Genomic DNA, 250,826 nt, shown 5'->3' on the forward strand with positions numbered 1-250,826 from the left:
ATGTTTTGAGGTGATCTATCCATATGTCAAATAGTATGAGACTACCTCATGAGACAAAAAAGTTACAGACCGGACAAAACAATACCATGTAAAAATCAATAATTTAACTTCAAGGTCAAATTTCAAGGTCGAACGGCATCATCAATGGTGCACGACACTTTGTCTTAAAGTGATCTATTAACATAAAAAAATATCAAAATCCTATCTCATAAGACAAAACAGTTGCAGCCCGGAACAGAAATTAGCATGTAAAATTTAAAAAAATTAAACCTCAAGGTCAAAGGTCATCATCAATGGTACGCGACACTTCATCTAAGATAATCTACCCACATGCAAATATCAAAAGTCTGTCTTATAGGACAAAAAAGTACAGGCCGGATCAGAAATTACCATTTAAAATCAGTAATTCAACCTCCAGGTCGACGGTCATCATTGATGGTACGCGATATTTCGTATTGAGGTGATCTAGCCACATGCCAAATATCAAAAGCATATCTCAAAAGACAAAAGAGCTACAGTCGGGACAAGATTTTGTAATGGACGGACGGACAGAGCAATTACTATAGGGCGACGTCCACTTTTTGTGGCGGCGCCTATATAATTCTGTAAAATAATTGGTTGCTGCTTTCATCTTATTTTGAGAGGAAATATTCAAAGAAAGGTTGATGTCGTAGTTTATTACTTCTCCATGTAAACAATTTGCCTAGTCCTAAGCTTGACTATCTGAATGACGTGTTATTTGTAGGCCATTTGACATATTTTAGGTATTGGGATAGCATTCCTAATATCTGAGAAACCGGGTAGGATATAAAAAGTGACCTAATATCGATATGATTGCAAACATCATCAGTCAATCGAGTATAAAAAATTATATATGATCCAATTTTTTCAGTATAACAGTACATGCATATGTGTATATGGATATTTAAAATATTGTAGAATGTTTTGTTCGTAAGAACAGATATACTTAATACCATAATGAATAAAAGTTTGTTTTTGAAATGCAAACTAGAATGCAAAGTGATGACAATAACTGCGATGAACATTTTGTATATGTCCACTATGTGTAAAATAAGTATATTCAGGTGGCATTTAACCAGTGAAGTGGGTGCGGGAATTATAAACTATATGAAACCAAGGCCACAAAAGTACATTGGATACCTTGACCATACCTTGCTGTATATTTCCTCTAAAACCTCGCATTTTACCTATTCTTTCTACATCAATTTATGTATATTGATGCAAACAATCTTGAAGCCGATTGAACCGGGCTGGCCCGTTGGAATCGAATTATTTGACAGACAAGAGTGAAATGGTTTTTGCTTGTTAGCCGGTAATGTCGATTCACCCTTAGCCCGGTCATATGATCGGGTGATACAAAAAGAGTTCACCTACGTATAACTCTGTGATTCTGTGAACTTTGAAGTAGTTTTCCATACTTTTATGAGATCAGTAGCAAATTGATTACTTTTTACAAATTCTTATACGTCCCTTGTTTTAAATTATGTTTTGCTAGGGAACAGATCAAATCCGGAAGTCGTGTTAATAATACCGTCAATTTCAACAACACAGTAATGCATTTTGGAAAATATCGGCCATTTGCACTGATATCACAAAAGACTCATATTTTCTTGACTTGTTTATTAATGAATCAAGTAATTTGCAGAAATTTATATAAGTATCAGTTAACTTCTTTTTGGTTAAATTTGGACAATTTGCAAAGCAAGGATGTTAACCTCAAACTAAAATGTCAAGGTAGTAAAGGCAATGCTTAGATAATTGGTGGTTTTCTGCGGGTTATATTTAAGACAGTTAATAACACACTGAACGTAATTAATTTTGCATTGAAACCAAAGGAATTTAACTTAATATTTATGTTTTGTCTACGAGGATACAATGCATCACTGGCCTCATGGTTTTTGGCGTTTAAAAAAAAATCAGATACTCGTAACTGTATCATAAATAAAATGTTATCCTACCATCATTGTCGCCATACACAAAAACAAACTTGGTGTCAAATAAAGATATGCTGAATTGTATTTATATGAATAATCTGCCTATTTTATTTAAGGCACGCTAATAATTATCTGAGAGTACTATTCATACGAAAATTGTTCTATCATTCGGTCGAATACGAAACTTGATCAATAAAAGTACCGTGTGCTCTAGAGAACTGTTTTAACTGTTCAATTCATGTAATTGGATTGGTTTATAGAAATTACTAACATTTATTTCGACTGTCAAATCGTATTGAAATTGGGTTAAACTTGTTACAAAGTACTATATGTATAAATAGTAGTTTTATTTCGCGATGCAATATCCTGATGTCTGATATTTGTAAGCCAATACGTATTAATAGAGATAACTAATATTTAGAGAAATCTACTTGTATCTAACACGCCTTTATTCAAAGACATAATTAGCAAAGTCAATAGCTGTGATGTGTATTTTATTCAAACTTTTTGGATAAACATATAAATTTCCCTTCGGCAACTTCGGTAGTTATATCGTGACACATTAAAGTGTAAGTATTGATAAGAATTAGGCAAAATCGTGAAAAATCAGAAACATGCATTCAAAACCCTACTGATCTGACAATATACTTAGTAATTCTTTCTCTACTTGAAAAGTCCATTTTGTTATCTTTGCATTACTGTATTTTCTCTGAATTTTTTCAATAGAATGTTAGAACAATCATGTTCTTCTCGTGGATTGTTCATTTTCAGTGCATTTCAGTGAAATTATAACTCAGTTTAACAAAATGATATTGAAAATCTTGTCTGTTTTTCTTGATACTAAATGGTACTTATAGTAAAATTAAAATTCCAAAACAGTGTTTTTTTTGCCATAAAATTTTTCACGCACTGCCCTTTGCTTACACCTACTGATACTTCAAAAGCAACAAAAGGAAAGCCATTCCTGACCAAACTTTCTGAGTTAAAATTTGTATTTGTCATAAACGACTTCCAATTATTGATAAATGATGACGATTTATTACAAACTCATTTTCTCAAAATGTCATCCCAATTCACACACTGTACCAGTCGACAAACAATTGAGGCGCCTCAGGAAATAAGATGTAAAAGGCACAAATTGAAATCTTTCGGAAATCAATCCTTGATCATATACCAACTAAAGGTAAACAAATTATCAAATGAATATTTAATTTCTCAATAAAAAATAAACGAATAAAAGTAAAATGCTATAATTTATGCAGCAGACCACAGTAACAAATTTAAATATCCTATTAAAAAACAAATTAACAATTCTGCGTTCTACAAAATCAATCAATCAATCAACATATTTTGAATTACTTTTTACACAGAGGAAAGATATTTCAGCAAATGACCTCATTTAACATTTTGAGCCATTTGAGCTTCTTCTACAATTCTTTCAAAATTTTTCTCTTCTGATACTGCTGGACCAAATAGAACCAAATTTAGCATAAGTGTTCCGCCAGGTATTCTTCCTAGAACTTTTGTACGGATTTTTTTTCTTCGTCGAAAAATATGCGTTGTTATAAAAAAAGAACATCTGGGTCAGACATTAGTTTTTCGGATACATCTCTAAAACGGTAAGGCGTAGCAACATTCTGACATGTGGTGAAAGTATACAACGTGATCAAATTTATTTTTGGTCATAAATTTTGTGTAAAGCAATTGAGCATGTTGGAATTACTACCCTTTTTAGAACATAGGGGTCAGACAGTTCTTTACAAAATATATTTTTTGCTATGTTGTATTAAAGGCCTTTTCTTCTTCTTCTTCTTCTTCTTCTTCTTCTTCTTCTTCTTCTTATTATTATTATTATTATTATTATTATTTTTGCTTTTCATGATGTTATAACTATAAAGTTTAGGGAAAGTTAAAAACAAAACATGTTACCGTATAGATCACATATTGACGACAAAAGACGGGTTAGAATCTGTTACATTACTCCATCTTGTTTTACCGTTGACAGCAGGGTATTTATACGAGACCTTATTGAAATCCAAAGAGATAAACTGTTTATCCCGCAGTTGGTGCCATGCATGTACACAATTAAATAATTATTTTCTGTTTTTCATTTTTGGTATAACAGAAATGGACAGAACGATTCAAGTGTGTAAGCTCAGATTGTTTTAATTCAAATTCTGCGGCGGTTATATGAGTAAAAGCACATTATGAAATGTTTTTGTATTTTGTATAGAAAGCAACATGATTGTGAAGCACAAAAAAACCTTAAACTAAAGCACAGACCAAAAAAACGAAGAAAAATAAGTAAATAAATAATAGCATTTTCAAATTACTTTATGTATTCGTATTTATCTAAATAAACAATCATTCAATCTACCAACCAATTCAGTCTGTCGAATGCTGCCGAAGAACATTTTCGCACATATCTGCCTAATTTCAGCAGTTTAACACTTTATTATTTGTGCAAAATGTTTTTTATGAAATCGCGTAAAAAAAGTAAAAAAAAACATTTTTCGAGTACAGTAACTTTCAACATAAAGCAAACTGAAATACTCATGAAAACGTATGGAAAATCATATTATAATTAATGTATCAGCTGGAATTTAAGCGACAGTGTGTGAACTCGCAAATGATATGAGCTTTCCTGTCTTTATGTGTACGTTATCTGTATTTTAATATTTTTGTTGTTCAATCAATACCTTTTAAATAGGGCTACTGTTAATATATCTATATGCACAATAAAATAAGCACCTTCTCAACTTATATTATTTTTTTTTCAATATGCGTTACAATTTATAAAAAAAATCTCTCTGCATGCATGATTGTGCCTAAAAAATAGCGGATCTGAAAGGTAATTCTCAACTATTTTAAAAAAAAAAGTGTAGCTGTTGTTATATTTTTTTGCATCGGGTACTTTCTGAAAAGTAGCCTTTTTTAAATGTTTACCTTATGTGGAAAGAAAATAGCGATGAAGTACATCATAATTAAAATAAAGAACATGGCGAATCTAGTTAAAAAATGCATTTACATACCGATAGATCCCTCCTATATCGTTTTCCTTCAGTCGAATAGACGAATGCTAAAACGCACAAAACAGAACATACAAACTTCATTTTTCTCGATGATATGAATGCGGCTGGGACTGGCAGCCGTCATTTATATCATACGAATGACCAAGGACGACCCAATTTGTCGCTACGACTGTACCATTTCAAACGAAACTTTAATGCAAGTTGAAAGAAGGTTTATCATAACTTCATCTAAATTTGGTTATTAAATAAAGACTACAAAGTGTATCGATCAATTTCGGTAATGTATAGAGCTGAGAGGTACAGGTGAGGTAATATAATTGACTATATATTCTTTTTTCGTGTTATGTAAGTAAGCTTTACGTGTATTTCTATGTTGTTACATGCCAAGAACTACCCTATTGAACAACGTTCCATTTCGAACAATTGCCATAATGCAAAGTTCATCTATATGATACCTCAATATAGACTTTGAACTTTACTATTAATTGAAAAGTTCATACTAAGTATTTAATCATCATTGTAATCCCCTATACTGTTACTGAACCTTCTTTGAATTGTTTTATCAGTGTCCAAAGGTTTTCTGGTTTGATAATGTGGGGCATTTTCTTCCAAAATGTTAAGTAGTTAAGATTTTTCGCCTCACATATCACTACATCTCGAACCTCTTACTTTCTCTTACTTCTCATGTACCCAATCACCGTTTTCTCTTATGTCCGAACTTGTCGACCTGACAAGTCCACTGAATCCGTTTTTGTTGCTTTTTTGCATCGAAGTAATCTCTTTTTATTGTCCAAATCCATCTGTCCCACTCTTACATCAAACTTCTTTCTCCTTTCCATAAGTGCATGATAACTATTATTTACTTTAGCACTAACCAATTCTTTCCCCTCATTTTCTTCTAATTCAAAACCTCTCTTATTACATCAATATACATTTATTAATATTAATTCGTCGATCACAAAATTAAAAAAAAATGTTTACAATAGCAAAAAATAATGGAAAAATCCATATGATAAATTGAATGATCGATTGATTATCGAGGAAAAAAAACAAATATAATCACAGGTGCCAAGAACACATGAATATTAACTCGTGGTGATACTTTTGTTATTCTTTCTTTCCATTTACTTTTTTTTCAACCAGTAATTAATCAGGTTTTTTTTATTTTTTTTTAATCCACCTCACCCAGCAGTTCCCCTGTAAAAGTACAACTCGTCAACATATTAACAGTGTACTAGTACTTAAAGTTTCTTTTTATTTAAAAATGCTGTCTGTGCAAAAATAATCCAATCTTTCCGTTTTATTTAACTTGATTTAACTCTTGATGAACTATTTTCATACATTTAAACCAATGACAATTCGGAACATTGTATTTGGCATAGAATCCTGAAATTCTTATTCATTTATAACAATGGTCAAGAAACTATAAAAGTCGACGTACATATCATGTACATTTATCAAAAAAAAAAATAATAATAAAAATAAAACACTCGTTGCTTTATTTATTGATAATAATTTAATTCTATACGATAGATGATATTTCATACATTTATGGCAATGAAAGTTTGACCTATCGAACAGACACTGCTTTTGTCTTAGATTGACACATGCAAGCTAAGACGGATTTCTATTGTGGGGGGATAAATCACCTGAATCAAGATGGAGAAAGAAGTTATCATTACTTCATGTAAGTGATTTGACAAATGAATTTAAAAAAGTTATCCACCACTTAGAGAAATGGAAATGTAAGGATTTGTTGAGAAGTAGGACAAACAATATCATGTTTGTAAATGTCTTTGCCTCTTTTGTCCTCCAAAATTCCCGCGGAATCAATGCTTTTGAAGTTGTCGTGTTTTATTGTATCATTGAAATGTAATAACAACCCAAAATTTGATTTTTTTTACCTTTTTGTATCAATATTTAACCTTTTAAAGTTTATATCATATTTTGAGGTAGTAAAAATAATTTTGGCGAAAGAACCAGAAACATTTCTTGCAAGTCCAATTATTCGGTATTTACTTTTACCAGATAAACCAGTATTTTATTTTATTTTTTATTTTCCTCTTGAACGATAAAATAAAACTGATCAAACATTTTTTTCAGGCAAAGAGTATGTTTAATGCTGAATCCAAGTAATGTATTTCACAAAATTAAGTCGATAAATGCAGTTCCAAGTTAGGGTATAGGACAATGGAGAATAGGAAATTGTGGATTTGGGTATGGGTTATAGGGTTATAGGGAATGAAGAATTGGGTTAGGGGCAGTTTAGTGGTGGGGAATCAGTATTTATAGGTACACATTGGTGAAAATCAAATATTTAATACTTTTTTGGTGAAAGAAAAATGAGATATTAACTATGCAACCATTTCGTACGGGAGATAGGCAAAAAGCCAAAAGAAAATGCGAAGAGTTAGAAATTTACTACAGTAGATATAACTAGATAATTTTAGTTAGATACTAATGATTTTAATTTGAAAGCAGCTAACGTGAGCAGAAAGCGCACTTCAGTTATTCAAATTTAATCTCTATTGCAAGATTTGTTATGCAACTCCAATTTTTCAGTTAGTCATGCAACGTAGAACTCAAGCAATAAGCAAATAATATTAATATCATCTCAGTGTTTGTCTTTTGTTTTTATTTTTTTAATTTTTGATTTCGGTTTAGTTTTGTTTGTTTATATTTTTTTTTTCAACAGATTGGACACTCCATTTTCGGTAGCTATCTCTTTGTTTTACATGTACGAAAAGCGTCCCCGTTGATATATAATTCCCGCTCGTTAATCTGGTCGCTTGCCTTTCAATATGATAATAGATCATAAAATTGGGAAGCGTGTTTTGGTCAGGAGAAGATATAGGAATGAGTAACCAAGGGAACCAAGGTTATAGCGGTAATCAAAAGAATGTAATCCAGGGACAAAGACCAGACATGGAAAACAGACATACACAACAAAGAACATAAAGTAAATAAAATCATACATACAAAGTAACAAAAGTAAACGAGCAACTCGGACTCCACTAAAAACTGGGAGCATGGACCAGGTGCCCCGGTAAGGTAAGGTCCTCTGCTTTTCTAGAAACACCCGCCGAGTTGCTCATAAAAAGTCAAGTCCGGGGTAGACAAACGAGGAAAGGAAAACTATGACCCGTTGAATAATGTTATTATTTTCGAGGGAGAAATAAAGGCTTTATACATATAGTCCATTATTTCTTTTCGATAAACTATCATTGATATTTTCCAAAAATGCGATTTGTAGTTCATAAAATTCCTGAAGATATGTTTAGTATACTTCCTATGACTGAATAATTTTCAATCAATATTAATACTTTCTTGCAATAATTTCTCTGTAACAAGAGTGTTTACACTGTATTCTCACAAGGAATGTCACTTCCTCGGGAAAATATCGTCATACTATTTTCAAAATAATAAAAAAAAATAACTCCGTTAGATCTCAAATAGAAGTGCAGTCAATAAAGTTTTCTATGTGTACTTTTAAATCTAATATGCTGTGTTGCTCAACCTACCAATTATATATGTCACAAAAACAAGTCGACAAAAATTACCTTGACACATTTGAAACACGATCTGTGTGGTATTTCTGTACATGTTGAGTGGAAGTATTTGTTATCATCAGGTAAAATTGAAAAAACATGTCAAAAACCGATCTGACAATACAATTTTACTCAAGGATGCTTTCTCGATTTGAAAATACCTTATTTGATCACTGCATAAGCTCGCACGGAAAATTTTACTTCTGATCGAGGGACGGTGTTATTTTCTTGTTACATTGGCATCAATTTATTTCAATGGCTAGCTATAGCGTAATGCTGCAAGAAAATGTTTGCAAAAAAAAAAAAAAAGAAAGGGCAATTCAGAGATATCAGAATTCAAAGACAAAAGTAAAATCTCGACAACAGCAAACAAGCGATTCACATACTCAATGTAGACAACATACATATCAAAACTGCAAATGAAAAATCAAGACAGCACATGTAAAAAAAATAAGCCACTGTCAATGGAAAAAACACACATACATACACATAAGCAGTTCAAGCTTGTTCGTCGGACAATCACATATATATATATATATATATATAAAACAAAACAAATATTTGAAACAGAAACAAAAACAAAAAACGATTGCAACGACGAGAAAGATTTTATATTCTTTCTTTGTTTGTTTTGTTTTGTTTTTGTTTTTTTTTGGTTTTGTTTTTTTGTTTTTTTGTTTTTTTTTGTTGTTTTTAGTTTTTTTGTTTTTAGTTGTCATATGTTGTCCTATCTTATTTTCAAGATGCTGGACAAGTGTAGATATTATCTTAAGTTTTAAACAAATTATAACAGCGACACATTATGCCTTATAGTCAAGTAAAATTACGAAAGATTGATTGATTGATATAATATTCAGTTCCTAAACAAAAATGCAATATCGAAGTTTTCTGAAATATCACGTGACAATATAATTTGACATAGCTGACTTCCTTTAAATTATTCACCTTTCTGTTTTATGTATGTTATTTTTCGAGTGATCTACTGTTCAATGACTGAAATTACCATAATGCATTAAAATTCAGCCTTTAGGGTGCAATAATATAAACAGGTCTGATACAATTCCTCAGTTAATTTCTAACCTGTCAATATTATATACGACATGAAACTTTATTAAATGATGAGACCCAGGTGTGAAATGTTACGATGTTCTTGGTGTGACGCAATGCGTTAGATAAACACATAAAGACAACAGTGCGTTTTGATTTGGCGTACAAATTGAAAATTGAACTTAAAAATGGGGCAAAGTACCAAACTTCGCAAGAAAATGCAAGACTGAGAAATCTGGAACATCTTAGCTTAACATTTAAATGTTTTTCTGCATCTTTATAAAAGTTGATATATCACCCCTTGGTGTCTTAAATTGCTCTGTCTTGTACATTCAGCCATCTTAGTTTCTTAATGGTATCATAAACATCTGCACATTAAATGTTTATTAAATTAAATTGAATTAAATCATCTTCATTTCAATAAAATATAATTAAAATTTGATTCATTGTATAATTCTATATATTAACTGTATATCAAATGTATTTTCATTTGAGTGGTTGACCTGGCCACCAACAGTTGAAATCGGTTAACTAAGAAATAATTCCAGAGGGTACTCATTTATGCAACTCAGGGAATTGACATCCGTTTTTATGAATTATATAATTATATTTGTAAATTTTGCCAGATCATTTCTATAGAAATTAAATGTGCTATATTTTACGATATTTTACTACGTTTTTTCGCTTCTTTCTGGGGAAAATACAGATACGTTCTGAATGTCGATTGTTTAATTGCACACTTGTATAGTACAAAAACATAAATGGCAAAACAGAACACCACCCACAGGGGAGAACTCGTCGAATCAGCGAAAATGTAAGCAACCATAAACTGTACATGGGGACTTAAATAAAAGGTACACGTGACTGGTATTGAACTTCATTGAACTTCCAACGACTTATTTTGGCAAGGATCCATATTGAATTATTGTACGTTCAACTTAAATTTCAATATTTTGTCAAATGTCCAAACCATTTATCAATTTTAACCGACGGCAAAAGTATGGGATCATTTTGTCTATCGACTTATGTGATAGTTTACAGGACTGGGTGAAAGTCATAGTTTGTTGAACATGTTTCAATTAAAAGAACAAAATGAAATGATTCAACAATTTTTATACAAATTTATTGAAGATAAACACTGTCAAAGGAAGATTACAGTCATATGCATTAACGTAATATCGCTATATTGGAATAAGTACAATTTTATACCAATTTGTAAAAATTATTCCTCAGCTTGATGTAATACTACCACAACACTTAAAAAATAGTTTATTATACAATAAAAAGACGCTTGCAATATGATATCTGATAGAACTAATAAGCATGCAATGACCCTACAATAACAGACCGAAAGTGTACCTGGTCCATGCTTCCAGTTTTTAGTGGAGTCCGAGTTGTTCATTAGCTTTTGTTTATGTGTATGTATTATTTTAGTTACTCTATATTCTTTGTGGTGTAAGTCTGTTTTCCATGTATGGTCTTTGTCCCTGGATTACATTCTTTTGATTACTGGTAGAACCTTGGTTCTCTTGATTATTCTTCAGGTTGCAGTAAAAAAAAAAACCTCAGGAAAAATATTCCTTCAACAAATAGGGTAAGCATAGAAAACCACAAAATATCTTATTTTCTTATTTCATGCCCTGAACTTGTCAAAACTTCTTCCCTAGAAAATCATTTCTTCATATGAGCATTACCGATTAGATATTTAGTTATTTCACTTCATAATCCACTTGTCAAATTTAGTAAAAAAATGACTTACTTTCAGTTTCACAATGAAGTCAAATTGCCATTGAAAAAAGTGTATTCAACTTTGAAAATATATGAAACATTGTTTAATACTTTTAATTTTTTTTTTTTCAGGAATTGTTTTATCTTCAATAGAATGTTCATTTTTAATCCCTATAGCAACAACCAGTTTTCATTTATGTCATTTTTCAACCCTAACCAAAAGTGCGAAACTAAACTAAACTTTTAAATGCTGGCTTTAATAGAGTCCGGGGTTCTCATTTACATTTTTGTTTTTTGTACGTGTTATATTTGTTGTGTGAGTGTGTGTGTTTTATTCTTTTGATTTTATCTAGAAACTTGGTTCCTTTGATTTCTTTTTCTTTGTTATCTAAAAATTAAAAAGAGAAGAAGAAGAAGTAAAATATTTGAGTTATTCATTATATTTACTTTAGTTCTGCTTGATCATAAAATATACGTAACAAGTCGGTAGATCCTGTACATGATCTTGAACAATGATGTTTTCATCTGGTTGAATTTGTTTGTCAGGACACAAATGGTAAAAAAGACATAAATGATTAGATAAAATTCAATCGGGCGTCTGAAAAATAAATGCAAAACATCATATAGAAAAAAAAGTTTTGCCTACGTGAGAAAAATATATTAGATTACAAGATGTCTCCACTCGAGATTCTCCTATGAACTCTGTAGAAAACTCAGAAATGTAAAACAGCGGGAAAACTCTCGCAGAAATTTAATTACCGCCAGTCATGTGCATTTTGAACGCTTTTGAAGTGCTCCGCGGGGACTGAGTGCTTTTTCGCACATTATTTCCCTGGCCTGAATTATTTTCGACATGTGCTCAAACAACAAATAAACGTAATGATTGACTGTTATTTTCTCGGTCAATGTAGCAGCTATAAAAGTGACCTTTTGTTTGGATAGTCCCTGATGTTTATTCTTTCAATATCCATGCTTGAATTTAGAAGTCATGCTGAGATTATTGTATTATTTATATATACAGAAAACATTGCCGACTTTTTTGTCGACTACCATTTTGTTGACACTGGAAACGAGTTTTTAATGAAAGAAAGACAGCTCAATCCTTTCATTCTTGTCTTCAGTGGAAATATTGACGTTCTTTAAATAATTTCTTACAATTTTGTTAAATCGGGGAGGGGGGCGTATAAGGGTATATATTTTTGGTGTTTGTTGTTTTGTTTTGTTTCTTTTTTGGTAGACATTATATTTTTGAGATTTTAATACGTTTTTGTGTACTTCTTCACACCGTTTTGTCTGTTTTTATCTGCATTATTTGTGAACAAATGGCATTATTGCATGATATTTTATTTTTTAGACTATTAAAAATATTTCTAAGTGCAACGCTTTAAAACTCCTGTGGTTTCGATCAAATACACCTTGATAAGCAAATACATATGGGATGAATTACTTGTGGTACTTGACTAAGTTGCTAATTGTCTTTGAAATCATCCATGCCATTGAGATTGCCACTGCATGTCTGATGTTGTATTTTCCATTAATGAAAATAAATTAAAATAACGCTTTCAAAATTCAATAACTATCAACTGCAACAATAATGAATAGAAATCAAAATTTCAGTCTAATTGCAAATAAAGGTCAGAAAGAATAGTTCTTCATGAAGTGGTATACTGGGAAACAGTTTGGAAGGCACAGGTGTTTACTACACTGAATGCAACCATATTTTGTTTGACTCCCCTTTCCTTGTGTATCACTAGCAACCTTAGCTCAGCATACACGACACCATGTTTTGTTTCCAAAGTCTGCTGGCAAATGTCAGTGAGTTAGATGGATTTCTACAGGCAGGTTTTATGGTCTCTCTCTAGATCTGTCTCTTGTTGTTTATCCTTAAATTAGTCTGATAGCGACTGTTTAAATCATTGGAGGAAGGTCATTGCTTTTAGTGATGATTTATTGAAAGATGAAACAGACGGAAACAGTTAAATTTGATGATTTTTTAAGAAAACCCTTTTTGGCCATTTCCATGTTTGTGTCCAAAGAAGTAGTATTTGATGTTCTGGTAATATTTATCAATACCAACCATGCGGGCAGTGGAAGTTGCTGTATTTTCACTCTCCATTTTGGATAAGTTGACTGACTTCTGTCACTGCATTGTCATGTATGGTTGAGATAACCAATACATTCTTCTTGTCCTTCCATACTGTTGCAGCAATGGCCTCCTTTTGTCTGAACTGGCTGTCTCCTCTCTGTGTTATACCTACAGGGTTCTCTGCCATAATGTCATGTGACAAACTTCCTCTGTTTTGCCGTAAAGGTCCAAAGCAGCAGTATCATAATTGTGAAACAAAGTGGTAAACAGCTAGAACTAGAAAATAAGTTGTACATGTAAACATGGTATCTTTGTCTAGACATCTTAGCTCCCTGCAGACATTCTACTACAAATGTGAGGGCTAATTTTTGTTGTATGCGGTCCGACTTGCCCTGACAAATCTCACAGTATTACCTATATTCGATGTCAGGTTCTGCAAGTGCCAGTTACTTCGATGCCCAATTTGGCATACACTATTAAAATAAGACCTTTGTATAGTACCATGCATTCATCAATCGAGACTCGACGTTGAGGAATATATTGGTCTCTCATTTGTAAGTTAGTTGAAAGCATCCATGGTACATCTTACTTTATACACTGGTTCATAATTGTCTTCCCCTCTCTAAGGTACACGTTAATGTGGGTCAACGAAGAGGAGATATCTCATGAGCTGCATAAATCTGTCCCTTTATATAACAGATGAAAAATATGGGGTTTCTAGACAATTTTTAGACCAGTTAAGTTGAGACCTAAAAAAACTTTTATTTCAGCTAACGAGGGACAAGACCAGGTTAATTGTTTTGATCCGGATGGAAATCAATTTGTATTTTGGCGTAACTGTCAATTTTCTTTATTATAAACTGCAATAGGTTGTGCGACATCAACAATTGAACAGGCCCTAATATGTGTTTGGACCAGTGTAAGCTGTGGTTTAGTACATATAGGAAAGACCTCTTTCATGTTTACTTGGAACTATTATAACTCAAAAACGTTCAGAAATATCTCAAATCTGAACGAACAACACAAGCAGGAATTTTTATAAGAAAACCAATAAAGAAAGTTTCGAAATCAGACCAAAAATAAAAAAAGTCGATTTTTTTAGGGTGAGCCCATTATACCCTTTATGACTTGCAATTGATAACGGTAAGAGATATCTCATATCTGATTGATAACGGTAAGAGATATCTCATATCTGATTGAAAACGGTAAGAGATATCTCATATCTGATTGAAAAACACAGGCAGGGAATAACATGAGAAATCTAATTAAAAAATTCGAAATCAGACCCAAAATCAAAAGGCCATTTTTTTTTTTGGTACTGCCCACTTTTGTACCCCTTTTAATGCCGAAACAGTTAAAGATGTATTTGCCTTTTAAAAGATTACTAAACAATCAAACAATCAAAAGAAACAGATTGACACCTAAATCATACAAAATAATATTTTCCTGTTTTTAGCCTCTTGTTTACAAAAGAGTTGAAACAAAAACCTAAAAACTAAAGAGTTCTCCAATGAGTGGCACATCATTCTTTCTCAATTTTGTCTATTTTAGTTTTTTCTCAATTATATTCAAACATCTAGAAACAACTGAAAAGGTTTTAAATTTATGCTGAAGCATTGGTGACGTAGATATTTTTGACTGCTTATATAAGCAAAAAGTTTTCCATAGTGCATTTCAACTAAATTTGAAATATCAATATTTTAAAAAGGCAAACTTTACAAACACATTGATAGTAGTTTCTTGAAGTAATGAGGTGTAAACACTTGGATAATGCAATAAAATCTCAGTATATTTTTACTGCATGTGCCACATCTTATACTCATTTTGCCTGATTCGTCGACGAAAAAATACTTTAAATCTTCCAGAAGCCTCATCAAGATTTTAAGCGTTTAATCATTTTAACAGATAATGGTTATTAGTTTGGATTAGGTGTTCCATTCTTCATAACAGTACTGTACAGATAACGAAGAGGGGAAGCATGGTCTTGTGGAGGAGATATGCTAAAAGCTATATGGTATAATGATAAATGGCCGATTTGTTAATGATGAATTTAATTGAAAATATCTATTGAACCTTCTTGTACACACTAGACAAAAGTTTATGTTTAGTTTAGTTTAGTTTAGTTTTCTCACTTTTCTCCACTTATTACAAACTTAGAAAGCCTCTTCCTTTTTTTCTGTGAAGATAACAATTAGTGACTTGTTTCCTTGTGAGATAGACGTAGGTTACTGTAATCTGATTTTCTATAAAAAAGAAATTGCAAAAGTAAGACATGACTTTTATAGCTAAATTTCAGTCGAGTAATTGTAAGTAGATATTTGTAAGATTTTCCAGGAAAAGAACTAAATAAATTATAAAATCGAATATGATACATTTCATAATGTACATTCTTATATAAATTCTGTATTTGTAAAAGATGCAGTCGTACATGTAACAGTTTTTTTGTCAGAATTTGTGCGGAGATTTTCGAAAAGCGGTTTTAAAATCCAAAATTGTTTATATTCAAAGCAATCATAATTAGTAAAAGTCGTGATATTCCTATTATTGCACCTTTTTAAATTTGACCATTCCAGTGTAGATATTTTCTGATGGCATGAATAAATGAATAATAGAATTACTTTTCACCAGATAAAACAAATAAAGTAATGATGAACAAGGACACAAGACACGCGTCGATAAAACTATATCAGCATTTATGCCATGTATTTGGATCAGAAAACGTCGTAAAAACTCGACGTTACATATATTTAACAGTTGAGAAACTATCAGATGCTGACTTTATACAAACGATTGCAAGTGGCAGTAGAGCAGAAGGATTAGAGTTAAATGGAAGTGATTTTGATATCATGAAATTATTAAAAAAACTTCCATGTTTATGAAACGTTGTCTGATATTAACACTTCAGAAGATTCTATCACACTGATTATGGATTACAATGAAACTAAATTAGGATTCACAAGACTGCAGCTGTTAAATAAGGTTTATTGCAACAAAATATACTTGAATAAGGAATACTATGATATGGATAGAACTATCGACTACCGCTATGAAGGAATCAAATACATGTCTAGCTCAGGTGTCAGGGAAACTTTGGCTGTGAGAGGTTCAACTCCCCATGGACCGTGCCAGATTTTGAAATCAAGAACACCTTATGAAAGAGAAATTCTTATCTGTTTCAGATGTAAAGACTTGATTTCTTTAGTAACACCATGGACTACTAGGAAAAGAAGTTTGTGGCCAAATGCTGAACTTATCAATGAAATAACTCGATACGGTGTATTATTTGTTCCAGTAGGATGTAAAACATCTAAACACGAGAACATCGAATGGAGAATATCCTTCTCTATTGCAGAAAAGGAGCTAATCCATTCCTTCACTCACTTCCAGTTTTTATGCTATGCAATGATGAAAACGATTTTATCGGACATAATAAAGAAACGACATGATGAACTACTTTGTTCATATTTTGTCAAGACCATCATATTTTGGTTGTGTGAAGAGTATAGTCCCTCATATTGGACAGAAACAAATCTTATAAATTGCTGTGAGAATTGCTTAAATCGGTTAACATATTGTGTACAATATCAAATATGCCAACATTACTTCATTCCAGAAGTCAACTTCTTTGAGGGAAGATTCAATGAAATCGAACACAAGGAGCTGATGTCTTCCTTATGCGAAGTAAAACATAGTGGCTGGAAAGTTTTGCTACATACAAACACATTTCAAAACTTCGAAACATTCTGTAGACTCATCAAAGCACTTAATCATAACGACACTGTAGTGTCATCTGCTGTGTCCCCTATCGCTTGGATAAGTGGTTTGCTATCGAGTGCAACATGTTGAAGTCTTTTATTCCGAGCACTGAAATGTGTCGCACGATGAACAACTTTGTCGGCAAAGCGGATAACTTTGTATATAATGGCAGCAGAAAGTTACCACAAAGTTTCGAATGATGAAATATTTCGCGCGTTTATCGGTCCAAATGGTAACAAATACATCTACAGTCAGTACAAAACAATTTTTCCAGATATAATGATAAGTACAAGGGGTGATTGTGTCAGTGGATGGTGTATGCTGGCTTCTCTTTTTTACAAACTGAAAAACTACAATAAGTGCATTTGTATTGTACGGGAAACTCTCGGTAAATGCACACCGGACAAGTTAGGTGTTAGTTTAAAGGCTCATACCAGTATTCCGAAATACATGCAGTATTTTCTATCAAACAGTCGTCATATAACTAATATCTTACAACATTACATTTTAATGAATTTGATATTTTATTCGCCTAGCCTACTTCCAGATGAAATGACAAGACGTTATGTAAAAAATAAACCTGGAGGCATCGTCATACCACCTTATATCTACTTATGCTTCCTAGATTTTCTATGCTCACATCATATGAAACGAAACAAAGTAAAGAAAAAGGCATTCGGCCATCTTGAATTGACTGCACGTGATTACGATGATTGTGCGGTTACAAGGAATATTTTAGAAGTGACTCGCAGCATGTTACGTACAACTTGATTTATATCTTACAGTCAGAATATACCGTAAACGTTTCAATTCTCGTGTTGCAGATTCTGTCAAATGAATGTGTACACTGGTACCAATTGTCGCTGTTGTACAAAATAAATATCGTTTTCAAGCACAAAGAAAATATGCTTGCGACTGTCATCACGAAATAGCGAAAATAATCGAACAACTATAATTAACATAAAAAAAAAAATAGTTTATTTTTAAAAAGATTGTTACTTATTTTTGTTTAAAAGACTTGACTTTAATGATTTGTTTATGTCATATCAAAATGTTATTTCGACCAAGATTATTTTCAGAAAAAAGCATTGTCACAACCTCTGAAATTCCGCCTCAAATATTGGCCTTTTTGTTTTCTCATTGTATGTACGTTGCAACTGTATTTGTGTTTGCTATGTATTAAAAGTTACAGTCTGTTTATTGACGACCTGTGAAGAAATCTACCACACCAACATTTCTGCTTAACACTCTGCTCAATAGAAATGGCGACGAAAATTGTATTACAACTTAAGAACAAAAGCATTGGTACAATACGTCGTATCGCAAATCTGAATGCCATAAGTATGGTATCTTTATCTTTCAACAAATGAAATCCGCAGATGACTTTAATGTTGACTGTTCTTTATTTCAGAGTACATACTTTATTACTCAGAGTTTTTACTTCTGACAGTAAGGTTCATGTTAATATGTTTACAATTCAGACTTGTCAGTTGACCGTGCTAATATTTCTGATATTTTATTTCATCATACTTGCATAGACTCGATTTTATTGCCTTTGTAAATCGGATTTGAAAAAAAAAGAATAGAGATAGATTGTAAACTGCGAGCAAAGCTCACTGTTTGATACCCCAACCATTATCCCTCGTTGTCATTCAAGAAAACGATCGACAAATACAAAAGTCATCATTTAAAAAGTTTTTACATGTATAATTAAAATAAAATTATCAACTGATATGGTGTTTCTATGTTTCCAGTGAGTACACAGCTTTGTATTGGTTTATTGCTCGTTTGTTCGTCTCTTTCTCGACAGCTCAACCTTTGGAAGTCCCAAAAAGCAAAAGGAGGTTAATATTCGAGTATTGGATATGGTTAATTCAATTTAATTTCATATACATTTCTGTTGAGACATGTTTCGATTTATCCGCCCTTCATAGTGGAGTTTGTGTGATTGGTGCCTCAGTGGCTTCGCCAATCACAGATCAAAATATTTTCATTTACCTGCCTACATACAAATAAAATGAATCTGACAATATTTATATATTATGTGTGCTATAATTCTATGTTGAATGACGGAAGATAAAATTTGCCAATCTGAGATCAAAATTAAGCAGAAATCATGTTGAACTATATTTTTTTCAAAAGCCAAGGATCATTTATAAACATATACAAATGTAGGTTTTAGTACCTCTCTGATTTATATTGTACATTATCTTTAAGATATAAAAAATCCGCCACTCTCGGATATGTGTTTTCCTTGAATCCAGTGTTTCAAGTAAATACTTCTATGATATAGGTACGTTTATCAAATAATTTACAGTGTGAAATAGGAACTATAGATCTGTATTTTGATTTCTGAATACTCTTAAAATAGCATGAAATATGTTTTCCGTGTTTTCAAACTCTACCCTTTATATATACAATCAAACATATCCTTCAATTTTCATTTAAAGACAAACACTACATTTGTTCATGTTAATAGTGAAAATGAAGGTTTTATTGTTCATATTATTGCAGAATTTTACCTTAAAAAAACCAGAAAAATAAAAGGACATTAATTTCAGCTTTTCATACCATTTTAGCTGTTTGCTCCAATATAAAAATGTTATTTTAATAACTCATAACTCTGGGGAGCTTAAAGCCGAGAATTCATAGGTGAAAAGCTGCAAAAATATGGTCTTTTTTTAAATCATACACCATTTATTTCTGATTTTTCATTTTAAAAAATTCCTTTTTTGTAATTACCAAATGCGTACTTTATATTTCCTCATTTATATTTTTTCGTGGTATTTTCTACTTTTCCTGATTTACAAGTATAGAAACCTTGTGAAACGGGGAAGGATTTTACATTGATTTATGTAAATCAAACAGATGATAAAAATCAATAGAAAAACAATGCTGAATGTGGACATTTTGTCTCGTGAAAGGATTACTGCAAACATAACTCTATTCAAAATTATGAAGTATTGAGTCAATCAAGACCATCGAGCATTTCTTTTAAAATTTAAAAAAGAAACATAAAAGACAAATCCTAACCTCTGAAATTTGTTTAAAGTAAGTCTTATCATGAAATGATAGTGGGAAATACGTTTATCTCATTGAATACCAAATAATAATAATAATAATTATAATAATAAACATTAAAGTACACACAGATCATTTGTTTGAAATAGGACAAACCATCGGTTAAAAACTGACAATTTAGTTACAACCATGCAATGTCATCAAAATTCTTAAAAATCTTGCATCCACACTTATTGCACTTCTAGGAATCACTTGAAAGATAACTTCCAATTCTATATATACTGCAAGAATTGTTTGTTCAAAGGAATCGTGTTTTGTCCTATAAGATACATTGTATAAAGTCTAAAAATGAATTAAACCGTTTTAGCAAACATTATTTTATAACTTGTATAAATACGGCTTGTAGTTAGTTCTAAAGTTAGTACTAAAGAAATATCTTTTTCCCTTGAGTATGTGCATTTTCCTCTCTGAAAATAACCCTTAAGAGAGTATTCTATGTAAAGAGCTAACACAAAGAGTAATCAAGGGAACCAAGATTCGAGCGGCAGTTAAATGAAAATATTCCAAAGATAAACTAAGACTAGACAGGAAAGTAGTCACACACAACAAAGAACATGAATCCACAAAAATAACACGTACAAAAAGAAGTAATGAACAACCCGGACTCCAATAATAACTGCAAAAAATGGACTATGTAAGCGTCCTTTACTTTTTCAAGAAACCACAAACCGCAATCCCCAATAACATGTCAAGTCCATGGAAGACGGAAGAGGAAATGAAAACTATTACTCGGTGAAGAAATTGGTTCTCATACTGCATATGGATGCACCATAACGATCCAAAAATTCATTATGATGGCATAAAACTTCTCCCTTGAGTATGTGCATTTTCCTCTCTGAAAATAACCCTTAAGAGAGTATTCTATGTAAAGAGCTAACACAAAGAGTAATCAAGGGAACCAAGATTTGAGCGGCAGTTAAATGAAAATATTCCAAAGATAAACTAAGACTAGACAGGAAAGTAGTCACACACAACAAAGAACATGAATCCACAAAAATAACACGTACAAAAAGAAGTAATGAACAACCCGGACTCCAATAATAACTGCAAAAAATGGACTATGTAAGCGTCCTTTACTTTTTCAAGAAACCACAAACCGCAATCCCCAATAACATGTCAAGTCCATGGAAGACGGAAGAGGAAATGAAAAATATTACTCGGTGAAGAAATTGGTTCTCATACTGCATATGGATGCACCATAACGATCCAAAAATTCATTATGATGGCATAAAACTTCTGAAGTGATGACCTTATTCTTTTAGTAACATAAACATATTCCAGAAGCCTAATTGGAAGAAGTCAAGCACTGTTCCAAATGTCTGCGTAGTTTGGCAAGCTCTGGCATAACGTAATAAGAAATCTTTCTATGGATTTTCAGTCTTCGCGTATACATATATTCTCATTGTAATAAGAAACATGGTAATACAAATCACGACCCATTTGAAAAAACTCACGAAATCAAAACTACAATAAACGCTATTCTTTGCTATTTTAAAGCAAACCGAGTGATCTCCATTAAGAGAGATAGTTGATGTCAACATAATATAAGTTTCCAAAACTATTGCATTTTTGTTTTAGGTGAAAATAAAATGTTGGCCAGCATAGGTTTATGATTGATATCTTGCTTAATCAAACGGAATATGGAAATAGTGAGATGATATTGTTTTGTCAGTCAATTTTACGCTCACATGTGATAACATACTTTTATGTTATATGTATTTGTATTTCTCTGCTTAAACATTGTTACAGAAAAATAAACCTGACAAGCCTTTCGAAGAACGTCGTACTGTTCATATACTGATGTCACCGTTTCAGTCAAAACTTTACTCGGCCTAATCAACCTTTCAAACGTGTGGAATTACCTTTTTGATACCTTTACTATTTGTACATGCCCGTTTGTTGACGGATCATAATGATATACACATGTGTGTCTGTTCATCCGCCTGTCGTCACTACATACAATAATACAGTAGCTCTAAAACGGGGGTTTCAATATTTATTGTAACAATGTGTATCTTGCTAACTCCTTTTTGGTTTGTTTCTTTTTTTTCTTAAATAAACATTGGATATACAAGCAATTATTTACTAATGTTATGGAAATGTATATCCTCAAATAAAACAGACAGTTGTGTTTTGCAGGAAGAAGAAAAACACTCTCTTTATTTGTTTGATAAACTTATATGTCCGAAAGAGTAATCAAAAGAACCAAGATTCTAGCGGAAATCAAAAGAATGTAATCTAGAGACAAAGACCAGACATGGAAAACAGACATTCACAACAAAGAGCATAAAATAACCAAAATAATACATACAAAGTAACAAAAGCAAATGAGCAACTCGGACTCCACTAAAAACTGGGAGCATGGACCAGGTACATCGGTAGAGTAAGCGTCCTCTTCTCTTCTTTTCTAGAAACACCCGTCGAGTTGCTCATAAAAAGTCCAGAACATGTAGGAACACGGTGACGATGAGTGTTAGATATGAGGATGTTAATCTACCAGAAGTGTTTTTATGTTATTTCCTGGCTTCGCTTTAATAACTTTATAAACTCATAATAGCTCTTTTGTTGGGTTTTGTATTCATTCGCTTCATTATATTTATGTTATCGTTTTTTGCATTTATTTTTTTTTAATTTTAGTCTATAAACGTTTGGATAACATTCAAAAAAGAGCGGCGACATGACCTATTTATAAATTTGGGAAAAAATAAGGAAAACATTTCATGGAAATGGGAAGAATGATGTACGGATAAATGCTGAATTGAATACTATAAAATTTTAAAACCTCAGAATATTGGACTTCCCGGCAATTGTTGATCATTTATTATAATTTAAATACACTCCACGTTTCCCCTCTACCATAATGGAAATGATGAATGATTCATAAATTCATAGTTTAGGTAGATAAGGAGCATAATAATGGATAACGATTCAAAATACAAATCGATTAAACTGTATAATTCTCTATGTCAAGTGTTTGGATCTAAAAACGTCGTAAAAAGTCGACATTACATGTATTTCGCTGTCGAGAAATTAACAAATTCAGGCTACCAGCAAACCATACCAAGTGGCAGTAGAGCAGAAGGATTAGAGTTAAACGGAAGTGATTTTGATATCATGAAGTTATTTAAAAACTTTCATGTTTATGAAAAGTTGTCTGATACCAACATTTCAGAAGATTCTATCAAATTATTGATGGAATACGATGAAACTAAATTAGGATATACAAGACTCCGATTGTTGAATAAGGTTTATAACAACAAAATATACTGGAATAAGAAATACTATGATATGGGAAGAACTACTATCGATTACTGGTATGAAGGGATTAAGTACTTGTCTAGCTCAGGTGTCAGGGAAACTTTGGCTGCAAGAGGTTCGACTCCCCATGGACCATGTCAGATTCTGAAATCAAAAACATCTTTTGAAAGAGAAATTCTACTTGGTTTCAGATGTAAGGACTGGATTTCCTTAGCAAATTCATGGACTTCTAGGAAAAGAAGTGTGTGGCCAAGTTCAGAACTTATCAATGAAATAAAACAATACGGTGTATTATTTGTTCCTGTAGGCTGCAAAACATCTAAACACGAAGACATTGAATGGAGAATATCATTTGCTGTTGCGGAGAAACATTTGATCCATTCCTTCACGCACACACAGTTTTTATGCTATGCAATGATAAAGACAATTTTATCGGATATAATTAAGAAACGACATGCTGACATACTTTGTTCGTATTTTGTTAAGAATATAATGTTATGGTTGTCTGAAGAGTACGATCCCTCCTACTGGGTAGAAACAAATCTTACACAGTGTATCCAGACCTGTTTGAACCGATTATCATATTGTGTACAGTACCAAATATGCCAGCATTACTTCATCCCTGAAATCAACTTCTTTGAAGGAAGATTCAGTGGAAAAGAACACGCAACACTGCTCCTTTCCTTATACGAAATTAAATTTAGTGGTTTGAATGCTTTGTTACATACAAAAACGTTTCAGAATTTCAGAACATTATATAGACCTATCACACAACTCAAAGATAACGAAACTGTGATGTCATCTGCTGTATCACCTATCGCCTGGATAAGTGGTTTGATATCGAGAGCAGCATGTCGAAGTCTTTTCTCAAGGGCACTGAAATGTGTCGCGCGATGTACAACTTTATCGGCAAAGCGAATAATCGTGTATATAATGGCAGCAGAAAGTTATCACAGAGTTTCGACTAATGAAATATTTCGCGTATTTATCGGTCCAAATTGTAACAAATACATCTATAAGCAGTACAAATCAATTTTTCCAGACATAATGATAAGTACAAGAGGTGATTGTGTCAGTGGATGGTGTATGCTGGCTTCTTTGTTCTACAAACTAAAAAACTACAACACGTGCATGTTCATTATAAGGGAAACTCTCGGTAAATGTACACCGAACAAACTAAAAGTATCTTTTCAGACTCAAATTAGACTTCCTAAACACCTTCAGAATATTTTATCAAAATGCCGTAGCGTATGTAATGTCATAATGCATTACTTTTTAATGAATTTAATATTTTATTCGCCGACCCTACTTCCAACTGAAATGCCAAGATCTGTAAACAATAAACCAACCGGAGGCATCGTTATATCACCAGATGTCTACTTATACTTCCTAGATTTCCTCTGTGCCCACCATATGAAAAAAAAACAGAGCAAAGAAACATGCTTTTGGAAATCTTGAATGGACAGCACGTGGACACACTGGTTGCCTGGCTACAAGGCAAATATTAGAAGTTGCCAACAGAATGTTACATTTACCTTAAACGCTTAAAAGTAAATGGTGGTAAATTTGGGCGATTTTTTTTTTCAAATGATCGTAAATGCTGGTTATTATTTACGTGGGTTTAAAAATCATTTAGCGTATAATTTTGCAAGTGAAATGACATAAAAAGCAAATATTAGCGAACTCCGGAAATTAAATAGTAGTATATCTATTATCATCAAATGTTAATCGTATGGAATATTAAAATGTAACTTTATAGATCACGGTTTTATGTATTATGTAGAAACCTGATATATTCAACAAATGCAAGAACGTCTGTACAAGATCTGTGGTGGAATTACAAACAAACTCCACCTTTACAGTTTTACACTGATATTTTCATTCATAAACAAACTTTCCTTTCAGACTTTTTTCCTTTGACTACTGCCCTAATTTTATCAGTTCGATAATTTTGTTACATGCCAAAAAACGTTACAATATTGATATGAATTCGACAATCTCATGGTTTAAATATTCATCTTAAAAAATATCGATAAATTATGTAGAAAATATATCTAATGAATAGGAGACTCAATTCGTTATCGTGAATAAACTTAATGCATTTGTATGATTATTCATGTCAAGAACGCTTGATGATTTAACTCGTGCGCAGAATAGATTCCGAAACACTCGTTAAATCTAGGCGTTCTTCGGCATTCGTGATGTTATTTTGGTAATTCACTATCATATTATTATTATTTGAAATTTTTACTTCTGACATCTGGTTCTATATGTTTTCAATCAAATACGTTTAAATATCAGTTTTCTTCCTTCGTATGATACATCAAAACTAAATTGTATGAACATAAGGGATTCGCCAAATAAAAGCACTATAACTCTTAAATTTAAAAGTCATTACTTAAATGTTTTTTTTTTTCATTACAATAAAATTCTCAACTCATATGTTATATCCATCTTTACACAAAAAAATGTGTAATTAAGGGAACCAAGATTTAGAAAGCAATCCAGGCATATAGACTGGACAGGGAAACCAGACAAAAACAACAAAGAACATGAAATAACCAAAATAATACGTACAAAGAAACAAAACTTAATGAGCAAATCTAACTCCGCCAAAAAATGGGAGCATGGACCAGGTGGACCTTTAAGGTGAGCATCAATCTGATTGAAATAAGCTGTACACTCCCTCGTAAAGTAGTGCAGTGTATCATACAATGTAACAATTGTCTAGTGATTTAAAAAAAACTGGGAGAAAGGACCAGTTGCACCGGTAGGGTAAGCGTCCTCTGTATTTCTGGAAACACCCGCCGAGTTGCCCATAACAAGTACGTACACATTCTTATCGGTTTATTTTCTCAAGCTCTGTTTGCTGATACCTTCGACTACTCAATTGATCAGTCTCTCTAAGAATCAGTCAGTGAGAGATATGGTATGAATAAAAAAACAACATTTTGAAAGTTTAATTTGACCATCAGAATCAAGGGAAATTGACAAGATTTTCCATATCATTTTGGTAAATTTAGTTATAATATAAATTGGAGTGCACTGAAAATTAACATTTCAAGGGCGGATAATTCTGTCAAAAACTTCAATTTTCTTACATCCTATCGAAAAATTCTCAACAAATCCGGTGATGTAGAGATCAAATAATGGTCTTTTCATATAGAAAAAGCATCCTTGAGTGAAATGATATTGTCAGATCAGTGGGGTTTTGACATGCATATTTCTGATTTTTTACATTTTGCCTTATTCTTACAAAACCTTGCAATTAAGACAGTCCAAGAAAAGAGAAAAAAAAATTACACCATTTGTTCAATATTTCGAAATTTAAGTATGCATTGTGAACATGTTCATTTAATCTTCTTGTGGTTTTGATATAATGGTTGTTGTTTTGGGGTTTGTCTACTTTTAGATCTCCAGCCCTTTTCACAAAAAAAAAAATCGTAAGAGTAAAATAAGTCGTAAGTTGTGACGTCACAATACTTAACTCTATCATGACATCATAACTTACGACTACTTTTACACTTACGATTTTTTTGTGAAAAGGACCGCTGCGGCCTTATTTCAAAATGTACGGACATGCAATCTGCTAATTCTCTCTACAAACGATTATCGATGGTCAATGGTTATGAACAGAAGAAAAGGAAAAATTAAGATATATCTTTTACAGTAGTTTTTTATGTATATCAAGAACACTGCGCACACGAATATGTCTGAATGTAAATGTGATGTTAGAATAACAGCGGAAAACAAAACCATGAAGATATCAAACCAAACGCCTTTTTCTTTAGGTTAAACTAACCTATACTTGCCTTTTCTCATTTCCAGATCAATCCTAGTATGTAAAACCTCCGAGACATGATCCATCTAACCTAGATTGCATTTCATCTTCGATTGATCTACACATGGGTGTAAAATACGAAAATACCAATCATTTAAATATATAAACGCCCTGCTTTTTTATAAAAAAAAAAGTGCCAAAATCGAAAACTTAAAGAAAACGAATGAGAGCCTATGCGAATGGTTACAAAGAATAGCATGAAGTTTCTGACATTTGCTGAAAGCATTTATCAGTTAGAGTGCAAAAACAGAAATCCCCCTTTTTTAAACGCAAAAAGTCCTATTACTAAAAACCTACATATAGGGGCAAGTCTTTCGCAGTACCTATTTTATAATGATAATTTGGGGTCAGCTGCAGCCTGCCCTGTGGTGTGAGGATTTCCTAGTCGTTCATTGAAGACCAATGGGTGGCTTTGGGCTGACATTTTCATCTCGGTAGGGTTGTTGTCCCTTTGACATATTCACCATACCTATTCTTGTTATAAATGTTCAAAATTGAAGGGAGCTTTCTTCTATCAATATAATCAATAAACCAAAGTTTTATCTAAATGGCTTAAAGCGTTTGGAAGTTATTGTACCAAGTGGTATATCATTATACGTCCCGTCAAAAGTGATGGGCTAAAGTTAAAAAAAAACGAAAAAGCAAGCCAAAACAGCCGAAACGTACAAACGTGTATTGCAAGGAACAAAACATCTGTGTTGTCTAAAACAAAAGTACATTATCAAATGACAATAAGATAAAAAGACCGTTCCCAATTTCCATATAGGAAGATAAGGAGCTTCCATCAAACAAAGTTAATGTATTATCTGCCGGTATAAGCTTACGGATAGACAGGATGGGACAAATGTCATTGAACAAAACGTGACACAAAGACATGTTTGCACTTTTATTTTTTTACATCTTTTGAAAATATAACTTTTTATGATAAAATTTGGACGGGAAGATTATCACACATAGTTCAACAATAACTTATAACACATATTAAAACACAGGTATTCAGAACTGTTTTATAACATGACAGTTTTTAAAAAAAAAGAAGTAAAGGTTTAATGACTAATAAAATGGAAAAAAAAAACATTAAAATATAGACAAAACAAACTACCATCTTCTTCAATAAATCCACGTCTAGTGATATGAAAAAACTTCGTAGTCAGATTTAAAACTTGATAAATTAAAATATTGTTTCCCCTTTCTCTAAAATAAAGCGTCCTAACTATAATGTTTCATTTCCGTTTCAATAATAAAAAAGTAAATAATGTTTCCCCTATATAAGCATCATATATAAATGTGTTTCTTCTTGAAGTAAAATTGTAACTTGGTTAAAACATATTTTCCCCAACCTTGTCTACCACTACCATTATAGTAGAGTCAGTAAACAGTAACAAATTAAGTAAAATTATGTGTAAGAATCAGGCAATGGGTGGCACATCATATTTCTAAATTTACACTTTTTTGCCTCAAATATATTAAAAAAAATCTAGAAAACAACCGAAACGCTATTCATATTTATCCTGGAGCATCTATGACTTAGATGAATTTTTATTGTTTATAAAGAGGAAATGTGCTGGAAAATTTTCCGGCCATTTTTTCATAGTGCATTTCAACTAAATTTGACCTATCAATATCTTAAAAAGGCAAACATAACAAACTCTTTGATGATTGTTTCTGGAGGTCATGATGAATTAATACTTGGATAATGCCATAATATTTTTGCGCTTTTTTCTTCGTGTGTCACATCGTATACACAATTTTGCCTGATTCTTAGATGGGGAAGTACTTAACTAAGTTTTGCTTACTGTGAGTTTGAGTTTCTACATTCAGAAAAATAATAAAAAATATGATTTTATTGTTTGGGTGTTTAGGAATATTTAAGTGGAATTTAATACTACCTTACCAAGAAGATAAAAAATATAAAAAAAAACATTGTATAATATGACATCAACCTTTTATGGTATACAACATGATTTTGAACCAAATAATATCAACCCCAAAAATCATATTGGCTTCAGTGCAAAAACGGACGTTATTGCACTGACACTACGGATTACTAGTATTTCTAATTTTAAAAAGTATTTTGCTGTACAATGAGAATTAATACTGTACACTTACTACAAAGTTTAGACAACATATCTGAACGTTTCATTGTTCTAATAATAAAATTAAATTCAATAAGTTTGTAAAATTCTACTATGTAATACTAAATGCCTATACTATTATGTTGAGCCCTTTATTGCACTTTTGGTGATAGTTAATAGCTAAAGGTTATCACTATATGACCTATTTTTCTACAATTAAATTATGCAATCAAAATGTATACCTCAGTTTAAATTTAGCAAGATGTCGATAAGTAATTGTAGATTTTTCTTAAGCAAGTCCGCTTTATCTTTCTCCTCTAATATTTGTGTAAGTATCACAATTAAATTACTGGGGACAAACTTGGATTCACTGGACGAATACATCAACAGAATAAAAGTCTACTAGCACTAAAACAACTAATAAATGCAAAATAAATTAAGCAACATGTTTATATATACATTGAATACTGTTTGAGGTAAAATCTGACATCAATTTTTGTTAAGATGTGCTGAAACCCACACGGTGTACAGTTAAACAAAAACATCGATCTAATTTACATATACAAATTTTAGTCTAATTTGAACAAAAACCATATGAGATAAGATGTTGATTTTTCTATGAAATATTGAGATGAGAGATTTAAGTTGGGATCCTATTCACATGGAAACTCAATTTTAACATTAATTAGCTTTAATTTAAACCTAAGAGAGGAATAAAATAATGTTTGATTTCTTTCAATATTCATTTTTTAAGAGGGTGTTCATGCAAAAACGAGACAGTGGGAGGCACATGACAAATTTTGTTTTCAAAAATTGTTCACACATTTCATATCACAAATGTATACTTTCTTAAAGTTGAATGAATGTTTTTGATTGACTTCAATAATTAAAAAGAAATAAATTACATAGAAAGCATTGATATTCTTTTAAGAAAAGGAGAAAACTCTTTTATTTGAGAAAAATTTGGTTGCTTTCTCAGAGAAATTCAAAAACATGTTCAGAGTCATCCATGGTTGATTTAAATTTTTTTTGCGCTATTGGACATACATATGATATAAACATTATATTGACACAACTATTTCCTTGAAGAAAAAAAATACCATATCTTAGGAACTTCCTGGTTTCTAAATAGACAGTCTTTAAAAATATAACAAATGGCACTGAAGTCTACTTTAGATAAATTGAATGGCTGGTCTAAAAGATTTTGAGCAACTTGACTTCTAACAGAAACTGATTGTCAGTGGGTTTAATGTGAAAGCACTGTAATTAGTGGATACCAATTTTCGTGGATTAGGGAAGAAACACCAGTTCGTGGATTCTAGAATTCGTGATTTGGAGGTTTTCAGTATTTCAGTGTACACATCATTGGACATCTTCTTTTCGTTGGGAACCAAAATTCGTGGTTTGGCCTAGCCACGAAATCCACGAAAATTGGTACCCCACGAATAATAAAACTTAAACAGTAATAGGGGTATGACTAGTTTAGGACCAAAATTATAATGCAGTAAATATACAAACGTATGTGACAGACATTTATAATGCCTTAATATTTCCTAGTATGTTTCACAACTTAAACAGTCGTCTGAGTGGATGACCATTTGAATCTAAAAGTGCCAAAGGGATTTTGGAAATAAATATTCTGACCTACACTTCTTAGATATTAATTTTCTGACCCAAGTAGGGATACCTCATACAGTGAAATGGAAATAAGTTCTTGACCTGATGTGGTTGAAAATACTTTTTTCTAATCTTCAAAATTACAAAAATAAATATTCCAATCCCCCAAAAAATTGCCATCCCCCTCTTCAGTATCAAATGTTCCATCCCCTTGCATTCATAATTCCAGAATTTCATGATAGACACAATCAATACATAAAAATTTTTATTTTCAGGATAAAATAAATTTTCTTTCTGAGCTTTGTTGATCATCATTCAACTACTGTTTGAATATTTTCAATTAAAATGATTTAATAATGTAGCAGCCTTTTACATGTTTTAGAGAGAAAGTTAGCATCTAGCTGTTAAGCTTCGTAAGTTTGAATGAAATGAAAAATGTACAAATACAAAGTATCAATCGTTCATGGTCAGTAGAACTGTACTAAATTATGCAATACATGGAGGAAGTTCAATCCAAACTCCAGGGGCTCTTAAACAGAGCAATTTATAATTTACTCTTAACTTTTATTTACAATTATTTCAGTATCAAATTCAGAATATCAGTTCACATGAAATTTAAAATTTTCACTTATGTTTGGTCCAATGAAATTTCTTTACTGGAATACATAATGTTTTACTAGCAATTACTTTATTGAAGTACTATTAAAACTGACAGAAATTCCAAATATCTTGACCAAAAGTTCTACATTTTACCAAGAGTTGAAAGAGTTTTACATAGACTAGAAGTGTAGGATACTGTTTCCGTTACCGATCATTGAACAGTGGATGAGTTTGGTCTTCCTATTTATCAGACACAAAATCGAAATCACTTCCCAAGATTGTATAAGCAGCAAAGATCAAAAATTAAAAACAATATTTCAGAAACAAAAATAGCAAAATAAAATTTATAAACTTAAGGAGGTAGACCTAAGGTAAGGGACACAACTCTTAAAAATCATTGGAACGTTTGTATGCAGCATTTTACATCAATCTTATGTAAGCATCTAAGCCAGCACTCCACAGTTTAGTTTAGTTTCCCACTTTTGGCTAGGATGAAAAATGACATAAATGGAAACCGGTGGTTGCTATAGTGATTAAAAATGAAGAATTTATTGTTGATAAAACATTTTCTGAAAAAAGGGGACTTTTAAAAGTATTTTGCAATGTTTTATATATTTTCAATGTTGAAGGGGCTTTTTTTCAATGACAATTTGACTTCATTGTGAAAGTGAAAGTAAGTCAATTTTTCACCATGCTAAATTTAATAAGTGGATTACAAAGTGAAATAGCTCAAAATCTAACCGGCGATGCCCATTTGAGGAAGGGGTTTTCGAAGGAAAAAGTTTGAACAGTTTCAGGGGATGAAATAAAAATTGCAGATATTTTGCGGGAAATTTGATATTTTTAAACCTGATTTTATGAACTTTTTTGCAAATTTTCGCATATTTTTGCATGGTTTCTATGGTAACCCTATATGCTGTGGGTAATTTTTTACCAGAAAATTTTACTGCATCCTGAAGGCCTTGGCTAGAGCTATTTCTAAATATATAGATTTACAGATGCTTGACATTTTTTTAAAGTGATAAATGTTACAAAGCATCAGATTACAAGACCAAAATTAGGCAGTTCTACAATACTGTGGAGTGCTGGCTAATTATCTTGGATTCATTTTATTCTGCTTCATACGAATGCTTCAGAGCCTTTGGTGAAATTGAATATAATACAAACATAACACTGATTCCATAATATGTCCCTTACCCTAGGTCTACCTCCTTAAAGTACTTGCTAATTTAGGTCAAGAAAAAAAGAGGAAACATGCAGATTAAAAAAAAAAATAGTAATTAACGATTTAAAACAAATGGGATTAAAGAGACTTTTTGGTGAATTTTGACTGATGTTTAGATGGAATACACTATGTTGTTACTACTTCTCTGCTCGTTTGTTTGTTACCTATGTATTGCTGAAGAAAAAAACAAAGCAAGTATATTCTGCAAATATGAAAAATTAACTTGCCTGGAGTTTATTCTTTCATTTCTTTAATAGTTAACCAAACCTTAAGGTTTGAAAGAATTGAATTCTCACTGAAATTGCTGTACATATCTCACATATCGAAAAGTCCTTCAAAAATATATAGGTTAATAGCATTTCAGTAGAAAACGTGGCAGAGTAGAACCCAATGGCCACAATCAATTATGTTAAATATGAATGATATACTTCATATTCAATTATATCCTGATGATAATTATGACTTTTTTTAGCAATATATGTACAATGTATTCCCTGCTTGTAATTACAATCTTAGGTTATACGAAAACATCTGACATAAAGCACCAAACCCATCCAGGCATCAATATTACTTATAATATTTGCTCAGAAAAACAGACTGAAAACTGAAACAAAATCTTAAAACTTAACTTTTCTTATTTTTGAAAATAAATAAAAAATCAATAGAAATGATCAGTGGATGGAAAAAGTATACACACAAAACATGATTTTGATTATGAAAATTTACATAATGGTCAAGTAATGTTGTAAAATATGGATAGTATGTTATTACTGGATGGGAATACTGATCATGTTGATGGGTATAAAAAGATGCATTACAAGGAAAATAAAAAAAAACACAAAAAAAAAACATTATCAAATTAAACAATGGCCCACATTATAATGCCAAAATAATTATTATAAAACAGAAGAGATTAACCTCAGGCATAATAGTCACATTTAAAAATAAACCAAATCTTTAACAAACTTATAAAAAAGTATATCCTTAAAAATTAGTGAATTCTTCATGCCTCTGATTTTAAACAAATATTCTACTGTGAGTTTTAAGATCATTAGTTTTGAAGTTTTAGAGAAGAATGGACAGTTAGTAAGTAGAACTATGGCCAATAATATCCCAGTGGCCTGAAAATCACTAACAACTAAATATTCATAATCTGATTCAACATAGAAATTATTCTATAAAATACCCAAGGTAAATACTGTATTTTAATTAACACCACTGAACAAGCACCTGCCATACCATATAGACATATCATTTCAAACCAATCATAAATTTTAAAACACAACAATCATAAACCATACTTATTATAACAATCATAAATCATACTTATCATAACAATCATTAATCATCCTAATCATAACAATCATTAATCAAACCTGTTGTAACAATCACATACAAACCATTAACAAATTAACAACTCGTATAGAAATGTGTGGTATTACTTCATTTGCTTAGTGTCATTATCTTGAATCAACAAAACTGGCACTATGTAATATTCCTGTTTAAATTTGAAAAGTAAGTGTAAGAGAAAACTTCAGAAAAAAAAACAGTATATGAAGCAGTAATGTCACTGTTCCCATATTATTTCAGGCAAAAAAATATATATACCGGTATAAACAAACAGACAGACCGCATCTATGCAACACCTAATATTCCCATTTCATGGCAGGGGACAAACAAACATATCACAGATATCATGTTTACATTTAATCACATAAATCAACTATTTGTTTCCTATTGGTGGCAAGAATGTTCCATCCTCTATCACAGTATCTTGTTTTTGTAGTTTTTCCTCAGTCAAATTGCTTTCCTCTTTCCGGGCACTTTTTACTGTGGAAGCCTTTGCACTAGGTGCTGTAAAATAATGAGGGCCTACAAAATTAATTATGTTAACACTCTGTTCAATATCATTTCAAAATACAGCAAGAAAGTAACTGAATGGTTTACCTACTAATGATTCTCACACCATGAACACCAACTGGTACCAAAATGCTTCATTTCAAATGAGGTACCAGACAGTAAGGAAGTAGAATTAGTAGATATTGGTGTGTAGCTGATAATGAAAAGGGTCCTTAATATACACATACAAACATGAATGGGCAAAAATTAAAATACAATTACAAGGACTTTGAAACATGATTTTCAACTTTCTTGTTTTTCTTTTGATAAATGCGTTATAAAATTCACAACATAAAATCTGCATAGCCAAAATGATTAATCAAATTGCTGAACAATTTTGCTCAGAAAGGAAAATTCATGCTGGCATAAACTGACTACTACAACAATACGAGATTATACCACTCTAATATCAACAAAAAATACAAAAATTGTAACTGGGACAGTTGCAAAACAGAATTTCTTTAAAGAAAGTCCAGGAAATTTTATTTGTACACAAAATAGTATGAACATGATTAACAACCCCCTTCAATTTAAAAGTTTTGATCTGAAAACAATTTATTGGTTTACTGTAAACATAAACACACAGGTTTCATTTTCATATTTTTTAGTAAGATTTAGATATGAAGATGAAAATAATCTTACATAAGTATATTTGTCAATGCATCCAAATATGACATGACCAACTTCGTGAATTTTATACAGGTCAAAATTTTGTAATTCCACCACTAAAAAAAATTGATGACACCAAAACATTCTGATTAATAATTTATACTGTATTTATAAATGTTACCAATATCTAAGGTAAATCTTATGATGAACCTCAATTTTTCACTGTAAGAAATAACAAAATCATGGTGCACCACAAATTAGCACAAGAAAAAATAATCTCCTGAAAATGTTTTTTTTTTTAAATTATTTTTTTAAGTTCTTATGTATCAGGTAAAAAGATGTTGCTACCTTACATGGCAACTGATGGATGATGCCAGACTTTAAGAGAGCTGATGAGGAAAAAGAGGAATCATTCAAAAACATTTTGCTTAAACATACTGTATCTTAAAATAACATGGTTCTTCTCTATAATTTGATATTGAAAAAAGAAAAAAAAACAGCACAAACCAGGAAAAAAATGGAACAGAAAATATCATGTATATTAATCACCCACTCTGGAAATTAGTAGTTCAAACCAAATTAAAATACACACAGACAGACAGACATCAGTAGTGCAGCACAAATTGGCCCAGCACTAAGCTTTTTGGAAAAAAAATCACATTCTAACTGTAAAAAATAATCTGTCTTTAATTATAATGCATTAAAATGATTAATATGTCTTCTTTACAAGAGCCATGCATGTTTCATTTAACAGTTCTACAAAGAAATATGTCCATTCAAATCAATTGTCAGTAGTCATGTGACCTTTCTCTGTAAATGGATTGGTTGATCCTATTAACATTCTGGTCTACAAAGAAATATGTCCATTGAAATCAATTGTCAGTAGTCATGTGACCTTTCTCTGTAAATGGATTGGTTGATCCTATTAACATTCTGGTCAATAAGATAGTGAAGGGTTGATCATTACTCATAGCAGGAAAAAGTCAATATAAACTTCAAAAGTATTTCTGTCCAAAAGGTAGAGTAAATGATCTGGTATTACAAATTCTAAATGGTAGTAGACATAGTTCCAGGAAGATGGAGATATAGAAAGAAGAAAATTAGAGTATGAAAAAAGTGGTGGATGGGGAATCAACAGTATGTTTACATGAATCTCACTCAAACATTATTTCAGACAGACATAGACAATGACAGAGATTCTTTATGTCATATTCAGCACTTTCTGACTTTTAATAGAAAAAGGAGAACAGAATATGCAGGAGGAAAAGAGAAATATACCATATGTTTCCAAGTTCTGGGTGGACAAACAAAAGTGGACAACATGCCCTACAAGAAATAAATGTACTTTAGAAATTCTCACTAAGGCTCTGTCAAATCTTTGAACATTTTAACTGACCAATAAAACCCTTCCGTTTATTTTTGCCATTGAAAATATTAAACATTATGAGCAATGTGAATAACACAAAGCACTATACAGTGATCTGTAAAATAAGTGACTTTAGCCCCAAACCACACCAAAATACCACAGCCAAAGTACCTTCATTATATCTGGCTGAAAAACTTGAATCACTTTGCTGAAATTTTATCCAAATAACAATTTTAGCTTACTACTGGAACATACAGTATTAATGGAAACTATATATGTTATTTTTAGAAACTCCAGAACTATTCCGGTTATCTATTTTTAAAGCTTGAAGACTAAGCATAAAAAAAATACAAATTTACTTTTACCCCAAACCCTCCTCCAAAAACGAAAAAAAAATAAATAAGAACCAATATAGCAAATATTAGTTTTTAAAAAATCTGTCCAAATAAATAGCTTTAAACAGTTTTTAGATAAAATTCCTTCATAAAAGTACAAAATTATTTCACCTTATTCAAAATTTTCAAAACAAAGTTCTGTCATTTCTAAACAAAGGTTTCACTAAATTAACAGGACTAGTGCTATATCACTAAACAAACTAACAAATGTCTAGTGTTAACACTAATTGTTAATGCATTAACTAACGTACACTAGTCTAGTCACTAGTGCTACACAAAAAGTTCACCAACCTTCATGTTTTGTGATGAAAATACAACCCAAGGGATATGGGCACTTTATGCTTGTGGTCATGAACTACATCAATTAAAGAAAATACATCTCATTCAATACTGTTTTATTAAATGAAGGCAACAAAATTATTGAACAAATAATCATAAATTGGGAAGAGAGATATTAAATAGTACATGCACTGGCAAGGATAAATGGGAAAATGAAATTAACCACTATTTTCCTGGCTTTGTACAAACATTTCAAAGTGTAATGGTGGGCCAAACCAGGTTTTAGTGGCTAGCCAAACCTCCCATGTTCATACTAAAACATCATAGACTTTTGAGCTACCACTTCATGCCCTTTCCAACCAATGATGTTCCCCTAGTCCTGACTTTTATCATGATATTGAAGGGCATCCATACAATTTAAGGAACTAAGTAAAGCAAATATTTCAAGAAACTGAAAATATCCACAAATTTAACCCAACTTGTTCCCTCCTTGTAGAGTTATCTCCCATTTGCAAGAGTTATCTTTCTTCAGTAAAATTAATAGAAGCATATATATTTCCTGAAGCACAAAGGATGATACCTCTGTTCTCCCTATATTTAGTGCTTTAAATCTAGGAACCAAAAAGTTAAATATAAAGTAAAAATGAATAAGAAAAAAGGAGAGATTTCCTATAAAATTCCTTCAGTATTTTAAAGTTATTTTATCATTTTGGAATGAATTGACACACAGAAGTATGTATGGCTTCAAATGATATGTCCATCAAATCAATACTAGGACTATTTGATGAATAAAATAAATATATAAAAAAAAAAATAATTTCTATAAAAGGCTTAATTTCTGTCAGAAAGAGGAGATAACTTCACAAAGGGAGATAAATCCTACAGACCACCAGTAGGAAATCAATTTAAGAAGGAATATTTGCATAATTTGGTCACAAAATGCTGAATGCTGAACCAGATTAGTAAATAAAACTGTGTGAACTCAGCACAAACATGAAAAAAATCAATTAAAACCAATTTTAAAACAAAGACCATGCTTTTAATACTGTTATCATCAACTCATGTTTTTTCTAATCTCGCTTTTTTTTGTTATTTCCTCAGTTGTATTACTTACAATACTCTGTATACAATTTTTTCCAATAGATCCAATTTATTGGTGCAGGATAAAATTGGCAAAATACTTTTCCGACACCTTTACTTATTTATAGAAGCAAGAATAAGAATGTTAAGAAAGTCACCACTGTATCAAGAATGAATTGTTTTCATTAAGCAGTTGCATAACTGAAGCACAAAAATTTCCAACTTTTTTCTTATAAGCAAAATACAATAGTTCAAAATTTAACACAAACAGCTGACAGTACATAAGTAGCAGTCTTTTTAAGAGTCATGCAAATTCTGTAAAATGTGATACACCTCAAAAAGGCTACATATTTTAATTTTTGTTATTAAGTTGCTTTATAGATCTATATGATGTAATGTATAATTATTCATTCCAATCTGCCTGCTCTTAGGAGATAATTCATATTGAAAATCAAACAGTTTCCATTGTATTTTGAATTCTGCAGTGCATTCTATACATTTTTTTTTCTCTTTTTAACAAGGGTATGAAAAGCTACATGTTATTTTATGTTTACTTGAGAATTTTAAAACAAAATATCAAAAATAAAAATATGTAGGCTTTTAAACCATGTAACACATTTTGCATGATTCTTAGCTACATGAAAACGAATAAACCATTCCCAACTTGAAATGGAACAACCAAAATGACTCAAACATAAACTTTCTCCATGCTTTTTGTTCCAGTACTTGTTGTACATACCTCATCAGAAGTATTCAAATAAATATATCAAAATAAAAGGCTGCCAAACAAAAACTTATACAGATATTTCCTTAGCTCACCCTTATAGCATCAAGATTGCAAAAATGCATACGCCCTTTAAATATTTTGAAAATAAATTTTTGCTTTAATACGAACACCTCTGTAAAAAGAAAAAAAAGTTTTGAACTCTCTTTTTTTCACCTAAGTATTATTGCAAATTCAAAGATACATTTGAATTTTAATTACATTTAAAATGTATAGCTTCCAAACTGTTTTTAATCTTGGGTCTGGAACAAAAAGTATTGAAATAAACAAAATAATTCAAAGGAATTAAACACCAGCGGAACTCACTTTTTACATATTAACTATGGAAATATTTTTCAACCCTACAAATGTACATGTATAATTCATGTAAAATTTTTCAACCCTACAAATGTGCATGTATAATTCATGTAATCTTTTTCAACCCTACAAATGTACATGTAAAATTCATGTAATATTTTTCAACCCTACAAATGTACATGTACAATTCATATACTATTTTTCAACCCTACAAATGTACATGTATAATTCATGTAATATTTCATCACTGATGACAAAACATTTTTTGTATATTGCCAGTAATGTAGTGTTGATAAAAAAAAGTACATGAAGAACAGTCTCACTGCAATTTATGGTTCAGTATACTACTAACGGTCTTGTAAAGTTCAGATTAAATATTTTGCCAGACTGACTGAAAATGAATTAAAAAAAAAATGAAAAAAATAAAAAAATAACGAAAAACAATAACAAAAAAACATGTACATGTACTAATATCTTGTTCTTGTAAAAAGATTTTTACACAATAAATATCATCCCCATGGCTGTTGAATGACAATTAAAGTCCTTTTCTCAAGCAATTTTGAGATTGTCTCACCATATATATCTATTTTTATTTCCATATCAACAGAATAAAAACAAAATAAAAGCACCTCCATTTATAGGCAATGGGCAATAATACTGCACTTTGATCAACTTTTGAGGGCAAAATAAAAAAGGAAAAAGAAATGCATCCTTTTCTCCTTTGATTTTCATGGAAATGGCCACTAGAGGAATTAAAATTAACCTTGAATTGCTTAAAATAGTCAAGATACAAATTAAAATTTGGTTTCAACATAATCTTGTATCTTGTTTAACATTATTTTGTACTTGAGCTCAGCTTACCTCTAGCACTTAACTCCTCGTGTTTTTGAGTATCAGCTGATGCACCAATCGGAGGAACTCGTTTGGCACTCTTTCTATCTTTTAGAGTCACTCGCCATTCTTCTGACTTAGAAGTATCTGAAAGAGCAAAGGGCACTTTAATAATCCTCTAATAATTGTGAAAAAAGCTCACATAGTGATACCCCTTGCTCTCCTTCCAAGATATCATACAGAAAACCCAAATCATTATAAAATATGATGTGCAAAAATACATCATGCAATAAACAACCTGTGAAAGTTTCATCAGATTCCATTCAGCAGTTTAAGAGGAGTGGCAGACTAAAGCTGGGATGGACATAGAGGTAGATGGAGAATGAAAATATAGCATGATCACTAAATACCTCTAACTTTGCAGGGTAATAAAAAGGGATCACAGGTACTGAAATCTATATAACCATACTTTGTATTGAAGAAAAATATAAGCTTTAACTATTGTCTCTTCCAAGTATTACACGTAACAAGGATAGAATAAAATGGATGGGGACCATATACCTTGGATTTCAGGCCAAGCTGCAGCCTTCTAAGGATACATAGGACCACAATGTGCTAAGTGAGATGGTGGGTAACCTTTTACTGGCAGCTGGGGTGAGACTTTATAAACATATGGAGGGCATTATATATTTTGATCAAGCTGGTGGTGAGACTGTGGTTAAGGACCATACCTTTAACTGGAGGCTGAGCTGGGACTTTATATGGATCTGGAGGGCCAGATTGTTCAGATTGAGCAGGTGAAGGTCGATGACTAGGTTTAGGTTTCTCCTTGGATTCTCTAGGACGTCTATGTACGAGTCCTTCTTTAATCCATTCATGTTGTAAGGCCTCCTCTGGTGTCATTCTAATACTGGGGTCCCATCTGTAATATAATCAAATGTGTAAGAATAAATTAGTTCCACATTATATACTGTGAAAGTACTATTGTTTGTGGGGTACCAATTTTCGTGGTTTTTGTGGTTAGGCCAAACCTCAAAATTTGGTGTACCAAAGAAAAGGAGAATCCCATTGATGTGTTTACTGAAACCCAAGAAAACCACAAAAATAAAAAATCCACGAAGTTGTTGTTCTTCCCTAATGCACGAAAATTGGTATCCACGAATGAAAGTACTTCCACAGTCCTCAATGCCTATCCTTCTTCGCTTTAAACACTGTTCTTTAGAGATGGATAAGCATTTTATACCCCTTTCACCTTTTTTCTGTAATTTAAGTGTCATAACTCAAAATAGAAGTAAAATTCAAAGCAATTAAGAAGTGAAAGGGCACTTAAATCCAACACAATAGGGTTCTATTAAATATAAAAAAATCAAGCTGATTAAGAGTGATTTACATGTACTTGAAATTGTGACTGCAATGTACCCGTAAAAGATAGAGTATTGGACACAAGAGGGTCCTGGGTTGGAACTTGGTTTTAAAAACTGTGTTTATTTTAAGCAAAAAATGGGCAAAAATGAACAAATTATATCTTGACATCCTCCTATCATAGGTTTCTGGATTAGAACTCCGCACCATCTCTGTTCTTATTTAAAATAAATTTCTGGATCTGTCCCTATATGGTCTAATTCCTAGGTTAAAAACTCACTCAAGACATCTTCGTATAAAATCTAGAAAGTTAGCATCACTGGTTTTAACTGCCTGTTGAAGATCTTTAGATCCTACTCTTCTCTTCTTTCCTTTACTGTTAGTAATACTTCTGGGATTACCCTTGGAGTCTGTAATTACAATAATTTCCATGAAAACAAAAATGAATATTGCCATTAAATGATTAATTTTTGCTATTTTTCCATGATAAAAAAATCTAGAAAATTAATTCTCGAGGCATTGATTCTTTTACACTGTGAAACTTTAATTAGTTTCAAAACCTCAAGAAATTCATGCCCTGCAATACATTCACTTGAAAGATGTCTTGAAAATGAACTGGAAAAATTTAATATGTTTACAACAAATTCATGATTCTAAACACTGCAGTCACACAAAATAAATAAATAACATTAATAAATAAAAAAAAAAAAAATAAAGTTTACTCCACGACTCAGCAAATAAAGCATATGTCACATTCTAACTTGCTCTTTTTCTCTTGTTCAGGTCGCACTAACCACTTCTGGGCCAAATGGCCATACCCTATGTAGTACTAAAAACACACTGAACCTAGATTTATGCATTGTAAATGTATTATTTGTGTGTATTCTGATCAAAAATAGTCAAAATAAAGCTGAGAATACGTACTTTAAAATCATATTTATAATTTACTACAAAAGTGTATGAATATTGTGTACATGTGTGAGTAATTTGCCACCATGCTGTCAGTTAGCAGAAAAGGTAAAAATATGGATTTTCAGTATTATTTATTCAAGTAAATTTTGTGAAAAACAGTAAAAAATGAATCGTAACGGTAAAATCCGGATTTGAAATAGCGGAATTCCGCTAAAAAGCGGAAACAAATCATCCATGTACAATAATATGATTATATATCCTATAACAGATACTTCATGCATGTCAGGATGAGAACATTTTTAAAATTAATCTAACTGACCCTGCAATTGACTTCTAGCCAGTATAGACAGTTAAGTTTTTTATTCTTTCAATCTGATATCATTTGCCCCTGAAAAAGGCTGACACACAAGAAATTGGATTTTCCAATTCTTTATAATCATGTTTTATCTGTATTTTATTTGATTTTAAATTTTGTTTACCATTTAAAACAGGGCTACTTCTTATTATTTCATTATTCGTAAAATTGTATTCAAAATGATTGCATGTCATTGTTTGAAGACTTTTCTCATACTTACCAAAAAATAATCTTCTCCTAGTGGCCTGATCGAGAACATTATTTGGAGGTAAACCCATCACCTCCATAATACAGGCTAGCTGTTCCACCTCATTTTCCCCGGGGAACAGTGGGTAACCCGTGTACAGTTCCGCAAGTATACATCCAAAACTCCACATATCTATTGGCATGGAGTAAGGCAGACCAAGAATAACTTCAGGTGATCGGTAGAATCGACTCTGTATGTAGGTATATACTGGAAATGAAAGTCAGTACATTGTAAAAATTGTACATAAAAAAATAGTTGTATTAATGTTGATAATTTATCATTATGGCTTATTATTTTAAATCAAAACAAAACAAAAAAAAGATTAAGGTTCTTATAAGGCCAAATTAAAAATATTCCTTGATTTTCAGGCCATTTCCAAAGAAAACAAGTAATGAATGGTAGCATTTGTTTTACCTCCTTATTGCCAATAAAGGAGATGAGAGTGCTTTTTGATATTTTTTCAAAGCCACAAAAACATGATAGGGGAGGCACTAAGTATCTGTTTTATGTTGTTTTTATTGTAATAAGGCATCCTAAAAAATAACAGCCTTTCACCATATGAGTGTCTTTTTCTAACCTAGGGACTGAAATTACTTTACTTTGCCTAATTTAAACTTTGTTCCAATCTTTTCAATCATTAACTAATAGCCTGCATGTTCGTAATTTTGTTTCCATCCTGGTGATCAAAAGATAAGCCATATACCAACCTCTCTGATGCTCATAGCAGCTAGAGCCAAAATCTATCACTTTTATTGAACTTTGACCTCTTTGTCGTAACAATATATTTTCCTGGAAAAAAAGAAAGATAATATAACTTCAGGACAACTGATTAAAAGAAACAGTAAAAGCAAGCGAAAATAAATAAAGGGTTGTCAATTATAAACAAATTTGAAGTCGATTTAGACTGCTAACTTTTCAGAATCACATGATATCAATACTGCCAAAATAAATACATCCCTCATTTTATCTTCAAGAAAAGGCATTAAAAGAAAATTTCCTGACAACAAAACATTACACAAAATAATTCATTTATACTTCCAAAATCACTCTTGGAATATTTTACAAAATTAACCACCTAGTACTCACTGGTTTTAAATCACAGTGGATTATTTTATCTCTCTGTAACAGTTTGAGACACTGTAAGAGAGAGAAGGCGAACCGCCGAATCAATGCAATACTAAATCCTTGGAAGTTATTCTTCTTTATCAACTCATACAGGTTCATCCTGAAAACAAAGTAGAAATACAATTATTCTTAAAACTGTGAAAGTACTTTAATTTGTGGATACAAATTTTCCTGGATTAGGGAAAAAACACAAATTCATGGATTTTTGAATTTGTGCTTTTGAGGTTTTCAAAATACACATCAATGAAAATCTCCTTTTCATTGGGAACTAAATTTCATGGTATGGCCTACCCATGAAATCTATGAAAACTTGTACCCCACAAACAATAGTACTCTCACAGTGAACTATTACAGTCTTCAAAATTGGGACCAGCCCACCAGCAAATCATGGTAAAAAAAGAGGTGGGCTTGCAGAAATTTTGCTTCCAAGCCAATGTATCCTACGTAAAATTCTTTTCAGATTAAGGGTAGGGGCTTGTTGTCTGAAATTAAGACATCAAAGACTGCTATTGGCAACTAAATTGTTCATAATTTTTTGGTTTATAGGTAAGTGTAAATCTACAGAATTCATGTATTTGTAACCACAACTATAATAATCCATTCTGTATTAGAATAGTAATGATAATCATATGTTGCTTGAATCACATGATTATATACACATACCTGTTAACCCTTGGAGCAGTCCATGGGGGAGATTCTCCTTCACTGACACTGTCTGGTGTGGGAGATTTTTACTTAATTGCAATTTTTTATGTAAAAGTTGAATTATTTAGTTCTTCTTTTCAATGAAAATATTGTAATTTTAGCAAAAAACCTCACACAAAACTTACATTAGTGTGTGGTAAACTCTAAATTTTCCATTGATTTTGTGGGAGTTCCCCCATAATGCATGAGGGTTGACAGGTATATACATGTAATAATTTACACATGATAGTCATTTTATAATTTTAAACATTGGCTTACAAACGTCTGAAGATCTTATGTTAGTGAAAAACAAAAAAAACCAAAAAAGTAAATGATGACTATATGTAAATCATATGTTGGTCCACATACGTTTCTCATTGTTGACACTTTAAGATGTGTAAACCAAACACTACACAAGAGCCACAAAACTTGAAAAATTACTTAAGGAGTTGGCCTAGGGTAAGGGACATATCTGTTGAAATTAGTGATATGCTGGTATCATAGTAAATATCACCAAAGCCTATCAAGCTTTCATTTGAAAAAGAATGAAATCAGTCCAAGTTACTTTGATGCTTACATGAGATTGATGTAAAATGCTGAATACAAATGTTCCAATGATTTGTAAGAGTTGTGTTCCTTATATTTTATCTACCTCCTTAAATCTCAGAGAATTCTTCACTGCTTGTGACATCATTAATTCTAAGAATTTGATTGTAGTGACCATTGAAGTTAAGAATATGCTCAGACTATTTTTTTAAATTTATGACTCTGAGGCCAGGTCCAAAAAGGTGTATTTAGGGCTATTCCATTAAAAGATATTAAGCACTTTTTCACTAGCAGAGCCTGTAACCCATAATTACTAAGTTCTATTAAACTTTATATTTTGTCAAAACACCTGAAGACCCACCCCTATACAAAAAATAAATGCATCCCCCTGTCCCCCATATGTTTTACAGGAATAGTCCTTAAACAGGTTTTAATATACTGACCCCATTAACTCAAACGTAATACAGAGATGGTTCCTGAAGTAGAAGTATTCCCCCATGTGAATAATGTTGTATTGAGAGTCTTTATCTTTTCTTCTCAGAGCATCTAATATCTTCACTTCCACTAATGCCTGATGGTGGAATCTGCAAATGACAACAAATATAATTAGAGTCCTAAATACAGTATAAAATATCTCAATGGTTATATCCAGAAAACTATACATTCACATGTCCTAACACAATAATTTTCAATGTATTTCAGACCTGCCTGTGTATAAAAAAATACCTGCATTTGCAGGAGAAGTTGTGACAAATGACTGTCATATGTTTTTTTATATGTTTAGGATCACGATAAAACAGCTAACAAATTAATTAATGAAAAAACAAGTAAATAAAAGTCATATGGTAATTATATCTATTTTTATGTAGGATTTCATGTATGGAAAGAATATGGTTTTTAGGTGATTCCAAAAACGTGACTTTATGTATTATTATATGCATAAAAACCACATATTTATAATACTAGTCCTATACATATCTGAACAAATGTTTAGATTTCTTGTCACTATCATTGACCAAAATATATTTGAAATAATTAAGATAATTTTCAAGCTTTATTAACACTATAGACGAAATATTCCTTACAAGCTGCTCATATTTGTTTTTTAAATAGTATGCCTCCGTTCATACCCTAAAAGCAGTTGTATAAACTTATGTACACTCTAAACTTGATTCAATTTAAGGAGGTAGACCTAGGGTAAGGGACATTACTCTTGAAATCAGTGATATGTTTGTATCATATGACATATTCAATTTCAATAAAGCCTTTCAAGCTTTCCTTTGAATCAGCATGAAATCAGTCAATGTTACTTTGACGCTTACATAAGATTGATGCAAAAAGGTGAATACAAACGTTCCAATGATTTGTAAGAGTTGTGTCCCTTACGCCAGTTCTACCTCCTCAAACACATAATTTAATACATTAAATCAGTACGTAAATTTCGATACAACACAAATAAGGAAAAAAAATCTGATTTGTAGAAATAGTTTCAGTTTCTATTTCCAGTTTCGTAACAAATAAATACACAAACACTTAAGGATAAAATCTTTCACAGGAAGCTGAATAAAAACAACGTCCTTCAAATTCAATATCTTGGTTCTCAGGCTATCTTTTATCAAAATCAATAGAGAGATAAATCTCTTTTACCTTTTTCATTAGTCCAAAACACAGTGATGAGGATATTTCTGATGTGATATGTTGCTTCTTATATCAATAAATAGGATTCCAAAGCAAGTGAAAAAGTTAAATAACCGGGTTTGAAATTAGCAGGGCCCATTTACCAATGGCACCTAAAATTTTGTGTAGTTACTTATTTTCAACTGTGATTGAAAAAACTATACTATACAATCAAAATTCAAGCTGTGGGCTACCAAGATATAATTGTACGTTAAAAACCCTGGTTAATCATGGCTTCAAATTCTTTTCACTTATTAATTACTGCGAAAGTACTTTAATTTGTGGATACCAATTTTCGTGGATAAGGAAAGAAACACAAGTTCATGGATTCTTGAATTTGTGGGTTTGCGGTTTTCACTTTACACAGCATATTGAATCTCATTATCGGGAACCAAATTTTGAGATATGGCCTACCTAAGAAAACCTTGAAAATTGGTATCCCACAAACAATAGTATTTTCACTGTATTCTTAAATACAATACCTGTTGACATCACATATCACTGAATCCTACCTCTTTTTGTTCCTGATTAATTTGACCGCCACCATCTGATCCGTTTTGTGGTCATAACATTTGACAACTTGACCGAATGACCCTTTGCCAAGCACTTCTAAGATCTCGTACCTGTACACCAGGTGATCATGCATGACCTAAATGTGCAATGAAGCATATAAATTGTGCTTGCCTAGCAACAAACTGGCATTATATATTAATATATCTAGGTGCATTTTAATATCACCATGGCAATTTCTGGTTAAGTTTGCATAGAAGCACAAATATTATAAAAAGTAAGAAAAGGTAGAGAAGTGGGAGTTAATCATACATTACTTATAGAAAAACTCAAACCCTTTTTTTTTTTAGTTTAAAATCAAATTTCTCAAAAATTATAAATCTTAAAAAAAATATTGAAAAAAACGAAAGGAGTTTTTTTTTTTCCATAAAAACAATGTATCAACAACTTATCTTGACCTCTTAAAAAACATTTTTTGAATAATCTTACTAAAAGTGGATTTCCAATGGACAGGAGACAGATGAACTGCAGTAAGCCATAGCGGCGTTCATCAAAAGATGAGTATAGGAAGATACAGTTGTTGCCATGGTGATTTGTGACCTATCTTGACACACTGCACACACGGTGAAATACAACTAGCAATAGTTCATTAGCAGACCTATATGTACTGCTACCTTAATTAACACTATCCAGTACATCTTATTTATAATATTATGTACTTTCACATATCTTTGAAGAACTGAACATGTAACTTTCAACATACCAATAATTAAAAAAATTACTCAATTATCTGAAAAATCGAGAAACTTTGTCAAAATAATGTGAGAAACAATTTATTCCACAGTTGTATAAGAAAAAAAACAAAAAAAAACTCCAGACATCATTTCTTAAATATTTTTTGTAAGATAAGTCCTTGGCATTCAAAAGTCCCAGAGAATTTCCTAATGGTAACCTTATCCTTTTCAATCTATTTATTTTCAAAATTTGTCCACTTAAATTATGAGATGGTAAAAAAGGAAACCAAAAAAAAAAAAAAAAAAAAAATTCTATCTATATAAACTAATACAAACATACTCCTTAGTTGTTCTATCAAGATCTAATACATATACTTCACAAAAATATACAAAACTATAAAGATGCAAAATCTACGATACTCATATTACTAAAGTATTTACAATAAATAGAAAGTTCTTAATGTGCACACATAACAAAAATTGTCTAAGCTAAATGCCTTTAGCACACACATGCTTAGCATAATGAAAAACTAAACAATGACAAATTCCAACCAAACTGTCCATCATAGGTTTTCTACTGTAAAAAAATCAGTTTTTTTTTTCAGACTAAATTGAAAAAATAAAAAGTTCTCAAGGCTTTAATGTATATATCAGATGTGCCTATTTTTCTAAAGATTTTATTCAACTTACTGTCGTCACCAATTTTATTCAAGTGCCAGTCCCAGTAAGAATCAGGCAGAAGGTGAAACATGGTATGAAAAAATCCACCATTTTGAAAGTTTAGTTTGATTATTTGCACCATCAGAATCAAGGAAAAAAGACACAATTTTCCATATTATTTTGGAAAATTGAGTTATAATTTCATTAAAATGCACTGAAAATGAACATTACAAGGGCAGATAACTCTGTCAAAAACCTCATTTTTTTAATTTTCTATTAAACAATTTCTGAGCTAATCAATTGATGCAGAGATCAAATAGGGGTCTTTTTAACAAAGAGAAATTATCCTTGAGTGATATTATATCATCAGATCGGTGGGTTTTTGACATGAATGTTTCTGATTTTTCCATAATTCTTACAAAAACTTAACACTTAAATCCATTCTAAATGAAAATTGATATAACATATGCAATGTTGAGTAAACTGTTAGTTTGCCCTTTCAAAAATATGTAAAGTCTTTAGTCCTGATTCCTCTGTGTGAACGTTCTTCAAGAAGCATTTGGTCCAATGTCACCAATGAAGTCTGATTTGAATCAGACAAAACAATTATACCAGGAAGAGACAAACCTTTATCTGATACTCAGATGTAGTATAGGAATATCAAAGCCATTGATAACTCTGAGTGAGTTGTAACTGAGACCTTAAGGAGGTAGACCTAGGGTTAGGGACATAACATAACTCTTGAAAATAAAGGTTAGGGAAATAATTCTAGAAATCTAAGGTAAGGGACATAACTCTTGAAATCAGTGATGCTTGTATCAAATTCAATTTCACCAAAGCCTATCAAGCTTTTATTTAAAACAGAATGTAATCAGTCCAAGTAACTTTGATGCTTACATGAGATTGATGTAAAATGGTGAATACAAAAGTTCCAATGACTTATACGAGTTGTGTCCCTTACCTTAGGTCTACCTCCTTAACAAGGGCTGACCTTAATTTTTTGAAAGCCTTGTCATATTGGGTAGGTTGAAGAAAAATGAACTTGCCCAATGTAAAAGTTAGGTTGTCCTCTACTTATTATCCATGTTGAAAATTCAGAGAAATTTAGTTGTCCTTCGGCCAGGTATCATTGAATTGTTTTATAGTTAACCAATTGCCAGTTTCCGGGTTTTGAGAGGTCTCTAATATTCAGATAAAAGATATGGCCTGAGCTAAAACCAAAACTTTCTTTCATAAAATGTATATAAACAGATTCAGACATAAAAGCCTACCTTCATGCATTCATGCACTTAGGGCAAACTAACAATTTGTCAAATCTGAACAAATTAACATAAATAAAGACCCAAACAAAGATTTGAATTTTGTCATTGAAGAATTTCTAACATTGTCTACCTATATAGCCAAGCATTTTACTCCAACAAAAAAGTACCTTTTTTTATTACGAATGATTTTTATTGCAATGTCCATGGACCTCTTGTGGTCATGTGCCCTAATCACTTGACCAAATGACCCTTTACCTATGACCTCTATAAGTTCATAGCGATAACCTATATGGTCTCCAAGAATCTGTTGGTAATAAAGATTAATTAAATCTGAGATCATGGTTTTTATGACTATGCTAATAAAAATCATATCTTCAAATAGATACTGGAAATTATTTTCGAAAATATTTATTATGAGTTTAAGTACTTTATAATACACCACTCAGAATCAACAAAATTGCTTGTTAGCACCATATTTTATATCCCCACCTCAGAAACAAACCATACAGTACAAATGTATACCGAAAACCTCAAACTTAAAAATATGGCATGTATATGATCTCCCACCAGATGTAAATTTATACCCAGTTTCACAATTCTTTAATATTCTAAGAAAGACAACTCCAATTCAACCAAACAAATTTTGGAGGTGAAAACAACAAAAAAACGACCCTAACTTTTGTGTAAATATTCTGATCAAACTTTAATTTCAACTTGACCTGTATTTTATAAAACTCAAAAGCTATACAAAATTTGAAAAAAGATCCTTCAATATCTTCTGAAGATATCATCAGAAATCTGCAAGGGGAGACAGATGGACAGACATGCAACTTTTCAGTGGGTATCATGTAATGCCTTGGCACTTCATGTGACAGGGAAAAATAACAACTGGTGTTCTCAATAGTTTTTTTTCTTTTCCTCCAGTTCCAAGTATAAAAATTCTGGCAAAAGCTAAACTTCGTTTAAACTAAAGTTTTCCTCAGACAGGAGAGCAATTGAACCTTAGACCTGGGCAAGATTTATAAACAAAAAATCAGTATTTCTTCAAATTCTTCCTCAACTAAAAATTCAACCTATCACATTCCAATTAAAAATTTCAAAAATAATAAAGAAAATCTCAATTCAATACTTTTTATGAAACTGCCATAAACCATATAATTGATCATAGCTACATTAAAATGTACCTTTATATAAGATCCACTTTCATCATCATATCCATTATTTTGTGCCCCGCCAGGTACCCCTTCTATTTTCTTTGCCTCTAATCCCAGAAACCATATCTCGGGATAGTCTAAAATCTCTGTTTGTTCAAATGCTGTTAATTTTCCCCTGTATAATTTAAGGGCCTCTGAAACAATACAAAAGACACTTATAAAAAAGATTAATTTAGAAGATCAAGACAGAAATTGCAGTATTTCTAAAACATACAGGGATGCAGTATTAGCTACATTCATTGAATGTAGATACTCTTAAACATGAATGGTTCAAAATCATTCAGTCAGAAGTGACATAATGTGGAAATGACATATACATACAGTAAGGAAGCAATTGTTCTAACTTTCAATCAAATTTTTAAATATGCAATTTAAAAAATAAATTCAACCTTGAGGGTTCATCGGTAGCTTATTGCCATACTGGTCCCGCTTAGCTCTATCAGGAGTACCAGTTGTTGAAAATGAGTTCTGCCGAGTGAGGTTTGAGTCAGCCTGTTTCCCGAGTTGAGGTAGTGAGTTGTCTTCATGATGGTGGCGGTGATGTGAATGTTTATGATCGTTTGATTGGCTAAGGTGAGGTAAGGTAGTTGTTGGCGCAACTGTTGCTACAAGCTTTCCACTCTGAAATAGAAATCATTAATGTAAATACATGAGTATAAGAAGCACCTTGTAGCAATATGTCCCCTGCTGCCACAGAAAAAAAAAATAAAGTGCCAATGTCCCATATCCCCTGTAAAATTTGTCTAATCAGAATAGTAACATATGATCAACTGAAAATGGTGAAATCCTACACAATATAAACAAAATCTGTCAAGCAGTTTTTGGGGAGTTGGGTCCACAAGTGTGACCGGTTGGATGGACAGACACCGGCATTGCCCCCTTCTGCCTTAAACAGCAGTGGATAACTAAATACAAAAAGTACTCATTTCATGATGATGAACTTAATACAAGAATAAAATATATTGGTTCAATCAAAATCTATTAAAGTTAATCCAGAAATTTAAGTAAAATTCAGTGGCTAGGAGATTTAAGTTCATGATTCGCATATCCTCTTTTTTGTTTGAAATGAAAAATTAAAAAAATAAAAAAAAAACATGAAAAAAAAAGCTTCCTCCTATGAATAGGAAAATATTTTTTTTGTAAATATATAAAATTCTCAAGGCATTCCTGACATGTTATACTTAAGTTTATTTACGATAACATGGATAATGTTCCTATGTTAGTGCCTCTGGGACCCTGACACCTATAGATCAAACCTTGGTAGTATGGACTGTGTTAGTACCCCAGGGACCCTGACACCTATAGATCAAACCTCGGTAGTATAAACTGTGTTCTTGTGTTAGTACCCCAGGGACCCTGAGGCCCATAGAACATACCTCAGTAGTATGGACTGTGTTCCTGTGTTAGTACCCCAGGGACCCTGACACCTATAGATCAAACCTCGGTAGTATGAACCGTGTTCTTTTGTTAGTACCCCAGGGACCCTGAGGCCCATAGAACATACCTCAGTAGTACGGACTGTGTTCCTGTGTTAGTACCCCAGGGACCCTGACACCTATAGATCAAACCTTGGTAGTATGGACTGTGTTTCTGTGTTAGTACCCCAGGGACCCTGAGGCCCATAGTACATATTCCCTCAGCAGAGCATACTGCAGTTTTATGAATAGTGTTCTTGTGATAATATTCTGGGGACCCTGACACCAATAGAACATACCTCAGTTAGATGGACTGTGTTCTTGTGTTTGTACCGCAAGAGACCCTGATGCTCATAGAGCATACCACAGTTCTATGGATTGTGTTCTTGTGTTACTACACCAGGGACCCTGACACCAATAGAACTTACCTCAGTAGTATGGACTGTGTTGCTGTGTTAGTACCCCAAGGACCCTGAGGTCCAAATTAGAACATAAAACCTCAGTAGTATGAACTGTGTTCTTGTGTTTATGTACCTCTGGGACCCTGAGGCCCATAGAACAAACCTCAGTAGTATGGACTGTGTTCTTTTATTATTACCCCTGGGACTCTGAGGCCCACAGAACATACCTCAGTAGTACTGACTGTATATTGTGTTAATAGCCCTGGGACCCTGAGACCCATAGACCATTCCTCAGTGGCATGAACCTTGTTTTTGTGTAAGTACCCAAGGAACCTTGATGTCCATAGAACATATCTCAGTAGTATGAACTGCATACCTGTGTTAGTACCAAAGGGACCAAGTATATTCCTCAATGGCATAGGCTGTGTTTTTTTGTTAGAACCCCAGGGGCCCTGACACCCATAGAACATATCTCTGTAGTATGGACTGTGTTAGTACCCCAGGGAAGCCCAGTGAGGCCCATAGAACATAACTCTGTAGTATGGACTGTGTTCTTGTGTTTGTTCCTCTGGGACCCCGACACCCATAGAACATAACTCTGTAGTATGGACTGTGTTCTTGTGTTTGTTCCCCTGGAACCCTGACACCCATATAACATACCTCTGTAGTATGGACTGTGTTAGTACCCCAGGGAAGCCCAGTGAGGCCCTTAGAACATACCTCAGTAGTATGGACTGTGTTCTTATGTTTGTTCCCTTGGGACCCCGATTGTTTGTTGATGGTAATCTGTGACTGGTATTTTCCCTCTCCAAGTGATCGGTGTGATTTCTGATGACCTTGGCTAGGGCTCTGAAATAAATAAGAAACAGGAGTTTAACCAACAGCATAATTAGTTTAAACACATGAAGTCCCATATGTTGTGTTAGAAATAGTCTGTCCTATTATATGTTAATATCTGACATTATTCCATATAATAGAAGAATAAACAATTCTTACTAGTTAAAAAATGGTCATGTGGTATTCATTAATGTGCCTAAAATGTCAGGAGAGCATTATACCATGTGATAATGCCCAGGTTATTACTACACAATAATGCCCTCTTTAGAGTCTTCAATGAAATAAACACAATAGCTGCTTATGTAGAGGGCATTATGAATAAACTGACTGCCCTTGGGAAGTGATAATGCCTGCGACTCAGGGAATAAATCGATGTTTCAGGCAATATCAATGTCCTGCAGGTGGTCAATTTTTCATGATAAACCCCAATATACATAAGTAAATATTTTCAAGTAGCAAAATTACTTACAATTTGTGCACTATCTATATAAAAGCCACATGCCAAATTTGAAAAACATCCACCAACTCAGGGCTGGGAGCCAGGATCATTGTGATGCAATTCAAAATGACAGATGAACAGATAGAATGAGCGACTGTGAAGGTAATCCAACTATACCATTTTGAGTGGATGTATATAGCAATTAAGAAATATAAATATGTAGTGCATAGTCTTAACGGTGATAATTTTTAACCCAAACAGAAAGTCAAAGTAAATCACACCAACAAAAACTTTCAAAATGTGGATTAACAGAAAAAAAAAAACTATTTTTCACGGAGTATCCATATTGATTTGCACAGTTATTATGGACCATACACAAATCGTAATACCCAATGAAACATAAAGTATCCTAATGACTTCCACAAATACAAAATTTAACAAATTCACACAAAACTATGAATGTGACTGTGTTTTAATTCAACAGGAATACAATATGTTCTCATGCAAGTGGCTCTCCCCCCTTTTTTTGGTGATATTCTTACCGTGGTCATTGTCAACAAGTATTTAAACTTCTAGCATCTTTCAGCAATTTACATCCCTTCTTAATATCACAGTTAAGAAAATGTTTGAACTTTAATTCCAAATTAACACAATTAAATGCACATGAAACACATGAAAAAGCAATGGAATTAGAAACCCAATATTTTTTTAAGCTTTATTTCCACTTGTTTCTACATTGTGAATCCAGATGATATATAAAACCAGTATTTATTTCCACACAAATAAACAATTTAAGTGAGGGTAAGAATTTCCTTATTTCCACAGAACATCTATATTATGTTTGAATTCTTCAGTTATTACTTTTAAAATATTCTTATGATGAAGTCAACATCAATTTATTCACTTTCCATCAGCTATACAATCCTTTCTCATTTATATTTGATATTTTAATATAAAATTTCTGTTTCCAAATAACTATCAAAAATAGTCAACTAATTAGATCCATCCAAATACCACAAAATGAAATATTCTTATACAATATGTCATAACAATATCACTCCGTATTTAACAAGTTTTCTGTAGCATAACTGCATTCAAAATAATAGATCATAATAACACATAATTTCATATAACTAAATTATGATTTTAATGGCCGATATATCGTAGTTAATCTGATTGTTATAAAACTTTTTAACATAACAACAAAACATTACTATTATAAAGAATGATTTAGATTAATAAGGTGAAATTAGCAACGATTACTAAATTGAGACTATTTGGATTAAGTTTTAAATAAGTAAGACAAAAGAACATTGGAAGTTTTTCTACCTACATATATATGTGCATTAAATACAGAAATCTTGGGTGCACCTAAAGACCTAGAAATTATAATGCATTATAGTTAATGAACCTAGAGTAAAGGTTCTAATATAATCTCTGGTGCAGAGGGTATGTTCGCTATTTTAAAGCTTTTACACCTGTGTCACACTCAGTGCTAAACCCTATCCCTTCACATGCAAATTAGTATAGAAGATCAGAACTAGCTTTATAATGAATAGTGCTCATGTCCTGCGAATTTGTTTTTACATTTCTCTACAATTAAGGTCCTATAAGACAGCAGACTGATGCATTGTAATTCAGAAAGCGGCTACAGGTCTGTGGAGGAGATAATTGGTACTAGTCATGCTTCTGAATATAAATAAACTTAAAGGCAGAAAATGAAAAAAAAAAGGTAAAACAACAAGAAACTCCTAGCCATACGTCCCCTGCTAGCACCACAAAAAATGTTGAAGTGCAATAGACAGCATGGCGGTTAGAGACAAAAATCACTCTGAAAAATCTTGAATTTTGTACCTTTTATTAGCTGTCCTTCAAACCTATTTCTGTGGCTCTCAAACAAAAATACCTATAAGTTCTCTTGTACACTAGCTGACTAAAACAAATATTAGAAAACAATAATGAGAACTCTACAATCAACATAATACATTCAATACCCTCTTCAGTCATGTGACCTTACTACAGGGTGATCAGTATTATTTAACTGTAGTTCCCTATTTGATTAGTTTTCGTTGCTTTAACAAAAAAATGTTTATAACTTTCAAAATCTAACAATTCAAACATTGACATGTCCACACTTAGGAGACTCTTCAATTTAACTCAAACAATAGCCTCTTGATCTATGTGACATTATACAGCAGTACCATATAATTATAAAAACTGTTTCGTCATACATACCAAAATATTTCAATATAGAACCTTCCCTAAATATACAGTCATGAAATTGATACGGATCTGAAATGTATAATTTCACTGACATGCACTGTTATTATTTAAATATAAGATATTCTAAAATTAATATATACATGACATATGTATTGTAGAGATAGTGTCAAGTGGTTCAACCAATTTTCAATGCACTTATTGGGTATAAAAAATTAAAATAAAACTAGGGTAACTCAATGACAAGTATGTATGTGCATTGTACCAGGTTGATCAATGACTGTACCTGACCAAAGGCAAACACATGAAAAAAAATAGGGCATCTAAATGATACCACCAATTCACTTGACAAAAAAACTGGGGGTGGGGGGTTAAAACAACTTAAAATGGTTCTAACTTTTCTGTAAATAATCTGACCAAACTTAACTTCAAATTGAATCTGTATTTTATGAAACACAATAACTACATTAAAAAGATCCTTAAATATCTTCTAAAATTATCATCTGGAAAAAGTCGGGGTACCAACTTTTCTGAGGCTATCAGAATTTGAATTAATTGATGAACAAACAGACCAACTGTCATATTAATAAAGGGAAGGATGGATGAACAGTGGACAGACAGCATAATCACTTTATACCTCCCTATTGGCAAAGCCAATACTGAAGGGGTATAATGTTGTCACTTGGGTGTGGAGTACTTTAACTTGATCAAATCCAATAATTAATGTCATACATCTACTGGTATGTATATACATTCAGTTGTCCTCAGAAAAATATGAGAGAAATTACTGTTGTAACAAGACTATTTTCTGACATGGTTAAAGCTCAAAACACACCCTTTTTTTACAAGTGATGGAATATACAATATACAAATGACAAATAATCCACCATAAAACAAATATAGTCATACTATTCAGTATAAGACTTCTATAATTAAATAAAAAAAACCAGAAAAATCTCTGGTTTTGAATAATGATATACAAATGCATGTACTACATTTATATACCTTTTGTTGAACACAATAAAAAAAGTCAGTATTTTAATGTCACAGTATGACAATACCAAACAATAATTAGCAGACATTTAAATGATTACCATCAACGATTACGACACTGTTATTCAAAGCCACCGATCGCAAAAAAATAATTTGACAAAAAAAATTGCACTTTAAAACCTAAACAATCATTTCTGACCAACTTTTTCCCCCGTTCAATATTCGTTGTAATAGGAGAACTAGCAAATATCCATGACTAAAATCTGGTCTACTTCTTTTATGTCCCTTTATTTTCAATAAATGACTGTTCTATAATGAATGAGGATTGTTTACTGTAATTTGTATGGCATGTACCATTTAAAATGCCACGAAAAATCATCTACAAATGTCTGACTGATGCTAGTTCTATGAGGGTTATAATAGCAGACAGAATTAGAAATTCAGAAAACTGAAAAATTTGCATTGAATGACTATGTGTGGTCTCAAAATAAGTTTTCCAATTTCAAGAAACAGTATACACTTTTGGCCACTATATAAAAGTAAACTTATGCCTCATTTAATTACAAATTTATTTGGGACAGGGGACATTAAATTGCAAAATTAAAATTTGTTTACTTACGAAAAAAAATTTTGAAATTCATGATTGTAATAGAAAAATTGTGTTTGGTACAATGTACACACTGCAGTAACAAAATAATTTGAATTATTGTCGCTTCTTTTTTTTCCATAATGCTGACAAAACTATATAATAATTCTATAAAAGCGTGCACCATACATTTCATTTTATAGAAATCAACAAACAGTAAATTTAATTGTCAAGATTTTTAGCACAATTAAAAGAGAGCAATTAAGATTATAAAAAAAACATTCAAAGAGTAATCAAAGGAATCAAGGTTATAGTGGTAATCAAGGGAACCAAGTTTATAGTGGTAATCAAAGAGTAATCAAGGGAACCAAGGTTATAGCGGTAATCAAAGAAATTAAGGTTATAGTGGTAATCAAAGAGTATTCAAGGGAATCAAAGTTATAGCGGTAATCAACGAGTAATCAAGGGAACCAAGGTTATAGCAGTAATCAGAGTAATCAAGGGAACCAAGGTTACAGCAGTAATCAAAGAGTAATCAAGGGAACCAAGGTCATAGCGGTAATCAAAAGAATGTAATAGAGGGAAAAAGACCCGACATGGAAAACAGACATACACAACAAAGAACATAAAGTAACTAAAATCATACATACAAAGTAACAAAAGCAAATGAGCAACTCAGACTCCACTAAAAACTGGGAGCATGGACCAGTTGCACCGGTAGGATAAGCGTCCTCTGCTTTTCTAAAAACACCCGCGGACTTGCTCATAATAAGTCAAGTCTAGGGTAGACAAACGAGGAAAGGAAAACTATGACCCATTGAATAAATAAATTTCATTTCAGTATTCCTGCATAATGGCTGCATTACTTATTAACTTGATTTAAGAAGACAAAGCACCCCCTCCCCCCTTTTTGTACTTACCCAAAACACATATTTTTCTTAATCCAAGACATAATTACCTTGGCCTTTTTATAGTAGTATCCACCTTTGTGCCTTTTAAGTGCTGAATGAAGATCTCTCAGTTCTAAAATAGTTGTTGCTAACTCCATGTTTCAAAAATGAACAGCACTACATCATAGCTACTTATAAGGAAACAAATCTCCTATCTCTCTAATGAGATACTAAATAATTGTCGACTCACTGTTGAAAGAATGTTTCAAATATTGACCAATGCTACTATATAGTTAGTTGTCCACATTGGTTACCATCAATCATTGTAAACTCTCAATAGCTGGTCCAACACTGGTATATATTATTAAAATTATAAGTACCATTAAAATTTAAATAAACAATGGCAGAGTATCAATCCTGTATAGAATCCCAAATGACAGAAATAGTGAGCAGAAACTCCTTGAACAATATGCGTATAAATAATACATTGAGATGAGGTTAATTATCTACATCCTCCAATCTGCTACAACTTTTAATTCTCAATAGAAGCATTGTGGAAATTATACAACTCTCTTTGACAATTATGATTGCCGTTTTTGATGTGTTTAACAATTATCTCCAGAAATTTAATGTTTTATCATTATTATACACAGCATAGTAAAGTTCCAGTTGGTACACATTACAATTAGTGAACTCAAGATTACAACAGTCAACTTCAATCAAATTTTCTTATTTACGATCACTTTGAATTTTGAAAATTGGAATATCTCAGTAAAAATAGTAAAAATGGGAGTAAAAACAAATATAGGTCCTACCAAAGATGGAACATCTCTGTCAACAAATCTACTGACGTGATCTTTATCACACATCCATCTCAAGGAACATTATCTCATATTTTCCCACGAACCCGAAAACAAATCTTTAAATCAGCAAAAGATAGCCGCAATATTAATTATATACATTAATTAACATTGTCAATTTTAAATCCTTCCAAATATAACACAGAAACAAAAGAACAATTATCCATCTGACCAAGTTTTATTTGAATCTACCATTGATACCAAAGTCCTTCCTGTCAAACTTTTATGACTTTTAAGTATTTTGGGTATTTTTCTAAAGATTTAATATAAACGAGGTCCATTCAAGGGGATTTCAAAACAAAACAAATAACACCAAGTCCAACTTGTAAATGAACAAAAAAATATTTTTATTAATGATTATCATCATCATTGTAATGAGAGAAAAAAACCTCTGTAATAATTATGAAACAAAAACAATTTACAATTATCTCCCTTTTATTTACAGTGTCCCCCATGACAGTTTTTTTCTGTCCATTAAATGACTGTTTTCATTTCTGATTATGAAATAGATTTAAAATAGAAATTAAACACACAAACCTCTACTTTAGTGTTATATTGACTCATTAAAAACTATTCAAAGTGGACACTCCATTCTTTTTCTTATCAAATCATTATTTCAAAACATTTAGTGGTCTCTCCAGAATGGTAGCATATGTACATTATAAACCTATAAAGAGACTGTCCATGTAAAAATCAGGCAGATCATATGATATAAATGACACTGGATAAGTTTTATCCCACTGAATTTTTTGTTCCAATGTAATGTACATACCATATGTATGTCAAAAGTATAAAGTGTTTTTGAATCGACAATGGATGGCTCAAAGAATGATTTTAAAGTTCCCTAATAAAGCAACCAAATTTTGTTCAAATCAAAAAGTTATCTCCCATTTTTTGATGAATTTCAATGCTTTCTATGCAATTTATTACTCTATTATCATTGCAGTTAATCCAAAACCAACATTCAGCTTTTAGAAAGGATGCAGTTGTGATATGAAATTTAAATAAAAGAACAAAATTAGTCATGTGCCATCCACTGCCTGGTTTTTATCTGGACACACCCTTATTTGCTTTTGTTACTTTGTATGTATGATTTTAGTTACTGCATGTTCTTTGTTGTGTTTGTCTGTTTTCCATGTCTGGTCTTTGCCCCTGGATTACATTCTTTTGATTACCGTTATAACCTTGGTTCCCTTGATTACTCTTTGATAACCTTGGTTCCCTTGATTACTCTTTGATGACCGCTATAACCTTGGTTCCCTTGATTACTCTTAACAACCATTTAGACTTGACATTATTTCTACTTCTTTGTAAAGTGAGAAAACAATTATATAACAACCTATCCATAGTCAATTTTATATGTTCAATAAAATGAAAAAATCTTTAAATTGTTGGCCATCAAAATTATACTTGGGATTGGTCAGTTATTTGTTCATTCAAACATAATAGTTGCTGGCATAGCAGGACATGCTTACCATTCTGGAGCACCTGATGTCTGAACCCCCCCCACCCCCCAATGTACAGATCTGTATGCCTCATCTATGTAAAGCAACAAATAAAATTTAAAACTCAATCCAACCATTATGAGTCAAGACAACTGTGGCCAAGGATAAAGCAGGGTACAGCCCAAATTTGACCCCCTTCAGAACTGGAAATTAGAAATTTGATATGAAAAAACTTTTTTTTTCTGTTATTTAATAGAATATTACATGCATGGAAAGCATATTCAACCACTTTATTAAGAATATTATATTTCATTGATTGAAAATATGACATCCAATTTAGAAATTTTCCCCCAATTTGTTCCTTTTGGTAGATTTTAGACTTCCATATAACTGACAATTGTGAAAATAAAAAAAAAACATTTGAAGGATGTATACCTAGGGTAAGGGACATATATCTTGCAAATCATTGGAGCATTTATATTCAACATTTTACATAAATCTCATGTAAGCATCAAAGTAACTTGGACTGATTTCATCCAGTTTCGAATGAAAGCTTGAGATGCTTTGGTAAAATTGAATATGATACAAACATTTCACTGATTTTAAGAGTTATTTCCCTTACCCTAGGTCTACCTCCTTAAAACATCCAATTAACAGTAAATATCACATTTTTGTCTTTTACTTCTTAAAATAGGGAGCAAAATATGACCTTTAGGCCTTATCATAGCTTATCCTTTGGCCAGACAGATGAATGTGATTTCAGAATACCACAAAATCAAAGATTTAGGGTATGTCATAAGCAAGGACCACAACTGATGTTCAATATATATCTGACAAACACTTCAAGCCTAAAAGATCATCCAGTACTTTTGTTTATGATAAACAGCTACCACACTTAGCACCTGATATTGTAAACAGCATAGATTTATTAATTACAATTGGTTCAATCAAAGATATATAAAAATTTTATCAAGACATAAAAATCATACAAATTGTCACGTCTTAAAATATTCAATTTTTAATACAACAAAGACGAATGATTTAAACTCCTTTAACAGGTATTATAAAAACAAGTGATTTTTATAAATCAAAGCCCCAGTAACTCTGACTATAGCTTACAATTAGATACTGTTAAATGAGCCATGGATTTTGAACAATGCAGGTCTATGTATAATTGAAATTTAACCATCCAGGTCTGAATGAGTCTAAAGCTATTAGTTAATTAAATATTGGCCTAGAGGTCTTTTGGTGGATAGAAGAAACTTAACCTGAAAGATTAAGCTATAGTTTGGGTGGTACACATGTTATCAATATCTTAATATAAATGCAAGTTAGTAGTATCAATTAGGTATAAAATTTCACAACAAAGAGCTGAAGTTTTATTACCAAAAAACATCACGCTTTCAATTCTTAGGATCATTGAAAGAATTATTTACCAATTTATCAAAACACTTTCAAATTACTGCTTTGGGGTCTAACATAAGATTTCAGTATATTTTTATACAGAAAAATCTACTACATTGTACATTATCATGGTTGGAAAGGATGATCTAAAATGGGGCTGCTTGCAGGATTTTTCAAAGATATGTTAAGACTTTGTTAAGAAACCATATAGTTTTCTTTAAGACGAAGGGACCATTCCCAGCCAGGAAAGGCAAATACAGCTCTTGTATGGCATAAGCTTCCCATTTATACCATATACCATCTCCCCATTCCCCATTACCTACTGTCGCCATCCACATTCCCCATAGAAAAATCCCCATCCCCCATACAATCCCCATTGTGTATTTCTTATTACATTTACATTATCAAATTAAGTTTACATTCTTCAACTTTTTAGCTGTTCTTTTTAATTAAACTTAATATACTTCTTCAGTTCAATAAATATATATTGAATCTAATTTCCCCATTCTCCCCTTTCAAAATCCCCATCCCCCATACACCAAGGCAATCTCCCATCCTCATTCCGCATCCCCCATATCCCATAGAATGGGAAGCTTCCCCTATACAAATACTGTAGCCCACAGCACTTGCCTTCCCAACCCCTGCTACATGTACTGTACAAGTGCATGTATTAATTTTTTTTCTTAATATAGTAACAACTGCATTTGATTTATAATCTCCCATATAAGCAGTATGAAAAGTAGCTCCAATGAAAAAAATTCCCCAAACTATTAAACAGATTGCCTCATGCATTACTGCAAAATGCTTGTCTACTTGATAGCTGCGAAACGTAGCTCTAACTATTTTTTTGTATTTTTTTTATTTTTTTAACATTAGATCGCAAATTCAAAAAAAAAAAAAAAAAGATCAAGAGCTACGATTTCCCAGCTAGTCTACTTGACAGAAACTTTAAGGAATAAGAACAACCACAATACAGAAAATAGTACAATATATAATATATCTTACTGATTTTGTATATTTTTAGATTGAAAAAAATCCTTAAAGAATATGTTCTAAGGAGATGCCAAATTCCACCATCTTTACCATCAATAAAATTTAGCTTGTCTTCCTGATGATCAACCTTAAGTTAATGAAAAACAACACAAAATTAAAAAGAAAGGAATACAAAACAACATTACAAAACTCAACAGAATACTGATGAATGATACCCATATTATCTTATATGATTTTCAGATTTTTATAAGAAAATACTATTCTGATTTTGTTATGAAAAAAAAAGCACTTTCTTTTTTTTGGTGTTCCTGAGGCAGATATCAAATTATTTTTTTTGTTATTTATTGGAAAGTAGTAGATATTCAAATGCAAATTGGTAGAAAAACTGTCCAACATTGGTGGTTTAAAGCAAAGAATTTGACATTACTATCACATTGAACATTTTATTGCCAAGAAAAATAATGCTTTGCATAACTTTGAGAGGATATGGGCATGAGAGTGTGAGATTGAGAGTGAATAAGCATGATAAGTGCAGTCTTTTATATTAATATAATATAGTGAGGATTATATACATGTTTACAAAACCCCATTACACTCTAGTCAGGTAGTGATGTAGGGAGATGTTACAAAACCCTGACTATATTCAAAAAGAAATAAAAAATAACAATAAAAAAAATATTCACCCATATAGAGAAAACAGCATAATTCTGATAATGGCACCTTATATTAAGGCAGGGACAACAAATTTTTGTGAAATTAGTGCCTGAGGTTTATGAGGGTATGTATACCCATGATGCCTCACTCTTAGAAAGGTAAATTAATAGAATTCATAACGTCTAAATGATTTGAATCATAACAAAATCAAACAACGCCAATCAATATTTTGCAATATTCAAATTCCACCAGATAAAAACCTTTTTCTCTATGAATCATTTTGAATAATTCGCCACTTGACATACGGCATCAGCCATGGTGGAACTGTTACCAATCCTCTGTCTATGATGTCAACAGTTGAGAATAACATAAGAAACATCAAAATGTCCCTCTCGACTAATCAGATTTAATTGACAGTGCATCACAATTACACAACAACCAATCTTATTGGCAAATTTTTCATATCACTAGATCAGATCACATCTTCCATGATGTGATATAGCAAAATATCAAGCTGTCCAAAACGTAGATAAAACAACCTAATCATAGCGAAAACAAAATACATATTACCACCTATATACCTGAGATTTTGCTGTTTTAAAAATAACTTGGTGGCATAAACAGTAAAATCTTGTATTGTATCCCATCAGACTGAAAATGTTTTCTACTTATGCATATACCAGTATAGCCCTCAGACCGGGACTTTTTTCAATTAATAACCTGCTAACCCTGCACATTCTGTAAAACATTATCAGTCAACTAAATAACTTACACCAGGGGAAGGAATAGCCATCTTCTCTGCAGGAATGACTTTTTCCATCGTCATTTTGTCACCTGACACAATTTTTTCAATAGTTATTTTTTCCTTGGGATGAGCAGTTGTAATTTTGTCCTTCCCAGTATAGTCAGAAGAAACATTGATTTTGTCTTTAATTATCTTGTCCTTCTGTGGTGCAGCTATAATTTTATCTTTATTCACTGCCTCAGAAGAAGTTGCCACTTTCTTCCGATTCTTGTTAACAAGTGGCAACCTCATGAGAGGTGAGTCAAACGGAACAGAAAAACCTGGCCCAGCCATTTTTATTTATCTTTTTTTATAAAATCACTTTAAAATTATGGCGAATCAATAATTACATCCAAACATAATGTATTCATACAGTAATTCCATAATTCTACTTGATGGATGTTTTAATGACCATAATCACTTCAAGTTTAGTCTAAGCTCATCATTAAATGAATAACAATCCATTAGCTAAATACAAAGTCCCAATTAAAATTTAAACAAATTTTAAGTGACTTGAATTTTAGTGTTGAATATACAATATCCCACTGTTCTCCTATTCATGAGGGTCGGAAAATCCGTACAACACATTAAACAAATCACTTGGTAAAAAATAAAACGATCAAGTTGCTAAACCGACGGTGATAATCTGGTATCAATTAGATGCATCAAATATTGGACGGATTTGTTAACTCAGCTAGTAAAACATTTATGATTAACTGGGAAGAATTTGTATGGCAATCTTTCATATAATTGGTCCTTTACAATAGGTCCTTATAATGACCTATTCAAAAACTATTTTTTGGGCATTGTACGATACAATACATTCATGGTATTTATTGAAAACATCATAGTAATGTTTTTATGACAATCCTATTAATCTGGGGTAATTGATTAACAGATATGGGGTAATTTAAAATATTGTGTGTCATAAGGGCTGATGTCAGGTTGATCATGTGTAGAACAGGGTATATTGTTTGTGGTAGCAACATCAACAGCATTATAAATAAATGACAGTGGAACCTGTCAAAACCAACTTCTGAATAAACTGAAAACCTGTTTAAACCAGACACCGTTTAAAGTCTCATTGTGACATTCCAAATGTACTGTGTATTTGGATGAACTGAACATCTGGCTAAACCAGACACTTTTTAGAGTGTACTGTGAACATGGTTGAACCAAAAACCTGTCTAAACCAGACATTTTTTGGAGTGTACTGTGAACATGGTTGAACAGAAAACCTGTCTAAACCACAAACTTTTTTGAAGTCTCATTGTGTCAGTCCAAATGTACTGTGTATTTGGATGAACTGAACATCTGGCTAAACCAGACACTTTTTGAAGTGTACTGTGAACATGGTTGAACCAAAAACCTGTCTAAACCAGACACTTTTTGAAGTTTTATTGTGTAGGTCCAAATGTATTTTAAACTTAGATGAACTGAACACCTAAACCAACCAAATTCTACGGACAGAAAGGGATTCAGTTTAGATAGGTTTGACTGTATCATACTTATTAAAGCGCACAAAACACCTCACCAATCCCCCTTTTTTGTGTTAAGTCTCAGAAGTCAAAAAATGGAAATCAACAAAAAATGAAAGAGTTGAACTTTCTTTCATTGAGACAAAAATTTTACTAGACTAAAAATGCTGTCAGTAATTAGCTCACTAAAGTACCGGTATACCACCCTCCCTGTTTCCATTCCAGTCACTAAATGGTCAAAATATAAAAATAGTTACCAAATGGGAAGTTGATGTTATAACAGTGTGAAATCAAACCCATAATATTGCACACCTTAAGCAAGCTTCCATCAAAATATTAAGTGTAAGTGTTTATAAAAATCATGCAAATTGGGAAAATTCAGAAACATGCATGTCAAAACTCAACCGATCTGACAATGTAATACCACTCATGGATGCTTTCTATATTTGAAAAGGCCATTATTTAATCTCTGCATCACTGGCTTAATTCAAAATTTTTTTCAATAGAATCTTAGAAAATGAGGTTTTTGACGGAGTTATCTGCCCTTGGAATGTTTATTTTCAATGCATTTCAATGAAATTGTAACTCAATGGTGCAGCATATGTAAAATCTTGTCTTTTTTCCTAGGGCACGATGGTGCAAATAGTCGAATTACACGATCAAAATGATGGGTTTTTTCATACCATGTTTTACCTACTGCATGATTCTTACAGGAACTAACACTTAAATGGTATGTGCTAAATAGCTGTACAGAAAAATGAAAAAGATGTGTATGGGCAAAGGGACAGACTGATGGACAATTTGACACGATGATCATTATGTACACATGGCAATTAAAGATTATCAAATATACTGAGTTATCATAAGAGGTATGGACAGATGAATTGGATGGACAGTGGTAATACTGTAGAAGTATTAATTTTCGTGGTGTACTAATTTTCACAGTGGCCAAAAAAGCACAAAAAATAGTACCAGCAAAATTGAATTTTAACACTATAGAACACTTAATTATCATTTTTTGAAATCGTGAAAATTGATACCCACAAATATGTTCAAGTGACTAAATCCGCCAAAAATTAGCAACCACGAAAATTAATACTTTTACAGTATATTGTAATTTGCCTTTTAAAAGATGGTCCTTTAAAAACTCAGAGCTATAACTTAATTAGTTCCTTCTAATACCATGTATAGTACTTAAATAAGAATCTATATATGACAAGATGGTATCAAGTTAGATTTAGATCAACTTGTTATTGTATTATACAGATTAACATTTGAACCACAACCAAAAATAACTGACATTCCCATGAAATTCAGCCAAATTCTGATGTAAACTATTTTAACTTGTTGGTTGAAATACAATTATGATTCTGAATTCTTCCTTGTGTAGTGCCATCTGGTGGAGCAATCTCCTGCACTGAGGTATATAACGAAGCTATAGCCCTTTTGTCTTAACAGCTGGGTAATCCAAGAGCATGCATGAGATATACTTAGTGGAATTTGGGGTCAAAAAGTTTTCATTGTAAATTATATATTGGGCATGCACAAAGAGTTATACAGCTGGTAAATAATCAGAGCTTCCTGTGAAAGCTTACTCAAATTGAGGCCAACAAGGGAAAGATCTTAAAACACAATAATACAATAAAACCATCTGGTCAAGGGTTACAGATACTGTAATGGGGCAGGACTGTAAAACCCCTCGATGATAAGCAATGACTGCTGATGATATCAAATACATGTAAGTAAATCTGAGTTGGACATACAGACAAAATATTCCCAGTGCAAAAGAGAAACCCTGAATATCATAAAGTGACAATAACAGTACAGTAAACTGAGAATTTGATAGCTTTTGTTTTGTATTTGGCTTTTTTCAGATGTTAAAGACGTGTACCATGAATTAAAAACTGAAAGTAATATTTCGATAAAAGAGAATTATTTTATGGTATGATGAACAATTGTAAAAAAAAAAAAAAAAAAGATAGCAAAGGCAGAATGATAGGAATAGTGTTAAAAAAAAAAGACTATAGGAACATTTCATGGTTTATAGTATATATCAAATATCAAAGCTGAGTCAACAGATCTCTTGTTTTCTACAATGATGTAGTCTCTGACTGAGCGTGAATATAATTAAAAAAATATCATTGGTTAAAAAAGCGATAAGCAGTCCATTTCACAAGAAGGTGTAATCATGTTAAATTTGTTAAATAGTCCTTTTTTTTCCTAGTAAAGATAACACATCCCATCCCCTTGTTCATTTTAGTCAAGTGATTGATTTCTTGTGAAGGTATTAGTGGAGAATTTATGTTTTTGTATAAATTTATAATGTACCCCTTTTTTCTCTTTCAGTCAAATTGACCTCTAATGCCAAAAAATAAATGCCATATAAATCTAACACAATGGAAATAAGAAGGATTTTAATCCCCTGACAACATGAAAGAATTTACAAAATTAAACACAAACTGTCTTTTTTTCTGACAAAGCTATAACTTCAGACATGAGAGCGAAGATGTTGATTGGTCTTACCTTCCGTCGATAGATATTATCGTGCATCTTCATAATTAAGCCATTGTCAGAGTGTTTTTCACAAATATTTCAACTGTTTGACAAAACCATACAATTAATCTATATTGAATTTCTCTAAATCTCATGGATTAAGAGATTAGGATTAATAGAGTAATGTACGATATGGCCTCCTGGGGTAACTTTTTTTTAATATAGTAAAGCACTGTAATTTTTTCTTTAAAAAAAACCAAATTTTCACTTTGAAAATTAACAGTTATTGAAAAGATGTCTAAAATTTTGTTATGATTATGAATCAGAGCAAATTTACTGAAGAACTAATTAAGAATCAAGATTTATATATTTCCTTCTGTACCCCTTTTGCAATACCCTACTTCAAAGCAAGTGAAAAGTTAGATAACTAAGTACAAAATAGGATTAATTAAGATATGAATTCTTCACTTTTTAATCACTTTGTAGTTACAACAATCAAGAGAAATAAGTCTATTTATAGCAGTTATGATCCTCTAAAGGGCAAGGTCAATGGAGTCGATATATTAGATAAGCATGCAAGGTTAAAAATAAATTCCTGAAAACAACCCTGTTTCAAAACAATAAGTAGAATAAAAAAAAAAACAATAATTCAATAGTTGAAAAAAACTATTGAAGATATTATACAGTAAAATGTTAAATGCCCTAGTTTATGTATAAAGTTCTTTCCCTGCTATTACATTTTAAGGTTGTTCGCTGTTCATTTGCAGTATTTTTTGTCAATTTTTCAGACTCCTCTGGTTTTATCTATTTCATAGCAACAAAGATTGTGTATGTCCTGTGATTGACCCCCACTTTTCTTTCCATAATTTCAATGAACACACCCTAAAATATTATTTGAGATTTTTTAATAAAATCCTCGCTATTTCTTCAAGTCTTTTATAGATAAAACCTTCAAAGACGATACCTTGAAACAAAATCCAGAGAAATCCTTTTTCTTCCAAAGTTTTAAATGATTACATCTCCAAAACTAGCACACTTATTTCTTATATTGCTCTTATAAAGATGTCATAACCATTTGAAATCCTTTTTATTTTTAAGCAGCTGTCTTTGTAAGAATCATGCAAAATTTGAAAAATGTGATACACCCCCAAAAAGGCTACATATTTTTATTTTTGAAATTAAGTTGTTTTATGGGTTTATATTATGAAATGTGTAATTATTCATTCACATCTGCCTGCTCTTAGGAGATAATCAACATTGAAATCCAATAGATTCTATTATATTTGAGTGTCATTTACAGAGTAATCTCCCTTAATTTTGAAATCTACAGTGCATTCTTTATAATTTTTATCTCTTAAGAACATGGGATCTATGAAAAACCGAATGTTAATTTTTGTTTACTATGGCAATTCAAACAAAATATCAAAAATAAAAATATGTAGGCTTTTCATCCATGAATCACATTTTGCATGATTCTTAGATGGAGTGTTAATAATTAGTCCTCAATCTTGAAAAATGGCGAAGTGGGACAAATACCATTATGATTATATAACCTTAGTGGTGGTCTAAGGTGTGAAGACCCAAAATTTCCGACCTTTGACATTTCATTAAACTAGGTCCTATAGACCCTATTGCTAGACACTTTATCTGCAAGGACTTCTGAATTTCATCAAGTTCAAGGTCATTGGATTTCAAGCCTAGAAAAGTCCAGGACCTCCTACTATAAGATGTTTGTTGGGGTTTAACGTCCGAGCAGCAATATTTCAGCTATATTCAGACGATGAATATGAAATGGATGATAAAATGAACATGAAATGAAAAAAAAAAGGATGGGTCATAAGGATAATAGGGTCGACAAATTTTGATTGCCACTGGAAAAAGGGGGGGGGGGTGGGGTGGGGGTGGGTAAGGTTGGGCAATTTAGCCTCCTGTGGCGGAGCGCAAAGGTTCCTACTCCTATGGAATACCACAGCAGGGTTCTTTAACGTGCGAAGAACGTGGCATCTCTCCCAACACGGTGCACCACTATGGTTTGTGGTCAGGTTTTCCGTATTATAGCCTGACAACCCCAGCATGTAACACGCCAGGGGTACCCCATTCCACTACCTGGGGCACACATCCCAGTTGCTCTGTGGGCAGAGCGCCTAGCCCCTGGCTAGGTTTCTGAGCACTATTTAGTCGCCTTATACGACAAGCTTAGCGCTGCTGCAGGCCTATTCTTTTAACACCCGGACCTGCATGGGGCCCTACTATAAGAAGTAATTTGAATGCTTACCAATTGAGGTATATATACTCATGTGCACTTTGCAAAAAAAAAGTATAAAAAACATGATTTCTTATTTAATTTTTTTAGTTTATACAAATGCATTTTGGTGGCAGCCTGTGGCAAGTATAATGTACATTTAAATTAATATAAAATCTCTTCTTGAGATTAAAAAATATACATTTCCCTAAAAACTGAATTGAAAGAAAATTTGTGTCATGCAAGGTATATACCCCCACTGAAATAGTTGGATTTTTATAGAAATTTGGACTTGCCTCTTTGAAACATTCCTTGTTTCTACAAAAAATTCAGGAGTAAAGGTTGTTTTCACTTTATTTGTTTTAAAGTAGCACTCCAGCTAACAATCGTGCAAAATGTGATTCATGGGTAAATTTTTGATATTTTGTTTGAATTCCCATAGTAAACAGACACTAACATTCAGTTTTTCATATAACCCATGTTCTTAGGAGATAAAATTATATAGAATACACTGTAAATTTGAATATTAAGGGAGATAACTCTATAAATGACGCTCAAATACAATAGAATCTATTGGATTTTCAATGTTGATTATCTTCTAAGAGCAGGCAAATTTAAATGAATAATTACACATTTCATAGTATAGACCCATAAAACAACTTAATTACAAAAATAAAAATATGTAGCCTTTTTTGGGGTATATCACATTTTTCAGATTTTGCATGATTTTTACAAAGACAGCTACTTAATTACAGTCTTCAAGACATACCTTAAAGGAGAGTTTGAAATGTTTATACCAGAAGATCCTATTGTACATAAGAGACACCATAAATTTAATTCAGAAAAAATAATTTACTTACCTCACAGGAAAGTCTGAACTGAAAATTTAACTCAGGCAAATTTGTTTTCACCATTCTTTCAAAGAAATTTTCCAAGTGAACTAAACTAACTTGTTTTTACACATAACAGGATATGTGTTCGTCAGGCTAAACATCAATATCTATAATTGTTCTGTCTTCTTAATATCTCAAATTATTGTCAATTGAGTTTTTCATATGATGCTACAAAATGGTTACACCCAAATCACAGTTGATTCGACTTTAATTTATCAACACATCCTGTGGATATCATACATAAAAGTTAATCCACTAAAATGAAGAGGCCAACATGTAATAATAATCCAGTGATAGAAATACAAAACTGTGACTGCCTAAATACAATCTGACAGGGTTAAAAAAACCTACATTGGGCAATTGCTAGAGTTTCACAGTTGAAATTTCAAATATTCATAAAGGTCATAAAATTCCATGGTTCAACTTTTGCAGAAAGCTGGCACAGTCTGAAAGAAAAAAGAGGTCCTTTTATTTTTTGGAAGATTTTGCCTGTCTATGTCAGACACTCCACCAGCTAAGGCCAAATCAATAACTTTTCACAAATTTAAGTAGTCCACAGGTTCAGTTTTCATAAGATCCATCAACACAGGCAAGTTTCTAAACTGATCATTGAATCCTGTACTGTGACTAAAAACTAGAAGAAAGATTACTTTTCCTGTTCTTGTACCATTTTTCTGGTGAAATATATCAATAAAACCGGAGAAAATCGCTACAGTTTAGAACACCAAAACACAAATCTACTCTTATTTCCATAAATGCCAGAGATAAATTAGTTATTTTTCACAGCTTATTGATTCTAATCTCTCCAATTGAAATCATTAAAATATGAAAAATTATAATAAATTTCTCTTTTAATCCGACAGATTAGATTTTGTTAATTATCTCCACACAGTGGTCCCATTGTTGAAAACTATAAGTGATTAATTTTTTTTTCCTATCAAATCTACAAATTCATTCCTCATTATCATTCATAAGCTGATTGAAATTGCTCTGATTTCACAAGTGGTATTTAAATCTCTTTCATTTGAAAATTGAAATTTTAAGGATTGTAGACTACGGTTTTATCTAATCTATGTTTTCTTTGATTTTTCCATTTCATGGGGTAAAAAATGTTACACAGTATCCAACTGCTCATCTTAAGCCATAAACACACCCAGCTTATAGGCAAACTAAACAAAATTTCCTGGTTCTCAGGCCCTCAAAATTCTCTTGTTAGGGCCTCATGATGATTGCCCATTTACAATCACACTTGTTCCCAGGCCCTCAAAATTCTCTTGTTAGGGCCTCATGATGATTGCCCATTTACAATCAAACTTGTTCCCAGGCCCTCAAAATTCTCTTGTTAGGGCCTCATGATGATTGCCCATTTACAATCACACTTGTTCCCAGGCCCTCAAAATTCTCTTGTTAGGGCCTCATGATGATTGCCCATTTACAATCAAACTTAAAAAAAGCAAAAATAAAATCACCTTCCTCATCATATTTGTTTTTTTTTTTTTTTTTGGGGGGGGTGCTAAGGAAAAAAGTATAATAATATATTTTTAGGCTGAGAATTGTTCCATCCTTGGTTTGGTTTCACTTAGGGCCAAAGAACCACAAAATTAACATGGAATGTCCTGGGAAAATTTTGCTGAATAGAGTTGAAAGTTTAGGGATAGTGAAAGGCATGAATTAAAAATGGTCCAAATTAATACTTTAATGATGAAAATATGAGCTGTTCCTACCTGTTTACCTTTGCAGCAGTTTGTGTGGGGGGTTCTCCCCAATTGACACTGTCTAAATAGGGAATTTTTTACTTGAAATATCAACAGAACATAAAGAAACAGACTACAGGGCAGAAATCAAGCTACATGGTATAACAGATGTCACAGATTTTAAGGACAAATTGGGGCTCTGAAACTGGCCTGTAAAAGGAGTCCAAAGTGATGCCAAAAATCAGTAAAATATTTAGAAAATGTGACTGGAAGCCTGCACTGAGATGTTAATGTTGTTGTATGAAGTCTGTAAAGACATGTGTTGATATTTCACTGGACTCATATTATTGTCAATTATAATCCACTTCAGCAGATTTACATTTTACAACAAGCACTTTATCTAATCCTTAATTGATAGTGCACCAGCCCCCTTTAATTGATAAGTACTTTTCACAAAAAAAAATGAACTTAATGGTATCCATGCATTGAAATATAAAAAATTAATTAAGAAATGTAATTGCCCATCAGAAAAGACTGTCTACTACTAAAGGCTGTTAAATGACACAATTATATCTAATAATAAAAAGTAATATCCAGGAATTTTTTGACAGATTTATTAATAATGAACTAAAAGCAAATGCATTTTTGCATTCAGTAACAATATGCAATATCATTTCTGTAAATACTTAAATTTCAATTTTACGGTATTTTTATGACACCTACTACTTGTAACAAAAGGTGTGCAAATCAAATGTTAATTATATAACCAGGTGCATTAATTGTATCCATTTACCTGAATAAATACACCAGATTTCAAAATTCTCTTTAGCAATGTTTATAAAGGTTTAGACATATATTGATGTAGGTCTATAGACAATATTCTAAACTGGGAAGTCAAGAAATGTTCCCGAATCATACAGTCCTACTGAACAGAAACTGGTACCAAAATAAGCATATTTGTATAGCAAAACTTTTGTCTGAAATGTTGGCCTTCCAAAAAAGATTTTAATCGATGCAAATTTTCCTTTTGTCGATAGTATCAGTTAAGAATCTAATTTTTATTTTAAATCTACAAAAACGATTTCCCAGATGAAAATCTCCCTTGCTCTTCACAGTGTGACCTGCCATTTTACACCAAATATTCTTTACAGGAAATGGGGAAATGTCTAAACTAATGAGTTTTTCCAAATTTGGAATATTGTCTATCCATAGATCTCCTGCAACTTGAACAATGTTTTTCTTTCCTAATATCCTTAGTCTCAAGCTGCCATCTTTAAAATATAAATGAATCAGGCCAAAACTAACATTAAGTTTGTTCCCCCTACCCTACCTGCCCACAGAAATTTGCCCTATCCAAGTAATTTGATTGCCCTTCTTTGACAATATATTTTCCTTAATTTTCAGAGCAACATTTTTCACTTTTTTGATAATAAATATATATACCTAAACCCAGGAGGTAGGGTCAGGTGAGAGAAAACAAACAGTATTCTAATAGTGGCCTCACCTCTTTAAAACATTCTGATAAGAAAGTTGCATATCCCTTAATTGTTTAAGGTTATTTTAAATATTTTAAAATCGCTTCGACACATTATATGGTCATTTAATATCAGCCTTCTTAATGTTTAAAAAAAAATGATACATTAAACTTCATAGTATTTTAACATGATCTCAGCATCAACAACACAAACCATTTAATCTGCAATGAAGCAAGAAGTACCCTAAAAGCTTATCACCCCAATTCTTCATAATTTTAATAACACATCAATAGTCATTAACAATTAATATAAATATAAAATTAGCTGATTTTACCATAACGACCCATTAGGTTCAAACAAAAACATTCAATTATTAATTAAGAATCAATGTTCAGTGACTTATGACACACAATAACTTTTTGTTCTGATTTATGATGAGGTGTGAAAACCAATGTATTGGAAATTAGATTAGGGTCACTTAGGGTCCACAAGTACAACTCCAACTAAAGACCAGGCTGTTGGGAAATGAAAGTCAGCAAGCTAACAATTAAATAAATATTAAAGTTAACTGTTTTTTTTTATTCTTAATACAAAAAGAAGTCCTCATAATACTTTCACCATATGAATGGTGATTTTACAGAATCATACAATAAAATCTATATTTAGTATATATCATTGTAATTTACATATAATGGTAAATATTCTGAGAATAGGTGATCCAATTCATTGCACTTCATGATACAACAGACCCTTTGCTTTGTACAATTTCAAAGAAGCAACAGCCTGAAAGTATCCATGTCACCACTTCAAACCAACCAGTGGTCACTCTATCTCCTAAATGAAATGCTGAGTGCTTGGCAAAGAAGTATTATATACAAACTTTGTAACATCTTTTTGGATTTCACCCATAACATTCCACATTCAAAGTAAGCATGCTATCAAAAGACCACTGAAGAGTTTATGTAAATATGTGCTTTATCTTTATTAGTCTTTTTTTGATCAATAATTCAGAATACTTATTTTCACCCAATATTCAATGTAGTTTGATAAACTATTTGAACAGGAAAATCAGAAATGGTCTGATGCAACAATATTTCCAATACAAATTTTCTCGGGCATCTTTTTTTTTTTGTTTTATTCTTATGTGCTTTTCTTTATTTTTTGGTTATCCAATCCTGTACCATTCCTGTCACTTTACTGACACAATAGCAAAATATTTTCTCATTTTACACTGTACATATGGTCCAGGTTTTGCTCAATTTGCTCAATTGCCTGTAACAAATTCATTGGGCAAGTATAATAGGCCTATTGGTTGGCAAAGAAAGATGGGCAGTAACTATAATTTTGAAAATTAAAGACATCTAATTTATCACTATTATAATTTCAGAAAAAAGAAGAGTGTAAACTGATATTGTATTCAACAAATAGATCATGATGCTGAGGGTCATCATGGCAATATATAGACAGGTTGGTTACCTCAAATAGATATATGGACTATAGTGTAGCTGAGGTCCATTGAATTGAATTTTTTGGGGTTCCATATTATTACAATTTGACCCCATGCAGCATGAACTATTTGTTGTACTATACTTCTATGTATAGTTTACTCTGGAATAAATTATAACCCTCTTCATACATCGTTATACGGACCTGCAGTTACATCTAAGAAAGTAAACAAGAACAAATTTTAAAAGTATCATAATTTAAAGGTAGCAACTGTATCCCACAGGCATTAAAGATAAATCAATCATTTAGTCCTAATTATAAAACACAAAAGTGGATTTGATGGCTATCACATATATTGTACTAAACTGAGTGATTGTCAAAGTAATGTATGTTGGTTTTAGTGCTTGCCTTTAGCTCCTAGAACGAAGCCCGAGGCTAGTAAAAATTGATTTGGGCTAGTGAACTGAAAGGTACTTTTCTTGCTTTGAGCTAGTAGAACCCTAAAATGTCTTCAATTAATTGGCCTAGTTGTTTAGAATTTTGAAGGAAAGGACTGAGTTTTGAACAATTTTATTATTTCTATAAAAAATTGATTGATTGCATTTTTGTGTCCAATTGCAGATTCTTATGCAATTCAGAATGAGAAGCAGCATCCAAAGCTAGGTATGTAACCCCACAAAAAAATTAACCAAGTAGCCAACCAGCTGTCTACCTCTCTCTTAAGTATGTTTGTAGAAGAGTAGTAGTTCACTACCAGATTTAATGTCTTTGATACTTGTTGACAAATCCACCCCCCCCCTTAAATCAAGACAAGCAGACTACCAAAACCAAAAACAAAACTAAACAAAACACCAAATCTTTTTATTTACTTGTATAGGATGGTATCATTGGATGTACTTTTAGATCATTTTTGCCTTACACCTTAACTTTATTATTCTGATCTTATTCCCAAAGGTATGAACAGTACTGGTAATTAACACGAAAATGACTTATCACCATTAATTAATCACCTAGCTTCACAAACAATCAATGCCATGTTAATCTGATTAGAGCTGTATGTCAGCTAGACTTTACATTCATGAACTCAAGAGTTTTATAGAAAGTGAAACAACTAGAAAAAATGTGAGCAAACCTCACTAAAGCCACCCCCCCTCACTAAGCTCCCTACTCCAGTAACCATATAAACATTGTCACCAAACAGGACAGTGATATCACTTCAGTCTGAAATTGAATCCCTTGAAATGGCACACCTACATGTATATATTTAGTCTTGTAGTTTCAGAGAAAACTATCATGAAAGTTGTAGAAGAACAAATGAAAGAATGGACACCATGATACACGTATCGGTATATTCCTCCTGCTGAGTGGGAAGGGGCGGAAAGGGGGGTGCAGGGCACTTATAGTTAATTAATTAAGTAATTTTTTGTGTGCAGTTGGGCATTTTATTAAAAACCTGCAGTCCTTTTCACAAAAAGTTATGTGGAAAATTAGGTTATGACGTCATAGAAGATCAAGGTGTTATGATGTCATAGTAGATCAAGGTGTTATGACGTCATAGAAGATCAAGGTGTTATGACATTGTAACTTACAACCAATTTTACACTTACATCTATTTGTGAAAAGGACTGCAGTCATACATATGTTATCAACCTAAAGTACTTTCTTTCTTTGTAAATCAACTTAAGTGGTTTGTTGAAAAATGTTTGTTTAGATTTTTTTTTAAATTAAATGTTTACTGGACCATGAAAAATCATGTTAATTCACTACAAAAAGCAATTCTTTCACAATTACCCTGCATTGTCTACTCAACTGTTTTTTTGTTTTTGTTTTTGTTTTTTTTTTTTCACTGTTTGTCCAATTAAGACAGACTAAATGTGAAAAACAACACGAAACTGCAAACATTAATTGAAATTAGCAAATGTTAAATTAAGGAATGGACCCCTTCTGAGATTGATATGCAAATTTACTTCATATCTATATTTATCATTACATGAATAATGCATGAATTATTGATGTTCCATTAATTCAAAATGAGAAAAAAAAAGTAAAGCTGATTTTTAACTTAATACAAATATTGCCATACCTTGATATTTTGAAGTCAAATGTATCATATGTCATTGCATACACCATTATATTTAATCAAGAAATCAGGCCACCTAATTAGCTTGCAATATACTACCATATTGCATAGCATGGTGCAAGTATAGCATCGAAGTCAAGATGTCAAATTGCTGGCATTTTAACCAAACTTGAAGTTGCACATGTTGTAGTTCTAGTGGCATACCTCAACTTATACATGAAATGAATATCAAAGGGCATCCTAAATATTGTGCAACATATACCCTATCTATATAACACTATGCACGAAATTTGAAATTACTCCATATATTGGGAGCTGAAATTTTCTGTTTCATTCCATATAATGAGAAACGGCAAAGTCCTACGAAACAGGAAGTTGATTTTCAACAGCACACATAGTCGCTAGCAACATATGATCTATCTATATAGTCACAATAAATTTGAAATATATTCATCCATTGGTAGTAAAGATACTTGTGATAAAATTGGGACGGACAGACGATATAAGGAACAGACAAGGTGATTCCAATATCCAACCCACTCGTTGGAAGGGGGTATAATTATAAATTAAATTGTACAAGCTTACTCTTTGAACTATATTTCAAAATATTCATGTTATATTCCTATACATGTTTACATTTCTGAAGCATATAATATACACAGTTCTGATCAGTGCTTAAGTACCAGTCCAAATAAAATTCAGACACTGCCTATGATAAGGTGATTCATGGTGTAGGAAAACCCACAGAACAGACATTGCTTTTTTGGTCTACATATGCTATATTTTTAAGTGACAATAGTCCTTTCTGTATTTAGATCTGTACTTTTGAGAAAACTACACTTTAACTTCCCGCTAAAATCAACCAAATCAAACCAAATCAAGAACCATAACTCTTGCAAAGTGCTAAATTTATGTACAATCTATATAAATTTTATCTCAAAAGCGCAACCCCCAAATGAAAAACTAAGACTGGTTATGTGATCTATAACAATGTCAGAACAAGAAATAAAGCTGAATTTGGTGGGTTTTTGACATGCATGAATTACCTCCTGTCTGATTTTTATAAAGACTGCTACTTAATTCACATCTTATGCAACAGTTTAATATCATAACATAGTTTGCTGTCACTTTGTCAGTCTGTCTGTCCACCAAGAGCCAAACTTTGCTTTAGAGAGTTAAAATAGTTCAATAGTTTGTTGCAAGGCTTAGTGAAAAACATCCACACAACTAAAATCTAGGCTCTATCATGTAATGTGGAAAACCCATAACAAAGGACGGCTCTACAATCTTTAGACATTATACAACTTGAATGCACTTCATCAAATTAAAATTTCTTTTCATTTATAATGTATTTCTCAATGTACTTGGAGTTCATGATTAAATCAAAATCATTCTCATTTTCAAAATGGATATTGTTGTAAACTTTCTTTTTTAGATTCAAAATAACTCACAAATTATGTCAATGTAAAATCGATAGTTTGTATTGCATATAATAAACTATTGATATTTAAGACCTCATTGTTAGACACTTTTGACATTGTATAAATTAAATATGCATTACATGTGATGTGAAGATCTTAACTTTGAATGGGACCCACACTAAGATAGACTTCTACCATACCAAGGTGATACAGTATTAATGAAAAGAAATATAGTATGTTGAGCATGGTGATTTAGAAGGTGTTGGTAGCTCAGTCAAACAATACCTATTACTATCAACTTCAATGTAAGGCAGGTGTATTCAGTAAGAGGATGAAGTCAGAAGCCAGAGAAGCTATACTAAAATTAAGATATGGCACTGGTGGAATAAAATTAAGAAATAAATCAAGAAAAATCAATTTTATCCTTGTTTCACCAGCGCCTTTGATGTTGCATTGTTTTATCCAAAGTGATAGGAAAGGGTTAAATAACAGAGTGATAGGAAAGGGATAAATAACAGAGTGATAGGAAAGGATTAAATAACAGCGATAGGAAAGGGAAAAATAACAGAGTGATAGGAAAGGGATAAATGACAGAGTGATAGGGAAGGGTTAAATAACAGAGTGATAGGAAAGGGATACATAACAGAGTGATAGGAAAGGGTTAAATAACAGAGTGATAGGATAGGGATAAATAACAGAGTGATAGGAAAGGTTAAGTAACAGAGTGATAGGAAATGGTTAAATAACGGAGTGATAGGAAAGGGAAAAATAATGGTGTGATAGGAAAGGGTTAGATAACAGAGTGATAGGAATATGATAAATAACAGAGTGATAGAAAAGGGTTAGATAACAGAGTGATAGGAAAGGGATAAATAACAGAGTGATAGGAAAGGGATAAATAATGACATTAATAACAAGCCTGTGGTAAAACAATGTTAAAATGGAGTTTCTTTGATTTATATTTATTCTAATAGAACTTGTTTCTTAGTATTGTTGAATAGACAAAGTCTATGATGTTGGTCATGTTTTTTTTTCACTTTTTTAACTCGGCTGTAGTCTAAAGAGCTATGAAACACATCATATTATGATATGTAGTTGAATATTTCTAATGTCAAGAATGGTTTTGGTTCTGTGGACTTTCTAAGTTTTCATAATGGACTGGAGATTAAGCATGACCTGGATACAGTGATGTTTTCTATGTATGAAAAAGAGCCAAAATAAGGTTGTCTCCCAATGCCAAAGGCATGATTATGTTTACAAAATTTCAAGAAATTTCCCAAATCCTGCTATTAATTTTTTTCAATAAGGCATGTCAAGTCAATGCTCACCAAATAAAGTGGAAAAGTTTCTATTCTAACTCCAATTTTAAATTGTTCAACACTTCTCATCTCTTGTTAAGACAGCTGTTAAGTACCAGTCCACATAAAAATTAGACACTACCAATGGTAAAGTGATTCATGGTGAAGTAAAACCTACCAAACAAACGATGCTTTTTCAGTCTACACATGCTAAACTTTCACATAACAACAACCTTTTCTGTATTCAGATTTGCAATTTTGAGAAAATCATACATTTATCTCCCACTAAAAGCAACCAAATGCAGCCAAATCAAGAACGATAACTCTTGGAAAGTGCAAATTTCATGTACAATCTATATAATTTTTATCTCAAAAGTGCAACAACCAAGTGAAAATTTAAGACTGGTTACATGATCAGTTACTGTTTATGAAAAAGAAATAAAACTGAATTTGGTGGGTTTTTGACATGCATGAATCACCTTCTGTTGGATTTTTAGGAAGAGTGCAACTTAATTGTAAAGACTCACGTAACCAGCTGTATGATGAAATATAATGGACTTACCAAATCCCCAGTTCTGTTATGTTCTCATTTTTTTCCCAAATTGAAAGGCACATGCACTTTTAAAACAATTGAAAAATTACTGTGATATCCCAACTTTTAGATGACCTCATAATGATACATGTAATTCTATTAATACAATAATTAATGTTTAATTGAAGTAGAAGTAAAGTAACAGGTTCATAAAAAAATTAAACTTGGGACATAACATGTATTATCTCCCCTTGCAACTACAGCTTCACCTATTATTCAGGTCACTATGTCCAATGTGTAAAAATTAGGAAATACAAGCTGGTAACCCAGACCACAATTTTGTTTCATATTTTCTATATGTTCAACTAAATTTTCACCAAAAGTGCTAATAAAACATACTTTAAAAAGAACTTGATATCATTGAGACTGAATCGATCTCTGTAGGCCCTGTTGTGGTAAAAACACTGTATATCAGCCATGCATGACACCCTTAAGTTGACCTTAAGGTCAAAGTTCAAGGTCAAAAGTCACAATACATCAATACATCTAACTATGGTATGCAACATATCACCTAGGGCTGATATGCCCTCATGCCCACTAATCAAAAGTATATACCTTACAACCAAACATTTCAGCCTGGACAAGAATCTAGCTGTCATGTAAAATCATTAATTTGTTCTGGAGGTCAAAGTTCATATTCAAGAGTCACCAACCAAGGTGCAATATAACACACCATCTTACTTGATCAAACCTCATGCCAGATATTAAAATTCTACACCAAAGGCGAAAAAAAAAGAGACCCCTCACTTTCATATATTTACATTTGATGTGTGCAGTTAACACGCAATATTTGTTAAAACAATAATGAAATAAACCCATGTTCTATAATGACCAGACTTTGCACTATATATATCAAGGAACTACTTACTTTAGGTTCCTGCTGATAGTAAACCAGTTGTGACTGGTTTCCAGCTGCATTTCCCATTTCATAACAAGATTCTAATTAGACTGGTCCTTTCTTTGAGCTTCATACCTGACATCAGGAGTTTTTACCCAAATAACAGTGCAGCAGAATTAATAACTCTCCAATAATGCAAATTGTATTCAAGTAGGTAAAATAGTTACTAAAGGTAAATCCATTGCAGATCCACTAGAACCGCAAGGTATAAATTGATCAATTAAACATCTAGGTCATCAAGTGAGGTTCCTTTGTAAATTTCAAGTGCCTCTAATTCAAAAATAAATATCACTTTTCAAATATAGAGTTCCTCACTATAAATCAATCTGAAGTGATATCATCCTTTTCATACCCGTGCCAAGGGTATTTGTCTGTCAAACACTCATATTTGATCCGTAATTTGTCTGTGGAGATATTTATACTGAATTATATGTTGAACTATATTGTCCCAATCTGTCCTGATGGTAATATGCCCTAAAGCAAGTGGACTCACTATAAATATTTAACAATGCAAGATTGAGTCCAATACCATATATATCACTGGGGTATATAAATAGTCCAATATTCAATACGAATTATAATAATTAAAAAAACTATGTGCTTTCAGTACACAAATTATCGCAAAACTCTAATTTTCATCAAAATCTTCACTCAGCCAATCAGCTATAAAAATTCCATCAAACTTCAATAGAAATGAAGTATCCGTAGACCAAAGGCAGAGATCCATCATAATATCCTTCTTTAATGGAGAAGAAGTTTAATTAACAATGACATCAAACTAAAGTTCAGTTACCTTCTGTTTTCTCAATATACAACCTTTGTTTGTAATCTTAGATGTACTGTCAAGATACCACCAAAAGAGCATTGATTTCTTCTGGATTATGGAAACCACATAACTCCTAATATATTATATGGTGATATATCATATATTTTTTTTTAAGTTGTAGATCATGATGCACTTCTCAAATTCTAATATTTCTTTGATCATAAAATAATCTTTGACCTTTGCCTGCCATATACTACAGTATCTGTAAAAATTTCCTGCAAATCTAATGGTATATACAGTTCATCCACAGAATAGAGCTGAGATTCACTGAAAGGTGTTGACTTTAGGAAGACAGCAGCAAGAATCAGCCATCAAGGTTAAAGCTAAAAAATCTCTCAGAATAGCTTTACACTTTATCTTACTATTTTTTTTTTCTAAAAGTTCCAATGCTTAATTATAATTCAAGAATCTGACCTGCATACTCCTTTAAAAGTCATCTGAACTTTTCATTGAAATAAGTCTTTTTCAGGAGACTTCAACAATTCAAAATGTATTTTAATACTTTTTTTTCTAAAAATTCCAATGGTTACCTATAATTAAAAAATCTGACCTGTAAACTCCTTTTAAAGTCATCAGAACTTTTCAATGAAATAACCTGTTTTTTATTTTTTTAATCTTAAAAAACTTCAGCAATTCAAACAGTATTTTGTAAAAAAAAACAAAAAAACAAAGAATATGAATCATTTACATACGAGTAATATTTCCCAATAATATTTTCCCTTAAAGATTTATTAATTTATTAGCCATAATAAACCATAGAAGAAAAAAACAATCATCAACAGTTGTTATATAAGAACAAAGGTATGACTGATAACCACATACATGTGTAACTATCAATAAATCAATAAATCTATAACACTTACACTGGGAAGTACCAGAAATCAAGATGGAGTAAGAATGTGATGTAGTTTCACTTCCTTCCATTTCAAAACTGATTTTAATTGATACTGAGCACTATCAGTAGTTTATCATCTTAAAAACGTTAATTGAATTGAAATACAAAGAGCAAGGTAGTCCTATTTTTTTTTTTTTTTCGTTTTTTTTCTTTTAATTATAAACGCTTAGCAGTATTCAAGCCATAAAATATATTCCCATTTCTGACCCCTAAACTGCATGAGTAGAAGCCATGTTCAAGTTGAATCACTTAACGCAGTATCGTAGTATTTGCTATCTCTGGGGAACCAAAGTGGTCCAAAGTTATCAGTGCAGTTTTTAGCAACTTTTCAAACAATATACCAAAGCAGCAAAACTGATTTGGAAGATAAGTCAGTAATGTTTGTAAAACTTCCACACATTAAAGATATTTGTCTATTAATATTAATTCTTCAGGTTCTTCCACTGCGGGGAAAAGCTGCTAATAAAAATCCTCTCTATCCAAACAAAATATGTATTCCTTCATTTCAATAAAACTCTTCAATGAAAAATCTGAAATTTGCAAACTGTAATAACTATTTAAAACTTCCAAACTATAAAAACTAGTACAATAAGTATGTCAAAGAACTGCAAAATGCAAGTACTCAATATACAAAGTACTGTCCAGCTTCTATGTAAGTAGGTAATCAACTTCCTGTTTTGTTATCTTCCAAAAAACTTTTTCTGTGTACAGTTCCACGGTATTTATTCCACAGAATATAAACAAAGCTACAGACCCCACTTTGAAATACCAATACAGTTTAACCTTTAACCTTTGGGGAATTCAATAGGAAATATTGACACATTCAAAGCTTATTCTACTATGTATAAAATTAGAATTAATAAGCAACAAGAACCTGAAACCATTCTGTTCCATGTGTCAAATTGCATTGTTTAATGGTATTGATCCAAACAAAACATTAATATACTATTACATAGATAAAGTTACATTGAAAATTTAATTAAGAAAGTAGAAAATGGTACAAGGTCTAGACCTGCCATTAAAAGAAAATATTCCACATGCAGTCTAGAACAGCCCTTAAAAGGAAACGGTCCACATGCAGTCTAGAACAGCCATTAAAAGGAAGTAGTCCACATGCAGTCTAGAACAGCCCTTAAAAGGAAACGGTCCACATGCAGTCTAGAACAGCCATTAAAAGGAAACGGTCCACATGCAGTCTAGAACAGCCATTAAAAGGAAGTAGTCCACATGCAGTCTAGAACAGCCCTTAAAAGGAAGTAGTCCACATGCAGTCTAGAACAGCCCTTAAAAGGAAACGGTCCACATGCAGTCTAGAAATGCCATTTAGAAGAAATGATCTACATGGAGTCTAGACTATACACTTAGAGCAAATGGTCCACAACCAGTCTAGACAAATTGTTAAGGTATATATTCTGATGAGTTTTGCATTTTGGAATTTTTTCTTTACCATCAGGCTGATTATTTTTCAATTCAATTATTTGTGTTGAATGCAATATACCTGCGCCAATGTTAATCAAATAATCCTAGCAATATATTTCTTATAACATATTCATTTTTTCTTGAGGTGTCTCATCCTTTTATTACTCACCTTTAGAACATGTAGGGCAATATGTTTTTACATTGGTTTTTTGTCTGATGTCTGTAATTCAGGAATTATTTTGACCTTTCTATGATTGTGAAAATGTGATGGACTTTAAATCAAAAATATTTCAATTTTGCATTACTGAAAATATTTTACACAACTGATAAAAGATTTGCTGTTTAAATTTCTACAAAATAAAAACACATTTTCAACTTAAATAAAATTTAAAATTAACATCATAAATATGAAAAGCCTTTCCATTTGTATGATTTCTTCATTAATGACTGCATTAGTTGACCTTACTCTCAGGTAATCAATTATTTGTGAGGTCTATAGGAAGTTCAGATCACTTTAAACTATTAAATCTGTACTTAAAGATTATCTCTAAGCGCCACTCAAAATCATTGCAGATTGTACAAAATTTAAGTGTTGTTAATATGATAAAATAAACAAGAAGGACCAAGCCTTTGTGTTCATAAAAAAAATCTCATGGTCTAGATGTTAACTAAAATGAAAAAATAAAAAAATTTTAAAAAATTTTTAAAAATTAAAAAAAAAATAAATAAAAGCAATGTTTGATTAGTTAGTTGTCCTCTTTTTGGGTCGGTTTAAAGCCCAAAGAAAGAAACTTCCATGCATACGAAAACAAAATCATTAAAATTCATCAAAGTTTTTTTTTAACTGTCCTGGTGATGTAAAGGTGCGTCATTGAAAATTCTGCTACAGTCAATGCTTTTACACGCAGTTGAAACATTAAAAATGAATTATATTCAATTCTTTATTAATATGGAATGCATAACATAATAGCAGGCATGTTTTGTTTTACATTTGAGAGGGTACAGCATATTCTTTACCATAATATTACAGCTTTTGTGGTTGACCAATGACATTTACCCTGCATCTTCAATCTGTGTGAATATGTTACTGCAACGACCTAATTAAGATCTCACTTACCACTTCTTCAGTTTACATTACTTTACATGTTATAAAGTAGTTTTCAAAGTATCACAAGTTTTTCACTAAATTTACTTGGACAAATAATGCTGAAAATCCATTTTTTTTCTAACTGACAACATGGAGGCAATAAATTACTCACACAAATAAACAATTTTCATACCCTTTGTAGTAAATTACAAGTATGATTCTAAATTAAAGTACACATCCTAAGCTTTATTTCAACATACACACAGATTATACACTTACAAATCTAGGTTCAGTGTGTTTTTGATACTACATCATAAATCAATGTGGCCATTTGACCCAGAAGTGGTAAGTGAGACCTAAACTACATCTTACATGAGTTATTGCCCTTGAAGGTTACATGTTCAATTAATTAAAACAATAGCTTACATGATTCCAAAGGAATTGAACCTTAATCACAGGTTACAATTTGAACAACATGACATGATGGTTGTTCGGAGAATTAGCAGACATTTTTTCATCATTTTTTCAAGACACAAATTTGACTCCATTGTACTATAAGGTTGATCAGTTTAATTTGACCATTTATTTTCCATTATTCACGTCAAGAAAGAGGTTGATGTATTGATTTCAGTTCATACAAGAACTAATAGAATTGGAAATTGCAGGAAAAGAAAAATTAACCAAGTTTTCTCAACAAAATTAACCGTTTTTTTTTCTGTGATAGTTGTACAGTAATTATATATTGATTGGAAGAACGAGAAATTTTTTAAAATATCACAGTCAGCTTTAAAGACTAAGTGTCAAGTTAAAGTCTGCTTTCACAACAATATGTCTGGCCAAGTCTGCATTTTAGACAAAGAATCAGGTCAAATTAGTCTTCTCTAGGGAAAAAAGTGATTGACCCATTCCATAATACAGTCTGTATGAAGGGCCAAGTGAATGGCTCAATTTTCTCCATGCCATGAAGAAAAAATGCCAATGTATTAAAGTATGCATCAGCTTTTAGGATTCAAAATCTTGTCCAGCCTGTTTTATAGGGACAAACTTTGGCTAACATTTACTTATAGAACAAATAGATTGGTGGACAGACAGACAGACATAACACTTATAAACCTGATAAACTTTGCATAGGCAGATATATTATTAAAGATAACATTACAGGATTCAACACTTAGAGTGGTCCAGTAGTCCTGTGCCTATATGTACCTAATTTGAGCGAGGACTACCTTGAAATTCCAATAGCCCTTCGGGCTTACCAAAGTAAATTCTTAAAATTTATTAGACCTAAGGACAGGACCATAGAATAATTTCAAGGACCACCTTATTTATTTGTCAAATAGTCCTGTGGGGTATATAGCTAAAAAGGTAAGGGCAAAACCCTGCTTTACTCTACGTCAAGGCATTTACTTCCAATAATATATGAATATATATTTACATATATAGTCATCAAACAAAAACTAAGAGAGCTCAAACATTTATAAAAAAAATAAATGGAAATTGATATCTCAAAGAGACAGTAAGTGAGAGAGTGCACTTGTAAAAAAAATGAACTGGATAGAGTCAATTACCTACTATACTGTGAGAAGTAATTTTCAATTAACTAACCTAAAGAACACAATATTGATCATGTTGCCGAAAAATAACTTCGTAATAGCTTTGATAAAGTAAACAGAGACAATCTTAAGGATTGCTCAAACTTGAGTAATGTGAGTAATAGCAACTCTTAAGTACCATTAAAGAAAACTGAGTAGGGTAAAATTCACCCCACTCAATTAAAACATTGTCTCTTTAAACTGGATTGTTTAGGAACCAGAACGCACGAAGAAGTAACCAGTGACAAACTGGATTGTTAGGAACCAGAACATGTGATGAAGAGGTTGATAGTGACAAACTGGATTGTTAGGAACCAGTGAATAACATAAATCATGTTACAGACATCTAAGGACAATATCATTGAATTTCTGTAGAGTATAAAATTCTATAATCTGTAGCTTTTATCAAATCTTGGTTACAATCCACTACTGTAAATGCCTACTTTTTTATGAAATCGCCTACAAAAACTTCTCTCCCCCAAAGTTCAAAAAGGAATAACTCCTACAAAATTCAAAGGATTTATAAATTCCTGGTAATATGCACATATATATATATCATGTTCTAACTATCTACAAAGTTTCATGAAATGCAGTGCAGTTGGCTAAGTTTTGAAGGAGTTGCACTTACAAAAGTGTGACACACAGGACAGACAGACAGGACAAAAAACCAAAAAATAAAAAGTCACCAAAGTTGATGTTGCTTCAGTCAGAAATGAACTTCTACAGTATGACATACCATAAATAGCTTCTGACTAGATATCAAGTGGCTTAATAAGAAGTCAAATTTGCGGAGAAAATTGCAATAAATTATGCTGTGGATGGATTCACAGACATACCAAGATTACCAAATACCTCAAGCAAAGTGGAGAATATTATCATAAAAATCTCAATTCTTTCTGTCAGCACAATTCTGATGAAAAATGCCTTACACTTTATTCTTAATCATACATGAAAACACATTTTTCATTTTTGAATGGTAGTAACAAAAAAAAAAGACAGAACTAATGTAGTGTTACAAAAAATAAAACACAGCTTATGTGTGAAATCAGTTTCATGTTTCAACAACACCTTATTATTGTTTATATTAATAGTAAAGTGTAAGTATTTCTAAGAATCAGGCAAAATGAGAAAAATCAGAAATATGCTTGTCAAAACCCCACCTACAGTATATCTTATATTATAATTTCACTCAAGGATGCTTTCTCCTTTTGAATAGAACATTATTTGATCTCTGCATCACTGGATTTGCTCAGAAATTTGTCAATAAAATAGGATTTTGACAGATGCCCTTGAAAAATGGAATTATAGCTCAATTTACCAAATTGATATGGAAAATCTTGTATTTTTTCCTTGATTCTGATGATGCAAGTAGTCAACTTTCAAAATGGTAGTTTTTCTCATACCATGTTTCACCCACTTCCTGATTTTAACGAAGACTGACACTTAAGAACCAAATTACCATACAATTTACAAATACTTATTATGACAAATTCTTTTGTCATAGATCAATCTGTGTTTTTATTTTGGTTGCACAACAATGATCAGAAATCTTAAGTACCATGGAACACATAGTTTCCTGCACTTTTAGCATGATGACCTACTGGAAGTCCTGAACTAACTTAGTATCATGTGGTACTCTGTACTTCTTAAATAAAGTAAAGATTAACTTTAAGGAGGTAGACCTAGAGTAAGGGACATAACTCATGAAATCAGTGATATGTTTGCATCATACTCAATTTCACCAAAGCATCTCAAGCTTTCATTTGAAGCAGAATAAAATGAATCCAAGTTAATTACATGCTTACATTAGATTGATGTAAAATGCTAAATACAAACGTTCCAACAATTTTTAATAGTTGTGTCCCTAACCCTAGGTCTACCTTCTTAAATACAGTCAAACTCTGACATTCTTTCATCAAAATATCAATTAAAGTTTAATGACTCTGTCTACATCGAGAAATCATTAGGTAATTAAGCCAAAGAACATTGATTTTATCTAAAAAAAAAAGTTCTTATATATCTTGATCAATACACTGACATGCAATGTCTGCATATAAAAACAAAAATGAAAATTAGGTCATTCTATAAAGATATGAACAAATATTATTTTAAATTCAAATAGGCTGCTGAAATTTTTATAAACCAATTTATTTACACAATGTTTTATGTTGCATGTTTAAACATTTAAGGATCATGCATAGACAATTTTTGTGACTTAAAATGTCTCAAACATATATTAAATAATAAAGAGAATAATTTGTGACATTTTATTTATTTTTTCATTGCTCTGGAAATGCTAATAAATAGTTGTGCAAATGCACATGGTTTTGGCACACCCACCAAACCACTCCCCCTCTTTTAGGCGTTTAGAGCCTCATAATGTTAAAAATTTGGTAATGAAATTCAAATAGGAAGTTCCTTCCATGATTACTACATACATTATACATGTTCAAAATACCTCAAATTATCTGAGAAGGTTCAACAAAATCACAGCAACATTTGTAGGTTAATTCTCTGTTTTTTGGGTTTTTTTTCATTTGGAATGGAAAACCCAGAACCACATAAATGAAAATCAGTATTCTTCTTGCAGTGAACATTTGCATGCTGCACCAAATAATCTGTAAAGCTCAATAATACACATAGTACAGACCTACAGACTGATATACGGACGAAGTGGACAGAGAATAACAACCTAGTCTTGATTCAAATCATTTTTTCACTCTCTATGGTAAAATTAAGATTTTAACAAGCTCCGTATAGCTTGCAAGTGAATAAATTAAAAACTTGTACAGACGGACAGACAGAATGACACATAGACAGACAGGGAAATTCAAATATACCCCCCAAACTTTGTTTGTGGAGGATATAACTTGAAATTTGTACAAATATGACTTGTTCTAAAGTTCCTTCTGGTCATTTTGAACATATTGAAACTATAATATTGATGTCTACACTGAATAAAACAATCAGTCTAAATGAGGCTGGGTATAGACATGTATCACTTTATTCAAACATCAATAATGCAAAATTAAATGCTAATAAATACAAATAAGACTTTCCAGAAATGTTTAATTAATTACATAAACGCCAATGTGAAATGCAAAAGAATTAAAAAAAATTCACACAAAAATATAAATGAAACCACAATAATCAAATTAATAGCCAGAGACATGAAGTATTAATTTAGGCATACCTGTTGACTGTCGTTAGACATCACAACTTGGAATCCCATAATGCATTACACACATCAGAAAATTTCCTTACTTTTGAAGTTTTTTTGTCAAATTCCTTATCTTTCTCCGCCTCTCTTAGACGACTCTGTGCTATAATACATAACTCCTTCAGATCATTGTTCAGTCAATGTCCACCCACAGTCTTCAGAATGTCCTTCTTTTTTGACTAGAGTTATAGCAAGTAATATAATTCACTTCAGGGAATAGAGTTAAGTCTTCAGATGGTTGAATGGCAATCATCTGATGAATTAACTGGACAAATGACAAACAGATTTAAACTTTCTATCAGACTTCTTCAACTATTCAGGTAACCACCTGAGGCAATGATTATTCAATCAAGGGAAAACTAACTCTGTTCCTTGATGTTAACTATATCATTGGCTGTAAACTAAAGAATACGAATGTCAGCTAATTCTGTACACTATACAGCATGTACCTGATACTTCCGCAACTTATTTTATTTGCACAATGCAAGTACATGGATAACACTGATTTATAAATCAATTCAAAGTGAAATGGACCCATGCAGAAAATCAAAACGTCACAAAACAATTAAACAAACACAAAAGGAAAAAAAAACCTGAATGCATTACAAAACAAATACCAATCAGGGAAATTAATATTTAATAACTTTTTACATGTTAAAATGGCAAGCAAGACAATGTTTTAATTCTGCATGTTAACTGATGTAGCAGCCACCTTCTTGACTGACATAAATGTTTTAGAGACAGATGGCCATGTTTACTGATAACTGGATAAGCTAAGTGATGATTGGTGATTATTAATAATTAAGTATTTGTTCTGTGTTCACTTTTTTATTAAAAGAAGCATGAACTAATTGGTTAATGAACTGAAAAGGTTTAAAACAGTTGATGGATTTTATACCAACCGATATTTTAATGCATTGCCAGGAAAAAGAAGAATTCTCATACATGAATTCACACAAGTTTGTCAATTTGCTGCTGAATTACCCAGTAACTGTCTCCAATTGACCATTTGACATCAGAGAAATAATGGCATCACATTGTGATGTCATTAATCTTTCAGTTGAAGGAGAGTTCAGTATGAAAATAGTAGGAATGTATATAGTTTTCCTCAATGACATTTACACTGTTTCTTTGCTTTCATGGTATTTAAAAAAATATGTCACCTCCATCTTCACAATGGAGAAAACTGAGAAAAAGCATCATCACTGTCACAGCAGCTTACCCCCCCCCCCCAATTTCTTTAACCTCATGATTGTATACCTTAATACTGACACTGAGCAAAGAAGTCATCACCAGTTCAGGCACATGCAATTGTAATCTTTAAACCAAAGCCCTTCCTCGTTTTCTTTGGATATGATCAGCCCTCCCCTATTTTCTACACCAGATCTACCATAAATTACAGACTAAAAAGGGATAAGCAATCACCAGTACAGGTCTCACTAACCACTTCTAACATTTCCATTACTTTACATGTTAAAAAAGTAATTTTCAAAGTTTTACTGTGAATTCCCTGGACAAATGGCATCTTAAAGAGTAATCAAGGGAACCAAGGTTATAGCAGTAATTAAAAGAATGCAATCAAGGGACAAAGACCAGACATGGGAAACAGACATACACAACAAAGAACATAAAATACAGTACATGAACCGATCCGTGCAACAAAAATTGCAATCGGTCATCGATCACCGATCAGTTTCCAGTCAGTCATCAATCCGTCAAACTGATCCATTAAACTGGTGATCGCATCACGTGACAACAGAGCGGTCAATGTATTTTACGGTTTTTGTTGTTTTCTTTGTCAATTTTACACATATTTACATAATGTAATAGATTTAAACATCAATTTATACTTTTATTTTACATTTCTTTTATTTTAAACAGATCTTACTCAATTTTTCATAACAAAACTGCAACCAGATCGTTCACTGGTCATCGGTCATCGATCCATCAGCGATCAATCAGTCAACGGTCATTGATCTGTCAAATCGTTGCATGGATTGGTTCAACGACTGTAACTAAAATCATACACGCAAAGCAATAAAAGCAAATGAGCAACTCAGACTCCACTAAAAACTGGAAGCATGGACAAGGTGCACAGGTAGGGCAAGCATAAAGTTGCATACCATTGTGAAGCTTGGAAAATAAGGCTTTCAAAATCGTTATGCTAATGGTACAATGATTGTAGAAATTCTTCACAAAATTTACTTGAATAAATAATACTAAAAATCCACAACTTTACCTTTTCTGCTAACTGACAGCATGGAGGCAAATTACTCACACATGTAAACAATATTCATAAACTTTTGTAGTTAATTACATATATGATTTTAAAGTATACATTTTCAGCTTTATTTTGACTACTTTTAATCAGAATACACATGAATAATGCACTTACAATGCATAGGTCTAGGTTCAGTGTGTTTTCAGTACTACATAGACGGGTGGCAATCTGACCCGGAAGTGGTTTGTGAGACCAAAGGTTCATGGAGCTTAAACTTCTACCACAGTAATCCCCCTTTTTTTCTACACAGGATCTACTGTAAGTTAAAGAGACTGAAAAAGGGAGCAATCACCTGTTCAGGAACAAACATTGACATTGGCATTGTAAAAATTCTACATAACAACAACCAAAACAGTTAATTTAATTGTCTAGAATTATAAATAATGAATAAGGTTTGCCTGACACACTGCCATTCTGTGTCCCAACACGATCAATGGTATACAGTTTATGGTCTATTAACACATTGCCAACCTTCAGGACATAAGTTCTTGTTAAGAGTTTAATGCGGGTGCAATCATGTATTTCATCAAGATAAGAGAAGATGCAGTATTTTTGGAATTAAAGGAATTAAGATCCTCCATGCACAACCCCAAATAATCTTACAATATGCAATGGTTTTATATATGATGATATGATTTAAAGCTTTGCCAAAGAGCCTGGGACATAAGTACCTGTGATCAAATTACAGCTGTGTTGATGCATGAAAGTAAAGTTTCTACCACAACAGTCCCTACTTTTTAAAAAAGGATCTGCCTTAGGCTACAGAGACTGAAAAAGAATACAAAATACCTGTCCAGGTATATACAATTGTTAACTAATTTACCAAAGCTGTCTCTCTTTTTACCTTGTCATGATCTATCCTTGGATACCGAAACTGAACCTGAAAGTAATCACCTGTTCAGGAACAAGCATAGGTGTTGGAATTGCAAAATTTCTACACACATAACATGAACAATAAGAACCACAAATGTATAAATTACTGTAATATTACAGTATATACTGAAACTGAACTATAATATGATTGTAGGCTTTGCCAAAAAGGGATATAGCTGTCAATACTCAAATTAAAAATTAGTTGCTGATGCACCATTATGATGGAATGCATGATTTCTTTAATAACAGGAATATGCAATACTTTCCACATTACATTTGCTCTGCACCTACTTTAAAAGCTGAAACAATCACTTCAGATGTGTGGGTATCTCTCAACTTTGTTTTATGGTAATATTCTACACAAATCATAGATTTTAAGCTCAATACTAACCCAATAAGTTAACAAAACACTTGAATAGGCTCATTTGTAAGGGATATAGTTACATGTAAGATAGTTAGAAATGGCCTGTAAGGGGTACAGATGCATGACGTCTTCAAATGCACTTAAAAATCATACCTTTAAAAAACAGTGTCATATGGTGTAAAAATTTAATTTTTCATATATAATTTTTCACACTTAATTTTTAACGACAAAAATAGCAAAATTTGTTACATTATGAGAATTATTACATTTACTGTAAACATCATCAAATGGATATAAAACTGGATATTATTTCGTACATTGGTACTTTCTATACCTCCATATCTGTATACAAAATTCTAGTCTACATTTTCAACTTGCTTTCCAATTATCTCAAATGGTTTAATGCTACCATAAACATATTTTTAATGTACATGTATATTGACACACCCATAAAGTTTTAGATGATAGCTGAAGTTAAAATTCAAAAAAAGAAAATTAAAAATACAATATTTTATGGAATATTACATGCATTTAATTACACTTGTGAAAAGCATTACTGCAATAAAGTGTATCTTATTACATGCTCAATTTTAGTCTGTAATTCTACTAAAAATTTTTCTGTATGAATTATTTTTGTCTTTTCCATTTTAAGCTCATAAAGAAAAGCAGGCCAAGACAACAAGGGTTTAGATATGCTGTTGATACTGAATATACTTTCCATGCTATTATGTACATGTACTTAATCACATAATTCTGTAAAATTGGGCAAAACTGAAAAATAACGAATCCTGCTGATCCTCCAAAAAAAAACACATTAATTTGACAAATTGACAAAAGTTTGAAATAGTTTTTGACCTATTAAAGAGGAATTCTTTTGCCTCAGAAGTGTCAGAGGATGTAGAACAGTTAGTACAAAGTAACAATAGAATGGTATAACTCTTGAAATGTTGCATACCATTGCAAGGCTTGAAAAAATTAGGTTTTCAAAATTATTACACTAATAGTATGATGATTGAAGAAGTCTTTTGCAAAATTTATTTGAATTATACTGAAAAATCCATATTTTTATTTCTTTCTCTTAATTGACAGCATGGAAGCAACTTAACTGACACATGTAAATAATATTCATACACTTTCATAGTAAATTACAAATACAGTTTTAAAATACATATTCTTAGCTTAATTCAGGCGCGGATCCAAGGACTGGCGTACTGGGCATCGGAAAAAAAAAGTCACCATAAGTTTCACCCTATTTTTTGCCTTGCTTTGCGCGGCATTTAATTCAATTTATGCCCCCCCCCCACCCCACCTCTAAACTCAAATTCTGGATTCGCCCCTGTAATTTGGACAACTTTTGATCAACATGCACACATATTATACACTTACAATGCATAGAACCAAGTTTATTGTGTTTTTAGTGATTTCATAATATGGCACTCCTGTATATAGTTTCTGTCAAAATATCAAGTCTGAGCTATAAGTAGTTACTTCAAAAATTGAAATGAAGAAGTCATGGACATATCAATGAAAGAATGATCAGACAGACATACACCATGATCAATATATATCTCCTGGGAGTTCCATTGTAGTTTAATTTTAATACATCATAAATTTTGTATATTTTAATGTTTATCCTTTGAATTTCTCATAAATTATTGAGGAAATTTTCCTATTATGGCTAATCTAATATGCAACTGCCTCTTAAAAATAATATAAAAATATTGTCATATTGAATGCAAGAATATCTGAAGAAATCTACCACAATTTTATAAATTAGAAAATAAATTTTAATGCATAAAGATATGATATGAAATGGATCAGCTAGGAGCCCAAAAATGTTGTGTGAAGAAAATGAACTTCAAAAGATTGTAATAAAAAGTATCCAGTATTAACATTTGTCTCTTGATTAAGTTACTCAGAGAAAAAAGTCCCTTAAGTTCATGGTAGGGCAATTTTAAATACAGCTATCACTGTTTAATTTGAAGTAATTTGTAATTTTCTGAGGCTAGGAACCCATCAAAACATCAGGTTGCCTAAAAACAGACAAGATGTATCACACTACATTGTGCTTAGAATACCCTGACTTAACCATTTCTGTCTAATTAAGACTAACAGTAAACAGTAAGTAGATAAGCCAGGACCCTGTGAAGAGGAGATATCGTAGGACTGATTGATTGATTGATTACTGGGGTTTAATGCCCAAGCAGCAATGTTTCAGCTATATTCAGACGATGAACATGAAATGGGATGATATAATTAACATGAAATGATGATGATGATGATGATGAAATGAAAAAAGGGATGGGACACAAGGATAATAGGGTTGACAAATTTTGATTGTCACAAGAAAAAGGGAGGGATGGGTAGGGTTGGGCAATTTAGCTTCCTGTGGTGGAGCACAAAGGTTCCTACTCCTATTAAATACCACAGCAGAGTTCTTTAACATGCGAGGAACGTGGCATCTTTCCCAATACGGTGCACCACTATGGTTTGCGGTCAGGTTTTATGTATTATAGCCTGACAACCCCAGCATGTAACACACCAAGGGTACCCTGTTAGACCACCTGGGGCACACAACCAAGTTGCTCTATGGACAGAGCGCCTAGCCCCTGGCTAGGTTCCTGAGCACTATTTAGTCGCCTTTTACGACAAGCTTAGTGCTGCTACAGGCCTACTCTTTTGACACCGGACCTGCACAGAGCGAGACATCGTAGAGGTTGTTACGCAAAAGCAACAGAACAAATATATAAGTATCCACTCAAAAAGAAACTGAGAAATTTGTTACAGAAAGGGTTACAGATAGAAGATTGATCGACAGACAAGGTGGGGGGGTATAAAATTGTCCCCAAAAGGAAAGTGTGATAAATATCAAATGATGAACTACATAAATGTCTGGATGGGCTTAAGGTTGCCGACAATCCTTTAAATATAAGATGCCAGTATTTCATGTCTGCGGCAGTCAATACTGAACTTCCTTTGAAATCACATGACACCTATGATACTTAACAATGGCCAAGTAACCAATGGAGCTTATAACCTGACATTTCATTGGACAATACTGATGGCAATTGTTTATTCAAGGCTTCATTAGGGATATTTTCAACCATCATATTAACTGAGTAACTGAAAACAGACAAGATAATCCTTGCATTAGAAATACAAGGCACAGCACAGTGATCACATATATCACAAAAAAGAACCATCTGTTATGGCTCATATTTTTGGCACATAGGGTGTAAAAAAGTGAGGAAATGTGACGGTCATCTTTTTAAGAGATACATGTGGTACTTGTTTTTGATATATCCCAATACAATGAGCAGAGCTAAAACCACCACAATGCTAGCATTTTACACTTTACACTAACATAATGTGTCAAAAACATTACAAAACAGCCAAATCTACTAATCTAAGGAAAATAAACTTACAAAATCTTTGTTTTAAACCTGCTACATACAGACAGACAGACAAAAGTCATTATTGTTATAATCAGGAAATTTGCAGTCGATCTGTTTGTTTTTCATTTAAAATTCAGCTTGAATTCTGATAAATGAAGATATCAGTTTTGAATCATCTAATGTAGATTTGTTTTTGATCATCTACATTATCAAGGCTTCAACATACTACCACAGTACTTCAATGGTCCTTGTTTTACATGAAATCAACACAAGATATTGAAACACGTGTGTACGATGGACATGATAAATGATGTACTGCCCCACTTATTTTCAAAACAAGGCAAAAGCAGATTTGATGCCACTATATGCTGTTTTCAGAAATGGTGGCGCCCTCTATGAGAAGCAAACAAAATATATTTTCTGACAGAATAAACAGGTACTTATACTCAATACAAATCAAAGTTCAGGTTATCTTTCACTCTTTATAGAAATGTTTGATCTTTTCAGTCATGCCACTATGCTTCACCCATAAAAAAGACCTGATTTCTCAAACTCGAGGAAGATAACCCAATCTTTAACCTTCACTCATGTAAAAACCTAATAGTGTTATCTACTGAGTTAAGTTCTCAACATATTTTGATTGATATGTAAAGATAGAAAGACAGACAGTTTATATTGTCCATTGTTTTGAGTTCAATACTTACAAATTCTATATGATATGTTGAAACTTATCTTTAGAATTCAGTACATATAAACTCTTTATTTTGTGTTAAAAATAAAGACAGACAGACAGACAGACATACAGACATACAGACATGACAGTCTTTTCTAATCTATAGAGTAAAATACATGTACTTACAAATTCTAAATTTTGAGTGACACCTAAAGGCACAATGAATGGTAGGTGTAAGGCTTTAGCTGGTTTGGTCTCTGGATCAGTTTTGGAACGCTCTTTCATTCTTCGTATTCTAAAGAAGAAAATCAAACATTGAGATTATTCTCTCTTTTTCAATTTTTGAAGTTAAAGGTCTATCTTATCAAATTCCTGAATAATTTACTAAAAAATAAATGAAACAAATAACGCTCTTCCCAAAATATGCACAAATTTTTGCAAGCCAAGGATCATAACAACAAACTCTGTAACTATGACCCAACATGTTACACTACCAATTTATGGCAAGTGCAGCTATGGTTTAGTGGACATGTGACTGGAAGCCGATATTTCAATATACAACAATTCAAATTATTATTATACAGATAGCAGTAATTCATCGAATGTTCCCAGTGTAAAAATGTTTCATAATTCACACTGTGAAATTCACTCTCACACACTCTCCCGCCAAAATGTCACAACATAAATATCCAACTGCATTAACAAAATTTAAAATTTATATTGAAAACAGCAACAAATAATGGAAGAAATGTATAAAATAAATGGGATACTCAATTGGTTATCATGAATAACCTAAATAGGACCACTCGTGCCAAGATTGCACTAAGATTTAACTCATGCGCGGAACAAGTTCCTCACACCCATTAAATATAGGCTTCTTTCTGCACTTGTGATCATATTTGGTTGTTCACTCTTTCCAATTAATTATCCTATTAACATCTTTATCAAATACCAGAAATAAATATTTTCTTTAGTCTTTTGTACAATAAACCATTTTCAAAAGAAGTTAAAAGTGATTTGTACACACCATTCAACAGATTCTATAATAACACTCAATGTTAAAAGTTAGCCATTTTCTGTTCAGTACACACAAAAAAAAATGTTAGTTTCAACCAGAGTTAAATCTAAAGGGAGAAATAAGTATAAACTTCTCCTTGTTTTGGCTAACTTCTCCCATTTTTATTTGACAGGGAAACATGTAATAGATAACATAAACAAGAATGTCAATATTGTTATTTTTCAAACCAATTTACCAGAACTTCTACTTGTCATCGATGTCTAGATTAGCCCCTTGCCCTTTAGTTCAATCATCTCCCTTATGTATTATCAGACAGTTATTATATTCTTCAATGCATATCTACATACACAATACTCTAACCTTTCTATAAAATTTCATCAATATCACTTGAGGGGTTTAATAGGAGTTGTGCTTATTAAGTTTTAACATTTAAAACCCCAAAGTTGGATAATCTCCCTTTGGAGTCTCCTGCCAGTAACTATATTCCTTCATGCATATCAACTTACAATGCCAACCTTCCTATAAAATTTGATCAAAATTCTTTAAGTGGTTTAGGAGGAGTTTTAGCATGTAAAACACTCTCGTGGAAGTATCTTCTTTGAGTGCTCCAACATTAACTAAAAGGTTACCACAAAATTTCATCAAAATCCCTTCAGCAGTTTAGGAATAGTTGTGCTTACAAGAAATGTGAACAGACAGATGGAGGGGGTGATTCCTAATACCCCCCCCCAAAAAAAAATAAAAAATAACTTAAATCTTATCAAAAATCATATTTTAGCTGGTCTTTTTGCCTAGGTATTGGGAATGTCACAAAAAAGTGCACTATACCGATCGGTAATAAAAAATTGACACAGGTATTTCCTTTTAAGGATGAAACAAATTCATTACAATAACGATGTATCATAATACTATGAATAAAACTTAAATAAAATAATTCATCATCTTTAAACCTGTTGAATATCTTTTTTTTCCCAAATTGAAGAAAATATATAGGAAAACAAGATGTTGTGTATCGTATCCTCACCCTTGTATCATTATACATATATTGTGAGGTAGGTGTATCATTACAGCCCTTTACTAGTATCCAAGTTAATTTTTTTATTTATTTGTGAAGTGTGAAAAATAGGTAGGACTGACTTAAAACTGTACAAAAAAATTCAATATTAACCAGTGTTTTCATTAGGAACAGGCTGGAAGCCAATTTGCATGCTTTAAGCACCTGTCTGGCTGGTTCAAGTGGAAAAAATTACATACCATTTAATTAAGAATTAACAAATTTGTCCTATCAAGTTTTTAATTGATGTTTTGGGAGAAAAAATAGTGAAAGATTTTTCTAACATTTGTAATAAGTAATGCACAAGCTTTTCTTTGGAGATTAGATACAGCAAACAATAACAAAATTAGAATTATTGCATTACATGTACATGCATAATGTTAAGCTGAAATCTCAACCTGAACATGTATGGTTAAACGTTGCCTTTCCAAAATGAATTTACAATGAAAAAATGGATAAATAAACCACCCAAACACGAACTGTACATGTATTATCAAGACAAATCCACTGCAAAAGTTAAACCATAAATACATGATTCCACAGTACTGAATATACCTAGTTTGTTCCCTGGCTATAGAAGCTCTGAGATAGTTTATTCCACCCTGAAGGATGAATCTATCCCTGCTGTACTGGCTGGCAGATAATAATTATTAATTATATAAAATTACATGTTCATAAACACACGGTATATATATATGCTTTCTTCACATATACACATGTTTACAGTGCACATCATATACTCATCTCAATGGATATAAGCTGCTGCTATACACGTGATGTTTCATGAATTGATGGAACACATTACTTCAAGCTTAAGCTATTTTCCATATAGGGGATAATTTTCACAGGGTGCTAATTATGGTGTTTATCTGTCTAAAAACACCAAAATATTAACTCTGAGCTTAGTTACTAAGCCAAAATTTGTATCGTCAAAATTTTCGGCATACTTTTTTCCTCAAAATTACCAAATTTTACACCCGCCAAAATAACCCGCTATCATACAGTAATATAGGCTACACCCATAAAGTAGACTACTTTTATTGATCACTGTGTGTCAAAATTACCAAATTTTACACCCGCCAAAATAACCCGCTATCATACAGTAATATAGGCTACACCCATAAAGTAGACTACTTTTATTGATCACTGTGTGTCAAAATTACCAAATTTTACACCCGCCAAAATAACCCACTATCATACAGTAATATAGGCTACACCCATAAAGTAGACTACTTTTATTGATCACTGTGTGTCAAAATTACCAAATTTTACACCCGCCAAAATAACCCGCTATCATACAGTAATATAGGCTACACCCATAAAGTAGACTAATTTTATTGATCACCGTGTGTCGCCTATTTACTATGTATATCTTAAACATTATAGAAATAAATTAGAAAAACATATAAAATGTATTAAAAGAATTGAATGTTTTAATTTTTCATGTTTTGCGTTGATTATAGTAGCACATTTTGACATGAAGCACACTTCATTGAAAATGTGCTATGATCAACTCTTTTACACACCAATCAAAAATCAAAAATGAAACATCCAATTCTTGAACAATATTCTTATATGCTTTAAAAAGGTTTTAAGACTACACAAGTGATGATAAATTAGCATAAAGGTAAGAGCATCATGTACAAGTGTGATCGTATAAGTCCAATATTTTCAAGGGTTCCAATTTACCTTTAAGAGTGCATTAATCTCCTGGACATTAAGCACTCTTAAGTCGTACATGCACAAAATCCTTAAGAAACTAATGGGACTTAATTATCTAAGCTTTGAGAAACGATGCCCTGGACTATTCCAGGTTTTGATTCAATGGTCCACTTGAAAAAATCAAAAGTCCACTTCAGATAAGTTAGTCAAAAGAGTTTGAAGGTCAGGGACACCTCAGGCTCTTATCTGAACCACTGAATTTGTGTATAGGGTGGCCATATACATGTACATCCTTATTTTACACTTTATTATAAATTAATATAGATGAATCATCCAATTTCTACATAAAAAGGTAAAAAACAAGTGAAAAACTACAGTTTCTATCATTTTTTGTTCTAATGCTTCAAAGGTCATTAGACCACAGCAATGGTAAAACAGTGATAAACATATGACAAATGTCATAGATGATGATATTGTTTTAAATGTCATTTATCAAATTGACCCAATTTACCTGATGTTTCCATAGAACTTTGCCCCAAAGTGGTTGTAATATTGTGCAACATATAGGTTATGTCTTTTCACAAACATGAAGAAACTTACTCCTATTAGAATCAAAATGATTCATGGAGATTCCATTCTCTCATTGTTTTACCGCTGGCTGGTCATTTATGTTATCATTTCACCATGCACTATCACTTGGAAGTAAAACAAGGTGGCATACACGGCCAGCCCATGGTAAAACAAAAATAAAATGAAGTCTCCATGAATTATTTCTTAATTTAAACATGCCATTGGAAACAATCATGGAATAATTTTAAATTATCTTAATTCTAAAGGTTATGGGACCATTAACATTACCAATGATGATATAAGATGAAAAGCAACCATGGTCAATGAAAATAGACCTAACTACACAAAATCTATATAGTTTTATTATTTTGGCTGTCATTTATTATAAACAGGCAAATATCCATTTAAAACATGACTCGTGTGAAATTTATGTGAACCAATAAACTTCATGTGAAATTCACAAGAACAAAATATGAAATTTATCAATTTCATACAATTTTCTCTTCATATGAGATATTTCTGTGAAATTCACAGGAAGGCGAGATAACATGAATTTCATATAAACTATATCATGAAATTTATTTGCCCATTTCAGGTGAAAGTCATATGAAAATAATATTAATATGAAATTCTTTTCCCTGTATATCTGTAGTTATTTTATATTCTCTCAATACTGAAGAGCTCATTTAGCAGAAAAATTAACCAATCAACAGGAACATCAAAACTATGCATAAACTTATGAACTGCAAACTTAACTCCATAAAATCTGACGAAATGGACCAAGTGCACTGGTTGGGTGAACTGATGTAAAAATGAATTTTATAAATACATGTATCAAGATTTTTATACAATCAACATTGTAATGTACCCTGTCAAGCTAAATTATAATAGAATATTATTCTATTAGAAACATTAATTAGAGAAACATGAAAAAAATATTAAAAAGATACAAAAAAAATATTTAACATCAGCATTATCAAAGTATCAAGTATCAATACAATCACCGGTATTTATTTTTATCCTCATCATTTAAATCTTCAAAATCTAACTTTTTATATTTATTTAATATTTTACATGCATAATTTGTAAATGAAATTCTATGTAAAAATGGAGTCAATCCCTGACATGCAACTTGTAAAGAGATCATACACTGTTGATTCATCAGGTGTGAGCCCTATAATACTGGTAAAGCTGTCCTTTTCTAACATATACACAACTATGTATGTTTTATTTTGTTTAAATAGACTAAGAATTCATCTCTTCAAAATTTTTAAATTTATACGTCTATTTTCAATAACCTCTGGAATGTACAAAACCATTTTGAAAATAAAAGTTATAATCACATACTGTAGTTGTGGTCCATTTCACCTCTTCAAAGAAAACATTTACCTGTTTACTTCTCAGTTTAATTACATACAAATTATTTATCCATTCAGCTGAAGAAAGTAAAGGTATTTATTGATAATGAACTCACTGTTACAGATCATTACCAAGATTAATGTCAGACCAGTCTAATGACCATAGCCTTAACTGTGGTCATCAGTCAGCTAGGTACAGGTCCAACTAAGAATAATGCAGAAGACTTTTTGTCAGCTTTCTTAATTGCATTAAGGCCATAAAACAATAATCTTCTTTCCTGTTACCAGCAAAAACTAGATATCATTGAGATGGGAGCCATCTCTGTGGGCCCCACTATCAATAACATATGGTAAATAAACCAAAGTTTTTGACATTGACCTTGGAAGTTGTACATGCATTATGACACACCCTCTGATGTTGGTTAATATACATGTCAAGTATACACTTTGAAATCATAACGGCTCTCAAGATATAGAGCGGACACAATCTTTACCACAGGACATGGGGTTGTCAACTGAAACCAAAGTTTTTGACCTTGATCTTTGACCTGGAAAGTTGTCCATATATTATGCACATCCTCTGGTGTTGGTTAATATATATGTTAAGTATAAAGTATGAAACCATAACGGTTCTCTAGATATAGAGCGGACACTAATTTGTTATGGACGGACGGATGGACGGACAGACTGATCAACATAGGGCGACCTGCCTAAGGCGGGGCCCTAAAATAGGGTAGATAGGTAGGGAAATCATTTTATTTTTCAAAAACATTTCTCATTGAGTGAATGGGGGAACAGTCTAGTCACTAGCAATGGTTGAGCCAAGATGGCCATAAAATGTTTAGAGTAGGCACCAAAAATAGGGAAGGTAGGGTAGCAGGAAACAGATATATTATTCTATTTGGAGGCATGGCCTTAGATGTATTTAGTACGTCCCATAGGCCAACTGGGTCCAGAAACACAAAAATTATGTAAATATATGCAAGTTAAATAGGACACTTAATATATTTTTAATTATTTAAAATTATTTTCCCAACATTAGTCCTTATTTACTTTTTTTTGCATGACTCTGAGGTGAACCTGTACTTGTTAAAATTTGACTGTTACAAGAACTTTGATCTTTATTAAGGTTACAGACCACCAATTCAACCAATGAGCATTTGGAACGTACGCAAAAATAGTCCTACGCAGAAATTACCCCTGTTCCTCATAGTGCTGTGAAAAAAGTTCTCATCTTATTTAAAAAATTTAAACAGTTCCTGAAAGGAAAAACATTTCTGTACATTTTATAGGTGCATTTTGCTTCTTGTGATGTGAAACCTAATCTCCATAATGGTTTCTAAATATACCCCTATCTTGTGAAAACACTGGGATTTCCCATGCTATTTATAGACCCTTCACTTCTGGTGACCAGTACTGCACTGCAAGTCTGCTAACCCCAAATGCCATTCTGAGGATTGTGAGCTGACATATGTAGAATCATGCTGATATATAGTCCTCTGCAGGTTAAACTTAAGGTAAAGTCCAGAGAAGCCATTGAATATTGTGAAATTAGCATAGAAGCCTATGGGAAGTGGAATTAGTGGTTTCTAGCCTTAAGCTGAAGCCATGGCAAAATGAAAAGTTTCTTGGAATAGCTTTAAACTACTTGAAGATCTTGTAAACTTTGCCATGAGAGGAATACACTACAAAAATCCTTCAAAATATGCATTTTTTTAAGTTATAGGTCCAAATTATGGAAAGTTGGTCTTTTTGGCTGATTTTTATGTCCTATCTTGTAAAAAGTGTAGAAAATTTAGTAAAAATATCAAATATTAAACTTTGAGGGCTACATTTACCCCAATATGGTGGTAATCAGCACTTGAAATCAAGTTTTGTGTAGATTTGAGCAACAATTTGGTTAGAAATGAGGAAAAACTCACTTTCATTACTGCAGTTAAGGATATATAAGCATTTCCTTATGGCAACATGGAAAATCCATTTTTGAGTACTTTTTTTGCTTTAGGTGCCCTTTACTGGTCATGTTTTATTGTGAAAACACTGTATTTACAAATTTAAAGTCAAATATATCACCTTTTGTGAAAATTTAAAGATTTAGGATTTTTGACATGTGATCAAGAAAAAGGGGGAGGAATGTCAGAAATAAATTTTCAAAAAAATAGACCAATTTTTCAGAAAATGATTACTTTTAAAGGCTATCTCTTTATTAATATTGTTAAAAAAAACAAGTCATGATTGATTTGTTTTATTTGAAAACTCAGAAAAAGTTCTTTGCAAATATTTAATGCATTTAAGTATGGTAGAATATTGTCACTTTTTTGCTTGCGCAACTTGGTTACCCTATATTTAAAAATCAAATATTTAAAAAAGTGCTTGTCACATTTCACTGAAACTTTGCAAATGCATTCAGTATGTGTATAGGAAAATACTTGAATAGTTATTTATTTTTTCTAAGACAGAAAGTGACTCTTTATTATTCATATTTAACGTAGAAAAAACCTGGTACTTTGAGTCAAAGACAATGCATCTACATTTTCATAATGTTGATCGATACTACATGTATTTCGATTCTATTATATTTTAGAACACTAGGGGGCGTCAAAAAGACACAAACGAACTTTCCTATCAAAAAAATCAAATTAACTTCTTCAATAGTAACTAAAGACTCCACATTCCATTATGAACATTTTTAACATATTTTAACTTATTGGCATACCATTTACACAGGATATGGGACACAAAATGTTGAACTTCATAATTTCATGGTAGGCAACAAAGCCTAAAACATATCTGCTGTATTGCACATGCCTTCCCCTCTAATTTCTGGTTTTCCAACTTTCTAATTTAGCCACACAACCATGCCTATCAGGCTAGTGAAAACTTACCTACAAATATATACTTATTAGGGAAAATTGCTGAAATTCATGACTCAACTAGTAACTGTAAAAAATCATTGAACAGATCTAGACTACAGCCCCCAATTCATCGGCTTTTGATTCAGCCATATTATTACCAAATAAAACCCTTATGAGAAAAATGAGGTTAAAGAAAAGTCCTGTTCACATTTAATAAAGTCTCAGTCAGTTTTAACATCAATCGAAATTCCAGTGCTGCCGTTTTATCACCCTGGTCCGTCATTTCAAAGCTAACAATAGTCAGACCTGATAAAAACTTATCAAAATAAAAGTAATCTGCTAAATCACTGATTATTGATATGCAAATACCTGGAGTGTCAAACAAGAGGAATCTTACTATATCGCAAAAGATAATTTTCTACCTGAGATCTGTCGTGAGACACGACTTTTGTAAAATCTCCCAGGAGAATCCTGTCTTGACACTTCTAACGTCTTTATTAAATTTTGAAATGATACATTTTTTTTCTCAAATTGACAATACAGTATGATGAATCATTACCACTCCAGAGTACAGGGTTCGGATAATCATATAAAAATTTTTGAGACCAAGTTATAGGCTATTAAAGTTTAAATTTTGAAATGTAAAAGTCTATTGGATCCATTGAGTTTATAGAGATAAAATAGACATGGTTCAATGCAGCTTTTTTTTAAAGTAGCTGTCTTTGTAAGAATCATGCAAAATCTGAAAAAAGGTGATACACCCTAAAAAAGACTACATATTTTTATTTTTGTAATTAAGTTGTTTTATGGGTCTATACTATGAAATGTGTAATTATTCATTCAAATCTGCCTGCTCTTAGAAGATAATCAACATTGAAAATCCAGTAGATTCTATTGTATTTGAGCGTCATTTACAGAGTTATCTCCCTTAATTTTGAAATCTACAGTGCTTTCTATAAAATTTTTATCTCCTAAGAGCACAGGTAATATGATAAACCACATGTTAATTTCTGTTTACTATGACATTTCAAACAAAATATCAAAAATTAAAACATGTAGGCTTTTTACCCATGAATCACATTTTGCATGATCCTTAGCTGGAGTGCTACTTAATTCAGCATTATTAACTCTAGCATTAAGGCAAAACTTAGTACATGTGTTTCCTATTATGCCTTTGAGAAAATAGGGTCAATAGGAAGGGAATTTTACTTTGTTTTTATTTGATTATTTTTTTACATTGAGTCTATAGGAGAAATGTTCTGACTTTAACAGCGTTTTTTTGAAAATTGACAACAACAAAAAAATTATGGTTCACTATTTTTAGCTGAAAAAAGGGTGGATAACCTGGTAGGGTATGCGGAAATACAGACTTTTTTTTAATTTGGCCTAATGAAATTTATTAATGTGTACATTAAAATGTGCCACGTTTCACATCCAATAAATATTTCCAGTTCTGATCTATGGTATAGCAGAATCAGAACAAGTGCATTGTATTTAGGTACATTTAAATAGTTACAGCCTATTGAATCATACTAAGACCTAAAGGACCTTTTTTCATTGTTCAAAGTCATGTCACTCAGAAAACAAGAACTTCCTCAAAAAGCTGGGATACTGCATCAATACTAACAAACTTTGTTGTGAGTCTGGAATTTTGTAAGCAGTTAATTTCTTTTCTGTACATGTACTGTAGAATCACACATGAAGGTGCAAACTATGTATACCCCTACTCATACAGCATGGGAACACCCCTACTCATACAGCATGGGAAAGCCAAACAAAAAAGGAATTAGATATATATACAATAACCAAAATCGCTAACATATACAATAATAGTAACTTTCTATTTTGATTCTTAGAATATCAGGTGGAATGTCTCGACGACCACATGAGGGCAAATTGAGGTGTTCCACATGCTATAGTCTGTATCAAAAAGGAAAGTAACTATAATTCTTTTTATTGGTAAACTAATAACTGTATTTTGATCATTTTAATGTACTTTTCATTAAAAAAATCCAGTAGTGTGACTACAGATAATTGGTGTGTTGCGTAATTTTCAATCAAAAAGAAGGTCTGTTGATATCGCAATCATTCCCAATGTTTTGACTGATATTTTCGAACTCTGGTCATGTAAGAGAGATACATGTAGAAGAATATCTATCAACAAGATCAAAGATAAAAAAGGACGATTTTTCAATAAAATCAATACCTATTCAAAGTTGATATTTTTATAAGAAATATTTCTTCTTTCATCCCATATAGTGAAAATGGCAATTTCCCACAAAACAGGAAGTTGACATCAGATGGACTTCAAAATCTGCCCAATCCATATATACATATCAAATTTGAAACCAATCCATCAATTGGGAGCCAATATACTGCAACAATTAAAATTCTGACAGACATCAAGTAATTCCAATATACATCTGGAATTCATAGAATCTAAATGATTATTGCAAAGTAATCATTAATACTCAAATTTGATTTTGATAATAGAAATTTATATTAACGTGATGGAAATATTAACATTTCTCAAACATGGTTTTTCCTTAATATAATGAGAATAAAAATACAATTTAAACATTCAATTCCAAAATGAAAAAAAAATTGCAATAATGAATACAAAAACAAAAAACAGTTTTATATGTGCAATAACTTGATTACTGTACAGCAAATCAGTAATTCTCTAAACAAATATGTCTACTTTAACAGACATCACACTGGGAAATTACATTTTCACTTATTTTTAGTGTCTTTCTTTGGGAATATCATGTTTTACAATACAAAAAAAATTATTATTGCATTAATATTTCAGTGTTCTAGGATTTTTCAAAAATTGAGGTTTCCTCGGGAAAAATCCATATAAAATCAACTTTCCCACAGTCAATGACTGCTTTCCTAACAAAACAAATCCTTACAGCATATGAAGTTTTCAACTTGCCATGGGAAAGTGTAACTAAGTACCTAACATTCCCTGACCCAAATTTCACTTGCCCCGCTTAACGGGAAATAGAAGTCCTAGAACACTGTATTTGTAAGGGAAGTATCTAATATTGCATGAGATTGCAGTAATTTGGGTTATACTAAGATATAATGAATAAATGGAGACTGAGAGCAAAATAACCCTTGTGATTAAATGTACAACATAGGTACACACCTCATAATGTGCATCAATTAACACACTATTCAATATGTCTCACAAAATACAAACGCCATGTGAATTCAAATTGAAATTCTGATGATACACAGAAACACATGGTACACTGTATACAATCCATTAAAAAATTATAAAATAAAGTTTAAAATTATCATTGCATTGAGGAGGTAGACCTAGGGTAAGGGACAAAACTCTTGAAATCAGTGATATGTTTGTATCATATTCAATTTCACCACAGCCTTTCAAGCTTTCCTTTAAAACAGAATGAAATCACTCCAAGTAACTTTGATGCTTACACAAGGTTGATGTAAAATGGTGAATACAAACGTTCCAATGATCTGTAGGAGTTGTGTCCCTAACCCAAGGTCTACCTTCTTAAACCCTCAAATGTGAAGATAATAAAAAGGTAAGATGATAATTTTATTTATGAACACCACAAATAGTTGTGTCCCTTACCCAAGGTCTACCTCCTTAAACCCTCAAATGTGAAGATAATAAAAAGGTAAGATGATAATTTTATTTATGAACACCACAAATTATCTAAAAATGTTCTGTAATATCAAAAAACAAGATGTCACAAAATGTGTGATACAGAATTTGCTTCATACACATGCTTACATGACTTGACGTGATAACTGCATATATAAATTGCACGACATATGCAGAAAAGGGAATTTTACACCTTTAAAGATGTGTAGTCCAAGGGTGTAGTAAATGAAGGTTTCCAGTTCTTGAAGAAAAATGGTCATACAAAAAAAAATTCATTATATGCATGTAAACTATTACAACAATGTACTTTTAGATCTAAAGGAACTGAGAAACACTCAGTGCTTTTAACTATTTATTTGATTAACCTTGCTAAATAATTGTTAAATTAGTACCTTACCATAAGCATAACAGGAGTCTTGAAGAATTTGTGATGCATCAAGCTTAAATTCAACTTAATCTTAAGTTGTGAAATAATGGACAACATTATTAGCGTAATAGTGTATTAGTATGTAACTTTTCTTCTGACCTATTTTTTTTTTTACAAACTTGCTAAAATTATCTATTGAGGAGAGAAATTTAAACTTTCCACCTATAAACAAGCTAATAACAAATCAATAGTATAGTTTTGAAAGTTATTTAAACATTTTTTCTTTACCTTTTGCGCCTTGGTTTTGTGGCCCGTGGATTCATTTTCCTCTCCTCTCCATTCCAATGCTACTCATTGATAAATATGTGATCTATTCCTCTAATACAATTCTCTGTCAAGAAAATACACAAAACATAAGTTACGCCTTAAAGATCATGTTCCATTAATTGCTCCCTCATTAATGCATTATTCCAACAATTTACAGGAGTAATTTAAAAACTGACATTGAGTGTCAGGTTTCCTAACTGAAGTGCTGTTAGTCGCAGGATGATAAAAACAGGTGGAAATCCATGTTAAGATTTTCTTATTGATTTCACGGACGTTTACCTTTTCCACTGCTCGCGTCAAAAGGATGATCATTATTTGTAAATATTGTTGAAGAAGTGATAACTAAAAATCAATGTTTAAAGTATAACTCCTTTAAGAAACTGGCAGAGATTCTCCAAGTCTGCCGGATCAAATACAACATGTTTGAAGACTTGAATGATAACTAAAAATCTATATTGGGTACATGTCTGTGTAAATATCTGGCAGGAAAGAATATATACCTTAAATATTTGCAATTCTTTTTACATCAAATGCTTAACACATCAAGAAACCATGCTTGGTACAAGTCAAAGAGCATAGATAGTATAATGAAGAAATTTGTTGTTGATTAATTATACAAAAATGTTCTACGTTTAGAAATGTTCTCCTCTACTTTAATAGGCAAGACTCACAAAAAATTACTGTTGCAGATGGTCTTTCTGATATTTCTTTATTTAGAATTTTTTTCTAAGTTGTAAATTACTGACCTCAAGAATTTCTGTCGTTTTTCACAAGTATTGTGCTGCTGAATGAGTACAAAGACAATGAATTTCTTAGTTGAGGAGAGCCAACAGAATTACCTAATCTATTTACAAAATAGTACTTGATGGACATGAAATACCTCTCAATAGTCAATCACTGTAATATATGATATAATTTAAATAAATTGTATATTTACAATGATAGAATTAAATCTACATTTTGTGTTGATTTAAGGGATTAAATTTCACATATTTACCAATGGCATTTAATCAACTTCATCGAATATTGAAGCAAATATTATCAAAGTAATCTCAATGCTGTAAATATATACATGTATTGACAAATGTCAGACAATGAATTTATGAATAAAATTGTTAAGCATTATAGCCCTGGAATAAAATCTTTATGTGCTTTTGGGAAATGCTTAAGTCATTAAAATGAACATAACAGAGAAAATCAACCATAGTACATGTACTGGGAATAAGCTAGAAATTGTCAGCTAAGGGGCCTAATTTTAAAAAAATATATATTTTTAGCGATACATGGCTACTTAACCTGTGTAAATAGCATAATAGATTCATCTGAAATTATTACTTTTTTTGGAGGCCTTGTTTAATTGCGCTTGGTCCTACATTGTATCCAAGCATAATAAAAATCTAATTAATTAAATGCCTCATTGAAGATCCAGTTGATTTTCTAGTCTATACAGTCCCAACTGTGAATCTTTTTTAACTTTTCAAACATGATTTGTATACTAAGCACATACTTAACACTATTGGTATTAGGATTTTTATTATGCCAATATGGCACCTTTTAAACAAAGAGAAGAGGGATAAGAATATGATTTGCCAAACTAAAGATCTACATTACCAAAAAGTAGCAGTTAAAAATAAATTCAAATCACATTAACTCTTGTAAGGTACATACATGTACATTTTATATTTACAAAAATGTACATGAAGTACACTAGCTACCACACTAAAAAAAAAGTACCATTAAAATCTTTTTAATATTTAGTGTTTTAATGAATGGTCTTTCAGACAAGATATTAATATTTTACATAACCATTAACCAGTTAAATGCCTTTGTCAATTTGATTGTAGTTTTTTACAATATTATTTGAAATTATTATGGCATTTCAAAAAGGGGTCACCATTCTCAAAATCCTGAACTAAAATTCAAATATACCGCCCCTTTCGGCTCTTCACTACTACAGACTTAGAGTCCTTATACTCTGCAAATTCCTTTCACTTTTGGTGTTGCTTGCCTTTGTACATAAGTGATAATTTTACATCTAAAGCTTTGGTGAGGTACATGTTCATGTTACATGTATGTTTTAACTTGAGTCTGAAAGCTAGATTATGCTCTAATAGTACTCTGAATGATTAAGTAGTCTTGAATTGGGAAGCTCATTTTTATTTTGCTTTGTCTCCTCCATTCGAGATTTTTCAAAAAACTCATGACTACCTGTACTGTTAGTGTTAATGATCATATAATTAACGTCTTATATATCAATCATAAATTATTTAATTAAAGTAGCACGTATTTTATAACTATTTAACCGTTGCATGCTTTAGTAATTTTTTACAAAATATCGGTTAAACAATTCAAATGTAATCATGGACTGCAAGGATGCTGAAAATACCGACAACTCAATCTAACAGGTCAATGTTTGAAACGACTGCTCTGGACGCCACAACGTTGCCATGTGAGTAAAGATGCTGGCTGATGCAGATGTTTAATGCAGCTAAGCGGTTTCGTACATTGTAAGTGACAAAATGACGTTAGGAACGCTTCGGAAATGTCGTCAATGAAAAAGGGGTCTAAAAAAATTGTTTTAATATCCGCACACTGTCAAGCAAGAGAAATGGTCGTGAACAGATGGTAATACATTTGCAGCTTGATCGTTAACCCAGGAAGTAAAGGCCAGATATTATTTTACTCAGAAATTTGTTTTGCCCTGCATTGAAAATGCAAATATGTGTACTACTAATATAGGATGAAAAGGAGTTAAATATAAAAAAAAAAATATGCTGTTAATTTTGCAATAATTTTACTAAAGCTGCAACTTGAACAATCATATCAAGGATGTCTGTTAAAATGAATACCACTTTCAAAGAAAGTGTTTAGTAATGCGGCTTGTATTTTATTTTTTATTTTTATATTTTTTGTGTATAGACGCATGACTTGTACGTTTACATGTACACATTTGTACGAGTTTCACTTTTGCTGAAATTAAAAAAAAGCAATTATTTATATTATTATAATGTCCATTATAAAGTTGCAATATTATCGTCTTGTTCACGATCATTCTCTCGCATGCCAGTGTGATGTGTGTGGTTGACTGTTAGTCGATGAGGGAGTTTAGTTGCGTATAAAATAACATTACACATATAACATTCATGAGAGAAACTCATCGTCTCTATCGTCAGTGCCCCACTCGTGTAAAAGACGGTATTTCTCAATACTGTTGTAAGAAATCGGAGGCGAGTGTCTCTTCAGGCTTATTATTTTTTTTTACCGAGAGGGGGTCCTGTCTCTGACCAATGAAAACAGAAAAAAATATGTATATACCCCCTCTAAATCTCAAGAAAAAAATATCCCTACTCTAAATGATAGCGCCCTATAGTTGTTGGAGATATTATTATCACGAAACATACTTTTCTTTTTAAGGACGTTCGCTGCAGTTTAAAGGTTGTAAAATATTTTAAGATTTTTCATGCTAGAACAAATTATTTTGAAAAAAAAAATAACACAAAGGAAGACTGGGGACCACACTGGGCAAAAAGTGGTAATGCTATGAAATGGATGAAACCAGACGGAAACATCTGACATAAATACAGTGATAGATCGAGAAGAGGAGTGCAGGGTTTGCCACATCCTTTTTATTAGAACATATTTTTCATTCGCATTTTTTAGAATTGACCCCCTTGTAATGAAGAACCCCGACTGGTATCCTCCTTTTCACAGTATCTGGTTGAACATGTGCAGCGAACATCCTTGAATATCATTTATATATAAACCGGTCTAGGTCATTGCTGTTTCCCCCCTTGAACGAGTTGTGACAAGTTTCTTCATCACTATCAAAGTTAAAGACTATGACACACTCCTACTCAATTCGTAACTTGATAATATCAATATGTTGGAAAATAAAGGCCAATCACTACCTTGTATGTCATAGTTAATAGAAAAAAAAGAGAAATACAAATTACATCGCTTAGGCAACAACCTTCACCTCTTTTTCTTTGCTTGCTTACGACACATATCCCATATAACATGGAGTGTAGCAAGTTTTTTTTCTCAAAATTTGAATGTAGCGAGATAGTACACAAAATGTAAGAAATGTATGTACTCTATGTACACATATGACATACAGTACATGCATTTCTCGGCGGTAATTACAGCAGACGTTGTGACAAATGTCTCCTTTTAAATTTTCACACAAAAAGTGATCCCCCCTTTTTTTAAATTTCTACATAAAAAAAATGACTCCCCTTATTAGCTAATTGAAAGAAAATGACCCCCTAAAAATGAGGACTCCCCTTCCCGGTAGAATGATTAGTCCATAAGCTTTCATCTTGAACACAGTCCATATGTGCGGTCGAATTTACAACCTACAAATGTATATGCAATCGTTGGGCCAATATTTAACTAAAGTCAAACAAGAGTTTTGCAACATCTGTCTTTCTTAATGTTTCTTCATATTGAAAAAAGTAGATATCTTAGTAGCTCACACAAAGAGTATTTGGATGGGGAAAACTAAAGGTGCTGAACGAAACACAGTTGGTCTTACGTTGGACCAACTTTTGATCTCACAAACTTGTTGCATATGCCTGGTACTTGCTTGTTTTACTTTCTGCTCGAAAATGACATACAGATTCTTGACAAGCAGAAAGAAATCTAGCTTCTAGTTCAATCTCAGGTACAGATAGCATATAAAGTAAGTATGAAATATCTGACTAGTCCGTTAAGATATAGTTGGACCAACCTTGGGTGAACATTGGGCCAACGTAGTACCTTTCTATAGAATTAACACATTCAAACGTTCAAAACGATCCATATATCATGCCTTACCCATTCACACAAAAACGGTATATAAGGAACATTAAACAAATTCTTTGCGAGAGCCTTGCACAACTTGTGATAAATCAAGGGAAATAACAAAATAACCGAACTGATAAAATCTAGGCAGTAGTCAAAAGGCATAGTCAAAAAGAAAAGTCCGTATAACAAATGACAATATCAATCCAAAACCCGGAAAGTTGGAAAGTAACCGCAATCGTCCAGTCTTGGTACAGGCATTTAAAAATAAAAGGTTGGTTAAACCAAGTTTTATAGCGCGCTAAACCTCCCATTTTCATCATAGTTCATTATTTCTGGTGCCCAATTAGAATGCCGATACTTTGTTAAAAATTCTCCCTCCAAAAGTGACATATATGTTGTCTAGGAGAACTCTAGCACACTGACCACATAATGCTCGATGTCGCAATTTTTGTCTTTTTGTTTTGTAGTAATAAAATATGTAGACTCGTAGAGCCTAAAAGAACAAATTTGAGAGAATAGCCATTCTTGCAGTTAATTCGAAGAATACCACCAATTTTAACATCTAACGTTGTACACCCTAAGCGTTCGGCCGGCTCATGTACGAGCTCGCAGCGTAGACTGTCCAATTAAGCAATGCCGGGTCAACTGCAACAAAGAGTACGTACCTTTAGACAGTCAAAAATAGTTCCGCCGCACGTTTTATGAATTTTGTTTTTGAATGAGAAATTTGGATGATATGAAAAGAACTATTTTTAATCTTGTACTATCACTTGAGGATACCGAACGGAGATCAAGTTGTCTCCATTTTCCCTTTTCCTTTTTCACATTCGGATACAAAATTGGAAATTACTATAGGGAACAATCTCAAAGATGTTTTTTCAAAATATTTTTCAGTTCTAATAAATGCTAAAGCAACTTTACAGAAAAGGTTGTTTGGGGAAGGGACCAAGGGCTCTTTTCAATGTTAGGGGGGACCAAGGGATCTTTTCAATGTTAGGGGGGAGGGACCAAGGGCTCATTTCAACATTTATATCCTTTTTCTACATTCATTTCCTTATTCGCCATTTGAGGTCGTACATAGTTGGGAATGGTCGCAATCGACTCGGGAGGGGTCACAGATCTCATTTCAACATTCACTTTATAAATCTTATATGTACACTGTATTCTCATTACATTTTTTAAAAAGTTTATCTAATTTTTCCTCTTAAAATAAACAAGAAGCTCCCAGGGGCTTGAATCGCTTACCTGGTTCAATGTTTGCCCATTAAGGGCAATAATTCAAACATAAGTATTATTTCATCAATTCATTTTTTTTAAATCTATCATAGATTTCTAGATATAGGCTAAAATTGTAAAAAAAAAAGTCAGTTTTCGTCTTCAAAGTGCAATAACTCTAGCAAGGTGTTGTCAGACAACTTCCACCAAAAAGTCTTTTGTAGCCCTTATCGTATAAATCATTTCGTCAATTGAAAGTTTTTTCTTTTCTATTTTAGTTTTCTATAATTAGGACTTAAAACGGAAAGAACGTCATTTTTCACCTTTAAATCACAATAAGAAAGAGTCATCGAACAACTTCAAACCATTGGAGACATTTGTAGGCCTTATCAGAAGGACCATCAATTGAAAGCTTTTCCCTATTTTTAACAATTTTCAAGATATTGGCTGAAAACCATAAAAAACTGTCATGTTTTACCTTTCAAGGGCAAAATCTCTTACAAGGAGTCACCCGATAACTTAAAACTTAATTTAAACATATTAAGGACTTATCATTAGGGAGATTTTATCAATTTAAAGTTTTTTCTTTCTATTACAGTTTTCAAAATAATGGCTGAAAACTGCAGAAGCTGTAATTATGGCCTTTCAAGGGCAATAACTCTAACAAGGAGTCGTCTGATAATTCTATCCCAACTAAAACTTTTGTAGGACTTGTCATAAGGATCATTTCATCAATTGAAAGTTTTTTTTTGTCTATTATAGTTTTCAAGATAATGGCTAAAAACTACAAAACTGTCATTTTTCACATTTCAAGGGTAATTACTCTAACGATTTGATTCAGGATTGGTCATTAGGGTCATTTCATCGATTTAAAATAAAAGATTTTTTCTTTCTATTATAGTTTTCAAGATAATGACTGAAAACTGCAAAACTGTCATTTTTTTCATTATAAGGGCAATTAAGGAAGATGTAGGGCTAATCAGACATCTTCAAACTAAATATGGACATATGTAGGCCTAATCATAAGGATCATTTCATCGATTGAATTTTTTTTCTTTCTATTACAGTTTTCAAGATAACGGTTGAAAACTGCAAAAACGGTCATTTTTTGTATTTTAAGGGCAATAACTGTAAAAAAGGGGTCGTCTGACAATTTTGACTCAACTATAACTTTTGTAGGACAGATGAGCTAGAAAGATATCTTAACAAATAGGTTACAAATGTGGTTAAAACTAAAATATCATATGTATTGCCCATGTTTGAAGGGAGGTAATTCAATTGATTTTAGTAAGCGCTACCTTTTACGGACGATACTGCATATTAAAATGAATTATTGCTTATACGTGTAATACCCCATAGTACTCTTCGACTGTTAATATGTTTCTTTAATAAGCATTTATACTGTGATAGGTGCAGTATTTTAAATATATGGAGACATTTGTGCGTCAATGCTTCGCAATGTATAAAATATAACTGTCCAATTAATATCGTATTCGTTTTAAATGTGCAATAACTAGTGAAATATAATGCTTTCAAATTTTTATGAAAAAGGCAGTCTCCGTCTATATCATGTATTTTTTTATATGTTTTGATTTAACCTCTGCCGCAATTAGTGTTAAACCCCACCCTGTATGCAAATTAGTACAGTACATCGGAAACAGCTTCATAGATTTGTAATGTGTAGTGCTCATGCCTTGTGATTTTTTTTTTGCATCTTGTACAATAGCATACCTTTAAGCTATCGGACTGATATATAGTAAATCAGAAAGGTTATAGGTCTGCGGAGGAGACTGGTTGTGACTTTGAAAATCAGCACATGGCATCAAACGGATGTCGGTAGTATATGACTGATAACTATTTTATCAACATTTTCAAAATTATTAAGTCTTCAACTGCATTTGTTTTCTGAAGTGCATTCAATACCTTACAAGTAGATCTCAACAGACATAGGAGAAACTCTAATCAGGTTTGAAAAATTTTTATTTTATAGTGCTAATTTAATTTTGTCTGTTTTTTTTTTTATGTATGAACAATTATTTGATGTAAATATAAAATCTATGAGGCCAAGTTACAAAACCAAACCACGTATATACGACTGCAAGTAATTCTAAAATACAGGAAAACATACAAGATCTGTGTTTCACTTGATTTCACATGCACTTGGTCACATAACTTAGTTACATTGTGTATGTGTCTTTTATCAGATTCATTTGTTTTAATTGTAATTGTAATTTGAATCTGTATGTATCTAGACATTTCAATACCTCAGCCAATATTTTCATTTGTACAAATTGTATAGGAATACACCAAATAAATATGACATTTAGTTGGAAAGGTCTGTCTTTGCTTTTAGATCATAGTTTAAAGAAAATAAATATGTATGCACTATAGGAAGACAGTATCTGCGGTTAAAAAGTAGAATTATTTTTTTCTCGGGGATTATCATTCCTCAAAAAGCTTTCTTATATAACAATAATTGTTGCTCAATCTTTGATCGATAATGTAATATCTGAAATAATGGAGAAAATATTGGGAAGACAATGACCTATTCATTTACATGAGACTCTTAAAGTGAAGAGGCTTATTTTTTTTATATTTCTTTACACTTTGAATACAATTTTGATCACATTGTTACTGTTACAGACAAATTCATTATTAAAACAGTTTTAACAGTTGTAACAAGAATCTTCTGAAATGCAATATATATTTTACATGAGATTAACGGAATTTTTTAATGAAAATAAAATGTTTGTTAGTTATAACTTATTTTATGTAGTTCTTGGTAGTTATTCCTCATACTTTGTAAGAAATAATTCCAAATCATCTTCCAAATATACAGAGGAAGATGTTTACAAAATGCTGGAATTTTTAATCGACGACATATTTGTCCAATGTGTTGCACGTGTTTTTCAACAAACGGTCAGCATTCCAATGGGAACAAATTGTGCTCCTTTACATGCCGACCTATTCCTTCACTCTTATGAGGCTGAATTTATGGCTGATTTGATCCGAAAGAAAGAATATCGTTTGACTAGATCCTTTAATCTCAGTTTCCGCTATATAGATGACGTATTATCTTTAAACAGTCCTACTTTCGGGGATTTGATACATCGCATCTACCCCAAAGAACGTGAGATAAGGGATACTACAGACACTGTAAGGTCAGACTCATATCTTGACTTACACTTAGAAATCGATGAAAAAGGAAAACTATTGATCAAACTACGACAAACGTGATGACTTTTCATTCAGAATTGTCAACTTTCCTTTCATCTGTGGCAACATCCCTTCAGCACCTGCATATGGAGTGTTCATATCACAACTCACACGTTATGCCAGAGATTGCCGAAACTACGCAGACTTTTTGTATCGCGCTAGAACCCTAACAAATAGGCTTCTGGAACAGGGTTATGTTGCTACAAGATTGAAGTCATCACTACAGAGGTTTTATGGTCGTCATCATGAACTCGTGGATCGTTATGATGTATCCATCTGAACCATGAAAACTGATTTATTCAACAGGTCATAGTTTTCTTTTCCTCGTTTGTCTACCCTGGACTTGACTTTTTATGAGCAACTCGGCTGGTGTTTCTAGAAATGCAGAGGTGCACCTGGTCCATGCTCCCAGTGTTTAGTAGAGTCCGAGTTGCTCATTTGCTTTTGTTACTTTGTATGTATGATTTTAGTTACTTTATGTTCTTTGTTGTGTATGTCTGTTTTCCACTTCTGTTTATTTCCTGGATTACATTCTTTTGATTACCGCTATAACCTTGGTTCCCTTGATTACTCTTTTAAATAGTCATAAAAGACTTGATTCACATCAGTTTGATTTGAAATTATGATCAATTTCCTTTTACCAAGGTCGGGTATAATCACGCGAAATTAATGTAAAACTCATTTTTAAAGCCTCCCCTTTATTGACAAATTTACTTTTAGTGCATAAATGGGCCAATATTAGCCTTGACCTCCTTTGATAACTTCCTGAATCGTACCCCCTATTTTTATACATTTCATGAAGCGCCCATGATATTTATTACAAAATCACACATCAAACATTGCTTGTTATGTAATTCTGGTCGTATAAACCTTCTGTACTACAGTTGAAATGTTCCAAGTTATCCGCAGTATCATATGTTGAATCGACAGCCCTGGTTGCATTTGAAAGTATGTTTCCGTCATATATAGTTTCCAGCTGCATTGCATTTGATTGTTGCATATTTGCCAATGTGTCATATTCACCCTCACCACACTTTCCCGCCATTCCATAGATATTTGGGGCGAGTTTATTTTTCCTGTTCATTACATTGTTAAGATGATCATAACTATTGTCAGCGGATATTGTGTAGATATCATCAGTCGCTGCGAGATGAGGTTTGTTTCTTACCACGTTGTATGCAGAGTTTATATTAGAGTCTTCTGATTTGTTTTGGTCATGGCGGTTGTTCTGATCCCCATTGTTTTTATCATTTTTTGACTTGCATGAAAGTGTCAGCTGACCCTTAGTTCTAGATTGCACTCGAATATTGGTTTTCCTGCAGTTCAAATAAGATATAGCTGTACAGTGGCGGATCCAGTGAGGAGTTTAGGGGATAGCCCCCTTTTTTATTAGAAAATTTTTAATGTGTAGCACTGACCCAAAAATGGCAAATAATGTCCTAGCCCCCCTTTTTTTATGAGGAAACTCGACTGGCACCCCTCCTTTTCAAGATGTCTGGATCCGCACCTGCTCTATTGACTTTCTGAACAGCATTAATCTGTGTTCAATGACCCTATGTGTAAGCAGAGCCAATTATTCTGTTGATTTGTTTAAGGAAGTATAGACCTAGAGTAAAGGGCACAAAGTGAAATTGAATATGTCACAAACATATCACTGATTTCAAGTGTTATATCCCTTACCCTAGGTGTACCTCCTTAGAACTATATTTGTTTATGTGGAAATATTGATAAAATATTCAAAAAGAAATACATTTAAATCAATAATCAACCAAAATTCGCTATCCAACTTTGCATTATAACTGCATGGGTATATCATGCTTGTATTTTAATTTTCTGTGTATATCTTAACGGAAAATTGTGACATATTGGTTAAGGATTCCTTTAGAAAATCACTAGATAAGCCAATGTATAAGTAATTAATTCATAAGCACCAGCCTACATAAAGTTCCGACGCTGTCATTCGTATAGGTGATTCATGGTGCAGAAAAAAATAATTTGCTATATTTTACGTAAGTACAGTTCTTTCTGTATACAGACCTGAATTATGTTTTTAGAAATTGAAACATTTATTTTCCACTTAAATCAACCAAATTATATTCGATGGCTCTCTGAAAGTGTCAATTTCATATAAAAATATGCATTATTTTTATTCTGCAACTAGGCGTTCTTATGTAAAAATAAAAGATTTTGAATAACGCAAAGCTTTATTCTGCCAGTGCATAATAACGTCTCCTGGTAACTTTTTAGTTGTGAGCAACGTCAAAAACAGTTAACAGGTACATTTAAAAAGTTTAAATGTACACGTGTCGACCGCTGCGCAAAAAAAAGATTACTGAAAAAATCAACTGTTTTGGGCAAATTTCGCATGTTTTATTTAACAAAAAGTGGTTGCAGGATAAAAATAAATACATGAACAATGCCGAAAATATAAATATATGTATTTGTACTCGCTCTGTAAAAAGTTAGTTTAGTTCGAGGAACCCTCACGACCTGACTGTTCCTAAAGCTCGTCGAATAAATTTGATATTTTGATCTATTTTATATTGAACACCCGAGTGACAAACTAAGACTGGTTAAGTGGTCTTTAACGGTTTCTGTATTTAAAATGAAAGTGTAATTCCGATGCCTTTAGACATAAATGAAATATCTCCTGCCTGATTTTTATAAAGCTACTTAATTACCTTGATAAGAAGATAATAACCAGAACGACCACAATTACAGTTATTGTACCACCTATAGATCCACCAATTATAATTCCTAAAGAAAACATTTCATATAACTTGTTAAAAGAGGATAGTCTTGTATTAATACATGTATGTGTTTTCTTATTATTAAAACAATTTGGTAAACTGAATCAAAGATAGGCTTTTTTTATTGTTGTCTTATAACGATTGGTAGAATATTTACTGCAACGTTTTTTGCTAAACAGTACTCCAGGTAAGGATCATGCAAAATATGATTCTTGGTTGGAAAACCTACATATATTTATTTTTGATGTTTGTTTAAAATTTTATACTGAACAGTAATTAACATGTGGCTTTTCATATAACTCTGTTTATAGATAATTCACAATTAAGGGAGATGACATTAAAATGCAATGGAAACTGTTGGATTTTCAATGTGAATTATTTCCTAAGAGCAGACAGCTTGGAATGAATAATTATATATTTCATCAATATTGGTACAAAATTTACAAACCATTATCTGAAGTGGCAGTAAAGTGCATGTTACGCTTTTTGAGATTCCGAATCCGGATGAAAAAAGAGACAAATTAAAAGAGGAGACATTTCACATTTAATAAAAGAAACGTATTTCAGTACCAATGTAAGACATTTACAATATATACTTCATATCTTCATTTAATTATTGTAACTGGTAAAATCAAATGTCAAATTATATCTTTACACAGCTGAACACTCGTTTTCGAATATTCTTTTTCTGCTTAATATTTAGTATCATATGTATCATAAAAGAATTATAGATACACGGTTCATTCTATTTCTGTTACTTTGGAAAAATATTAAGAAACATCAGTCTTTGTTTAACATACCAAGATTCGTTGAACCATCATCAATTTTATTATCGCTCTCGTTGTTTCCAAACCACACCACTTTTTTTGTTGTATCATCTGAAACATTACAGAGGATAACGGCAAGGAAGCTTGACATATTACAAATAATAGGATCAGGATCAAGATTAAAAGTATTTAATAGTATTTGAAGGTCACCCTATCTCTTTAGTCTTGGTTGGCATTTGGTATTTCTCCTTTCAGCTATTGCTATTTGCCTTTGACGAAGGCCATTTGGTGCAAAGCCGAACATTTGTGCCTCCATTTATATGTATCCTTACTCGCTTGCATTCAGTTCTTTTTAAACTTTCAACTGTGGCTATTTTTCACCTCTTTTTTATTTGTATCGTACACGATGGTTTTGTATTGTTTAATTCTGTAATATGTACTTTCAAAACAATGTGTGGCAAAACCGCAATCAATTGGGAAACGTTTCAAATAATTAATTAACATGTTACATGTAATTTGTAATAAATGATATCATTTGTACTTACTTTTCCTGCACACGAACCTCTTTAACTTCTTGCAACATTTTTTTTTCGTTACAGTTAAAGATGTATTAGAATCAGTTCTTTTTCCAACATGACAAAATTCAAATTGGCGGGAATAAGGTTTGGCTGAAATGTTAAATAATTCATGTTATTACTTGTTTATTCGTTTCTTTAACGCTGAGTCGCTGATTTACTTTGTTACTTGTATGTATTAATTTGGATTTTAATGCTCTATGTGTGTGTCTATTTTCCATGTCCGGTTTTTGTCCATGAATTACATTCATTTGATTTCCGCTAGAATCTTGGTTCGCTTGATTACTCATTCCTGTTATACTGAGCAGTCTTTCCTATCCCCTTATAAAATTATACTGACATATATATTTTCAAAGAACTAATAATGTAAAAATTATGTAAAACAGTTTGAATACATTTAAGATATAATTAGATTGTTTCATAAATTACAAACATTAATTGTTTAGACCCTCTTTGAAAGGGTGAAAATTGATGGAAAATGTTCAATGGAAATGTAATAGGAGTTTCAGTTTTTCAATATTACGAGAAAAAAATTCGGTGACCCTAAATTTTCTCTTTGAAATATGAATGAATGGCAGTAAACTGTTTATTATATAAATTTAGAATTAATTCTATGAACAAGTTAATTTGATAGTTTGCAAAAAAGTTAAATTCCCACAGAATCCATATAAAATGCAACTTTATTAAGACTCATTTTTCTCGAAATCAAGTTCGGTAAGCTCTGATTTTTACTTTAAAATTCTAAATTGTATTCATTCAAGTTCATCTTTCAGAATGTAAAAAGGAACTAGCAAAATATGGTCTTAACCTTTTAAGTTGTGCATTTTATTAAGTATTTTTCTACGTATGAATTCTTCAACAGAACCTCAATGAACGTAATCGTGTTGGGCTTGAAATCATTCACAAATATAGTACTGTCAGTGTAGATAATATCAACAGATATTTACAGCTAAATTTTAGCTGATCTCTACTATGAAACGGTATGGGAATATCCCAGACAAAAGTTATACACGGACACTCTAACAGGTTCAAAAATATTTCACACAACACAGCATTTATAGAGACACATCCACTGCTAGGGTATAATGAATATATCTAGGCTTCCTTAACGCTTATGTTCCAACCTGTTTTCAACAACAAAAATGTTTTTTTATCTTTTGCTTTTCTAAAGACAACATGTGTTTTGCAACCGGAAGAAGTGGTAAGTCAATATAGTCCTAATTTAGTAGGATATCCGCTGATCATTTCTGAATGTACTTTCTATTATTTTCAATTTCTTTTGTCATACATCTATATTTTCTATTTAATAAATTTTACTTTCATAAATTGACAATTCGTACTTTTCATTTACTTCCAGTCTGATATCCACAGAATTTAAAAAATGCAATAACCTCATTTAATGACAATTTATGTATTTTTATCATACCTATGCGATATTTTGCTGTTATGTCTTGTCGAAAAACATTTGTCCATGTCAGCTGATCAGTGGAACAGTCGATTTCTGTTGGCGATGCAAGTAACAAACCTTTTTCATAACACTTTTCGGTGGCTTTTCCTTTTTTTATGCCCCATGACTGGCCCTCAGGTATTTTACCATTTTCTGAGAAAAAATCAGTTGATGATACTTTATAAGCGATTAATCAAATCATTTTATAAAAGTCAATAATTCATTTGTATTTTTTGGAAATTGCCCGATTGTTACATGGCAATAAGCAAAATTGGCGTTAATGGAATGACAGCATGGTTCTTTGTGTGAACTTTCAGATGTAGTTCCAAATTTTGAGTTTTTACCTTTTAAATTTAAATGAACATTTGTTTCTCTCTTAAAGCTACATACTATGAAATTGATAAAAAAACTGAATTCAAAACAAAATTATAATTAAATTAAGATAAGGTTGATGCAGTTATTGAAATACTATGTACAAATTTTGAACCTTTAAGTCTTTATTTTGGTATTTTTCTCAACGATGTTCTCAATGTAATAATGAAAACTAAATGACATTCTACAAACTTACGACACATGGTTCGTATAGAACTATTTGTTTTTGTACAATCCTGTGGAAAAATCGAAATTTTCCCTGATTTACAATTCGATATCGAACATTTCATTTTTGTGTCGTCTGAAATTTTCATATCGTCGAACCCTAAAATTAAAAAGAACATTTTCTAAAATTAACGTTTCAAATAGATAAGGTGTATGATCAAATTTGTCTTCTTTGGCGACCCAAGATTTTTTGCATATTATTCTAAAAAAAGATTTTCAGGTAGCAGTCATTATATAAATCAAACAGGAGGTGATTAATGCATATCCAAAAACCCACCGATTTCACGTTTTTTGCTAAATTAAAAACACTTTTGATAATCAGGTTTAGTTTGTCATTTGGTTATTGCATGAAATAAGCACTTTGCAAGAAATTGTTCTTTATATGGTTTTACTTTGGTTAATTTTAATAGGAGATACTTGTAAATTTAAAAGATCTGCATGCAAAAATGATTATTATTATACGAAAGTACAGCATATGTATACTGAGAGAGCATCATTGTTTGGTGGGTTTTTCTTTACCATGAATCACCATTAGCAGTATCCGAATTTTATGTGGACTGGTACTTGGTCTTTACAATTTGAGATTCCTTATCTCAGGTGAATCTGTTATTGTCAAAGAAATGTCAAAGACGACATCTTATATATGGCATATATTCAGTGTTGCAGCATTCGAGCCTATTGTAATTTATGTTTGTACTAATTACTTCAAATCATTGGTCGGCGATCAGGATCGGAAAGCTGTATTAAAATCACCCAACAAAACGGCCATGCTTTGCTTCCTTGTCAAATGTCTAATTTTATTTGTTCAGCGCTTTATGATAAGACGACCACTTGTTAACAAGTTGAATCGGTACAAACACCAATTTTAATCGGAACCTAGTTAAATCATCTCTTGGTTACAGCGGCACCAAACCAAAGTTAACCGTACCCTAGTCAAATCGGCATCTTCATTATTTTTACCAAAAATATTTGTTTTGATTTACAAACATGTAATGCACTTTATATCCACTGAAATATTTATTGGGAATAAATCTGTATCAAATGTTAAAAGTGTATGCATGTAATTTTATTTCTTATCATTTTTTCATGTATGCAAGAGTAATCAAGGGAACTAAGATTCAAGTAGTAATCAAAATTGTATATTCCAATGACAATGGAGACCAGAAAGGGAAAACAGGCCTCACAACAAATAATATAAAATAAACATAATATCACATTCAAAGGCACAAAAGTAAATGAGCTACTCGGATTCTACTAAAAACCTGGGAGCATGGACCAGGTGTACCGGTAGGATTAACGCCCTATGTTTTCCAAGTAGCACACACTGAGTTCCTCATAAAAAAGTCCAGGCAGACGAAAGAGAAAGTGGGAACTATGACACGCTGAACGAATGCGATCTCGTAGTGCAGATGAATGCAACATAACGATCCGCGAGTTAATGATGACGACAATAAAATTATGTAGTGATGATCTTAATCTTGTAGCAACAGAACTTATTCCAGAAGCTTAGTTGTAAGAGGTCTAGCACGTTATAAAAGTTCACGTAGTTTCGGCAAGCTATGGCACATTGATGAGTTTTGGTATGAGTACTCCATCAGCAGGTGCTAAATGAATGTTTGTACAATGACAGAAAATTTAACAATACGGATCAAGAAATCTTCAAACTGTGGTAAAGAATCTTGATATCATTTGTTATGTGACTGTTTTTTTTTTTTTTTTTTTTCTTTTCTTTTTTGTTTTGTTTTGTTTTGTTTGTTTTTTTTTTTTTGTGTTCTTGTTTTTGTTTTGTATCGCATTTTTATTTTGTTTCTGCATTATTTTAAATAGATATTTTTAGCCATTCAATTTCCAAACATTTCAATCAATCGATTGGATTATATGTTTTATGTTTAGTTTATCAAATGAGGCTATACAGAGATGCTTACATGTACATACGTCATAAAATAACTATCGACAATCATAAGGTAGCACGACACTAGCTTAATAATATAAGCCAGGTCTATTGTTCAACAATGCTAACTGAGTTTCATGAACTTTCTTAAGTAGCACTTCGGGTAAAAATCATTCAAAATGTGATTCATAGTTTGAAAGCCTTAATATTTTTTTGTATTTTTTTATATTTACAATATTATAGTTAACATAAATTTACATGTGGCTTTTCATATAACCCGTGCTCTTCGGAGATAAAAAATATATATAGAACGTATTGTAGAATTCAAAAATCTGTAAATGACACCAAGATACAATATAAACTACTGGATTTTCGATGTGGGTTATATCCTACGAGCTGACAGATTGGAATGAATGATAATATATTTCATCATAGAGTCACATAAAACAACTTTAATTCAAAAATAAAAATGTGTAGCATATTTTAGGGGTAACACAAATTACAGAATTTGCATGATTCTTACAGATTGTTGCTTAAGTTGTCAGTATCATCAAATACCCCAAAAGTTAAATAAATCATTTGGTAACCTACAACACAATGTTTCAGTCAGACTGACAAAGAAATGCTGCACTATAAAACATAAATGATAACGGTAAGCAAGATTTTTTCTGAAAGCCAGACCGTTTATTTGCTAATATTATAATACAAATGTTTGTAAATGATTGTTAAACTTACGCCTGTAAATCATTGTATATTTCGTGCAGTTTTCTTTGCAATTCTTTACACTAACATTTCCGGCAGGTTGTATGTCCTCTGTTAGAAAACATCGACACTCTTTATTTTCCTTAAATAAAACTGGCATTTGATATGTAATTCATGATATATAGTAGAAAACGGTAAAATTTTAAGTATACACGGTTAAGTTCTATATTTTACAACTTTTCCATCTTTTTTACCATTTTATAAACAATTTGTAATTTATCGAATGATTTGTTATATAATGGTAAAAGTGATGTGAATTTAAAACTTTTTTTCTCAATATTTTTATTATAAAGTGTGTTATAAATGGAAATCATATCCTTGGAATAAAAATGAAAATGATATGTTGATTAAGTAATTTAAAGCGCAAAATGCAAATATTCTCTTATAAATATGAATAAGTAGAATACTTAAAATAATCATCGTCCACTTACTTCTCAAAACGCACAAGTATTCGTTTACATTTAAAACGCAGCATATCGGTTAATATGTGTTGTTAAACATCAAAGTGTTTTACAAAACATCATACAATTTCCTTAGGACGCAAACCGGGCACTGTCACTAGGAGCTATGGTATTACATTCATTTAGTACAAAGTGGGGAATTTTTATGCTGTTCATTGAAAACTCTGAGGAAAACTACATTGAACAGGACGCACAGGACGCAAAACAATACAGAAATACCAAATGACAAACGATAAAAAAGAAGAATCTTCCCATTCCATGGTATATTAGGGATGGGGAATACAGGGAAGGGAAATGGGGACGAGTTTGGAATTTTAAATGTGGAGGATGAGGAAGTTAGTTTTTGAAGTATTTATTGATAAAATAATTGTATTTTGATAAATCAAAATAACAGATTAAATGTTGGAGAATTTATATATGTATTTAATTGATGGTTATGAAAAATGCAATGTGGATTGTATGGGGAATGGGGAGTTTTCGATGAGGAAGTGGGATAGGGACAATGGGAATTGGGAAAGGGGGATATATATAGTGAAAAGTTTATAAATAGGCACCCATTGTCTTTTCTCGTTGAAGGCCAAGTCTGCCAATAGGGGAAATATAAAAGTTTTATTTAGTTAAATCAACGTGAATCACCATAACCAGAAATTCATTTGATGGAGCCTTTAAATGAAACTACAAGCAAGAGAACAATTTTGATACAGAAGAATAGTACAAGTAATTGAAAAATTGCTTTTAAAAATAGAAAGAAAAAAAATATTTTATCAACAGTTGCAATTCTTTTGAAGGATGGCCAACAAAATGAAAGTGGGAACATATATCAGCGTTCCCACAGTAATCGGTTTACTTTGACTTCTAAAAGATAATGAAATAAAGACTTTCAAATAAATCAGATTTTTTTTGTGTGTGGTGGGGTGGGGGGCAGCTGCAACCTGCCTTGTGGTATGATAGTTTTCTCGTCGTTCATTTACCAATGGGTGTCCTTGACGCTTTCATCAGTCCCGATGGGGTTGTTGTTTCTTTGCTATACACATCATTCCTATTCTCGTTAACTTTTCTTTTTCTGAATTCAATATAAGCCAAAAGTAAAGAAGGTTGCTAATTCCAATTCTTTACAAGATTTTATAATACTCATATGACGGTGAGACTGATACCGTATGACGGGAAAAGACGACAGGTTATAATTTCCGCTATATTCGCGAAGTTTTGGAAATCGTGAAAATTAAAGATTGATAAAATTCAAGTTCGAATATTCTTCACATAATATGTTTGTCAATAAACGTGAAGATGCAAAATAAAGTCTGTAAAAAATACCCCCCCCCTTTCCAAAAAAAAAAAAATAAATAAATATATAAATAAATAAAAAAAAATAAAGAGCGATTCGCGAAATTAGACCAAATGGTTACTTATTTGATTCTGTATAAACAATCACTGAAATAAAAAAAAAAGTATCCCTGAGCTCCCGATGACACACAAAATGTAGTTCAAAAGGATAAAGGAAAACTATAACAAAAATATCTGTAAAAATTAAAATTTGAAAAAAATAAAGTACGGATACGAATTTTTTACCAACATGTTTCTTTGTGTAAAACGTGTTCATCGTACAACAATCGTTCTTATTCATGGATCGTGTCGTATAATTGATTGCCTTGAAAAGCATCGATTTTATTAGATTATTTAATACTTGTCAACGAGAGGGAGTTGAAAAATATTAAATAATCTAATAAAATCGAAATCTCCCTCGAGTTGAAAAAGTATTTGATAATCTAATACAATAGCTATTTTGCTGAAGTGTAAGGTATTAGCTTTCTTTTATTGTTATTTTCCTGACCTAAATATGTATGTTTTATAAGCGCTGCATAGATTCCTTTCGGGACTATTGTTCGGCGACGTGCTACGTGACGTCAAGTATGTTTTGCAGCTGTGATACACATAATTTGAAAACAAATCGGTTAACTATAACGCTCGCGTTTAAACTTTGTGGAATAATGTAAGGACTTATTCATTCTTATCGGGTAAGTTACTATATTTAATCATCTTCCAATATAGGCTAGAAAATAATGCCACAAATAAGCCATTACTTCATATACAGTAAACAAACAGATGGTTATTTAGGTCGACAAATATTCCTACGATGTTGCTTGTATGTCACGCGAGGACATAGAAACCAGGGATAGTTTTCAATCTCACTCGACTGGCGTATAGCAAGATCAAAGGGATTTTAAACAAAACAGCTGTAATATCTGGTCTTTTAACAATGTTGTTCAATTTTCAGTTTAATTCTGTGTATGGGCTGGATTAACCATCATTCATCCTTCAAACTCATCAACTCTATTATGATTTTCAAGTATCTTTATATCTCAAATGTACAAATCTATCTGTTACCAATGTATACTCTTTTTTTGTTACCCACTGGGTCAAAAAGTCAGGATTTTAGTACTCCATTGTTGTAGTGTCTAAGTGATCCTAAGACATCATATGAATAAACTTTATATTTATGAAGGTATAATTATGTATACCATCGCCTTAGCTCTCCATCGGTATCGCAAAAATTAGCATAAAACTTACGATTACTGAGTTATATATACAATCTGAACCCCTACCCCTTCGAAAAATTGCTCAAATTAAAATATTTTTCAATATCAAAATCTTAGAGTGTTAATGTTATAGTAAAAATGGCTTTTTTTACTTTTCAAGGATTATTACAATTGATACTTCTGGGGTTGTTTTGATGATTTATGACAATTTCCATATGAAGACTAAATAACAAAAACTGGTTTAAACATAAAAAGTCAAACGAAAATGTCTAAACTGTGGTGTAATTCAATAGATAAGTCAATAATCTACCTCAAAACCTATTATGTTTTTTATGTACGAATATCCAACATAATAGAGGAATTTTCAGAATTTCATATTCTTTTATATCACATGTTTTGTCACTTTATTTTAAAACATTGTCGTTCAAACAAGTTTTATATGATATCGTACATTCACATATTGTATTAGCTGTCAAACGATCTCAATTAATAAATATTTGAACTATTTCAATTCCATTTAGTTGAAAAATTGCAACCCCCTTCCCCTGAAAATTTCACATTTACATGAATAATTTTCATGTGCGGACTGCCTCCAAACGGCTTAATTTGAACAAAATGAGACAAAAATTTCAGAAATGACCTAACTGTATTGAACTACCTAAAGCGTGCATTTAACACATCTTTACCTTCTCAAGTATTGCATCCATTTATTTATGAATGCTCAACTCAAACAATCAATATTTCCACCAAGTTTAAAAAAAATAGACTGGTTCATTTTTTTGTACGAAACAGTGCACTTCAATCCAATCCGTATAGTGCAACCTTATGAATAAGGATCTGCTTTTACATTAATATTTTGTACGTTTTGGAAGTTGTGTGCATATGAGTATTACAAAGAATAATCAAGATCATAGCGAAAATTAAAAGAATGTAATATAGGGACAAAGACCAGACAAAGAAAACACAAACACAACAAAGAACACGAAGTACATAAAATCATACATACAAAGTAACACAACCAAATGAGCAATTCGGATTCCACTAAAAACTGGCAGCATTGACCAGGTGCACCGGGTAAGCGTCCTCTGCTTATCTAGAAACACCCGTCGAGTGCTCATAAAAAGTCAATTCTGTGGTAGACAAAAGATGGAAGGAAAACTATGACACCTTCAATAAATCAGTTTCCATGGCGCAAATGGATACACCATGACGATCCACTGATTGATGATGGCAACCAAATTTATTGAAATTGGATAATAGATATTGTTTGTAGAGGCAATCTAATACTTGCCCACATCCATCATATTTATTGCATTTCTACCTTACACTCTGCTGTAATCATGTATTTCATGAAATGGGCGATCTTTTTAATTAAAAAAAAATAAAAACCAAACATAAAAGTGACATCATTTGATTACTTAAAGTATTATTCATGTTGAATTGTAGCCGAACTAGTTGTTATACATGAAATATGACATGGCTGAAAGGGTGAAAATTCCTGCATTTTGTCATAAGCACAAGGCTGCATACTAAAGGACTAATTCTGGATTTTTGCAGCATAATATTTCTAAATTGTGCATTAACTGGTTGTTCGGTTGACTAACTTATGTGTAAAGTGAAAATAAATTGATGTTTTTTTTTCAAATCTGACACTACATGTGCAGCTAAAAATGAAAGTTTCATGACATAACATATTACAAGATCAAAACATTAGCATATTTGGTTGCTTAGGACTGATTAAAGCGGCATATTAACAAAAATTATAATTTCTTACAGATTTACTATATAATACGTAAAAAGCATTAATTTCTATAGTAATAATGCTTAAAAAGCATTGATTTCTATAGTAAGAATAATCAACGGAACCAAGGTTATAGCGGTAATAAAAAAAATGTAATCCAGGGACAAAGACCAGACATGGAAAACAGACATACATAACATAAAGTAACTAAAATCATACATACAAAGTAACAAAAGTAAATGAGCAACTCGGACTGCACTAAAAACTGGGAGCATGGACCAGGTGCACCGTTAGGGTAAGCGTCCTCTGCTTTTCTACAAAAACACCCGCCGAGTTGCTCATAATGAGTCAAGTCCGGGGTAGACAATCGAGGAAAGGAAAACTATGACCCGTTGAATAAATCAGTTTTCATGGTGCTGATGGATACACCATAACGATCCACGAGTTCATGATGACGACAATAAAACTTCTGTAGTGATGACTTCAATCTTGTAGCAACATAACCCTGTTCCAGAAGCCTATTTGTTAGAGTTCTAGCGCGATACAAAAAGTCTTCGTAGTTTCGGCAAGCTCTGGCATAACGTATGATTTGTGATATGAACACTCCATACGCTGGGGTCGTTGAGATGTTGCCACAGATGAAAGGGAAGTTGACAATTCTGAATGAAAAGTCATCACGTTTGTCGTAAAGTTTGGTCAATAGTTTTCCTTTACCATCGATTTCTAAGTGTAGGTCAAGATATGAGGCTGACTTCACAGTGTCTGTAGTATCGTTTATCTCAAGTTCTTTTGGGTAGATGCGATATATCAAATCCCCGAAATTAGGATTGTTTAAAAATAACACGTCATCTATCTGACGGAAACTGAGATTGAAGGATCTAGCCTTCAAGGGTGCCTTCACAAAGTTAATTGTCAAAAACAGATTTGCTAAAATATCAGACACTTTAAAACTGCCAGAAAAAGTAGGTAGGCATGGTATTATTGTAAAAAAAAACAATAGAAATGTACCTTTTTCTGATTATTTGTTCATGATTTTAATTCTAACAGTTAAGCATTTTTGGGAAAAAAATGATATCTTCTAAATGTAGGGTGCATGAAGCCTGCCATAAGGGTCCACTATACAGATAGTTCTCTGCAGATAACTTTATGATAATTTGTGGAAAAAAAACTGTATTGAGACACTTAATAAAACATTTTTTTTGTGTAAAAAGTATATATTTTTCAAATCTTACATTATAGAGATCCACGAAAAAGAGGTAGATATTCTTTCCTTGGTCATGCAAATCTGTAGCCATGGTAAAATATTAAAAACAGTTTTCATAACAAATTGTGGGTGCCTTCACAAAGGTAATTGTCAAAAAACAGATTTGCTAAAATATCAGACACTTTAAACTGCAAGAAAAAGTAGGTAGGCATGGTATTATTGTAAAAAAAAAATAGAAATGTACCTTTTTCTGATTATTAGTTCATGATTTTAATTCTAAGAGTTACGCATTTTTGGGAAAAGCCAGGCGGTGCAGGGAAGAGAACACAATCCGGTGAGGACTTGAATCTTTCCGGATAGCTTAAAATATGCATTTTACACTTCTTTGCTTTCCGGTGCAGGAAAGAGAACACAATCCGGTGAGGACTTGAATCTTTCCGGATAGCTTAAAGTGTGCATTTTACACCTCTTTGCTTTCACAAGTATTTCGTCTATTTATGTACGTATGCTCTTCTACCCACAATCAATATTCCCACCAAATTTTAAGTTTTATTTTTAAATTTTTTACAAAATTAGACCGGTTCAGTTTTGTGTACGAAACATTGCATATCAAATCCATTTGTATAGTGCAAATTAAGTTTTTGATAAAAAGGACCTCGGTATTTCTGATTTTCGTCATTTTACTTCCATTTGCATTTTGCTTAAACAAAAAAACTGTACTTTAATAAAGCTTTTAAACATTAAAAAACATTTATATAGCATCTTAGCCTTCTGATGAATGAAAACATTTTAGCACTTGAACTTCTTCAATGCCATTGATATGAAAAAAAATGGTAACCCAACCCCGCTAAAATATGCCTCAGAATGAACAAAAAATACCGCTCATAGTATGTAAAACTGCAAGTAATGCCTTTCTGGCTTTATGATGAAGATATTTATATGTTAATCACTGCTCAAATATCTAAAATATGACAAATATGTTGTACATTTCTAAAAACAGTAGTGTCCATAAGGTCTTTTTTGCATAGTCTTTATGTTGTAAATTAGGGTTAATTGAGCAGATATGTTGGATTCATCGTTATTTTAAACATCAATTATTAATACAGTATTGGTATGCTCTGAATGAGCATTATATTTAATACTAAGACTTGTTTTCAAGAGGTATGGTGATACTTTTAACATTCTTAGAAAATTCGTACATGAATATAAGCTTTTTAGGGTTTCATGATGCAGAAAATTGACTTATCATATATTTAGCAGTGTTTTATCGAATGTTTAACGAATCATATATTATATTTATTTGAAAAAAAAAATCCAACCGATTATTGATTGTTAAGCTTTTCAACACTATTAAGAAAATGGATGAATCTAAATTTTCTTCAATACCACATGTATAAACCAATCACAATTAATCTGTTACTCTCCATGAAACATATCACCACGGCCAACTCTGTAAACAATATTCAGGCACATCTTTAAGCTTGCTCTGACATCACCAATGCACTAAATTTTACATGTAACCAATCAGATCACTCTCATTCAAACATTACAGTTAAGTTACATCATAGACTGAGTGGCTCTACATAAGTCACGTTACCAAAGCATATTCACTCTATCATGTGCGTTTAGTAAATTAAAAGATAAATGATACAGTCCGGTAAGGTAAAGATCACATATCAGGTTGAAATTACCAATACACATGGATTTATTAGGGAATTGATAATATCAATAGACATTGCGAAAGCATATTCTAATACAAATAAACCATTTCAAGTATGAAATACTTTGTACATTCGCATGACAAATGTTAAAACATACCGTATAACCAAAATAGGCTGATTTGTCTGACTGCTGTTGACACATGTGTTGGCAGTATCCAATAGTTGTTTGAATCGAAGGTATTTGGCTTACAGTTTTCTTTTCAAAGCACCCTAAAATATCACACTCCTTTGCTCAAATGATGTTTCATTGAACTTTATTAAATATGCATTATCAACAATGCTTTACAACAATGTTTAAAAGGATATAATTCATTATTAAAAAATAACAAACAAAAAATCAAAAAAACAAAAAACAAAAAAAAAAAAAAACCAAAACTGGTGGTAGCATCTTTACCTTTGTGCATATACTAAGTCTGAACATATGGAAGGAGGACAGACGAACACCAGTAAACAATAATACATCACATCTAGTTGGAAGAGGGTATAAAATATAGACCCCTTTATTCCGTGTTTTCTTTTTGTACATAGTGTCGAAGAGGGGTATGTCAATAAAAAAAAAAACTTTTTTAACCACAAACTTTCAACAATTTTACCTGTGATAAGGAGGTGCTACATGAGGTAATTTTTTTTTACAAAATCGCAAAAACATTTTTACATTTTATGTGATTTCCGAGGGTTTCACAAGATTTCAAACGATTGGATTTTGTTTTAAATTATGTAACAGTTAAATGATAATAACATTGCACTATCATGTCAGAATCTTTTGCCGTTTTCACCACAGGCTCTTAGGACCAGGATTTGTTTTTTACAAAAATCGTCGGTATTGACGATTCATTCGTTTCTTGTCGTATTTTCCTTCTTGCACAATACTTATTCCCGGCACGACAGTGTCTTTATAATCATAATATAATTTTTTTAAATTCCAATGTTTCCATACCCGGAAGCTTCTTTGAATTTCAAGGGAGGTAACACAGGTTGGCTCACGAGACATTCCGAAATAACTTAGAAGAACGAAAAGGCATAAGAAGTTCCGATACGGAGTAAGCACGGACAGGTTGATAATACTTGAAATAAGTTGTCTTGTTTTTCTTTTACATGTAAATGGACGATCAAAGATCAATTATATTTATGCATATGATTTTAAAAGGTTACAATAATTGCTTAACTAAAAGGAGAATTGTTATTGTGCAAGTCATAAATATCGAAACTAATCTGTTAAATGGTCATGAAAATTAAATAGAAACAAAATAAATTCCTTTTCTCAACTAAATAATCTCGATTTATAATAAGGGAATTTGAACCTCACACGCTTATAGGCACCACCATGGTCGATTGAGTTGTGACGTCACAAAGTCGGTTTGTAAAGTGAAAGTAAATAGGTAATTGATTACGATGTCCAAAGAAATCACAAATTTTGGACTTTTCCACTACTGATTGCAACCAAAAAAAAAAAAAAAAAAAAAAAAAAAACTAAAAAGAGACTGAGGCGCAACATGTAAGCAAATGCCAGACAACATTGACGAACAATGGGATTGCAACCAGAAGACTAGTAGTCTGAGGAAAATCTAGTGGCTACTTTACGAAGAATGTTCGTGTTGCCGGTCAAAAAACTTCTAAAATATTTCTCTTTCATCATTCGTACAATTATACGCTTGACAAGATAACATGTCTTGATGATTAGATAACCAGGATCGTAGAAATATTTACGGAATATTCTTTGTTTACATATTATTTGCACTACTTGCATCAGTACCAAACCGACTTATTGACATCACGAGCCAGTTGGAAGCTATCGGTAAAAATTCAAAAAGTCTGCTTTCGATCTTCCTTCAGATAGCAGAGTTCTACAAGATGGCTATTCACATATATTTCAAAGATTTGGAATTTTGCATAGCCTTGAACATTTTTTAAAAGCGCATTAAAGGTTATTTATTTTTGCTTACGTGGGTATGATTTATCATAAGAGCCTACCTAAATGAAGTGGTGGTCTTTCCCTTGATTAAGCAGGTACTGGGAAGTCCTGTGTATTTCACAAAGCAGTCCAATCGTTAAGAAAAGGGGTGCTTGTGGCAGTGATTGTTTAACTGGTATCAGAGCAGCTGTGCCTAATGACGAGATAGCTTGCACTTTTAATTTGCATATATGGACAGACCTTGAAGATGGCCGAAATGAAAATGACAACCTGTTGCAGTGGTTGCTGAATGATGAAAAGTAAACTAACATTAGGAATGAAATTCTAAAATTTAAAACAGAATAGATTTTCAATGATAATCACTAAAACGTCAGCTCAAGTTGAATATGTATGTACAAAAATCAGGAATATTACTGGTTTTTTTTTAGGGTTGACGGTTGTTTTGTCTGGTGACTTTTTGCTTTTACAACCTGTCAGAAATGATTTATAAGGTGCCTTTGGGAATGATTGTTTCACATTTAAGTGGTTAAATACAGAATAGTTACACATAATAATAAAAGGGTAATTAATTGGATCACGAGTGCCGAAGAACACCTAATGCGTTCTTAGCACGAGTGATCAATTGGTTATCCTATTTATTTCATAGATTTGCTCCCTTATGCATTGTTATTGTCAACACAAATTTAAAATTTTGTGAACGGCGGATTGATATTCGTGTTGTGATGTTTTGGCGGGAGGAAGCGCGAGAGTGAAATTTCACAGTGTGAATTATCGCATAAATTACACTGGGAACAATCTGTAAATCACTGCTATCTATATGATGAATTTGAATATCATTCACAGACAAAGTGACACACGCTCTCTAGTCCTCAAATACCGTAACTCCGATACCAGTGGTAAATTAAAGGTCAGTGACACATGGACCGATTAGATGGACCGATTAGAGGAGATTGACGAAAAACTGGGCATAACATATACAGCATTCAATAGCAAGGGGACATATAATAAATCAAATAAGGAAAAAAATGTTTTAGTAATAATTTGTTGTTAAAAAATATCCTTTTTCCAAGGGCCTGTGGTTTTCACCGAAAAAGAGTCGTAAGTGGAAAAGTAATCGTAAGGTTAATACGTCTTACTATAACATAGCACTATGATGTCACAACTTACGATCGATTCACACTTACGATTTTTATTAAAATTGACTGCTTATCTACGAATAAAACGCCACTCTGTAAAACTCTTGGCGAAGTTGTTTTATGCATCATCCGTATGAAATAATATTATTAAATATCTATTCATTATTTTATTTAAATATTTTATGAAAATAAATAGAATTGTTACGTGATTTTCTTAATTGTTTAAATTGGTTAAATTTTATTCCTAGGTTACATGACCGGCGGATATCTTGCTTGTTAAAAGCACGGATGCAGCCTATTAAATATTCGTTAAGCTTGGATTTATGCTAAACTGAATAAATTGATGAACTTGAAACTAAAAGAAAGATTACAATGTTTAGAACACTAAGAACAAGGACTACACCTGGAAATTAGACAAACACAATAATTTACACTTAATCTTAATTGTTTTAAGAATCAGGCAAAATGGGAAAAACAAGAAACATCATGTCAAAACAAGACAATATAATTTCAATCAAGACTGCTTTCTCTATTTATAAAAGACCATGTATTTACTTTTGTATCACTGGATTTTTTTTCTATAAAATGTTAGAAAAATGAAGTGTTTAGCAGAGTTATCATCACTTGAAATGTTAATTTTCAGTCCATTTCAATGAAATTATAAGTCAATTTACCAAGATGATGAGGGGAAAGTCAAATAACAATTGCAAAAATGTCTGTTTTGTCTTATATCAATGCCTGATTCTTACAAAGAGTGACACTTTATTGAATAAAAATTAACAGAAAAAAAATTAAAAGAGAAATTCAGAATCTTCAGAAACTCTGGAGTATGAGTCTAGTTCGTTGGAAGTGTTAACCTCCTCTGCTTTTCTTGAAGCCTCACATTTTTTTCAATGTGAACAACTTAAATATCTTATAAGCTCTTTGATAAAACATATTACGACAGAATGATAGTATAGATACTTGACTTTTTTCTATTAAAATAGCATTCTTGTCTTTATTAGGTTTATTTAAAATCATCAGGTGTACGTCAGTTGCACTCTTTATGAAGTTGAATGCTACAAACCAGGTTATTTCTTATAATGTATCAGAAATTAGAAACTCTGCTTAAATAATTTGATAATTACATGTAATAGATTTCCGTCAAGCGTCTGAATTTGTTTGTATTCATAACATCATTGACAAAAAGGATCATCGCTATTAATGACGTCTCAGTCTCAAGTCAAATCGAAAGAAAATTAACTAATAAGAAGGCTTTTAAATAATCATTAAATAATTAGAAAGTGTTTTATCAGCATTTTGGCCTTTCTATCGTATATAGAGCAAAATGATATAGAGCAGTTATGATGAAATACTTTTTTTTTTAAATTATAAGCTAAAAAATTTCCTAAAAAAATTTATTAACTTTTATAGGAGTTTATAAAATATTCAATCTACTTTAGAATGACGTTTCTAAATATTAGTTAGAGTTCTTCGTTTTAGCAGACACTTTGGGGCTATCCAGAATTTTACTTTTATACCATTTATATACATTTAAACAAAATGTTATGTCAAAATTATAAAGTTTTTATTCCTCTTTGTTTACATAAGTTTTGACCCCAATGAAGAAAAAAAAACGTTATAATATTTTCTTACCAATTTCTTCAATCCATGGTGTTAGCTCTTCATACTCAATTACTCCAATCCAAAATTCATTGTTCTGTAAGCTGTCAAGTCTCTGTAAAGTTAACATTTCATTTTCAAGTCCCATCTCTCCACATTTTTCGGATGCATCAAACCATGATATGCCAGTCCTATAGTTTTGTACCTCAGTTGTGTATGTAAGAACTTGCGAAGTAATATAGAAAAAAAAACATGTATATAATAATTGTCATTGTCCATGATTCAAGAAATGAGAAAATACTATGACAAAAAGTCGGCAAGAAATACCGAAGGGTCAGCAGTAAGTTAATAAACGACTTTCACATTCACAACTTAGGTTGAATCTGGTAGGAAAAAGATTTGCGGTATTACGCTAGAAAAAGAGAGGATTTTCGGTTTGAAGAACCGTTATAGTTATAAGGAAATACATATTCGAACATAAAATATCAGAAATGCTTTTTTAATATGTGTAGAATTTACATATTATCTGTAATAATCGAATAAAGTTTCTGTTCCCTTGGTTCCAACTGCAACGTCACCCGATTTTAGTTGACCTCTTTTCCAGAACGGAAGTGAATGTTAAATTCGTCTATTCATACACGTGAAAATATGATCTGACAGTGAACACAGGAAACAAGGAAAGAATAATCAAGGGAACCAAGGTCATAGCGGTAATCAAAAGAATGTAATCCAGGGACAAAGACCAGACATGGAAAACAGACATACACAACAAAGAATATAAAGTAAATAAAATCATACATACAAAGTAACAAAAGTAAATGAGCAACTCGGACTCCACTAAAAACTGGGAGCATGGACCGGGTGCACCGGTAGAGTAAGCGTCCTCTGCTTTTCTAGAAACACCCGCCGAGTTGCTCATAATGAGTCAAGTCCGGGGTAGACAAACGAGGAAAGAAAAAAAGGACCCGTTGAATAAATAAGTTTTCATGGTGCTGATGGATACACCATAACGATCCACGAGTTCATGATGACGACCATAAAACTTCTGTAGTAATGACTTCAATCTTGTAGCAACATAACCCTGTTCCAGAAGTCTATTTGTTAAAGTGCAGGAGTCAAAGGGATGTTGCCACAGATGAAAGGAAAGTTGACAATTCTGTTTGTCGTAAAGTTTGGTCAATAGTTTTCCTTTACTATCGATTTCTAAGTGTAGGTCAAGATATGAGGCTGACTTCTTAGTGTCTGTGGTATCTTTTATCTCACGTTCTTTTGGGTAGATGCGATGTAACAAATCCCCGAAATTAGGATTTTTAAAGATAATATATCATCTATATAGCGGAAACTGAGATGAAAGGATCTAGCCAAACGATATTCTTTCTTTCTGATCAGATCAGCTATAAAGTCAGCCTCATAAGAGTGAAGGAAAATCTACATACATCATGTAACGACCCGAATAAAATAGATAACACAAAAACCGAAGACGTCACACAAAACTTTTAATTAATGCACCAACAATATGTAATCCAACAAAAATAATTGAAGTTTTCCTATATGTTAATAAATATGTTATTTCAGATTGGCCCTGTTATAAATTTGAGGTCTGTCATAATGGTCGAGGCGGTCGTATTGGTTCCGAGGCATCGCCGAGGGGCAATAGGGCTGTCGAGGCCAAGATTATTGACATAAACTTGTAACCGGGCCAATATGAAATTACATATTTATTGACAATTTTATTAACCAACTCAACTAGATGATTTGTAGAATAGTTGCATTAATCAGTCTTAAATATCCTTTTTGTATAAGATGGAAGATTTTTTTAGGATTCTGCAGATTTTAGTCCTCGTGATCAAAGTTCGTGAAATCCAATTCTAACTGAAAATGGCGGTGTCAAACGATTGGAAGTTGTAATGCCGTATTGGCCTGGTTTGATCCATATTGGCCCTCTTTTTTTAAATTGTCCCCGTATAGATGCCAGGTTTGAATTGGTCAGTTTTTGACATATTTTAACGTATATTGGGCAGTTGGTTAATAAATATGAAGTAAAACATTGTTCTCATCAGATGAAATGAAATACTACTCCAGGATGAATTTGGTTCTCTAGGTGTAAAAATATCTTTTTATGAGAAAAACTCATATTCAAGGAAAAAATCAAATTTCCAACAAAGAAAAAAATGACTACAAAGAATCCAATGAAATTTAAAGTTTGTTAGGCATTTCCTATGAAATAAAAATTAGAATATTTTTACAAATACATACTGTAACTCTGTTACACATATGTAATTTATAAATCTTATCTGTGTAAAATGATACAACCTTCAATACACAAATTTGTTTCACAGTCATTTCGTTAGTGATAAGTTTTAAATACGTAGAAATTGTTCGTTTTACACGGAAGTAACAGTAATTTGGTTTGTAAACTTATCAATAATGTTACTAACCTCTTGAGGCATTTGACTACTTTCATCATTGATATTTGATAACAACAACTTTTAGAACATGGTACAAAGTATTTCAAATTTAACATTAATTTGATGATGTACCTGTAGTCATTGTTTAGAATTATGATTTTAGGATAGTTTGGAGAAAGGAATCAGGTTAATTGTAACTGTTGAAAGCTATCATTTTAAATAAAAATGTTCGACAGGATACATAAATTTGGAGGAAATCATTTACTTCCGTTCATATAACAAAAAACACTATTGCCACCATGTTTCTCAACGTTTTGACAAATAGGTCACGTGATAATCCACAGTAGGTAAAAAACAAAAAGCAAAAGAATAACAAATTTAGAATGAATTTTTATGAGCAACACGGCGGGTGTTTCTAGAAAAGCACTGGACGCTTACCCTACCGGTGCATCTGGTCTATGCTCCCAGTTTATAGTGGAGTCCGAGCTTTCTTTTGTTACTTTGTATGTATGATTTTAGTTACTTTATGTTCTTTGTTGTGTATGTCTGTTTTCCATGTGTGGTCTTTGTTCCTGGATTGCATTCCTTTGATTACCGCTATATCCTTGGTTCCCATGATTAATATTAAACATGTTCGAAACATTAGATAATGAAGATATCACACTTTAACGAAGTGAAAAAAAAAAAAAGAAAAAAAATACGACCCAGAGTGTCAAAGCTCGTATAACGTATGAGTTGTGATATGAACACTCCATACGCAGGAGTCGAAGGGATGTTGCCACAGATGAAAGGAAAGTTGACAATTCTGAATGAAAAGTCATCACGTTTGTCGTAAAGTTTGGTCAATAGTTTTCATTTACTATCGATTTCTAAGTGTAGGTTAAGATATGAGGCTGACTTCATAGTGTCTGTGGTATCCTTTATCTCACGTTCTTTTGGGTAGATGCGATGTAACAAATCCCCGAAATTAGGATTGTTTAAAGATAATACATCATCTATATAGCGGAAACTGAGATGAAAGGATCTAGCCAAACGATATTCTTTCTTTCTGATCAGATCAGCTATAAGGTCAGCCTCATAAGAGTGAAGGAAAATCTACATACATCATGTAACGACCCGAATAAAATAAATAACACAAAAACTGAAGACGCCACACAAAACTTTTAATTAATGCACCAACAATATGTAATCCAACAAAAATAATTGAAGTTTTCCTATATGTTAATAAATATGTTATTTCAGATTGGCCCTGTTATAAATTTGAGGTCTGTCATAATGGTCGAGGCGGTCGTATTGGTTCCGAGGCATCGCCGAGGGGCAATAGGGCTGTCGAGGCCAAGATTATTGACATAAACTTGTAACCGGGCCAATATGAAATTACATATTTATTGACAATTTTATTAACCAACTCAACTAGATGATTTGTAGAATAGTTGCATTAATCAGTCTTAAAAATCTTTTTTGTATAAAATGGAAGATTTTTTTAGGTTTCTGCAGGTTTTAGTCCTCGTGATCAAAGTTCATGAAATCCAATTCTAACTGAAAATGGCGGTGTCAAACGATTGGAAGTTATAATGCCGTATTGGCCTGGTTTGATCCATATTGGCCCTCTTTTTTAAATTGTCCCCGTGTAGATGCCAGGTTTGAATTGGTCAGTTTTTGACATATTTTAACGTAAATTGGGCAGTTGGTTAATAAATATGAAGTAAAACATTGTTCTCATCAGATGAAATGAAATACTACTCCAGGATGAATTTGGTTCTCTAGGTGTAAAAATATCTTTTTATGAGAAAAACTCATATTCAAGGAAAAAATCAAATTTCCAACAAAGAAAAAAATGACTACAAAGAATCCAATGAAATTTAAAGTTTGTGAGACATTTCCTATGAAATAAAAATTAGAATATTTTTACAAATACATACTGTAACTCTGTTACACATATGTAATTTATAAATCTTACCTGTGTAAAATGATACAACCTTCAATACACAAATTTGTTTCACAGTCATTTCGTTAGTGATAAGTTTTAAATACGTAGAAATTGTTCGTTTTACACGGAAGTAACAGTAATTTGGTTTGTAAACTTATCAATAATGTTACTAACCTCTTGAGGCATTTGACTACTTTCATCATTGATATTTGATAACAACTTTTAAAACATGGTACAAAGTATTTCAAATTTAACCTTAATTTGGTGATGTACCTGTAGTCATTGTTTAGAATTATGATTTTAGGATAGTTTGGAGAAAGGAATCAGGTTAATTGTAACTGTTGAAAGCTATCATTTTAAATAAAAATGTTCGACAGGATACATAATTTAGAGGAAATCATTTACTTCCGTTCATATAACAAAAAACACTATTGCCACCATGTTTCTCTACGTTTTGACAAATAGGTCAAGTGATAATCCACAGTAGGTAATAAAAACAAAAGCAAAAGAATATCAAATTTAGAATGACTTTTTATGAGCAACTCGGCGGGTGTTTCTAGAAAAGCAGAGGACGCTTACCCTATCGGTGCACCCGGTCCATGCTCCCAGTTTATAGTGGAGTCCGAGTTGCTCATTTGCTTTTGTTACTTTGTATGTATGATTTTATTTACTTTATGTTCTTTGTTGTGTATGTCTGTTTTCCATGTGTGGTCTTTGTTCCTGGATTGCATTCTTTTGATTACCGCTATATCCTTGGTTCCCATGATTACTCTTAAACATGAAACATTAGATAATGAAGATATTACACTTTGACGAAGTGAAAAAAAAAGAAAAAAAATACGACCCAGAGTGTCAAAGCTCGTGATACATGTAATACGAATATAGGTTGAAGAGCTATATTAAGTTTCAAACACAAGTTTATGGCTCAATAGCATCGATAAGGATATGAACAGCGTTAATTGTCAATCTAACCATATGATTTAAAAAATTATACTGATGCATTACAGATATATTTGGTAAGCGGATGATATATAGGGATAACATATATAGAGTAATATGAATTTTACTTTTTAAAAAGAATTCTAAAGTCCAGATTATTTGTTTGAATCTTTTGAAAAAAAAATGAATTCCTGATAAAATCGATATATAATCTTGTGAAAAACTTCTATCAATTATGAAATAAAAATGTCTAGACTGTTTGTCATGTACTTGTTTGAAAATGTATCATTGGTTTCAATAAAGAATCATTATGATAAGCATAAAAATAAATTCTGATCTGATGACCGTTAGGATAGTAAGAATAATTTCTAAAACGAGACATTGTTACAATACTATTTTGTGCGGACTTAAGTAATAGCTGCTAAATTGTAGACGATGTGATATCCTGAGTTGAATGACGATTTCTTTGTTCGGGTATGACTGAGGTAACGATAGTGAAAACATAATAAAGCTGACACCACCCTTGACCCTTTTCACCAATGCTTGATTTTTCGTGCGGTACTGTATGTAGCTAATCAGTGTATGAATTAATTTTAACTGAATTGTGGTCAATCACTGCTAACACAATTCGAGAAACTGTAGCTACCAAATTTTATGGTTCCATACTTGTCTTGATTAGCGTTCAGTTTTGACTTGGAAAAAGTGTTGACAAGTCTTACTTTAAGTTATGAGAAATATTATGATGCATGAAACAAACCTGCCTTCAAATGTGACATTTTTGCTCGAGAGATACACGACAGTGGTATTGATTATACAATCGTTGCTTATGTTGAAGGAAATGTTATGCCCAAAGGACAGTGATACAGCCTGATAAATTGAAAATGCCAAAAGCCGCATTTTATAAAGATTGTTACTGTGGAAAGCAACATAACATCCCATGGGTAGTCAATTTATTGATATAGCACTCTTCATATGCAACTACTTGGCGGCCCCGAATATTATCATATAAGAATGCCTAGCTCTTGTTGTATTGTAGGGCGGCAAGTCAAAATATAAATCATACAAATCAAATATAATTCATTTTAATCTATTTAACACAATAGAAATAGACAAATAGTAAAATACATTATCTTTGTTAAATTAAAGTCTCTCCTTGTCATCGTTTCAATGTCCGTATTCCTCACATTTTCAGATAAATGAAATTCTTTAACTCTATTTTAAACTTTCAAACATTTTTATTCATAACATGTAGTATGCAACCTCTAACAATTGCATTGCTCTTATAACATAATTTTCATTTTGCATTAAGTACTTATCCCGAATAATCCGTTGCAGATTTGTAAAGGAACATTTTTTTGCTCTATTCTTTCTTAAATGGTGGGCACACAAAAAATCCAGAAAGTGTAAAAATGCAACAGATGGTATACCTATGGCTCCTTCGTTGATAATTTCTTGCTCCAAAACATACATTTCATTTGGAAGTAGGTAAAGGGTATCATTCCCAAATTTCACTCTATCAAGAAACAAATGTCGTAAAACGCTGGTAATTGTACGCCTATTCGATGAAATATCATGCAAGTAGTTTGGGAGGATGTAAAACGTATTCGAGCACACTAACTGCTTATCTGGAGTACACTTGTTGATACAGTCGTCAACGACGAACTTACACTGTTTATAGAGTCCCAATCTATAGAATAGAGAAGCCAACATACACCATCCACTTACACAATCCGTCTTTGTACCTATTAATATTTCAGGTAAAAGAAATTTATATTGATCGTAAACCTGTTTGTTTTCGTACGACATGAATGATGTTTTAAGGCTCGAAAATCGTCCGTTACATGTTAGTGATTTAAGATATAAAATCATACGTCGTACAGATACCGAGCAATATCCTACGTCTTTTCGCAATACTTCCTCAAAAGGACTTTCATTGTGATATGAAAAAACATTCATCCATTTAAATGGTTCAATAGCAGACGATGTAACCGAGGATTCAATGTAATGTTGATCGTTAATTTGACATATTTCTTGAAAATTCTGCAATGTTTCTGTATACAGCAAAGTGTCTACTCCCCCGCGATAGACTTTGTTTAACGTATATAACAAGGCAGTATGGTCTGCATCATCAAATCTGCCCTCAAAAAAGTTGATTTCTGGTATGAAATAGTGCTGACAAAGTCGGTATTGCACACAATATATCAATCTTTTCAAGCACACCAAATAACAGTGAACAAGATTGCCTTGATTCCAAAATGACGGATTATACTCCTCTGATAACCAAAACATGATGGTTTTGATGAAATACGAACATAAAAGTTCACCATGTCTTTGTTTAATTATATCTGCTAGTATTGTCTTCATCATGGCATAACATAAGAGCTGAGTGTGAGTGAATGAATGAACCAGTTTCTTCTCTGCTATGGATAACGAAATCCTCCATTCGACGTCTTCGTATTTTGATGTTTTACATCCTACAGGAACGAATAATATTCCGGATTCAGTAATTTTATTCAAAAGCTCTTGAGCCGGCCAAGAGTTCCGACTCCTCTTTGTCCATGATGAAAGTAATCCAATCCATTCTTTACATCGGAAACAGACAAGAATTTCGGTTTCAATGTCGTTTTCCTGAACCATCTTACAAGGTCCGTGCGTGATGCCGTCTTCTAGGTTTCCGATTAAATCCCGAACAGACGAACTAGATACGTAGTGCTTTCCGTCTATGTTGATAACACATTGAGTTAATTGAAGAAAGTGATTATAGTTTTGATTAAGTAGATTGTCGTTTTGCAGAAGTTGGAGTCTTGTAAATCCTAGTTTAGTTTCCTCGGTATCCATGACAATCGTGATAGAACCATCTGAGATATCAATAGCGGATAGATTTTCATAGACCCTTACAGTTTTAGACAAAGTCATAACATCAAAGTCGCTTCCTTCAAACGCTAATCCCTCAACTCTGCTCCCACTTGGAATTACTTGACAAATATCACTGCCATCTTCAATAATCTCCTTCGCTAAGTATATTGTACGTCTTGTTTTTACAATATCCTTTGTTCCGTAAACTTGACTGAGGTATTGGAACAATTCTTCTGAAGAATATTCCTCATCCATTTCCTAGTTAGATTGAACTACCTGATAAATAATGAATGAGAAAGTCAATAACAAATGGTATAATAAGTTAATAGTACTATTTCCAATTTAACCAAAATGAAAACAAATTGACAAAAGAAAACAAACAAAAACAAAACAATACATAACAATACACAAACATAAACAAAACGAAACAAAACTATATAGAAATAAAAAAACACGAAATCCCCTTCCCATTTTAGTAGAAATTTCCCGCCAAATGGTACATTTATACATTTAAATCTTTTGAGTTAAGGTTTGAAGACAGTTTAATTCAACTTTGTAACTTACATTTGTACTCTGTGTAAATATACATCACTCAGAAATGTAGAGGGATAAGGAAATTGGAGCCTCAATAACCGTTGAGGATATAGTTTCCTAACAGCCTTTTGTTGGATTTGATACCACTTAAGATATGACATTGGTCGCTTGTTTTAATGTTAGTATTTGAATAACAGGCTTTTTCTTATTTGTTTGTTTGTTTGTTTGTTTGTTTGTTTTTTGTTTTTTTTTGTTTTTTGCTAGTTTTTCGGGTTCTTTAACAACCTTAAAGTGTAAGTTCGTGATTTTTTTCAAATTTTGCATATGCATTTGGAACACTATACCGACTAAAAAACCCAACTCTTAGATCTTAAATATTTATAATAAGTCTAAAAATGGCATCAAAATATCAGAACCTTTACTACGGAGGTGACGTAATTGGTCACAGATTTGTTTTGCATGTATTTGATGGTTGGCGTTGTCATCAATATGTCTAATAACGGCAAGGCCAAAAATCGAAGTGACCTTATTTACACCAGTTAAGTCAATTACAGTATGCGGTGCAATGTAGCCGGTTGTTTAACGGTCAGGAGCCCTGGTAAACGTATTTCGTATCATCACATACCCAAGGAAGAAGTTTTAACTATGTGAACAATGGTAGCTGACCATCAATTTCCCTGTAACAGCTTCATCATACATGAACAGCAGAGTCAACATAGTTTGCAAAAATAGTTTGAAAGTTGCTATGAAAAAAAGTATGATGGAATTTTATTTGTATTTTTCCATTTTCTACTTTAAAATAATCGTTATCGATTATAATTTAAAACTTTTCTGGTACTAATGTATCATCATAGGTTTCGACGTTTGTAAGGTTTTAAAAAAAGAAATAAATCTACCATGAATCGCATTATATTTCTCCAGAGTATTTTCATTCTCAATGAACTTTTTGATAAATTTCAATCCGTACAAAAGTACGTTTTTTCCGTGTTTCGCAAAAAGGTAAGGTTGCAATGTGAGTAGAATTTAGCTCACTATGTGCTACATTAATAAGAATATGTTATGCTTCTTATTATTCTTCAATGTAATAATGAATTCAGACTACCGGAAAGAAATGTAACATAATTGATATGGAAATTCTTTGATTTTTACATTTGACATGACAATGACAAAACTTTGCAACACTTTTCATAAATGACAAAATTATATAGAGTATTTCTGTACCAAATCTTAATACTTTCCCACTCTTCGGTCGTATGCCGGATGTCATACGTCAAAGGTATTTTTTACAGCTTTTCCTGAGTTTATTGCCCTTATTGCATATTTTACCTGACACTCCATTCATACGGCAACGTAAATTATTAACCTCTTCTTCCCTATTTCCTCCAGTGATTATTGCCCCGATTTCCTATGCATAGTCTGACGTTCTACTTCATAGGAATACCGTTAGAATATCACCTATATTACCCGTGTCACCTGTTTTTCCTTTTCTCTTTTTTGTTTCATGTTTCACGGTTGAAAACTAATTATTATCTTAAAATTACTTCTGTTTTATAAAGCACTCATAAATTTCTAACATAAAAGTACAATTTTTTTAAAACCATATTTAAGCAAAATACATTACATCATAATTTTACAGTAAAATACTTCATGTTTAAATACAAGATAAAGAACAACAAAAAGGTTGCCGTTACACATTTTGATCCTTGTTCTAACGAAAATTAAATACTAAAATTTAAATTTAGTTGGCTATTTTATGATAAAAACAATAACAATTAATTTTTATTTTTATCTTGATAAAGAGTACAAAAATGTACATTTAAATCTGTTGAAAAATTATATATATCATCAAATAACCCCTTTCCTTTTTCAAAATAGATGGACAAATACGTTATCTCAGTTTCGCTATATAGATGACGTGTTATCGTTAAATTCCTAGTTTCGGAGATTTGATACATTGAATCTACTCAATTATTAACCTTTGTTGTGAAGGTCTGTTTTCTATGTCTGTTTTCCATTTTCCATAGTTTTCCTTTTTCCTTTCATCTAGCCCGGTCTTGACTTTTTGTTAGCAACTCGGCGGGTGTTTCTAGAAAAGTAGAGTACATTTACCCTACCGATGCACCTGGTCCATGCTCCCAGAGTCCGAGTTGCCCATTTACTTTTGTTTCTTTGTATGTTTTATTTTAATTACTTTATGTTCTTGTGTTTGTCTGCTTTCCATGTTTGGTTTTTGTCTCTGGAGTACATTCGTTTGATATTTTGCCAGAATCTTGGTTCCTTTGATAACTCTAATAACATTTTACAGGTAAAATTTTGGCAGATGACAGTATTTTCCCCAGGGATTTAGCCAGTCGTTCGTCTCGGTTAAATAAGCCGTGAGGCAAAAAACCTAATTTACAAACCACATAAATGTAATTCCCACATGCAGGTAAACAAAAACACGGCTTGTTTGCGATAATCCATTCTAGAAGTACTCTCAATTGTCATTGTTTGTCTTTTGCTTTAGGTTTTATTTCATATTAAAAGATGCGTTTTCCTTTTTTAATCAAAATTACATGAAAAAAAATATCAATAAACATATATAATAGCAATGTAAAAATTGTTTAAAAAAGAACAGAACAGATAAAGTGCAAAAATATTTTTCACGATAACAACAGCTTGTATATTTCGGCGACATCAATCTTATGTTGTTCAACTATTTATACGATGCTTAAATGTATGTTTGTTGCTGTAATCACGACTGTTTACATGTGTTTGTTTGGTTATTGCTAACTCTATATAATTATACATACCAGAATTTCACAACCACTTCCTCAAACAGGTTTTTCTCCGAACTTGTTTATCTTTTTTTTGCTTCAATATTTGATTCAGATGACTATTACGTATCTATCTAAACATCTCAACAAATGGCGAACTTTGTTAAGGAAGTCACCACTTAACATAACAACGTATACGCAATGTAACTTCCACGTCATTAAATGAAGATGTTTACACAAAATCTTAGTGGATGTACATTTAGATTTTGTAATTTTGGCAGCAGAAGCATGTTATCTAAATGATATACCTTCTCATCAACTTGTGTACATGTAATTTGAGGATAATCGGTGAACACATGTGAGCTACTATTTGTGTGAAAATACTGTATTATATTACGTATTTGGTATTTGTTTCAAAGCCTTTAATTCGAGTTTTGATATAGGTTTGTCTTATAAAATCTATTATTGAGAAGAAGGAAAACTCATTTGTTACAATAACCACGAAGACCGTGTCATTATTTTTTAGAGTTCTGATTTCTGCCTAATCAGAAAACTAAGTCTAAATTGACCGCCAACCTGTCTTTAGATCTCAAGAGTTAAATCAAAATTCGAAAGGTTTTTATTGTTTGTTTTATTTTTGTATTTTCCCATAACTGTCCCATCCTAGGGGAGGAATGAGTGCTCTGGAACGAAACTTGTTTCCCACCGCTACATACTTTTTGTGCCTGTCCAAGTCAGGGACATGTAGTCCAGTGGTTCTCGTTGTTTATTTTTTTATGTTCATTGTTTTTCATTTTACGTTTTATTTCAACGATAGATAAGGTCGATTTTTCGTCTTTTTTAAATAGTTTATCACCATCTAGGGAGCGTTTTATAGTTTGCTTTATGGTATTGGTTTTGCCCATTTTTAAGACCTTGTGGCGACCTGCATAAGTTTATTTTTTCGTTGATTGGTTTTTGATGGATGACTATCTATTGGCAGTTATACCACATCTCATATTTTCCTATTAACCAGATATATTCTGAAGTCTTTTAATATCTATTAAATATGAACCTCTTTTGACTTGTTACATGTACCTTCTAAACTAAATATTTTTTCAGTCATGCAAGGGGGTTGCTAAAGACAAGTAATACGGTAATTCAAAAATTGTCATTACTTTTCGAAATCCGACTCGGGGTGCTGTATGTAGAATCTGTGTCGATTTTTGTTAGCTAAATAGAGTTTGTTGTCTATGTGATATTATCATTGAACAGGTCTGAGAAGCATAACAAATAGTAATTCATATTAGATTCACTAATGATTTATTATGCTAACAAAAGAGGTTGCAAATACAACTACTGATTGTGTTTCTGGACGGTTTCATTTGATTTCATTATTCCACAAACTGAAACTCTATAACAGGTGTAAATACATAGTTGACTTTTTTCCCAGTAAATGTATTCCTGAAAAAAACACAAAACCAATGGCTTAGTCCAGGTTCTCACGTTAGTCTCCCACACTATATGCAATATATATTTTATCCAATGGGTTCCATATCATGAAACATAACTTTCTGTTAGCTGTGTTTTTATGAACTACTACCACGCGGAATATCAGATGTATTTACAGAAAACAAAGGAACTAAAAAAAGGAGTTGGTTTACTACCCTTGGTTTTCTTTCATTGTCTTGACTTTTTATGTGCTCTTCAACAGAAACAAAACAGAAAAAAATTTCTATTTGAGAAGTACTTTAAAGTGAATAACGGGTTAATATCAAATGCTAAACGCACTATTGGAGATCGCATGTAACTTGTTATATGAAATCTAACGTTCCCCGGATGTGTTTTGGAGAAATGTCATATAATTTTATGTTTTCGTCAACCTAAACGAGCCTCTTTCAAACTCATCTTAATAAGTGAAATTTCGTCGATGTTCACATATCAAATGTACATATTGATTAAGTAAAACTTCCTCCCAATCACAAAAAAAGATTAATAAAATGTCAACATGTGCAATAAAAATGAGTCACGTGATCGGTTTATTAAGCCTTAGTCGGACTACAATATGACAAAATTTAAAATTGTAATTAAAAGTCAATGATTATGTATATTTTTTATTTTCAAAATTTGCTCTGGGACGTCTGAGAAATATGCATAAAAGTTAATACATGTACATGGTTCGCAACTTGCTTGAAATGTGATATTTTACATTTCTGTGCTTTTCAATGAATTTTAAAACAACAAATTACAGATAAATAATTTCCCTCTTCAGTTTCCAGGCTAAATAAACCACTTTTTCATTTTCTAGATAATACATTTTTTCCACATAGCGGTGACATTGAAACAAGCGCATTGGCGACCTGAGATACGTTGACATGTGACAGATATATGTTAATATCCGATATAGTTGCAATAACAGACTACGCTTTGAGTTTACATTTTTGAAGGGTCCTTAGGACAGAGTGACTCGAAAAAGTCGAGGAGGTATCATATATTCGAAATGGTGTACTGTGATGTTTTGTGGCCTATCATTTCAAGCCTTACATATATAGGTATATAAAAGAAATAAGTACCTCATCTTGTATTAGTAGCACTACGACGCTTCATCTCTATAAGGAATCAAATAATAAAGTTTTTCTCCGACAAAGGAACAAACTTGATAGGAGGGCGCAGTAAATTAAAATTCTAGCTGACTTGGCTGACGTCAAGTCTTTCCTTCATGACAGTGGAACGGTTGAAAATGTTAATACTCCATATTCATCCCACAAGTAAGGGTTGTGCAAACGACTTATTGGATAGCTAGATGTATTCTAGATGCAACTTTGTTCAGGGAAAAGACAAACGTCTCATTCAGAGGTACAGTGTGTATTTATGGCCGAAACAACAGCCGTAAGGAATTATAGTCCTTAAGTCAGTGACTTCTAGCGTTGCAGTACTGCCAATTTTTCCAATTAAGACATTGGAGACATTTACGCGTCACTGAGGAGTGGAATTATTTTCCAGTTCTCGCAAATAAACTCTGAATTTGTTGAAAACAAGAATATTTACAAAGATTACAAACTCGATGGAAGTGGCATTGCCCGTAAGAAAATATCACCGACGATGATGTTGTACTTCTATAGGACTCTTGTCATCTATATTACAATGTAAATCATTTTAAAAAAATTAAAGAAATGGAAACCTAAATATATCTACATGTACATTAGCTGTCTACAAATTCCTGTTTTGATTACACCACGAACATAGTCTCTCCAATACACACCACTATGCTTCGTTGTTCTCTATGTGCTTCCGAAAAGTCTTGTTCGTTAATATTCACCTTCATGACGTATGTTGGTCGTCTGTTATCACTTCTCTTCAGAACAAACGCTGAAATCTTTTGTTTCTTTTCCGTAGGCTTACCTAACCGATATGTTTTCCCATGATTGTGTTCACGATTAGCAGGGGCGGATCCAGAGACTTTAAAAAAAGGGGTGCAAGCTGGATATTTACAAAAGAGAGGGGTGCTAGTACATTATTTACTTTTTTGTGGGGGTCAATTTTACACGTGAAAATAACAATTTTCTCTAATATAAATAAAGGATGCCTAACACCTGTATCCGCCAATGATTAGGAAGACTTCGCTCAAGTTACAGTGGATGAAATTTGCTCAACTGATAATAGATGATCTGTATCACAGTGATAGGTCATGATCAGTTGTTAAATGTATGTTATTCCACTTTAAATTGATAAAAATGTTAGTTTGTTATTCTATTCGATATTCAAATCCTTTCTTTATTCAATATATAACCTGAAAAAGAATGTCAAACGAATATCGAACAGAAAAAGAAATGATTTTTGATATTCAATTCGGTATTCAAATCCGTTCAGTGTTCAATGGACCCGAAAACGAATGTCAAACGAATATCGAACAGATCAAAATCCTTTTTGATATACAAATCCGTTCTACATATTTAATACATGAACTAGAAACGAATGTCAAGTAAATATCGAACAGCAACTAAAATGCTGTTTGATATTCAGTTTAATATTCAAATCTGTTTTATATTACATCTATATAACCCGGAACCAAATGTCTAACGATCATTGCAGAGACAAAATTCCTGCTTGATATTCAGCTAGATATTCAAATCCATTCCATATTCATTATATAACCCGAAAACAAATGCCAAACGAATATTGAATGGGAAATGAATCCTGTTTGATGTTCGTTTTATATTAAAATCCATTCTACATCCATAACTCGGATACAAATGTCAAATGAATGTAGAACAACATCAAAAATCCTGTTTGATATTCTTTTCGATATTCAAATTCGTCTTATATATAATATATAACCTGGCAACGAATGTCAAACGAATTTCGAACACAGCAGAATCCTGTTTGATAATATAAATGCAAAACAAATGACAGTTATATATATTGTAAATTTCGATATGCTTTACACGTGTTTCAAGGACTAACCTCTCACCTGCAGCATTTAAATCAAATATGTAGGTAGAACATAATCAAAATATTAAAAATATACAAGAAGTATTCAGACCCAAAACGATCGAAAGAGGAAGCCAAATCATCACCGAGAGGATCTACCACACGCAATGGAAGGAATAAAGCCTCAGGGTTTTACGTATTTTTAAATTTGGAATACTGCAAGATTTCATCAATAGGGTAGATAAAATATGATATTATTCGGGCTCAGACAAGTCTGACTACTTTGTTTGCGAATATCCTAGGGGACTTTCGGTCCATCCGCAATGGTATCGACCCAGCGGTACTAAAAACATAAAAAAATACCAGTTTTATATATGGTCAATTTCTATATGCTGTACATGTGTTTCAAAGGGTAATTTCTAATCAGCAGCATTAACATCAAATATGTAGGAAGATCATAATCAAAATAACAGTTGTTTAAATGAAGCACCAATAACGCGGCAACGACTGTCAAACGAATATCTAACAGGAAAAGGAATCATGTTTGATATTCAATTTGATATTCAAATCCATACAATATCCAATATATAAACTGGAAACCAATGTCAAAAGAATATTGAACAGAAAAAGAAATCCCTTTTTATATTCAATTATGTATTCAAATTCGTTCAGTATTTAATGGAATCCAAAAACAAATGTCAAACGAATATCGAACTAAAATTCTGTTTGATATTCAAATCTGTTCTATATTCAATATAAAAAACCAGAAACGAATGTCAAATGAATATCGAACAGCAAATAAATTCTGTCTGATATTCAGATTGATATTCAGCAAAGAAATCCGGTCTCATATTTTGTTGATATTCAAATTCATTCCATATAACCTAAAAACGAATGTCAAACAAATATCGAACAGCAAAAAATCCTGTCTGATTTTAATTTTGATATTCAAATCCGTTCTATATTCTAAATATAAACCGGAACTGAATGTCAAACAAATATCAAACAGAAAAGGAATCTTGTTTTATATTCAGTTTGATATTAAAATCCATTCAATATTCAATATATAAACCGGAAACTAGTGTCAAACAAATATCGAACAGAAAAAGAAATCCTGTTTGATATTCAAGTCGGTATTCAAATCCGTTCAGTATCCAATGGAACCTGAAAACCAATGTCAAACGAATATCGAACATACCAAAATCCCATTTGATATTCAGTTGGATATTCAAATCCATTCTATATCCAATATATAACCCAGACCAAATGTCAAACGAATATCGAATATCAAATGAATCATGTTTGATATTCAGTTTGATATCCAAATCCGCTCTATATTAAAAAAAATAAACCGTACACAAATGTCAAACGAATATCGAAAAGAAAAAGAAATTCTATTTGATATTCAAGTCGGTATTCAAATCCGTTCTTTATTCAATGGAACCTGAAAACAAATACCAAACGAATATCGAACATGAAATAAATCCAGTCTGATATTCAGTTTGATATTCAAATCCATTCTGTATTCAATATATAAACCGGAAACGAATGTCAAACGAATATCGAACAGCAAAAAATCCTGTCTGATATTAAGTCTGATATTCAAATCCGTTCTATATTTTATATATAACCCGGGACCGATTGTCAGACGAATATCGTACAAAAAATGAATCCTGTTTTATATTCAGTTTGATATTCCTATCCATTCAATAGTCAATATATAAACCGTACACAAATGTCAAACGAAAATCGAACATGAAATAAAATCATGTTTGATATTCAGTTTGATATTGAAATCCATTCTTTATCCAATATATAACCCAGACCAAATGTCGAATATCAAGTAAGTCTTGTTTGATAAAATCCATTTTATATTTGATATATAAACCGGAAACGAATGTCAAACGAATATCGAACAGCAAAAACATCCTGCTTGATATTCTGTTTGTCATAAAAGTCCTTTCTGTATTCAATGTATAAACCGGAAACGAATGTCAAACGAATATCGAACAGAAAAGGACAACCGTTGGATATTCATGTGATATTCGTTTACAGTTTACATTCTTAAAAGTAGCCAGAAATGAATATCAAACGAATTTCAAACGGTAAAATTTTACCCGCTTGATATTCAGGATGGTATTCAAAAGTTCGAAAGTCGAATATCGAACATCGAATATCCAACGTACATGATCTCGGTTAAATCCATCGTAAACCAAGGAAAGATTAAAAATGAAAGTGTGCATTTATTCATTTTTCTATAGGAAAAAGGATTTTTTCGATAACCCTGGATCTTTATGTGCATTTAACATAACAAATTTCAAAAACCACGCTAACATCGCCTCAGAATTGATTAAATCTAACTTTACCTGAACATGTATCATTTGACCTACAGCCAACTGTTACATTATCAAGCACCTGGCCATCCGTGTACATTTTGGCGTGCTTTGTGTGCGAGTTTTGTGGGATTGTGTAACGTAGAGCGTGAAATTTGTGCGCGTAGGAAATAAACTCATGAAGAATAAAATACCAAATTTCATAAAGTTTTGGTAGAAAATATTTTATTTTGAAATAATTACGATATTTCATCTAATGCGACACCATTTTATTTGCCTCAAGAAAAATATTGCTTTGTTGATATGAAAATGTTTATCACTGTCTTACATGGTACATTGCAAAGACATTTTCATTGGTCTGGGAGTGTAAATTGCATACAGTTTGGGTGAAAAGTACTCATATTTTAGATAATAGAGTAACTTTAATTGATGTGGTACCATCCAATATTTAAAATTAAAAAAAGATGCGGTAAAATATACTCAGTTTTTAAATAATAAAGTATTTTTGGCTTGTGCGAAATCATTTTATAGCTCTGAATATGAAGAAAGTAGTTTTTTGTGGAAAATATGCATATTTGTTGTATATGGATTATTAGGAACGACTTTTTCTTGTTCCAACAGAATAAATGTATCAACATTTCATAAAGTGCTCTTAGAAAATAAACTCTATTTTGAATAGTATAACATTTTGGATTGTTGCAATATCTTTTGATTGGTTTAAAGATAAAACAGAATGTGCTTTTATCTTTACAAATGCAAACATTGGTTACAGGAATCAGATTTTGAAACAGCATTATAATGAACTATATACGTCACATGTACATTAGTGAAAACATTATTTTATTAAAGAAAGAATATGTTTCCATAAAAATGAACACATTGGGGATGGGGAAACACGTCACGCATCACTTTTATAAATTCCTTTCCCATAAAACAATGTAAGATACGCAAATAGCCACAAAGATAATAATATGTTAGGTACAATAAGAACAAAAATGGAGATGTCCAACTACTAATTACCAACTATAGAGAAACATTTTTTAGTTTGATATAAACTAATTATATGATCAAAAAATTTCGGAGTTCTCATTATCTGACAAAGAGGCATCACCATTTAATGATTTTTCCAGAATAACAAGATGATATGGCAGACGGTCAAGCATGCTACGACTCAAATCTAGAACGTAAACAAAAGAAATGTGCAGAGGTCTCAACTTGTTTACATGGATGGCCGACTAGGTTTTTCTTTTAAAATGATCGTTTAAACCTCTACTTTAGGTTCTTCTTCTCGTATGAAGAATTTGACCCATTCTCTTACCGAGATAACAATATTTCGGAACCGGATTAGTTTTTCTTAGATACATCTTAAAACAATATTAGGAGGAGAGTCTTACATGAAGTGGAAGTTGAATTCATATTTTAATGGTTTAGGGAAGAAAGCTGTTATGATAATAACTAGTCCGCGTAGGTGTATTGAGCAAACTGTCGACGTTGCGAGTTGCATAAGCATATACACGAGCAAATGGGGCTGGGACGAAGTTACAAAGATATGCTGGAGCTTATCGTTGACCATTTTATGAAAAAGAATAAGCATGTGGTTTGTCCGTCTTTCTTTTAACGTCTCCCATCTCATCCCGTCTCATGCAAAAGAGTATTAAGACTGGTCAACTTGATGGCACCGGTTACAATATGTGCTGCCTCGAAGTTAATACTTTCTAAACGATCCTTCATATATTTAGTACAATTGTTCCATATAACGTCAGCATACTCAAGAATAGGACGAATATAAGAAAAAAACATGCTCTCAAGCGAACGCCTATCAACTCTAAATTTGAGACGACGTAACAAATTAAGACGAACAAATACCTTCGTACAAATATCACATAAATGAGTATTCCAGGTACCAATATTGGAATTTAAAAGACCAAAGTTTTATTAATGCGAATCAACAATTTTAATAACATTACCAGCCATATGTAACCGTGGATGGTAGTTTGGGTCTAATTTTCTCGATACTATCATTGATTCAGTTTTCTTATGATTAAATGTGACCATTCATCTCTCGGCCGATCGTTGAATTATTTGCAAATCAGAATTCAAATACATCAATACCAAGGGAGGGCTGTCCACAAGTGCATGCAATCTAGTATCATCTGCAAATTTTTATTATGTTGCAATTAACTTTATCAACAATGTCATTAATGAAAATAAAAAAAAATCATGTGATCTACCATGAAACTTTGCGATACACCAGCATTTATCGGAAACCTAGGAAGATTCTTGTCCATTAAAAACCACCCTTTTTCTATCACTATCGCAAATAACTACACAATCATGATAAAAGATTACTTAGTATATAAGTACTCTGTGCCAAACACGATCAGGAGCCTTACTAATATAAAAAAAAGACAATTCGAATGTCTTTTCCCTGATCTAGGGCCTTAGCGGAAACGTCAGATGAGTATAAAAGTTGATTAACAGTAAAATCTTTTAGGGTGTAGCCAGACTGGTGTTCAGAATGAAATTCATGGTATACTTATGAAAACATCTTTTGAATATTTTGCTTGAAACACTCAACAATGAAGTATGACGATAGTCACTAATTTAACTTTTATCTTTCTTTTTAAACACAAGGACGAGGAAAATACATACTAGACAAACTTAAGTTGAATATAATACACAATGGTTGCCACTCTCAACAGCCTTGGGCTAATACCATCAGACCCAGTGGCCTTATTAATATTAATTTTTTGGATGATATATTTTACATCATTTTCAGTAAAAGTTGTGGAGTTCAGATGTCTATCTGGGACAGAGTCAAGAGTCGGCACCGATTTATTGTCATCGGTTATATTAGATTGTGAAGCGAATACGAAGAATTTATTAAAGGCTCCAGCTGCTTTATCTAATTCGTTATCAATAATATCGTTGTTAATTTTAAACGGATGGATATCAGGGTCACGAGATTTAAAACCAACAACACGAGCAGCCGTTACCCGCCATTTCCTTAAGTCTAACGTATCAGTACGCAACCTCTCAACCTGACTGTCAATATATTTTATTTTCTAATCAGATTGACAGTTCGATTTCGAGATCGCCTGAACGCACCCAGCATTGAGGAGAATTATACTTCATATCCTTCTTGTGTACGTTTACGTATAGCGCGGCGAACGGTGTTATTCATCCAAGGAGAACATGTTTTACGAACAGTGATTGCCGTATTAGGAATAGTCTCCATGACAGATTTTAGAATAGTATGAGTAAATTATTAGACGAGCACATCTAAAATATTATGTGCGTCAGAAATAATCGTGTCCCATACAATAGTAAGCAATTTCTAGCGAAAAGTATTAGCACTGCATCGGTCGTATAACAGTACTCGTCGTTTGAAGCACGTCTGTTGCCGTTTTGCAATTTTAATGATTCCATAAGTTGGGCAAAGGTATCTAGTTATTGTATCAAAAAAAAGCGTGACCGACATGAAAGAGAACGATCAAGTTTCTTTGATTCGGTGTGACCATGAACTATTGTTCCTAGTGAAGTGGGCTGGTTCATTGATGAATTGAACTATGTCATATCTCATAATGATATTTTCATACGTACATTATCATCTTTAAGAGAGTTTTCATTGAAATCTCCTAAAATGACAATGTTTTAAAATGCTGTGTCAACAAGAAGAACAATGGAATACGCGATTAGAGTAAAAACATGATCACCAAAATCTGGAGGTCTATAATAGACCCCAAATAAAACTTTTTGATGTCCCTTACTGTTTACCTCAACCCTCAAGCTCTCATCACCTCTAACAAAACAAAAAAAATCTTGCCTCATAGTGGTAACTAAATTGTCTTTTACGCAGTTCTATATGGGCGATGTCAAACTTCGGAACTAAGCTTTGAATGTTCAAGTAAACGAAGGTCGGTAAATCTTGCATATAATCTTGGAAATCATCAAAAGTATCATCCCAAATATATGTCGAATTCGCGTCTGATGTATTGAAGCTAAGTATAGATTTGATTCAATATCACCAGAGGGTAACAGAACAATAGACATCCAAAAAATTATAACATCAAACAACAATATGATACAAATGTTACTAGACAATAAACAAGTAACTTTATTTGCGTCCACTGAATATGAGTTTTTGTAAAATGCATTATTGGAAGAGTTAAGAGTAAGTTCATTTTTAGTTAATTATGAAAAGCATGAGTTAAACACCGTATGATCCTAGTTAATTAATAAGATTGACAACAAAAAGTACATCTGCACATAGTAGTGTCTTACATTTTGGGCTGTGTGTGGCTCTAGGGCTAAGCATTCCTACCCTGGCACTGTCCACTGTTTCAACGTTAATAAGTAGTTATAAAAAACACAAAAGTGAAAATGTCTCATTAAATACAGTTGGTCATCAAAATATGGAAATTGGACACTGTGTAACACAAAAACATTTAAAAAAAAAATATATCCCACTATGTACAAAAGCAATATGCACAAATAACATCCCACAAGTAGAAGAAAGAACTCGCCACTACTCGGTTATCCATGATAATCATGTTTACAAGAAAATAAGAATTGCATGAATCATCGAACAAAGATGGATAACTCCAGTGAGTATCTTCCAATTGTCCAATTCCAATTTGATATTCAAAATATTGGATTTGACAGATCGATACACCCAATCATTATTTAAAACATAATCGATCATGTAATTGTGTTTTAAAGTTATTGCAAAAGAATTACATATAAATGGATGGTTTCAAGGTGAACCATGTTAATTCTATTGATTCCCTATCTGTTATCTATTTAAAAAAAACATATATTACTAGATACATCTTGTAAAAGGTAAAGATGATTACATGTACATAGTTACAAAACTTCACTTTAATATTGGTGTTGATATTTAATTGATACTGTATCATAAGAAGGTAAAACATTTTGAAAGGAAACAATCAGAAAAAAGAACGGAAACAAATGAGAACAAAGATATTTGAAATCGACATTAAAAGTTTATGAAATACCAAATGAACAAACCTTTTAAACTGTATTAGAAATTTAAAATTCTTTTTTTAAAAACTTCTAAGAACTGTTCATTCCGCAGGTGAATTGGTAAGTTGTTCCACGGAATAGTTGCGGCTTTGTCAAAGCGTCTTTCAGCATAGCGTTTCTTGGTCGTACGAAACAATGTTATAATTAGTGTTTCATACAACCTTTTAATTATAAATTTTCCAAAATATGTGAATTTAAAGTTAGGTAATATGTATAGATATTTTTGTCATCAGTCTGTATAAGTTTGACATGATCATACAAATAGCATACATGTATATGTTACAAAGTCGAAAACGTAATATAAAGCACCTGCAATCGAATCGATAAAATGACTAAAACGAAACAATAAACAGATCGAAGATATAAAGGTTAGGCGTTTTTTCTGTTCCTTATATCATTACAACCATTACTTTTCAGAGGAAGACATACATAGATGAAAACTGCTTATTGACTTTTTGAATATGATAACAAGTAGTTTTATTAAACTCTCAATGCTTGCCACAATTCTTCAAAAAAGTATTGAAACAAATATGGATAAAATAAAATGTTGACAGCTTGTTTTCATATTTTCAAAGAAAAGAATATTTAATACTCGTAACGTATTAATTAATTCGAAACGAGGGTTATTTGTATTTTGAGGGACCTACAAGTACCAAGTTGATTGATTTTTCTGGATGTCTTCTTTAGGTTTTCGATAGTTCCATAAAACTGCCTGCGAATGGAGGTTGGAATTGCCCAAATGAGAAAGGAAGATAGAGGGTCTCATTGGCCTAACATAATCTGAAAATAATCATAAAATGATGAAAAATTATTTTGTGAATTTGGAATCTTGAATCGATAAAAAATGTAAAACATACAGAATTCTTGCATTTAAAGGACAATGAAATTGTTGAAAGTTCACCAAAATTTAAAGTCTGTCAATTTGGTATCAGTTGTCACATTTGCGTCATATTTGTGGCAAGGAAGTGTATCCACACGTATAATTGTAACACCACAATGAAGCTTTTATAATGAAATTATGCCCCGACATCCTTCTATTCTAGATTTTTAGATTTGTACACATCCGGGTTTCCAATTCACCTTTTTTATGTACTGGTTATTTTGGTATATTTTTAGGTCTTTATGGTATATGTCTACTTTCTTTGTCGATTCGGTATCCCTGTCTGATGTTCTTCTTGAATGCCGTTCGAATCACAGTCCCATTTATTAATCTTATGCACCGCGTCCATGCTCCCAGTTTTTAATGGAGTTCGAGTTGCTCATTTGCTTTTGTTGTGTATGTCTGTTTTCCATGTCGGGTCTTTGTCCTTGGATTACACTCTGTTTAATACCGCTATAACCTTGGTTCCCTTGATTAAAAACATCCTACAGTTTTTTTTTTTTTTTTTTTTTTTTTGTTTTGTTTTGCTTTTTTGTTTTTTTTAATGCTCAGCTGACATCATTGCTATATGAATTGTATATTTCAGTTTATTATTAAAAACAAATATTACAATGGTAATTCCACTTGTTGAATATTTGGTTTACGAACAAAAATACCAACAAAATCCGTCGAGAATTACAAATACGAAGATCATATTATACAACTGCAAGATATTGATTGTAAAATTTGCTGTAACATAGTTTTCGAGTGACATTTATTACATGAAATGATATTGTTTGTTTTTTTAAAATACAACATGAATGCACAATATTTTATTTTCATTAGTTCAATAAAAAGTTTTTAGGATGACTAAATATGCACAGATAGTTTCCTTGCCTTGTAAATCCTTGTGATCTTATAAACTAGCAAGAGTTGCTTTTAAAGTAAAGTTTATTACTAACTTATATAAAGTATTAGCTACATTGCTAATTATTTGTGTCTTCATTTGTTTGAAGTAAAATAGTTAACAGTACAATATTATGTTACAAAGTATTATGGAGGGCTCCAAAATTTGATTTAGCGTATCATTGTCCTACTGAAAGCAAAATTTTACCCAAATCAGAACATTTTGACATCTTGGAGGTAAAATCGGTTGCCGTGGCAACTGCCACCCTTTTATCGTCTCGGAACTCAACAGATTGGGATGGACATTTCATATCACACTAAAAAAGACAAATTTCATACGAATAGGAACATAGTAAAATCTGCCACTCATCAAAATTTCAAGGTCCTGATAAACTAAGTTTCCTAGATATCGTAATGTATCATATTTTGAACTTTCCCTCTTTTAGCTGCCATTTAAAAAATGATCGCCTTTTTCGAAATTTAAAACCGGAAAGCAAAACTGAAGATGGAACTGCATATTTGCAAATTTGTTTCGTAAGACTCCGTTTGTTATTCTTTGGTATTATAACTTCACCAAAATTAGATGCGTGGTATATAAAGTTAATATTACATATCACTAATATCAGTTGTAGAAACTACACTAAAAGTCAAAACTCGTTTCCAGTATTGGTCTCTCCAAAATCCAATCCAAAATCTTTAAATTAAAAATATATATGCATTGTTCATGTTTTGAAAACTGTAACGATAATTAAACATAATAGTAGAATAAAACTGACAACAGAACAATCGTTAAGCAAGATGTCTATATTTTTACTCTTGCTTTACCTAAGAAAACATTTAATACTATGTACAAATTGGAATTGTACAATTATAATTTTGATGCTTATATACGTGGTTTATTTCCACCATCCCATTTCAAGTAAAGGTTACAAGCAGTTATTTCATACAAGCATTCTCCTAAGGGCTGCTTGAAATTATGATTTTTTTTATACGAATAATACATTGCTAATACCTTTGCCAAAAACTGTAAGTTTCTATAGATTGTTAAGTCAGATGATTTTAGACGATATTCAAGATTCAAGATTTATTTAGTTAACTCAGACATGGAATACATGTAACATGAGCAAAGCAAATTGAAACATATTTTATGCCTAATATATTACATATATGAATTAAAACAGATACATTTAAATAATTCGAAAAAATAACTTCATAACATTATGAAACATAAATGAAGCACATTCATCATCACCAAACATGAAAACAACAAATAACAAATATTTTGACCATCTGTCGAATTTATTTATAACAAGCTGCTGAACCATAGGGAGAATTTATGTCATGATAATATACAAAAGGTAAGTCGTTGCATCACAAAACTAACACACGAAAACAAACACCTCAATCCTCACTAAAACAGGTTGACACAGGGACACTGGAATTGTAAGTGGTTCATGGCACATTCAAAATAGCTGCCGTGTTGTTCAATAGAAATCAAGTCAGGTAAAAATGTATTAGACTTTGAGTAATCTGAAAACAAAACTATTTCGGAAACGCTCAAAGACCAACGGACAAAGAACAAATTACACAGCACAAAATTGGTATATACAAATAAAAGCAAAAACATCGGTTAACTCCGGAAAGTATGCAAGAGATATTGGAAGGAGAGCTTCTGGAACTCCATTTGGTGAAGACCAAGTATATTTCAAGGGGGAAGAGCACATTTGACAACTAGACACAGCTTTTTCTACCCACTTCGTCAAATAAAATAGTTATAATTATCTTTCATTTGCTTGTTTCCTATTTATGTACTTGTTAAACTATTCAATGCAAAATACACAGTCAAATACACATGTATTGTAAAATGGGGAACTGATACCGGGAATCAACATATATTCTATTAGTTCATTATTTTAAAAGGAAAACGCAAAACGTCTTTGTTTGATATAGTTTGATACATTTACCTTGAAAATGAAAATTTAAAAAAAAGAAAAAAAAGGTAAAACCATCTAACCTATTCTTGGTCCAATGGGTATAAAAGTACAACTTGAACCATTTATTTCAATACTCAAACAGTGGTGGTGTACCTTTATGGATAGCCAATATATCAAATACTGAAACTCCTGTCCAATCGGCTACACGGCAAATCAATAATCGGTACACTCTTAGTCCAAAATTTCCGTATCTTTGATAATTTTAATACTTTAAAAGTATTTGTTTAAACCCTTTATTACTGTAATTTACGATCACGTTATATTTATGAGAATGTGGTCAAATATTTTGTTAAAAGACTGAGACATATATATTACAAGGGGACTTTGACTTTTCGTCTATCTGAATAATTCTACTAATATCTATAAACGAATTTGGCTAAACCAAATGGTTTAAGAAATACTTGCAAAAAACTGCTGTTCGACCCCTACAGTCTATTTTAAATAACAGTGGCCATGTTTGTCGACAGATAACATAATCTGCACATCAGTTTTGGGCAACATTATCTGAGAATATTTTATGAAATACTAACAAGAAAGAAGCACAAAAAGTCAAATATTTGGTCATTGCACTTTAGAAATAAATCCGAATTTTTTTTCACATTTTAAAGAGTAATCAAGGGAACCAAGGTTATAAAATGACATATCTTGTCATCTTTATAATAATGCAGTCAATTGTTTGCATAACCAAAATCTGCATACAAAGGGCACCAATTGCAGAAAAGGAGAAATAGCCAATTGACAATTTCATGATTAGAAAATTTTGAAAACTTTATAACTTTGTTTTTTTATATCCAATTTTGGTTCTATAAAATGTTTCATTTAGATAAAATAATTCATATTATACAAGTGAATTTACTTCTAAAATAAATTTGTGGTGATATTTATATGTTAACCTCTATCTTTGTATAAGAGTAATCAAGGGAACCAAGGTTATAGCGGTAATCAAAAGAATGTATTCCAGGGACAAAGACCAGACATGGAAAACAGACATACACAACAAAGAACATAAAGTAACTAAAATCATACATACAAAGAAACAAAAGTAAATGAGCAACTCGGACTCCACTAAAAACTGGGAGCATGCACCAGGTGCACTTGTAGGGTAAGCGTCCTCTGCTTTTCTTGAAACATCCGCCGAGTTGCTCATAAAAAGTCAAGTCCGGGGTAGACAAAAGAGGACAGGAAAACTATGACTCGTTGAATAAATCAGTTTTCATAGTGCTTATGGATACACCATAACGATCCACGAGTTCATGATGACGACCATAAAACTGCTGTAGTGATGACTTCAATCTTGTAGCAACATAACTCTGCTCCAGAAGCCTACTTGTTCGAGTTCTAGCGCGATACAAAAAGTCTGCGTAGTTTCGGCAAGCTCTGGCATAACGTATGAGATGTGATATGAACACTCCATACGCAGGAGCCGAAGGGATGTTGCCACAGTTGAAAGGAAAGTTGACAATTCTGAATGAAAAGTCATCACGTTTGTCGTAAAGTTTGGTCAATAGTTTTCCTTTACCATTGATTTCTAAGTGTAGGTCAAGATATGAGGCTGACTTAAAAGTGTCTGTAGTATCCTTTATCTCAAGTTCTTTTGGGTAGATGCGATGTATCAAATCTCCGAAATTAGGATTGTTTAAAGATAATACGTCATCTATATAGCGGAAACTGAGATTGAAGGATCTAGCCAAACGATATTCTTTCTTTCTGATCAGATCAGCTATAAAGTCAGCCTCATAAGAGTGAAAGAATAGGTCAGCAAGTAGAGGAGCACAATTTGTTCCCATTGGAATGCCGACCGTGTGTTGAAAATCACGTCCACCACACTGGACAAAAATGTTGTCGATTAAAAATTCCAGCATTTTGTAAACATCTTCCTCTGTATATTTGGAAGATGATTTGGAATTATTTCTTACAAAGTATGAGGAATCTCTACCAAGAACTACATATTTGTATCTAGGTGTACCATCTTTTTTGGAAAAAACAACGATGTATAATGTTTTTAAGTCGGGATTTTAACTGAGTATGGGGAATAGAAATATATAGTGTTGAAAAATCATATGTTTTAATGCTATTATATTCAGATAATAGTCTTGAACTGATTGTCTCCAAAAGATCTTTCGAATTTTTCAGGATCCACATTGAATTAATACCACTACGAGAGTAACAAGTGTTGTGGTAGGACTGCAGACCCTCTTTGACAGTTGTGAGTATAGAAGTTAAAAGTTTTGAAAGAAGTTTAGTGGTACATTTTGCAGATTCAGCTATGAAACGTTGTTTGTATGGATTCTTGTGAAGTTTAGGAATCAAGTACATAGACGGTAAATCACAATCATCGTCCTTGGTAGAGAGACCAAAAGAGGATAGCACAGATTTATGGTTTTCCACAATCTCTTCTTTGGAGAGAGTGGTAGCAGTATAGGTCTTATCACTGTTGTTTTGGGCTTTGTCTGCTGGTACAACAATATATTTGTCATGTATAGTAGACAATGTTTTTGGTATAAAATTATAATTGAACTCTTATGTACATATAGTCTAATTACTCAGTATTTATTTAAAAATTCTATGGATAAAAAAAATAATTTGCAATGTTGGGAACCAAAAGATTTTTTTCAATTATCTTTAAAAATGAAAAAGTTATGATGATTTAAATTTGATGCCCCATGCCACTCAATGGATTTTTTGCCAACCAAAACCAAATCACAGGTAAGTGATGACATCATGAAGAACTCTCCTATACATATAGCTACATGTAACTCATTTATACCACTGAAAATGAAAAACACTTGTATATGTACACATGTACATGTACAAAAAATGTCAAAAGTAGGCATAACATACATTGTACCTAACATTTAGGCAAATCTTGTTTCTTTGTATTACTGAATATTCTAGAAGGCTTTGTGTCTGTTTCACCTTGGATCCAATATTTTGTTGTTGATCTTTTCTCTTCTTTCTTAAATATAGACATGAAACACAAAGCATCGTGTAATCTAACACAATAATTCATAATAGTGCATGATAATTTTTTTTATTGAAAACCCTAAAGAAAAATTCTTAACTTTACATTATATGAATACGTTTTTTGATAATACTGCTGTCTATAGGTTTATTTAGGTTATTTTTAACATAAATGAAGCATTGAATTCATGTTTAGAGCAAAATGTAAGCAATTTGTTAGAAGTTTAGTCTTAAATTTTGGGTATGAAATTGTTTCATAAGAGAATTGCTTGCTGACAAGATCGATCTTCTTTTTGTCTAGATATTGTTTTCTAAACTGACGAAAAAACATGCCTTCGGAAAGCAATCTTCATTTTAATCCCACATTAGTATGACATCTAACATTTCATTGTGTTAAAACTTATTTCTCGGATTCATCTTCCTTTACATTTATTATTTCAGGTTCATCATAACCTTTTGACAGATATGGCCTTAATTTTACTACAAAATCTCTGACAAATGTCTGATCAGTTTTATTTATATACATTTTCAATAAAATTGGTATAACCTTTTCGTATCTAAGGCATGTATCAGTCTTCACTATTTAGCAGTAGTCCAAGCCCCAAGGCTTGTCAAAATGTAACGAAAAATATCTCCAGTGCCAAATGATCAGATCCCAAATGGGATTAAAGTCTGTTTACAAATATGACGAAAAAGGAAAAAAAAACAAACAAGTATACTTATCTAATATAGATACTTCAGTAGAATGCCTTTACATTTAACGTAACAGTCTTTTTCTGTGCTGAATGTACGCTCTCGTGCGAGGTCAGGGTCACGTAAATAGGACAATTCGTTCCCATTTTTTGTTGAACATCAAATTAGTGAATAAATCATTTATCTCCATTAAATTCATATTTTGGAATGTTACTTTAAGTTTATTTACTTTAAGGAAACATATTAAAGTTTAAACGTCTGATATTAGAGATTGATCAACGTTGACGAAGTACCAATTTTTAGAAGGGCGGAAGTGACTGGTCAAACCGGGATTACCTCCCATTTCTAGGTTTCCGGACTACATGAAGGTTATGAGTATAATATAGCAAATTAGAGCATGAGGAATGAAGCAAGCAATCTTAATCAACATTTGTTTCTTTATCACTCGACTGATAACCAAAACTCTCAGCACTGTAGGGACAACTAATTTATTGAACTATTGATCAGCTTTATAAATGATATATTTATCATGCACTTTAATTTAATTATTGCTAGATATTAAAAAATCATTTCAAATCAATTCCATCTTCCTTAATAGAGGGATCGGTGCATGATGTCAAAAAACATGAAATATGCAGAAAATACCTCGTTTGTCAAGTTCGAGTTAATAATTTTCAATCTTTGAACTTTATCCATCAATGTTTACAAAAAAATGTATATTGATAATATTCTAAAATAAAAAAAAATAAAAAAAAGTTTAATTTGAAGATAATGGAAAAGCTCTGCATTAAGCCAAAAAAAATATGTCTATTTAGGGTTAAATTCCTCCCAAAAATAGGGTAGGTCGGTCGGCATTTTCATTTTATTTTTTGTCGACTAAAGTTGAAACCCGATACAGACATTTTTTTCTTTTTGGCCTTATAATTTAAATTGCACGGAGAATTACTTTTACAATTTATTTTTTAAAGTAAAATGTTAATTTAAATACAAAAGTGCCTGAATATAATCTTTATATTTGTGTGTGTGTTTTCAAGTCATGTGAATATCTTCTATCTGCCTGTTTTATTTGTTGCCTTGTATGGAGAGGATATATATAGGCCTTGCCAATCCTATTGTATTTATTTATTGAATAAAATATGTTTAAATAATCAAATCAGAGCTGACAAAAAATATCAAACTAAGTTGTTTTTTATTAATGTTTCTTCGGGAGCGTTAAAAGGTTTCACCTTCGTCATAGTATAAAAATCCTTGCAATTAGTCAATAAAAAAAACCAAATGACCTCAATGGCTACATTTTTGCACCTATTCCCGGGGTGGATCCAGATAATGAAGGGAAACCAGGCTATGATTTGTTCATTTTGGTCCATAGTATGCATAAAATAAACAAAATTTTTCAACACAAAAGGGGGCCAATCAAGTCCACTTTGGGGATTTAGTGTTGAAAATATTATTTGTTAGGCTGAAATGGTGGATACAAGATTTTCTCCAACACTGAATCCAAAATTGGATAAAAATTGAACAACTGTTCATTGTAAAAAACATAGCATGAACAAGAACACAATTGATCCAAGCTAACTATTTATAGAATATCCTCGAAAACAAGAAAATATATGAACCATCATATAACATTGTCATTTTATTATGTAGGCATGAATGAAAATGAAAAGCCATCAAATTTGTTCCAAAGAAAATTTGTTATGAAACAAAAATTCCGTTTGGAATTTATTTTATGTGATACTAATTTTGATGCATCGTAACCTTTATTATGCATTTGGAAAATATATTACATAAAATAGACTCCATTTGTAATTTTTTGTTCCATAATGAACTGTCTTTGGAATAAATATTATGGTGGAACTTCTATTCCGTGACAGTACAAGCATTTTTTAAAGAATATATTATGTTTTACCAGAATCATAGGTACTTTCCGTTTTGTGATCTCTTTTTAGTTCATGTAAGAATAATGTAAAATAAGTGATTCATGCATAAAAAGGATACAATTGTGTCTTCCTTTCTAACTTGTTTATTTTGGTTCTTAGTCATATCACAGTGAAACAATCTGTAAGTTTGCACACAGTACTAATTTTAATTTATTGATAGTCATTATGTAATATTAACTCCCGAGCTCAAATCTGATTCAAATGATATAATTTAAAACATTTATTTGAAGCGTACATCCATTGAAAATATCATAACAACCAAGACATTTAAAAAGACAAACTTGGGATTTAAATTTGAGAATTTCAAACGGACAGAATAGTAAGATTGAAATATTATAAACATTAAGTTTTTATTGATGAATTGGCGAACTTGTAGTTGATCCACGAACGCAATATGATTTCGTCGTCGTAATTCTGTCGATTTTTTTCTTAGATCTCCAACAGTTTAAAACTGTGCAGTTTTTGTTCGTTTGATATTATCGAATTAACAATGTTTCTATTGTACTATTGTTTTACTTTAAATTTAGATCGCAATTGATAGTATATTGTATAGTGTTGCGTAAATCGGCCATTTACCGAAACTAAAGTATAAGGCATATATTCGTTCGATAAGTAGAGAACTACAAAACGGAAATGAAGTTTATACACAATAGTTTTTCTCAAAGACTAATTTGTCTACTATGGAATGTTTTTAATCCGGACTAAATACTGGTTTTTGTTTTGCACGGAGCATTGCAGAGGATTTTCAGATTTTTCAGGAGTTTAAAGAATATTCATTTAAGATACCCACATTTGCATGCGTTATATATTGGTGTTTGTACAGACAATTTGAAAATATTCAATACCATTTCTGAAGGAATAATTGTGGGTTATATAAATACGATACAAAATCATATGCAAACATTACTCCCGCCTAACTGCCGAATAACAACGTGCTAACAACTGCGTCGATTCTCAAATCAAGGATGATTAGATAGCATAGTAAATCAGCAGCAGTTCTGCAGGCGGTACAAGACAATTGCCTACTGAAAACTATATGATAGAACATTGTATCTGGTATAAAGTGAAATTTCTACTGAAAAAATGCGATGTATAAAACCACTTGTTTGATCCAGAGTAAATGATAAAAAAGCATATGAGTAAAACAATGTTCGTCATGCAAACATTTATAATGATCGTGATTCTGAATAATTTATCCGAAATAACGAGCACTGTGTTTTATCTAAAAATCGAATTTGCTTTAAGGAGGCTCGAGGGTATAGAGTCAAATTACAGATTTTTCTCAAACTTTGTACTTTGAAACCTTTTAATAAATGGATTAGACAAATGCAAAAAATGTAGGGGGTCACCGACCATCTAAGCTGGCTATCCGTCCCTAAAATATAAGTTATTTTCCATATAATTCACCGAAATTTAACAAATTATGCTAGGGCAATTCTTTTCTTCACTACAAAAAATGATAAGATAAGATAACAATTAAATTACAGAATTCCATTAAACTCTCAAATGTTAATGTACTAGTAGCGAAGATCAGAAGAATGAAAAAAAATTGTATGTGTCACCGTGCTTTTAAGAAAAATAAACGGCAAATATTGTGTTCCCATGGCAACAGAAAGTGACATTTTTTAGTCAAAATTAGTCATTTTCTACATTGTAGTCTCGCTAAATTGTCGCACAAGGCAATATATAAGTACATTTTATCAATCGCTTTTTGAATGTTGATTCTAACTTTTCTCATCCTGAATTAGTTTTTTATTGGACAAATTTTGAAAGCACTTTTGCTGGAAAATCATGTTTTTCATTGAAAAATAACAGAATTTGAAAATTGAGTCATGATCATGTCTGCATGATATCTTGAGTTTTTGATAGCTTTCAAAAATGTTTGCTTCTGGCTTGTGATTGTAATCATCTTGAAAAAGGATGAAAATATTTGAATAAAACATTTTTTGGGGGAAAAACATAGGTTTTTATTGAAAAATCACAGATTTTGAGAATTGAGTCTCTTTGACCTGATCACTTGATCTTGTGATACAAACATGTAGATTTCAATAATAGTTAGCAACTCGCTTGTGATTATATTCATCATGGAAAAGGTCTTGATAGACATATTTTAACAAAGAGTTGTCTTTTTTTCAAATTCACAGCCTTTTGTTGAAAAATTACAGGTTTGGAAAATATATGTCAAGTATATGTCACACATTTAATTATATTTTATATTATATATATATATTATATATTTAATTAATAAACATCTTCATCTGTATATTTGGAAGATGATTTGGAATTATTTCTTACAAAGTATGGGGAATCTCTTCCAAGAACTACATATTTGTATCTAGGTGTATCCTCTTTTTTGGAAAAACAACGATGTATAATGTTTTTAAGTCGGGATTTTAACTGAGTATGGGGAATAGAAGTATATAGTGTTGAAAAATCATAGGTTTTAATGCTATTATATTCAGATAATAGTCTTGAACTGATTGTCTCCAAAAGATCTTTCGAATTTTTCAGGATCCAAATTGAATTAATACCACTACGGGGGTAACAAGTGCGTGGTTAGGCATACATTGTACCCAATGATAAAAGTATGTCTGAAATCGAAAATAAAGGTGAACAATTTTGTTTGTCTACAATATAATGCACATGTAAAACCCACGGATGATAACCAAAGTTTGCTTTTCACTAACTTTCAACTTTTAATGCACCTGGATTTGTTATTATATCGTTAACAACAAACCCCTTGTTTTTTTTTTATATTTTTGCCTTCCTCAAAGCCCCAACCAAAACATACGGGGAACATATACATGATGTGATACGTCAAGTCCAATCAGTGGAAATCCATGGTTTAAAATATTCGCGTGACCAATAGCATATCAAAGGAAAAGGAGTGTCTTTAACCGTCAAAAAGATAAATATTGTCTTAAAACTTTTTCATGCACACGTTTTTTTTTTCAAAGTATAGATATATTGAAAAAAACTTCCTGTGTTTATTGTTCAAATATTATATATATTCTAAAGATATGTATATGTCGTATTTAAAATGTTCTTTTAGGTATGCAAAATCACACCGCCATTGATTTTATCAATGTTCCCATGAAGAATAAGGTTCAATGGAGAAACAACCTGGTTTGACCTATTTGAAGGCCAGTCAGTCTACACATCCTATAAATAAGGTAAACTCTTCCGTTTGACATTGTTTATTTATATGTTAAAAGTAAACACGGTGATTCAAATTCACAATGTTTATCATGATGTATTCATGCCAGTAATGAATACGTTTAATCGTATAAATGTGTAAATAGCTTATTTGCTTCTCAAAATAGGTCAATTGTTTCTGCATTGGTAGTTAAAAGTCATATCATACCAACAAAGTAACAAAAGCAAATGAGCAACTCTGACTCCACTAAAAACTGGGAGCATGGACCGGGTGCACCGGTAGGGTAAGCGTCCGCTGCTTTTCTAGAAACACCCGCCGAGTTGCTAAAAAAAGTCATTCTAAATTTGTTATTCTTTTGCTTTTTGTATTTATTACCTACTGTGGATTATTACATGACCTACTTGTCTAAACGAGAGAAACATGGTGGCAATAGTGTTATTTATTATATGAACGGAAGTAAATGATTTCCTCCAAATTTATGTATCCTGTCGAATATTTTTATTTAAAATGATAGCTTTCAACAGTTACAATTAACCTGATTCCTTTCTCCAAACTATCCTAAAATCATAATTCTAAACAATGACTACAGGTACATCACCAAATTAAGGTTAAATTTGAAATACTTTGTACCATGTTCTAAAAGTTGTTGTTATCAAATATCAATGATGAAAGTAGTCAAGTGCCTCAAGAGGTTAGTAACATTATTGATAAGTTTACAAACCAAATTACTGTTACTTCCGTGTAAAACGAACAATTTTCTACGTATTTAAAACTTATCACTTACGAAATGACTGTGAAACAAATTTGTGTATTGAAGGTTGTATCATTTTACACAGGTAAGATTTATAAATTACATATGTGTAACAGAGTTACAGTATGTATTTGTAAAAATATTCGAATTTTTTTTTCATAGGAAATGTCTCACAAACTTTAAATTTCATGGGATTCTTTGTAGTCATTTTTTTCTTTGTTGGAAATTAGATTTTTTCCTTGAATATGAGTTTTTCTCATTAAAAGATATTTTTACAAGATAAATGTAAAAAAAAATGTAAAAATTGATAAGAAAAATGCAAAAAAAATGTACATGTCACTGTGCTTTTTATCAATCGCTTTTTGAATGTTGATTCTTACTTTTCTCATCCTGAATTAGTTCTTTACTGGGCAAATTTTGAAAGGACTTTTGCTGGAAAATCATGTTTTTTATTGAAATATAACAGAATTTGAAAATTGAGTCATGTTCATGTTTTCATGATATCTTGAGTTTTTGATAGCTTTCAAAAATGTTTGCTTCTGGCTTGTGATTGTAATCATCTTGAAAAAGGATGGAAATATTTGAATAAAACATTTTTTTGGGGGGAAAAACATATGTCACACATTTAATTATTAGGCAGTTTTTTTTTTTAATTTAACCTTTAGCTCAAACTTTTGATGGTTGGCATCAATGGGGAGCTTACAGTAAAGTGATGTGAGTTAATGATTACCATGTTCTAACCTGGCTTTGACCACATGATCCAAAAATGTGTTTTAAGTTTTGTGTATTGTATGCATGTACAGTACTTTTCCTTTAATTGAGGGACTTGCATACATGTACATTGTATTTAGATAGCTCTAGACTGTCACAAAACCAATGAAAACAATAAATTGCATTGCATGTTCAATGGTCATTTGCTTTATTACCTTGAGTCCCATAAAACTAAAGATGTTGGTCAAAGGCAAAGGTCATCACAATATGGTTTAGGATTACCTAATAAATTTGCCTAAGAATGTGTATGGAGTGATTTTATATAAGGATTTTGAGATAAAATTGGATGTAGAATGTGTATTGAGTGATTTCATAAAATGATTATATGATAAAATTGGATGTAGAATGTGTATGATTTTTTTTTTATAAAAAATAACTTAATGGAATTTAATGTAGAACGTGTAAGTGGTTATTGTATAAAAGGAGTCTTCCATGAACATGCTTGTAGATAACTGTGGCATTTTTTATATATATATAATTAGTGCATAGTGATTTTGCATTAGGATTTCTTCATAATTGTTTGATAAAATGGTCATTAAGTGAATTAATGTAAGCGCTACAAAATTAAAAATACATGTAAAAATCTTTATTATTTATTACATGTAAATGTATCTATACAGTGTTCCATTGGGCCTTAATTTTGTAACATGTATGATGTGTCTGGCATGTGTCTTTCAATATATGTCAAAAATTTTAATATATTTATAAGACTATTTAAATGTATATTGTATATATACTTATACATACATTGCATATATATCTGTATTCATTTCATGTCAACATTAAAATGCTTTAAGAAGTTTAGGCTCAAGTACTTTATAAATACAACAGGCAAACTCATACTTTCATACGCTTACCCTACCGGTGCACCTGGTCCATGCTCCCAGTTTTTAGTGGAGTCCGAGTTGTTCATTTACTTTTGTTACTTTGTATGTATGATTTTAGTTACTTTATGTTCTTTGTTGTGTATGTCTGTTTTCCATGTCTGGTCTTTGTCCCTGGATTACATTCTTTTGATTACCGCTATAACCTTGGTTCCCTTGATTACTCTTTGTATGATATGTCCTATATATGTGTAAATAAGTCATGCCTTGACATTCAATATAATTAGTTGTTTATTTTGAGAGATTTTGTTTAAAACAAGATGACATTTAGCATAATCCAGTCTACGATGCAAGCAATTTCATTAACATCATAAAATAAGTATATAGACGTATCTATTTTTTATCAATAAGGCTTTATCAAATAAAATGTATTTGATTTTGCTTTCTGTAATGCAGATTGGCTTGATATGGAAATAGACGAACGTTGATTCACAATGGCATCTGAAAAATTAAACGAGGTATGAAATTTTAATTGTTTCTTTAGAAAGCGCTAAGTATGAATCAACATAGAAAATTTATTTTCCGGTGTACAGAAGCTACTAAAAAAAAACAAGATCATTTTTTACAAGCAGCGAAATTATTATTTGATTATAAATATAATACATGTTCAGTGTTTCACAAACATATAATTTACAATAATGAGTACTAGTTAGTATCAAGAAAAAAAAAAGACGACAAAGTTCTATGATTTATTAGTTTTATTTTTTTTAATTGCCTGATAGTCACTATTAACAAGTGCATTTGGAGGAGATCAAACTGATGTCGAGCGTCTTATTTCTAAAGGTGCAGATGTCAACTTCATAAATGAATTTGTGAGTTACGTTTACTGATTAACCATATCAATAAGGAAATAAAATTTGCTGTGTCTATTCGAGCGAGCACAATAACTCGAGTACAATAAAGCACAGACATTCACTACTTTTAGATTAAGTACAAATATGACATTAGGTGATGTGTTGTGATGTGGTGTGATGTATACCAATATAGCTCAAGCAATAAGGAATCTTTGAGGTTGTAGGTGTTTTGACAGTCTAATGATGTTTGTTTTTGAAAGTAAATAAATGAAAAATAAAGATTTAAAATTCTACATTTTGACGAGGGAATAGGGTCACTTAGTCATGTAATAGGCGAAACTAATGAAAGGAGTGTTTACCTTTACGCTTTTATGAAGTCCACAATCTTTAAAGTCAAGACTTTTTGGGGTGGATGTGTATTGTTTTATCTAAAAGGGCCAAATAGAAATGAATTGAAAATATCCGGGGGAAGGACATTAACATTCAACCTTGCAACTTTAATGACGACCTGTTGCTGAGTTCAAAATAGGATAATAGTTCCTGGTCTCGGTTCTTTGATAAATTTAAATAGTTGTATACACTATGTAAATACATGTGTAAGTAACTTTACGCTGGGCCGTATGCTAATGGTTCTCGGATCATTTTGTGTCAGAAAACAATGTATTATGGTTTGCAGATAAGTACATGTAAACAGCTATAAATACTATAACAATTTATAATCATATACCTCTCTTAACATTTCAAGCTAGGAGACAAATATGTAGAGGTTTCCATACTTTTTAGATCACGTATTTATAAATTAGTGTGACCTTGAGGTGAAACTATGAAAATCCGGCTAAGTTATAAAAAATAAAACAAAAAAGAAATTAAAATGGCGTGCATTTATTCAACCAGTCATCACTAACGCTTTATTTGACACGGAGCACCTGGTCTGTGCTCTCATAGTTTAGTTGAGGCAGGTTTTTTTTTATTTAATTTTGTTTCTTTTTACGTATTATGTTGGTTATTTCATGTTCTTTGTTGTGTATGTGTATTACCTCTTTCAAATCATTATCATCGGGATTCCATTCGAAAATGTGTTCCTTTGATTTTTCTTTCATATGTTCATAAAAAAGATCTGCGAAATGAATTTCTTATAACTTTTCAAGCTATTTTACTGAGGTAGTGCTCTAAATAATATTTTTTGCTGAAAAGTGTATATCTTTTTTGAATGCATCAAAAATGGACATAGGTCATTCAAATATCTAAATCTATGCCATTTCATGATATGGTGTTTTACTACATGTATCATGATGATAATTGATTGATCGATTGATGGGGTTAAACGCCCGAGCAGCAATATTTCAGCTTTATCCAGGCGATGAACATGAAATAAATGATAAAATGAAATGAAAAATGGGATGGGACACAAGGATAACAGGGTGGACGAATTTTGATTGCCAATGGAAATATGGAGAGGTGGATAGGATCAGGCAATTTCCGAGTCCGAGTTTCTCGTTTTACTTTGTATGTAGTTTTTGGGTTATTTTATCCTCTTTGTTGTGTGTGTCTGTTTTCCATGTCTGGTCTTTGTCCCCGGAATACATTCTTTTGATTTCCGCTAGAATCTTGGTTCCTTTGATTACTTTTTATGTTATTGATAACATATGATCAGAAATCAAAATACATATTTTAGTTATATGTGGCATATGTTTTTTTTTTAATATACTTCTTTATATTATATTAAACTCCTTGTTTTAGGGGCAGGCACCTTTGAATCTTGCTGCTGAAAAAGGTCATTTATCTGTTGTATCCTGTTACTCAAGAATGGAGCTATAGTGAACCAACAGTGTGGTCTATATTTGGTAATTAAGCTCACTTAATTATAGAGGTTTCAGTTCACTATTATAAAAATGGCCTTTAATTAATTTATCATCGAGCTACATATGAATTACGTTTTCAACCTAAGACAAACTCGTCACAGTAGACGGTAACAATAAACGAAAATCGCGGTAGTTGCATGAACAAGGTTGAACGATAACATTCAAAAGGTATGTGTTATGTTAGATTAACATTAAATGCGCCAGTCATTATGTGAAATACAGTCGACGCTTCGTTATCTCAAAATAGCCATTCCTTAAAATTTCAAATTTGACAGGTTTGTCCACGCAAACCTAAAGTCTATAACGATATTTTTCAGACTCAAAGTCCTTTGCACTGTGCTGCTGGGCAAGGGCATGATTCAGTTATAGAAACTTTAATTTTATTTGGAGCCAAATTCGACGAAAAAGATTCAGAGGTGAAGTAAAATATAAGAGGGAGCCTTTTTTCTTAGCAAAATAATACGTAGTTTTTATGCTTAATATGATGATGTTTCTTTATTCAAGATTAGAATTTTATTTAAAACAAAAAGATTATAATAATTGGCTTCCGATGTACATTCGTGTTTTTTCTACATTTGCTGGGAGTATGGGCCAGTAAGCGTCCTCTGCTTTTCTAGAAACACCCGCCGAGTTGCCAACATTACCGCTAGTTATCTAAGCAAATAAAACTTTAAGAGTCATATAATAGAAAATGTAAATGTACATGTATTTCAACGTAGCTAAATAACAAAGCAATCTCCCAAGTACAAGTTTGTATCACAAAACTTTACGGACACATTACTTTTGACAACCATGCAATTTAAATAATTGTTCAATATGATAGGTTCGACGTGCAGTAAACAGTGGTTTTAAATCGTATTTAGGTTCTAACTGCACTATTCAATTTCACCCATTTTCGCTACAAATATATTAGTGAACTTATATAGTGAATACATCTATGGTAAATGGATTACAAATACTGTCAGTCGTATTGTATAGTATTAACATGAATTGTCATTTACGTAATAGGGCCGGACACCTTTAACTATGATTGCTAGAAACAGAAACGAGGTATTTATAACCGATTCAACTTGTTAAACTTTCGTATATAGATAAATGACAAAGATTCATATCTTTTTAAAACTATTTAGTAAATGTACTGTATAGCTCTAAAGTATATACGATAAAAGATCAACGTACAGCTCCTCGATGGGATTACTTCCAACTTTTCCCATTCCCAATTACTTCATACTTCTTAGCATCATTCACAAACGCACAAATATGACATACCGATTATCCACGTCCAGTTCACCATTCGTAATCAATATAGTCGCATACGTAGATCAAACATGTAGGTGAAATACACATGGCGTATTCATGTTACAAAACTAATTGATTATTATTTCTATTCATTTTTTCTCTTCAATATGGTCGTTTTATTTAACCTTGAATAGCTAGATATTTGTGATATTATACCATGGACTATGTATTCAAATACTGATATGACAAATTCGCCGTGGCGTTGGTTGTTGTGTACTTATGTATCATAGTCGGTTGATAGCGATATTATGGCGATGCTAAACGTTGTTTTCCCGATACTATTTGGGACGTCGGTAGAATTTTCCGAAATGACAGATGCCGAATGTCAAGCGACCAAAAAATGCCAAAGGTTTCATAGGAAATAAAACGGTTTTATAACTCGTGAAGGTCAATATCGCAAAATATTAACTTATAACACGCAAAAATAATTTTAGTTAATATTTTGTTGCAATTTTAGACTTTCATTCATTATAAAACATTTGAATACATTACTTCACATCAATATTTATAGCATAAAGGTGTTTATCATCAATAAGTGCCGGTTCAACATTTGCTTAGCCTTTTACACTATACCCCCATCGACCAATGTCCAAACATTACACTCCATTGCAATGGATATTGAATTCTGTCATTAATGCCTTTATTTTTATTATGTTTGATTTTTAGTCCAAACTTCATTCAGCAGTAAGGTTTAGTATTATGCCTGCCATTTCACTTTGTCTACAAAATGGTGAACCAGTGAATGGAAGAAACAAAGCAGTAAGTGCATTCTTTCGTGTTATTTCGAAAACATATGTCTTTCAATATGTTGATTGCTAATGAAGTCAGAGGTTGCTATAAATTTTTTGTGAACATTTTCGATTTTTTTGGCTGTATATAAATAGATACAAAGTGCATGACTTTTTAAAATGTAGGATGTAATCATTTGATATAGAATAAGATAATAACCGTTTATTATTCGTTCAGAAGTTTTAAAGTATCCAATTCTTAAATGGAGAAGATGAAGTGCTACCTGAAATACTAGTATTTCATGGAATTGGTTTTGTTTGATTTTAGGGTGAAACACCTCTGCATATTGCTGTACAACAGAAAAAAGAGGATACAATTACGTGCCTACTTAAGCACAAGGCTAGTTTTATTGAAAAAGACTATCAGGTTCTGTATACTGTTTTCAATTATTTCCATAGAACTAATGTGTAGAAAGTAGTTTGCTTAATAATTAATTCAAAACATCATATATAGCTGTTTGGCAACAACACTTTATACGACACTCATTGGTTGAAAAAGTGATCATTGTTTTACATTCATAATTTGTCCATTTTCTTTTCAAACTCAAACGTCCAAAAACGTTCATAAGTACTACTCATCTAATTGTATGATAGTTCTGTACTTGCCTTCGTAATACGAACGAGACGAGAGCGTTAATGGTTATATTATCAACTTGGTTTTGCATACTTATTGCCAAAAAACATCAAAACCCCGTTTGTATCTTCAGTGTTAGGAGCTTAAATATAACATCATAGCAGCTTTTTTTTTAGTATACTCTGTAAATGCGATTGAGAACCAAACGAGCCGTGGAAACTATTCGCAAGTTTTGATGATTGAATACAAATCGAATCGTAGCTTGTCCATAACAGTCTGCAGTTTGGCGGCCAGAAGTTTACGAAAATGACGTAATCAGTATTAAACATAATTCTATGGTACTTCAAAAATTGCGAAACGATAGGAAAACAAAACGAAACCTAAAAAATCGATAGAAAGAGAATCAAGACGAAGTAAAAACAAAATAAAACGATAAAAAAGAAATAAAAGGAAACGAAACTAAATGAAATAACAGAACTTTAAAGATGTTTCGCAGTATATAAGAGCCATAACGTTTATCTATCCTAAAAACATTTTGAAGCATGACAACCCATAATTCCTTACGAATCCAGACATTTCTGCCCAAAGACATTTCAGACCATGACAAATAGGATAATGCATAAGGACAATCACATATCGAACATCATTATATTATTTACCATATTGGAATGTTAAATGATTAAAATATCAAATCAGAGCTGACAAAAATTATCAAAGGAATTTTTAAATAATGTTTCTTCGGGCGCGTTAAAATGTTTCATCTCCTTCATATCAACATGGCATTCTTTTTTATCCTGTTTCCGTTTTTATTTTTCTCGTCGTTTCTAAAACGTATATTGTAACTACGGAAATTTTTCAGGGTCTTACTCCTCTCTACATGGCTTCCCGCAATTGGAAAGAGGTAATCTTACAATTTAAGTGTTTGGCAACAATGTTGGCCAATTCATATAGGCTTGCTTTCCTTGCTTTTCTATGACTGGCTTTTTGTTGCAATGCTTTACCTTATCATAGTATTTTTTTCTGTTTTTTCTATCCATTAATTGATATTTTATGAGCAAACCAGTGGATGTTTCTAAAATAGCAGACGACAGTTACCCTATCGATGTACATAGTTCATACTCCAAGTTTTTGATGGAGTCCAGGTTGCACAATTACATTTGTTCTTTTGTACATTTTGTTTTTGTATTTTTATAATTTTATGGTGTTTGTTTGTAGCTAGGAATATATAGCTTAGTACACGGTGTATAATAGTACAATACAGATCACTTAGGTGTTGTTTTGTAAGATAGAGGATGAAATTAACGATATATATCACAACAAATAATATTATACATAAAGCTAAATTGTAACGACTAATTTCTCGACATTGCTCAGTCGCATCATACTGCAATAGGGAAGTCTTTTGAATTCCCACGATGTTTAAACTATCATATTTGCAAGCAAATTGTTGGTCGTTCCCTGCGCGGGACTCATTAATTGTAGAGGTTAATACTAAAGACACATATTGTTTTCAATAAATTAATGGGTATTTAAAGTCTATATATGATGTCGAGTGATCGCCTGCAATCGGATATTAAAAATCTGACTTAATAAGTAAGTTGACGTGTTTGAATTTGGCATTGTAGATTCTGGACATGGTCATTGAAAGTGATTAAATATCCAGTGTTGCTTAATTCATACTGCAACATATCCAGTTATCTACAAAATTTTTCAAGATATGACAATTATCCAATTTGGAACCCTCTTTTTATTTGAAAAAAATTCTATTTTAATGCACAATTACACAAAAAATGAGATGTATCTTCCAGTCCACCCTCCTTTTTCAAATTTCTGAATCCACCCTTCCTGCCGCATTTATCTGCTTAGTATCGGAAGTACTGTACATAATACGATATTCAAACACAGGTGAGAGTTTTTATCTCCAATAAATAAAATACATAAACTGTGAGATACATAGTTTCACGATTTTCATCTGAACTAATTAAAAACAATTTTTTTCGCCCTTCACAGTCTTTTGCATTAGCTTATATTAGGGCGAGTTCCGTTGAATTACGGTCGTCCACGGCGAGTTCCTTCAAATTAGTGGAAATATCTTATATGCCTTGTACTACATGTTACTTATTAATTGTACTTTTTTTTTCTTTTAAGAGACAACTTCATTCGGCTGCTAGATATGGCATTGCCGAAGCTGTGATGACGTGTCTTCAAAACGGTGACCACGTAAATGAAGTAAACTCTGAAGTACGTTTTTGTTTTTGTTTTTCTTTTTTGCTAAATAGTCATCTATCTTTTATGATTTATGTTCGGAACAGCGTTGAATAATGTTTAATTATGATTCGATTTAGCACAATAACGTACTTTTGCGAAACGATCATGTGGGGATAATGAAAAGATGAAGAGTTGTTGTCAGTAATCAAGAAAACCTTCAACAAAAGGCAAATTTTAGAAAACGCGATAAGGAGAACACATTGAGGACAAATTGTAAACCATAAAAGACCAGAAATGGTATAAGAAACTACCAGGCCGATACCCACTACAGAACGAGGGCGATCTTGATTTACTAATTCTTATCAGAAAGTAGCCAATCAACGGCAAGTCACTGACATTGGTGAAAATACATCGCAATATTTTAAAAGACTGTATCACGTAATTAAGGACGCCTATATTGGAAACATATTTTTAGCTTTAAGGGTCAAACAGATTTTTTACATACATGTATATCTCTTAAACAGTTATGTATAGCCAAAATCTGATAGGATGGTCAGTATAATGGATTATATCTGTGGTCAATTTTTTTTTTATGTGTTAAGCCATATAAGACCTTTTCCGACATATTTTATCTGTTATTTTAACGTTAATACTTTGAAAAAACCTTTTCCTCTGACACCGCTTGACCAATAGGGTATTCTGCATAGATCTGATGTAGAGAATCTTAATCTGTCGATAAACAGCGGTTCTAAAAGAATAAGCCAAGATGTTCTCGCAAATGTCCTAAACTGTTATGATTAGCTGAATTCTGACAAAATGAAAAGTGTTTTGCATAGAAAGATCTATTTGCGTGTTAATATGTTTAGCCATTTGGAGTTATCGCAATACCAGACTAATTAGAACCCAACTTCGTATTAACACTCCTGAGGGAATTCTGCAGTAATGCTGTGAGGATTTGTGATCTGTTAAAAAATGAAATGTCCACTAATTACAAAAATACAAACAGTAGAGCAGAGATTTTCTCCAAAACTGTCAGCATTAGCCGAATTCTATCAATTCCCAAAATTACCCTTATGATAATGCAAACAAAAGTCTGTATTGGAACAAAATTGTAGGACAACTCCTTGTTGTAGTAACAATGTATTCCCTTTTACAGGCGAAGATGATGTTTTAGCAGGTATCAGCTACATCTTGAAAACTCAAATATAAAGATACTTTAACTTGATGAAATGATCCTTATCATATGTTTGAGCTTGGAGGAGGTTGAAGTCTCTCTAGAGAGTAATCTAGGAAACCAAGTTTTGAGTGTTAACCAAAATGATATTATTCGGGGATAATCCAATAGAATCTAATTCAACAATATACACTAGACACGAAAAATAAACACATTCAAAACAAACATGAAATAATTATAATAATATGCACAAAGAAACAAAAGGAGCAAATCGGTCTATTTTCAAATCTGGGAGAGTCATTATTTCTGGTAAAAAGTAATAATAATGAACTTTTGTTCCGGAAATTACAATATACATAGTAAGCAAACAAAGACAAAAAGTTTATCATTTAAAATATATATTTTCGATCAGGCTTTGAATTTTAGAATTGTTCATGTAGGTAATATACCGCAAATTCTTTACTGCCATTTAATCGCATATCACATTTATGGAAATATTTTGCACGAAGACGATTTTCAAGGAAAAACGATAGCGTGCATAACACATTTTTGTATATGCAGATTGGGTAAATTTCAGAAATATACACCACTTCATCTTGCTGTCATAAATGGTCATAAATCTGTTACTGTGAAGCTGCTAGAACACGGGGCCCAAATTGAGAAAAAAGACCCACAGGTATAAAAGTATATAAATTCTTTAGGAAAAATATAATTAAAATATCCCACAATATGAAATAATAAAAAAAAAATACTTTTATTTAAGAACGATAATAAATGCAAAAAAAGCGTTCCTTAGAACGCACATGTACTTTACTTAAATGCTGATATATATCCATAAACATATGCTGTATGTAGTTTCTGAAGTACATTTGCATTTGATTGCATGCTTAGTATGATAAATACAAGACAGTGTTTAATTTTACAAGGGTTTGACAGCTATTGATCTTGCGGAGAGACTAAAACATCAGCACATAATGAAATTGTTTAAGGTGAGTAGAATAAGGCTTTGATAATCAATGGGAAATAATTTCACACCGACGAGAAACACTTTTAGTACTGACACCATTAGGAAAAATTTCCTTAACCTTGTTTTCCACAAAGAACAAAAATGAATACTGCATTTAATTCAAAAAATTAAATTGTCCCTGAAGTGTACTACACTTTCAACAACAGCACCGTAATTTTCAGTTCATCTTATATCACCTCCCGTGTGCACATTGCATCAAAAGTTCGAAGTTCATTTGGCATATCAGTTTCACCTAAAAACTGAATCTCATCCAAATGTGAGCATTTTGAAATATGGCGCGAAAAATATGGTCGCAACAGGCACAATATCAACTAGAATATTTTCATAATATTGTTCAGCATGTCAAACCATACCAGTCTGTAATTCTCATGTTCATAGCTACAAAGTTTTTTAGGTTTTGCAATGTCCTTCATTTTGACCTATCTCCTTATTTCGGTAGCCATTTCAAAATGCCACATTTTTCGGATTCATGAAAAGTACATTTTGAGATTGTACTTGATATTCATGGATCTTACGTAGAAATTAAAATACTATATTCAAAAGCAGTGTTTTGGCATGACATGGGTTTTGTCCTTATTGTTTAACTCCCATTTTTAGTGAAGTCCGAGTTGCTGATTTGCTTTTGTTACTTTGTATCTATGATTTTAGTTACTTTATGTTCTTTGTTGTGTATGTCTGTTTTCCAAGTCTGGTCTTTGTCCCTGGATTACATTCTTTACAGTACAGTACAGCTTGAACATTGGTTCCCTTGATTAATATTACGATGTACCATGGTTCTCAACCCGGCGTGGGAAAAGTTAGGATTAATTTTCAACACGATTGAGACATAACTGTTGTGCTCAACTGGCAGAAAACCGTGTAAGCAATTCCCATCACTAGAGGCGTCCGTCGTCGTCGTCCGTCATAGTTAATGATATTTCAAAACTCTTCTTCATAGAAATTTCTGGACCAACTTGAACCAGTTTTTGTTTGAATGTCTATACGGGTATTTTGCATAAAACTGATGTGGGGATTTGTTTTCTGTGAAAAAACGTGGTTACTAGGAAAATAAAAGATCGGAGTTAGTAAGGATTAATCATGTATCTTAAAGTCGTTATTTCAAGCAAATGTCTGGATAAAAGTGTTTAACATGATGAGATCTATCAGTTGTAAACTTTTCCTGTTTATCAGTTAAGTCATGTTGGAGTTTTTTGTTAATCGTTTTCGCGTGTTTTGCATATTTTTTATACTATTTCTTTCAAACATCTTTTTTGAACAAATTACAAGCAACGTGAATATGAATATTCCTTAAAGAATTTTGCATAGATCTGATATTTGGATTTTCTATCCCTAAAAAAATGGCTGCTGTTACTAAAAAGGAATTGTGGTCAATCAGAGTTTTTTTCATATATTATCGAAACTATTAGGTTTAGAATACTTTCAAATTCTTTCAACTGCCGAAATGATCCTCAAAAGGACTACAGAAATATGCAGGGATCAAATTTGTCGGACGACTCCTTGTTATAGTTATTACCCTTTAAAGGTGAAGTATTTTTAGTACAATTTCCATCCAATATCTTAAAAGGGCTATTTTTACCCTAAATTGTCGGACAACTCCGTGTTAGAGTAATTGCTTTTGAAAGGCAAATATTTTACTAGGTAGCTGATTCAGGCTCCTGAGAGCTCTTGTGGTAGGTTTTAATTTTTCTGTAGATGTCATGTCAGATAATTGCTAGTAGTCCATTGTTTAAACGGTTTTTACGTTTGTGTAATCTATATTCTGTCTCTATATAATTCATTTTCGTTGTTACAAAGGATTCAGATCTTCTTGAACTGGTTTTATGCATGTGTTATTGTGTAATATTTGTTTCCATCGTGGCCAGATTTTGAAAGGGAGAATTATATAATCCCTCTGTAGTACTGCGCCTGTCCTTATCCAGGAATTTATGGCCTTTATATGCTTCGTGTTGTTTTAAGTATGTTAATTTTTGTTAAGTATATTGTGGTAATCTCTTATGCTGTGCCTGTGTATAATGTTTTTTGGCCAGCTGCAGCCTGCAAATGAAGGTTTACCTCGTCGTTTAAGACCAATCCAGCTGAAGTTGTTTTCTCTTTGACACATTCAGCATACATACTCTCGTTCTAAAGTTTCATAAAAATCCGACTGTTGGTTTCTTGGCATTTCTACAGAAAAAAACATTCAATGATAGGAAAACGGAAAATGGCAGAAAAAAACAATAACAATTAAAGTTTACATATTGCGAAACGTAGAACAAGTCATTCCCCTCGCCACCTCCAACACATATTGCCTCGAAACCTTAGAATTTACATGTGGTACATTTGTAACACTTCATAGACAAAATTTCATCCAAATTGGAGGATTTTGATTTTTTTCCCCGTAAAACAGTCGCCATGGCAAAATGGAATATCTAGTAGTCATGCAGCCTCAAAATTCAAATTCAGTATATTATTTTCACCTTTCAACAAATTTTCCCCATATCCGAACACTTTGAAAGAGTAATCAAGGGAACCAATGTCATAGCAGTAATCAAACGAATGTAACCCAGGCACAAAGTCTAGACATGGAAAACAGACATACACGATAAATTATAAAGAATATAAAGTAACTAAAAGCATACATACAAAGTAACAAAAGCAAATGAGCAACTCGGACCCCACTAAAAACTAGAAGCATGGACCAGGTGCACCATGTGACTATTTAATAAGTTACAAAGTATCAAATCATGATGACTTATTTTGATGAAAGAGAATTGCCAGCCACAGCTTGAGTCAACTACTATTGCAAATTAATGTCACGCAAATATGTATACTTCTGCACGAAGTGACAAACGTATATGCTTAAAGTTCAATGCTTGATAGACTCATATGCTAAAGAAATGAAAACAGAAAGCCTAAAGCTTAAAGTTTTATAAGGAATTATAGAAAAGGTATATTGTTTTAACTCTAAAAGGTTAAGGAGTTATAAAAGTGGCAATGTTACTGGTTAACCGTACTTTCTCATGACAGAGATCATTTCATATTTAAATTTTGATTTTAATACTATACCCAAAGGAATCTTGATTTGCAGTAAAAAGTATGATTTCAAATTTTTTCCAACCTTATAAAATATATTCTTCAATGTACCCATTTGAAACATTTAACCAATACTTTAAAAGAGCAGAATTACTGAAGCTGGCATCTTTGTTCTAGAAGGTGAAGCATTTCTTGGAGGAGTAATCAAGGGAACCAAGGTTATAGCGGTAATCAAAAGAATGTAATCCAGGGACAAAGACCAGACATGGAAACAGACATACACAACAAAGAACATAAAGTAACTAAAATCATACATACAAAGTAACAAAAGCAAATGAGCAACTCGGACTCCACTAAAAACTGGAAGCATGGACAAGGTGCACCGGTAGGGTAAGCGTCCTCTGCTTTTCTAGTAACACCCGCCGAGTTTCTCATAAAAAGTTATGTCCAGGGTAGACAAACGAGGAAAGGAGAACTATGACCCGTTGAATAAATCAGTTTTTCATGATGCAGATGGATACGCCATAAAGATCCACGAGTTCATGATGACGACCATAAAATTTCTGTAGTGATAACTTCAATCTTGTAGCAACATAACCCTGTTCCAGAAGCCTATTTGTTAGAGTTCTAGCGGATACAAAAAGTCTGCGTAGTTTCGGCAAGCTCTGGCATAACGTACGAGTTGTGATATGAACACTCCATACGCAGGTGCTGAAGGGATGTTGCCACAGATGAAAGGAAAGTTGACAATTCTGAATGAAAAGTCATCACGTTTGTCGTAAAGTTTGGTCAGTAGCTTTCCTTTACCATCGATTTCAAAGTGTAGGTCAAGATATGAGGCTAACTTCACAGTGTTTATAGTATCCTTGATTTCAAGTTCTTTTGGGTAGATGCAATGTATCCAATCCCCGAAATAAGGATTGTTTAAAGATAATACGTGATCTACATAGCGGAAACTGAGATTGAAGAATCTAGCCAGACGATATTATTTGGAATTATTTCTTTGGAATTATTTCCCTTTAACATCGGTAATTTTTCCCTTTAACATCAGTATCACTTTGAAGTTTGCGTATTAGGAGTCATTCAAACGCTCTAGTGACTTAACGTCTTTCAATTTTGATTACATCCCTTACCCCAGGTCTACTATCTTAAGATTCGTATTATTTGTTTTGTTATAAAGGAAAAACTTATTATTTTCCCCTTTTAAGCTTACATATAAATTTCTAAATTGTCTTTCATATTAAAAAAACTTAAAACATAAACTCTATTCATTACAGTTCAATTAAAATTCTACCATTTTTATTTCAGGGAATTTTGGCCACAGGTAATTGTGTAACCAGTTTATTCTTACAAAGTTGTTATATTTCTTAAAAATACATAAATCATAATGGGATTCTGCAAGCACTAATCATTCTAATTAACAATAAAATTCATTTTTACAAAAATTCGACTTTGCTACAGTCCGTGTATGGGATAAACTTCCCACTTGCCCCATACCCCATTCCCCATCCCCCCATTCCCCATTGTGTCATACAATGTTAAAATTGTCAAAAAAAGTATCATGCGTGATGCTGACACATCAATATCGGTCAACAAAAATGCCATATTTCTGTAGAATGTATGGATGTGAACAATTTTAATTTCAATAATGTCCAAAATTATTTTTTTTAATATTAAAAATGGCAATATTAGTATCCGGTTGGTGGTTGCGACACTCATATTTCGGTCAAAACTCTTCCAAATGACATATTTTTGCAAAGTGTATGTGTGCGAACACTTTTAATACACCTGTTAGTCTAAAATTAATGTAATAAATGTTAAATGTGTCTATATCAATATTATGTTAATGGCTTTGATGCATATATTTAGGACCAAATTGTTGAAAATGAGATTTTTTGCAAATTGAATGAGTGCGAACACTTGAAATTACCTTTATGGTCTTATATTATGGTTGAAAAAGTTAAAATTGTCAAAACAGGCATCATATGTTTGGCTGTGACATATTGATTTCAGTTCAATTACTTAAAAATGACACATTTCTGCATATTGTTAGGATGCGGACAGTTTTAATTTTAATAATGGTGTAAAATTCTTGTATAAAATATTAAAAACGGCAATATTGTTATCCTTTTCGAGGTTGCGACGAACGACATATTTCTGCCAAATGAAAGCTTAGTGAATAAACATTTTATTATTTTTTAAATGGTCTTGTTTTTATTGCTTAATGTGTTTAATTTGTCAATATTAAAATCATACGAGTGTCTCCGACACAAAGTTATTTCAGTATAAATTTTGAAAAAAAAATAATTTACTTTTAAAAATCGTATGAGCGCGTACTGTATAAAGAAACACATATGTCATTTCTGCTTAAATGTATATTCGAAGTCACTGCAAATATATCAAACATAGCTGAATTTTGAAGTATTATGAATAAATTAGAAGTGACATTCGATGAAATCGGCTGATTGTGTAAAACCAAATTATTTTCATTTAGCTTATTGTTTTCCATTAGGACTACCAAAAGAACTTTTATACTTGTCTACAAACGACAGTGCGACATTTACATCAAATTTGCGATCTGGTTTCTATTTGTCATATGTTGGTAAAATAATGTGTGTCGGAAATGAAGCTGTAGGAAAGACGGCTATCACTTCTGTATTACGAGCAAAGAAACCAACAAGAGAACGAAAATCGACCGAGGGAATCGATCTTCATGTCTTTAAGGCAGCAGTCGATATTAATGAACGGAAATGGGTCCTTACCGGTAGGTATTGTGAACATTCTTCAGGTACAAATGAAATTACGGGTTTGTCAAAACGAATAACATATTTGTCAATCATATGTCGATAAGAACACATGAACAAACCAACCGTTCTTTTATTTTGCTTTGGGTTATCATTTAGTTGGCTGTTCATTACCTTACCTTGTAGTATCCTTTATCTGAAGTTTTTTTTAGATTAATTGCGTTGTATCAAATCCCCGAAACTATGATTGTTTAACGATAATACGTCATCAATATAGCGGAAACTAAGATTAAAGGATCTAGTTAAGCGATGTTACTTCCTATGAATCAGATCAGATCCTATGAAAGATCCACGAGTTCTTGATGACGACCATAAAACTTCTGTAGTGTTGACTTCAATCTTGTAGCAACATAATCCAGTTCCAGAAGCCTATGTGTTAGAGTTCTAGCGTAATACAAAAAGTCTGCGTAGTTTCGGCACAACGTATAAGTTGTGACATGAACACTCCATATGCAGGTGCTGAAGTGATGTTGCTACAGATGAAAGAAAAGTAGACAATTCTGAATGATAAATTCATAAATTGATAAAGCCACCGATCCAATTTTACTTTATGGCTGTGAAATTTGGGGGTTTGAAAATTTAGATATTATAGAAAGAGTTCATCTCTTTCATTGTAAACATATACTTTTTTTGAAACAGTGAACACCCAGTTTTATGGTTTATGGGGAATTAAGAAGATTTCCTATATCAATTATTTTAAAATTAAGGATGTTTTAATTTAGGATTGACTTAATTTTGCAAGAGAAAACAAGATTTCCTCCATAATGTATAAACCTTTGTTTGTCTTTTATAATAACTATGGGTACGAGAACAAATGGCTAACATTTATCAAAAATATATTGATAGTTGTGGCATGTCAAACGTATGGCGCAACCCGGAATTCTTTTCCAATTTTCCGTATTATCAGTTGAGCAACGATTAAAAGACCAATTTAGACAACAATGGTCAGCCGACATGAATGAATCAACAATAGGTCTAAACTACAGAGTTTTAAGAATAATTTCGAATTAGAAGATTACATTTCAATTTTACTATTTAGTTTTGTATATACATTCTGTAACTTTAGATGTGGAAATCATGGACTGCCGGTGGAGGTGGAGATGTGGCATAACATTCCAAGAGCGGATAGATTGTGTAACCTCTGCGACTCCCCCGACATCGGCGATGAGTTCCATTACATACTACCATGTAATTATTTTCGAAATGAAATGAAGAAATATCTTTCCTGCCTTTATTGGCAAAATAATAATATTTTGAAGTTTAACCAGTTGTTCTCATTTTATAATTTAGCTGAACTGGAAAAGTTGTCTACTGTCATAAATCCTCCTGGTTAGGTAACTATATTCTTGTACATGTATTTCAGCACATGCATTCATATCTGCATTTTGTAGATATGTTATTATCTCTGTAACTACGTCATAGTTTATGAGAATAAAATCATAGTAGTCATAGTAGGCATAAGTCCATCCCATCATGCTGAACAATTTTATTCCCTACCAGATTTTTGCTAAACCTACTGTTGTCTTGAGTTAATTGCATAATTCTAAACTTTAAACCCCTATAGTTTATTTTTAGAAACGGCGGCCATGTTTTTTGTCCGATCAAAAGTCCCTCACACAAGGATTGTTAAACATACCCTACGGAACATTCATGCAAAGTTTTGTCACAATCTATTGAGTTGTTTCAGAGAAAAGGATGTTTGAAAAAGTTTACGGACGACAGCGACGGACGACGGACACATAGTGATGGCAATAGCTCACATAGCCTTTCGGCCGGGTGAGCTAAAAATTGAAAACTTGGTTTTAACAATATTGTATTCTGAAAATAATCTCGAATTAAGGGTTTCCGGAAGATCTGTCGAATTTTTGGATCCACATTGAATTAAAACCACCACGGTAGCAACCAGTGTCCTGGTAGGAATGGGGAATCTCTTTAACAGCCATGAGTATAGCGGCTAGAATCTTTGGAAGAGGTTTGGGGTTAATTTTGCAGGTCCAGCAATGTAGCATTGTTTGTATGGAATCTTGTGGATTTAGAAATCCTGTACATAGACGGTAGATCACACTTATTATCCTTGGTAGAAAGACCCACAGAGAATAACATAGATTTATGGTTTTCCACTATCTCTTCTTTGGAAAGTGTAGTGGCAGTATAGGTGTTATTACTGCTATTATTTTTATGCGTCTACCTCTGATAATAAACATTGGATGTGATACGGTTTGCAGAAAAACAATGTTGTTTTTCTATGGTGGTATGACAACATATTTGTCATGTATTGTAGACAATGTTTTTGCTACATCAGGGTCTTTGAAAACTGATGTAGCATTGACACTCATTGACCTACTTAGAACTTTCGTACGTTTCAAAGAAAAAACCTCATAGCCTTTACCCACTCTGACAGAGAGTCAATGTCTTCTTGTTCTCGTTTAATCAATTTTCTTGCTTAGTCCTTCATAGCACCCATAAGAACTTTAAAGCTGTAATTTCAAATTATGGAGCGTGGTTCACGGTACTTGAGACCTTTAGAAATTACCTTACGTAGAGATTCGTTTTTGATGATGTTTAAATATCCTGTAATGGCGTGATCGAAAAGACAATATTTTAATGGAGAGCTTTTGCAAGAGCGGTCAAGTGGCTTAACCTGGAAGTCCTCAATTCGAGGCCGTACGATAGCCTTTTATAATGGCAAATTTTGGATGCTACAGGTGAAGTGTAGTAATATGAAATAATCGGTACTGATTTGTTCTTGAAATATGAGGGAATTACATTTTGTTCGTGTCGTTTTAGTGAAGGAGGATGTTAGTCAAATTAATTGCATCTATAATTTTGTTGACAAACGGTAGCTGAAAATTGGTCGTTTTTCCTTTACCTTGACCTTTTACACAAACTGGTTTAAAGGTTTTGTGTGGAAATCAATATTTTTAATGATGGCCTCAAATGTGTATAATGATGAAGTAGGTTCAGAAACAAGAGCTTTGTTCGAATGCGACTTCATCCAAAAGGTTTTTCTATGAAAGGAAGAAAACTATCTATGGAGACTTCATGCATCTTAAATGATGCATAGTGGCGATGGCCATGACCTCTTATTCTTCTTGGATTTTTGTCAAATAAATTCATCACATTTATGCTATTGTTATATTGGCTTGAAATGTTTCCTATGCTTTTGATGTTGTCATTGCTCCCGCAATGGTATTCAGTGCCTAGTCTGCGTACCCATTATTCCTCTCTTTCCCTACGACAGTTTTTACTTAAGACAGGAATGTGCGTTGGATGGTAATTTTTTTTTTTCAAGAATATCAATTTTCATATAGAAAGGATTAAATGAGCATGTTGATTAAAATGTTGATAAACTGTCGGAAATTGGTGGCATTAATTTCCGCAGGATGTTCGCACATTCGTTTGTTTAACTGTTATGGTGTTTCAATTATTATCACTTTTTTAAAATCTTCTCATTTACTACTTGACATGTTTAGTTCGAACATATTGTATTTATCGAATAAAGTACAAAAGGAATTAGACACAAATACATATTACTTATGAAGTCTATTCCAGTAGGGAATCCTGTATGTTATAACTGTTCGGATTTTAATCTATAGAAACAAATTGCCGCTTTTACAAAAACAAATGTTGCATTTTAAGCAGCGAGTCTAATTCTTTATTTTCATATACACAGAAATGTAGCATGTACATTCGTGTTGATTACTTTTTCATAGGAAATTGGTTTCTAATGTATGGCAAATATAAATGAATCATGCTGATTAGGAATAGAAAATTGGGTAATAATGTATGAAACGTCAACCACATACAAAACCTTTTCCAGTATTATGTGAAAAGTAGTTTGCACAACAATATTTTATATATATAGCCTTTAACAAATAAACACAATGCCACTGTAATTAAGACTATCTAAAATATAAAGTTAAGAATCATTGCCAACAAATATATAGGAAAAAAATGGGACGGCTATGTTTTATCAAATGTTCTTTTAACTATTGCATTGCAGAATTAGATTTAGAAGATATTGTCTTTAGAGACCTATTAAGTGAACAAAACATAAACATACCGAATATAAACAACCTATACGAAGAGTATAACGCAGACGACGCAATCGTTGATTCTAAGATGGAATGTGATGTCCAAGAGATTGGTACTGAAAGCCCTAAAGAACAAAACATGGAATGTGATGTCGACCAGATTGGTACTGAAAGCCCTAAAGAACAATCGGGAGCTTCCAGGGGTGCTTTCCTGAAATTCTGGCCTCTTCCTAAAATAGAGTTTACTTCCTTATTCAACAAGATAAAACAGAGTCTTGGTATAAAAAAAGCCGACATACGAACAGGGAGGGAGATACAACGAGAATCCATCCGACGAGGAAAGAAGGGGCTTATAAAGAATTCTTTGGCACCGATTAACATGATGGATTTCGGCGGTCAAATTGTGTTTTACTCTACACATCAATCTTTTCTGTCATATCGGGCAATTTACATTTTAGTCATCGACGGCAGCAGAGATTTCGATGCAGTAATAGAGACTGAAATGTGTATTCCAGGACGCTATGGAAAGCCTACAGCAAGGGGTATGTAAATGTCGAAACAGTACATTAACTTATTTCAGTACACTGTTTGATTCAAACATTATTTGTATCATTTTAAAAGTTTTCGTATTCAAACAAAGCACCTAAATTTCCTCTAAAATACAATTTCCTTTGGAAAATTCGATTACAATCGCTATTGTTCTTCAAATATGGCGTGTTTTTCTTAGAAAATACTTTGTACTAACACTTCCATAACTAAACATGTACCCAATTAAAAATATAATGGAAAAACACATTATATCACTTTTTTCAAATTAAGAAAAATATTTTAGTACATGCAGAACAAAAGCTGTAGTAGAAATTTTAATAGCGCTTTGATGTTGTTACCGTAAAGACAAATCACACTAACCGGTTCTGACGCTAGGAATTTCATGAAATTTTAATGGAAAGGTCTCAAGTATAAAGGCATTGAAATATGCTTCCAAAATATAGGTCACTGTGCTTTTAACAAAGATATAGCCGAACAAATATTCGTAAAATCGGGAGTTTTCATTTTCTTAATTCAATTCAGACGTCTCTGATCTTGCCAATATTTTTACGAATGACAGAAGCCATACACCAGTAGATTGAAAATTTTCTTTATTTCACTCATAAAACATTAAAAACAAAATACAGTGAGTTTTACCCGCTTATGAAGAACCTTTTATTGTTTCCCGCTCACAGAAAAACTGACTTCTGAACCATATTCACAGTAATCTGAAATACTCATGAACAGTGGAGCCCGAGTTGCTCATTTACTTTTGTTGCTTTGTATGTATGATTTTAGTTACTATGTGTTCTTTGTTGTGTGTGTCTGTTTTCTATGTCTGGTCTTTTTCCCTGGATTACATTCTTTTGATTACCGCTATAACCTTGGTTTCCTTGATTACTCTGTCTTCAATGGAGTAAATATTTCTTTTGGTCGTTAATATTTAAGGCAAATCAGTCAGTTATATTGTACAGTGTACAAAAAGAACATATTATTATTATTATTATTTTTTTTTTTTTTTTGATAATGAAATGCAATGCAGTATTTATATGAAAAGGATTTTTTTCAATGGCTCAACTCATCAAAATACGTGAAGATGAAAACAATCATATTTGGTCAAAACAAACGTTTTATAAGCTTCATGTTTAATACAAATGGTATTTTTAACTGTATCAGTATAAATGTAAATTTACGAAATGATTTGATTAAGGTTTAAAGTTTATCAGAATTTAAATTACCGTTAGAGTAACGACCAGAAACCGCCATAAAATCAATAGAAGTTGGAAAAATGCCATATCATCTTCATTGCATGAACGAAAATAAAAATAAACATATATGACTTAAACATGTGGAAGAAACATGCTTGTTATAAAGACTTTTATATTGTTATTTAGAATTTACATTGTTCTGGGTCAATTCGATTGCATCATTATCGACGGGTGGTTCGGATATGTTTCCAAAGATACTGGTTGTTTGTACTCACAAAGACCAAGTACATGAGGTAACTATTGTAAATAATGTTTTACTCAAACATGAACCGAGTTATTCGTTTTATCTGTGATTAGTGAACAAATTTGTATTGTCCATATCAAGATGTTTTAGTGGAAACCAAAGTCACATATTATTTTCGTAACTTTACTCCATAACAATGTCAGTGTAGTATGATCAACTGCATACTGCATATCATGCCTAATAATCAAAAACTGTAACCAACGGTGTCACATAAAATAAATATATATGGTTCAATGCAGGAGAAAGATCAGAGTTTCATTCAATAATCCATATCAAAATTTCAGTTGTGTATGGTCAACTAAATATAGCGCCTGACAATCATGCAAAACTTTAACAAAATGAAAACAGCGGTTTCAGTGGAGTTGCATCCATAACATAAATTACGGGCAAACGGACGAACATCAGTACCATTGATATTTCCTTTCTCCGCGTTAGGTCGGGGTACAAAAGTTTTGTGTCTTTATTTCTGAAATTAATTTGTTTTTAAAGATAAAAAATGAATGCAATCTTTTTAATTTCGTATTATAGGACACTCCTTCCGATAAGGTCGATAAAATATTTACTGAAATAGAAAAGATGTTTGATGGCACGCCTGCACTAAAGCATTTGGTACTAGAACACAGGATTTTTCTAAATGCAATTGATCCTGACGACAATGGATATGAAATATTGAAGAATGTCTTAGTTGAGCTGCTCTGTATCCAGCCATCTTGGGGAGAAAAACTTCCAAAATCATGGTTATATCTAAAAATTATGATAAATAGATCGCTTGAAAATGGAGATGCAATAATAGAGATGAAACAATTAAAACAAATAAACGATACAAATCCAATGCAAAAACTTTCGGATGAAGACCTTCAGTTGTTCTTAAAAATGCAGCATGCACAAGGAGAAATTATCTATTTCTCTCTTTTTGGGCTTCAAGATAAAATTGTTATATCACCTCAGTTTTTAGTTGATGCATTGCGATCATTCGTAACAGACAAAACGTTCTGCGAAGGTTACCGTTTAAAAACCATCGAATCTTTGAGCAGAAATGGACTTTTAAAGAAGAAAGATATTGAAGAAATTTGGAAAAATAAGAAAAGATTTTTAGAACATAAGACGTACCTCCTTGAATTGATGGGGCATCTAGATATCATTGCTACCCCACGGATATACAGCGATGTTGGATCTCTACTAGAATCAGACTTTTACTACGTTCCAAGTATTGTCAAAGTAAAAGATGATATATCGTATTTCAACCAAGTCCTTGCATCCAAAGCAATTGGGTTGTCTTTTAAATTCAAAAGCAGTGTAATTCCCCCAGCCATTGGGTACAGGTTAATTGCATCCTGTATTGACATGTTTGAAGTACAAAGATATAATGACAATGCAATGTTGTTTTCGGGTATGGTTGTTCTATGCGTAAAAACTAACCTTGATCTTATTGTATTACTGAGGTCAGATAGAGTCGATATTTTTCTTCTACCCAGCGCATCGAGATTTGATATAGTTCGGGACACAGCAACAGGAATTACTGCATGCTTTGAAAATATCCTAAAAAGTATTTTGGAAGGTTATAGAGAAACGCGTTCTGAGTCTGGATTTGAATGCGAATTGCCTTTCCATACAGAGTATCCATGTTTTGACATGGTAAAGCCCTGCTACAACCGGGATGAGGAGAATTGGACTTGTGTTCATCACCACCAGATAACAAGAGAAATGAAATACAAATGGAAAGTTAACCGGGTATGTTGATTTTGGTATATTCTTTACAGGTTTGAAATATAGCTTAAGTGAGTAAATAATTCAAAAATTATTAATAAAAAAATATCCACCTCTTCCCAAAGTATAATCGTATTTCAAAATATATGGTCTAATATTGTAATAACTAGTATGTTCGATCTTTTTCTCAGGATAAAGAGTACTGTCCAGATGAATGTGAAGGTAATATTCTTCAAACAATATCATGATAAAAAAGCTGATTATGTTCATCCGATTGCAAATCAAAATTTAAGATGTAAAGACAGTTATTTTTCCTTTAAATTGAACATTTTGTTTTATTTCTAAACTAATCTTAGATAATGATTTGTTTCACTCTCTTTACTACCAACAAGTATTTTAATTGGGTTGGCGTTGTGTAAAGGAGTATTTTAAATTTATTTTTTTTCTTTTGACGACAATTTTAAATACAAAGTTCAATATATCTATATCTGTGTCGGTTGTCTGAAATCAGTGTTATATTAAAGATGAAAAATAATCACACACTTAAGACTTTTATATAAAAAGGGGGTAAAAATATTATTACTATCATTTCCATATAGTGCGTATAACATTGTTTCGATGGGCATTTGTCTCCATTGTTATATCTAAGTCTAAAGATTACACAATGATATCGATAAAAGATGTTAATACACTATAATAAAACATATAATGAGCAAATTTTCGGTCAACTAATGACCTTCTTCAGTGCATTAAATAAACTAAATGTGTATGAAAGTAAATGGTCTGAAAACACAAATCACTACCTAATAAGGTGAATACCTGTTACGCATTAAAATTTTATTGACAGTTAACAAAGATCTTGAACATTGTGTCATAGACACATGTTGTGTGCTGAACTAGAACATTGTGTGAAACTATAAAACTGAAAGTATTTATAAAAACTATTATAAAGACCTATTCAAAATAGAAAGAACTTAACGTTTTTTTTTTTATTAATTCAGTGTGGATGTAAAACACAGAGTTCTTTTCCTCCCGCTGCATTCTCAGTAGATCGCTCCAGATTGTGTTTTGTTCCACAATAAAGATTTGCATTTTGTTGCAATCATCGAGACAGTGGTTTGGTAATCTGCAGTGTTGACTCACTGGGAGTAAAGGCTTTTTTTGTTAGGTCGCTCCTGTGTCAGTTCAAGCGCTTGTGAAAAGGCCGTTTAGAATCATCAACATATTGAAGCCACAAATGGGACAGTAACGATGCGGTACCAATTATTTTTGCTGGTTGGCAGATCCCTGATAACTTTTAACACAGTCTGCACAAAGTCCAGCGACCTAGACCACTCGGCCAGCTGGCTATAGTGGTCTAGGGTGCTGAACTTTGTGCAGGCGGTTTTTCCATAGATGTCACAGCGGTACGAGTTCGAGTCCCGCGGAGGGAACGACCAAAAACTTGCATCGTAAATTTGACAGTTCTAACATCGTTTGGAATTTTTCAGACCTTTCTGTACGTTTACATATCCTCCCTGTATCAATTTGATCCGAAATCTGAAAAATTCTCAACGATGTTAGAACTGTTAAATTTTCGATGCAAATTTTTAGTCGTCCTCTCCGCGGGACTCGAACTCGTACCGCTGTGACATCTATGGAAACACCATCGGATCAAATTGATACAAGGAAGATAACGTAACCTTATAGAAGGGCCTGAAAAATTCCCAACGATGTTAGAACTGTCATCGTTGGGAATTTTTTCAGACCCTTCTATATATATATATATATATATATATATATATATATATATATATATATATATATATATATATATATATATATATATATATATATATATAATAATTAATCGTCTAAATAATAGTCAACAATCACTCTTACAGGGTGATGGATCGTTACAAACGATGCGAAACATATCAATAAATAAAATATACGTCTATATACGTTTAACATCACCAGAAGATGGTAAAATTTATATTGAATATTTCGGATAACAGATATCCTTCCTCAGCATAAAACTCGTAGTTTTATGAGTTTTATGCTGAGGAAGGATATCTGTTATCCGAAATATTCAATTTAAATTTTACCATCTTCTGGTGATGTTAAACATATATAGACGTATCTATATATATATATATATATATATATATATATATATATATATATATATATATATATATATATATATATTTCAAATGATGTTAAAACGGTCAAATTGTGAAGCAATTTGTTTTCTCGTTTCCTCCGCGTACCACTGTAACATCTATGGCAACGCCGCCTTCTAAAGTCCAGTACTCTAGACCACTCGGTCATCTAGGCTATATAAGAATATAGCTTTTGCTGGCAAGGTCATTCTTCCTCTTATGATATTACTAAGTTTCTAAGATTGTAACTAAGTTCACGATATAAGGTGATATGGGACAGCTCTTCTAGGTGTTTTTATGAGCTATCCCATATTACCACACATATTGTACTAAGTGACAATCCTGAATATATGCTACGATGAGAAAAGACCCGGCCAGTGAAAACTTTATGTTTATATATCCTAGCCGGCCGAGTGGTCTAGGGCGCTAGATTTTGTGCAAGCAGTGTTGCTATATATGTTAAAGCGGAACGAGTTCGATTTCCACAGAGGGAAAGACCAATACATCGAAAATTTGACATTTCTAATATCTCTGTTTTTTGTTTTGTTTTTTTTTTTTCAGACCATTCTATGCTTAAGTTTTATTCCTTGTATTATTTTGATCCGATGTAGCTGTGAAGAGAATAGAGTAGTCACATTCTGAGACGTAATGTACATAACAATGTAGTTACATTATACAGGACAATAAACGAAATTGATGTAATTGCGTTCTTGTATCTATTTCGCTATAGGTTTGAAAGGAACAGATCTTACAGAAAAACCCTCAGAGCTCCACCTAGCTAAACTTGCCCGCCAATTTTCTTGGATTGATATGTATAATCTGGTTATCAAACTTGGGTTAGATGTACCAACCATTCAAGCCATAGAAGTAGACAACGCTGGGAACGTTCTGAATGCGATGTTTCAATGTCTGTTTAAATGGAAAAAGAAAACTGAGGGAACAGTTGGTCACCTTATCAAAGCAATGCAAGAAATGAACATTGATGTTCATGCAGCATGTAAAGTATGACAATATGTCATATTAAATTACTATTCATACTGATACAGGTTGGAAAAGGAATGCATATCGGCGTCCAAAAACTAAAAAGAGTTTTTTTTTCTTTTTTTTTATTTTATTTCCTCCGCTGAACTCAATTTTTTACACAACATCTTCATATTCATAATGATCTTCCATTTTTATTTCATTGGGTTGATTACTAATAATCAATAAAAATCAATATTTAATCCGACGTACAATTCTTTCCTTAGAAATGCAATTGTTCTTTTGTAGAACTTTGTAAGTACTTTTACTACTAGTTTGCATTTTGTTTTTCTTAAGAGACAAACAGCCAGTTCGTCGGTTGATAAACCGGTGGATTAGACATTGTGCAAAATAATGGGAAATTTCTTTCTTGCCGAGAACAAAAACACGTGGTTTCCCGAACCCACGAAAATTGATAATAGAAAGAACATTCACACCAACTTTAATTCAATGTCTTATCAAAAACTGTATTGATAATTACATGCAAAATAACTATCCATCACAAGAACCAAAAAGAGCTGTAGAACATGAAGTTTTATCTCTGTCCAAATTAAATTTAACGACGACAAAAAAATGATCATTATATTTTAGATGATTAGAGACAAGCCAATGAGTAAGTATTTATCGCATTCATTAATTTTATTTTCAATAATTAACGAGATATAAGATTTACTTTTTAAAAAAGTAAAACAAAAAGTAATAGAAATACCCACCGAGTTGCTCATAAACAGCAACTTAGTTAAATGACTGTAATATTCAAATTAAATAACATTCGGGAAAATCTCAATTTACTGTCAGCACATCACTTTAATCTGGAATTCAAAAACTAGCAAAATGTATTTTAATATTTGAAACGGCTCATTACTTACAATTAAAAATATTTCTATCTTATGTGCTTAATATGTATATCATGTATGCATATTCCCGTTCTAGATTATTTACATGCAAGCAGTCTAAAATTAATTATATCTGCAGTGTTAGCGGTCATGTTCTAAATTACATAACACCAGGGTGACGTTCATGCTTACAATTCTACATAAATAAATCATCGATATACATATGTCATCTTCTAAGCGAATCAACAGTTTATATAGTTAACATAATCATTGACGTTTTGACAAAAAAAATAATAGTTTTGCTTATAATTCGAATTTAATTTCATGGAGATTCTGATATTTTCTTCTGGGTCACGGTATTTTTATTTATTTTTTTCCCATTTCTGTAGTTGACATAAAATATAGCATAAAAATGTAACATAGTTGTCAAAATTTATCAAAAAGTTGATGAAATGAAATTTATACTGCACAAAGTAATTTTAATTCTTAAAAACTCTCAATGTTTTCCATCATCAGACGAAAATACAGTCTTTTCTATGAATCATATTTTTCTGTTTTGCTTTCTAGTTTGATAAGACTTATAGCTAATTATAAGATGTTCTTCTTTTGCTGTTCGATACATCTTGTTTTTTTCAGTTTCAAATTTAACAAATTAGAAAATACGCTTTTGTGATTTTCACAATTGATTAATTGTAAGAATTGTTCCGGTTCTGCTAAATTCAATATCTAGGACGTTCCTTAATGAAATGTTTTCATTCATAGTTTTAATAGTACATTTAATTAAATACTGAAACATTGCTAAATGCATCTTTATATGTATATAACACACAAGCACAAGTCAAACTTAGGAACAAATGTTTTATAACTTCCATATAACATTAACAACAAAAATGTAAATAACATACTTTTGAATGAATCTACAGCTGTCAAAAAACAAAATTTGAATTCTCTCGTTTCTTGAATTTGAGATTCCTTTTGTGAGACTACAGAAGTATGTCTTTTCTTGTAGCTTTATTGTAAACTAAGTAATTAAGAATCACAGAAACCCTATTTTATCATTGTCTAACAAATAGGAGCTCGCCTTTTATCTTGCATTGCTTTACCCTGAGCGATAGTTTCTTTATATCTTTTAAAGACTCAGCCTTGAATAGCAAGAAATGTTGGTCACGTGTTCAGCACATTTTTACCAGAGCGCGGAAGCATGTCATGGTAGAATTACTGTATATTTGCTATTTTACAAAAAAAAAGTTTATGCAATTTTAGCGTCTTGACGTCCGAGCAATGGTAATATGTCAAATTATCGATGTTTTAAATTGCTCTTCACAACTGTGTCCACATTTTGCACAATAAGCTCAGAAACGTTTTTCTTTTTCTATATTACCTTTGAATTTAAACAACTTTCTAATCAAATGCATCCTTAACAATATTGTCATGGCTACTATCACAAATTGAAACATTGTTTAGTTTCAAACTATTTTATGTGCTTTAATGTGTGTGTCTGTTTCTAATGTCTGGTTTTCGTCCCTGGATTGCATTCTTTTGATTTCTGCTAGAATCTTGGTTCCCTTGATCACTTCGTCAATGGCTGAACCTTCAATGTTAGGTAAAATAAAACAATGATATGTATAGTTTTCTATTATCACTTTCATTTCGTCTTCTATAAAGTTGTAGAACTTTTGATTGTGGTAATAATCTAACTCCAGTTTGTATGGAGAACCAGTGCTTTAAAAAAAACATTCCTTGACATACTTGTTAAGGTTCGTAAGCTTAGTTTTGATGAATGTTCAGTTAGTTATTTAAACTTTTAAATTTTAATATCAGGTGGTTAGGGACATCGATTGATAAACTTATATGGTTTGTTTTATTACATTAATATAGGGATTTTAGTAGACAGGTAAAGCATAAACATTAATTTGTGTGATATCAGTCAATTTGCAGGGTTTTGAATTTAAGGTAATATATATATATATATATATATATATATATATTACACACACACATATATATATGTGTGTGTGTGTGTGTGTAAAATATTCTATTAATCAATTTGTTGTCTCAAGCACTTGCTTCATTCTGTTACATAGATGTTGCTGAGGAAGTTCTAAATAATGAACCAACAGATAAAATACTTGATGCCATATCCACAGCAGTCATTACTGAAAGCATGTTCTTATCTATAGAACTCGGCCAAAGTTCTGACGACTGGTTCGGTATGATGCAACAAAGGTGTAAAATAGTCCATATCAACAGACAAGTACTAAGGAAATGGAGAGACAAACACAAAGGGAAAAACAAAATGAGAGTTTTAGCACAGGCCCTGTGTAATGTTGATGTTAACATTGAAGCGTTTCTTCCAAACAAATCATATGCTGAAAGACTGGTTTGATCGCTTTGCATCAGAACAGAAATATGTGGTTTCCTTTAATGCAACTTATCAAATCAATAATATTTTCTAACTTTTGCACTTTTTATATGTTTTCAATAAGCAACATTCACAGACTATATAAGATCATAAGTGATATCACTGTCGTTTGTTTTTCTCGTTTTATTGGATGGGCCCGTTAATCCGGCGATTATAATTAAAACGAGAAACTTGAAATTTTACAACTTTAAGCCTGTGAAAGAGCGTTATTCCATTGTAGTATAGTATGAAGTAGTCATTCAAAACGACGATGCCCTATTGTAAACATCGTTTTGCATCGACTTTTAAATGTGTGTTATTGATGTGTTTGATGCTGTACATGATGTAATACTTGCATGTAAATACCGGTTTATTAGGTCTGTAACTAAACACTATGATGTTGACATTTAATCTATTTTGCACTACGCAACTGAAACAAAGAATATATTATCTATTTCAATAAATTAAAAAAAACATCTTGGAAATCTTTCCAATTCCTTTTATCTACCTTAAAATACAACAAATCTCATCAAATACTTTAAAAAAGTACAAAATTTGTCAAAATCTATCCTCTCGCTAGGTAGGCAAATTGTGATATCCATTGTTTCCACTTTTATGTAGGTTCTGATGAAGTTAAACAAATGTATATATTTTAGTACAATTAGAATTTCTTAAATTATGTAAAATTCAAATTGATTGTTTGATAATTGTTCAATTTAAAATTTAGATGCTATTTGACATGTGTGCATTGTTTAGCAGTTAGCACAGATATAACTTTAACAAGTTTTCTTTAAAAAAGAAAAGATTGAAGTCATCGTTTTGAAACTTTGATGGTCTAATTGCTACTTCTGGCCTATAATGAAGCTTATTTGTTGTTATTGAACATGACCTTCATGCACGGCGGCTTCTCGACATTTCGTTACAAGTATTTACGGTTTTGTTTAGTAAGGTTCGGGTTGTTCGTTTTTGTGTGTAATGTATAACCACAACAGGGTTCTTTAAACGTGATAGGAACGTGGCATTTTTTTCCATCACGATGCAATACTACATGTTTGGTTTGCAGTCAGGTTTTTCGTATTATGGACTGATGATTCCAACATGCTCCTCTTTATGCTATGGATTTACCGTCATTAATGTCTAAATTTCATACTTCGGTATTCTCCATATTCCTTATTACGTGCTAAATAATCTAAAGCATTAAATGTCCGATTTCAAGGATTAAACTCATCAAAAACCAACGACCCGGAACAAAATTCTAACTTGATATGGGCACATGTCAGGTTTAATCATTGTAGAAACAGAAATAAAGAAACCACGATTCTAACGGATTAAAAAAAAATGTTATCCAGAGACAAAAAACCAGACAGAAAACATTCAAAGCAATATATGAAATAACCAAAGTAATACGTACAAAGCAACAAAGGTAAATGAGTACCTTGGACTCAACTAAAAACTGAGTGCATGGACTAGGTGCAGTGGTATGGCAAGCGTCCTCTGCTTTTCTAGAGAAACCCGCCGAGTTGCTCATAAGTAGTCAAGTTCGTGTGGAGAAAAGAAGAAAGAAAAACTATGACACGTTGAACAAATCGGTTTTCATGGTGCAGATATGTACACCGTAACGACCCACTAGTTCATGATGACGACCGTAAAACTTCTGTAGTGATGAATTTCATCTAATAGCAAAATAGCCCTGTTCTAGAAGCCTAATAGAAAGAAGTCTAGCGCGGTACAAAAAAAAAGTCTGCAAAGTTACGGCGATCTTGGGCATAACTGTGATATAAATAATCTATCCGCAGATGCTGAAGAGATGTTGCAAAAGACGAAAGGAAAGTTCACAATACGGCAAAAGTCATCGCGTTTATCGTGTAGTTTGGTAGATGGTTTTCCTTTACCACCGATCTTTAAATGTATGACTAGATATATATGAGGCTGACTTCAGAGTGTCTTTAGTAACCCTTATCTCAACTTATTTGGGGACGATGTGATGTATACAATCCTCGAAATACATATTGTTCAACGATAATACGTTGTCTATATAGCGGAAACTGAAATCAAAGGATCTGGCTAAACGATATTCCTTCTACGACTGGTTGTTGTATGACGCATCCGTCTCACTAGGGAAATAAAATATAAATAAAACATTCAAGCATTTTGAAAACATCTTCTTGGAAGATCAATTTGAATCGTTTTGTACAATGTTTGGTGAATCTCTACCGATTACTACATGTCTGTACCTAGGTAAATCGTCTTTTTGGAAGACAGCGATGTATAATGTTTTTGAGGTGGTATTTGGTTTGGGGAATAGAAGTATGAAAAGTAAAAAAAAATGATGAAATTGTTTTCTGATAATTTTGAATTGGTGGTTTCCAGAGGTTCTTTCGAATTTCTTAAGGATCCATACTGATACCACTACGGAAGTGAAAAGTAACTGGAGATCATCTTTGGCAGCTGTAAGTTTAGAAGTTAAATGTTTTGACAGAAGTTTGTCAGTACATTTTGCAGATCTATCTGTATAGCGTTGGTTGTATGGATTCTTGTGGAGTTTAAGAATCCAGTACATAGACGATAGATAAAAATCCCCGTCTTTGGTAGAGAGACCAGAAGATGATAACACGTATTTATGGTTTTCCACTATTTCTACTTTGGAGAGTGTGGTAGCAGTAAAAGTTTTACTATTGCTATTATTTTCTTTGTCTTCCTCGTATGGTAGTTTATCCTTGAAATCTTCAATCTCGAGGTCCTGCAATAGCCTTTTTATATTTAAAAATTTTGGATGCAATAGGTGAAGTATAGGAATATGAAATAATCGGTATTGATTTGTCTTTGAAAAACGGGTTGAATAAAAGACATACACAATCATTGTATTAGTTTTTTTTTTTTTTTACTTCCATAGAATCATGAATGTTTTACATTTCGGATAATGTTAACCAAGTCAAAATGTAAAATCAGTTGAGGAAAAAAGATACACGAAATTGGTTCTGTCTTGAAATTAGATACCAAAGAAATGATAACAAACTTTGGGAAAAACATATCTCGTTCATAAACATACCGTTGTTTTTCTTTAAAGCTTTTCAAGCACTGCAGTTATCCGCATAGACAGACAATTTGTGATTTGTTTTTCCTGATTGGTACTTGATTTTTAATGCTTCCTAACACAATTTGCGTCATAATTTAATACTTGTCACTTGTTACTGCACCGTATTTGCAAAATACATTCGTGTAAATGGAGAATTCAGAGATCCCGAATCACCGTACTGGCAATGAATTTAAGGTTACTTTGATATTATTCAGTTTCGATGTTGTACTACAAAAAATCTTTTTGTGACCATCAGACGTTTATTCTTCAACAGAAACAAGAAACTATATATTTTGGTTTTAGTGAATATCAGCAGCAACGCATAAGTTGTGTATCGCAAATGAAAAAAGTCAAAGTGGCAAGACATTAAATGTGCATACTAAAGACTTATCTTAAATGTCAATAATTAAGCATAATGACTACACCACCAGTGGGAAAGAACATTTATTAGTGTGTAGGTCAAATCTCATTCCACAAGGTACAGAACTATTAAAATATGCAAATATCATATTATTTTAACACGAGTTTTATGAGGACTATACTCGTAATGGAATAATATTAGTAGAACCAATTATTATCATTATTTTTTTTTTTTTTTTGCTTCGTTGCATTTATTCCACAACTAAGCATAAGTGTAAAATGGGAGATCAATTAACTTCGCTTTGTATCGTATTGTTATTGAGAAATAGGAATCTTCCTGAGATGCACTTTGCATTGAACGGAAAACGACATCTCTGTCAGTGATTCTTATCAACACTAAGGAATAACTTTCTCAAGTGATGCTAAATCATATAGAGTGCTTACATTCAAATATAATTTTCAGCGCATCCGGACACATTAATGTCTTGAGAAAAGATATTCAGGACATTGAACAAAAATAGAAAAAATGTATCTAGTCTATATAAGACCAATTAATATATTCAATTCTATGAAAACATCAAAAAGGTTAAATATGATGAATCAAATTAACTTTCGACTGTTTTTTCATGGCACAGATAAATGACATATCCCTCGATATCCACTTTTATAATCGGTCTTACCTCAGGCAATAGAAGGTACTTCGGTCTGATAAATGGTCTATAAAATATGTAATTTTAATTTCATACATAAAGCAGCACTCAATTTTATATAAAAAAAAATTAAAATACCGTACTTAAAACGGGATACTTGCTATTTCCGTATCCATGATGATCCATGATGTAGACACAGTCTTTGCCTTTAACATGTCGGCAGTATCCGCTTTTCATTTTCATCGCTCCTCACAATTGCCGTCTTTACGGGAGTACTGACACCTGTCATGTCATTTTTCTTCATGGTAACCATGAGAACCAAGTTTCGAGCGAAGGTCAAAAGAACATATTCCAAGGATTAAGACCAGACAGGGAAAAATATATACGCACATCAAGGACATGAATTGATTAAAAAAGAAGGTACAAAGAAACAAAACAAATAAGCAAATAAGGACTCCAACAGAAACTTGGAGCACGGACAAGGTGAACCGGTGGGGAAAGCATCCTCTGCTTTTCTAGAAACACCCGCCGATTTGCTCATTTAATGTCATATCTCGGGTAGAGGAAAGAGAAAATGAAAAATATGCCACAAAGAACAAATCGATTATTATGGTAAATATGAATACACCATAAGGATCCACAAATTTATGATGAAAATCATAAAACGTCTGTCATGATGACATTAATTTTGAAGCCACATTAACTGAACCATAATCCTAAAAAGTCAAGAACAAAAAGTCCACGTATATTTGGTCACATATGGCATATACCGTTTGAGTTGATTAAAGGAAAATTGACAATACGGAAGTCATCTCGTTACTCAAAAGTTTTCCTTTGCCATCGATCTCTAAGTGTAGGTGAAGAAATGATGCTGGCTGCATTATTTTGCCCTGTACCTAATGTTTTGTAGATGTGATGCACGAAATTCCCAAAACTAGGGCTGTTTGCAGAAAATACGTCCCTATCATAAAGTTGAGTGGCATTGAGGTATTTTACAAAGGCATAAAAGCAGAATATCTGACGTTTTTGCTACTTACAGATTAAGCACTGCCTATAAAAGCAATCACCGTCAGTTTCACCAGAATTGAAATTTTATTTACCATTGGGAGAATTTAAAGTAATTATCTGATTGTATTAAGATTTCATAATTTGTACATTCTTGGGACAATATCAGTTCCCCATGGAAGGCGGGAGTATTTTACATATAACATACGACATAAATAAATGAACATAGAGGATTTTGACGCAACTGAACGTTTATTTCAAGGAGATAATGAATGCCCTTTCTTTCTTAAAAAACTGTTCTTCTATTTGGATAGTACGATTGTTTTTTTACTAAAGCAAATATTCATATAAAAAAGAATGTCCTTTTCTTAACCTTAGTATTCATATCGATAATGGGTAACTTAATACTGAAATTTTCGATAAATGGGATGATTTCACATTCCCTATTGTCAAAAATCCGTTTTTAGATGGTGACATTCCCTTGTCACTGTCATATGGCGTTTACATATTACAATCGGTTCGATTTGCTCTTATTTGTGATATTGTTTCGAATTTTAACGAAAGAAATCTTTATATAACCGATAAATTACTACATAATGGTTTTCGCTACCACAACCCCTTAAAAACATTCACAAAAACATTCAACCGATACAAATAACTCACTCTCAAATACAGATGTACTTGTAAAGGATCATAATCATTTTTGTTATATGCATTGTATATATATATCCTGTATAATTGTTTTTGACTAAAGCAAATATTGATAGAAAAAAGAATGTCCTTTTCTTGACCTTAGTATTCATATCGATAATGGTTAACTTAATACTGAAATTTTCGATAAATGGGATGATTTCACATTCCCTATTGTCAAAAATCCGTTTTTAGATGGTGACATTCCCTTGTCACTGTCATATGGCGTTTACATATTACAATCGGTTCGATTTGCTCTTATGTGTGATATTGTTTCGAAATTTAACGAAAGAAATCTTTATATAACCGATAAATTACTACACAATGGTTTTCGCTACCACAACCCCTTAAAAACATTCACAAAAACATTCAACCGATACAAATAACTCACTCTCAAATACAGATGTACTTGTAAAGGATTAATACAAGTGGTTATCTTTCACCATTTGTTTTACGGTAATATTCTGCACAAAGCACGAAAAGTTAGATTCTCACCCAATTAGTTGACTAAACCGTTAAATAGGCTCATTCGCAAGAGATGGAGTTATGATGTTATCAAATCGATAAAGATAGCATGTTTAGGTTAACGTTTGTTTGCTCGTAGGGTATTAACAGAGAAATTATAACACTATATTTTAAAGCAGTTTTTGGCATAATTCTCAACCCCGTATGGGAAGAATTCGGATTTAGTTTATATTTGATGGGGACATTTTTTTGTAAGATTAAACTGGTATGGAGCTGACATTTCATTTAACTGTTAGTAGTCCTTAGTTTTTACATTTTTATGTAATTTATATTCAGTTTCTTTAATTACATTGTAACAAGGGACTTAGACCTTTTTGAACCGATTTATAGATGTGTTTGATTGTGTAATTTTTTTCCACAGTGGTCAAATTTTAGAGAGGAGGGTTTTGGTCACGCCAAAGTACTTTAACCCCCGTGAGCATTGTTTGCGCCTGTCCCAAGTCAGGAATTTCTAGCCTCTGTGTTTGTTTTGTTTCGTTTTCGACTTTAGTTTATTTTTTATGTTTCTTAGGTTAAAGGGGCAACTTATTCAACCTTGAGCTGACATTTTGATCTCGGTGTGGTTATTGTCTCTTTAACATATACACTATACCTATTCTCGTTATATTTCAATCTAACTCAAGTAGTAACTGTTGTTTTATAGAATAGAAATCAATACTGCGCAAACTTTTTATTCACAAAAAGGACAAAATGTTAGTGCTAAACATATACAACAGGTAATCATCGATAAAAGATTACCGTTTTACACTATCTGATTACTGTCAGGTAAAAGGATCCGTAAATATGCAATAAAAATGTCAAAAGTTAATCCTTATTATTAGCTACGACTTGGGCAATTGAGTGAGTTCTTTTCAGTTTTAAATAAGAATACACTGCTAGATGAAAATGGCCACTATGTCTTATTGTCTTATTAACGGCCGTCATTAATTTCATTGAAATATTGACGGTAAAAGACTATTGAAAAATTTAATTTCTTCAACCTTGAGAACCGCAAAAATAATTACCCGCGAACATGTTGACTTTTCAAAAAACCGCACATATTAGCTACTGCGAATAGGAATACGTATACAGTATATCGGTTATATATACTAATGGGGCTACATATTTGATAGTCGGAGAAAGCCCCTGTCGTAAAATATCTCAGCAAATGGACGCTTTACAAAGCAATCAGGAACCATACTGATGATTTTGAGACCTAGGTCAAGCCGAAATCGTAATTTTGTTATTTCACTTGATGCTACATGTAACAAACGGAATTTTCCTTTACCAATAGACTCAAAGGGAGCATAAACTGAACACACAGAGCCAAACTAACGAAGTCCTTAACTTAGTTTATTTGAAACGAAAAACTATTCCAATATGAAATATGGCAGGTTGGTAAACAAAGGGGTAGAACAAATCGCTATCGTCAATGCTATCCCAAAGATGCCGGTGCAAAGATATTGAAATATTCTCTCTTTTCCGCCAAGATATTCTTATAACCTGCCAGGCTTCAAATAAAAAGCTATTCTAGTATCCAGTCACAAACTATATATTCATAAAAGGTCTGTGTGAAGGATAGGGGTTTACTTTCTAGAATATTAAAAACGTTTACTCGCATTTAATTTACGACAGCTTAACTCTGCTAAGAACCTATTCTTTCGACACATAGGTACGATTAAGGAAAGTGTTCCAAGTCAATGCCTAATAAGCTTTTCAAACCAAAACAAAAACTTGTTGCTGACACAAATAATCAAACTGGTCAGAAAAAAGTGTCTTCAAGGTGCAGTGTTTGTCGCATTTCATGACCTTTCAAATACCTGGTACTGCTAAACAATACAATGAAAGTCTTTTTGTTTCTTTCTTTTTGGCTTGCATTGGCATATTTTAGACAAATATCAGCGACATGGAGTCAAAAACAAACTAAGAGACCAAATCAATTAGGAAACGATAATGCACTGTTTCGTTATTTGCAATAAGATCAACTTTGGCCTATCAGGAAGTGTTGTTTCTGCTATTTTCATTGAACTGCATTTATTGCATTATTGGTATTATCTTTTATATATCAATACATGCTTTCTGTTTCTCAAAAAATGAGAGTTTCGTTGTAGGCACGACAACAAGAAATTGTAGACAGGTTAAATGGTGTTCTTTTGACTTAATGATAAATTCCATGTTAATCTCAAATTTTGTTAACACCTGAGATGGTTATATAAAACTTATGCCTACTAAACATTTTTGTTTAGTAATCATATAACTATATTTGCTAATAAACGAAATATTCACACATTGGACCACATGGGAACATGTTTTTGAACAAATGGAGAAATGACACTTTCAAAGCTGATTTTAATAGAAAATTCGATATTTAACTGCAAATGTTAGAAATTAAAATACAATTTCAGAATGTTTTTTTAAGTATTTACTTTATAGTTTTAAAATTTCGATACCTTTAAGGTCAAAGTCGGTCTTGCATTTCGGACTACTAAAATTGTAAAGTTTTTGGCACGTTTACCAAAAACTGCTGCGGACAGCACTATTTTTTTTTAATATAGCTATTCATTCTTGTATGAGATGGAATTTGAGCTGATCTGACGTAAAAAGTTTTTTAGCACAAGCAAAAGGAAGTGAGCCATACAAAAATGAAACATTTTTTTCTCAAAAATTATGATTGACTTTACCCCATTTTGTAAGAGCCACGGCCCCCAATCGATTTGTACGACATCGCTTTTTCGATAGAAAATGAAATACACTTTCTATAGATATATAATTTAGCCATATTATATTCCAGTGCACTCAATTCTCGAAAATCAATAACCTGCTATCCTACTATAAGAACAAAGTTTAGACAGGGACAGCAGACACATACAACAAAGTACATGAAATAACTAAAATAATACATACAAAGAAGCAAATGAACAACCTTGAATACTCTAAAAACTAGAAGTATGGACCAGGAGGTTAACCGTCATCTGCTTTTCTAGAAAGAAACCGCCAAGTTGCTCATAACATGTCACAACTAAGAAGTGACTAAATCAGTTATCATGGCGAATAATGTCAAGATAGATACACAACAACCCTTCACGATGATGTTAAATTGGAATAACAAAATACATAATATGGCATTTCAAAAAAGTTTGCATTACGCTTGATGAACAGCAAACGGAATATCCAAACAAGCACAAAAGAGAGAATAAAAATGCGAAACTGCATTCATGTCACAGCATTGTCAGTAGATACACAACTAAATAATAACCCAGATATCTAAATAGTGCAATATACCATGCTGTTGTAGTAATATTGATCAGCCTATCAGAATTCTTAACATCAGAATGTCATATTATCTGTGTGATATCGACATGTCAGACCGCAAACTAGGATAACTTTTAAACTTATTTTACATTTACATCCACAACTGTTTAATTCGAAAACAGAGTTGGCTACCAATAGAAATATGAAGTAACACCATTTTATTCGGGCTTCAAGATCTTTTACATGAAATGGATGAAAGAATACTTACAATTATCAAAAAAGTGTTTTCTCCCTGTTTAAAACAAATTGGACCGTCAGGGCAACACGTGAATTTAATTAATCATAATTATTGTATAAGTTGTTATTTTATTCGATTTGATTGGTTGTAGTTTTTTCCCCTTGTGTTATTACTGTTTTTTTTTTTATTATTTGTGTTAATATGATAAAAGTATAGGTTTATCATTTAAAGGTTCAGTGAAAAAGACACCACAAGTTTGTTTTTCAATTTAAAACAATATTTATTGAAGTCATGAAGTACAACTTAAAAGCAAAGTTCTGACATTTCTGCAGTGGATAGAACACTATGTTTTTTTAATTTCTTGTTTGCAGCCAACAATTATTATAATCCAATTAAAAAGCAGTCTGTGTCCACAATTCTTAACTTACAACTCCTTTCATTGCACATTGAACGTCTGTCTTTAAAGTGATCCTGTTTAATTGTGATTAAGCCAATAATTTGAAAATTGTAATTTTTTTCCGGACGTTTTGAGACCATTTGTGCACGTTTCAAGAAATCAGAGTTTCAGACGATTTATCTACTATGTATTAATTCGAACTTTCAGTGTTGACCATTCAACCAACAATGGCGCGACGCTAACTAATTCAAAATGGGTTTAATCAAGCAACATAGTGTTTTACTCATTATGTAAAACAGCGGATGACTCCAATCATGTCTGCAATCTTTGGTTTCCCTGGTCAGTGCATGTTGAGCTATATCTAAAGTTTCGGTGGTTACAATTAAGTCGTGCGACAAGGTACCCATTCAACTTTTGTTAAAGGAGTGAGCTCTCATTATGTAGGCTGATGGTATATTTCTGTTGCAATTATTTACAAGTTTTCATCGTTCCTTGTACTATAAATCTTTCGTACATTCCAACATTCCACAATATTTTAGTATAATCAATTATTACCAAAATGAATGTTATACAAAGAAAAGTAAATTTCTAAGTTTGTTTCAGTATAGTTTATTTCTTCTTTAGTATTTTGTTTGTTTGTTTCTTTGCATTGCATGAGGTAGACAATCTCGGTTCTGGGTTTGGCTTCCTCTTTCGATACTTTTGGTTGTGAGTACTTCTTGTATACAACATATATTTTGATTATGATCGTCCTACATATTTGATTTTAAAGCTGCTGATGAAAGGTTACTTGTTGAAACACGTGTAATACATATCGAAACTTACAATATATAAAACTGGTATTTTTTGTTTGTATTTATTTATTTATCAATCATTTTGTTATTCCTTCTTTTATCGAATCAAAATATCTTTTGGAGGTTTTTGATGAAAAATACTTATATTAAAACGCTTCAACAGATAACTTCTATTCCATTAATTTTAGGTCTCGGTAAGCAAATTGTTAGCGGTCACCAACTGTACATTTGCATATGACATCTGTATATTGTTGCTAATAGAGTACCCTTTTTTCTGCATCGTTGGTAGATTCCTTAAAAATTAAAACAATGAGTGGTAAACCAACAATCCAAAAGATCATATTGTTTCCAAAATGCATCTGTTCTTTCGACCGGAAAGAATGCATCATTTAAATACACAATTAAAAGAAAGTAATGTCTCAAAGAGTAATCAAGAAAACCAAGGTTCTAGCGGTAATAAAAAAAAATGTAATCCAGGAACATATACCAGACATGGAAAACAGACATACACAACAAAGAACATAAAGTAACTAAAATCATACATAGAGAATAACAAAAGTAAATGAGCAACTCAGACTCCACTAAAAACTTGGAGCATGAAACAAATGCACCGTTCTTAAGACATGTTTAGAGTTTAAGTTAATAGAAAAATGAAATCAAGATCCTCCACAAGAAAAGACAATCAGACATTGAACCTATCAGAGTTTCAGGTAAAACAGATTTCTGATTTTTCACAGGTTGAAATGTTGTGTTTACAGTGCTTCATAACATTTTGATACTAATACGAGGTCACCCATTGAGTGAATGCCTCTATATCCCTTATTGTTCGTAAAGGTATTGTGGAAACCGATCTTTTAACTTTACTAATATATGTTAAATAATCAATAGAGGCTATTTCAAACATATTGTATTAAATAATTTGCATAATTTGCATATTTTAACATCAAACCAAACCAATAGAATGAAACGAACAACAGCAAATTAATCACAGGATTCAGAAGCAAGACAAAGCCTTATATCAATCCGTCTCCTGAAGTCATCAATACTAATTGTATCATACTGCATAGCTCGAGGAAGTAATGTTCTAGTGCTCATTACGTGCATTCTGTGAGTTTGGAGCAGAGCGAACATAAAGGACCAAGTATTGATCCCTGAGGAACACCGGCTCTTATCAATAACCATTCAGAAAAAAAATGTTAATTACAACACGCTGTTTCCTCTGTACCTACTGTAGATAGTTAGTAAACCATTACACCCAGTCATTGCCAATTCCCATAGTCTTTATTTTACAAATCAGTCCTCCATGCCAAACCTTATAAAATGCTTTATTGATATCAAAGAAGATAACTCTTATTTCCATTCCTTGATCAAGTGCTTTTCCAAATTCGTTAGTTAAACTTTTAATTGGTTGAGAACTCGAGTTGAATACAGGGGTTATATTTTCAAGCGGCCAACTCGAAGGGAACCTACGTAAATGCAAGGACATGTTAAATAATTTGCTAAGGGGGTATTGGACGTATATTATTAGGACCAAAAGCTTTAGTTGTGTCTTAGCATTTAAGTATATCTTCAACTTCTCCGTCAGTAATACTAATAGAGGGCAAGGAATATATACTTTTTAGTTATATTTGTTCTGGTAGGGTCTTATTTGAGACGGCTACCCTACATTGATCATTGCAATATTCATTAAAAATCAACGTCATTTCTTTGTCATTGTCGCCAATCTTTTAAGGAGGTATTTTACGTTTAAAAAAAATCGTTTTTTGATTTTTTTTTTTTTTTTTTTTTTTTTTTTTTTTTTGTTTTGTTTTTTTTTTTTTTGCGTCAATCTTATCATTATTATTTTGTTCGATATGTTGCTATAAAAGTCAGATTTCGAATTTTTAACGGCTAGATTACACGTGTTTCATATTTTTCTGAATTTTTCCCAACTACCCGGACTATAATGCTTTTTTGCCTTGTCATGACAGCGGTTTTTCTTCCAATTTTGTTTAAGCGAGAGATAATACAAGGTGGATCTTTCATGTTTATGCTAATAATACGGTTTGGTATAACCTCGTCACAGACAGAAATAATTTTATCCGTGATATTTGCAGTAGGCGAATCTATTTGTTCATTTGCGATTTGAAAGTCCCAATCTACTCTAGCGAAACGATCTCTCAGTAGGTTATGATCTGCTTGTTCCTATATATAGTTTTTTTTTCTTGTAAAGGGTTTTTGTTGTTTAGATTGTGGGAGATTTAATATGCCAAGAGTGGGTAAATGGGAGCAAACTTGATCTGAGAAGCGGACCTACATCAGTGATCTACAGGTTGATTGGATGTTTTATCATGATAAGGTCAATAAGGGATGATGAGTGATCAGTAAAATGGGTATTTTCACTGATGAACTGGTGAAGGCTAAACATTTGAAGAAGATTTTTACTTTTATTGTTTTGGAAATTTGATAGTTGATTAATATTAAAATCACCTGTTACAATAATGTCTTTATCAGTATCAGTATTCAGGGTTTATTAAAAAGACTCAGAGACTTCTTCCCATACATTATCGTTACTATTTGGCGGAACGTAAAATGTACAATATGACAAGATTTTCTTTTTTTAAGTCTTATTTTGAACCATAAGCATTCTAATTGGCCAACGCATAGGTCGGGACGCCATATACAGTCGCTGTGGGGTCTTACGTACACAACAACACCACCACCCAAACGAACTAGTCTATCTTTGCGGAATAGTCGGTATCCTGTTATCGATGTTTCATTGTCAGGTACATGTACAGTCTGTTTTAACCAGCTTTCTGCCACTTAGAAAGTGTGTCAGAAAGTCTTCATTTCCAACATACTGTAATATCTATGTACAAATTAAGGTTTAAGAATGAGGAAGATGAAGGCGTATCAGTTGTTTCTTTAATTGCAAGTTCATTAAGGTAGATTAGATGAAGGGTAATATAAGAACAAAATTACCGAAGTGATAAACTCCAGGCAGCAGTCAAGAAGAATATTGTAACGGAAGGTCCGTATATCAAATGGCAATATCAGGGTAAAAACCGAAAAGTTGGAAAACCATCGTAATGGTCCCGACTTGTTACAGGCATTTCAAAATAAAAGGTGGGTTAGACCAGGTTTTAGAGCGCACCAAACCTCCTCTTCAAGCACGGCTTATTATTTCCGGTATATTTCAACACAATTCTCGGACGGATAATCTTTTTAAAACGTCAGAGTGCCTCTACCCATCGCCGCAGTGAATCTTGAGTAACTTTTGTTTTAGTACTGCAACTAATAAATTTTAATCAGGTATGATTTGAAGACACTTATAAAATAATCTAAAAATGGTTCATGAATTTTACAGCTGATGAAACAAAAATTGTGACCTCTTCAAATGTTACAACGCAGCTTATCGGGGAACATTGAACTCATATATCCGTTAATAGTGACCGGGTCACCGATATTTATAAAAGTAAACAGTACGTGTCTACTTAAAAGCAACTCTCTGATAGAAGATATAGTACTTTTACCATAGATAGTGAAGAAATAAATTAAAACAAGAATAGGCTGATGAAGAATTCGTTTATCTCATGAAATATGTAGAAATCTCGGAAATAACATGAAACCTCTCGCAGAGATTAAATCACCGCCAGATGGTCAAATAGTCACGTGCTTTTTTTTAATCGCCGGCTGATATAAGAATTGGAGACAGAGGTATAAACTGCATTTAAATTGCAATATATTCGATATACCGCACCTAACTATCTTTAATAACTGTGTGTCCTCTTCATATCTCTGCCAAAATGGGAAATTTCCTCTCTAATTAACACCTTGGAACAAACTAAGATCATGACAAGGCCATGTATTTCATGACCAAGGTGTTTTCTAGTGTTCTTGTGCATATTTTTCTCTAAATAATAAAAAAAAACGATCCTACCAGTGCACTTGATATGTGATAACAATTCTGATGGCGGCAGACAACGAGTTGATCATTTTATCAATATGAATGGTTGAGTTCTCTATTTGTTTTCCCTTTTTGTTTTATTTTTTTTTTTGTTTTTGTTTTTGTTTTTGTTTTTTTTTTATGTTTGCTGTCTGTGTATCTGTCTCCATTCTATTTAAGTAGTAAAAGCTGCAAATTTTCATCTTATATTCAGTATTTTGTGTTCTGGTTTTTTTTTTGGTTTTTTTTTTTTTTTTTTTTGAAAATCGGTATATCTTTTTAACCCTTTTCTTCAGCGGTCTTGTGTATATTTCTCAAAATAAAAAATAAAAACATGAATCCTACCAGTGAACCTGATCTGTGATAACAGTTTTCACGGAGACAGACAACGCGATGCCTATCTTATCTTTCTCAGTGAATGAGTTAACATTGGCAAACATTGCATTACCTCAATATAATTTTCGAGGCATAGTTTGACTTCCAGTAAATATAACATTGTTTTTAATTCTTCTGGAGATGTTTTTGAGATAACACTCGTATTCCAATTTCAAACTTGCAATCAAATGCTGTGTTTTTTGTCCGTGTTTATTTTTTGTCTCACTTTTCTTTATTTTTAACTGCTGATTCTGTATTTCGATATTCTTTGTTGTTCGTGTGTCTGTTTTGTGGCAAGCTATAGGTGAGTGTGTTTGTGGTTTTGGTATGTGAATGTGCTTTTTGTTTAAACTTGTTACTTAATATACCAAAAAACGCTTCAAGATTTGATTTGATTCGATTTTTTATAAATTATAGATCTTATATAGCATTGTATAAGCGATCATCAATAGTGCATGTGCACTTAACAACATTATGTCATTTACAATAAAGTATTTCTCTTCTACAGTGGTCTGAAGATTTCTGAATGCTTGTTTCTTCTCTTTGCATTGTTTCTGTTTATGAGCACATAGAAAGTGAAGAAAATGTAAGTAAACAACGGGTGGTAAATAAACACTTTCTCTAGTTCTGATGTCTTCCGAATATACATCTGGTAATTCGTGCGGAAGTAATGCATTTTTTAAAACAACACTTGATAAAAAGAAATGTCTCATGATATGGAACCCTTTGTTTAGAAAATGTTGCATATCAAGTGGGCGACTGATAAAAGATTTTAAACTCAGCCCTTGTTTTTCAGGGGTGCATCTACTGAGACAGTCATCAACTATGTATTTACGTCTGTTTCAGTTTATAGAATAAAGAAGCCAAATGACACCATCCAGAAACACAATCAACCTTTGTAGCTATCAATATTTCAGGGAATACTGATTTGTATTGATTATAGATAAATCTTTTATTATTCACAGATTGAAATCTTGTGTTTTCTGAAATCATTTCCTCGTTTGTCTACCCCGGACTTGACTTTTTATGAGCAACTCAGCGGGTGTTTCTAGAAAAGCAGAGGATGCTTACCCTACCGGTGCACCTGGTCCATGCTCCCAGTTTTTTGTGGAGTCCGAGTTGCTCATTTACTTTTGTTACTTTATATGTATGATTTTAGTTACTTTATGTTCTTTGTTGTGTATGTCTGTTTTCCATGTCTGGTCTTCGTCCCTGGATTACATTCTTTTGATTACCGCTATAACCTTGGTTCCCTTGATTAATCTATTGCATGCTAATGCCAACATATAATATATCACCTGCTTTGTTGATGACTTTAGGTGTCTCGTGATTCGTATTGGTGTTCTAAAGATCGGACTTTCGTTGCTTTTACGATTCATACTACCAATACAGCCTAAAGGTGATATGAGTGACTAAGGTAAAGAGTTGTTACCGTATATTCCATTTGAGACTCTGAGTATGTTAAAATTCAAATTTTTAAAATTGTTTCCGTATTAGGCAATGCTTTTATACAATCACGAGACACTTCAAGTATACAACTTTGTAGAGCTTGATGGTCAGGATCAATGAACCTTCCCTCAAAGAAGTTTATCTCAGGAATAAAGTAATGCTGACAAATTTGATACTCCACACAATACATTAACCGTTTACAGCAAACAATGAAGCAGTTAATTAGGTTCGTTTTTTACCCAAAATGACGGTTCGTATTCCTCAGCCAACCAAAACATAATAGTCTTGATAAAATATGAACATAACAATTCACCACACCTTTTCTTTATAAAATCAGAAAGGATGGTCTTCATTATTGCATAACATAAGAATTGGGTATGAGTAAACGAGTGTATCAACTGTTTTTCTGCAATAGAGAATGATATTCTCCACTCTATGTCTTCAAACTTTGATGCTTTACATCCGACAGGTACGAACAATATCCCATATTGAGTAATCTCTCTAATCAGTGGAGGACTAGGCCATAAACCCCTACTTCTATTTTTCCATGGAGTTGTCGTCGAAATCCATTCCTTTCATCGAAAACAAATCAGACAGTCAGCTTCGACATTTTTTACTTTAATCATTACACATGGCCCATGGGGAATACAATTTTCAAACGAGATTACATCATCCCGAACTGCAGTACTTGAGATGTAGGTTTTTCCGTTATAACTGATTGAATATTTTAAGAAGGCTTTCTTACCTTCCTCGTTGATCACCTGTAGCCTTGTGAATCCGAGTTTTGTTTCGCTGTTGTCCATTACAAATGTTATCATTTTCTTTGAATTATTTTTATCAGAAATGTTTTCATAAACCCTAACATTTGTCAGTAATATCATTACATCAAAATCACTTCCGCTCAATTCTTATCCTTCTGCTCTGCTACCACTTGGAATGTATATACTATGATCTTGGGACATTTTTTAACATATTAAATGTCCTAGAATAGCATTCATTGCTGTATGAGGTTTAATTATCATGCATGTACTTTAAAAACAGATAAGGAGTTACTATTTAATGAGATAGACATCATTTTACAATAGCTGCAACCTATCCATCAGGTGAAGGTTTCAAAACTGATCCTGCTTAAAATTCTTCTAGAAAGGCTGGATATTTACGATATATTTTGTTGCTTTAGCTCTATCTTGAAAGAATGTCAAAATACTTTATCCAATAATAAAATCATCAAAACTAGGGTGTTTTTACTAGGAACTTATAGCATCCATCATGACTAAAGCTGTGTCTGTACGTTTAATTCCCTTTGCAAAAACCTCTTCCATTGTTAGGTAGTCATAAATTGTATTTAATTGAACTGCAGTATCAAATAAGACATTTCTTTTTTTTTTTTTTTTGCTTTGACTTTCCTATTTCTTATTTGAAAAAGATTTGAAACTTCATCTAAAGTCAATAACATACTTTCAAATTTACCTTTCTGTTCAAGACTCTGTACAGTTTTAAAATAAAAGTTATCTCCTATATCCAAAATATTATCTAAATCAAAGCACTGGACACATTTTAGTGCAGTTAATATCAAATTTTCCAAACAATTGGTGTGCATTGGTTACCTCTTGTATAAGTAGAAAAATGAGAGTCAAACTGACCAAACTTCAGAATTAAAAAAAAATGCATTATCAACACTTTAAGAAATGCTTCCTGAGTGTTTTTTGCAAAGTACCTTCATAAGTTCTTTGATAAATGGCTTCCTAGTTTTGATACAATGTTCTGTAAAAGTGATCTGACCAGTGATTTCTGCATTCATTTGACAAGTGCTTTTAGTATAGCTTTTAGAATTGATTTGACAAGTGCTTTCAGTTTTCCTTCTCCAGTTTGGTTTACGAGTCATTATGATAAGTAAAAATGCATAGCATATCTATCACAACTGTGATAAAAATCCACACAGGTAATAAACAAATTGTGGTACAAATTACCCGTCTATTATTTCAAATTTCTTGAATAATAATGAGGGCTCTTCATTGGCTGTTTTACCATCGTGGGCTGCCATGGTCAGAATCCCACCATATAGAATAAGTCAAGATGCTTGCCGTTTTAATAGGTACGGTTTAAAACGGTAAAAACTATGTAAAAGGTGTACCTTTTTTTGTGACCAATGGCCGTATATGTAGTGACCAAGGCAAAGGACGAACCTCCCGCAAAAACGTCAGTTTATTTGATTATTTGTTACTCCTGCCTTATATGTTCGATGCGATGTAATAACTGAATTTGATTTTTTTTTTATTTCAATCCTATGCTTTTAGATGTGCATAACAAGTTGCATTTTGTATGTCTTTACCCGCCGGCTTTGATAAAGTGGTGAATAGTAAAAACAGAAATACATGTAAAGAAAGGGTTAAATGACCAGCGTAAAGCAGATGATTTTCTGAAAGTTCTGAGAAATGATTCAGAACTTGTTTTACAAAATATTGATGACAAACTAGTGAATATAGAACACAGTCACGCGACCCTTGATCAAGTAAACTCAATTGTAAATTATTTATGTTTATTCTATGATGAAAATTCTCCATCTGTAATTGGTACATACAACTGAAGACTAATTTAAAAGATGAATGTAAAACTTGGTTCACTAAAGAATGCAGTACTAAGAGGGAGGCATTTCATGAGGATAAGAGTAAATATAAACACGTTTAAACCGAATATAGAAAAAAGTTTCTCAATGAAAAATTGCGATAGTATAAGCAGAAACTTAACATGTTTTCGTAGTTATCAAGGAAAAAAAGTGATGGAGTTGAGATCTCATTCGAAGTATGATCCTAAAGCTTTTTGGAGAACACTGAATACGTTTTCAGGCTCTCGTAAACCCAACCCACCCAAGCTGTAGGTATAGATACTTTTTTTTGATCATTTTTAGAAGCTTGATGATGATGATGATGATGATGATGATGTCTTAGATTTAAACGCTATTTGTGACAATTTACAGTTTGAATCTATATTAAATAATAACATTACTGAAGATGAGATTTTTAGTTCTATTAAATCATTGAAAAATAATTAATAAATAATAAATCCCCAGGTCTGGGTAGTGTTTTCAATGAATATCTAAAAAACTCGCCTCTGATATTGATCCAGTTATTGGTTAAACTATTCAACTTTGTTTTGAATACGTTGATAAGTTATAAAGGAAAACGTTTTACCTCGATACTAAACACTACACTAACGTGCTTTGCTAATGAGGTTGATTTATTATCGAAAAATCAAGCTGGATTCAGAAAGGGACATTCAACAATAAACAACCTGTTTATTTTGAATTCCCTCGTAACGATTTACCCATCTAACAGAAAGAAATTATTTTGCGCCTTTATTGACTTCCGCGAGGCTTTCGACACTGTGAGGAGTGAAAATAAAGGAAAGATGTTCACTGTTATATACAACATGTATGATAATATTAAATCCTGTGTTCAATATGATGGTGAACATTCAGATTTTCCCCTGTTTGACAGGTGTCAGACATGGTGAAAACTTTTCCCCTTTTTTTTCTAAACGATCTGGAGGAAATTTTTGGAAATCGTGGATGCTCTCCGTTGCATTTGGTGTAAGATCTGGCTGACCGCGATTTTGATATTTTATTCCGAACATTTGTATAATTCTGTATGCCGATGATACTGTACTACATGTATTAGCCGAAATTCCTGATGGGATGCAGAATGCACTAAATATTTTCAACAATACTGTAATTATTGAAAATTAAAGGTTAATCTAGAAAAGACAAAAAATTGTGATATTTTGTAAACGTAAACATTCATTTTCAGTTCAGATCACTAGACGAAAATATAGAAATTATAGATACCTTTTCCAACCTAGGATTATCTTTTAAGTACAATGGCACTTTTTCAAACGCCAAACAAAAGATTGTAAACCAAACTCAAAGAGCTTTATTTAGCATTTATAAAAATATTATAAACCAGGACATTCCTGTTGATCGGCTAAAACTTTTTGATGCCATGATTGAACCTATTTAAATCGATGGTTCTGACATTTGGGGATATGAAAATTAAACAATTTATAGAAGAATACATCTTAAATTTTGTAAAAGAATATTTAAGTTCGACCCTTATTTTATGGTTTATGGAGAATTTGGGGCGTTAAAAGAGTTAAAAGAAGAATGTTGTCATTTTGGTATAGACTTAGCAATAAAAAAGATAAGTTAAGTAGTTTATTGTAATCATTATTGTATAAACTAAAGTGTAATGGAACTGAAAGCTTTAAATGGATCAATCACATTGAATGCACATTTAATGAAACTGACATGAGATATGTGTTCATAAATCAAGATGGCCAGTTCGATTTAAACCATTTCACGATTAAATTCGTCCGCTGTTATTGGCCTTTCATTTTTTTACGTTTGAGAAACCAAATACTGACTATAAGAGTATGTTAACCAATTAGTCATGACAAATGAATGACTGGAGCAACCTGAAGATATTGTGTAATTGCCGATAGTGGATAAGCCCACAAGTTATTTTTGAAGGAAGTGTCAATCAGATGAGAATATTCATATTGAGCCTATCAAAACCGACAAATCTCAAAGGTAATTCAACCTTGGCCTAATGCACGTGTATGTAAAGTTAAAGGAAGGTGGAATATTAAAACATTTTCAACATAAATAAACTGATTTACTTATTTAAGGAATATATAACCCCTGCCCCCCTCTGAAATTGTTAATTTCATCAGATATTTGCTAAAACACTTTCAATTGAAAATAAAATGGCTGACCTTTGTTAACACTTTTGTCCTGTAGCTTTTTCATGTGTATGGAACACGTATGTTGGGCGGGAAACCAGACAAAACAGAAAGTAAAATTCACGAATTCTAAATATAGTATTAATAGCAGGATTAAGAAATTAATGTATTCATGCTTTAGATCCGTATAAGTCCTGATTCCATGAATGTAGATCAGTTCGCTGTCATGAATGAACTTTCTATTCATGTGTATAATTCTCCCCTGTATCAACTTTGATTCACCACATTTTTTGCATCTACTTTTATATGATAGTTTCAATATAATTAGTTCTTGAAACATATATTTAAGGCCAGAGTAATACATGTAAATAATAGTTCTATTAGTTACAACGAATAGATTTAAAATTAAGGAAGAATGAAATAAATGAAATGCGGGTGTTTCTAGAAAAGCAGAGGACGCTTACCCTGCCGGTGCACTTGGTCCATGCTCCCAGTTTTTAATGGAGTCCGAGTTGCTCATTTACTATTGTTACTTTGTACATATGATTTTAGTTACTTTATGTTCTTTGTTGTGTATGTCTGTTTTCCATGTCTGGTCTTTGTCCCTGGATTACATTTTTTTTATTACCGTTATAACCTTGGTTCCCTTGATTACTCTTAGAATATGATATTCATTTCTTATAAGTGTATTCTTCCCTTACTTTTTCCTTCTCATTGTTATATTTTGATTCTTGGATGCTTCCATGTCAGCGAAAATTGTGTCGTAAAATTCTTCTCTATTTTCTCTTCTTTCATTCGTTGAGAACCCTGTTTAATCACAAGTAATTGTAACTTGTTATCGTAAATACATCCCATTCATTTAACGTATATCGAAAAATAATTGTTCATGCTTTTGACCAATTGTAAGTGTTTGCAAATCACTTGTTAAAGAGGCTTTATTTTGCAAAGTTTGTTGTTAGTTCTTCAAATCATAGAAATTTTGGAGTGTTATGTAAATGTGAAAGGGATATGATAATAAATCTGGGCAATCTGACAAAAACCGTATAAAATGACTTCTGAATTTTAATTGTCTCTGCAGTATGCTTATTTATAATACAATAGCAGTACACCAATGCATATTCAGTGGTGAGTCTATATTGTCTGACATGTTTTTTATCGTGAGCTTTATAATGAGTACGATAAGGTCTAAATGTAAAATTCTGTAGTACCAGTCTTGCAGAGTTTTTAATGTTTAAAAACGTTGATAACATTTAATAGCAGATAGTTGGAAGTTAGAAATAACTAAATATTAATTGTGTGGGATACCAACACATATGTTCCCCTAACGTTCCTATGTCAAGGGCGCTCCGTTTCACGGCTCCATGAGTAATCAAGGAAATAAAGACTATAAAAATTCAAAAATTATCATAACATTATTCCATTTAAAGCATCCGACCGACTCCAAATGCTCACCAACTTAACTAGCATGTATAAATTCTGATCAGTAACTGTTGGTACACGCCACGTGTAACTTGGTTAAGCACGAGTCGTAATTATGCATGGTTTCTAGAATCACGCGTAATCTTTTTCAACAAACAAAATGCATTATCAGAAAAAAAACATCATATCAGTTTAATAATGTGGTTGTATTTACTCACATAATTATTATGGACAAGGAAAAACATTTTAAAAGAGAAAATTTATATGCTAGCGTTACCATGCTCGTATATCCGAATATGCTATAAAAATGCAATATTGGTTCTGACGTCGAAACTAAGAAAACGGAGGTGCAAAATTTTAAAAAACACATCCTCACTCATATTCGTATTTTATACCTTGTAATCAATTTAGAATTAAGTTGAACTTACCAAATTGTTAAAAAAAATACATAGGGGAAGAAGGCCTTTAATGTACTTCTACAAAGAACATGATGACTAGAAAATAATAATACAATTGTTGAAAAAAATAATAATGTTTTAATAGCATATTTCCTCATGCAAAAGTAAACATAACTTCATTTCTTGTTAAATATACAGATCCATAAGCAGGAACAATGTTTCAAAAGCATAGACTAAAAGGTTTGTCTGTGTTGTTTTAAACATATTTTATTCATGAATTATGAATAGGATTGGATAGCAGTCTAGGCCTATATATATCCTCTCCATCGGATTGGATAGCAGGGTAGGCCTATATATATCCTCTCCATCGGATTGGATAGCAGGGTATGCCTATATATATATCCTCTCCATCGAATTGGATAGCAGGGTAGGCCTATATATTTCCTCTCCATAGGATTGGATGGCAGGCTAGGCCTATATATATCCTCTCCATCGGATTGGATAGCAGTCTAGGCCTATATATATCCTCCCATCGGATTGGATAGCAGGGTAGGCCTATATATATCCTCTCCATTGGATTGGATAGCAGTCTAGGCCTATATATATTCTCTCCATACAAGGCAGTTACATGATGGCATGATGTAGAACATATTAGACATTTAGAAGAGAATACATAGAAAGAAAGATAACTCTGTTTCTCTTGAAAGACTAATAATTTTATCATCTGTTATGGTAAGTAGTATTTGCATTCTTCTAAAATAGATAATTAATTACTTTAAGTTACAATTTAGAAATGTTTATCTCATAAATTAAAAGAATAAGAATTTACTGAAAATATTTATACCAAATTGATTTATCTTTAACTTCGAATTTTACACTTTGTCATCTGTTATGGTAAGTAGTATTTGCATTCTTCTAAAATAGATAATTAATCACTTTAAGTTACAATTTAGAAATGTTTATCTCATAAATTAAAAGAATAAGAATTTACTGAAAATATTTATACCAAATTGATTTATCTTTAACTTCGAATTTTACACTTTGTCATCTGTTATGGTAAGTAGTATTTGCATTCTTCTAAAATAGATAATTAATTATTTTAATTTACAATTTACAAATGTTTATCTCATAAATTAAAAGAATAAGAATTTACTGAAAATATTTATACCAAATTGATTTATCTTTCACTTCAAATTTTACACTTTGTCATCTAAATACTTGTAAAAAACAGGAAAGAAATAATTTGGGAAAAGTAGTATCAAAATTTCTTCTTGTTATGTAACAAAAAAAATATTTTCAATTAAACATAATAGAGAATGCAATACATACTTCATACATACTTCAGTCTGTCAACAAAACTACCACCTACACAGCACTATAAACATTATACATTAAAATTGTGTACTACTGAAATCTTTTAGTATTCTTAATCTGCACCTGGTCCATGCCTCAGTTTATAGTGGAGTCGAAGTTGTTCATTTGCTTTTGTTACTTTAAAAGATCTTTTGGAGTTCAAGACTATTATCTGAATATAATAGCATTAAAACCTATGATTGTTCAACACTATATACTTCTATTCCCATAGTTAAAATCCCGACTTAAAAACATTATACATAGTTGTTTTTTCCAAAAAGATGGTACACCTAGATACAAATATATAGTTCTTGGTAGAGATTCCTCATACTTTGTAAGAAATAATTCCAAATCATCTTCCAAATATACAGACAAAATGCTCGAAATGATTATATATATTTGTCCAGTGTGGTGGATGTGTTTTTCAACAAACGGTCGGCATTCCCATGGGAACAAATTGCGTTCCTTTACTTGCTGACCTTTTCATTCACTCTTATGAGGCTGACTTTATTGCTGATCTGATCAGAAAGAAAGAATGTCGTTTAGCTAGATCCTTCAAATTCAGTTTCCGCTATATAGATGACGTATTATCTTTAAACAATCATAACTTCGGGGATTTGATACATGCATCTACTCAAAAGCACTTGAGAAAAAGGATACTACAGACACTGTGAAGTCAGCCTCATATCTTGACCTACACTTAGACATCGATGGTAAAGTAAAACTATTGACCAAACTTTACGACAAACGTGATGACCTTTCATTCAGAATTGTCAACTTGCCTTTCATCTGTGACAACATCCCTTCGGCACCTGCGTATGACGTGTTCATATCATAACTCATACGTTATGCCAGAGCTTGCCAAACCTACGCAGACTTTTTGTATCGCGCTAGAACTCTAACAAATAGGCTTCTGGAACAGGGTTATGTTGCTACAAGATTGAAGTCATCACTACAGAAGTTTTATGGTCGTCATCATGAACTCATGGATCGTTATGGTGTATCCATCTGCACCATGAAAATGGTTTTATTCAACGGGTCATAGTTTTTCTTTCCTCGTTTGTCTACCCTGGACATGATTTTTTATGAGCAACTCGGCGGGTATTTCTAGAAAAGCAGAGGACGCTTACCCTACCGGTGCACCTGGTCCATGCTTCCAGTTTTTAGTGGAATTCGAGTTGCTCATTTGCTTTTGTTACTTTGTATGTATGATTTTATTTACTTTATGTTCTTTGTTGTGTATGTCTGTTTTCTATGTCTGGTCTTTGTCCTTGGATTACGTTCTTTTGATTACCGTTATAACCTTGGTTCCCTTGATTACTCTTTCTATATAACATTTATATACAACTATGATATTTGGTGCATTTGTGACATACTTGATAGATGAAATTAATTTGTTTGTGCGTATTGCAAATAGCATGACCATTATTGAAATTAGTTTAACGTAAATTAATGCAATTACTTGAAATGCAAATGAGTTCAGTAGTAATTAGCATGGATTCTAGCACGATTTAATGCCTACTTTAAATATTGTGAGTATGTTAAAGCAGCCCATTCACATATTGCTAGTAAATTTAAGAAGTTAATTTACATATTTCTATCATCCATCTGTGCCATGAAAACTGATTTGTTAAACGTGTCATAGTTTTCCTTTCTTCTTTTTCTACCCCGGACTTGACTTTTTATGAGCAACTCGGCGGGTGTTTCTAAAAAATCAGAGGACGCTTACCCTACCGGTGCACCTGGTCCATGCTTCCAGTTTTTAGTGGAGTCCAAGTCTTTAATTTGCTTTTGTTACTTTGTATGTATGATTTTAGTTACTTTATGTTCTTTGTTGTGTATGTCTGTTTTGCTTGTCTGGTCTTCGTCCCTGGGTTACATTCTTTTGATTAATGCTATAACCTTGATTCCCTTGATTACTCTTGTACTGGCTCCCAAAACTTCACAAGTTACCTTAGAAATATAGATTCATTTCCTCTCCAAGTCATTTCTCTACAGCTAGACTTTCTATTTTACTTACTATTGCACTCAATACCATAAACAATCTGTCTTTGTAATAAAGCTTATGAAAATAGCGCAATTTTGTGAATGCTAACAAATCGCTTGAAGAGCTTGAGAAATTACATGCCCATGGGGAACTTTTGAATATATTCAAAGTTTTGATTTTTCCACTTTATACACTACACTTCCACTTAATATCATACAACAAAAAATTACATATCTAATGACATTGGTCATTTAACAAATCTGGATGTGAATATGTTTGTTCGAATTCTTTTACATCATTTTAGTAACTCATTAATTTGACTTCTCTTGATATGTTTACAGCACTCGAATTCATGTTAGACAACATTTCCATACCATTTATAGTCAAGTAATAGGTATTGCTATGGGGATTAATCGTGCACCACTTATTGCAGACCTCTTTTTTGTACTGCTACGAATCACAGTTTATGGCTAGAATAAATAACGACCTTTCCAAAAAAAACATTTTGTAGAAAAAATTAATAACAACTCTAGATATTCGGACGATATTTTGGCTCTAAACAACGATTTCGATATTTATACTAAAATGTATACCCTGTTGAACTGTCTTTGAATAGAGCAAATATTAAAAAACCAACTATGTCCGTTTCTTGATCTTAGCATCCACTATATCAAAAGGTCACTGCAGATAATTTTATGACAATTTGTGGAAATAAAGCTAGATTGAGACACTTAAACAAGCAAATCCAACATTTTTTTCCTGTAAAAAGTATATATTTTTTTCAAAAATCTTACATTATGGTGATCCATGAAAAAAAATAGAATTTATTTTTCTATTTGCCATGAAAATATGTAGCCCTGGTAACATAATAAAAATAGATATCAGTTTTTTCATAATTAACTTTTGGTGCTTTCCCAAAATTATTTGTCAAAAACAGGTTTTCTAAAACATCAGACACTTTAAAGCTTCCAGGAAAAGTAAGCGGGCATGGTATTATTGTAACAAAAACAAATAAAAAGTGTACCCTTTTCTGCGAAATTTTGCATTTTTGAAAAACAGCCAGTTGGTTTAGGGAAGAGAACCCAATCCGATGATAATCTGAATCTATCCGGATAGCTTAAAGCATGCATTTTACACCTCATTACCTTAACATGTATTGCATCTATTTATGTACGAATGTTCTTCTCCCTACAATCAATATTTCCACCAAGGTTCACCTTTTAATTTAAGTTTTACAAAATCAGACCGGGTCAGTTTTGTGTACGAAACAATGGACCTCAACCCCATTTGTATAGTGCAACATTTACGACAAAAATACGATAAAAGGGATAATCGTTCATTCCATTATCGTCAATTTTCCGTTTTTAGAGATGGTGACATCCTCTTTCTATGATTTCAGTATTAAAAATAAGGTTTTCATTAACCTCACATTTGGCCCCACTATCACAAATGCGAGAAGTCTTCTTTATGCTTTGTATTTCCGAAAAAAAAACTGATTGGCGTTACATTGTACCATGACGTTTAAGAATATACTAATTCTTACATGTTTGTTTTCAAGATTTATGGTGCCAGGACCGGTAAAATAGTGTTCAATGTCCGGTTCCTTAGGAATCCTACTTGTTATACTTGTGTATACATGTAAAGGCGATTCCTGGTAATCATTGAAATTCTAAGTAAAATAATTGATTTACTAAAGGCCATTATTTAACAATTGATAAAAGATGTCTGTAAAGGAGAAATAGATTTTTCAAAACAAACATGTATGTGTAATATAGATAGCTTGTCCACATTTTTTGCAGACAAAGTAATCTTCTAGGTGAGTGTGATGAAGCAGAAAATGTTGAAACTCTAAGAGCCTCTAATTGAAAGAAAACCAAAAGGTTAAATCTGCAACTTGAAGCTGGAGCTTATGTCGGAAATTGGGAACAAACTGTACCAACTATTACCAACCTTGATCAGAAATACAAATGTACAAAATGTACTTGTGTTTGAAATTTATAGATTACGTATCACTTGTATGTCATGTTTTGGAAATTAAAGGTGAATCTCTCTTCTATAATGAGATGATGGCCTTAAGAAGTTTAGTAAGCTTGCCAGGAAAAGACGCACGTTGTACAAAATTTACATGTTAATCCAATTCTTAGATTATATCACCTTTAAGGAAACAAATGTTATTACTAGTGATTTATTGTTAGTGTTGTGGATGTACCATATATGACATTAGTGATTTTATGTCGAAATATTCTTAATGACGATGCCTGCTTTTGATTTAGTGATAGAAGTATACGTTTATGCAAGATTATTTCTTTTTTTTATGATCATGCAGGAAGAATGCCTAAATTAGGTACTCAGTGTTTAACCCTCCCCCTTTTCCAATTTATGTTCTTCTGTTATTTCCAATATATTTGAGTCATTTATGTAATTAACCTAAAGTTTGAAGTTGCAAAATTTTTTCTTGTTTTTTGTCTTACTTGTAAAGACATTTTGATTGAGGAAAATTATCAATGATGAACACAGAATGATTTTGATTTTTAGTAATTTTCGTCCCACCATACCAAATCCCAAATGCTAAAAAAAAATGTCTTTTGATAAATTGCGAGCAGCAACTCTTTTTTCCTTCTACTTTTAGGGGGCATCATTATGTTTCCATAAAAACATTCTTAAAGGTTTCATTCGGCAATTAGAAGAAGTTAAGATGTGATAAAAGTAATGAATTTCTGAATTTTAGCAATTAGCCAAATTATAAAACCAATTTAATTTTTTTATATTCGACTCTATATTTGTAATCAATCCCAGGAAAATATGAACGACATGAAAAAAACACACATATATGTGTATACTTTTGTTGTATTGAAATAAATCTTTAAATCCAGCAATCAATTCCTGATTTATGCCTCATTCAAACACGATCAGCATACCGTTATTTTCTTCTTTTACCAAAGTTAATTAAAACTCTGAAAGGAAAATAAGATATCTCATGACATTGCCACATCAAACAAAAGAAAATGAATTCAGGAATAGAAATTGGAACACCATTTGACCAGGGATACAGGAAGAAATACTTTTTTTGAATTTTATTCATAAATATTTGTGGAAGATGTAATTAACATTGGTTTCCTAGATTATATCTATGTTGTTTAAACAACCCTATCTGTCTTTCATAATAGATTTACAAACGGCATATACTTGTCAATCTTAATTAGTAATGGTCGTATAAACTTTAATATTTCCTCCATTTCTTTTCGATTTATTGCAAACGTTGATTAGTACATAGATTATATTTTGTGGAGTCAGAGAAGTCAAATGTTCCAATCGTGTCCAGTGCTCAGTTTAATTTTGATATATTTTGGTGCATTACATAAGTTCTACTTTTATGATGTTACAAATTTACTTTAAAGGTGATCTTAAATTATATATCTTAGATGAGCATATCTCAACCGAATTATTATAATTATTAATATTATTTTTTTGTGTGCAAATTTGAATAAGAAGAAATTAATACCAGTAATGAAAACTCTAAAATGACACCAAACTGCCAAAACATAACAAAAGGCAGCACAAAAATATTTTAGATAAAATCACAGGGGCTAATAGGAAAACACAAAATAATAATAATACACCTAGAGAAGAGTAACACGAACCCAACATGGTCATGCTTGAACAGTTTCTTGCATCTTGCATTCATTTCCAAACAGATTTTTGGGTTTTTTTTATTATTTTTGTTTGTTTGTTTGTTTGTTTTGTTTTGTTTTGTTTTTGTTTTTGTTTTTTTTGTTGTTTTTTTTTTGGCAATGACCAATCACATGTAAATGCATCAAGATATTTTGAAGTTATTGCCATGGCGGCCGAGTACGAGGAAAGCTTTTGGCTGGTATGTTTTAACCACAGAAGCCAAGTTGCTCACAATTCCAGGCGGGTTCAAAATAAAGAGAATTGTCAATAATCTAGTTTATTGCGATTATACATAAAGTACATGTTTCAGGATGAAAAGTTATTCTGACATCAGAAAATTACGAAAACTCACATATACGGTGAGCTCAATCAAGTTATCAAATTCCTTAATATGGATTAAATACATATTGCACAGGGGAACAACACAACAGACATCAACAAGCGAGGAATTCTCCATATAGCGATAACTTCTTGTTAAGGCAAGTTATACTATTGTCAACAATATACAATCTACAACCTCGGACCACTGTCCGGAACCTCAGACCATTGTCCGGAACCTCGACCATTGTCCGGAACACAATAACTTCTTGTTAAGGCAAGTTATACCAACGTCAATAATTCACAATAACCTCGGAACATGTTGTCCGGAATAAAAATACTTCCTGTTAAGGCAAGTATACGTCAAAACGTCAAAGAAACATCATCAACAATTCCAGTTACGGCAAGTTGCAACTCTCAAAAACAATATTCCCCTTGAATCACTTGTCTCCAAAAACATATCCCTTAGCCACATCAAATAAATTCCAATCTTACATTCAGTCTGCAACCGTATATTCCTCAATATCAAGTTATTATTGACAAAATAAAATCAGATGGCATGCAATTATCCACATACGTCTTTCTTCAACTTCACGCCCGATGAGAAAAAAAGAACAGTACAACCGTTGAAAAATCTTTATTAAACCAGGAGAAAATGGCAGTGCAATAGTGGCCATTGATAAAACTAGCTACATCTCAGAGGCAATGCGTCAACTTTCGAATGAAAGATTTATAAAAGTTACCCAGCGACCCTACTAAATTTTTAAGTAAAAATTCATTTCGGAATTTAACAAAATGTGCAAGAATGAAAGCATTACTGAAGAAAAGTTAGAATACCTAAAATCAGAGGATCCAAGACAAGATTGATTTCACCTTATACTAAAAATTAAAAACAAATATTCCTGGACCGTCAATAGTTTCTGCTTACAGTCATCTAACTGTAAAAAAAATTCTGAATTTTGAAATATTTGGAACAATGTAGTGCAGTTTATTTAATTATTTTGAAAATCATAATTAGGAAACTATATTTCATCCTGTCATATTGATACCACGGTTTTTTTTATTATTATTATTGTTAAAAAAAATGAAATCAATGAAACCCTTACCTCCTGAAACACTTCTGGTATTCGAATCTTGATGTCACTTCACTCTATACTTATATCCTACATGATGAAAATCAAAAAACTTCAAATAATCAGCACCATGAAAACTGATTTATTCAACGGGTCAAAATTTTCCTTTCCTCGTTTGTCTACCCCGGACTTGACTTTTTATGAGCAACTCAGCGGGTGTTTCTAGAAAAACAGAGGACGCTTACCCTACCGGTACACCTTGTCCATGCTCACAGTTTTTAGTGGAGTCCGAGTTGCTCATTTACTTTAGTTACTTTGTATGTATGATTTCAGTTACTTTATGTTCTTTGTTGTGTATGTCTGTTTTCCATGTCTGGTCTTTGTCCCTGGGTTACATTCTTTTGATTACCGCCATAACCTTGGTTCTTCCTTGATTACTCTTATATTAGCATTGATTTGCTCATAGGGTCTTTACATAGAAATTAAAAATCTATATTCAAAAGAAAACTTGTGGGTGACATGGGATGCGTCCTTATTGTTTGACATATGATGTATCGTGATTCTCCAACCCGCTTGGGAAGAATTGGGATTGGTTTTACATACGATGAAAACATAGTTTCTTGTAGGTTTATACTGGTCTGGAGCTGGCATGTCCGTTAACTGCTAGTAGTTCCTAGTTTGTACATTTGTTTTATTCATATTCAGTTTCTTTATACCGTTGTAACATGAGCCTCAGACCTTTTTGAAGTGATAGGTGTGCTTAATTATGTAATTTTTGTCCACTAATTTTGTTATATTATCATATTAACAATGCATAGTTAGTTTTATAATAACCAATAAACACTGAAATTTATCACTTTGTTGCATTAAACGCAAATTTCCATCATGACGAATATTCTTGTAGAGAGGGTATTGTTTTGTGAATCATACAACACTAGATGTGTGATTTGAGATAGAAGATACTTCACACACTGTGAAGTCAGCTTCGTGTCTTGGCCTACACTTAGAGATCGACGGTAAAGAAAACTTATTGACCAAACTAAACGACAAACGTGATGACTTTTCATTCCGTATTGCCCAATTGCCTTTCATCTGTGGCAAAATCCCTTCAGCACCTGTGTATAGAGTTTTCATATTTTAACTCAAATCTTATGCCAAAGCTTGTCATAACTACGCAGACCTTTTGTATCGCGCTAGACTCCTTACAAAAAAGGCTTCTTTGCTACAAGATTTAAGCCATCAATACATAAGTTTTATGGTCGTCATCATGAACTCTTAGATCGTTATGGTGAATCGATCTTCACCGCAAAACTTGATTTGTTCAACGTGTCATAGTATTCCTTTTTCTCTTTCGTCTACGCCCTGGCGTCGGTTTCACAAAAAGTCGTAAGTGTGGAATTGATCATAAATCATGACGTCACAATGCTATTTTAGTTTATGACGTCATTACTTACGATCAACTACACTTACGACTTTTTGTGAAATCGAGACCTGGACTTGGCTTTAATAAGCAACTCGGTAGCTCTCATTCACTTTTGTTACTTTGTAAGTATTACTTTGGTTATTTTGTGTTCTTTGTTGTGTGTGTCTGTTTTCTAAGTCTGGTCTTTGTCCTGCAACATTCTATTGATTTTCACTAGAATCTTGTTTCCCTATACATACCGGCATGTTAAAAGTGATATCATGCAGTTTACTGTTAGACTTGTCAATTGTTGCTTTTATGTATTAAACCGTTATCGAAAGAGTCGTCCATTGTCGTTCATAGGTTCTATAAATTGACCAACTGACTACTATCTATATCAATAGAGCAGGTTTTAGTTTATAAACGGAAGCAATAATTGCTCGGAATAGTAACGTGGTGTATGGTGTCTATAACACATGCGTATAATGATCTTCACAATTAGATCTCTTCGAACATGCATTCTAGACATTTGTTACTTTTACTTTACTTCCAATTTTGGAAGAGTAGTATGAGAATTTTGGGTTTATCTCATTTACCAATACATTATCTATTCGGCTTGACTAATCTGTAAGTCGCTTATCAAATGATGCCACGAGCTTTTTTACCTTTTCTGTAATCAAAGTTTTAATGTTGTCTTTCAAAAATCTATTTTCCTCGAGTAATTGGTCGTATTCCGCCAACTTTTTATCAACTTCTTGCTCAATCTTTACGAAGAGTTCAATACTATCTATCGTTTCATGATGATGCAATTTAAAATATCAGTTTAGTTTGTGGATGCAAGTTTGTCATCTTTGTTATCTGAATTTTTTATATAAGTTCTAGTGAAATCAATTTTGATCCCGTGCAGGAACAAGCATAGAATGTGACAGTCATCGGCATTTTTGTTTTTGTTTTTGTTTTTTTAGTTTTTGTTTTTTTTTTGTTGTTGTTTTTGTTTTTGTTATTGTTTTTTGTTTTTTGTTTGTTTGTTTTTTTTTTTTTGATACTGCTAAAACGAGAGGTCGTACGTGTCTTGACCAATCTACCTTCGCGACATCCTTTTGTGACCTTGCTCCATTAGCTAATATGTTTCTAGAAAAGCAGAGGATGCTTATCCTACCGGTAAACCTGGTCCATGTTCCCAGTTTTTGGTGAAATCTGGTTGGTCATTTACTTTTGTTACCATGTATGTCTTATTTCAGTTAGTTTGTATTCTTTGGTGTGTGTGTGTTTGTTTCCCTGTCTTGTTTTCGACCCTGGACTTTATTCTTTTTATTTCCGCTGAAATATTGATACCCTTGATTACTTTATATCATGCCAGAGTACCCTCTGAGTTTTGGCATAATGGTATAAGATATTTAATGGTTGCATCTCTTATAAAGGACGAAAGTACATTGGCCAAATATTGAATAATGGGTTGACTGGGTATAAAGTGTTTGCATTTTGTAAAGATACAGGCACAATGGAGTCATTGAGCTTGTAAATAGTGTATTCAAATATCAAAATTAAAAAATGTCTGCATTCACACTAGAAACACGTTGTTGCGTATTAGATTCAGATAGGAATGGAAGCATTTAAGTAGTATTCTTCGTAAGAATCATGCAAATTATGTAAAATGTGATACACTTACAAAAAAAAAACGCTATACATATTTTTTATTTTTGTTATTATGTTGTTTGACAGGTTTTTATGATGAAATGAATAATTATTCATCCCAACCTGTCTGCTCATAGGAGATAATCCACATTGAAAATTCAATAGTTTCTATTGTATTTTAGTGTCGATACAGAGTTATCTCCTTTAATTTTGACTTTCACAGTACATTCTACATATTCTTTTTGTTTCTTAAGAGCACAGCTTATATGTTAAACCATATAATTATGTTAATGTCTGTTTACTATATAACATTTTAAACAAAATATCAAAAATAAAAATATGTAGGTTTTCCAACCATGAATCACATTTTGCATGATTTTTAGCTGGAGTGCTACTTAATACTGAAAGACAAAAGGTTCATCAAACTTATCATATTTATCAATATAAATGAAATATTTATTAAACTTAAACATTCTCGTAGCTGCCGTTAGTCAAAAAAGCTTTTGCCTGCACTTATTTTTATTATTTTTTTTTTAGATAAAATACATCCAGGAGAGGCATAAATGATGCTCTAAAACGCTATCTCCGCGGAGCTTAAGCGGCCCCCAGACCCCCTGCCGTAATTTTGCCTACACTTCAATTTGGCCTCAGCTACGCGCCTGGAAAATCAAATACTACAGGTTCCGTATCAAGAATATTGTATTTGTCCACAAGTTTTGTTCTCGAGCCAGAGTTGTCTTTCTTGCTATCGTATGTTAACGTTTTTCTTCTTTTTTAGATCAGTTGTACACTCGTATACTAGTTCCCACAAAATGGCCTCATATGTAGTAGCCTCTTCTCAAATTTCAAGACAAAACAGTATTTGTTCCATATATTGCAGTAAAATGGAGTTTAATTGGTCCCGCGCCGTTGATTGCGAATTTGAAAACTAATATATAGGGACATAGAATGCAAAAGAATGGACCATTATCCCGGTTGTTGATCTTAATTCCTTCAAATGATGTTGTTTTATGACGAGTAATTGATCTTTTATGAATTTGTACCGTACTGTGTGTATATATATTAAATTGGTTAAGAATAACTCAATTCCTAAAGAGGTCAAGTCAGTCTTTAGAATACGACCACTACCTGACCACAGGTTAGCTTATTTATTTAAGGACAAGTGTTTGTCCTATTAGCTTTATTTGATCCTGTCTCTGGCCTGTGGGTATTTTCACAGGATAATCATTGATACAAATTGTTACAACATTTACACCTGTGAAGCTTATATATATGTGTGTGTGCGTGCGTGTGTGTGAATATATGTTTTTATACATATGTATGTTTGTATGTATGTATGTATGTTCCGTCATTTTACATGTTTTGCATGCAGTTATGATTATTTACCCTTTATTGATATTACTTACAACATATGTATGTATAGGTCATTCTCAGCAGCGGATCCAGTGGCTGTTCCGGGAGGCAGAACCCCCTCCCCTTTTGTTTGAAAATTTTGCTTATGAATATTAGCCTGTAGCCTCTCCCCTTTTCGAAATGTCTTGGTCCACTCCCAGTTGGTTAGGTTATATGTAATTTTATATACGGGTTTAAACCGATTGGAGCCTATAAAAGTTATCAATGATATAGTTTACAAGTTGAGGTATAACAATGATTAAAATACATATCAAACGTTTAATTTATTTAGACTGGGTTGTTCTATGCATCTTTGTGACAATTTTTTTTTTTGTTTTGTTTTGTTTTGATTTGTTTTGTTTTTTTGTTTTTCGTCATCCCATCGATCTGTCCGATCAGATAGATGTTCATATGTTAATTCAATAAGCTCATTACGACAATACCAAGTCTTTTCATTTTTTACATGATGCTTTGGATCATACAAAGCAATTCCAGTGATATCATTCATTCATCTCACAGATCATATACAACATAAAAAATTGCAGGGGTATTCAGTTTTCATAGCTAATCAATAATTCTTGAAATTAAAGTGGATACATCTTTACAACTAGACATTAACCTATACATACAAGATGCGTAAACTTTATGACAAAAATTATGATTTTGACTTTCAGATTGTTAACTTCCCCTTTCATAACGGCTATATATTATCAATATCTCTAGCCTATAGAGTATACATTTCACAATTTCTGGAGAGATTGACAACCCATCAAACCACTAGTATTGCGATGGGTGTCGCTAGCGGAGCAGAACATGTTTGCGGGGATTGAATATTGGTGTTTAACACCCGAGGAGCAATATTTCATCTATATCCAGGTGGTGCACATGAAATGGATGATAAAATGAACATGAAATGTGATTGCCATTGGAACAAGGGAGAGGTGGGTAGGTTAGGGCAATTTAGCCTCCTGTGGTGGAGCGCAAGGGTTCCTACTCTGATAGAATACCACAGCAGGGTTATTTTACGTGCGATCGAGGATCATGGTATCTTTCCCAACACGTTGCAACACTATGGTTTGCGGTCAGGTTTTCCGTATTATGGCCTGAAGACCCCCAGCATATAACGTGCCAAGGGTACCCCATTCCATAACCTGGGGCACACGACCCGGTTGCTCTGTGGGCAGAACGCACTAGAGCTCCGGGCTGGGTTCTTAGAACTATTTAGTCGCCTTTTACGACAAGCTTAGTGCTGCTGTGGGCCAATTATTTTGTTAACCGGACCCACATGAGGCGTTTCCGGCGAAGCCAATGTCAGTTAACTGTTCCTCGATTTTGATGATATTTTATTTTTTGCAGGTAGACTAGTTTAACAGCCTTATGTCCATGATAACAACGATATTGCGTGATTTATATAATATGGAATCTTAAGATTGTGAAAAAAGATTTACTTTCATCAAAAGTCTTGTTTTGTTTTGTTTTTTGTTTTGTTTTTTTGTTTTTTTGTTTTGTTTGTTTGTTTGTTTGGGTTTTTTTGTGATGTTTGTTGTATAGAAATCACCCGTTCATCCAAACATTTCACACGTGGATTTATAGCTGTTATTCAAGGCCTTGTCCGTCACAACATTGAGGAATTGTCTGACTGAGGTTTTTTTAACGTCCTTGTCTACCATGTCGGGTCTCACATTGAGGAATAAAAGATGTCTGACTGAGGAGGTTTTTAACGTTCTTGTCTACCCTGTCGGGACTCGCACGAAAGAATAAAAGGTGTAAATTTATTAACTAAACACTTTAACCTAATGATATATAAAAAAGGAAGCTGCAAGGGTCTGGAAATAGCTGTTATGTTTTTAACAGCACTATGCTAATCATCGTGGCGGGAAGGCCTCTTGTATACATTTTTTTTCAAATTGATTCAAATTATGTTTAACACTGAAAACAAAATTAGAACGCAATTTTGTTTAATAGATAGTTACGCATACTCTTCCCTGGATCCTGTCCAATAGTAACTAAAATATGATATAAGGCAGTAACTAAAAGGCATCTGATGTAGTATTAGACTATCTATTCTATAGCAAAAGACTTCGTCGAACTGGCCAGCCGGTGGTTAAGCAATGATAAAATGAAGTTTCCGTCATTTATTTCGATTTTAATAGGACTAGTTTCTTCTTAGTTTTAAACAGACCCAGCCTATGTGTTGCGCGAAATGTTGATCGTGTGTTTATCTTTCTTTCCATAGCTGTGGTCTAAAGAGCTTTGAAGCACGTCATATCAGAATTATAATTATGCTCAGTTCAAATAGAAAATAAAAACGTCGCACAGCTACGAAATCTTGACTGTAAGACTATATAGCATTGGGTGATGATTTTCTGAAAATGAATTAGAAAAGAATAGTTTTTAGTTCTCGGTAGTGCAAATAAGATATTGACATTTTCCCATGTCTTAAAAAATATGTCAAGTTACACCAACTGTGACCCGTAGCTATAGGTGTGCATGTAAAGTTCTACGAACAATATACATCGTTGCGCTCCCCAACATTTGAAAATGACCGGACTCTCATCTACATTGTACAACCCGTTAGCATTTTGTGCCGAGAGCATGTAAGTTATTGCAGGGGGACCCAGACACCTGAAAAGGAGGGGTGCCAGGACATTATTAACAATTTTGCTCAGTTTTACACATGAGAATGACAAATTTTCCAGTAAAAAGAGGGATGCTAACCTCCTGCACCCTCCCCTGAATCAAATCGTCATGGTTTTGATTTTGAAAGAGCATGTGGCCATTGTTGAGATTTTGTAGATTGACCATATCTCTTTTTTTATTTGCTGCTCTAGGGGCATTTTAATTATTCTTCTAACCTCAGGAGTTGTCATAGCAGGTGGGAGGATTCCTAAGGGTTGGAACTCCCTACCAAAATTCCACTGACAGGACAGACTGTTGGGAGATTGTCAGTCAATGGCAATCCCTGCTAGAAATATAAATCTGTACCTAAGAACTTGTCAAAGCATGGTATAAACTAAAAAAAAAACAGTGGCAGATCCAGAAATTCTGTAAGGGGAGATCTATCTACAAAAGGTGACTTATTTTATATTGAATTGCTCTATTAAGCAAGAAAGTTGATCAAGAAACAAGACAAACCAAAACAATAAAGTCAGATAGTGAAAACATACAATAAACACACAAAATACTGAAATTAAATGACAAATCTGACCCAAACAAAAAACTGAAAGCACTAACCAGATGTACTCAGGGGAGGATGGAGGATTTGTGTTTGAGGGGGGTGGGGAGGTTAAATTAAATACCAATCAAAGCAAGAAGGCAAAAAATATTATGGGGTGAAACTTGTGGTGAATTTTTCTTTCTTACCAATTAAGAGGAAGGTGTACGCTCAGCACACCAGTCCTTGGATCCGTGCCCGGTACTGACCTGCCAAGCAATAGTAATTCAAGGTTTTGATAGTACTTGTTTTA

The 250,826-nt window shown here is 32.2% G+C and overlaps 8 protein-coding genes and 1 pseudogene across 39 annotated transcripts in view; 3 read left to right on the forward strand and 6 right to left on the reverse strand.

Moving 5' to 3' along the window:
• The window catches only part of LOC148598366 (uncharacterized), a 13,671-nt gene extending 8,491 nt beyond the window's left edge, over nucleotides 1-5,180 (reverse strand). The window contains exon 1 of the mRNA XM_088561843.1: nucleotides 4,988-5,180. Coding sequence (XP_088417969.1) covers nucleotides 4,988-5,068 — 81 coding nt within the window. The 5' untranslated portion in view covers nucleotides 5,069-5,180. The remainder of the gene's footprint in view (nucleotides 1-4,987) is intronic.
• Nucleotides 5,181-15,615: 10,435 nt separating this feature from the next.
• On the forward strand, nucleotides 15,616-18,858 carry LOC148598367 (cyclic GMP-AMP synthase-like receptor 1). Its single transcript, XM_088561854.1, is given in 3 exon segments — nucleotides 15,616-15,702; nucleotides 16,025-16,275; nucleotides 16,277-18,858. Coding segments are annotated over 3 exon segments (1,251 nt in total). The 5' UTR covers nucleotides 15,616-15,668; the 3' UTR covers nucleotides 17,243-18,858.
• Nucleotides 18,859-22,747: 3,889 nt separating this feature from the next.
• On the forward strand, nucleotides 22,748-25,341 carry LOC148598368 (cyclic GMP-AMP synthase-like receptor 1). The gene has a single exon (XM_088560975.1). It carries the CDS (start codon nucleotides 23,150-23,152, stop codon nucleotides 24,947-24,949), a length of 1,800 nt encoding a protein of 599 aa, XP_088417101.1. The 5' UTR covers nucleotides 22,748-23,149; the 3' UTR covers nucleotides 24,950-25,341.
• A 2,864-nt stretch (nucleotides 25,342-28,205) lies between these two features.
• Nucleotides 28,206-115,552, reverse strand: LOC148598369 (dual specificity tyrosine-phosphorylation-regulated kinase 4-like). 16 transcript variants are annotated; one of them, XM_088560042.1, is made up of 16 exons: nucleotides 115,474-115,552; nucleotides 113,049-113,151; nucleotides 102,861-102,938; nucleotides 100,420-100,528; nucleotides 54,214-54,342; nucleotides 52,067-52,298; nucleotides 51,648-51,811; nucleotides 47,810-47,946; nucleotides 46,064-46,204; nucleotides 44,352-44,490; nucleotides 43,973-44,054; nucleotides 43,239-43,472; nucleotides 42,032-42,161; nucleotides 41,121-41,311; nucleotides 40,420-40,536; nucleotides 28,206-34,721 (listed from the first exon to the last, which is right to left on the reverse strand). In XM_088560042.1, the coding sequence occupies exons 2-16, from the start codon at nucleotides 113,081-113,083 to the stop codon at nucleotides 34,573-34,575; spliced, it is 2,067 nt and encodes a 688-aa protein (XP_088416168.1). In that variant the 5' UTR covers nucleotides 113,084-113,151; nucleotides 115,474-115,552; the 3' UTR covers nucleotides 28,206-34,572. The 16 variants fall into 16 exon arrangements, with proteins under 16 accessions (XP_088416168.1, XP_088416179.1, XP_088416164.1 ...); XM_088560053.1 differs by lacking the exons at nucleotides 100,420-100,528; nucleotides 102,861-102,938; nucleotides 113,049-113,151; nucleotides 115,474-115,552 and adding exons at nucleotides 38,512-38,589; nucleotides 83,579-84,925; XM_088560038.1 differs by lacking the exons at nucleotides 47,810-47,946; nucleotides 100,420-100,528; nucleotides 102,861-102,938; nucleotides 113,049-113,151; nucleotides 115,474-115,552 and adding exons at nucleotides 38,512-38,589; nucleotides 50,631-50,767; nucleotides 65,587-66,303.
• A 7,008-nt stretch (nucleotides 115,553-122,560) lies between these two features.
• On the reverse strand, nucleotides 122,561-147,880 carry LOC148598370 (uncharacterized). Of its 2 annotated transcripts, none has more exons than XM_088560473.1 (10): nucleotides 145,701-145,825; nucleotides 143,440-143,631; nucleotides 138,854-138,966; nucleotides 131,066-131,174; nucleotides 128,411-128,539; nucleotides 127,822-127,995; nucleotides 126,366-126,488; nucleotides 125,854-125,931; nucleotides 124,985-125,060; nucleotides 122,561-123,619 (listed from the first exon to the last, which is right to left on the reverse strand). In XM_088560473.1, exons 1-10 carry the CDS (start codon nucleotides 145,747-145,749, stop codon nucleotides 123,136-123,138), a joined length of 1,527 nt encoding a protein of 508 aa, XP_088416599.1. In that variant the 5' UTR covers nucleotides 145,750-145,825; the 3' UTR covers nucleotides 122,561-123,135. The 2 variants fall into 2 exon arrangements, with proteins under 2 accessions (XP_088416599.1, XP_088416597.1); XM_088560471.1 differs by lacking the exon at nucleotides 145,701-145,825 and adding an exon at nucleotides 147,775-147,880 and having other exon boundaries at nucleotides 122,563-123,619.
• A 1,869-nt stretch (nucleotides 147,881-149,749) lies between these two features.
• LOC148598371 (uncharacterized) lies at nucleotides 149,750-155,017 on the reverse strand. 2 transcript variants are annotated; one of them, XM_088560470.1, is made up of 3 exons: nucleotides 154,866-155,014; nucleotides 154,050-154,159; nucleotides 149,750-151,815 (listed from the first exon to the last, which is right to left on the reverse strand). In XM_088560470.1, the coding sequence occupies exon 3, from the start codon at nucleotides 151,792-151,794 to the stop codon at nucleotides 149,923-149,925; it is 1,872 nt and encodes a 623-aa protein (XP_088416596.1). In that variant the 5' UTR covers nucleotides 151,795-151,815; nucleotides 154,050-154,159; nucleotides 154,866-155,014; the 3' UTR covers nucleotides 149,750-149,922. The 2 variants fall into 2 exon arrangements, with proteins under 2 accessions (XP_088416596.1, XP_088416595.1); XM_088560469.1 differs by lacking the exon at nucleotides 154,050-154,159 and having other exon boundaries at nucleotides 154,866-155,017.
• Nucleotides 155,018-162,281: 7,264 nt separating this feature from the next.
• LOC148598372 (uncharacterized) lies at nucleotides 162,282-176,202 on the reverse strand. Its single transcript, XM_088562255.1, has 3 exons — nucleotides 173,219-176,202; nucleotides 168,592-168,700; nucleotides 162,282-167,398 (listed from the first exon to the last, which is right to left on the reverse strand). Exons 1-3 carry the CDS (start codon nucleotides 173,360-173,362, stop codon nucleotides 167,262-167,264), a joined length of 390 nt encoding a protein of 129 aa, XP_088418381.1. The 5' UTR covers nucleotides 173,363-176,202; the 3' UTR covers nucleotides 162,282-167,261.
• On the forward strand, nucleotides 176,163-211,734 carry LOC148598373 (uncharacterized). Of its 15 annotated transcripts, none has more exons than XM_088562240.1 (23): nucleotides 176,163-176,290; nucleotides 179,024-179,144; nucleotides 180,545-180,593; nucleotides 181,931-181,992; nucleotides 182,257-182,346; nucleotides 184,069-184,172; nucleotides 184,508-184,606; nucleotides 185,199-185,240; nucleotides 186,156-186,248; nucleotides 186,546-186,644; nucleotides 187,711-187,752; nucleotides 189,000-189,092; nucleotides 190,811-190,909; nucleotides 191,160-191,222; nucleotides 195,581-195,596; nucleotides 196,785-197,036; nucleotides 201,080-201,652; nucleotides 203,033-203,139; nucleotides 203,679-204,881; nucleotides 205,049-205,079; nucleotides 207,732-208,003; nucleotides 208,613-208,634; nucleotides 210,942-211,734. In XM_088562240.1, exons 8-23 carry the CDS (start codon nucleotides 185,217-185,219, stop codon nucleotides 211,241-211,243), a joined length of 3,291 nt encoding a protein of 1,096 aa, XP_088418366.1. In that variant the 5' UTR covers nucleotides 176,163-176,290; nucleotides 179,024-179,144; nucleotides 180,545-180,593; nucleotides 181,931-181,992; nucleotides 182,257-182,346; nucleotides 184,069-184,172; nucleotides 184,508-184,606; nucleotides 185,199-185,216; the 3' UTR covers nucleotides 211,244-211,734. The 15 variants fall into 15 exon arrangements, with proteins under 15 accessions (XP_088418366.1, XP_088418372.1, XP_088418365.1 ...); XM_088562242.1 differs by lacking the exon at nucleotides 176,163-176,290 and adding an exon at nucleotides 176,564-177,027; XM_088562246.1 differs by lacking the exon at nucleotides 182,257-182,346.
• A 16,258-nt stretch (nucleotides 211,735-227,992) lies between these two features.
• LOC148598374 (protein mab-21-like 2) lies at nucleotides 227,993-228,935 on the reverse strand (annotated as a pseudogene).
• Nucleotides 228,936-250,826: the final 21,891 nt, after the last annotated feature.

Source organism: Perna viridis, chromosome 14 (genome assembly GCF_037379345.1).
Source record: "Perna viridis isolate PV_CMFRI_1.1 ecotype Kerala chromosome 14, ASM3737934v1, whole genome shotgun sequence".
Lineage (NCBI taxonomy): Eukaryota > Metazoa > Mollusca > Bivalvia > Mytilida > Mytilidae > Perna > Perna viridis.

What these genes read in the sequence shown, in the direction of transcription:
- LOC148598368 (XM_088560975.1), top strand. Translation starts at nt 23,150, where the DNA reads ATGGATAACGATTCAAAATACAAATCGATTAAACTGTATAATTCTCTA.
- LOC148598369 (XM_088560038.1), bottom strand. Translation starts at nt 65,892, where the DNA reads ATGGCTGGGCCAGGTTTTTCTGTTCCGTTTGACTCACCTCTCATGAGG. An exon ending in GCTACCGATGAACCCTCAAG is followed by an intron (nt 51,812 to 52,066) that starts GTTGAATTTATT and finishes GTATTGTTTCAG; the next exon opens with AGGCCCTTAAATTATACAGG. An exon ending in AAAATTGTATACAGAGTATT is followed by an intron (nt 34,722 to 38,511) that starts GTAAGTAATACA and finishes TTAATTTTGTAG; the next exon opens with GCCCTCATTATTTTACAGCA.
- LOC148598370 (XM_088560473.1), bottom strand. Translation starts at nt 145,749, where the DNA reads ATGACTGTGAAACAAATTTGTGTATTGAAGGTTGTATCATTTTACACA. An exon ending in ATATACAATGATTTACAGGC is followed by an intron (nt 128,540 to 131,065) that starts GTAAGTTTAACA and finishes TTTTAATTTTAG; the next exon opens with GGTTCGACGATATGAAAATT. An exon ending in TTCTATACGAACCATGTGTC is followed by an intron (nt 127,996 to 128,410) that starts GTAAGTTTGTAG and finishes ATTTTTTCTCAG; the next exon opens with AAAATGGTAAAATACCTGAG.
- LOC148598371 (XM_088560469.1), bottom strand. Translation starts at nt 151,794, where the DNA reads ATGGATGAGGAATATTCTTCAGAAGAATTGTTCCAATACCTCAGTCAA.
- LOC148598372 (XM_088562255.1), bottom strand. Translation starts at nt 173,362, where the DNA reads ATGCTTTGTGTTTCATGTCTATATTTAAGAAAGAAGAGAAAAGATCAA. An exon ending in GCCTAAATGTTAGGTACAAT is followed by an intron (nt 168,701 to 173,218) that starts GTATGTTATGCC and finishes TGTCTTTTTTAG; the next exon opens with TGTGATATGAAATGTCCATC. An exon ending in GTCAAAATGTTCTGATTTGG is followed by an intron (nt 167,399 to 168,591) that starts GTAAAATTTTGC and finishes GATTATTTTCAG; the next exon opens with ATTATGTTAGGCCAATGAGA.
- LOC148598373 (XM_088562240.1), top strand. Translation starts at nt 185,217, where the DNA reads ATGATTGCTAGAAACAGAAACGAG. An exon ending in TAAATGAAGTAAACTCTGAA is followed by an intron (nt 189,093 to 190,810) that starts GTACGTTTTTGT and finishes GGTAAATTTCAG; the next exon opens with AAATATACACCACTTCATCT. An exon ending in CTGTCCAGATGAATGTGAAG is followed by an intron (nt 205,080 to 207,731) that starts GTAATATTCTTC and finishes ATTTCGCTATAG; the next exon opens with GTTTGAAAGGAACAGATCTT.